This window comes from Siniperca chuatsi, linkage group LG18 (genome assembly GCF_020085105.1).
Source record: "Siniperca chuatsi isolate FFG_IHB_CAS linkage group LG18, ASM2008510v1, whole genome shotgun sequence".
NCBI lineage: Eukaryota > Metazoa > Chordata > Actinopteri > Centrarchiformes > Sinipercidae > Siniperca > Siniperca chuatsi.
The window spans coordinates 23,260,253-23,548,610 of NC_058059.1; the positions used below are offsets into that span (position 1 = coordinate 23,260,253).

Genomic DNA, 288,358 nt, shown 5'->3' on the forward strand with positions numbered 1-288,358 from the left:
GACAGATGAAAAAGACAAATTCCAGCGTTTCGTGAAACATAAATTCAACTCCTCTGCCATTGATAGCGTATTTGGGGTGATGTATATACTGTACTAATATTTGGGGTGTTGTGTTCGTGTGTTTTCGGACTTCAGTGTTTAACGTTTTTTCCCCCCCTAATGTAATAAATGACACTAGTAGTCCCCATGAAAATGGTTTAGTGAGTTCTGTGGAAATTTCTATAATCTCTATAAGCTCAAAAAACTAAGACCTAATCATGTTAAATTAAAATCAACACAATCATACATAAAGCGAGAGGCACCACAATAAAATAAACACTTCTTTCAGATTGCTAAATGCGCCCTTAGCTTTTATTAACCACATGATAAAATACCATTACATGACAGAGACCAAACTGTTGCTGGTGCAATCAACAACAGTCCTCATCTACTTTCATTCATTCAGTAATAAAGACATTATCTGCATACAGTAACACTAGCATGAAAGGGATACAGTAACAGTCAGAACGGGAATTTTGCCTTAGCACTATTTAGTGGATATCCTAAATCTGATTATAGGACTGGAAAAAGACAAAAAAAAATTTTGGGTTCGATGTAAACAACCAGTGAGAGACACACAGACACACGCACACACACACACACACACTCTCTCTCCTCATTTTTTTATGACTTAAGGAACATGTGATTTAAATTCCAAGAAGTAAAAGAAATTTAATAGAAAGGAAAGAACAAACTACTACGACATAATCAAATGAACATAAACAAAGACCTCCTTGCTGTGTGTAAGGAGCACTTGAATTTACATTCTGCAAATAGTAAAAAAAATTGACAAACTAGAGCTCCTTGCAGGTTCCCTACAGTATGTTTACAGTACCTTAGGAAAATAAAAAAAGAACAAAAAGGTGAGGTATAGAACAAATAATAGTAGGATTCAGGTTTGAAATAGGTATTTCAAAGATTTTAAGCTTGAAACAAAGTTGAAGTCCCTCAAATGAGTGACTACAACACTCTCTCTAAGAGCACTTGGGTCATTTGATACAGCAGAGGAGAAAAGATCACTATTCACAACTTATTTAAATTAAGACACACTTTATAACATCCGACCACCTTGCATAGCCTGGCATAGTAACATCCCACCGTTATCTATAATAAAACATTAAAAGAGGATACCTTGACATTTTTAGCTTTAGCCCATTGTTTTAATGTGAATGAAAATGTTAGTATTTGCACCTCAATGCATGGAAATAAAACTAAATTAACATGTTGCAGCCCGATATATATTTTTGACATTTTAATAAAACACTAACATATGAAGTGTTCCGCAGACATTGGGCTAAAACTGTGAAGGTCAAAGAGTATCCTATTAAACAACGATACGGCAACACATCCAGCCATAGTAAAGTTAAGTAGGGACAAAATGACTAAAAATAAGACTTATTTTAAAAGTCCTGAGTTAAATAGCATTGTCAGTCACAAAGTCACTGCATGACCTCAATCCCCGGTAACGGCGGTTGTCTCTTTGGTGAGCTTTTTTCCCCCCCATTTGCATTTTAACAAAGAGTCCGTGCATAGATAAGGAACTGGAGGCAGTGAGGTCAGGGTTTCAGACTGGAGCAAAAACACATTCAGTAGCGCTTCATTTAACTTTTTGCAAATCAGGTTAACACACTGGTGGTAAACTCAAGCCCCTCATTTCATTTCTAAAAGTTGAGCACCTTTAGGAGCACTTATTTTCTTTTATCACCTTCTAAGGCACTTGAATACCCCAAAGGAGGAGGCTGTCGTTTATATGCCGAGCTTCAGATGTTGACCAGTTCAGCAGCGACTCCACAGATAACAATGAAGATAAACCCAGCACTCCTTGCACTCCTTGCACTTTCCGAAATATTTACAACCTCTCTGGCTACAGTTTTGCTCCATCTCCCGCTCAGCCCTCTTCAGATGTTTTCGGCCTCTCTCTGGGGAACCTCCCTGATGCTGTCCTGGGGTCCACCACGGGCCTGTGGGCGCCGCCGAATGCTCCGCCCAGACGAGATGAGGTCGGCGTAGCCACGGGAGTGAGAGAAGGCATAGGCGGAGCGGCGGGAACGCTGGCCGCGTTGGAAGACTGGCGGCTTTTTCTTTCCCTCCTCTTCCATCTCCAACTCGTACTTCTTCCTGTTTCTCTGGACCTGGAGGATAATGGGAAATATGCAGGTAACATTAGAAAAACACTGCTGTGTAATTTTTTCATCTTATGGGAAAAGAGAAGGTACAGCGTTACTTCTATTTCAGCAAATTACATTTCACGACAGTTTAATTTCAAAGTTGTTTAATTTAATCGAATTGCAGTTAGATGAAACCATTTGACTTCTATTCTCATCCTGTCCACGATTCAATTTGATTTGATAATTCTGATACTTCCATATATATTTATATTCCATATAAAACATATGCAGAAGCAGACTAGTTACAACAAGTTTTTTTTAAAACAAGGCCATATTTTTTTGGTTTGATAGCTTTCAACCATGTCTGGTTTTCACTATGCAATCATTTGGGACTTTTAACCCTGATGATAGAAAATTGGTCAGTTATATTACTGTGCGTATATATCTTAAATCTCATAATTATGGGACACAACAAAACACAATTATGAGACACTAAGTCATAATTATGAGGGGGGAAAAAAACAACTGCTGTTGCTTCTAGAACAACCATACTATAACCATTTGCCTTTTTTGACATAAGAAAAAAATAAATAAATTGACATAAGAACTGGATCCCAGTATGTAGTTGTTCCTATCCTAAAAATTTGGTATGCCCTATCTTAAGAAGTCCCATCTACTTTTTCTTGATATTGGTGATTATTTAAGCAGTCCCAGCAGCAGGTTGGTGGGTTGCCTAGTGGAGGTCTCACCTTGTCTCCTACAGAGGGCCAGATGGTTTTATGGAGGAACTGGATGCAGATGACTGGAAGCAGGCTGATGCCCACAGTCAGGATGATGGTTAACCACAGGTAGGGCTGACGCAGAGCATTCGACGCTGCACCTAAAAACACAAAATACACACATGTTAAGAGAGTACTGAAGGGGGGCGGTGTTGATGTGGTGTCTAAAGGTCCCGTTAGATGTTGAGATTTTCCACATAGACTATGTTAGCTGCGGGGGCGGCTGTGGCTCAGGGGGTAGAGCGGGTCGTGCATTGATTACAAGGTTGGTGGTTCAAAACCCACCTTTTCCTGTCCACATGTCAAAGTGTCTTTGGGCAAGAAATTGCTCCCAATGGTTGGCCAGTACCTTGCGTAGTAGCTCAATGCAATTGGTGTGAGAGTGCATGCGTGAATGGGAAAACGCGCTTTGGATAAAACCGCTATATAAATGCAGCCATTTACCATTTAGCTGACTGTCTGCTGGAGCATTTCTGACTCTTGGATGAACATGAAAAAAACAATTCAGCTTCAAAAACAAAACAAAAAATAAATCAAAAAAATCAAAGAAAAAAAAAAAAGGTACAAAACTGTATCCATAACAACTTTAGAGAAGTCAACTACGAGTCCCGAAGAGCATAGCTTTTTAGGATAGGAACAACTACATACTGGGATCCAGTTCATAATTATCAAGCAAGAAACAGGTTAGATATAAGCTTCATTGTTTGTCAAACAGTGTGTTTAAGTTTTAACTTTACAAGAGAAAAGGCTTTGACGATGTGGAGCAACATAACGCTCGGGTAATATCTCGGATAATGTGTTTGGCTGGGGTTGTTGGAGTATAAACTAACCGAAATCCAATTAGGAGCAGGACAGAGCTGCTAATATCTACACTATGAAATATTATCATACATGACCGGCTGAAAAAAACAAACAAACAAAACAAAAAAAACAGACTAGTCTCCAACTTTAGATGCAGAGTATCTTACTTACAGCCCCGTGCACAGCGCTTCAGCATGTGGAAAAATCCGAAGCTTGACAGGCCTTAGTTACGGTTGCTAAGCCATGATTGGACGAACGGTATATTGTCCAGGAAACTCTTAGGTTTCTGTGTTTGGGAACAGTAAGGTTTTCAATAAAAAGGAAACTTTCAGTAGCAAATTTAAAGTTTGCTGTGTGGCTTTCTGCACGTCAAATAAGATTAAAAATCCAAAGTTGAAGTTTTATATTTTACCGAATCAAGACACAGAACCAAGTAGGAGAACAGGGTGGCTGCAAGCCATCCGGCGGCAGGATGAGTTTGGGCGCCTGTGTGGAATCCGAAATCAAAAAATGTTTGTAGTCGGCACTTCATTCCGTTAACGTTAAGTTCGCTTTAGCCAAACAGTGTTAGAAAGAGGAATCCAACACCCATGGCATTCCTCAAACAATCTAAGTTAAGTGAACTACATATAATGTTTAGCCTAAACTTTGCAAACTGAGTAGCTTTCCTTGAAACACGTTTTACAACAGCTAACGTTAGCGTTGCTACTGTCTCAAAACTGTGCATGGAATTCACTAAAACATGCTAGTCTGTTAACGTTACATCATAGCGTTAATGGCTGTAGGGCAACGTTACTGATATTATTTAATTAAATCATATCTATAGTAAATGTAAAAGTGTCTCTTACCAGGCGATCCAACCAGATAGCAGAAGATATCTGGGAATAACACTTCGGGCCATTAAGTTGGATCATTCTTCCAGTCTTTTATGAGATATGGACAGCAATCCGATCCTGTTTAATTTTTCAATGTAGCGTTCTTTGTCAATTGACAGCAAGGACTTTATGCAAGACATGACACTTTGTTGACATTAGCATATGAGTTTAAAAACCGCGCATTTCCAGACTGGGAGAAAGGACTGTTTCCCCCCTCACCAACTCCGCCGTGACCACGCCCCCAGCTATGACGAGATACCGACTGTATGTATAAAGCCAGACAAGCCAGTTGACTGTGTCACACTGCGGTGGAATGGTTGGTAACTGACCGGTGAAGGTGAAAGCTGAGGGAAAGATGACGTGGATCCCAGAACTGTGGATGTCAAACATGATGCCAAAGTAGATGGCTATGCTGCCCAAAACTGCAAAGCAGTTGACAAAAGTCCAGTAGGAGGTATCCAGAGAGATCTGACAAACAACAGGTGGAGGAGATAACAAAGGTCAGCAGGTCATTCACATAAAATACAATCAGTTCCAGTTTTCTTCTTATATTTCTCCTTTATTAGCTTTAGGGTAAGAAAAGTATGCATGATATGTATTCTGGATTTCTGATTGAGTGCTTCAAGTGAGAATTCAGAACATATACTGATTCATTTTTTATTTGATTACTTAAAGCTAATACATGAACAAGGAAAGATATAAAATCTTAATTAATCTGATCTTAAATTGTAGCTGATGCAAATCAGCATGTTAATGTTAACATACTAGTATGTTCTCATCTAATAGTTTTTAAAAATGCCTGACAGGGCTGCTAGAACTAAAACACTAATGTCCGACTAACCTGCAGGTTGACCGCAAAAACGAGCGACGAGGCGGTGACGACGGCCAAGGACTGGTAGTCAGATGGGGCTTCACCGTCCTGCCCCATGGTCTGCAGGAAGGCTCCGTAGGGGATGAAGAAGATGGTGAGCGAGACGAAGATCCCATGGAACAAGCTGATGAAGAAGTTCCTATAGTTGAACAATGCCCCCTGCTGGCCAGGCAGGTAGAGCTTGGGGAATTTCAGGCTCAGTTTGTCGTTAACATCCTGCAGCAGGAGGAGGGGGAGGAAGCGGAGGGATCATTTGACAGTTCTGGAGTTTTGTTTTTTTCTTATTGAGCAGAAGAGGATGGAACAGATTTCCAAACCTGTATTACAATGCATTGTGAGTTTCCAATTACAATTTTTTGTTGACATAAATAATATAACAAAGAGGGTGGAAGTTCTGGATAAAATTTTTGCTATTTATCGCAAAAATACATCGCACACTATGAAAAAGCAGGTTAATAATGGAAGAGAATAATGAAAACAAGGCTGTATCTCAGTAATAGTTACTTGAATCTGTAAAAACAAACATTTGTTAAAGAACACTGAAATTTTTCTTTTGGCATTCTTTTCATTTTCCTAAAACTACAGAGGTCAAATTTCAAACCTGAGAAATGCCATATGCCTTTATTTTTATCAACTCCTAGCACATCAATCTGCGTCTTAGTGAATATCTTATAAACTTTCACATCAATCTGTGCAATTTCAACTGTACTAATTACTTTGCTGTGAATTTACAGAGAGTAAATGCGTGTTGATATTTTAGACTTATGATTTATGCATAAAAAGTAAACCAATGACCAGCCAATGACCCTTTTCTGTACCATTCTGTGTCTACAACAAAGCCTGTTCTTACCTGGTCAAGAAGTCCAACCAGTAAAACAGGTAAGCTGCTGTAACAGAGATTGTAGAGAGTGATGAACCAGTCTTCATAAGCGACCTGGAGACAGGAAAACAATTTTTCAGTGTCAGGTGGTGAGAGTAAACCAACGTATGTCAGGATGAGGTTACATGATATCAGCCTGATAATGGCCTGACTAGACAGACAGATGTGGAAATGCTGCAGTGCTGCTGACCTGTGAGGAGTATCCGCTAAAGAAGGAGTACCAGAAGTGGACCAGCGTGAAGGCGAAGTTCTTGAAGAAGAAGAAACGCAGGAACTTGCACATTCGGATGTAGGACCAGCGTCCGTGCACCAACAGGAGGCGCTCTAAGTAACGGAACTGAGCAAAGGCGTAGTCACTGGACATGACGGCCTGCATCCCCTCCTGACCACTGATACCAACACCGATGTCTGCAGCTGGAGGGACAGAGGACGGGGAGGGAAATTAGAGTACATTCACTGCAACGTGTTACATGCAAAAGAAAATGTGCCCTTTAACGTGAGCTGAGATCTTTCATGTCCTTACTCTTGATCATGTTGACGTCATTGGCTCCGTCTCCGATAGACAGTGTCACGGCTTTCTTGTACTTCTTCACCAAACTCACCACATTAGCCTTCTGCTTGGGTGTCACACGACAGCAGATGACCGCCTCGCACTCACAGGCCATATCCACAAAGTCAATCTGTAGAAACATTTCACCATGTTTGCTATCATGTAATGCACTGTCCATGCAATCATATCTCACTTTTATACATATCTTAAAATGTTTCATTTATTGCGTCGTACCTGTCTCATCTCCTTCTCCCAGTCGTCCATCGGCTGTCCATCCTGAGGGCTGCTGGAAGGCGGTCGCTTTCCCAGACGACGAAGACGCAGACGACGCCGTTTCTTCTTCTTTTCATACAGAATCTCGTTCTGAGAAAATAAAAACAATAAATCAGCACAATCCACCATGATGGCAGGTGGGAAATAAGAAATAAGAAAATAAAAAAACAGCAGGCGCTGTGGCTTAGTTGGTCAAAGCGCCTGTCTAGTAAACAGGAAATAAGAATTTAGAATGACATTTTCTCCCATGGCTGCATTTCTAAATACTATAAAAACAAAATACTAAAATTAATACATTTGTCATCATTTTAATACAGTTTTAATCTTGAATCGAACTCACCAGCCATCCTCCGGTGATGATGAGAGCGTTTTTGCCCGGCTCGGGGAAGAAAGGCTCCGCAGGTTTTTTTTTGCCTCGACGAACAGTTGCAGGCTCGTTCCTCCTGTTGCCCTGACGAAGCCTCAGCTTCTCACTGGAGACACAGGAACAACAGACAAACTCTTACACAGTGTCACAGACTTGGATCTTCGTGTGCTGTTGAAACCAAGATGTTGAGGTCAGACATAAAACAGGGAGGGATTGGTATACAAGTTAGGGAGAGAGAGGCAAGTTGATTTACCAGTGATGAATATGAATATGTTTTATAATTAAATACACCTTGAGTTTTGTTTTACCAAGAGCTAGGACTGTGCAATATGACGATATATAGCATATGACGAAAAATGTCCATCATTTGATATTATGTTCTATCGTTTATTTCGTTCATACTCTTTACGGCAATATTTTTCATCATTTGGACAATGCTTTGCATTCTTCCGCATGGAACGGATACAGGAAGGAAATCTGCATGAAAGCAACACAAAACAAACATGGAGGAGAGTGAACGTTACGTGATACAGAACGGGCTAATTCCGAACAGAAAGAGGACTCAGAAGTAGCCCCTCTTTTAGGTACGAGCTCCTCGTTTTGTCTTGGCTGGTCTGTCACATGGATGTTGTTTGGGTATGAAAAGTCAGATACAGAACAGAAAACTTATTTAAAACAGCAAATTATGCCGCAGACCGGTCCCCACAACAGACTCAAACACCACTAACCTCTTTGTGACTAACCCTTGTGATATGTATCGTTATCTGGATATGAAATGACATATATTGGGATGTGATTTTGGTGATATTGCACATCCCTACCAAGAGCAGAAAACAACAAGAGATAAGTTTCCGGAAGTCAGACAACTCAGATATTTCAGCTACACTATATCTAGCTAAAGTTAGCTGGCATAAGCTTACATTAGCAACTGGTCGAACAAGACCAAGTGGCAAAAGCCCTGAGTGTACCGAGTTGATGATAAATTTAAGAAAAGGTTCAGTAATACTTACATGCCATATAAGAGCAGATAAAATAAAACTTTATTGATCCCAGGGGGGATATTTAGCATTACAGCAGCACAAGAAACATACCAGAGAGGGAGGTAGGAACAGTATACAGATAAATAGGAAAAATATGTAATATTAAATATAAGACATACATGTTTTTTGAACACATGTAGACATGCTAATATGAGGCTTTAGCAGTCTGAGTTAGACAAAACAAGTGGGTATGTTCCAAAGCTACAGCTTTTCAGTACAAAATTACCTCTGTGTGTTTCTACAAACTGCTTCCTTGCTGAGTCGCGGCAGACGGATTCGTCCTGGCAATCATATCCCTCCCACTACTATGTAGGATTGCTGCCGGAACCAAACATCGGCAGTAAACATACACACGACTACCAGGACAAAGAAACCCACTTGATTTGTGTAATTTAGACTGCTGAAGCCTCCTATTAGCTTCAGCTGAACTGTTGAAGGGAGCCTGTATTGACAGGAGGAATGATTACAGCAACCCGTAACTCTTTCAACATCCAACATACATAAGGAATGTGAGTACTATCAAAATAGACTTGAAAAAATCCTAACCTATCCTTTAATACCGACTAATTAAACTTTTCATTTGTATGAGAAAGAATGTGCTCTCTCTTCATTCCAGACATTACATTGATGGAAAAAAGGAATTTCTCTGACACACAAACACTAGTTGATCTTAAGGGATTTTAATTATATTACTGTTGTAGGCTGTGACATTTTAAATCAACTCACTTAACGTCTTCTCCGTAGTGGATCTGCATGTCGTCTGTCAAAAGTGAACAAGAATATCCAATGTTCTCTGCCGTTTCTGAGAAAAAGATAAAACACATTAAAAGTGGCGAAAACATGGCACAGATCTTTCTAAATATCAATTATAGCTGTTACAGAACAGATCTGATCAGATGATTCTGCTAATTAAATGTGACCCAAAAGGAAAACTTGCAGCACTGCAGAAAAATATGATCAGTAATTTAGAAAAAAAAAAAAAATAGTATTTCCAGTGTTCACTTCTTATGTACCAAATTAAGGAAGAAGCAGTTGCTAAACTAACTCCATTTCATATCATCCATTAACAGCAACATTATTTAATTTCAGATAGTTGGTCCAGTTGTATGTATTATTTTAGAGAGGCAGGTTAATTCATAAATCCAAAAATATACTTTAACCATTGTTGGGGTTTTTTATTGACACATGTAGCATATTGGTTCTTATTGGCTCGTTGGTACATTAGTACAGGTCGACTAACAGTATGACTCCTCTGTAGTCTGAGGTGATGGTACCTTTCTTATCTCCAGTCAGGACCCAAATCTTGATGTCGGCCTTGGCCAGTGAGGCGATGGTCTCTGGCACTCCGTCCTGCAATTTGTCCTCGATGGCTGTCGCCCCAATCAGCTGGACAGAGGGACACAGCTGGTTAGATATGGCTGAGGCTCATTGTTTTAACTTTGATGCCCTTTACTCTTCACTTACAGATTTTCAGCAAAAATGCCCAGACTGTTTTTCAGTTGGATTTATAAAAAGTTGCGGCTGCAGCCAAAGGACACCATGTCACATATTACTGGCTTCTCTGGTGTGGAGGATAGAAAGTTAAAAAGGGACACTGCGTTGCTTTTAAATGTCTGCTTCAATTCTCTTATTAATGCACACAGTTGAAACAGAATCAACTTTTGGAGAATCGCAACCCAACGCCATGCTGCAGTGGCCAATCCGGCGATCAGACCCTGAAATATCACCGAAACCATGCGCTATCCAGGCGGAGCTCATGGACCACACTATGATACTCTGCCACTTGTCCTGGATTGGTTTATTTAGTATACCCAGCTTCAATTTCTATGTCTGGCTTACAGTCTATGCTGAAAAAATAGTGATACCAAGAAGCTTCCTTTGGTTTGAGTGAGTGAGAGAGTGGTCAAACTCATTTCCAGATTCGAGTCGTGTGCTTCTACTCTTTCCCGTTTTCCTACTAAATCCTGTATATGTCAGCGCTGCGATGCCCCAGTTTCCAAAGTTTTGTTAAGCATGAAAGGTCATTCTTGATTTATTTGTTGTTTTCCCACTCACCATCAGGTTGCTCTCGATCTCCTCGTACACGCTGTCGAGGGCACCCTCTCTGTCGGACATGGTCACCTGGGCTTCTTTGTGTTTCCTGGACCAGGTTAGGTACTCGTCTGCGCTGATGTCTTTGTAACACAAGCACAGCGTCCGCAAGGTCGCGTTGGCAAAGACCTAAAGCACACAACACAGACCATGTTTCCTTCCACAGAGAAAAAAAAAAAAAGAGAAAAACAACTGCATACATGCATGCCTCATACATGCATGTATGTATGTATGCAAAAAATGCAGTACAAATGAGTATAAAGTCATATGAACTCACATCCAGAGCTGTCTGGGTAGTTTCTTTGTGTCTAGAGTTGGGGGAAAGTCGCTCATAGATGACAGTGTCAGCTCCTTTACAGTAGAGACGAATTCGACCATCAGGAAACCTCACTGAAGAGAGAGAAGAGACAGTAGGACAGAGGATCAGAAGTGGGACAAAGTCACTGTTTCGTAAGTCACAAGTAAATCTTTAGCCTTGGCTATGAATTCTTGAGTCAAGTCAAGTCCCAAGTCAAGACCAGTCCTTAACTTTGTGTTTCAAGTTCTAAATAAGTCATTATTTGTTTGTCTGCTGGTGCGCACTGCCAAACGCACCTTTACCTCCTGCTCAGGCAACGTGATTGGCTGTTGTTGGATTCATTGGCGTTCAAGTCCTGCTTTTTTGATTTTGTCAAATCCTACCGTGTGCAGAGACCAGAAGCTTCATGAGCTACAAAAGCAGCAGGCAGTCATTCATTTTCAGTGGGAGCTGGCGACAAGAGGCGTCTGACGCAGCGACCAGAGCGACGAGTTTAAGTTGAGTGGAGCTGAACTTTATGCGACTTAGCAGTGACACACTGATGCAGCAACCAATTGCAGATTGGGATTTGATTTTCTTCCCCCTGTAAATGTCTCCCTATTATTTGTTTCATATTGACAATGGAGGCGAAACTGATCGGAGTTTCCCGCCCCCTGGCGAGGGCTGGTAGCAAGTAGCCAGCGACCAGAGCAACCAGAGTGCCCAGCAGTACTTAAAAGGATAAGGCTAGATTTATTCTAGATTTTTCTTTAGGTCAACAAATCCCATAAAAATACGAAAAATCAACGTTAGTCCGTCTCTTAACACTGTCTGACTCCACTACCCTGTCCGTGGCACTCAGCACCAAGCTCCTGGTTCCAACTGAAGAAATAAATCAGGTAATATAAAAGAGGTCTCAAATATATAGCTGTATGTGAGGTTGAGTCAAAATAAACTACAGTGGATGTGTTCATAGTAATGAAGGAACATGTCAAAAAGTGTAACAGTGTGGCTCACTGATGTGTTTTTAATAGTTTTTGGACAACAATGGAGCTCTACGGCACAGAGGAATAAGATATTCCAGGCTTTGGATGCACAGACAATATTAGTACTGTAAGATCAAGTAATTGTTTTATAAATTATAAATATTAGATTATTTATAAGTATTAAGAGTATGGCCAGACGTATCCTTTATTCATTAAGTATGTTTCTTAAAAACAAAATATAAAAACATTTTGACTAAGCGTTCGTGTGAATTGACTGCAGCTACCGTTACTGTTAGTTCAAGCTACTAAACAGGTTTTCATCAGCTAGCATGTCAATATTTATTATTATTTCTGTTATTATAACTACTAGCAACAAAACCAGAAATGACATGTGTTTGTATGTGCAATAGTATGTGTGTGTCCGTGCACTCGTACAGATGATAGACATGCGCTTGCGGTCGGAGTTGAAGTCGAGTAGCGCCAACATTTCGTAGGTATTCTCCTGCTCCATCTCTTTGATGGTGATGGTGTCCTGCGTACGAGACAGAAACACATAGCCGAAGTTCCTGGCTGCCGTCACCAGGGCGCCCTCATCAGGAGACGCTGCCTGGTACACCAGATCACCTGAGAGAAAGATATGAACCCATATATGAAGAGGTCATGTCCAATGCAATGCCTGCAGTTTTCTCTTTTATAGTAAAACACCTTTCTATACAGGTTTTTTTTCAGTCCTCTTTAGGGTATGTTTGGGTTGACTGGCAGGTGCCACTGCCACAGTCAGCCACAGTGGTCGCAATTTACTCATCCTACCTCAGCTCCACTCAGGCTGCTTCTTCTTCTAAACTAGGATTTTAGGATTACCGTCTTTGTGCTCCACCATGACGGTGTGGCAGAGGGAGAGCAGTTTGAAAAACTCTGTAGCATCTTTATCCTTCCTGGATCGGACGCAGGCAACCAGGGAATGATCCATGAATGTGAACTTTCTGTCAGCGTACTGGTTCCAGCTCCAGTCCACCGGCTAACAGGGAAACAGGGAAATGGTTTTGAAAACTACAGTAGAAATGGTCAGTAATTATTCTGTTGAGTTAAGTAGTTACCAGATTAAAATCAGTATCCTTAACTCTCTTAATATTGTATCTATTTCATTAAAAGTAGTCTGTGTTATATGTTTTCTAACCTCTGTTTTATGTTCTAACTTCTTGTGTTTTCTAACATCTATGTTTTATGTGCTGCTGCTATATCATGGCCATGATAGTCCTGTAAAAAGTGAGGCACAAACCTGGTTAAATAAAGTTATATACACAAAAATAAAATATGTACTGTACATTTTGTATGTCCCAAATAAAGTAAAATTCAGTATTTGTGAAACATGGCCAATGTGATATTTTAGACTACAAATGCAGATTATCATTCATCTATTTCAGTATATGCAGTTATTTTCAATCAATATCTGAAAATCATATTTTCTCCTACAAATGAAACATTCAGTGAAACTTTTACATTCGAATCATCTTATTTTGGACTAAACTCTTCTTCTAAAGTAAATATTTGATATTTTACCCTTCCTCTGCCCAGCGCCACTCCCTCAACAGTGGTCGGGTCACCTGTGGAGAGGAGAACAAAAACTTGGAATGACAAAACTGCAGATGTACCGTACAGGTATAACTGTAAAAACCAATAAACAACACATACAGTGGTGTGCAGAAGTGTTTGCCCCCTTCCTGATTTCTTATTTTTTTGCATGTTTGTCACACTTTAATATTTAAATTAGTTTGATGATCTGAAACATTTGTCAAAGATAACACAAGTAAACACAAAATGCAGTTTTTAAATGAAGGTTGTTATTATTAAGGGAAAACAAAATCCAAACCTACATGGCCCTGTGTGAAAAAGTGATTGCCCCCTAAACCTAATAACTGGTTGGGCCACCCTTAGCAGCAACAACTGCAATCAAGCGTTTGCGATAACTTGCAATGAGTCTTTTACAGCTCTGTGGAGGAAATTTTGGCCCACTCATCTTTGCAGAATTGTTGTAATTCAGCCACATTGGAGGGTTTTCGAGCATGAACTGCCTTTTTAAAGGTCATGCCACAGCATCTCAATAGGATTCAGGTCAGGACTTTGACTAAGCCACTAAGCACATGTGGACAGTGGCAAAGAAAGAGAAACAGAGTTCATAGAGTATGTAGCATTATTAAGCAGAATGCTGGACATCTTAGTGTAATTTTAGCTGCAGATCTTTGTTTTGATGATCAAATGAAGAATATTGTCCAGTAATGTCTTTTTTATTTGTTCGCTTATGTCTTGTGCTAATTTACATGAAGTTGTACATGCTTTTTCATACCTGCCCTAACCAACCTACATTTGCTCCCTGTTCTGCATTTTTTCCTTTCCTTTGTAAAGCACTTTGTAACTGTGTCTGTGTTACAGTCTTTGTATCTTTTGTAGCTGTTATTCAAGAATCTGTATTTCTGCGCTTATCTAAATTCCACTTCTTCGTACAGCAGTGAACCAGTTTCCCCCAAAGGGATCATTAGAGCTCATTTTTAATCTTTCTGATAACACAATGCTGTCAACCGGTACAGGCAGAGAAAACATACACACCACTTAGTTTCTGGTTGTATGTGTAGAACATCAATCAGACTTTGAGACAATGACAAGTTGCTTGTGGCAGGTGTCACTCACTTGCTTTCTTTTTTTGTCGTTACCTCCACAACTTCCTCTTACTGGTCTCCTTCCTGTATTTCCATTTTTCCTCACAGTTTATTTCACTAACCTGAGAGGGTGAATTCCCTTGAGTAAGGCAATAGGTAGAGGTTCAACATCTGAGTCAGGCACTAATGCTGCCAGGGTTAGAGTCTCAGTTCTCACTGGCTCACATACCTCTGTTAAGGTCTTTATGGTGTAACAAAACCACTAAAATGTCAAACAGTAGTATCAAGTTTGGAGCAAATTTTTTGATTTATTTTAATGTTTGAGTGAACTAAGGCAGATGCATACCATAGCTGCGTCCAGCGATGTTACACTTCTTGAACTGCATGATGTTCTGTGTCAGAGTTCCCGTCTTGTCGGAGAAGATGTACTCGATCTGACCGAGCTGCTCATTCAGAGTGGTGGTTCGAGCCTGCACAGTGACAAGAACTGATTTAATGAAACGTGCGAAATGACGCAGAGGGAAAAGATATCACTGAACTTTGGTCAGATGATAACACGCTGTTGAATTTATAGAAAAACTGCGAGACTGTTGAAAGCTCTGGAAAAAGCTTGTCAGGAAAAGGGGAAAAAAGGTTTTGTTCGCTTTCGCTTTTAGCTGTGAAAAGTTAAATCATTAGAAAAACAGATTGTTGAATATGAAATGCACTATTCTGGTAATATAACATTTTAAGAAAGATATGCTGTATTTTCATCATTAATGCAGGACGTGCAGTAAAAAAAAAAAAACATGAATATGAACTTTTACAATGACGACAAGGTATTCTCTCTTGCCTAAAAGCATTGGAAGTACATAAAATACTTTTTTCCGTATTTCCGTAGTATTTTAAAACTGATAAATGTTTTTTCATTGTGCCGTAACACTCACAGACTGCAGGCTTTTTAACGTAGAAAGTTTCAAGAAAATAGGGCATAAAACTTGTACTTGTCTTTTACATTTGATGTAAAAGACCGCCTGCAATATCGTCAATAATGTGTTATGTTATGGTATGTATAGATTTTATTTTTGTCACTATACATTTAAAAATCATTCGAATAAAAATAATCTGCAATATATTGTGCAATAACCTGCAGGCAAGTATTGACAACGTTTTGGTACGTAAAGAATTTTAGCTGATGAAGGTCTAAGGATTGAAACATTGTTAATCGGGATTCTTTGGTTCTTTCTGTTTCCTGGAAAATGTAATAAATCCTCTGTGCATGTGATGTGTGTTACATATGGAATAAGGTCAGGAAGCTAAAAATAATTCTAAAACCAGTAATAATGTACCTTAGCTGGTGTGTCTTTCTCTGTGAAATACATCTGCAGGTCCCAGTTGATGAACTTACTCTGGCCCAGACGAATCACCTCCACGCTGAACACAAAGCAGACAAACAGGAGATGAAGTTATATTTTCACAATTATTTCTTGGAGGCAGAGCTGCTCTTTGGAGTTTTCACATACAGTAGTCAGTTTTTCTTGTAACATTAGACTGAAGCCAAGTGAAAAAGGGACAAGGTAGCGAGGAGTAAACTAATACTATGAAGCCGATCTACTGCTAACCCAACTTGTAACCAGCTAATGCTGCTCTGAATTAGTTTTTTCTAGTAGTTACAAATTTTTATAACTTCAACTAACCAACTCAAACAATGTTTTGACTCAAGATTTAAAGCTGCACTATGCAAAATCTTTATAGATGCAGATGTTGTGTTTTCCAAACTGCCAGAAGAAAGCAATGTTAAATTCTCTAAGCCTTGTTGATTACATCTTTCCCTTAACATTTAACAGCTTTCAAAGAACAGTATATATTTTAGCCATATGGGGGTAACCATTTAACATTTTAATTGAACAAGGACCATGAGGACTAGAATGAGGCCATCAATTGGACAAACAAATGGTAAATGGTAAATGGACTGTACTTATATAGCGCCTTTCTAGTCTTTCTGACTACTCAAAGCGCTTTGATGAATGAAATGAACAAACTATATTAAACTATATCCGTTTCCTGAGAGTTGTAACAATTCCATTTCACCCATGTCTTTATCTAGTCAAAGTATAATTCAGCTTTTCCATGGAGCGTAGATTGTTGACAGTGCCTATGAAAAGGCCAGTAGTAGGAGGGTTTCTCTGAAACCAGCATTTTGTAATAATGCTGTTTGCAGCCATAAAGATTTTCAGGAGATCAATATCACTTTTACACAAACCTTTGGGCCTTCCTCCAAGATAAGATAGGAAGGAGAATGTGACATCAATACTCAAACCCAGTATCCTTGACGCTAGACATCCCACTTTCTCCCAGAAAGGCTGAATATGTGGACAAGACACAAATATGCGGTTAACGTTTTACTGACCTGACATAAAGCGAAATGGGCACCATAGTGTTGAGGACGATGATGTATCCCCAGAAGCTGAGGAAGCCTCTGTAGGAGGAACCTTGGTTTTTGGCGTCATACAGATACCAGGCCTTCGAGCCAATGTCCTCGTACCAGAAGGTGTGAGCGATGGCCAGCCCTGCCGCCACAAGGATCAGTAGCACAAAGATCTACAGGGAGCGGGAACAGAAACACAGTTAAACACTGGGTGACTAATAAAAAAATATTAAGAAAACAAAAAACTTTTATAATAACCTGTTATTTAAAAAAGTGAACAGGACACATTCCGCTTACCCTGGTAAAAAAAAAAAAAAAATATATATATATATATATATATATATATATATATATATATATATATATATATATATATATATATATATATATATATATATATATATATATATATATATATCCCTGGTACCACCTAAGGGTTTGACTAATACCTAGAATAATCATTACCACCCCATAAGGTTCTTATGCAAAGGAAATGTTGTTCATTACTCCAGTAAATAGGATGGACCTTAGATACGACTTGGCAACAGGAGATATTTCTAATACGCTCAGCTCGTAAAAACCCTTTCGCTCAGCTATGAGCCAGAAAGCTAATGTTATGCTAGCAAGATTCAAAGTCAATAACATTGTGTACTGTTAACAAACAGTAAATATAATTGGACAGTATGTTTAACAACAGCACTAGCTAGCTATCCAGACATGTCAGTCCCCAAATCAAGATCAAGATTTTCACAAACAAATGATAGGCCATGTGTACTGTCATAGTAGTGAGTTGAATAGCGAATGGGATATGAGATGATCGCTTGTGGAAGCATCAGTAAGTTGAGAGGGGCAGTGTACTTCTTGCAGTTTGTGTGTTAGTCGCCATCCTGTGGTGTTCAGAGGATGAGGCACTGAAGGACTACGCTCAGTGTTGTAAATAAGATAATTGTATTCATGCTGATACTGTAGCCAGCGCATTCATTTAGAATTGTGAACAGACAGTTTCACTGGAACTACTTAGGAATTAATCAGAATCAGAAATACTTTATTGATCCCCGAGGGGAAACTCTTAATGGACACCCTGCAGCCATTTAGAATCAAGTATTCACCCAGACCATGGTATAAGTGTAAATGATGAGAGATGATGGAAGGAGATATATTTAAAAAATGAAAATGAATACTGATGGTGATGAATTTCGCATCTGACTCAGACTTACTGTGTAAACCATGTAGTTCATCAGCTCGTCAATTTTCGTCCTCTTGAACCTCGTCTTCCCCCCGTTCCTCATGATTTTGGTGTCAGCTCCTACGGCAACATATATCAAAATGGTGAATGCTAGCCATGGCTACCTGTTATTATTCGTTATCACCTATCATTAATGCTGTTAGAAAATAATGACAAATGCCCAAAGGAGATGTCTTCAGATGTTTTGTCGGACCAATAACACAAAACCCAAAGATGAAGAAAAGTAGCACATTGGAGGAGAATTTTTGGCATTTTTGCTTAAAGAATTATCTAAATAATTAATCAAATGTCAAAATTGTTGCGGATTCATTTTCTGTTGTTCAACAATTCGTTAACCGATTGACTGTTTCAGAACTAATGTGGATTTCTCTTGCATTAGGCATCATCTCATCCATATGCAAGAAAAAGAAAAGGAAAAAAAAAAATCTATTTTATGTAAAGACCAGCTTTAAATAAGCTTTAAAAAATTATTGGTTACGTGAAATAAATTTGTAAACATTTGCTAAAAGTGATTACTTTGCAATCAATTAAATTAGAGCTGTGTATCAGCAACACAAAGATGTCAGTACTAAAATTTTCCTTAATTTTGAGTTCTGCAGTGATGCAGTCGAGAGATCACACCTGCGAAGATGACCAGCCCGTGACACTCCTCAGTGTTTCTGATCTTGCAGCCTCGGAGCAGCATGTTATCCAGGTCCAGAGGGTAGCGCTCCTTCCTCCACAGCATCGTCCCTGTGAACTTGTCCAGGCGATTGTTCGGCTCCTCGCACTCGATCAGTGCTTCAGGAGACACAAATGGACACAAGGAGGGCTTCCAGTCAAGCATTCATGTCTGGGCAGCATGGATTAGCTTTAGTAACTTTCATGACAGTCTGTCAGTAGTTGCTGAGATATTTTGCTCTGGACCAAAGATGGACAACATCAGGTTGGGTAGTGGAACATAACATGACAGACAGGCTGAGAGATAACAGAGCAGCAGGGTTTACTTCTATCTCATACAAACTGCCCTGTCTTAATAGTCTAACCTGTAATATTTTTCTCCCATAGACTTTCACTTAATTGATTTTCAAAAATACGGAACAAAAGTACGTCCCGTATCAGCTGAATATGGAACACGTCTTTTAGTTTTCAATTACGGGACGATTGACAACCCTACTTGACAACTTTAATGTTAACTGAGAATAAACATTTGTAATGAAAATGAAAAAATACCCCTATAACAACTACTTAAAATAAAAAAATAAAAATAAAAAAAGACATTTTCATTTAAAAAGTACAAAAGAAAAAAAAACTACCAGATCTTGCCTGAAAACTTCATTTAAGAATGAAACATTCAAACAAATATCAAGAAGGTTGCAAACACACCTACTCTTGAGAATCTCTTGCATAAAACACTGTACACACACTGTATAACGCAAACACACTTAATCTTAATTCTTATCTGCGCCTAATGCCATTATCAGTGTGAGTGTGTGATTATTATTTAATCATTCGCACTTATTTTAAAAATAATTTTATATTTTTGCAATTATTTCTATTTTATATTTTCATTTCAAAAATGAAAAATTTGGTTTTATTCTCAGGTGAGTCTCTCAGTGATTTAAAGCGATTTAGGTTTATGTAAATAAACTTAGGCTTGCAGTTGTGAACCATGCTTACCATCAAACTCAGCCAGCTGACGTTCCTCCTGCAGTCTCTCATCAGTCACTCTGAGTCCCATCCTAAATTTCAGGTTGGTCTCTCTGCAGAGGAAAAAAAAAACATACACACAAGGACTGAAAACCAAGCCCAGAGGAAAGCAGAATTACAGTTAAAACAGTTTGGGGAAAGGATTTGTTAAAAAAGTAAAGTTTCTCTGCATGTTGTAAAGGACGATTTGGCCAGCCTGGATAAATAAAGCTTATTTATGAAAACAAATGAGTTCATAATTCGTTCTCTGATGCAAGTTGCATGCCACAAAGCCCTGAAAAACACAAAGAAAGGTGATAGTGATGTCGGTATCAGTTAAGTTGCCATTTACTGTAAAACAGTTCCATTAGAGACACCTGTGCAGGCCTGTTTGTTTGATTTCAAGGCGTTTCTCACTTAAATCGCAGAATATACGGTGACACTGGTCACATGGCTGAGCTTGGCAGAGGTTGTTAAGCTCTTGGCAAAAGCTCTTTACACATTTTCTCTCCTCATATCAGTGAGTAATTTGTTGACTGAACGCATGCAAAAACTACAGATCAAACAAAAAAATTTCAGAGCAAAGAATGCTGCTCCAGCATTCACTCTATATAAAATATAGTTCAGTATTCAATTTGAATATAGCAATATAGATATTACAGATAAAAACTAAGTGGGCATAACACTGAATTATGATAAAGACTAAGGTTTTTTTATATTGAGTCTTACCCGTCGAGCTCAGCTGTTTCTACATAGCACAGGCTGTTTGGGTTGGAGCTGGATAACAGCAGGATGTCAGCCTGAAGAAAATAAACAATGTACATATTAAAAATGTGAAATTCATCAGCTTACTGATCATGATACTGTAAACAGATCTACAGCAGTAAGCCACATTATTGCTAGCTCGCTGACAGATGGGTGACTGTCCTGAAACCAGGTAATTTAACAACTAATTGACTGAAAATAATAAGCTTATGAAAATTTAAAAGAAAATGAGATTTTCTCAAAGTTGGCACGTCGGCTATGTATTTAGTGGATGCTCGAGAGACTTTTCTGGTGGTTTCAAGGTGCCCCATTGGGTCAGTTTGAAATGACAGGTCACACATGCCCATTTAAACAACCTGTGTACGCGCATCAGTAAGTCAGTCAGGTAACTGTCACACAATTATGCAGGCTAAATCATCACACCGGAATAAAGTCATTCTTCTTCAGACGAACCACATCTCCAACCTGGATGTTCCTCCACTTTGACTCTTGAAACCTGAAGCAGAGAGGACCGGTCAGTTTTTAATACAGGTTTTCATAGATGTTGTCATCACTTTTTAATATTATACCAGGACAAGAAAGAATGCACAATGTGCGCCAGCATTTACTTACTGGCACACATTGTACAACAACAGACCTCACATACAAAACAAAATATGCTTTGATATACACTAGGTTTAAAGCAGATCATATTTTAAAATGCTACATAAAATGCTAAAAAAAATATTTCTTTGTTTATTTGTCAGTATCTTAACATGCTGTCAACCAAGGACTTGGGCTAATGGCATTTCTCAAAAATGTTGCCAGTTAAAGATGGTGGATATCTTGTTTTATAAATCAAAGCTAATAAAAAATTAACTTTGTTCTGACCTGCCGTCCAGCAGGACCTCGCACTTCCTGTTGTTGATCTCCTTGTCCATCCTGTGCCGGGCCTGGAAGAAGAAAAAAAAATTAAAAAGAGCAAACCAGATAATAACATTTAATATATAATCACAAGGCAATATACTCTAGTTTGAATATCAGTGAGTTAATTTATGAATCTTTATTTGAAAACTTTTTAATGGTTGATGCAAAGAAGGAAGATTAGAAAAAAAAAAGTTTCTCAATTATTAGTATCAGTATTTGCCTCAAAATATCCAGCATTGGTCAGGCTCCAAAAAAGGTATACCCATGTGCAATGGCTACATTAAAACTGGTAGAAAATTAATTTAAATTCAAGTTATTGCCAGCAATACCAGCGTTTTCCTATAGTTCTATGACTGAATGATTGCTGGAAACACATGTACCGTAGCTAAAACCTGAGCCTTAAGTAGTTTGACAAAAAAATCCTAATTCTAGATCTTTTTTTCTTAGCTTTCAACCACATGTAGTGGATATAGCAGTGTGTGTGTGTTTGATGTTCTTATATCCCGGTGGGGACTTTAACTTTAATGCACACTAACCCATGGGGACTTGTGTCACTGTGGGGACAAAAATTGAGGTCCCCATGGGTAGAGACTGCTTTTTGAGGGTTAAGACTTGGTTTTAAGGTACAGGCTACAATTAGGTTATGGTTAAGGTTAGGCATTTAGTTGTGATGGTTAAGGTTAGGCGCAAGGGAAAGCATTATGTCAATGACTGTCCCCCACGGGGGGCGGGGGGATTCTTACCAGATCGTCCACCAGGTCTTTGATGGCAGTGACTCCCAGCACCACAACCAGAGGAATCAGTGTCGTGTACCAGGGCAGAGTGGAAATGTCTGGAATAATCTAACAAAGAAACAAACATTTTATGGCACTTATCTGCCCTTGCTTTTTGTAACACTGTAAATCAGAAGACAGGTGGTTAATATTCAGACCTACCTGTAGGACGAGCAAAGCCAGGAAATAGAGGTTGGCAGCTCTCTTAAACTGCTCGTACAGGTTTAGGGGGAGGAAGGTGAGAATGTTGTACTTGTACGTCTTGATGGCGTTTCCCTTCAGAGGAAAAACACATAGCAGACAACGATGAGCACAAAGTCAGTTAGTATTTTGTTCTGTGCTGTTAAATTGCAGAAAATATGCATCCTAAGGGGTCATTCCACCGATTTTACACATGAAGATCAGTTTACTGGTCATTAGTAGTACTACTCAACCTGTGAGAACAGTTGCATAATGTCGCCTGTGGCTCTGAGGGAGCTTCTGAGAAAATAACTCTGATGATGTCATAGTGATGTCATCAGGGTTATCTCAGCTTGGGCTTAGAGAATACAAATTCACAACAGTCTGTTACAAACTAGAGGTCTGCTGAAAAACTACTTTTAAACTACTGGAAATCTACTGAAGGTTTGAAGTGAAAGTTTGGTCAATGATTCTTAGCAACCCAGGTTCTCTGAAGCCATGGCATTGTTTGAAAATAATGTGTCAGCCCAATGTGTGTCTGCCATTTTCTTTTCAATAGTTGAAAGAATGTACAGAAAGCGAAGCATCTAAGCATGAAAAAAATTTAAATAATTCTAAACATCAGGAAACAAACTGGCCTTAGAGGCAGCAGTTAGTCCCTGTATTCAGCATGAATCAGCAGGTATCAGTCCAGTTACCATGGTGTCAATACTGAGGCGGTGCTGTGTTTCAGCAGAGGATAACCATCTGAACTCCATTACAGCCTGGTTTCCACTCAGTGGAGAGTCCTTCCTTACCACAGTGTCCCTGCGCAAGACGCTGAAGCCCTTTCAGAACCAGGTCTGCTTGGAGAGTTTGATTTCACAGAATAACCTCCATGCATCTGTGCTATCTGGATGGCCAGTCAGCATTCCACTTGAGGCATTCCCAAAGGTGTTGGATGGGGCTGAGGTCAGGGCTCTGTGTAGGCCAGTCCAGTTCTTTCACATCAAACTGGGAAAACCATGTCTTTATAGACCTGGCTTTGTGCACGGGGATTTTGTCATGTTGAAACAGCAAAGGGCCAAACACAAACGGTTACCACAGAGTTGGGAGATCACTATCACCTAAAATATCAATGGACACTGTAGCATTAAGATTTCCCTTTATTGGAACTCAGGGGCCTAGAACAAACCAGAAAAAACAGCCCCAGACCAAAAGTATGTGGACAGAGGTTAGAGCATTTCCAACTTAGCAGTCAGTGTCCTGGTTGACTGTGCAGGCAATGGTCCAGTTTGTGGGGACGTCAGTAATGGGATAGAGCTGCATTTCATTACAGATAACCATCTGAACTCTGACCACTTTTAGTCGTGATTCAGCTGTAGGACAAACAGGGGTGGAAAAAACATTCACCACCGTTTTTACCTTACCACCACAAACTTCGTTATATCTAAGACTCTAATGTACAGAAGATTACTGTTTAAGTTGTTTCTAACATGTTCTGGCTTCAGTCCCACTCAGTATTGCTGTGTCTAATGTGCCAATTAGTGAGATACAGGTCAGCTCAGCTGGATGATCAGGTTTCAGCCTCCACAAAAGATCGACGACACAAAGCTTCAGACACAAAAACAAAGTCACACCAGCGAGTCTCAGCATTTGACCAATCAGCTAGAGCTTTAAATTCTAGAAAAAGCATTTCAATTTTTTTTCCCCCCATGTGTAGGGTAGACTAATTTAACAAAAGAGTTGCGTGATAAACCAAAAATGTACAGGAACCAAGAAAAGCCATGATCTAATGTATGAAAGCTCTCCACTAATTCAAGTACAGCACGCAGTTTTCATTCATTCACAAGCTTCCACCTCATCTTACCTTTCATCTACATCTTCATTCAAAACAAGTGGTGTACAACATAAAAGAACTGCCGAAGCGTAAATATAACATATTTAAAACATGACCTTTCAGCAGCTCAGGGAGCCCTGATGGAGTCAGAAATGACTCAGCAAAAACAGTTTTTCTTGTTTGCTTCCTCCTGATGTCACCTATCAAAATAAACACAGCACGCTTCCTTGTTGGTGATGTACAACACGTTCCTACATGAACCTGGGATTAATGTTTTATACTGAAACCTGGCTGGGTCATGAAGAAAATGTTAACCTAAATGAATCCACTCTGCCAAGTCATTAATATTCCTCAAGGCACCGGCCAAGGAGGTGGAGTTGCAGCCATCTTCGACTCAAACCTATTAAATCAACTCTAAACCTAAACTAAATTCTACCTCATTCGAAAGCCTTGCTCTTAGTCTTTCACACTCTAACTGGAAAACAAGACAGCCAATTCTATTTGTTATAGTGTATCGCGCTCTTGGTCCATATTCTGAATTTTAATCTGAATTCTCAGAGTTTTTGTCAAGTTTGGTCCTTGAAAGAGATAAAGTAATTATTGTAGGTGATTTCAACGTTCATGTGGATGTTGAAAATGATAGCCTTAGTACTGCGTTTACCTCTTTAGTAACGACTTCATGAGCTTCAATGATAAAATTTTAACTATTAGAAAAAAAGTCCTACATTCAACCGGTGCCGACTTGTCATCAAACACAGGAACCTTGGAAACAGCAATAGAGCCTGATGTGTGTTTTGGCTGCTTTGCTCCTGTCGATGTTCTTCAGCTGACTTCGACGATTAATTCATCTAAGCCATCAACCTGTCTCTTAGACCCCATACCAACTAGGCTGCTTAAAGACATTTTATCTTTAGTTAGCACCTCTTTACTGGATATGATCAATCTGTCTTTATTAACAGGCTATGTACCACAATCCTTTAAAAGTAGCTGTAATTAAACCGCTTCTTAAAAAGCCCACTCTTGATCCAGGGGTTTTAGCGAACTATAGACCTATATCTAACCTTCCCTTTCTCTCTAAGATCCTTGAGAAAGCAGTCGTCAATCAGTTGTGTGACTTTCTAAATAACAATAGTTTATTTGAGGCTTTTCAATCAGGATTTAGAGTGCATCATAGCACAAAGACAGCAATGGTGAAAATTACAAATGACCTTGTAATTGCATCAGATAATGGACTTGTCGCTGTACTTGACATGTTAGATCTTAGTGCTGCGTTCGACACCATTGACCATCACATCCTATTACAGAGACTAGAACATGTAATTGGCATTAAAGGAGCCGCACTAAGCTGGTTTAAATCCTATCTATCAGATCGATCTCAGTTTGTACATGTTAACGGTGAGTCCTCCGCACACGCCAAAGTTTGTCACGGAGTTCCACAAGGTTCTGTGCTTGGACCGATTCTATTCACCTTATATATGCTTCCTCTAGGCAATATTATTAGGAAACACTACAATGTAATGCTGCGGCACATGTACTGACAATAACTAGGAAAAGAGATCATATTTCTCCAATATTAGCTTCTCTGCACTGGCTCCCTGTAAAATCCAGAATAGAATTTAAAATCCTTCTCCTCTCCTACAAAGCTCGTAATGGTCTGGCACCATCGTATCTTAAAGATCTCATAATACCTTATTATCCGACTAGAACACTGCGCTCCCAGAATGCAGGGTTACTTGTGGTTCCTAGAGTCTCCAAAAGTAGAATGGGAGCCAGAGCCTTCAGTTATCAAGCTCCTCACCTGTGGAATCAGATCCCAGTTTGGGTTCGGGAGGCAGACACCATCTCCACATTTAAGAGTAGGCTTAAGACTTTCCTCTTCGATAAAGCTTATAGTTAGGGCTGGCTTGGGTGAGTCCTGAACCATCCCTTAGTTATGCTGCTATAGGCCTAGACTGCCGGGAGACTTCCCATGATGCGCCTCTTTCCTCTCTCCTTCTCTCCCTCTCCATCTGTATGCATTTTTATCCCATTACTACATGTTACTAACACAACATCTTCTCTCTCCCGTAGTTTTGTGCTTTCTCGTTTCTCCTCAGGTATTTCTGCCTCCGGAGCTGCAGAGACTGGATCTGTGGTTGTGGGCCACCTGCTGCCCCCATGTTCCTGCTTGACAACTACAGTTGTTGTTATTGGCTCTGTTACTAATACTGACATTTTTCCCCTATAGTTGTCAATCCTATTATTATTATTATTATTATTATTATTATTATTATTATTATTATTACAATTGCTATTCTACTATTTTAATAAAACATTTTTATTAAAAAATAAGATTTCGAGGTGGTATTTGCTCCCCCCCTATACCGGATTCAATACACACAGGGGTTTTGCTGGTATAGCCTTACTTGGTCTGGTATGACCATTAGCTTATGGTGGCTAATGTTAGTTAATGTTTGCAAACTTTAGACATTGCCATGTAACTCACATTAGCGAGTCACTTTGCTGACTGTTTGACTTATCTATTTGTGCTACTGTTACACTACATGTTAGCATATACCACGGTCCTGTAATTGTCACTTGTAGCCAAGGTAGGCACTGTTTAGCAAATGGTACATACACTTAAATAGACATTTATCATCTCTGATTAATCAACTCAAAAAGTCCACTTAGCTTTTTCCATAGATTTCAACTCCATTTTATGGGCTTCATCCACAGAAGGAGTTTTCCCAGTTGCAAAAAGTCAATTGCGAACCATGAGATGCGAATTAAAGTTCCAGAAAAAGCTAGTGAGTGTGCTGTGAGTTAAGATTTCTTTTGTAACTACTGTTTTCAAGGTCAAGAATGAACTTTCACACTCTTTGTACAGCAAACATATTCCCTGTTTCAGTCGTTGTGTTTATGCATAACAAACCACGACAAGTTACCTGGGGTGCAAGTGTTTGTTTTTGTTTGTTTTTTTTAAATTTAAGATAAAATACTTAAAAATGATAGTACAGTTCTGCTGCATATCCAAGCCTGATAGGTTCCCACAGAGTATCAGGATTTGGGTTGGGTTCAGGCTGTTTTGTTGCGTGAAGCTTCAGGCTCAGACTGGGATCGGGATTTAATTAAAAACTTTCAAATGTAACTTATGAAGAAATTTCTCTTTTTTTCCGTGTCATGTATTGCAAGAAGATACACAATACCCAGCAGAAAGAGCGAGAATAATGTTTTGCATTAGCCTGGTGAGCATACGGTCTCAGGTCGGGAAAAGGTACGGGACAGGTTTGGGTTTAAAGGCTGTGCAGAATTCTAACCACACCGATGGTTTTGTCTGCTTTAGCTCATTAACAACAAAAAACACTGCTGATCATAGTCCAAATCATCCATTAGGTTTTAGGTTGATTTCCCTCCCTCCATGGAACAATTTGTTTTAATTCATTTATATGAAAATCTTGAAACTCTGCAGGTAGAAACTCATTGACAGTCCCTTATGCATTATCATCATGTGATAATGTAGTTGAAAGTACAGGCTGTTTTTCAAACTCTTCCTTGTTGGCACATTCAAGTGCTTGTTGGAAATTCTGAGGATCAGACTGTTTAACAGAAAGTTAGTATTTACTTAGTGTTTGTCTTGAAGGTTTGGATTTTTATCAGTATGACTTGTGAATACTATGTTCTTCTCCAGTCTTTGAATATCAGACTTTAGAGTTGCTTTAAACGCCACTGCATTGCACAAAATGACAAAGTAACTATCAAGAAATGTTGACATCTCTCTACGGCAAGTTTTAATTCTCTGCATGTTGATTGTTATAGAAATGAATTGAAACCAATGACAGCCTTCAAGTAAGAAAATCAATCTAATGACTGTTGGATGATTTGAAAAATAGTTGGCATGATGAATAGCTCATTTAAAAACACGCAGAACACACACTTGTCCTGCTCTTTGTCCAGGGTGTGTCAGCCATGCTCGACTCCATATGCTCAGGATTAGTTTCTACCAGGACCAACCAGGAGGGAGGATAAAGGCACCTTCAGACGAGATCATTAAATAGCAGTTTTATGTAAACAGTTACTTACAGAGTATCTGCTCTTCTTGATACACAGGAAGACTTTTTTCTGAAACTCTGGCAGGTGGTGATAAGGCCGGTCGTTGGCTTTCACCTTCCATCCCATATCTGAAAAAGAAGATGTCATTAAAAATGGTTTCCTTAACATAATGTAATGTGTAAATAACAGAATATATAATGTTTTTGTAGCTCCTTCACGAGTAAAATACATCATGTAAATCAGACAACGTCTGGAGTCGTATTTTGTCTCTTGATGAAGCTAAGATAGTTTCCACCTGCTTCCACTCTTTGTGCTAAGCTAGGCTAAATGTATCCTCAACCTCTCTATGTACTGGATGCACAAATAATGAAAAACGGATATCTGTCTTCTCATCTGACTCTGGGAAACATGACTAACAAAAGGGATTTCCCAAAATAAAGCTAATTTAAAATAGAATTAAAATAATGTCATTACTAGTAGGTCTTTAGTGACTCACCGCTGGGTTTAGCTTCCACTGGGGGGTGCGGGGCTCCTGGTGGCTCATCTGGTTCCTCTTCAGAGCTGACATCCAATTCGTCATCCGTCTCATCGTCACTGTACGGCATGACCTCATCGTCAGGCCCCAGGGAACTCTGGGAGTCTGCTCGCCCCCGACTCATCTTTGTACCACAGGTATCTCTGAGAAAGAACAAGAGTTTGAGTTGACCAATAAATGTATGAATGATTCATATTTTTACAGCATTCACATCACAAATTAGGGGGTGAGGGGGCACATTTGTGGTTTGGAGTGAAGCCTCAAAACTATTGGATTGATTGCCATGACATTTGGTACAGACATTCATGTTCCCCTCATGATGAATTGTACTAACTTTGGAGATCCTCTGACTTTTTCATCTAGTGTCATCATCAGGTCAGGTCATTCCTGAGCCTCAGCTATACTTTGTGTTTAGTGCTAATTAGCATATGTTAGCATACTAACACTCTAAACTAAGATGGCGAACATAGTAAACGTTATACCTGCTTAACATCAGCATGTTAGCATTGGAATGTAAGTATTACAGTCAGGGATGCTGGAAGTCAATCAGAGTTGGGGGTGCTGAGAGAAAGTCAAGTCTATATAATGACATCATACTATATATCTAATAGTTATTAATAACATTTTAAAACTATTTCACAACGCTTTACACTACAACAGAACGCAAACTTGAACATAAACATAGATGCAGCCAGAGCAAAACTGCAAGGAGATGATAAGGGAGTGAGACAGCGCATGCACATCCAGAGGGACCAACAATATCTATAAACACCTTATTGTATTTTGCTGGGCGTCACAAGCAGAGGACGAGAGTGTACCCCACCAGAGCGGTGGGAACTGTGTTTCCCAGTACAGGCGTGTGGTTGTATATGCACTGTGGCCTTTCACAAAAAAGTCAATGCCCCCTGGTGGAATAGTAATTGTAATAGTAAATGAGTTTTCTTGATACAAGTTCTAGGTTAGGCATGTTGGTGTGTAGGCATTTGCTGCAGCACATCAAAAGTAAGCATGTGCTCTCCACTTACAACGCGTACCTACACGCACGCCATAATCTATCAAACTGTAAGGTGTAGTGTGTTGATGTGGCATATGAGATTACATCACAGACAGAATAAGAATGCAGATAAATCAGGAAAGAAGAAAGATTATTTCTGACAGCTGTTATAAAATTAATCTGCATGTCTGGCTACAGCTGATGGATCAGTTACTCGGGTCTGCCTGAATAGATTAAAATGTTTAACAGTATTTAAAATTTGATGAAACTGTCATAAAAACTGAACATCAACCTTGATGTATTGTGTACAGCCATTGATACTCAGTAAACAGTTACAGAAATAAAGAGCTGGAGTTGAGGTTTACTGTGTGATATGAAAACCTCCCAGTGTCATATCTGATGCGTGTGTGATGACATTGCAGTGTGTGATTGTGTGTTAATGTCATGTAGTCGATCATTATGTATACATGTGACTCTGAGGAATGTGACTACACCCTCCTGATCAGAGAAATCTTTATTTTTAATGGCATGCATACCTTCAGTGATGACTGGTTTCCACACAAGAGTGGGTGTCACCTTCAATTCAAGACTCATTACAGTTCAGTGTGTTTACGTCTGTTTTTAGAAGTAACCTGACATCAGACATGTCAGTGTGAACAGGAAACCTGGTGTCCTGTTTCACATTAAAAAGGACAGAGAAACTCTGTTAACACTGCTACATTTGTAATGCATCAGGTTTTTGATTCTGGGATGGTATGACTGGAAAAGCAGGATGAACCTCTAACAGCTGATTCTCAAGATTTTTTTATGAAGAAGTCGTCATTCATAACACAATCTACCACAAGCGCAGATTCTGACCTTGAGTGTATTTAAAAGGAAGGAAGTCCAGTCATATGACAGACACATAAACAACAACAAATCCTATGAAAAGATCACAACCAAAAATGAATGTATCCTACTAAGTATAGTGTGTGTATCCAAAGCCTGATATATCTTATTCCTCTGTGCCATAGACCTCCATTGTTGTCCAAAGACCATTAAAAACACACTGGGTGACGCAAACACAAAAGTTTATCCCTTTATTATTATTATTATTATTATTCCCTGCTGCCGGAAATACTTACAAGAGCACCAAAATGTGTATTAATCTGCCAAAATAGTCTCCAACACAAACACTATTTCCTCCTGTTTGAGTAACATTAGCAAAAAACTACAGTGCCCAGGTGTTTTAGGAAAGTATTGAGCCTTTCTTAAACATGAAACAAGGCAAGGACCAGTGTGTAACATTTAGGAGGAGCTATTGGGAGAAATAGAATATAATATTTATAAAGCATGTTTTCATTAGTGTATAATCACCTGAAAATAAGAATCGTGTTTTCATTACTTTAGAATAAACTGTTTTTATCTACAGAGGGAGCGGGTCCCCTTCCACGGAGGTCGCCATGTTGCACCGCCATGTTTCTACAGTAGCCCAGAACGGACAAACCAAACACTGGCTCTAGATAGGGCCGTAAATGTTTTCGCGAATTTCGTGGCCACCGTAGTTTCTCCTACACGCTTGGAAGGGGAGGGTGATGAGAGTGATATTCAAACGGTTGCAAACTGCAGTTTCACAGCTAGATGCCATTAAATCCTACACACTGGACCTTTAAGATTTACGCCTCCAGTAGGAACCAGTGGGTTATAGGCTCAGTGCCACAGACAGGGTAGGGACGTAGGATAAAGCCTTGCGTTATACAAAGAAAGAATTATTTTGTAATTTTAGATATGTTTTATTCATTGCTGGACAAAAAAAGTTCGAAGAAAAATAGTGTGAGTGCAGAATGCAAACTTTCATTTAGCAGTATTCTAAACTGGACATTGATCATTACATCTCTGCCATAATTGAATAATTGTGCAATATTCTGTGTACTACTCCCGTGCAATATTAGTTTTCCCATGTTAGTTTTTCTTATTTATTGTTATTGATATTATATACCTCTATTACTCTCGACAGTACACGCACCTCTGCTTATTACTTAATTTGTTACATTGTATTATTATACTGTATTATCATCATCAACCGGTAAACCCACGTGGTACTTGACACTTAGTTTATCTTATACTTATACCCACCTGATAATTTATTTTCTGACCTGTTTTTGGAGTGTTTTATAGTGTATCATATTGTTTGCTAGTACTTTCTCCTGTGTGCACTGATGTAAAGGCGAGCTACTGTAACAAAGAGTTTCCCTACGGGGATCAATAAAGTATTTCTGATTCTGATCAAAGCAGACTTCAAGCTAAATTTTTGCTGGGAAAAATAAGGTTTTGGTAATTGTTGATCTCCACTAATTTTCAATTGACCAAGACAATATACACAACATTCAATGAAATAAGGAACGTTTATTGTAACAAGTTCAACTCTGTAATCTCAGATTTCAAATATCTAAATGACCTCTCAAAATTAAAAATACTCCTAGGGGAAGGAGACAGGGCATATCTTGCTGCCCAATATATATCAACATGCCACAGCCTGAGGGACAGTGAATGACCTACACACACACACACAAACACATTTTAATATCACAATTCTTCTGTTTATGTATGTTTTTATTTTACACATGCGTTGGCAATGTTAACATCTGTTTCCCATGCCAATAAAGCCCAATTAAATTGAATGGACTAATCCACATAGAGAGGGCTGCTGTTAATATCTATTGATTGTTCACAGTATTTTGCTGTCTGTGGAACTCTACTGAGGGATGAACACCATTTCTCCACAAGATATTCCCTCATTTACATATACCACCTTCATTTAATCAGGTAATCTCATTGAGATCACGATCTCTCTTGCAAAAGAGATCTAAGTACAGCAGATAGAAAGAAAAACAAACATAGCCAGACATAACAAAAAGAACATATAGCACCAGAGAGAGTCACAGACATCACTAGATAGATTTGAAGATGAAAGATTATATTATATAATTTGGTTTTATGGAGATGGTGGTGGAGAGCACTGTCTTACACATTGGTCCAAAAACTTCCATAGGTGTGAAACTGGGTTGAGATCTGGTGACTGAAGGCAGATATTTCTGTCTGGAGTCTATATTAACCAAATATTTTCCTCTCTAGATCTGTTTCTTTTTTTTATTCTTTTTTAAAAACCACCTTTCACATGTGTCTATTCTATTACTTTGTCCACCCCATTTCCGTGTGTTTGTATTTTAGATGTGAGCTGCACAAAGATACATTCCTATCCACTTGTTTGACATGAAAAGAATGTCGACGCGATTGTAGACCCTGGATATTTAGCCTGTTCTTAAAATCATTAAGGAAACATTTAGCATTGCCAGTCGTTCAGGCCGAAAACCAGCCAGCCAAAAAGCCAGACGACGTGTTTGATGTAATCATGCTTGTTATGATGTGACAACACGATGTCATGATCGACAGCACTGCCGGCAACCTCCTAGTAGTAGTATCACCTCCTGAGCAGAGCCAAAATTTTGTTCCAGGAACTCTAAAACAGGTGGAGAACAGTGTAAACAAGGGCTGTTCCTGCAGTAGAAAAGATGTCAGTAGGGCGGGTATCATTTTAACTTTTTCCAGATACCAGTGCAATACAATAGGTTTTTGTACCAATACAAAAACAATATTTTCAATGCCTCACACTGAGGAATAAAAAACATGTTTTCCTACAAAATCTTTTTTTTTCCTATTTCACAATTCACCCAAATATCAGTTTTAATTTTGTCTTAACACAAAGCAGCTGTAGGAAAACTAGGGAATATCTGACCAAAGAATAAGTAAACAAGACTACCAATCTGACCAAGCATTTAATGCCAAATTTCAGAACTTGACAGTTTGACACGTTTACGTCAGTTTTCAAAAAAATAGAGTTTCAATCTCAATCCTAGATGTCAGTGAGAAAAACACAAAATGTCATTATAACAATAACATTATATACTAGAGGTCAGGAACCAGCCACCTCTGCTCTAATTGAGCACTACAGTCAAGTAAAGTACAGTAAAGTTTCCCAAAGTTAAACTCAAATGTGCCCAGTGGGCACTCATGTAACAGTTCCTCAAAACAGCTTTAAAGCAAACTCATTTAAAGAAACTGTGGTTTGACTGAATGAGCTCTAGCTGGTCACACATGTCTGCACATGAAAACTGAGTGAGGAGGGGGAGGAAAAAAAGAATTGTAGAGACTATGAGAGGAGGAAAACAATAAGGAGGGGGGAAACCTGGAATAGCGAGTAAACAGCCAAACTATTTAAACTACTAGGTATTTAGATAACAAAGTGGACTGGACCAAGAACACTCAGGCTGTTTACAGGAAGGGCCAGAGCCGCCTCTATTTTCTGAGGAGGCTGAGGTCCTTCAACATCTGCCGGACCATGCTGAGGATGTTCTATGAGTCTGTGGTGGCCAGTGCTATCCTGTATGCTGTTGCATGCTGGGGCAGCAGGCTGAGGGTAGCGGACGCTAACAGGCTCAACAAACTGATCCGTAAGGCCAGTGACATTGTGGGGGTGGAGCTGGACTCTCTGTTGGTGGTGTCAGAGAGGAGGATGCTGGCCAAACTACATGCCATCTCGGACAGTGTCTCCCACCCGCTCCATGACGTGCTGGTCAAACAAAGGAGCACCTTCAGCGGAAGACTCATCCCCCCAAAGAGCACCACAGAGCGCCACAGGAAGTCATTCCTGCCTGTGGCCATCAAACTCTTTAACTCCTCCCTCTAAGGGTTAGTCTGTTTGACCCTAGGTCACTAAACTGGACATTGAGCATTACATCGCCGCCATAATTAATAATAATTGTGCAATATTCTGTGTACTACTTCTGTGCAATATTAGTTTTCCCTTGTTAGTTTTTTTTTTTTTTCTTATTTATTGTTACTGATACTATATACCTCAATTACTCTTCGACAGTACATGCACCTCCGCTTATTAATATTATTTATTACATAATTAGTTACATTGTATTTATACTGTTCTTTCATCATCAACCAGTAAACCCACTTGGTACTCGACACTTAGTTTATCTTATACTTATACCCACCTGATAATTTATTTTCTGACCTGTTTTATAGTGTTTATAGTGTATCATATCGTTTGCTAGTACTTTCTCCTGTGTGCACTGACGTAAAGGCGAGCTACTGTAACAAAGAGTTTCCCTACGGGGATCAATAAAGTATTTCTGATTCTGATTCTGATTTTAAATAAGTATTACAACGTCTCTTAAAAGTATAATTCTATAACTGTTTAAACATTTCTATTGAACAATGAACCAAAAATAAGACCTAATTATTTCCTTCCCAGCGGAGTAACTTCAAGATGACAAATAGTTATCTTGACAGGAATCTAGAGTCAGTTATTCAATATCAGCGTTTGTCAGTTTGAGTCAAGATGGACTAAAGGAAACACCGCGACATCAAACGTCTTCATCTGAGGATAAATGTTTCCTCAAAGTGTGTTTTTTTTCCCCTTTACTGTTAACATCCAGTCAAACAACATGCCACGCCAAAGGAATACACAACCTCAACTAAAGCCCTGCGTCACACCTGCATTCATCCACCCACTCTTATGTGGAAACCAGTCCTCACTGAAGGTATGCATGCCATTAAAAATAAAGATTTCTCTGATTGCAAAACAGAGAGAAAAGACCACTGTCTATTTCACTGCAGTGAACTGGCTTGGAGGGTAAAAATCAGACACATCCCTCTGTCTGTTTTTAATACAATATGTTCATATCTCAAATCATTGAGGTGTAATGATACAGTCAACTCACAAATCTGATTGGCTCAAGATTTCAGGCAGTGCAGTTGTCTCAAGAGAAGACAATTTTAAAAGCCTCAGTAGTTTTGGAGTTCCTGTGTATCAGAGCAGGTGATGGAGGTTCACTTTTATGTTTCTGTTTAGACCGTCACTTAACAGACAGCAGCATCACTGTTTTCTGATATGCTCTCTTTGGCTGTGCTATCAGAACTGTAGTGTTCACACCACCGCAGTGTTCATCTACTGACAAAACATACCAAAAACATCTTGCAGCTGCTTCATATTAAAAAGCTTTCCACCTGCAACCCACCGGGGAATATTGTATTGTGAAGCTGTGGCAGGAAGTGCTAAGTCAAGTCATGGTTAACAACCAACTTGTAACTCGTTTGTTGTTTGATAAAAATGGGTCTGCATCTAGATTTTGAGTATGTTTGTTCTTTTTTGCTGCCAGATTAGTATTAAATGCATATCATATGATTTTTTTTCTTGGTTATATTCTAATTCAGACAGTGGATTTGAACATAACCCAGTTCTATCTTTCCCACCCCCTTATATTTTGCTGCATATTCCTCATGAACAATTAAACTAAAGTGCTCTGATGCTGGCAGGCTATGAAGATACCTTTCAGTCATATCCAAAACATGAAGGATCAATGGCACAGCATGAGAAACATGTGAAATGAAAAGCGTTGTTCATATTCAAAGCATTTTTAGTTTAGTTTATTAAATTTATGCTTAGCTCATTTTGTTTCTAGTTTTCCTGATATTGTTAATTGAGTTGCGAAGTGTGTGGAGCTGCTGGTTCCGGAAGTGTTTTCCCCCCAATTCTGTATTCCCTTTTCTTTAAGCGATATCCTCAATGTTACTTAACATAGAAACACAGGCCTCTCCTGGATAACGTTACAATCCTATAGGTTTATGTTAGGGCTTTTGTTTCTGAGAAATCATTTTGGCATGGCAGGCGGGTCTAAATGCAGCAATACTGCTAAATACCCATTAGCCTCGGCCGCCGTTGCCATGGAGAAGAAGCCAGTCAGAGCAGCGAATCAGAAGTGTAGCACATTTAAAAAACACTTGTCGTTGGAGTTGCAGACATAGCTAAATTCATCCAAAATAAACCCAGAATCCAAAAGTGAATCGATTTAAAGTAAAACTTCGACATTTTGGTATATGCTTATTCACTCTAGTGGCGAGTTAGATGACAAGATTGATATCACTCTCATGTCTATCTGTTAAATATGAAGCTACAGCCAGCAGCCAGTTAGCTTAGCACAAAGAATGGAAACGGGGGAAAACAGCTAGCCTGGCTCTGTCCAATGGCCACAAAATCCACTTACCAGCGCCTCTAAAGCTCATTAATGAGCACGTTATATCTCGTTTGTTTAATCTGTATGACAGGTGGAAGCTAAACATTATTTTCCCTGCAAACTTGCCTGTTAGCGATGCAAGTCAAAGAATTTTAAGCTTGGTGACTGGGCGTTTCTTGCCAAAAAGCACCTTGGAAGTCGTAGTTAACTAGTTAACCCAAAGTTTTTATGTGCGCAGGCTTGTACCTTCAACTTTTTAATCAAAGAGCCAGATTCTTTTTTATCACAGTTGTTAATCTTTTGTACAAATGATTCAACCAAGAGAGTTTCATGCCAATCCAAGCCATTGAAGTGCTCCAGCTGTGAGTCACATTACATTGTTTATGGGAAAAATGGATGGGACTTTTCCTTACGGAACCAGTTCGCACCTTTATGGTTGACAAAAAACAAACAGTGACGTAAGAAGATGGAAAATAGAATCTGCAGCCTTAAGTGAACCCAGGAGGAAATTTCAGGGACAAGTTTTTAAGGTAAGAAATTTCTGCAACGCTGCCTGAGACATCTACAGAGCCTGGTAACAGCCTCATAAAAATTTAAAAAAAAAAAGAAAAAAAAAAAAAGACAAATTCATCTGTTTCCCCCCCTGAGAGCTCAACAGTCGCTGCTCTGTTCAACTCACAAAAACTGACCAATCGGAGGTTCAGCAGCAATAGCAGGGCTGCAAGGATTGGCCATCTCAGAAAACAACAAAGACCAAGGAGGAGGGAGGGATTCACGGAGGGGGGCAGAGGAGAACATACCTGATCGACAACAGTGAAACCTGAGAGGAGGGAGGAGGTTCAGCTCTCGCTCAGACAGCTGAGGTGAGGAGGAGGAGGCTTCAGAAAACCATAACAAAATGTAAGGAGAGACCAAAACACTGAAAACAAAGGGGGGATTGTAGATATTTCTTTCCTCTGTTAATGACTGCCAGAGTTTCCAGCTCGATTCAATTCAATAGGCTTTAATGGCATGACATTTGACATGTATTGCCAAAGCTCAAAACACTGCGTATCCTGTAAAGAAAAGAAGTCTATTGTCTAGAAATTCTTTAAATATTATTTTACATTTGTGATCATACTTTTTGTATTTATGAATGCAAATACATGCAGAAAAAATAAATAGTATTAAAACTTCGGATTCATATAATGGAGACTTAAAGAGACAGTTCACCCCTAACAGTGCAGTTTCATGTAGGAACTATTTACTTCCTACAGATAGTTCCTACATGAAACTGCTCACAACAATGTCTGTGGATTATCTTGAGCAACCAGGTCATGATTTCCGGAAAGAGACATTGCTGTTGAGTTTTTCCAAATTTATTTTTGGCACTTTGAGCACCACTTTGAGCCGAGTGCCATATAGTCCCATTATATTCGAGAGAAGGCAGACATTTCTACGGCCGATATCTCCAAAACTTGGCAACTCACATCAAAACAATCGAGATGGAGAAATGGTACTACAGATAAGAGGAAAAATATGTATTTTTGATTTTGGGGTGAACTGTCCCTTTAAGTTTGTGAACACAAGGAACACAGACACATGCCCAAAATCCCACGTACCAAGAGGCATTTCTTTAAGGACACGGTAGAAGATTTTGGCAAGGATCCCTGCGAAATTCCTTGTATTCAACCCTGAATTAATAAAATTCCTGTTAAATAGGAAAACCGACTGAAAAAAAGATGTAAAAAGAGCCAAAAATGCTCTACACCAAATTTGGTTAAGATCAGATGACATTTGCAGATGAAAAGAAAGTGATAAAAAAAAAATAAAAAAATCGGAAAATGTCTAAATGTCAGAATACACGTTTTAAAAACAAGAGCACAGCCTACATAGTACATACATAAAAATATTTTAGCTTCTAATGACCAAAAAAAAAAGAACCTGTTTTATAAATGGCCACATGAAGGCCCTTTTGGGTTCTGATCGACCAAACCTAAATCACCCGTTTGTCTGTGGCTGAATTTTGAACAAAGTTTCATTGAAATCTGTGAGACAGTTATTGAGATCTCCTGCTAACAAACAGAAAAATGGAACAGAACAAAATCTCCTTGGCAGACGTAACATATGTATTGGCCTTCCTGAAGTGATCATATACGGTAGCAAGCGCAAGAGGTAAGCTTAAAAGGTCCAGTATGCAACATTTAGGAGGAGCTATTGGCAGAAATGGAATATAATATTCAGAAGTATGTTTTCATTAGTGTGTAATCACCTGAAAATAATAAATTGTGTTTTCATTACCTTAGAATAAGCCTTTTATATCTACATATAGGGAGTGGGTCCCCTTCCACGAAGGTCACCATGTTGCACCGCCATGTTTCTACAGTAGCCCAGAACGGACAAACCAAACACTGGCTATAGATAAGGCCTTTTGCGTTTTCGCAAGTTTCGTGGCCAACGTAGTTCCTCCTACACTCTTGGAACGGGAGGGAGGTATTCAATTGGTTGCAAACTGCAATTTCTCTGCTAGAGGCCACTAAATCCTACATACTGGACCTTTAAGAAAAGTGAAAGATATTTTACTTATTCATAATTGTTCAGGTTTCTGAGGTGACAGAGGTGTGGGCTACAGCGGAGGGGAATGGCAAGTATTTGTGTCTCAGACTAAGCGTCCCGGCTGGGGCGAGAACAGATGCTATCAGTCAGATTAATGCTGTCAGGTTTCTGCAGCACCTGAGGGGAATCCGTTTGAGCTGATGTCTGTAACAAACAGGTGGAAAACAAAATGAACAATGGCTGCCTGTTCTCTGCTGGATTGCCACTTAATACAGTGACTTTGCATGTAGAGCAGCACAAATCACAAACCATCCACCACTCTCCTGTTTTATCGCCTTCTACTAATTCCCTCTGAGAAGTTCGCTTAAGTGATCATCTTCAACATTTAAATAAGTGTAAAAATATCAGTCTAAGGTCATGCTCAGTTTGATGTAAGACCTTTGTTAAAAAAGGCAGCTCCCTCATTCATTTGAATGAAACCACTGACCACTGCGTTTGCACAGTAGAGGTCCACGAGGACAGGCTCTAGCAAAAAAAAATAGGTTGTCCAGGTAAATAAGTTTAACCTGGCTCACAAATAGTATTGCACTTAAGCTCTGGCCACTGCTGTGCATATATATAATACTTAAACCTGCAGTAACTGATTTTCTTGGCCACTTAGGGGCAACAAAAACAAGCTGTCAACACAACATTGACATACATTGACATATCATCACTGTTTAAGTTGGTATGGTGAACTTGTTAGCAAACAGTTGCTTATACACATCCAGCAGTTACAGAGCAACATTATCATTCATTTGGAGTTGTGTTTGCGTCCACCTGATGAGTGTAAGTCCAATATTCACTCTCTTTTAGCTCTGTTTTTGGTCTCTACCAACCCCTGAGGGAAATATCTGGCTCTTTGGCAGCTAAACGCTCCACTATGTTCACCAGCTAGTTGCTAACTGTGTCTGCCTGCTGTTTGGTGCTGAGCAGTCAGTGTAATTGGTTTTTAGAGCTTTTTCACTGAAAACAGCTGCCTGTTGTGGCTGAAAACGACGCTATGAGAGCGGTGAGAGTGAACCAAAACAGTAAAGCTGTGGGTTGGACAGCTAAACAATGAGCTCAAACTCACTATGAAGCTCTGTAAAGCCAAGGGGAGCTGCAGAATCAGGTAATAGTTATCTGTAGGTTCATGACTACGAGCGACCTCTTTCACAGTCACATTGTCATTTGATACATTGTTATTATAAAACTACAGATTATGGGCACTTTAATGTGAATGGGGTATTTCCTAGTAGTAAAATCCTGTCTCACAGTATTATAAACTGCTGTGCTGTTTTTAGTTTAAAGTGACTCTAGACCTATTACTCAATCTGGACTTCCTGGATTGTATTTCATCTTCTCACCTGTACCTGAAACAACACACCCACAACACAGCCCCTTGAGTATTTTAAGGCACGGATGTTTTCAGTCTGTTTGGCCTAAAAGCATCGTCCTATTCAATATCATAATTTATCGCCATTTATCCATTTAATTGAACTGTGACATACTTCTCATATATCAATGTGTTATTTCACAGTCATCCTGTCTAAACAAAGGATGTTATATTTTGTGTGAGATCTTAATACTTAAGGATAAAAAAAGTATTATTTAAAACTATCAATTTGATCATCACCATTCAGAGCCTGTGGCACTAATGAATATCACATTAGAAATTTGTAAAGTTTTAAAATAACTATCGGAAATTTTTAAAAAAAATACTTCTCATTTACTGTTCAGTTTGCTCAAAAATCAACACTAATGATGTAAATCAATTATTCTGATATAAACAGATTTTGGATTAATAAACAAACACACCACTCTTTTCATCCTTTTCAGTTGGCTCATTTTTTAAATGCTAAACTTGTGCTGAAATATGTTTTAATGCACTAGCAGAGTAAATTTTAGGGTTGTAACTGCAATTGTTTTCATTGTTAATCAATTGGTTATTTCTTAATAATCAATTAATTGTTTAGTCTATAAAATGTCAGAAATATCAATTTACAATGCTGTTAACAGGGGGGGAAATCATGAATTGCAGCAAATCCTCACACTAAAGCCTGATGTCTGCTTCATGAATAAAATTATTTTATGTTGGTCGACTAATTAATTACCCCACTAATGGTTTCAGAACTAGTAAATATAAAAGCATATAGTGGTTAGTGGAGCTTAATGAAGGTTAATGAGTCCAGACTTAACTGAGATTCTTCAGTATTTTATTCACAGCTAGAGTCCAGACAATGATTAAACAGACAGACAGACAGACAGACAGACAGACAGACAGACAGACAGACAGACAGTCCATAAGGACACCAGCTGCTAGTGCAAAATGTGACCCCACACTGCCATAACCCGTGAGCAAGGCACTAACAGACAACTGCCAGAGGAAGAGGTTCAACTCCCCTCTGGATGATGAGAATGTTCTCTAGATTTTTCTTTGCCTTTGTTTATGATTTCTCATCTCAGTCTAAAGCCAGTAGTTATGTTTCACCTTTATTTACAAAGTGAAATCATGCAGTCCGCCTCCAACAACACACACACACACACACACACACACACACAGACATCATCCCCTATGTAGTAAAATTATATTTGACTCCAACTTTGCCTATGTTACTTACAGTACATATGAATGATGACTGAAACCGCAGCAGAGCTCAAGTCCCAGGTTAAAAACGTGGTTGTGGCTGGATTAAAGGGGCCTGTGGGGTTTGGGTTCTTATTTTATTTTTTACCAATGGTATCGCTATGAATAATTGGGTAATCTTTTTGTATCTCATGCTCTACTCAAAGAAACAAAAATCTCTTAAAATATCATAATTAATCCTTCATTTTCCCCTGAAACCATACCAAACACTTGAATCTAGCCAGAGTCAATTCATTTGAAAAAGGTGAAAGCCATTTAACATAGCATGTAGGAGCATCCCCAGATATAGCCTGCCTAATATGTTACCATAGTGAAATGTATTAGGCAAAAATTTGCTGTTGGGCCCCTCTAGATTTTGACACAGGGACCCTATAGAGGGCCACATGAAGGTCATAATGCAGGAACCACCTTAGTTAATATTGTACCTCAGTGATGCAAATTCTTTGATGAAATTTGATTAAAACTAATTCAAACTACCACATGAATTATTGACAGGGAACCTGGGGCTTTTGGGGCCCCTGGGGCTCCAAGGTAGTTACCCTGCTCGATTGTGTTTCTAATTTATTTGACCAAACAAAAAAAATAGAAACCTTAAAACCTTAATTGACCCTTAATGAGCAAATTACGTAGAATTTAAGGGATTCAGATTTTCCATTAATTTACACATTTATTTGACAAATCTCTTAAATATCAATTCAAGGTATTGAGGTATATAAAAAAGGTACTCCTTTAATCCATTAATACCTGCTTGAAAATCTCATTAAAAATATGTTAAATACATCATGTTTAATGGGCAAATTAATGGGATATTAAGGTTAAAAGCTAGGGGATTCTGTTTTATAGTGACTGGCATACAGGAGAATACACATGTACAAGTATTAGCACATGAGTGAGACGATACCACATTCCTGCCAGAATAAATTTACAAAATGAGACTGTGTTTTTTTGTTTTTTAATTGAAGATTTATCTTTTATATTAATTGCTAACGTTGAGCACACAACTTAGCCTGTCTCCAGTTACATGTGTTGATCCGTTATGCTAATATAAGACAATTTTAGGATAAATACAACATCTCATCACTTGCTAGCTAGGCCTTCACATCAAATAGCCCAGTGTTATGGTAAAAGAATCTGGCCTTTATCTCTCAGATTAGCCGTGAAAGTGTTACTGTTTCACTATTCCATAATTGGTGGTGGTAATGTGCCAAGACTTGTGGCTCCACGGGGTAAATGAATTAATTTAAATCGTTTTTGGTTAACATTTGGTACAAAAGACTTGGAATGGATGTTTGCACAGATCTGCAGACCGATTTTAAAAAAAACAGATCATTAACAGAAACTGAGATCCTTTAACAACGTGTACAATAAAGAAACTTGAACCTGTCAGGCCTTCTGCATGGAAAATATACAGAAGATCTAAAAAAATAAAAAAAAAAACGCTGCCACGACGCCTTCACCTCAGCTAAACCTTCATTTCGTTTGCCTTTCAAGTCACAATTCAAATTCTCAGTCACTGGTTTCAAGGTCAACCATTTACATAAGGAGACAAACATTTCCCTAATCAAAAGGACTCAAACCTGCTTCGTCTGCAGAAGAAGTGCTTAAATGCTTGTTTACCGAACAACATCCAGGCTGGTTGGACACATGCAGCCAGAAGCTGTGTTCAGACACGACTGACATTATGTAGGTGTGTTTCACAACACACCTGGACTTAAAGGCTTCTGTCACATTTTTATGTTGTGACAGTAAAGTGATATTGCACCCAAGATCAAAGATGTATCTCCCTTAGACCAAGAGGTGGCTGTAAAAAGTTTGCAGTTTGAACAGAAAACAGCAGGTGTGGTCAGTGTTGCTTCATGTCAGTTAAAGTAGACTCTTAATTGTGACAAGTTTTCACAACAGAAAAAGCACCTTAAGTCCACAGAAACTTCTCAAACCACTCCTACAGCACCATCCACTTCTCCAAACACTCACCTTTTCACCTAAATATGTATAAATTAGGTTGCTTTTTTTTTTTTTTTTTTTTTTTTTAGGAGCTTCTGAGCTTTGAGAAGAGGGATGACAACACAAAAAGCACTGTAACAGTATTTTGGTAAAACAATGATTGTTTGGAACATACTGTACACTGATGGACTGCGGAGGAGTAGATCATGCTGCAGGTTTAAATGTTACGTTTTTATGGATTTTTAATGAGTGCTCAAACTACCAAGATGGATTTTGGGTGGAATGTCACTTTAATATTACTACTACTACTACTACTACTAAATATTTACAAAAAAATGGTGGCTTCAAGACAACTAAAATTCTGCTGCTTAGCAAAAATCACATACATAGGGAGCCCCAGAAGGGACATGGAGGAAATGTATTTTAAATGGAAGAAAACTACTTCTGAAACTATTTTGGAAATATTTGTGCATTAATAATCAAATAGGAATTGCACCATGGACACTTTAGTCTACAAATGTCACCGCTGTAGCTTATATGGCAGTGCTTCCAAACCTTTTGGGCTTGTGACCCCTCAAAACAAAAAGGAATGTCTAATTGCAAATAACATTTGAAATCATCTTTAGAGTTCTGAAGAGGTTAAGTTATCCAGGTAATCGCAAGGAAATAAAAGCAAAGAATAGCAGACTTAAAACAATAAACATGATTTTATGTAGCAGAAATGTATTTTTTTTCTACTTTCTTATCCAGTTTTATCATCTTGCAACCCATTGTGGAGATTCTGACCACCAGTTTGGGAACCACTTGGCTACAGTATGGCTGATTTTGATGGCCACCCATCTCACAGATGTTAAAAGAAAAACTGAGGGAGGGTTTTCCTAAAAATCAGTAAGTGAGCATTCAAATTAAAACAATGTTGTCCTCCCTTTCAAAATAACGCAAAAGCGCGAAACACAGATGCTGATAAGTTTAGTATTCTTTTTTTGACACTTGATGTGTTTTCCTTAGTCATGACGGTGATACATTTGATTATGGGTGGGAGAGTTAAGAAATAGATAGGAGAAGGAAAAAAACATCAGTCACAAGTTGTTTCGTTACTGCGTGCCTATGCTGTTCATCTAAAATGAATGGACACAATACAAGAAACTATTACAAAAATTGCAAGCTACTTTGGAAACACGTTTTCAATCCAAACATATTGCCAATAAAGCCCACAGCTCTTGTAGTGGTCTCATCATATGTGATACTTTCTATAATATTCCTATAATGTGCTTATAATAGGTGTTGAGCTCATATTTTAGCGCCCCAAAGAAACTACAAAGAGTTAAGTCTCTTCAGCGAGGAAGTGTGAGTTGAGCAGCCGCCCAGGTGAAACACTCATCTGCTCTCGGTGTATTTGAAACACTACTGAACCCAAAAACAAAAAGCAAAACACGCAAACACACACACACACAGGTACATTTATATATTTAACTAGACTTACTTGTGTCCTCAGCAGATTGATATAAAAAGGTGAATGCCTGTTTTCTGTCGGTGTCCGGGCGTTTTGTCACCGCACCATGTTTTTCCTCTTCTTCCTACTTGTAGAGAGCTCCGGAGACGGCTCCCCGCCCTTCTCCCCCCCGCTGCCTCACCTGCTCTGACCGCACAGACCTGCAGGACCGGTCCGACACGTCAAATGCTTATTAAAACAACAATAAAAAGCCCTTTAAAAACAAACTCGTGGCATTCTGGGAGGCTGGAGCTGCGGAAGTGGGAGCGCAGCCGTCCTGGTCACGTGAGCACAGGTAAAGGTGTGTAATTGCATTTTAAAACCAGGTGGTCGTTTACAGAGGGAATGCCTGCCGTTGCTGTCAAAAAATTTCGATTTTTTTATGGTTATTTACTTACTATTATTTGTGACTTTTTAATCATTTGAGAAGAGCAGTTGGGTTTGACATGAAAATTAATTAACAGTAATCCAAATATGTAACATAATCCCTTCATTTTAAGACACCACTTTAACATAATAGATTATTAAAGCATAAGGGATGATTAAGAGAGATGATAATACGATATGATTATGGTATTTTTAAGTTTTATAGAAAGAATGAAAGAAAATAGTTCCTACATGAAACTGCTCACAACAAATCTGTGGATTATCTTGAGTAACCGGGTCGTGATTTCCAGTAAGAGACATTGCTGTTGAGTTTTTCAAATGTATTTTTTGGTGCTTTGAGCACCACAAGCCGAGTGCCAGATAGTCCCATTATATTCAAAAAAAAAAAAATGCAGACATCTCTACGGCTGATCTCTCCGACACTCGGCAACTCACACCAAAACAATCTAGATGGATAAATAGCACTACAGGTAAGAGGAAAAATAGGTATTTTTGATTTTGGGGTGAACTGTCCCTGGTTCACATATAGAGTTATAAATAAATAGCCTTTGCCAAGGAAACTACTGGCTAAGCGCAGACCCTTCCAGCTTTCTGCTCTCTGCTCTGTGATTTCTTTCATAAAGTCATTCGAGTGTTTACATCCTGCTTGTGTCGTTTGATTTTTGTTAATTGCCAACAACAAGTTTGGTCAGTTCTGATGGAGTCTACTCCATTTGTTGACCAGCAGTGCCACCTATATACCTTTTATGTTGCAACAGTGATTGTCACTCTGTTTTGCTGCTGCTGTGGACACTCTGAGAGCCCTTGGTGGACCCCTCATGGTCCCTGCACCTCAGTTTAGGCACCAGATGCACGGGAGAGAGAGAGACATGGTTTCATCATTGGGCTATACACATTGAATGTCAGCTTGTTTATATAGTATTTCCAGGTCAATAAACAACAGGTGTTAACAGCAAAATATGGACCTCAACTGCTGCAGAAAATAATATCAGATGTTTAGCTGAAATACAGTACAGGAATTTAGCTTGGTACAATTTTAACAGTGAATTTGTTACAACGTTTCCAGGTTCTTTATTTGTAGTTTGTAGCTTTAAGGAAAACTGCTTTCACTGTCTTCAAAATCTCACAGTTATAATATCTGTTACAACATAACCATATTTTTTACAAACATACATCCAATTTTGTGTTTATTTACTGTAACGGTCTAACAAGAGAGTTGAACCATGAATATTAAAGGGACACTTCACTGATCAAGTTCAGTTTATTTGTCAAGAGGAGTACTTCGCAGCCTGATATATAATGTCGTCTGTGGCTCTGGAGAGAGCTTTTTCAAGTCTGAGAAAATAACCCTGATGATATCATAGTGATGTCATCAGGGTTATCTCTGCTTGGAGTTCAGACATACATTTTTAGCAGAAACCCTAAACTGGGGATGTAGAGTTTGGACACCTTGGGCATTTACTAGACAGGCAGGTCTAATGAAAGATGCTACCAAGTTGCATCATGGGAAATGTAGTGTATTTGAAACTTTACCCATACTAGGGCCTCTAATGCTTCAATTTTGACCACTCTTTCTTTGATCTGTCTTTTGTGGTTCGCCCAACTTTATGATAGTGCAATACTAAATCACTGGAGTACCCCTTTAATTTTAAGTTCAGGCATAACAGCATTACTAGGCTAATTTTAATTTGAAATTTATTTTTATTTTTTTAAAAAGAGGAAACTCCAGTCTCATGTGTTACTCAGACTCAAAGGGATGTAGTTAAATTAAATGAACTGAACTGAGGCTGGGACACCATAGGCTGTATAAATGTTTATAGATTATTGGAAAACATCCAGCTGGGTTGTGCTACTGTGGTAGTCCTAAAACAATCCAACATGTTTTTTTCTAAACTGTACTAAATATAACATTGAAAGGAGTACATTCTTAAAGAGATTATACATTCTAATCTAGGGGGTTTCCAATTTATTTATTTTTTTTAACTGCTGAGTTAAGTTTTTATCTATTAATCCTGTGGAGGGCAGTAAAACGGCTAGAAGCGTCTAAATTGCCAAAAATCACAGAAGAAGAGGGAAAACCCCGCCTGTCCTGTTGTCTATTGGCCAATCAGGAGTCCACATCCTGAACCTACTTACTGTACCTGTAGTGTGGCCCAGAAACAGGACAGCTAGTTAGCTAGCTAATATAGTGACAGAAAGCTATAAACACAACACTTTATATTTATTAAGTTGCCCAGTTTGCCGTCCTGAACATCACCAGGGTAACCAGCTTACACCACAGCTGCAAACTGTACCATGGTTGGTGTTAAAGTGATCGGGAGCGACCCGGACTTCCAGCCGGAGCTAGCGGCCGCAGGTTCCAGGCTTGCCGTGGTGAAGTTCACAATGGCTGGGTAAGCTTACTAAACCGGCTTCGGGAAAGCATAAGTGACCCAAATCCTATGCACGTTAGTCTCTGCTTTCAACATGAGACTGGAAAACATTGAGAGCTCGTGGTTTAAGTGTTTTGGGTAGTTGACACGGGCTGGATAGCTAATTTTACGTTATCTGACAGGAGTAGCTTACATTGCTAGGAAAGCTAGGTTAGCATGCTATCATTAGCATGCGTTAGCTAACTAGCTGTGTTGCTTACAATGACATAGCAGTATTACAGTAACTCGGCTGCTGAGGTGTCGTAAGATTTAATGATTTGTTGGTTAATTAAGTAGAGAGTGGGCTATCACATCTAGTCTGCGATCGTCACCAGCTAAAAGCAGCAACATTACTACCAATATAAATGTAAATTGAAATATCTGTTATATTTTACTCTCTCCTGTAAGTTTGCCAGTCCATGTAACGTTGTCTTTACACAAGACCTGCTCAGTACATATCCAGTTATTAAAAAATTAATGAATTAAGGGATCCCTATCAAAAATGTTTCTTCACGTTCTGTGTTGATGTAAAAATATGACAATCAGATGTTATCACATTTTTAACCAGTACTTTTTGTGTAATAAATAATAATTAAATTATTCTAAAATGCTTTCAAATGTAAATAATACATTTGTTGTATAATTACACTGTTTATATTAAAATAGCAAGTATTGAAGGAAAGAAGAAAAACAATCAATATATATATATATATATATATATATATATATATATATAGCCACCTGTTATATATATATATGTATATATATAACAGGTGGCTCCAAACTTTTTAGCAGTAGTGTACATGGTCAGATTCTTAGTTTTGTTTCTTATCTTTTACCTGATATATAGTAAATTATCCCAACAGGGCAGAAACCCCAAATTATTCATTACTATGATTTATATGATTTACAAGAGAGGCGAGTAGAATATCCTCACATTTGAGATGCTAGCTAGCTAAAGTTTTTCTTCTTACTTAAAAAATAACTGAAACAATTAATTGATTATTAAGTTTCTTTAACATTAATTGACTTATTGAATAACTAATCGTTTCAGCACTGCTTGAGAGACCAGAGCAGATCACTAACACACACTCCTCTGCCTCCTCAGGTGTCGGCCCTGTGTCAGAATAGCTCCAGCTTTCAACATGTTGAGTAACAAGTACCCACAGGTTGTCTTCCTTGAAGTAGACGTTCATGTCTGTCAGGTAAGTCTGATCTGCCACATTCACCACATGGTTTTCATCCAACAGAGTCCCGACACAGCTGGAGAAAAGATTCAAGAGGAACAATGGCTGTTGAGTCACTTTCCTCTGAAAACTTAGGTGTAGCGTTGATATTAATATTATATTTATTATATTGTGAATAATGGAGCTCTGTGGCACAGGGGAATAAGATTTATCTAGGGTTGGGTACCATTCACATTTGAACTGATACCAGTATGGTACCGGTACCTGGAATTTGGTACCGTTACCCAGCAGTACGTTTTTTCGGCATGTTACTCTCTCAGTAATAACAACAATGTAATTACAGTTGTAATAAAAGTCCAAACTTTTCAATTTCAACATTTTTGTTTATTTAGAACATTTTATCTCACTGCCTCACTTAAAGTTTAGTCATCCATGGAGGGTAAGTTAACTTCTTCGGCGCTAGCTGGACTTGGCTTTCAGACTATCAAACATGGTACCCTCTTCAGCTTTTAGATATATTTTGTGTTTGACCAGGTGTTTCCTCAGGTTAGATGTGTTGCCCTCGCCAGCTTATGCAATGAGTGTTGTCTGCCTCAAGTTTTGAAAAGTGTAACTACACTTTCGACGACTTGCAGCTCGCCATTGCCCTGACTCAGTAGCCCTTTTCACACAGAGATCCCGCAATACTGACATAAAGAAGAGCCATCGTTATGCCTGCTTTGCTTTTTTACACTGAACCAAACAACACCGGCATAATGCTGCCCCAGTGTATGATTTAGATAGCGGAACGTACCCCCTCAACGTAGGTGGAGCTGATCGTCATAGCGACGCTATTCCAGCAGTTAGGAAACAACACACAGGAGCTTTACTTCAGTCTTAAGAAGCTGCAGCCTTTATTCACTGACATACTGTAACCTACACTGTACATTTACTGCCAGATTGACAGCTTCACCTCTCACCTTTTCCTCTGCACCGCTCGCATTCACCGTCACTCTCTGCCGCAAGGAGATCCAGCACAGCTTTGAATCAACAGTTTTAGACAAGGTCTCGATGATGCAAGGCTAATTTTACAAAACCATCTCTCTTTTTCTCAGGCAACAGCAGCAGCCAACAACATCTCAGCCACACCAACGTTCTTGTTCTTCAGGAACCGGGTTCGGGTGGATCAGTATCAGGGCGCGGATGCTGCAGGTCTGGAGGAGAAGATCAAACAGCACACAGAGAATGACCCAGGAAACAGCGAGGACTCCGACATTCCAAAGGGATACGTGAGTGGACAATGTTCCTCACACCTCTGTTGAAGGATTTTGTTTGTATGTGTGCAGGATTTAATATAAAGTTGTCCATCAACATTTCTGAAATAGTCCCCATTCTCTTGCATTTTTTATGTATTACTCTTGAAGATGCCTTTTTTGGTAGCAATCCAGGTCTGAACATCCTCATCCCTGTAGAGTGTAAGAAATGTTATGTGACAGACAAAAAGACAAGAAAACACACAGCGTGTCATGAATTTAGATAAAGAAGAAAGTAATAAGTATATGTTGCTTCAAAAGGACACGTATTGAATGTTAAATTAAGGTTTAAATAGACCCAGAAGTTAATTTTCTCTTCTTTTTGTTTTCAGATGGACCTCATGCCTTTTGTCAACAAAGCTGGCTGTGAGTGCCTCAACGAGAGCGACGACTGTGGCTTCGATAACTGCTTAATCAAAGACTCCTCCTACCTGGAGTCTGACTGTGATGAACAGGTACGAGCTGTTAACTCTAATGACCCGTCCCCGCCCGAATGTGTGATCTTGCAATGACAGAATGAAGGGGAATTCAGTCAGTTCATGCATTATTTGCATATGTTTGTAATTTTTCCCAGGCCCAATATTTGTGTGAAAAATGGGCAGATTGGAAGAATGTTTGAAAAAAAATTTTAATCATCCTATTTTCATTACAAAACCATCCAAGCCATAACTCAGAATAAACAAAATCAGTCTACAACCAGCCAAGTGCCTTTCAGATACTGTATGTAATTGCATATGGGCTTTTATTTCCCAAACAACATGTGTTGTCAGTCAGAAGCCCCTTTTACACAGCCTGTTCAAGGCGGGATTTTTACACTGTATTCTGTATAAAACATACAAACACGGAATGAGGAGGGGGGGGCATTGTAGTTCCGCCATTGAGCCAGCAGCAGAGGTAGTAACAGAGCCGAATCGACGTCTGTGTATAAAGGGTGAGCCGGCAGGACGGGACACGTGTGTAGTGAGTGTGTGGTTTAGCAAGAGAGAGCGGCAGAGAGTGACGGTGAATGCGAACGGTGCAGAGGAAAAGGTGAGCAGTGAAACTGTCAATCTGCCAGTAAATGTACAGTGTAGGTTACAGTTTGTCAGTGAATAAAGGCTGCAGCTTCTCACCGTTGAGGGGGGTACTTTCCGGAATGCCGGCGTGCTACCTAAAATCACACCCTGGGGCAGCATTTATAAAAAAAAAATTAAAAAAAAAGCAAAGCCGGCGTGAAGACTCTTCTACACAGCAGTATTGCGCGATCTCTGTGTAAAAAGGGCTAGAGATTCCTCCCAGCTTCATTTCAGTGAGACCACAGTCCGCTGCAACACAGGGTCTCATTTTAGTGAGCCCAACAATCATATTAAGGAGAACATGCAGTAGCTGTGGCTACAAGGAGTAGTCACTGGATCCTTCAGTAAATACAAACAGATCTTTTAAGAGGCAGAAGGGCGGCCATCTGCCGCTGCCAGTTGGATAGAGAGAGAAACAGAGAGAGAGAGAGTGCATAATAATAATATATTGGTAGTTGTAATATTAATAATAATAGTAATAATAATTCTAGGGATGATGATGATAATAATAATAATAATAATTGTAGTAGTGGTTGTCGAGCAGGAACACGGTGGCAGTAGGTGTCCTGCAATCAGAGATCCAGACTCTGCAGCTCCGGAGGCAGAAATACCTGCAGAAAGTGACAGAAGGAGAGAGGAGAGAGACGAGAAAGCACAAAACTACGGGAGAGAGAAGATGTCGCGTTAGTAACATGCATTAATGGGATAAGAATGCGTACAGATGGAGAGGAGGTGAGACGTGCATCATGGGAAGTCTCCCGGCTGCCTAGGCCTATAGCAGCATAACTAAGGGATGGTTCAGGGCTCACCTGAGCCAGCCCTAACTATAAGTTTTATCAAAGAGGAAAGTCTTCAGCCTACTCTTAAATGTGGAGTTTGTAATCAAAATGTGTTTGGGACATGTGACACTATCTCGGGTAAAGTTCCTCAAATCCAATGAAGAGAGCTGCTAACGTTAGTCTAAAATCTGATAGCAGGACCGGCTTCCCTACATTGGGAAAATACTACACAGTGGAAGTGCTAGTTGTGAAGAGGGCTTTCTTTTAATTTACCCTGTAACCACACAAACTAAGGTAGTTTGTTAATGATGTGGTCCTTGGCGTCGGAAGTAACAATCTGTTATTACTGTCGGTCGCTAGTTAGCCAGATATGCTAGAGATTGTATAGATTGCATGCTTAGGCACAATGTTTAATACATTCCTTGCAGTTTTGCTCTTGTGTTTTTGGTTTTCAAAAGGTTAGAAAAGATGCAGAGTATCACTCAACATGTAAAGAAATCCAAAGTTTGACAAGTCTGCCATGCCTATTAACAGTGGTTAAGCTATGATTGGCCAGTCACTGTTTGGGGGAGGGGATTAGCGAGCAGGCAATTTCCAACAATGCTTGAGTCTCGGTACCAATACCAAAACAATATTTTTTGATACCTTGCTCTCGGGAATATAAACTTGTCAAAAACACAAGTCGATGCCAACTTCCAGTACTTGATAGGTTTGATATCCAGCCCTACGTCAGAGGATGAACGTTACCTCTATCACAAACTTCACATTTCAGCCCCATGGTAGTTGATTGTGCTTTCTCAGTTTACTTGTCTGATAAGATGAATTTGATGGTAATTTGTCTAATATGATGCTGTCCTTTTAATCTTGTCTAGTTGCTGATAACTATTGCCTTCAACCAGCCTGTGAAGCTCTTCTCTATGAAGCTACAATCCTCAGACTTTGGTGAGGGTTTTTTTTATGCTGCTCTACACTTCAGTCATTAATCTGAATCTCTCATCTGGAGGTGTAATAATTTTCAGTTCCCTGATAACAAACATCCTATCCTTTGCTCCGTCCTCCCTTCCTTCCCTCCGTCTACCTTTCTTTCCCACTCGTTGCCTCCTCCTTCCTCCCCTGCTTCATTTCTTCTTCCTTCTGTGTCAGCCCAAGCCCCTAAGGTGGTGAAGGTGTTCATCAATCTCCCTCAGTCGATGGGTTTTGACGATGCTGAGCGAAGTGAAGCCACTCAAGCTCTGGAGCTGTCAGAGGAAGACTACAAAGACGATGGTTTGATTCCTCTGCGCTATGTCAAGTTTCAGAACGTACAGAGTGTAACGGTAAGGACCAGATTGCCAACATTACTGCTGAAACATAGCCATGGTTAGGCTTGAGGCAAAATATTTGAATTTGAAATGTATTGAAATGCACAGGCTAATGCATTTCAATAAGTAATCTAATCGTACGCTCACATCAGCAGCAACAAGAGACACCCAGTAGTGGTCATTTCAAAATGTGTTTCATGTTAAGTTAACCTGTTCTTTATTGCCTCTTTAAAAAATATAAAAAATGTTTTTGTTATGCAGCAGGTCTGAAGCCTTTCTTTCTATGAGTTTGTGTTTACAATTTATAACCTTAAAATACAGCATATTGGCATTTGACTTAATGTTAACCATTTTTTAAGCCATTCTTTTTCAGACCCATCACTGGAATAGTTTCTGATTTGTGTGAATGATCAACCAGTGGGCAGGACACCAGGGCCCATATTTATCAAGCAGTTCAGAGTAGGAAATTAACTGGCTAAAATTCTCAGTCAGACATTTTTGGTCCTACTTTTAGGACTAGGAGTAAAAGTGTTATCAACTTTCTTAACTCAGGAAATGACTCCTATCTCGACTGATATTTAACAGAGCTCCAGAAGCGTCCTACCCAGTTAGGAGCTTCCAGGAGATATTTGCACAAATCTGTAGGAGAGATATGTATTGATGAGAATGAGTTTATCAAAAGATTGTTTTGACAGATTTTTCTTCTAATGACCTTGTGCGGAATGCAAAAGTGACACAGTGACAGGGAAAATGCAGTTTGCAAAAGTGATGATTTGGGTCAGTTACAACCTACAATTTCTGCAATAATAAATACAATTTTGACTGCTTGTACAGCTCCTTAGATAATGTACCACCACTCGGTGTGAGGTCATGGAAACACAAGCTGCATTCACGCAAATTGTGAGTTTATTTATTTAATTATTAATTTAAAAATATTAATGCCACAGCTATATTTAAGAGATGTTCATATTGTTAGTGTGTTTCTCAACACTGGGTGACATTACAGAAATAATTTCGTTTCCCCACCTGTAAGGATATATAAACAGGAGGTGTGATTGAAAGGTGAACTGAACAGTGGATGAGACGACAAATTCCAGGTTTTCAATGCAAATGTGTCCACAGCCCATAACAGATGTTATCTCATTGCACTTTTCCTATAAAGCTGGTCTAGACCGTACTCTTTATATTATTTACAGAGACCCAACAAATCCCACCGTGAGCAAGCACTTGGCGACAGTGGCAAGGAAAAACTTCCTTTTAAGAGGCAGAAACCACAAGCAGGGTTGGGGCGGGGGGAATGATAATATTTGTAGAAGCTGTTGTCGTGCAGGAACATGGGGGCAGTAGGAGGCCCGCAATCATAGATCCAGACTCTGCAGCTCCGGAAGCCGAAATACCTGCAGAAAGTGACAGAAAGAGAGAGACAGAGAGGAGAGAGATGAGAAAGCACAAAACTACGGGACAGAGAAGATGTTGAGTTAGTAACATGCATTAATGGGATAAGAATGCGTACAGATGGAGAGGAGGAGAGAGGTGCATCATGGGAAGTCTCCCTAGCAGCATAACTAAGGTGTGGAGATGGTGTCTGCCAGCAGAACCATCTAGTGGTTAAACTGGTTTAGTATGTTTATTGATGGTATTTGTCTTTGTTTTTCTTATAAGTTGTTTGTCAAGTCGAACCAAGGAGACGAGGAGACGACAAAAATCAACTACCTGACATTCATAGGCACTCCAGTACAGGCCACCAACATGAACGACTTCAAGAGGGTATGGACCAGTCACAGCAACCTGGGTTCATTTATGTTCAGGTTTGTGTGTGAGTGTGTTTTACTCGTGGATGATAATTTCATTTTGTTGCCATGTAGGTTGTGGGAAAGAAAGGAGAGAGTCACTGAGCAGGAGAACCAAGGGGAGGATGAGAAGAAGAGGAAGAGGAGCCTGCAGATACATCAAAGGACTTTCCCTCAGCCAAAGCTGCCACATATTCTACTGTCACACACACACACACACACACACAAATACACAGCCTCCAGCTGACCTCCTCAAGCTCTGAATGAATTCTCCATCTGTGGAGACTCAGTCTATAAATCATTTGTATTGTAATTCTGATGAAAATCACTGTAAATAAAACACAATCCTTTTTCAAAGGCATGTGCGTCGTGTCTGCTTTCTGTGTGAAGTACTCTAGGTGGAGGAGGAGGAGTAGTGGTACTAGCAGCAGTGAATGTTAACAGTTATAGTATTGCAATATAGACAGTAGCAGCAGTCTCAGTAAGAAGTATAACAAGTTTATTTGTGTATGAGCACATTGTGTGCGTTATTTGCATTTTTCCATGGCATCCTGGACAGTGCTTATACCTCCTTTGGGTACTGTCAATTTGACCACAAGAAGCTCAGTGTACTCAGGCTGTACAGAGGTATGAAGCAGGGAAAACATACAGTATGTACATGTACACCCACAGTGCACCAAAATACAAAATTAAACCAACGAAATAATTCAAAGAATTAAAAAGGCTGTATCTCCACTGCAGTGGTGTTCAATGGGGCAAACACCCAAATACAACAGAGTTCAGTTATCATCTGACAGTTTGTTTAGTTACACTACAGTAAAATCCCCAATTTAATGAAGGAAATGCATGTGAAAAGTTTTTCAGATTTGAAAGTGTGGCCACATTTAAGAACATCAGAAAGCTGATATGTGGGTAGCACCTAAAGATCTACTGTATTTATATTCTTTAAAGCAGATCAGAAAGTCATTAAGTTCCTTATAAACTGGTAACCACTTTATAACAACTATAACTGATATTTTTAAGATAACAGTGTGGGGTACCTGTGGGTCATCCACCAATCGGAAGGTCAGCAGTTCAATCCCAGCTTCCCCCAGTGCACATGCCTGAAGCGTCCTTGGGCTAGACACTGAACCCTTCAGTGTGCCTTCGGTGTGTGTGTGAATGAGTTACTTCATACTCAAGTGATACCATCAGTGTATGAATGGGGTGAATGTGATTTGTAGTTGTAGTTGAAGCGCTTTGAGTAATCAAAAAAGACTAGAAAAGCGCTATGTAAGTACAGTCCATTTACAGTGTGAAAGGGGTCACTCGTCATGATGAACCTACAGAGAATTATCACCTGAATCTGCAGCTCCCCTCAGCTTTACGGAGCTTTTTAGTGAGTTTCAGCTCGTTGTTTAGCTGTCCGGCCCACAACTTTACTGTTTTAGTTTACTGTCGCTGCTCTCATTGTGTAATTTTTGCTGTTTTCAGTAAAAAAGCTCTAGAAACTCACTGTACACTTCCTGCTCAGCACCAAACAGCAGACAGGCCCAGTTAGAGACTAGCTGGTGAACATGGTGGAGCGTTTAGTCAGATATTTACCAGAGTTGGTGGGGACCAAAAACAGAGCTAAAACAGTTGTGAGTGAATGTTGGACTTACATTCATTAGGTGGGCAGAAACACGACTCCAAAGGAATGATAATGTTGCTCCGTAACTCCTCAATGTGTAAATAAACAACTATTTGCTAACAAGTCAACATCTCAATTTAAACAGTGATGATTCAATGAAATGTTTTTCAATTTTATTTGTTTATGTAGACCAACATCACAAATCATTGTGTTTTCATTACCTTAGACTAGGCCATTTTTATCTACATAGGGAGTGGGTCCCCTTCCACGGAGGCCACCATGTTGCACCGCCATGTTTCTACAGTAGCCCAGAATGGACAAACCAAACACTGGCTCTAGATAGGGCCTTTCACATTTTTTGCGAGTTTCGCAGCCAAAGTAGTTTCTCTTACACGCTTGGAAGGGGAAGGTGAGGCAAGCAGTATTCAAATGGTTGCAAACTGCAATTTCACCACTAGATGCCACTAAATCCTACACACTGCTCCTTTAAAAAAATGAATGCTTGTATTCAGGGATGCATGAAGCTGGAGGCAGAAGGAGAACAATATGAAGCAATGGTTTGGGTAGTAGTACCGGCAAGAACTTCAATCTACTTTCACCCCTGGTTTAAAGGTACCAGAGTCGAACTTTAGTTCCTGCTGTATAGTCCCCCCCAAAAAGTCCCCGGTCTTGGATGTCTCTTTTCCACCATCAACACAATCATTATAGTCGCAAATCAGTATGTTATAAAGTGTTCAGATTAATGACTTCTATTGCCAGTTACAACTGTGGTGTATGGCTTATGTGTTAGGTGTATGATATTACCATTTTACTACCTTGTAATTGCATATTTTAACATTTGATCGAGATCAACGTAATGATTGATGTATTTTATTTATGTCTTATTGCTTATTGTTGCTCTGCCTGTCTGCATGTGTCAAAAAAATGGTTATAATCAGTATTGCTTGGCTGTGTTTTGTTTTTTCCTGTTGCTTGCATGGCTACATGTACTGAATAGTACATATTGTACAAATGTTTTGCTATTTCCTCTTGCTCTGCATGGCTTGTGCACTGTCTTGAGTGCTTATTTTGTTGCTGTTGCTATTTTTATGGTGTCTTGTTGTCTTCTGTCTGTACATTTTAACCATCACCTATTGGTTTCAAAACACCTCTGCAAAGGACTGCAGTTGAAAATTAGCCAACTGGTTTACACTGGCACATTTATGTGCGTTGAAATAAATAAATTAAATGAACATAGCCCTTGCTGTCTAGATATGAACCAACTGAGGACCATATCCGATACCCCTATCTATCAAGAAGTATGTAATCATCGACAACATCAAAAGCAGAACATCCAGCAGCAATTCAAGCAGTAGCAGTAGTATTTTGACAGATTCAGTGGCTGTAGTAGTAAAAGTTGTTTACACAAAATTGAGTTTCAGATTTTCAACAACTGAAAATTGGAGTGCATCAAACTATTTGACATTCACTGTCTCTGATAGGTGAAATGGTATTCAGCTAGACATGGATAAACTGCTGTTCGATCTGTTTGTTTCTACTGAAGGATCCAGTGACTACTCCTTGTGGCCACAGCTACTGCATGTTCTCCTTAATATGATTGTTGGGCTCACTAAAATGAGCGGATGGCTGCCCACCATTGAGTCTGGTTCTGTCCAAGGTTTCTGCCTCTTAAAGGAAGTTTTTTCTTGCCACTGTCGCCAAATGCTTGCTCATGGTGGGATTTGTTGGGTCTCTAAATAATATTATAAAGAGTATGGTCTAGACCTGCTCTATGGGAAACGTGCAATGAGATAACCTATGAATTGGCGCTATATAAATAAAATTGAATTGAATTAAAACATAAACATTTTGTCATCTTGGTTAAAACTGGATCTCCAATTATGCAATTTAAGACAGCATCCCCACACAGATGATTCAGCATCTCTTTGATCACTTTCAGAACTATATCTGGTGGGCGGCTGTGGCTTAGTGGTAGAGCGGGTCCTTGGGCAAGACACTGAACCCCAAATTGCTCCTGAGGGCTGTGTGTGAGTGCGTGTCAATGGTTAGTTACTTCTTTGAAGTAGTCGGAAAGGCCCTTATACAAGTACAGTCCATTTACATTTGATGATAGACAGAGCAGACACTGGGTTTGATGCCAATGAGAAGCTGCTGAACTAAATGTGCATTTAAGAGCACTGTCGTAAACGTCAAGCCATTTGGGCTTGCGCACTGTCAGGAGGTGGCAGTAGGTCAGAGGATAGGATAAGATAACATCAGTGATCCGGAAGCCAACACAAAATTCAAGAATTTATTTAGATAATTTGCCTTAAGAAAAATTATGTTTTGTCAATTATTTTTTTTACAGAGCATGTATGAACATAAAGGCCATGACAAAGTCTCAGCTGAAGAAGAAATGACTAAGTGGCAGACAGAGTTTGCAGAAAGTCAGCTACAAGTCCAACAGAGAATTAAAGAGAAAGAGAAAAAGGTTCTTCGGCAGAAAGAGGAGACTAGGCCTGGGCGATATGGCAAAAAATATAATCACAATTTTTATATATATTTATCACTATATATAATTTGAAAAGCTGCCAGTTTGAAGACTGAAGCCTGAATAAACCAGAGGGTTTATTATTTAAACTTTATAATAGTTTATTAACAAAAAAATAGAACAACATAATGTAAACATTTAACTATGCAAAAAAATATTTATCTTCCTTAACAAAGCAACTCAAGTTAGCCTGCCTTTAAAATAATTAAATAAAAGCTGTGACTACAATCACAAATTATTTTGGCAGGGAAGCAAACTCAATCTCAAATGTTTGTAGAGGTATGTTACTGAGACAGAAACTGGAACTGGCATATTTAAGTACAACTAAGATCAAATAAAGTAAAAAAAAAAATATTATGTACTGGTTTTACAACTCTCAAATGTTTTAGAGGTAGAGAATCTGAGTAAAAAGTGCAAAATTACATAATGTAAACATTTAATTCAATTCAATTCAATAAAATTTTATTTATATGGCGCCAATTCATAACAGAAGTTATCTCATTGCACTTTTCCTATAGAGCAGGTCTAGACCGTACCCTTTATAATATTAATTACAGACACCCTACAAATCCCACCATGAGCACGCATTTGGCAACAGTGGCAAGAAAAAACTTCCTTTAATGTCAGCATCAGTAACAACAACTGTAGTAGCAGTTGTCGAGCAGGAACACGGGGGCAGCAGGCGGCCAGACCCAGACCCCACAGCTCCGGAGGCAGAAATACCTGCTGAAAGCGACAGAAGGAGAGAGGAGAGAAACGAGAAAGCACAGAACTACGGGAGAGAGAAGATGTTGAGTTAGTAACATGCAGTAATGGGATAAAAATGCATACAGACAGAGAGGGAGAGAAGGAGAGAGGAAAGAGGTGCATCATGGGAAGTCTCCCGGCAGTCTAGGCCTATAGCAGCATAACTAAGGGATGGTTCAGGACTCACCTGAGCCAGCCCTAACTATAAGCTTTATCAAAGAAGAAAGTCTTAAGCCTACTCTTTAAATGTGGAGATGGTGTCTGCCTCCTGAACCCAAACTGGGATCTGATTCCACAGGTGAGGAGCTTGATAACTGAAGGCTCTGGCTCCCATTCTACTTTTGGAGACTCTAGGAACTACAAGTAACCCTGCATCCTGGGAGCGCAGTGTTCTAGTCGGGTAATTATGAGATCTTTAAGATATGATGGTGCCTGACCATCACGAGCTTTGTAGGTGAGGAGAAGGATTTTAAATTCTATTCTGGATTTTACAGGGAGCCAGTGCAGAGAAGCTAATATTGGAGAGATATCTCTTTTCCTAGTTTTTGTCAGTACATGTGCCACAGCATTCTGGATCAACTGGAGAGTCTTAAGGGACTTATTCGGGCAGTCGGATAATAAGGAATTGCAGTAGTCCAGCCTAGAAGTAACAAATGCATGCACTAATTTTTCTGCATGATTTTGAGACAGGATGTGCCTGATTTTTGCAATATTACGTGAATATACGTATTATATATACGAATATTACGTAAATATTACGGCATTCACACCGCCTTAGCACAACTCCAGACTCAACACCCGAGTGCACTCATATTAATCTCGGGTGACTTCAACCATGTCAGTGTTTCAGCAACACTGACTAATTTCACCCAGTATGTGAATTGTCCTAGAGAGGAGAGGACACTGGACCTGCTGTACGCTAACGTTAAGGATGCATACAGCTACTACCCCCCTCCCCCGCCTGTAACCTATGCTGTGTGCGTGACCAGGTGAGAGGACAGCTGATGAAACTCCACTCAAACAAGGCTGCAGGCCCCAATGGAGTTAGCCCCAGGGTGCTAAAAGTCTGTGCCCCCCAGCTTTGTGGAGTCCTTCAACATGTCTTCAACCTGAGCCTTCAAAGGGTCCCTATTCTGTGGAAGACATCTTGCCTCGTTCCTGTGTCGAAGACGCCGCGTCCCAGTGGCTCCAAGGACTACAGACCGGTGGCACTGACCTCCCACATAATGAAGACCCTGGAGAGACTGGTGCTGGAACAGCTGCGGCCCATGGTCAGACCCCTCCTGGACCCCCTTCAGTTCACCTACCAGCCCCGGCTGGGAGTTGAGGATGCCATCATCTTCCTGCTGAACCGCATCCACACCCACCTGGACAAGCCAGCAAGTACGGTGAGGGTCATGTTTTTCGACTTCTCCAGTGCTTTCAACACCATCCGGCCAGCCATGCTGGGTGAGAACCTGGCAGCGATGCAGGTGGATGCCCCCCTCGTGTCCTGGATTGTTGACTACCTGACTGGCAGGCCACAGCATGTGCGTCTGCAGCACTGTGTGTCGGACAGCGTCAGCGACAGGACTATTAAACATCAGATCTCTGTCAACTAAAGCTGTACTAGTGAACGATTTAATATCAGAGTTTCTGTGGAAGTCAGCCACCCTATACTTCCCATCTCTGTGTTCTCTTTTGCACTCTCCTTTCCTGGTGTGTCTTGTATGTCCTCAACTCGTCTCTGGATGTGTGTGTGTGTGTGTGTGTATGTGTGTGTGTCTGGTCTGGCTCCGTGGTTTCCCGCCTGCTGCTGATCACAAGCACACCTGTCCACTTTGTACTTTACACTTATTTTAATTTTATACTTATATCCACTTATATCCACTTTGTACTTAATTTATCTGACCTGTATTTATCTGAACTGTATTATAGTGTATTATATTCTGATAACATAATGCTGAAATTGAGATTTTAATCTCAACAAGACACAACAACTTATAATGGAACAATTCATTTTGCAGGGTTAGTTTTAACTTTAAGTGTTTTTAGGTTAAACTCCAGTTTTCTCTCTCACACTAATTTCATTTAATAAATAACAAGGCCTAACAACACACGCTGCTTTGCTGAAACCGGTTCTCTTCCTGGAAGGAATCCAAGCATAACAGCCCCTCCTTCTTCTTCCTGCTCTTAAGTACAGCCAGTCCCATTTATTCACTGCTTTTTACTGCAGATCAGCAAGTGAAAATTAAGAATTCCTTGTGGACACGACCACACGGCCACCTGATAACTGGAGAGTGGACGTGCACGTGCTGACGTGCTGCCGTAAGCGTATTGTCTCATCTCCTGTCACCGGTGTTTGTGTGTTACTAGTAGCGTATATTTTCTGTAGCTCATCACAATTAATTTTGTTCGATTCCTTATTATAGTGACTAACTATCTGCTATACATTTAAACGTACACTAGTTCTGCTCAAGCACTCATAGCTCTCTCCTTTTAATGATTTTCTTGCTAATCCCACAGTTTACAATCTATTCATTTTTGCTAGCTACCGTTCTTTAGCTTAGCAGCTAGCAATGGCTTATCTCTCTCCCTCTCACTTTCCTGCTGTGATAATGGTAAATGTAATAAATGTAGCTTATTTGTAGCATTGGAGGTGAGGCTTAGTGAATTGGAAATGCAGTTCCGCACCATGGGAACTCAATCATAAGCTGCTGTATTTAGCCAGCCCCCAGTAGCCGGTGCAGACCGTTCAGAGGTAGGTCCTGTTAGCCGGCTGGGTGACTGTCCGAAGGAAGCATAGCCGTAAGCAGAAGCCCACGGTTCACCACCAACCTGTTCAAGTTCTCCCTACTCAGTGACACACCTGCTGAGAAACCAACTCTGATTATTGCAGCTAGTTAGTGACACTAGCAACCATAGTCAAATATATTCCTGGGGCCAGAGCGGGCGATGTTGAATCCTATTTAAAACTGCTGGCTAAGGATAAACGTAAATACAGTAAGATTGTTATTCACGTCGGCGGTAACGACTCCCGATTATGCCTATTGGAGGCCGCATGTCTTCATTCTGCTGTTGGCTCTCGAGGTGGTGTCCAGCAAATGATGTGGGCTTTGTAGATAATTGGCAGACTTTTTGGGGAAGACCTGGTCTTATGAGGAGAGACAGCAGTCATCCTACTTTGGATGGAGCAGCTCTCATATCCAGAATTCTGACCAAGATTAGTAGTGGACCTAAACCTTGACAACTCAGAGTTGAGACCAGGAGGCAGAATTGCAGTCTTACACGCTTCTCTGTGCTTCCAGAGCAGTTACCCACCTAAAACTCCTTAGTGACGGTGTCTGCCCCCCGACCACTTAAATTAATAAAACCAAAAGTTAACAGAAGAGGAGTTATACATAAAAACCTAAAAAAAATGTTGAAATAGCACCACAAAATAGGAGAATTAAATGTGGACTATTAAACATCAGATCTCTGTCAACTAAAGCTGTACTAGTGAACGATTTAATATCAGAGTTTCTGTGGAAGTCAGCCACCCTCTCCTTTCCTGGTGTGTCTTGTATGTCCCCAACTCGTCTCTGGATGTGTGTGTGTGTGTGTATGTGTGTGTGTGTCTGGTCTGGCTCCGTGGTTTCCTGCCTGCTGCTGATCACCAGCACACCTGTCCTCAATCTACCACAGATCAAATACCAGGCTCTCCCACAACACCAGTGGCAGATCGTCTCCGTACACTTGTATGACTACTACATCAAGGCTTCTAACTTAAGAAAGTTAAGTACCATTTGCTAGTGTTGTTTTGTTACTGTTTGCCTCAGGATTACCCTGTGCCAGTGATCGCAGCTTCAAATGTGGGAGTTGGGGCCATACTCTCCCAGTATTCCAACACCGAGAAGAGACTCCATCCTTGTGCCTTTTCTCCCGATGACTCATCCCCGCCGAACGGAACTACGATGTGGGCAACAGGGAGCTATTGGTGATGAAGATAGCATTAGAGGAGTGGCGCAACTGGCTGGAAGGAGCTGAGTGACCATTCATAGTCTGGACGGACCACAAAAATCTCAAGTACATCCAATCAGCTAAAAGTCTCAACTCTTGCCAGGCACGATGGGCGTTGTTTTTTGGGCACTTTGATTTTACGCTCACCTACTGGCCCGGGTCAAAGAACATCAAATCCGGCACTGTCCCGCGAAGATCTTTCCCGTGAGGCCTGTCTGTAATGAGTCTCTTATATATGTCTCCATGGCCTCCCGTTCGGGTCGAGACAAGTTGTAGAGGCGGCTCGATGGCAGAGAACCTCTAGGAAGGAGATCAATGGCGCAGTCACAGGGGAGATGTGGCAGAAGAGACAGGACCAAGTCTTTGCTAAAAACCTCTTGCAGGTCGTGATATTCCTTCGGAATTGAGGTTAGGTCCGGGGGTGCCCATTTGGGTGGTGGTGTCTTGACCTCAGAGGGAGACCGGGCAGATTGGAGACAGGTGGAGAGGCAGTAGGGACTCCAGCTCTGGATTCTCCCCATCTTCCAGTCGAGTGGGTTATGTCAATGCAGCCAGGGGTAGCCCAGAACTAGGGGTGTACGAGGTGACGAGATGAGCTGGAAGTGGATATCTTCGCGGTGGTTGCCGGACAGAACCATGGATACCAGGACGGTGCAATGGGTTACCTGGGCTAGGTGTCTGCCATCCAGCGCCTCAACCTTCCGTGTCCACTGCAAGGCCTCCGTGGGGATGCCTTTGCTTCATGCTCCTGTTGGCATGTGAAGTTAGCTGGAAGGCTTTGTGTGTTTGTTGCAGAGATCTAAGAGGCCTTCGCAGCACTTTGGTAGATCAGGAGACTTCGGTTCTGCTGCATGTTTCTGCCCCGAGCAGATTACACGGCGAAGCCAGGAGGAGAGGGTCCAGGTGGGTGTCTGCTGGTGAGCAGATAACACTGAGAGGGGGACAGCCCTGGGCCATTTTTGTGAAAAAAGAAAACCCCTCTTTAAACAGAAATGGCGATCTGAGATTCAACTTGCCAACCATTTACCACAGTGTATTAACACCATGGTCAAGGCAATCATATGCTAATCAGGTACTTAACAGTGATGAGGGAGGTGTAGCCAGAAAACAATAGGCCTGATTACTGGGCCATCATGGAAACAAAAGAAGGTCAGTTTCAGGTGAAACAAGGCAGGGTAAACAGCAACACAGAGTAGCTTAAATTTCTGAGTTCTCAGACCATTTTCACAATTGAGAATTACTTCTGGATGGGATCCGAAACATCTTGATTCTGAAAACCACGTCCAGATGACTACAACTGAAACCCTTTCTACGATGGAACACTCCTTGATGAATAAGGGACTACACCGTCTTGTCATAATTAAATGAACTTCATAGGCTTGGTGACGTTATGGCCGCGTCGCAGGAGTTTCCTGTTCTCCTGTGGCGGCTTGTCCAGTAGGAATCCAGGATTTGGATTCAAACTTAAAAGTCACACTCTGGTGTGATTCAACTGACCTGAGGGGTTTGGTGTGGTTTCTTTTTTTTCAGGCTTTCATTTTTACATGCTGGCCCTTCTTTTGTTTCTCATGTGGTGAGGACTAAACATTGCCCCTTTTGGTCTGAAAAGTGGGGTGCTAGACACAATCTTCAGAGCAACTCTAAGACCAAAATGTTCATATGGGTGAAGGTAACCTGAGGGTAACACAGTCCTTTTGTTCCTTAGATTGGAAAAAGGGTCAGCAGTTCATAGAGGCAGTGGTTTCTGGGCAGACATTTGAGGATATGTCTGAGCAGACTAACTGTCTAGGCATATTTACATATCATACATTGCACACACAATCCAATGTTGCAGGCAGACAAGTCATTAACCCGAACACAGTCCTTTGATGCTCTGAGTCATCGATGGCAGCATCAAAAAAATGGGACTTGAAAGGTGAAGAAAAAAGAGAGCGAGAGCAGAAGGAAAGGTGGTTAGCGGTTAATTAGCCTTGCTCCTTGACAGGATTGGGGCTAGTCTGTGGAATGGTTGCTGATTGGTGTGTGGTAGTGTGGCTGAACAAACAGGAGTGAGTCCAGTTTGGCCTGTAATGTCCGAATGTACTTGTACATTATGTGTGTGTTGCTTTTCTATGTTGGGTAGATTAAGATTGAATCCTATCTCTAGGATGTGCTCTCTCACCCAATCGGGATTGCACTGCCAGGACTACATGCCCGATGTACCTATGAAGGTTGCACAACAGTGGTAGTAGCGAATTTAAGGGTCAGCTCAACAAGGTCCAAGGAGACCAGATAGGCTGGAATCCTTACGCTGCTTAAGCTGTTGACTGAGAAGTGTTGGGACTCCACAGATTAATTAATTGGGTGATTGAACTTTTGTCAGGAGACTGATCCAGATCCAAGTGAACAAACACAGTACAATGATACACGAGCACATGCACCAATAGCCGGGCCACTTGACACAAGGTACAACAACACTCTGACACTGAACAAAGGAAACACACAGACTTATACACTCAGGTAGGGGAGACAATGAGACACGGGTGAAACCAATTGACACTGGTGAAAACAATGAAAGCAATCAAAGACAGGAAGCAAAACTACCAGACACAAGAGGGAGGGAGAATATTACAAAATAAAACAGGAAATAACAGGACAAAAACCCCAAACCATGACAAGTTTTGCAGATGATCCAGTTGCTGTTATAATGCCTCCTTAGATGGAGCTAGCAATATGAGGTCATCTGCAAAAAGTAGGGATTTAATTTCTGTGTCAGAGAGGGTGAGACCAGAGATACCTTGTGTCAAGTGGCCCGGCTGTTGTTGCGTGTGCTCATGTATCATTATACTGTGTTTGTTCATCTGGATCTCACCTGCTCTTATGGTTATTGGACTTCTGCTTTTTTTTAACTTGGCATTGTTGGCCTGCTCCTTATGGATTTGTTGCCTGTGTTTATGGACTGTTATTCCCTGGTTTTGCTCTCTGCCTGTTGGACGTCCATGTAAGCCTTTTGTCCTATTAAGTCATTTAACAGTACCTGCTCTGCCTCGGTGTCTGCATTTTGGGTCCAAAACCTTGTTTCTCCTGCTACATGCTTGACAAACCACAACAAAACTTCTGTCAGACCTGGGCCTTGACAGTTAATCTGGAAAAGACTAGCATTATGGTCTTCCAGAAACAACCCAGGTGTCAGGGAAACCCAAATAGGTTCTGACTGGACTCAACGCGCACAGAACACACACACAGCTACACATATTTGGAACTAAAAATTACCTCTACAGGAAATTTCAATCTGGCCATTTATGATCTCAGAGACAAGGAAAGAAGGGCTTTCTATGCTATAAAAGTCTAAAAGACATTAACTATACACAGACTAAGTGATCACAGCCTGGCCATAGAGACTGGCCGACACAGGCAGACCTGGCTGCCTAGAGAAGACAGGCTGTGTCAGCTCTGTCCACACAGAGTGTTGTTATGAAAGTGACGCTTCCAAGCTCGCCAATCAACGCTGCGAACTGTGCCAAAAGTAAAGAAAAAGGTCAAGCCAGGTTGTTTTTGGATCCGGAGAGATGGCGGCGACATTATCAGGACACAAACAAGGAAACAACAATTGGCAAACTGTGAAAATTTGAAATCAAGTTGAAGATACTCTCTCTTGGTGGCGGTTGAGCTCCATGAATGGATCAGAGATAGGCAGTTGGGCAGAAATGGATTATAAAGGGAAAGATGAAGAGTATGAGGGGGAAATGAGGGGACTGATGAATGAAAAACTAGGCAAAGGGAATAAAAGAATAAGAAATGAGGGAAAGACCTAAGAAATCTATTGTCATAATAAGGTTTAATGAAAAAGCTCAAGAAAACATATGTCAACCCATTTATGCTACTACTCTGGCAAGTAAAATAGGGGAGATACTATATGCGAAAGTCCTTAATGATGGCACACTGTTGGTGAGATGTGTGGATGAAGAACAACTTGAAAGAGCACTAAAACTAAAAGATAAAAAAACATAAGATGACAAGCACAGGGAGGGTGAGAGCATGAAATGGTGGCAGATGTAAAGGAGTGATCACAGGGGTGCCAATGAGTGTAGGTATGGAGGAACTAAAGAGGAATCTCAAAGTGGGAAAAATAGTGAATGCACAAAGACTGAAAACAACAAAAGAGAGAGTGAAAAAGGATAGTGAAACAGTATTGCTTGAATCTGAAGAGAGTGTTTCCCAGTGAGAGTGTATGTGCCAAAGCCACTGAGGTGCTTTAATTGCCAAGGTTTGGACACAGCCAAAAACTGTAAAGAGGAGAAGAGATGTGCTAGATGTGGGGGCAACCATGAGTATGGGAAGTGTGGAACAGGGGTGCAACCAAAATGCAGTAACTGTGGTGGAACACATAATGTGACATGTGTTGGATGTGAGATTATGAGACGAGAGAATAAAATACAAAAAGTAAGAGTGGAAAGAAGGATCACTTGTGCAGAAGCTGTAAGAGTGTCAAGAGAACAGAGCCATGCTACTAATGAACAAGGCGCAATGGGGGTTCGAGAGCTACAACAAAGATCAAGTGACAGGATTTATGTGGATAAAGGGGCTTTAGTAACATTCATTGCAGGAGTGATTAACAGTAGGGTTGAAGTAAAGTCAAATAATGATAAAATCCAGCTGGTTGTCAAAGCAGCAGTTAATCATTTAGCATTAGTGGGACATGGGAAGAAGTGAGGGAGAACCTCACAAATCAGTCAAGCCAGGAAGCACCATGAGTTGGTTAATACTCCATCCATCCATTTTCTACCGCTTGGTCCCGTTAGGGGTCGCGGGTGACTGGAGCCTATCCCAGTGACTTTGGGCCTTAGGCAGGGTACACCCTGGACAGTGGCCAACTCGTCGCAGGGCTAACACAGACACAGACAAGGACAGACAACCATTCACTCTCACATTCATTCAATACGGGCAATTTAGAGTTATCAATTAACCTACACATGCATGTCTTTGGACGGTGGGAGGAAGCCGGAGAACCCGGAGAGAACCCACGGTAACACGGGGAGGACATGCAGACTCCACCCAGAGAGATTGTGTGATGTTGGTCTGGTCCGGGAATCGATCCCGAACCCACGATCTCCTTATTGGGAGGCAGGAGCTTTAGCCGCTCTGCCACCGTGCACCCCTTGGTTAATACTAATTATGGTAATTCCATTACAATGCCAGTAATTTAAGTATTTCATTAAAGAAATGGCTTTAAAACCAGATGTAGTATGTGTTCAGTAAACCTGGTTAAAACCAACTTTAGACTTTATGGTACATGGATATACAGTGATAAGGAAAGATGGAAATCATGGGGCAGGAGGAGGTTGTGCTTCTTTCATCAAACAAGATATTCCATATAGGGTACTGGAAAAGGGAGATGAATAGGAATACATAGTGGTGGAAGTGTGGGAAAGAGAGGAGGAGGTGGTTATAAAAAAATTACTACAATCTATTCAAAAGGTTGGACTTGAATTGCCTACTAAGGATGCCAGGGCTAAAACAGATAATAAGTAATATGGTGTGCAGATTTTAATGCTCACAGTACAATGTGGGGGGGTTCGCATACAGACTCAAATGGAAAGGTAATTGAGGATTTGATGGATGACAGGGATTTGGTCTGTATGAATGATGATAGAGGAACAAGGGTAAACATAATAACAGGTACTGAATCAGCATTAGATCTAACATTAGTGTCTAATCCCTTGGCTGGAGTTAGTAAATGGGAAGTTTGGACAGCTACAACAGTAGGCAGCAATCACTACCCAGTCTCATGCTCAGTGGGAGAAAGAGTTGAAGTGAGACCAGGCGGTGGAATCCCAAAGTGGGTCTTTGGGAAAGTAGATTGGGATAAATTCCAGAAGTTGAGTGAGGAAACAATGACAAGGACTGACATCTCTGGTGATATAGAAGAACCAGGTAACCAGTCAGGTAACCTTATTATGGCAGTAGATGGATCAATACCCAGGAGTAAAAATAGGAAGAATATAAAACTGGTACCATGGTGGACAGAGGAGTGTCGTCAGGCTGTAAGAAACCGAACAGAGCATTCAGACAATGCTTCAGACAAAAGAACCCATAACATGCAACATTTAATTCAGTATAAGAAGGCACAGGCAGTGGTGAGAAGAACAGCACGCCAAGCTAAGAGAGAAAGTTGGAGAATTTTTTGCAACAAAATAGGAAGAACAACACCCGTGGGAGAGGTATGGGGAATGATAGAGGATGGGAGGAGACAGAAGGGAATGGGAGTATCCAATGATGACATCTGGGGAGGAAATGGCAGTCTCCAATAGGGATAGGGCAGGTGATCATGGCCAAGTCATTCGCAAAAATATATAGTTCAGAAAATTTATCAGAAGAAGGGAGAAGAAGAAGGGAAAGAACGATGAGTCAGCATCCAGGTGTGTGAAAGAAGCAGATAATATAATTGATGAACCATTTTCTTTGGCAGAGATGGTGAGAGCAATAAATAGATCAAGACCAACCTCTCCAGGGGAAGATCAGGTATGCTATGCTATGCTAAAGCATCTAGGGGATGGAGCGCCATCGAAGTTGCTGCAGCTTTATAACAGAGTGAGGGAGGAGGGAAGATTATCAAGTGCATGGAAGGAAGCAGTTCCGATAAGAAAACCTGGCAAGGATCCATCTAAACCCACTAGATATAGGTCAATAGCACTAACATCAAATCTATGCAAGATAATGGAAAGGATGATAACAGAAAGGTTATCATATAAGCTTGAGAAGAGAGGAATGTTGGCAAGTTATCAAAGTGGTTTTAGGAAAGGAAGGAATACTATGGACTCGGTGATAAGGCTAGAGACTGAAATAAGAAAGGCCCAGGCAAATATAGAGTTAGTAATTGCAGTGTTTTTGACATAGAAAAAGCATATGACATGATGTGGAAGAAAGGATTGTTAATTAAGTTGCACAAGATGGGTCTTGGTGGGAGAGTTTTTAACTGGGTAAAGAAGAAAAATCAAAGTACGGATTGGGTCAGACTTTTCAAGTCAGTACATGGCTGGAAATGGTACACCTCAAGGCAATGTGATAAGCCTGCTACTTTTCATCATTATGATCAATGACGTCTTCTCAGAGGTACCAGTAAATATAGGTAGATCACTGTTTGCAGATGCTGGGGCCTTGTGGAAGAGAGAAAGGAACATGGAGCATGCAATCAGGAAAGTGCAAGGAGCGATTGATGAGGTGGTGGAGTGGGGTTATGATTGGGGGTGTAGGTTCTCAGTAGAAAAAACTCAAACGGTCTTTTTCATCAGGAAAATAATTGAGGAAAGGATGAAGCTAAGTATGTGTGGGAAATAATCGGAAAGGGTTGCAACATTTAAATTTTTGGGATTTCTTTTTGATTCACAGTTAGGATGGGCAGACCACATCAAGAGAATAGAAGGAAAAAGCAATAAAATAAAAAGTAATGAATGTGATGAGACGTTTGACTGGAAGGGAATGGGGTGCAAGTTGCTCATCATTGAAAAGAATGCATGTGGCTTTAATAAGATCTGTATTAGATTACGGCAGTGTCGGTTATGGATCAATAGCGAGCTCACTTTTAAGAAAACTGGATGTGATTGAGGCGTAGGCATTCAGAGTGTGCAGTTGGGCTTTTAAAACATCGCCAGTACTCAGAATCCGAGGGATAACTTTGGCCGAGTAGGAAATGACATTGTAAAAGAACTTGGAGTGTTTGATCTGAGGATAAGCCCCGCAGTAGTTTATCCTGTGGTGGCTCCATGGATGCTTATTTGGCCTGAAATAGACTGGTATTTGTTAGAGATAAAAAGGAAAGAAAAAGATAAAATTGATTTGGTGAGGGCTTTCACCTACCATGTAATGAAAGAGTATAGTGATTTTATACAGATTTATACGGATGGTGCCAAGAAACCTGAGACAGGAGTGACAGGATTTGGGGTGGCAATACCAGCAAAAGGAATTGGAATCAACAGGAGAACATCCAATATGTTAGGGGTTTACACAGTGGAGATGTTGGCAGTGTTGGTTGCACTATGGTGGGTGGAAAAAACTAGACAAGATAAGGTGCTGATATGCTCAGGCTCATCCTTAACCCTAGCAAGTTTAAGGTCTTTCCATTCAAACAGCAATCAAGATATACTATATGAAGTCCTTCAGTCAGTCACAAGAATAGCACATCAGGGAGGTCAGGTAAAATTTCTGTGGGTTCCAGCGCATGTAGGGGTGAGGGAAAATTAGAGGGTGGATGAGTTAGCAAAGAGGGCTTTAAAGAAAGGAAATATAGAAATGCAAATTAGTATCAGTAAAGCAGAGGTTAACCTTCCTCTTGTGTTCGCTTTCTGTTACCATCTCTTATGTTAACGGGTCGGTTTTGACCCGTGTCTTAAATCAGCTGTAAAATACACTAAAAACAATTAGCTATCATCCAATTTGTTTCTCATCTCTTGGTTACCTTGTTAGGCTTCCATATCCATGAAAATATTGGTTTTAATATTTTTGGTGTGGGCCTCTGGGCCTTTTTTTTGTCAGTATACCCCTCGATTTCAATAAAAAAAAAATGGTAAAATGAACCTCAACAGAATCATATAAATAAATAAAAGGTTGTTGTGTTACCTGACTATTACTAAGCACTATTAGAACACATCTCTTAAATCAATTTGTTTTATTTATTTTTTAATTTTAATATTATTAACTATAGTAACATCTATGGTATTACGGGTCAGTTTCGACCCATATATATTTACTTCAAGAAAAAGCAAAAAGTATTTTTTCAGCAATAGAACTTTAATATAAACACAAAATGAAAAGCAGAACAGGTCATAGCACAAAATATAGATTTGCAAGGTCAAACAAACAACAACCAATCCAGCAAATCAAACCAAAATACCAAATCAGAGTAAAAGTCTCTGTGTGCAAGAACATGCATGTGTATGTGTGTGTGTTTAGATGCATGTGTGGCAAAAAGTGACACTTTTAGTGTGTTCTTTGCAGAGATATTTCTTGCACTTGAAGCACAATACGTTTGTCTTTCTGTCCTTACTGCTTGGGCAGACTTGACACCTCTTTCTTTTAGAATCAGGTGGGGGTTGTGGCTGTGGCTGTTCTGGTTGGTGTTGAGGCAGGGCTGACTGAGGAGGAAGCTGTTGTGGATGCTCTTTGTGTTGCTGAGGGCGTGGACGGAGTGCAAGGTGAGCTCTGCAGCTGTCTGACCAAGGCGGCAGCGTCTGGGTCTCTGGGCACCTGTTCCCTTCGCTCAATGTGTGGCTTGACAAGTGAATTTCCCAGCTCCTCAAGAAACATTCTCCGCTTGGCTTTTTGGTTGAGTTCCACCCTTGGTGGATGTGGGTCCACAACACAAATGCGTTACATGCAGACACATCAAGGATGTTGTAAAACACAACCATTGGCCATCTCCTGGTCATTCGCTGGCAAGTGTAGGTGGCAGTCAGCTTGTCCAGGTTGTCCACTCCTCCTTTGTTTTTGTTATAGTCGAGGATGATTGTGGGCTTTTTGTCACTTCCTGATGACACAGCTGCATCTTTGTGAAGAGTCGACATAAGTATCACATTCCGTTTTCTTTTTGGACAATATGAGACAACAGTGGTGGTGTCTGTAAAAGCAAACTTTGAGGAAAGATTTCAGCAGGTAGCTCAGGTTTATTTTTCTTCACTGTGCCCACCATGGTAAGTTTCCTCCTGAGAAGTTCTTGTCCAAGGTCATAGCTGGTAAAAAAATTGTCACAAGTGATATTGTGACCCTGCAGTCCAGCAGTCATATCGAGGACCACACGTTTTCCTTGGTTCTTCTCGGGGTTGCCACTCGCAGCTTTGCCTGTGTAAATCTGTAGATTCCAGGCATAGCTGGTTTTTGCATCGCAGGCTGCCCAGATTTTTATGCCGTACTTCCCTGGCTTACTGGGTATGTATTGCCGGAAGGGCATTTTCCTCGAAAGGGACAAGACGTTCATCCACTGTCACCTCTGCCCCTGGGTTGAACATCAGTGGAAGGAGCTGCGTCCATCTCTCCCAGACGTCCCTGATGGGGGCAAGCTTGTCAGATCTTGCTCTGGTATCTCTGTTGTCAAATCTGAGGACTCTTGATATCATGCGAAAGGTCTGAAGTGACATTGTTGCGCGGAAAATATTTCTGCCTGTCGATGCGTCCCAAAGACTATCAGTGGCCTCATTGCAGGATCTGTACACTCCAGCAAGAAGAAGAACACCAATATAGGCATCCAGGTATTCACTGTAAGTCCTCTTCTCATTTTCGCATGCTGCAAATTGGAGATGTGCACTCTGCAAGTCAAATGACCACTCAAATGAGTGGAATTGACGTAACATGTCTGGACATGCCGTCTTTGTTTGTTTTGTTTTTGTGCAGGAATACTAGAAAACAAGTCAAAATGAGCATCCCCTAAAGCTCACATGATTGGGAGAGGAGCTGTCTGTCAGTGTTTTGGCTGACAGTTCACTTATGATTTAAGTTTTAGTTCTAATTATTGCTTTATAATCTGACTTTTATAACCGGGTCAAAACCGACCCGAACAACACAAAGGTCATAATTTCAACCAGAGCATTTTATAATTTAGTGAAAAAAAATTTTTTTGTTTTATTTTGTTGATATAGAGGTTCTTGACAAAGTCAAAAAGCCTTGACGCAATAAACTAATTTACGTGTTTTTTAATGCATTTAAAACTTGGAAACGGGTCGGTGCCGACCCGAACACCAGAGGAAGGTTAAATGTTTAATCTGGGAAAAAACAAATCAATTATGGCAAGAAAGGTGGTACAGAGAGAGGAAAGGGGGACATCTGTGTAAAATTCAAACAAATGTTAAAGTAACTAGGGTAGGTAGTGGATACAGGAGAGAAGAAACAGTGTTGACAAGATTAAGGTTAGGGCACTGTGCACTAAAAAAACCCCGCTGAAGATGGCAAGGAAACAGCAGACAGGTTTGTGTGAAGGATGTCAGGAAGGAGTTGTAGGGGGTATGGGACACAGAGAGAGATGATGAGGAATAATCTGAGGGAATTAGTTGTGCAGGAATTCACATTAAAAGAATTACTGAGCATGGGTGAGAGAGCACAGGTCAGGGTACTGTTAGCTTTTCTAAGGGACACAAGGGTTTTTAATAGGATATGATGGAAAAACCGGAATAGGGTGCTAGGGCGGCTGATATGGATAGCATGGAGGATAAAACATAGTTCAGGGTGTGTGTGTGTGTGCGTTGTTTTTGTTTTTTTGATGATCTCTTGTGTCTGTTCCACACTCCGGAGCAGAAGGTGGCGGTAATGCACCAATAAACTGGATGCCAACCGCTGTGAAACAAAAAGAAGAGCAAGAAGCACATGCCTCCTCCTCTTCATCTCGATTACAGCAAGCTGCGGCTGGGCTGATGTAAAGTTGCAGGTCCGCAGCTGAATAGACATTACTGTTATTTAGTTTCCCCTCCTTAGTGAACTGTCGTAACACCTAGTCTGATATGGCGACGGAGATAACGAAAGGCGTGGAACAAGTCTCAGTGGGTAAGGTAGAACTTATCTTAGTCAAAGCTAGCCAGCTAGTTAGCTAGCTCCCAAAGACGTGTGTCTTGCATATTGCATCAGTTGCAGTGATGTTAGCACTTAGCGTGCTAGCTTAAGCTAATTTCTGATTTTGTAACGTTAGGTCTCTGGCTCGATAACCATTCATACGGAGCAGGTTTACTCAGTCACTGAATTTATGTGCGGCTGCCGAATGAATGACAGTCATAGGTAAATACTGTGAGCCGGGCAGAGGGAACTGTGGGTTAATATTTAGCCATGACACCTGTCAGTTTGCAATGCAGCAGCTAAGGGACTACGTCAGTCAGTTAACCTGGGAACGTACGCGTTACATGTAACCGACCTCGTCTTTTAGTCAATAGACGATGTAAAATAACGTAGCAAGGAGGGTCGCGCTCTTGCAACACATTTTCAGTCATTTGTGATCCATTAAAAATAATGGATTTGCTTTCAGTTCCGTCTCTCAGGGTTGCACCATATGCAGGGCCAAGAAAGTCTGGATCCACCTAGAGATACCTATGGTATTTATATACTGTAGGACAATATGCTATTCTTAACGCATTGTATCTACTCGAATGTCTGTGTACCAAGCAAAAAGTTAAAGTGTGATGAGCTTCAGTTCTTCTGGTGGCTGTTAGTTTATACCTCCTTAAAGCTCTGACTGTACTGAAGCAAATGGGGGTGGGGAGATGCGCATTCTACTGCTAGTAGATTGTGTTTTGATTTATAATGCAGCGTCGGGTTTCAGTAGTTGATGCCACCACCTCAGCACTAGACAGCTGTATTGAACTTGATTAGGCCATGTTGCACTTTAATTATAATCCCCACAGTAACTGTGTTTACGTTCTTTAATTCACTTTGTGATATTCAGCAATGGTGGGTTACACACGTACTTACAGAACTGGAGTTACATCCAGGTAACGTCTATTTTGCATTGTGTCATTACTGAATGGGAGACTTGCTGTGCAATCATTGTGTTTACGTTCTTTCATTCACTGTGATACAGAGCAGCGTTTGCAGTGAGCAGAGGGTTTGCAGTGGAGATGGCTTTGCTATATGTGTGTGACTGAAAGGGAGCAGATCACTGAGCCTCTCTTCAACTTGCTTAATGTTGTTTTCACACTCAACAATCTCCACCACCATCAGAAACTTGTAGGAGAAAACAGAAGCAGCCCAAACTGACCAATCACAGTTCTTGCAGTCTCCATGCGGTATCTCCATAGCCTGCGTAGCCCTGTTGTGTAGTTACATTTTTGTGTAGACCCATGTCAGCTATGGCATGGCTTCTGAGCCTACACATGTAAAAAGACTACGGTCTAGACCTGCTCTATAGGAAAAGTGCAGTGAGATAACTTCTGTTATGAATTGGCACTATATAAATACAATTGAATTAAACATGTAGCTTCAGTAAGCTCAGTGATGATCTCTGACACATTAAAATCCGAAAGGACGCAGTAAACTCACTCTCGACACGTCGAGGGGACACACCCTATTTTTTCCCTGACAATGCTACATTGTGAACAACAAATCAGAAAATCAGAAATACTTTATTGATCCTCCGAGGGGAAACTCTTTTGCTACAGCAGCTCACTATCACGTCAGTGCACACAGGAATAGAGTACTAAGCAAAAAAAATATAATACACTATAATACAGGTCAGAAAATAAATTAAGTACCAAGTGGGTATACGTAAATACTTGTTGAAATCATATAACTTAACAAAAGAAACCTTGCTGTCAAAATACGTGGTGTAATTTATTATCAGGCTGCAGCCTCTCACCTGCTCTGTGTCAGGGCACACACACGGAGCGCAGTCAGCACTCTGATCCACCTGCTCTGTGTTTACACAAGCACAGCACGCTAGCTCAGCTAACAGCGAATTGTTACAAGCTAAAACGAAAGCTGTAGCTGTCTTACTGTTTATTTTAGGTTGTCGCGTATCTTAAAATTTGGCAAGTTCTTGGAAACGTACTGCTGGCTGAGACAAACCAGCCTCTCCTCTCTCTGTCAGCGGTAACTTAACTGCAGTGAATTGCAGCAGCAGAGGGAGGAGGACAGAGGACAAGAGGGAGGACTGATATTGACTGATGTCTGAGTTCTTCACTTCACTCAGTATTTTGGTGTCAGGAATATGATTTATTTCATTGACATTTTAGATTTGTTTTCAGTGAAATATTATTGAGTTTATGTAATGACTTTGCTTTTGCTTCTCTAGAAACAACATTTAGTTATATTTCAAATATTACATTCTAATCCTTATCTGAATTTATTCTGTTTTTAGAAGATTATTTATTTTAATTATTTAGTAATGAAAAAGTACTGACAAGAGTATTAGTATCAATAAAATCCTAACAATACCCATCCCAAAACATGAGTTTAACACTACAATTTGTCAAAAAAACTGGCACCCACTCAAATGACCACCTGTGGGAAATGAATTTTTAAAATTGTGAACATCTACCAGCCACTGACAGATAAATGTTCAAATTCACCAGCCACTCAATATGAAATCATTATTTTGTGTCTGAAATCTACCAGCCACTTTCATGACGTATGAGATGCTAGGTGTGCTTCCAACTTTGTGGAAACAGTTTGGGGAAGGCCCTTTCCTGTTTGAGCATGATAATGGCCCGCCCATAAAGAAATGGTTTTCCCAGTTTGATTTGAAAGAACTTGACTGGCCTGCACAGAGCCCTGACCTCAACCCCATCCAATGCCTTTGGGATGAACTGGAATGCCGACTGAGCCAGGCCTGATCAGCCAGCATCAGTATTCCAAAATCAGCTGGAAAGCCTGAGACTAGAAGAGTGGAGGCTGTTATAGCGGCACATTAATGCCCATACTTTTGGAATGACATGTTCAGCTATCACATTTGGGTGGAATGTTCAGGTGTCCACATACTTTTGGTCATGTAGTGTATATTTTCAGTCGTGTTTGCCTTGATTGATAGGTGCCTCTGGGCACTTTGGCTCTTCGTTGTGGAATTTGTGGCTCCAGCAGTTGACCAAACTGGTGGTGAGCAGTAAACCCTAACTGGAGGCTTCAGACCTCCCTGCAGAATCCTGTTGGAGAAATCACCGACTCATCCTTCAGCAAGGTGGTTGCAGGTTTACTGGAAATAGACTTTTCTGGAGGGCCCTTGTAGAAACACTTTTTTTGACTTGATGCGGAACCATTTAGAGAGCACACCAACCTGACATCAGCCATGAGTTTCATTCTGTGGTGGCCAACTCATGGAATTTATGTTAATGAGCTACATCTGATTAAATTTGCAGACGACAGTTATTTCAGCAAAACCAATAGTCACCAGCTAGAACTTTCAACCCTTAAAATGTGTATAAATTCCATTCTTTAAAAATACGAGCTGCAACTGAAGGATCCGATAAGGTCAGTCTTATTACTTTCTGACTAACCTAACCTGTCTGAGGCACATAGCCCCAAGCTCAATGGTTCCTACTGAAGATGTAAATCTTTATTAAAAAATCACAAATAGGCTAAAAAAAAAAAAACAGCTGGAAACTGTAGTTTTTAGCAAATGTTACTCAAAGAGGAGTTAATTCCGCTGCTGCTTCTCACTCTGCCTCTCTGTTTCACAGGTCAGCTATATGTGTCGGACAAATGTGGCAGCGACCAGAATGGGGACGGCACGGAGCAGAAACCCTTCAAAACTCCTCTCCGGGTAAACGGTCATGTAGCTTAAAGTACCTCTGTTGTTTTCTTTTATTACATTCAGACGTGTTGTTTAAAAGGCTTCATGCTACAGGATTTTTTTGTTAGTAGTAGAAATAGCCTTTGGCATATTATTGATATTGCTCCACTGGCTGATCCAGTTGCACTATGTCAGCATCTCATTGTGTTTATGAACAAACCCTCACAGGCTCTGATGTTTGCTGGGAAGGAACCGTTCCCGACCATCTACGTAGAATCACAGAAGGAGGGAGAGGTTAGTTTTAAAAATATTTTTCTCATCATCTCATATCTACTTACTACAAACACAGGTAATTATTCCTAACGCAGGGCTCCAGACTGTGACCATTTAGTCGCATTTTGCAACGCATTTTTGGAGACAGTCCTACTAAATTTTATAACTAGGAGCACCAGTGCAACTTGCAAATATGTTTTTTTTTTTTTTTTTTTAAATCATATTCGTATGTCATGTGAAACACCAGGAGGGTTTGAGAGAATTGTTTACACAGTCACATTGTGGGGACTCACCTTCTCTCTGTGTGTGTGTGTGTGTGTGTGTGTGTGTGTGTGTGTGTGTGTGTGTGTACACCTGTGTCTGGTCCATAAGTGCTCTCGCTTGGCCCTTTGGTGACAATGAAACGAACTGTTGATTCATTTTTCAAAAGAAAAGATCATTCCAACCCTCCCATAATTGGGAGCACCGGGAGAAATCCCGGTGGGCCGATCGCTCTGTGCCCATTATACAAAAGTGAGAGAAACGGGTCGTCGGCCCACTTTGATTATGCACCAACCCACATCCTCTGCTTCAGTACCAGTTCAACTGTTAGTCAAGGTTCTGCAGCTGAAGCCGTAAGACCGAAGACAACAGGGATAAGATAAGCAAGGTTTGGGTTTGGCTAGCTGGCCATTTAGCTATGTCAGGTGCCTTTTGTTGAAACATGTTCAACGTTCCATGAAGCTGGAATTAATATTATATTAGTGGTAGGCTATATAGTACACTATTATACGAAATTATAATGAATATACTAACATTATATAATTAATATTATACTAACATTATACTGTTACATTAACATTATACTTTTTATTTAATGTTATAACATATTATACTGATACACTGATTTATAGTCTCATCCAGGTTGTGGATAGTGCATCTGCAGTGGACATATGTAGATTTAGCCAGAGCAACACCTTCCCCATGTTCTATTTTACATATATTTTACTAAAGTTATTGTTATAAATTTTGTTCAGTAATCTTGTTTATATAAAGTGTGGTGTGGGCTGTGTGGGTGATAGATATTAGATAGGCTACTGCAAAGAAAGGAATGCCATGCATTGTATGTATTGCTCTTGGTGTGGCCGAGCACAGCACATTGTTATTTCTGTAAATTGTCTATTTATTGCCAAAGAATTTTTCAGTAATACAGTTAAGATGGAAAAAATAAAAATGTGTTGTGTTGCATGTCGATTTAAGTGGTACTCCTAAATTTTGTGCTGGTGCTTCCTAAAATTTTCAGAAGGGAGCACCAGTGCTACTGGTGGAAAAAGTTAGTCTGGAGCCCTGTAACATGTGATCCACTATCTCTGGATGCCCAAGAAGAAACTGACACACTTTATATGTTGCTTTTATTTAGCATTAATTCACTCTGCATATATGCATTTCTCGCGTTTCTCTTCCTTAGCGTTGGGCGGTGATCTCTAAGACGCAGATGAAGAACGCAAAGAAGGCCTTTAACCGTGAGCAGATGAAGTGCGATGGCAAAGAAAAGAAGGAGGTGTGTGTTTCTACCATTCACTTCAAGTCAGCTCTCGCAAGAGCTGACGTAAAGCAAGAACAACATAAAACAGATAGTTTGGTTTCTGGGCAATTTCATGTTTTTTCCTGTCATCAATGAGTCATAAAACCTGGATGTTTTTTTGTTTTTTTTTATCTCTGTGCAGTTTTACAGTTTATTCTAGTTGAGCTCTAATTCATATGTCTATACGACCAACAAGCAGATGTAGTGTCTTTAAATGTTTGCTCCATGTTTGTTGTGCAGGCAGAGGACAACGAGAGGAGAGAGAAGAACCTGGAGGAAGCCAAGAAGATCATCATTGAGAAGGACCCCAGCCTGCCTGAGCCTGAGACGGTCAGTCTCATTTCATATTGTTTCTACTATTAAATTAGTCCTAATTTGCTAGAAAGTGACAGAAGGAGAGAGGAGAGAGACGAGAAAGCACAAAACTACGGGAGAGAGAAGATGTCGAGTTAGTAACATGCAGTAATGGGATAAAAATGCGTACAGATGGAGAGGGAGACGAGGAGAGAGGAAAGAGGTGCATCATGGGAAGTCTCCCGGCAGTCTAGGCCTATAGCAGCATAACTAAGGGATGGTTCAGGACTCACCCAAGCCAGCTCTAACTATAAGCTTTATCAAAGAGGAAAGTCTTAAGCCTACTCTTAAATGTGGAGATGGTGTCTGCCTCCCAAACCCAAACTGGGATCTGATTCCACAGGAGAGGAGCTTGATAACTGAACGCTCTGGCTCCCATTCTACTTTTGGAGACTCTAGGAACCACAAGTAACCCTGCATTCTGGGAGCGCAGTGTTCTAGTCGGGTTATAAGGTATTATGAGATCTTTAAGATACAATGGTGCCTGACCATCACAAGCTTTGTAGGAGAGGAGAAGGATTTTAAATTTAACATCTGAAAATTGCAGGTCATCCAGGTTTTTATGTCCTTAAGGCATGCTTGAATGTTGGTCCAAGTAACCACTAAACTTTTCATTTAATAATTTTTGTGGTAACACTTTATTTTAACCTACTATTTAGCATTTATAACCAGTATAAACACTAATAATAAATGGTTTATATTATGCTATAACACAGATATAAGGACATGTAAAGTGTTTATTTACATGTTTCTCATTAATCATAACTCCATATATAAAGCATTTGTAACTGGTGTATAAACAGTTAATGAATGCTTGGTAACACAAAACATAGTTTATAAATGTGTTCATGACTCATGCAGATGTTATCATTGTATATGATTACAACTATACTGTATTATATTATCATTTAACTGTTCATACACCTGTTGATGCATCATACGAGGAGTTGCAGTTGTTGACAAATACATTACTGAAAAATGTCCTTATATCTGCTTACAGATATACTGTATCCGACTACATTTATAGTGTGTTGTAAACAATTTATTAAATGAATAGTTTAGTAGACATTTTGGGAAATACATGTATTTGCTTTCTGGCCGAGAGTTAGGTAAGAGATTGATGGCACTCTCATGTCCGTTGAATATAAGGCTACAGCCAGCAGTAAGTTAGCTTAGCTCAGCACAAAGACTGGAAATAGGGGGAAACAGCTAGCTTGGCTTTTAAGGTAATAAACTCAGCCTATTATCAGCCCTACAGCTCACTAATTAACATGTTACATCTTGTCTATTTAATCCGTACGAAAACCGTTGGGTAAATGTGGGAATTCTCCATTTTACGGGGGGTTATGTACCAGACTATTTCTTTATTTCTTGGCTGGGAGCGGTGGTTCCAATCTTTGTCCTAAGCTAGGCTAAACAGCTGCTGGCTGTAGCCTTATATTTAGCGGACGTATTTGAGAATGGTATCAATCGTCTCATCTCCCTCTCTGCCAGAAAGCAACTGAGTATATTTTCCAAACTATTCCTTTAAGTCTTACACTGCTTATAATAGGGGGATTGAAATAAAGTGTTACCTTCTTGGGATTGTTTTTGACCTTCCCTGCGTCCTTTTACTTATCTTGCCGTTATTTTTTTGTGTATTATCTTTTAAAATCATTTGTAGCTGTTTTGAAAAGGGCAGCATTAGATCTTTACAAATACTGTATATAATAATATTTAATAATAGTATTTAAAAATAATAATAATAAATAATATTTTCTATACTAGTGCCTTTACTGGAGTTTCATTACTGATAATAAAACCATTGTATATATTGACATGTTGGTAATGTTTCCAGCTTTGTATGGTTTTCAGAATCAGAAATACTTTATTGATCCCCGAGGGGAAACTCTACAGCAGCTCAGTATCACGTCAGTGCACACAGGAAGAGATGTACTAAGCAAAAAATATAATACACTATAATACAGGTCAGAAAATAAATTAAGTACCAAGTGGTTATAAGTATAAAATTAAATAAGTGTGAAGTACAAAGTGGGTTTACCGGTTGATGATGATAATATGGTATAAAGTACGGTATAAAGTAATAGTGCATAATAATAGTGAACTGTTAAGTGTAGCTTAAGATTATAATGAGACGGAGGATATTGCACAGCAGTAATAGAGGTATGAATAAATATCAATAAATAGGGAATTTTAAACTGAAGAGAGTATCTTGCACAGCAGTATTAACACAGAATATATTTTGCATAGGAGTGGAGCCAATTCAAACTGCATTTCTTTCCTAAACCGTCAGTTGTGCCTTATTGTGCTAATGACCTAAATATGAGTGTTGACTGTGTTTTGCAGGTTAAAATACATCATCTGGAGGCCAAGAGAGGTCAGAGAGTCAAAGTGTTTGGATGGATTCATCGCCTCAGGAGACAGGGTGAGTAGCCTGATAAATGAAAATAAAAATAAATCCACGTTTTTTTACTTTGTAAAATTTTACAATTTGTAATACGAATCAAACTGCTGTGTTTGAAGATAGCTTTTGTGGTGTATTTGTTTCTGTCTCTGGCTTCAGAGCAGAAAAGGCAACACTTAAATTCAAAATATCTCTTACTTTGAACTTGATTGAAAGAATGTTTGACTCGTATTTTTGTGTATATATTTTTTTGTCTCCTACAGGGAAGAACCTGATGTTTATCGTGCTGAGAGATGGAACTGGTTTCCTCCAGTGTGTCCTGTCTGATAAACTGGTACAACCTAATAACTTCCCAATTTTACACTTTTTACAGTGAATAAATCACTACATCACTGTGCTGCCATTTTTGGTCTTCATTCATATTATATAGCAATTCAAGCTAAGACAAATTTTTAATCTTCTAAAAGTGTGTATGTGTGTGGAGAGAAAAACATGTTTCAAGTAATTGTATTCTGAAGTGGAATGAACTTGAAGCAAGGAATGTGAAACAGAGGATAAAATTCAGGAGAAGAAATTAATTTAGATATATAGATACACAGATATATTTTGTATATACATAAACTACCTTAAAATGTTAATGAAGTCACTACCACGCTTGTCTCCGGTTGAGGTTGTGTTTGTTACAGTGCTCTCACACCAGAAGCTTCATGAGCACCGCTAGGGGCGGGAAACTCCGGGAAACCGAGGACCGCAACAATCAGTTTCTTCTCCATTGTCAAAATACAAATACTGACTTGTTTTCTCATTCTTTTCAGTGCCAGTGCTACAATGGCTTGATGTTGTCCACAGAGAGTACTGTAGCTCTGTATGGGACTGTCACGCCAGTTCCGGAGGGGAAACAGGTAAACACACCTGCTGCACAACCGTGCAGTACATGTACATGCACACAAGAAACCAGGCTACTTAGAGAAATCAGGTTACGCAGGAAATCAGACAACACGTTTACATGTACTGTAGTAACCTGGTCACTGTATAATCCACATATACAGCAGCAGGTTGGCAGTCTGATTTCATAGTAATACTTACTTACCCGAGTGTATTTTGGAACATTGTACAGCACGAATGTGTTTATAAATAGTCAGCTGTCGAAACAGATTTTTTTTAGATTTCCAGAGGCTACTTATTGTCAGTTTCAGCTTTAGTCGGACATGGAATTTAAGCACTTTGAATACAGGGATGCATTTCTGTTTGTAATGATCTCTCTTTTCATCCCATCTCTCTGCTGTCACAGAGATTCTTTCCATGTGTGAAGTCTTGTCCTGCAGATGCTCACATTAAAAAGGCGATTAGAAACCCGGTTATGCGTACACATGACCAGTGTTCTCCTGGAGAAATCTAGCTGGCAAATGAGGTTCTTCTAATTCCCTACCACTATTATGGAAAACTGTTTTGTTTACATGACATGTAAGAAGTCAGATTGCTTCCATTATTAGCCTTAGCCTTAGCTAGCTGGTCAGCAGTCACATCATTATCTGGGTCTGAATCTTCTAATTCATTGTTGTTTTTGTCCTCTAAGTAACTGCTGTACAGCATCTATGTCGCTCCCCTCGCTCAGGTCGTCAGCCATTGTCACTGTCTGTAACGCAGTTTTGGAAACTTTTTTGCGGCCCAAAAAGGCTAAGAGGGTAACAAAACAAATACATATTCCATAAAGCATTTCGCCTACCCCACATGTATTTCAGCGAATCACGATGCAGTTCATCGGTCATGTGGCTTGAAAATGATGACCATCTTAAATGCGCTCACGTTGCATCCGGTCTTAAAGGGAGAAGCACGCAGACGTTTCATCCGGTCTTAAAGAAATATACACGCAAATGTTGCATCCGGTCTTAATGGGTTAAAGGGGATGACTTTTCTTGGTCAGCTTTCACACAACACACTGCTCTCTAGTTTGCAGATATGACTCAAACCAATCAGCTGCTTGTTTAGAAAAATGTATGTAGACTTAAAATGCTATGGTTGACTGTGTCGAACGCCCTTTTCAGGTCAAGTAACACTGCCCCCATGACATTACCCCCCGTCCAAGTAACACTTTACATTTTTTAATGAAATAACAATTTGCAGTTTCTGTGGAATATTTTGGTCTAAAACAAAATTGTAGCAGATGAAGGAGTTGATTGGTCTCCTAGGTGGTCAGCTAGATGTGCTGCCACAACCTTCTTGAGTACCTTTGACAGGACATGAAGAATAGAAATTGGGTGATAGTTGCATATCAGATCACAATCCTCTCCAAGACTGGTGTAATGACTGCCTTTTTCCAGTTATTTGGGAATTTGCTGGGCCTAATTGATAAATTGATGAGAAGAGTCACAGGTCTTATCAATATAGAGCTGTATTTCTTAATGAAACAAGTATCCAAAATCTAAATGTCTTTTGCCTTAGAATTTGATAATTTAATAACTTCTGCAATTTTTGCTTCATTGACCTCTTGAATACGAAACAATTCTATACCTACTGTGTTAGTTATAGTTGGAGAATAAAAATTTTGTGTCAGTTCTTCTACTGATTGTATCAAGTACGTGTTAAATTCATTCATTTAGGGCTAAACATTCAAGAGGGGTGTTCAATTATATTTCTCTGCATTTGTACTTCTCTTTGATAAAAATCAACACCCTCCCCGCCCCTACCTAGCAGTCTATCCTTTCTAAAGCATACATAACCAGGAATGCCTATCATATTTGTTGGTACATTTCTGTGGAGCCAGGTTTCGGTTAAGCAAAGATAGTCCATGTTTGAATCAGACAGTATAGTATGTATCGGATCTCCTTTTGAAATGATGCTCCAGATATAGTATATTATGTCCGCCAAGAATGCCATTGGGTGTAGATTTTAAGTCACGGCATGATCAACAGTTTGGAAAAACAGATGCTGTTTTTGTTTCTGCGTTGCGTGGCACTCAGTTTTTCCTGACCTCGTTTCTTGGAGTACCTCAGCAGTTCCCTCACTGCACACAGCGACGTGTTCCGCTTCAGCCCCAGCTTTCGGTTCTGACCGTTTGTGTCAAATCGAACAGACTCACCAGTCAGGTTACATTAGGTGGCATGGGAGCAATCTGGTCCATGTGTCCTCCATCGACCTGGCCCAGATCCCGCCTCACCTGCCAGCAGGCGCTGTAGCTCTTCTCCAAACACACCTAGCACGGCTTCCGATGCTGTCACCTCTGTAGCACCCTGCCTGCCCTGGGGGATCAGATCCTCCACCGGTCGGATAATGGGCACTTGTGCTGGGGTGGAGCTACCTGTTCAATCACTGGTGGTCCGGGATTGAGATGTATATCACCAGCTAGTAGTAGTAGGATCAGTAGAATTCTTGACACACACCACTTGCCATGCTGTGTTGAGAGTTGTGTAGTGGTTTTTGTTTTCTCACTTTTAATCAGTCTCATCAGTTAGCAGGTGGTGTATAGGATGCATGTCCGAATAAGTAAAGTTTTGTTTTGATCAACATATGTTACTGACCATTTTAGGGTTGATGTCGCCAGGTTATCCTTAGGTTGCAGAGTGTCCAATAGGAAACGACAGAGGGACAGCATCCAAACTTTCCCTCGATCAAACAGCTTTAGTTATTCTCCTTTGCTTAATGAAGATTTGCTGCTTTTCTCTGTTTTATATCATTGTAAATTGAACATCTTTGGATTTTAGACTGCTGGTCAGACAAAGCAAGACATTTGAAGATGTCACTTTGCGCTCTGAGAAACTGTGATGGGTATTCACTATTTTGTGACATGGAAAGTCAGAAAATGTTAGGAAATAATGAAACAATAGAGAATAGATAGAAAATGTATTGTTTAATTGGAAAAAATACATTAATGGATAATGAAAATAATCATTAGTTGTAGCCCTAAATTGAACCACAACTGAAGAGATAGACTTGGATTTGTTTCTGCTAAGACCTAACAGTTTAGTTTAGTAGTTTCTTTTCCAAAACAAACATCCTCTTCCATTGTCACATGGTAAAATAATTCTGCAACATTCACAAGGACATACATGCAGGACAGATGCAGTATAAAAACATGAAGAAGGTCTTCAGTGAGTTTTTGTCTTCCTCTCCTAGGCACCCGGAGGCCACGAGCTGCACTGTGACTTCTGGGAGCTGATTGGCTTAGCTCCGGCAGGCGGGGCTGACAACCTGCTGAACGAGGAGTCGGACGTGGACGTCCAGCTGAACAACCGACACATGCTGATCAGAGGAGAAAACGTCTCCAAGATCCTCCGAGTCCGATCCACCGTCACACAGTGCTTCAGGGACCACTTCTTCAGCCGCGGATACTATGAGGTGAAGCACACCAACTGAAATGACAAAAGTAATCCCTTTTTGATTTGATTTTCGCATTTGTCATTGTTTTACTTTTGAAAGGAAGAAAAAAAAAATCTTTGTTATGGTGTCATGTTGGGTTCAGTTCCAGGTTGATAAAATAACTGGAGCTAAGCTCCAAGGTTTAACAAATCTAACCTTTATCTAACCTTTTTTTCCTTTCCTCACTGTTTTTCATTAGCAAAGAGCAATGTACAAAACACTCAATTAGAGTGCTTCTCACTTTTAGCCAGTCAGACTGTTGCTTTCACAGGTTGACAAGACTTACGCTGTAGATAGCAGATCAGCTGTAGCCAGTGCCTGAATTTGAATAAAAAAGGTGCCAGGTTTCTGAAAATGGAAGCGTTGACCTTCACTTAAATAAATAAACAGCACTTATGGTGTGCAGCTCTTTCTTCTGATCTTCAGCTGCCTGCCTTGAGTTTTTGAGCAGCTGAAAAACCTCCATCTTAAAAAGATATTCATCCTATTACTGAATTCTAAATGTGTCCTAAAATCTATCTACCTCTGAATGGCTGAAGAAGAACAAAATGAAGACTTTGGAGTTAAATTTGTTTGATGATCTGAAACATTTAAGTGTGACAAACATGCAAAAAAAAAAAGAAATCAGGAGGGGTGAGTGGGTCGGGGGCTATCACCGTGTTGCAGAGTTCAGCAAGGTGACAGCTGAAGAGAAAAGGCTTCTACTGAGCCTGCTGGTCCTGGAACGAAGAGTCCAGTAGCGCCTCCCAGAGGAGAGAAGGGCAAACAGTCTGTGGCCGGGGTGAGAGGTGTACCTGATGATGCTGCGTGCCCTCTGCAGACACTGCTTGTGCTGGACAGCCTCAACAGTGGGGAGTGGAGAACCAGTAATGCGTTAGGCAGTTTTCACCACCCTCTGCAGTGCTTTCCAGTCAGACAGAGTAGTTACCATACTATACTGCGATGCAGGTATTAACGATGCTCTGGATGGTGCAGCGGTAGAAGTTCACCAGAATCTGAGGAAACAGATGGACTTTCTTCAGTCTCCTCAGGAAGAAGAGACGCTGGTGAGCCTTAATTAAGAAGTCAGTCAATAATTGTGATCTGATTTCATGTGTGAGAAATTTTCCACACAACAGCAGGGCTCAGTAAAAGGAGATGGTTAACTCGGTGAGGAGTTGATGATGTGCAGCCTGTTGCCTGCAGCTCTTCATCTAACAGCTGTGGCTGCTCACTGTACCATTACAACTTTGCAAAAATTGGTCCGCTGACAGAAAATTCCAACAATGATTGTTGTCTTGTTTTGTAAACACATTTTTAATGAACGATCCCGATTAAGTGCTAACTGCAGTGACCAATACATTGATCCTTCACAATAAAAGCCACCTTGTGTTTTGCCAATTGAATGCTTTTAATGTGAAGCAGTAGCGGTAGGAAATGGTTTCTTATAATGTAAACAGTGAAGCTGATATTAATGAGATAAAACTACAAACAGTAACGCTGGATTACACGCATGCAGTGTTCCCATTTGAAATGGCTGCAGGAATGGCAGACTCCGTCACTAACTAAATAAAAACTAGTAGAGAGGTATTTACTGACTATAAATGCACTGAATGGCTATTGATGAAAAAATGCCGCCCAGAAACAATAATAATTAAATCTGTAATTACATTCTGTTGGCTGAATAAGCAGAAACACCGTTTTTTGATTGGTACATTAACCAGGCAACAGCCAAAAATTTCTGTTATCCTTTGGCCTTGCATAAACAACCAAAACATTAGTTTTCTACAGCTGATAAGGTCTGCTGACAAAGTTTTCTGTCACTGAATGCGACCATAGCCAACTAAAAATGAGAAGCCTGCTACCCAGGGTCCAGAATGTACTTTGTGGCCTATCTGCCAAAGGCTGGTAAACTGAAAACATTTACCGGCTAAAATATTTTTCAACCAGCCATAAAACTGCATAAGATACAATGTCATTAAAAACAATGTAATTACTAATTACCCATCGATTGACCTTTCAGACGCTGTTGTAAGGAGACTCAACTTTTATTTTCTAATGTTAATTGATATTACATCATCTTACACACACGCTCTGCAAACAACACACATGTACTCAACTTCATGTACTCAAAATGTTCAAAATTACTCAATATTATGGTTGTGTGCATATATCATCCTCACAACCGACTATGACTTAAGTTTCATCGTTGTCAGATACAACCTCTCTCTCAGACCGGTGCTCTATGAAATTAGGTCTCTGACTTCTGAGGCAGTCAGAGTGCCACAGTTTGACTGCAGGACTAGGGTCATACTCTGGAATGCCTAGGGATGTGAGCCGTACCAGTAGAAGGTCAGATAATGTGTCCTTACCCAGTCTTGACCTCCAGTCTGTTTTCACCATCTTCATTGCATTGAAGCCCCTCTCATATGCTATAGCTCATTGTATTGGCGTTGCTGTCATAAAAATATTACTTTAACCGTGCTTCCACCGTGCTCTTAATTTTTCCGTTTTAGGTCAATGTACTCCGGCAATGTGCTGCCACATACTTGCAGACTCTCTTTGCGCGAAATTCTCATCTGTGGTACCCGGCTCGATTACCAGCACTAGCTAGCTAGATAAAGAAAGCGTAATCATAGCGACTGTGGACAGTGAGGTTCAATCAAAGAATTGCGATACAATTATTGATGGTCATATGTTGCATGCCACCACCAGTGTGCAGAGTCGATGCAAAACAACTTATGTGTTGTAGTGATGAGAGTTTGTAGTGAAGTAGGTCTATTTCAACGATGGCGGCTGACCTCATTTATTTTATTCGCCAACGTAGATTTTTTACTCGCATTTGGCGAATAGCAGGTGCAAATTTTGGACACTGCTGCTACCTGAATGTTTTGTATGTTCAAATCAAGAAGAGCGGATGTAAGATTCACTGAGAGATCAGTCACCCTCAGAGCTTAACAAATCCAGTTATTTTACCAACCCTGAAGCCCAACCTTAGTGAACAGCTAACTGTTGAGTTTGACTGCAGATATCGTTGTGGTCGTTGTGTTACAGATCTGAAACCTGAGAGCTCAGGATCACAGGCTCTCTAACCACTGTTTGTTTCTTCCTGTGTTTTTTTTTCTTTCTGGGTGTAGATCACTCCTCCGACCCTGGTGCAGACTCAGGTGGAGGGCGGCTCCACGCTGTTTAACCTCAACTACTTTGGCGAGCAGGCATACCTGACGCAGTCCTCCCAGCTCTACCTGGAGACCTGCATACCCGCCCTGGGCGACACCTTCTGCATAGCCCAGTCGTACCGGGCCGAGCAATCCCGCACCCGCAGACACCTGTCCGAGTGAGTATGCTCTACAGCACGTTAACAAAGAACACTCAAGTGCGCTCAAGTAGCCTAGTGTAGGAACTGCTAAACCAGGAGGGAAAAAAAGTGGATAAATACTGATTCAGACTGTGAATTATTTTCAAGTAAAAGGGAAATTATTTTATCTTGGACCCGATGAAATCAATCAGGTCACAAGTCGATTCTTTGTTAAGGCTGGTTTATTCACGCCCGGTTAGACCCAGAGTAGAATCAGTACCACCCTTAGTCTGCACTGAGACAAAGGAGCACCCAGCTTACATAGTATGGAGTCTCCACTAGACAAGGGTACATTTACATTCTTTGCCCGGAGTGGAAGACAGTGATACTAGATGTTCTTCTGGCTTCCCTCCATCTAATCAGGGAAACCTTCTGATCCATCCATACACACTTCCACAGGTGAGAAATACAGACATTGTACCAAAGTTACACAAACTTGAAAAAAGATATATAAAATATGAAGTTGATGGACAATGTTTCCCAGATGTCGAGTTTAATGTTGAGATGCTGACCATATTATCAACACTATCTTGCTGCTGCTGTTTACATTCCCCCAGACGCAGATTTTTACTTTCTGGGTGTGTATATGTACAGTGCATTTGGAAAGTATTCACAGCGCTTCACTTTTTCCACATTTTTGTTATGTTACAGCCTTATTCCAAAATGGATTAAATTCATTATTTTCCTCAAAATTCTCCAAACAATACCCCATAATAACAACGTGAAAGAAGTTGGTTTGAAATCTTTGCAAATTTATTAAAAATAAAAAAGTTGAAAAAATCACATACATATGTATTCACAGCCTTTGCTCAATACTTTGTTGAAGCACCTTTGGCACCAATAACAGCCGCAAGTCTTTTTGAGTATGATGCTACAAGCTTGGCACACCTATTTTTGGGGCACACCTATCCCATTCTTCTTTGCAGGACCTCTCAAGCTCCATCAGGTTGGATGGAGAGCGTTGGTGCACAGCCATTTTCAGATCTCGAGTTGCATTGTGGGCGATGTAGGTTTTGACAAAGAAGAAGAATGCGTGGAATTAAAAAACAAATCTCTGGTTCTGCTGCATCAGTTTTAGCCTTTTTTTATTTATTTTTTTTCAACTGTCCATTGTGATTCCATAATGTTAGAGAGCACAAAGCTAAATCATGAGAGTGTGTGTGAATGTAGTAGTCAGAAAGACTAGAAAGGCTCTATATAAGTACAGTCCATTTACCATAAACAGTGACAGGTAAGACTCGAGCATATTTAGTTGACCAAAAATTGGCCAGTAGTATTTGCACATTATCACTTAACCCTGAAGTTATCACTTAACTTCAATTTAATTTTATTTATATACAGTGGTGTGAAACAGTGTTCCTTCATGATTTCTTTTTTTTTTTGCATGTTTGTCACACTTTAATGTGTCAGATCATCAAACAAATGTAAATATTAGTCAAAGATAACACAAGTAAACACAAAATGCAGTTTTTAAATGAAGGTTGTTATTATTAAGGGAAAACAAAATCCAAACCTACATGGCCCTGTGTGAAATAGTGATTGCCCCCTAAACCTAATAACTGGCTGGGCCACCCTTAGCAGCAACAGCTGCAATCAAGCGTTTGCGATAACTTGTAATGAATCTATTACAGCGCTGTGGAGGAATTTTGGCCCACTCATCTTTGCAGAATTGTTGTAATTCAGCCACATTGGAGGGTTTTCGAGCATGAACTGCCTTTTTAAGGTCATGCCACAGCATCTCAGTAGGATTCAGGTCAGGACTTTGACTAGGCCACTCCAAAGTCTTCATTTTGTTCTTCTTCAGCCATTCAGAGGTGGACTTGCTGGTGTGTTTTGGATCATTGTTCAGCTGATCATTGACAGCAGAATTCATGGTTCCATTTATCACAGCAAGTCTTCCAGGTCCTGAAACAGCAAAACAGCCCCACACCATCACACTACCACCACGATATTTTACTGTTGGTATGATGTTCTTATTCTGAAATTCGGTGTTACTTTTACGCCAGATGTAATGGGACACACACCTTCCAAAAAGTTCAACTTTTGTCTCGTCAGTCCAGAGTATTCAGTAGTTTTCTGGCAAAAATGAGGCGAGCCTTAATGTTCTTCTTTTTTTTTTCTTTTTTTTTTCAACAGTGGTTTTCGTCATTTGTGGATAATGGCTCTCACTGTGGTTCGCTGGAACACAGCCTGTGTGACACAGGGGAGACAAGATGAAGCAAGTCAGAGAAGTCATTTCAAATGGCGTGCTCTAATAAAAGAAATTTAGACAGCGAAAAGAGAGCTTTTAATCCAGAATGGACAGACTCTTACATGTTCATTCTTCCCATGGGCAGACTGTGGCAATTATTAAAAGCGTCACTAATGTTACGAGACAAAGCACAGAGCATCTTTTTAGCAAACATACCCACTCAAATCCAAACTGAACGCACAGAAAATAAAAGATCTAAACGCCAGTATGATTGATCCACCAGAAGGAGGAGAATCTGTGCTTTTGACAGTATTTAAAGTCATACCTTTGGGATTTGGGATTTGGGATACCCTGGTATACCATAGTACCTTGATACTGCCCAAGCCTAGTCTTCAGGCCATTAAGGCTGTGGAGATTGGCATTTCTGGACTGCGACTGAATCAAAACATGAGGAAAACAACAATAGCTATCTGTGGCTGTTGTGAAGCGGCATGTGATGGAATTATGTTTTCCGATCATGTTACCTGCTCTTTTGGGTGTTTACTGTACATTTATCAATTAAAAATCTGCAACTTGACAGAGGCGTAACGGACAATTCCAAGCCATCTAGGCTTCAACCACAGTGCAGTAGTGGTTTTACCTGCGCATAGCTGTGTGTAAACTGAGCGCTGTCTACTGATAACACATTATAGGGAGCAGCACAAGTGCTGTGCAGCATTCTCACAACAAGGTGGGATGTTTATCAGTGCAGCTTCTGTAGGTAAACACGAGAAAAGGACAGCAAAGTGCAGTACATCAGAGTGCAAAATTGTACATAAATTGGTAATATTAATTGTACGAGAGCCAAAGAACTGTAGATTTGTCTCACCCATGTACGTTGATGAAATAGTTTTCTATCTCCTGAAACTAAGCTTGTAATCATTCTGTTTATTTATTTATTTATGTATGATTATTAACTTATTTTCTGTGTTCAGATACACTCACATCGAGGCAGAGTGTCCCTTCATATCGTTTGAGGATCTGCTGAACAGACTGGAGGATCTGGTGTGTGACGTGGTGGACCGAGTGCTCAAATCTCCTGCTGCACAGCTGCTCTATGACATCAACCCCGTACGTCACATTTTTGGAATATATGGGAGCATGATCAAGCTAAAACAGGGAATTAAGTTGTACCACAGTTTGCGTCCTAACTAACAGTTAACTGAAGCAGATTGATGGAATGTTGAACAATTATACATTTTGATGATTGATAAACACAAAATAATAACAGTGGTAGTAATGTTGAGCTTCAAAGTGCATTCTAGACCTTGGAAACAGCAGTTGGCAAAACAATCTCGCCTCAGGGTCCATTTTGTAGCTGTTCTGGAGCTAAGTTTAAGCTTTGGAGTTGATATTTTATATTTCATAGTAATTTGATAGTAATGTTGATATTTTAATTGATTGTGTTTTTTTTCAAGAGCTTCAAACCCCCCAAGAGGCCATTCAAGAGGATGAACTACACTGAAGCCATCGACTGGCTCAGAGAGCACGACGTCAAGAAGGACGACGGCTCCTACTACGAGTTTGGAGAGGTGACGACTGAACACCACACACACACACACACACACCCATCAGAATATCTAACACACACATCATTCTCAAATGAGTTATTGTCAACAGAGCTCATGACTCACAACTTTATCAGTAGCCCTTTGATTTCATATCAGCAGTCATTTTGTAAGAGTATGTTGTTAATTTTGACATAAAAGCTTTATTATCTAGTTTTCCAGTAAGTCAGGGGTCTGCTGGATGCAGGTTCAGTTGGAGATAAATGGACATCAATAAACAGGATAGCAGGAGGCAGAAAATAAAACAAATCCATGAGTAACACCGGTTAACCAAAATGTACAATTGAATATAATACAATGGTTTTATTTGTTGTCTCCAGGGCTATCTCTGGTGATATCACTATGACATCACTAGGGTTATTTTCCCAGACTTGACAAAGCTCCTCCAGAGCCATAGAAGACATTATGCAACTGTTTTCACAGGCTAAGGAGCAAACTGAACTTGATGTGGTTATTGATTGTGAAATAATGAAGTTGTGTAAACAGGTTGTTAAACAGGGGTGCAAACTTGTCAATTAAACGAGAACCCCACCTTCTGAGTTGTCAAAAAAAGCTCCTGGGCTTCTGTGCTTGGCACGTGCAACGCACCTGAGAAGAGTGAAGACTGAAGAGGGCCGTCTCTGCGCGCCTTAAGAATCTCTTAAAGTAGCTTTATGATAACCTCATTTGGCTTATATGATGATAGTCAAGCTTGGGACTGTTAATTAGCCTGATAAGGTTGAGTTGTTTTGATGTTAGCTAGCGTACTTATTGTTCCAAATTCCACTTGTATAACGTTACTGACGTTTCGGGCTCTGGGACTACTTGTTTAACGTTACTAACTCAGACATTTTGCAGACGATTACAACATGATTTGAACTCCTCAGCCAAAGTGCCAACTTACCGCTAATGTTAGCCCCTGATGGTTCCATTTTCTTTATGCTAAGATAATATTAGCAAGACTAATACCGCCATAACCAGGAATTAAACAATATGTTTGGATTTGTTTTGGAACATGAGACTAATTCATGAGAAAACGGTGTCGACATTTAACCTCGCTAAAAGCTAGGAACGGTTGTTACAGTAGCCTAATTATGTTGATTGAGAAGGGTGCAAATTCCAAGCTCACTGAAAACGACAGAAGCTGAATTGAAATTACCTTGTGACAGTTTTTCTTTCAGTTGTAGTGGTTGTGAAATCAATTTATAAACGTTGTATCTATTTCTATCTTTAGGGGGGGTCATATCCCTGGACCACCCTAGGGGATTCGCATCTTTGTCACCTTTTTCACCCGTGATGAGTTTGCATCATTGGTTAAAGAGCTCATAGTTGAGTTTATGCTGTTCTCATTCTGAGGGTCAGTTGTTCTTTGGCTGCAGGTCATCAGATCCAGTCAGTAAAAAAAAAAAAAAAAGGTCTCAGCTTGCAATTTTCAGACTCACCTGTCAACTGGAGCTCCAATATATGTCAGAAACATGTGACCTTTCTGCTTTAATCTGTGCTCATGGAGCTCAAGATGTTTGTGTCACCACATTCATTACAACAATACTTGTTGAATTTTATTAGACAGCATTGTAAATAAAGATTTGTCCTCACTGTGGAGTTTTTTCTGCAGTAACACGGTTTAAGAAATTGTTACCGAAACTTACTTTTGTAAACTTGGTTTTAGGTTTTAACTTTTTATTGGTGAAATCCCCTTCTTATTTTTGTGGCCCTCTCTTTGATATTTATTTCTCTGTTTTGACTTCTGTCTGTTGTCTGTCTCACTCTCAGGACATCCCTGAGGCTCCAGAGAGGTTGATGACCGATACCATCAACGAGACCATCCTGCTCTGTCGTTTCCCGGCTGAGATCAAATCCTTCTATATGCAGCGCTGTGCCGAGGACAAACGCCTCACTGAGTCGGTACGAACCTCAGGGATCAAACTTGAATCTAGTTGAAGTTTGGGCACAAAACCTAGAGGTATATCAGGGTGGTGTGTGGCACTTTCCTGGAAGGCTGAAATGCGGGTCGAGGAACAAATTTACCAAAATGTCTTTTATTTTTTATTCAAAATAATTTGAACTATAAGTGGGCCATTTGAATAATATCGTCTATAATTGTATATGTAATTTTATATTACAATATACAGCATCTCATGATAGTAAATTCAATTAAGGTACCGTACCAGTAGTTTTTATGTTTTTGTTTTCTTGCCACAAATCACTTCAACTTTGCATCACAAATAGCTATTTTGCAAATCACGCTGCTGTGTTTTAGAAATGTCATGTATACTTTTTCTACCAATCCAGGCAGGCAATTGTTTCCATTCATTTTCAAACTGTATAAAAATCCATTAAGACACTTGTAATAAATGTACAGTCTAAAAAAATCTGTACAGTCTTGATAGCATTTTAAAATGCACTCAGCATCCCAGAGACCACTGGTTCCCATTGAACACGGAAATCGTTAACAAGACTAAGAGTCTCCAAGCCATGCTAGCGGCTCTGTGAGCTACTTCGGCACAGCTGTGCTCACAATGACAATGCTAACATGCTGATGTTTAGCGGGTATAATGTTTACCATGTTCACCATCTTAGTTTATCATGTAAGGATGCATTTAAAATGAACACTAAACACAAAGGCTGATGGGAATGTCGTTAGTTTTTTTCAGGTATTTGGTCATAAACTAAGTATTACATTTATAATACAATAAACAATCAATTATTGGACAAATTACAATTTTGACCTAATGATGGTGCTACAGGAAGAGTGAAGGGATCACCACACTTATTGCAATTCTTCCTGAGGGAAATAGGAACCAAATTTCATGACAATCCATCCAATAGTTCTTGAAACAGTGTTAGAGGAAAAGTCAGGGGATCTCCAAGTGTACCAAATTTCATCCATTCAATAGTAGTTGAGATATTTTAGTCTGGACTGAAAGTGGTGGAACAACCGACGGATCAACATCGCCATCCATAAAGCCATGCCGCTAGCATGTACATAAAACTAGCTCACATATATATAGTTACATTTTTAAAAAAAGGCTTAGTAATTTCCTTGAACAGTGGAGCACTGTAATTTTTAGCAAATCTGTTTTTAATAGTTTTTGGACAACAAAGGAGCTCAGTGGCACAGGGGAATAAGATATATCTGGTTTTGGACACACACACTCAATACCTGTTAGTAGGATACATTTATTATTGGTTTTGGTCTTTTCGTGGAATTTGATGACTGTAAGAAATATCTAAAATATTACCCACTGTATCCTTTAAAAACCTAAAACTAAGACAACAGTTAATAATATATAAAATATCCAGATTAGAATTTCTAATTTTGGCTTATTCAGTGCAATATGCAAAACTTCAGTCCAATATGGCTTTTAAGCATCCTGCTAATTGATTTGCAACACTGTCTGCCGGTCTAATACAACCAGAGATATTACAGGGAGAGGTGCTTCTGTATAAACTGTACAGCAACATCTCTGACACAGGATACATTTGTATTGTATTGGAGTATATATATCGCTCTAACCTAAATGGAACAGTAACCCTATGAGCTGATGTGTGGACCCAAGATGGGAACTCAGAAACTGTGGCCTTAAAGTGATACTCCGCCTAAAGAGAGATTTCTGGTGGAGTGTCACATTACAGCTGTGCAGGAAGCCCTGGAGTTATTTTTCGAAACTGGTGAGCTGTCTGAACGTCTCCTCTGGTGTGTGTTTCTGTGCTGCAGGTCGACGTGTTGATGCCAAATGTTGGCGAGATCGTTGGAGGCTCGATGCGTATCTGGGATGCCGAGGAGCTGCTGGAGGGATACAACAGGGAGGGGATCGACCCGACCCCGTACTACTGGTACACTGACCAGGTAACAGAAAGCTGAGTGCTTTTTTTGGGGTTGCACCTTGGCCCAGAAAGGAATAATATTTCATTCAGCTACATTAGAGCTGAAACAACTTTTATAATTGATTTATCATCAAAACACCAAATAGAATCGCAGTCAGTGAAGTGTTGAGATGAAAATATGAAGCTTGTTTGCAAAAGATGTGGACGACGTTTAAATGTAAGTGGGACATGGACAAGGCTCTGCTGACCTGTGGATTCTCCAAAGTAGTGTAGTGGGTACTTTGCCTTACTGTGTTACTGTGTTTTAGTAATGGTGTGTATTAACAGGCTGCTGTGTGTGTTTTGTGTGTGTATTTTAGAGGAAGTATGGCACGTGTCCTCACGGTGGTTACGGTCTGGGTCTGGAGCGTTTCCTCACCTGGCTGCTGAACAGACATCACATCAGAGACGTGTGTCTGTACCCACGGTTTATCCAGCGCTGCCGACCCTGAACACACACACACACACACACACACACACACACACGGATATATTCTGTTAGTATATCTGGACCTGGCATGTGGCAGTGCTCTGTGACTCATAAAATGTGTTGCTACAATATAAAATCAAATAACAATGTTTTGTCCCTTTAGTTGTTTTATTTTCTGTATCGAACCTCAATCAAAGTAAACTCCATGATGTCTCACCACATTTTTTTTACTGCTTTGAGGACCACAAGCCGAGCGCCATATTATATTCAAAAAATGCAGACATCACTATGGCCGGGAACTCCAAAACTCGGCAACTCACACCAAAACAATCTAGATGGAAAAATAGCACTACAGGCAAGAGGGGAAAAAAAATTTTGATCGTGGGATTCACTGTCCCTTTTTAAATAGAAATTGAAAATCAAACACTCGGATGCGAACGAAATCCTATCGAATAAAATCTGAATCTGTATGAAAAGGTCTTCTGGCTGTTTGGGACCGAAAACTACAAACTTCACAAAGACTCACTTGGTGAAAAGAATAGAGACATTTTCTCGTAATTCTATCTTTCTCATAGGTACGAGATCTGTTCTAGATAAAGTCTCCAATTCTTTTCTTTGGTGAATGCTACTGTATGTACTTCCAAATTTGCAACAAATGTCAGCGACGGTTACAGAACGTTTGCGTCCCTGTGATGTCACAAAAACAACAGCGCTGCTTTTGCGCACTCGTCATGTATTTGGGAACATTTCACTTCTTGCAGCTGTGTCTGGAAATCATAGGTAGAAATAAAATGTGGGCGGCAGCCTGTCCCATCAAATGATGTCATTGGTGGTTTAAAAATGCTTCGGGGTCTCATCATGTTTGTGTGTTCTGCCTCTTCATGGGAAAATAATCAACTCAATAAACTGCCCATTGGGATAAAATGGGATTCAAACAGCTGGTTGTATGAGGGTTTTTCTTCAGGTTGGGTGTCTTAGGTCCTTGTTTGGATCATTTGGTTTTCCTTTCAGACCAGACTTTTTCAGACCTTGTCTTTAAATGTGGCTAATGCAAAAACGTATCACTCACCGGCTGACAGTATTGAATTTTATATCATTTGTATCCGCTTTAATGTTAATGGGGTTTTTTCTCATCATCTTAAGGCAAACAAAGTTCATTTATATAGCACCTGTCAAATATAAAGGCATTCACAGTGCTTAATAAAAGGTATAAAACATGTGAAAGAAAATTGTTTTAAATAAAATTTAAAATATAATGAAATAAAAGAGATGCAATAGATTAAGTCCTAGTTATAGTATAAAAGCACATAAAATACACTACAATAGAAAAATGTACTTTTAAAGAGTAACACAGCTTTACACCAGTACAGTGTAAAGTGAAACAAAAAACAGTGGACTTAAATGCATTAGTACTGTACATGCATTAACAGCTACATACAATTAAAATCTATTAACATTTTTTACATTTTAAGTAATTATACAAAAATACGATTTAAGTTATGTTGTCTTATGTTTACCAAAGATGTCACATTAGAAACTGAAGTAGCACTGAAAATGTCAGAAGTGCATCACATTCACTGAAGATAAAAAAGACATTCTCATAATTTTGACTGAAGTCTTTTGAGCGCCTTGTGCTGTCCCACCTCAGACCCGATCCTGGACCCCCTGCAGTTCGCCAGGTCAGTAGACGATGCAGTAAACATGCCCCTCCTTTTCATCCTTCAGCACCTGAACTCACTAGGATACCAGTATCCTGTTTATGGACTTAAGCTCCATTTTCAATACTATCATCCCAGCTATGCTGCAGGTGGATCACAGACACAGGCAGCATGTGAGGCTTGGGAAACATGTCTGTCTCCCGGACCATCAGCACCGGATCACCCTAAGGCTCCTGTGCACCAACAGCTCCAGTCACCAGTCTGCCAAGCTCCTGAAGTTTGCGGATGACTCCACCCTCATTGGGCTCATCTCTGCTGGGGATGAGTCCGCCTACAGTAGCAGTGCTTTTCAGTGTATTGAATTATTAGAATCGGTTCATTGAAAACATTTGTTCAAAAGATTCGTTCGCTGAATCGTTCAGTGCTCGACCAGAGCTCCGACTGCATAGTCCCACTCACTGAACTTGAAACATGGCCGAACATTAAGTTCAGCTCGCTAACTAGTGAATTCAGAACGGTTGTTTGTGAAGGATAAGCCAGTGAGCTGAGAATTTAGTTGGATAAAGATACCATTTGCAAACTGAATGCAACCACTCCATAAACTCTATAAACAAACACTGAAGGTACAGGATAAAAAAAAAAAATCTAATTCTATAAATCCTTACAGCTGTCCTCTTTTCAAAACAGTAACCTTATGTGTGTGTGTGTGCATGGCGTGGCACTGCGCGCAGAAACATTAAATGTATCCCTGCACGTCAGAACTGACTGAGAGCTCAGTTGAATTGACTGAGAAATGAACGGATCGTTTCAGGAAGTGATTCAGTTTAGTTCGTTCGCCCAAAAGATTTGTTCTTTTGAACACTAGTCTACAGGTGGGAGACTGACCATCTGGTGACCTGGTGCAGTCAGAACAACCTGGAGCTCAACGTTCCTAAGACAGTGGAGATGGTAGTGTATTACAGAAAGAACCCAGCCCCACCCGCCCCCATCACCCTGTGTGACTCTCCAGTTTACTTCCGCTTCCTAGGCACCATCATCACCCTGGACCCCAAGTGGGAGCTTCAGCTCCCTCACCAAAAAAAGCCCAGCAGAGGATGTACTTCCTGCGGCAGCTGCAGAAGTTCAACCTGCCGAAGTCAATGATGGTGCACTTCTACACCGCCATCACTGAGTCCATCCTCACCTCCATCACCATCTGGTACGCTGCTGCCACTGCCAAGGACAAGGGCAGACTGCAGCGTATCATTTGCTCCGCAGAGAACGTGATTGGCTGCAATCTGCCATCCCTCCAGGTCCTGTACGCCTCCGGGACCCTAAGGCGAGCAGGAAAGATTGTGGCCGACCCCTCCCACCCCCCGTATGAGGCTGCAGTCCATCAGGACCAAAACCTCACGCCACAAGAACAGTTTCTTCCCATCTGCAGCTGGCCTTATCAACAAGGCCTGGGCCCCCGACCGACACTGACCCCCAAACTCTCAACTTCTCTAGAAATACAAAGTAAAAGAAACAATGCTGACACACTGGAGCAACATTGGCTCTGCAGTGACAGACAGACAGAGTCATGCTTGTGTATGTGAGGACTTCCTTCTTTAGGAGCTGGTGTTTTCTTGCTTTGTGTGTTATGTTTGTTTAAATGTAGTTCCTGTTTCCTCTTTGGCTTTCTGCTTGACTCTCACAAAGTGATTTTGAAAGGAAGAAGGAAACGCAGCTTCAGCCCTCAGTTCTAGAAAAACTGGTTTCATTATAAAAGCATCTGAGCAGTTCAAAAACAACATTCTTTATAAAAACCTGCTCAAAGCAATAGTAGGTCCACTTGATTACTATCCCAGCGTACGCCGGTGTCTCATCAGCTGGGCGGAGTTAAAAAGTTTTCCTCATTTTAAGTCTTCCTTGCTTCTTTCATGAACCAGAAACATGGTTAAACAAACTGTTGTAACTGATAAACTATCTCTGAACACACACCCACACACACACACCCACACACACGCGCATGCATGTGGGCGTGGCCGGCACGACCGGGGGCGGGGTTATCTTATAAATTAGATAAACGTAGATGTGACGCCATACTAAGACAAAGGCTCTGCGTCAAGAGTACCAGAGTAAGCAAGCTTTAGACCGGAAAAATGGCAAAATTGTCTCCACAATAAAAGCACGATATTCCTATCGTCAAGAAAATGTATTGAGAAATATGGTTTAAAAAAAATCAACACAATCATAAAATTAAAGGCGTTGTAAGACTAACTGTAAATATCTTTTAACACTCCTATTGTAATGTAGTGCATTACAAAATTACAAAGCTACAAAATCACTTCGTGATCATCTTCGGGAGCTGGTCTCATTAGATGCATTTAAAGCAATTCTAATTGCCTGGGAAGCAGGTTCATCTGGCTGTAGATGTTTTGAATGTTTTGATTGTTTTTTATATCTTACAATCCTGTAATTTGTTCTTTGTTTTCATTGTAAATTGTTTTGTTTGTTTTATGTCTGCAAACGTGTTTTATGTGCTGCTGCCTGTCTTGGCCTTAAATTATGTTTTAATTTTTACTTCTGAAACGACTCCTTGTCGCAAAGATTTTTTTTAATTGTTTTTCTTTATTGAAACAGACAGCCTAGAACATAAAAAATACAGTGACATACAATTACAAGAAAACTTAAAAATCTAAATAAGAAATGACTAAAATCAATTATTACATATTACTAGAAATAAAGAGGTGAATAAAAGATAAATATCCCGCATCATCCCACATTCGTCATCAATTGTTTTATTTTGAAATTGAAAGTCGGAAGTATTCAAGTTCTCGTTAACATACTTGACAGCAGTCTTTACAGCGAGCCGGTGGTAACTGAAAGAATCTGGCTCACACATCGGACTGGACAGCGAGTCAGTCACTCCGTGACGGGAAATACTCGTGGATCCAGCCGCTGAGAGCACAAGTATCCAGCCTTCATTTCAGCGGGAACAGAGACTTTTATCGGCAGTGAAAACAGGATATTACAATGATGGCAGTCCTGGGCAGCGCCGGTCGCTTGATCCAATGTGAGTGTGACTGTGCAGCTAAGTTAGCCCGATTCAAAGCCGTGCACGGAAACCTTCAAGTTTCATGATTGAGCTCGGAATTTAATGTCACAGAGTAATCTGTACTAGTCGGGTTCTTTCATGCAATTTAAAGGCAGTTTCGAGCTATGGAGCGGCGTTGTTTTGTCTAACGTAGTGTAAACTCAAAAACACGCCGCTGACATTGGCAACATTTCGTAAACGGGCGTTAAGCTAGCAAGGATATGGAAGTACAACTTCCTGACAGGACTTTCACAATATAACCGTCGCTGTAACTATAACACGCAATCGCTTGTATTATTGATTTTTACATCATCAGCATCACTTTATTCCTACTTTAACGTCTCCGGTATTGTGTTCCTTGTCCATGTTTGCCATTTGGTTTATTCGAAATCCTAATATTTGCTGAAAGGTGACGTTTGGTTTGCTTTTGTTTTACAGACAAATGGTGGCGTTTCCGTAGCTAGCCAGTCGCTAACTCCCGTTGTTTTGACGCAATCTAACATTACTGTAGGATACTCTTTAATGTTAATGTTAGTATTACATAATGGACTTATTCCGTACTTGTACTGCATTTAGTAACTGCCAGAGGATCCGTAAATACAACACGTAACCGTTAACGGTCTATGTTTTCACGGCGAATAGGAAAACAACTTAACATTTGCAGGGAGTTACACAATTCCAGCGTTGTGAACTTGCATAATAGCAGCGGGCCTCCTGGCGGCGCCTCGGTGTACTGCAGCTCCGGTTATGAAAGTAAAGCTGTGCTAGACCAGCTCTGTTAGACTATGTATTTACATAAATCAGAATATATTTGCTTCTGTGTGTCCTATGCAGCTTGTAGCATATGTCTTTGTTATTTCACAGACTGTTTTTGATCGGAGTGGTGCTAATAGTAAAGTGTGTTTAGGGTCACTTAGTGTGACCTCACGTAAGAGGTCATTATAGAGCCAGGGACACATTACTTTTTGGCATCCTTCTTTACAAACTCATGGTTATTGGCCAAATATTGTTCAAACTAACATAACTTTATATTAAATCCTGGTGGAGATCCTAAAGTTTCCAATACTGTAATGTACCAGGCAGAATTTTGGTATAAAGTGATTCATATGACATCTAGAATATTTTCATTCCATGAAGTGAAGTAGTGCAGGGTGCACCCACTATGATGACTAATGTTGTGTCCCAAATCCAGACTACACACTAATAATAAGAAGGGTGTGAGTATGCAGTGTGTTCACCCTAGAAAAGTCACAAAAATATTGTCCTGATTAGTTGCCTGCCACATATACACCAGGACAATATTCCCAGTCTGTATCTCTCAAGTGTGATCACAAAACATTACACTAATATTATACTCTATTAAGTACACCAAATAAGTAAAGAATTGTTTTAAAAATTACATTCTTTGCTTGCTGTCTCCTATATTATATTATGATTTGGCAAATCGTGTGCATGTTCATAATAGACCGTGTCTGTTATGTCAAAAAGTAAATATAAAGAGTGTCAACAGTGTCCTTAAACTGTAAGCATTCCCCTACAGATGTCCCAAGTCCATCACAGACAGCCACAGGTCAGATGCGAGCCCCATCACATCCAGGTCTCTCCAGTCGCATGGAGACGATATGATTGGAGAAGTGGCCAAACATTTCTGAAAATGTCTAATATCAGATGACTTATTAAGGCTCATTAGGAGATAATGCTGTGACGTCTCATCATTAATTGCCTATTTAATACAGGTGTGTTCACTTCTTCACTTTTACCCGAGGAAGACCATTTGTGGTTGGAACGTTATATCAGTCATGTCCACATGAAATAAAAGTAGTTGTCCCCGTGTATAATTTGGTCTCTACTTTTTCTGTCTCTCTTCATCAGGCTACACCAATGAGCGTAACTAACGTTAGTTTGAAGCCTGATATACTGTGTGTATATAATTCTTAAATGTATTAGCATCAACACAACAGACACTTAATGCTCTGTGTCAGCTCAGTGTCAACTCATACCTGCCAGCACTCTCGTTTCTCCCGTATTTCAAGGCGGGCCATCTCCCGGCGGGCCTCCCACGTTTGGTTGACCTCACCCAAGTTGCCAGATCGTCTATGGAACACAATGATTACACACACACACACAGTCCACACACTACATACAGTTTTAACCCATCTGCTACCGCAACCTGGCATCCCACACCCCGATCCGAGGGGCGTGTGCGCAGCTGCTCTCTGCAGTTAACGTTAGCTGTTGGCAAAATGTCAGGGCAGGACATTTTATCATATGTTGTTATTATATATAATTTATTGTATTTCGTAACCTAAATGTTGGCAGGTATGTACTGACTTCACAACCGGAGCCCGCTGCACTGTGCGCTGTTACTTCGTCTGTAAATATTAGCTGCTAGCTAAAATTGAAAGCCATAGTTCTGCTGCGGCTTCTGCCATGATGCTGCTTCGGACAGAGTCACGCGGAGGCGGCTCTGCGGGGGGATAACAGCAGACCTGGGACCAGCTGGCCACCTGCCTCTTAACGGAGCATGAATGCAGCAAATGAATAAATAAAAGTAGCGCAATGAATGTATCCAAATGTAACGGAGTAAAAGTAATGCCTTTTCTCAAAAAAAAACTCTACTCAAGTTAAAGTAAAAAGCATTAAAACTACTCTGACAAGTATAATTTACTCCAAAAAAAGTTACTTGAGTACATGTAACGGAGTTACTCGTTGCTACCCACCTCTGCCAATAGTTGGTGAGATATTTCAATCTGGAACAAAGTAGTGACGGACAACTGATAACTTGTATTTTTTCCTTTTTCTTCTTCTTTAGTTGCCAGGAACAGCGTGAGTCTGAGTGTAAGGAGACGCTCCACTGCCGCTGCTTTAGCCCACACTGCGACTCCAGAAACACAGGAGAACAGGTGAGACACACACACACACACACACACACACACACACACATACATACACACCCAACTGCCTGGCAACACACTGTGGCAGCTTTGTACTAAGTGGATGTACATGTACATAAAATACATTACTGTTGTGGCAAATGCAGCTTCAGAGAACCCTGACACAACAAGACAACAGTCGGCTGGCAGCCATCTTTGCGCTGTTGGGCTACTAGGCCATCGTTGAGCGTCTGTGGCCGACAGTCGCCTGTTCTTCGTCTGGTGTTGTTGGCTCCACTTGGCACTTACAGAGCAACTTGAAGGTGCCCTGTGAAGTTTCCTTGTAAACAAACAAAAATATATGTTTACATCCAGTATTACTCACCAATACTCATTGTGTGTATCCTTGAGGTCTAATAAACGTGTTGAATGCATTTCCTTCCTCACAAAACACTTGGCAAAGCTGATTTACTTAAATGTTTGAAACCAGCATTGTTTACAGGTTTGCTAGCAAGTAGCCTTCTTCTTCACTGCCTTCGCCGCTATGTTTCTTGGCACATTATTGCCACCTGTAGACAAGTAGAATAGTGTGACACCATTGGCTCCTTTTGCCTGAACAGGACAAACAAAATGGTGACCCAGTCATAGAAAAACCTCTCCATAGCCCTGCTAGCGTCAAAAAGTCCACAGATTCTAACACCCTGTTTTAGCTTGAACATGCCCTCCTATCACAAATTAAATAAATGCACCCAACCCCTGACACACACCCTTGCTGTGTTGTGTCTAGATGGTAACCCTGGATTTGTGAAACTTTCGTGAGTTTCCTCAAATCCAGGGTTACCATGTAGACAGGACCTTGCACAGAGCCGTTTGAACCACTAGCTTAATGTTAGCTCAGAGACGCTTCAGCAGACTCACCAGCGGTAGCAGAGGCGGTGGGGAGTGACAGAATAGGAGATGTGAGTAAATGGTAGTGAAATTGTAAATTTGCCAGTGACCAACAGTGTAAAATACTATCTTATTCTTACAAGTATTATAGGTTGTATTTCTACTACTCTCAGTTGCATGCTTGCAATCTTTCCATACTGTCCACACTGCTGACAGTTGACTGCTGTATTTATATGTTGGAGTCGTGGTGCTGTGGGATTAACCTGATGTATATCCCAGGTTACATCATAGATTTTTCGGAAATGTTTTGTGGGGAGTCAAGCGAACAGAATTGCCGTTTCTCTGTAAAAAGGAAAGTAACTTCTGTTGCAATGAACACTGTAAAATGGGACCAGGATCAAGTGGAATTAGTGTTAAGTTACTCTTTATCAGTGGTCTTCAGCCTTATCAGCATCTCATTTACGAGATAATAACCTCAGTTTAAGAGTAAAAAGAGAGAGACAAAAGTTGTTGAACTGTAAGTTGAAAAGTAAGAGACAAAATAAGTTGAATTGTCAGTTGAAGAGTAGGATATTAAACTGAACTGTTGATTGAAAGCAGTTTAGATGGCAGTTGGAGAGTAGAAGCCCTATTTTAGCTCTTGGATAATAATAAACTATAATAATAAACTATATCTTTGTAGAAATATCAATACTCTGTGTTAGCATAATGATTAGCAATCAATAATCTACAATTTCTCTGTCCACAAAGATGAAGACATTAAAATCAATATGCTGTGAGATTTCATTGTTGACAGAATTATGAATCTCTTGTGCTGGCAGGAAACCTAAGACAGGCATCTTGATGCTGAACATGGGAGGACCCGAGAAATTGGAAGACGTTTACGACTTCCTTCTGCGGCTCTTCATGGACACAGACCTGATGAAACTCCCTGTACAGAAGTATGCACCATGGACACACACACACACACACACACAGAGTCACTTACATTGTCTTTTTATGATATTTAAAAACTGTAATCAATTATTTGACCGTTTGCAAGTCTTTGCCTGATTCATGGCTAAAGATCACATTTATCAGTTAGTCAATAAACAAGTGTAACATTTAGTGTTACACTTGTAACACTTTTACATACATTTTTGTGAAGTTCTCTCTTTCACACACACACGCACACACTGAAGAGAACAACTGGGGCAGGTTGATGGGTCACAGTCTCTGCTGCGTCTCTGTCTGTTTCATGCAGTTGTTCCCAACCTTTTTGGCTTTCGACTCCTTAAAATTAAGTCATATTTTCTTGTGACCCAACATCACAAGTCATGGCTTTAGCGAGTTATGAGCAGTTCAACCAGAGTTCTTTTTTTCCCCATCTCAGATTGTTTCATCTGACGTGAAAGTATCCAGTATTTCAGAAAAAAAGAGGAAGTGTGTGTGTGTGTGTGTGTGTGTGTGTGTGTGTGTGTGTATATATATATATTTTTTTTTCTTTCTCATCATCTTTTGACCCCTCAGATTTATCTGGGAACGTGAACAGTCTTTGGTCACATGTGATACCCTGCCCTTGACTGAACCAAAGAATTATGAGCCAGAGGTTTCTGCGTCTGAAAGGAAGTTTTTCCTTGCCACTGTCGCCAAATGCTTGCTCATGGTGGAATTTGTTGGGTTTCTGTAATTAATATTATAAAGAGTACGGTCTAGAACTGCTCTATAGGAAAAGTGCAATGAGATAACTTCTGTTATGAATTGGCGCTATATAAATAAATAAATAAATAAATATTTGTGTGCAGTTTCTGTCGGTGGTTGAAACCAGCAGTACAAAGACGTTGTTTTGGTCTAGCAATCCTGCAAGTCAGGACTTGTGAAATGTCAAATATTGGATGGATTGCCATAAAATTTGGTACAGATGTTCATGTCACCCTCAGGATGAATTGTAATAACTCTGGTGACCCTCTGACTTTTCATCTAGCGCCATCATCAGGTTAAACATTTTAACCTGATGATGGCGCTAGATGACATTTGTCCAATTGGTTTGTCTACTTGGGTTTATGACCAAATACCTGGAAAAACTAATGACATTCTCATCAACCTCAGCTGTACTTTGTGTTTAGTGCTAATTACCAAATGTTACAAAGCTGCTAGCATTGCTGTAGACTCAGTCTTATTTCCTGCACAGTTATGTTGCAAAACACAAATGGTGAGTTGGGGCAATAATTTGGGGTCTGGGGACTCAGTAATGCAATCAAGGAGAGAATCTTATAACCTTGTAGGTTCAGTAATGAGCTATCGGTGCTGAGTGGAACCAAAAACTGGTTCTGCTGTCTGCTGTATGATAACATTGCTGATAGGAATGCACCGACTGTGAAATTCTGGGCCAATACCGATATTTAAAATAACAATTTGGTCAATAGCCGATACCGATGTTTTTTTTGTTGTTGTTGTTTATTTTGTTTTTGTTGTTATTTATTCCCCCATTTGTGCCAGGAAAGAAATCTTCATTATAAAAATATAACTGAACTGTCATTCAGCCCTAACCCTAACCCCTAACCCTTGAATGAGCATAAATTCAATCATACACATGTATGAAACAACCTTTAAGATAATCTTTCACATGAAAAATCATCTTTTTTTGAAAAATAACATAACATAACTTCAAAAGCCTTTTTAGCCTACTAAACAACAAATACAAACAACCAACACAAAATGTTGCCAGCGCAAAATTGATGTGACACAACAGATAAATATTGGCCACTGCCATCAGTGAATGCTATCCTATTTGTAGATAGGCCGATAGCAGTCAACAAGACTGCGTGCCATAAAGTGTTTTTGCATTCTGGCTTTTGCTGAGTCTTGTGGGCAACATCCACACGATTTCAAAACTACACACTGATGAGCCCATGGAAGGTTGATCTGTAGTTTTTCTACTCATCTATGTCCCAGACAAAATCTTGCACAGTTAGTGCGTAGATTTCTATGAAACTTTGGGCAATAGAACATCTCAGCGTTTTGTTTACACTTTCTCAAAATTACACCAGTCCTAGAAAAAAATGCAGTTACAGGTAAATTTGTCGTTTGCTTTGGTTGTTTTATGTGTATATTAATATACTGTAACAAAATTAAATTACTAATGTACTGTAATATAGTCTACAAGTGTTGTAGTCATAACTCTTTCAATCTTCCCTCCGCTCTGCAGTAAGCTCGGTCCGTTCATTGCCAAGCGTCGCACACCAAAGATCCAGGAGCAGTACAGTAAGATCGGAGGAGGCTCGCCCATCAAACACTGGACCTCCATGCAGGGGGAGGGCATGGTGAAGCTGCTGGATGAGATGAGTCCTGAGACAGGTGAGACAGTCCCAGAGAGCATCTGCTCTGGGAGGGTCATCCTGCCTGTCAGAGCTTTCACTCCTCCTAAAATCACTCAGTTTAAATGGATAGTTTGAGTGTCTTGTAGGCTTTAGAAAGTCCTGGTTTAAAGAAGGTACTTGTGTTTTTGTGCTTGTATATACATCAAGGAAGACATATCATATAAACAGTGCTTTTAGGCTATATCCACGCTAATACAGTTTCGTTTTGAAATGCATAACTTTTGCTATGTTTACGCCTAGCGTCCACACACTACTCGGGCGTTTTCAAACCCCTAAAACAGAGACTTTTGAAAACGCTGCTAACCCCGTTTTAGTTTGAACCGGGATTGCGTTTTAGTCTCGATTGGCGGAAATGGAGACTTTTGAAAACGATGATGCACGACACCCATGTTCCTTCCTGATTGGGTCTTATCAGTCACGACGTGTCCTTCCCTGATTCGTCACGTGACCCTTTTGCAGAAGAAAACAAACTACATCAGTCTTGACTACCAGCGGTTAGTTCAACATGGATAATGATTACAGACGTTGCTGACCTTGTTGTCTATGCTAGCAGCTGTTGTGCAGTTAAAATCTGCATTTTATAATGCTACTACTGCCTAAATGCGCAGGAGGCAAGCTGTTATTATCATTAATAGTATTATTGATGCCTGAACTAGAAAGGTACAAACTGACATCCTTTTTTTTGCAGACGTTCCGTCATAAATTGACATTTTATCCAGTTTTAAGCCAGAATTTTAAGATACACTTTTTAGAATCTTGTTATGTATGTGTTTTCACCTGGTATAAGGTTTTAGTCATCGGATGTCTGGATTTTTAACTATACGACCCGACTGCAGACTCTTCGACTGCCGCTAGCTTCTTCTCTACTGGTGGATGGCAGTGTTAGCTCGCCATTCCACTATGAAGCCAAACCAATGGCCATCTGACCGTAAGATAAAGATGTTGAAAGAGGCCGTGACCAGGCGCTCTGGAGGTCTTCCCTGTCCTGGGCTGCCAGAGAGATCCTCTCTCAGGTCTGATGTCACTGCCCTACCACAACACTCGGACACCTCCATCGGCAACTTCAACACACAGTGTTGCACTCTCCTGCCATGAGAACCAACAGCCATCATCTCCTCGTCCCCTTTTCTTCCCAACCACATTAATAGTTGGGGATTCCATAATCAGGAACATCAGTTTCTTCAGTGCAGCCACACACTGCTTTGCTGGAGCCACGGTCCCTGACATTCTGGATAAGCTCCCGGGGCTGCTGCGCTCACTCCCGTCCTCAACCAAAAAGGTAATAGTTCATGTGGGGACAAACGACTCAGTAGTCTGAGCTTACCAAAAAGGATTTTAACTTTTTGGTTAACAGTTTAGTTATGAAAAGTCTGTTTTTATTTCCGGTCCAATCCCCACACTGGCCCATGGAGCTGGGCGTTTCAGCAGAATCCTCAGCCTTCACACATTGCATATATATTTCAGACAGGGCCTACCATCCACACTGCACATCTAAAGGTGGTGTGTACACTGGGAACCTCCATTGGCCACCTCACGCCTCCGCTTGCTCTTCTGCTGCTCTGTCTTCCCCTGTCAAGATGGCCCTGATTAATGCACATTCGATTGGAAACAAGTCAATTATCCTGAATGACTTCTTTTTGTAGTGAAAGTATGGACTTTATGTTCTTTGTTTGAAACATGGCAGCAGAATAGGCATTATTCCTGTTTGATCGAGCTTTGTCCTGCAGACTGCTCGTTTATCAGTACAACCCTGGCTAACGGGCCGTGGTGGTGGACTTGCCATAGTTTTTAGAAACAAGTTTACATGCCAGATGGTAAATACCAATCCTTGCTGTTCTTTTGAATTGCAAATGTCCAGAGTCAGTCGACTAAATACTATCTATTGGATTTTCATTTACCGACGACTTGGCCCAATCGGTCCTTTTTATCAGATTTCACAGATTTTTTATCATTTATTATAAAGCTGGACAAGGTCCGAATGATTGGGGATTTTAATCTTCATATTGATGACACTACGCGTAATATTGCCTCTGATTTCTAAGTCTCACTGAGTCCTTTGATTTTAAGCAACACGTATCTGGCTCTACACACATGGTTGGGCACACTCTGGACTTTGTTTTTACACATGATAATAGATAAGGAATTTGTTGGCTCTAAGAATTTATGTGTCCGTGACCACAAATGTATTTTATTTGACATTTGCTTTACATTGGAGTCTCAGCTTTCTTGCCATATGAGGCGCACCTATTTCATAAATGAGGCTGGGGCTGTCAATTTCTCTATGGTGTCTGGCAGCAATATTGTTTTAAAGGATGGAAACGTGGTCCAATCATTTAACAATCACTGCTCCTCGGTGCTGGATAGTGTGACTCCCTCTTAAACTCAGAAAGATCCCCTCCAAAAATGTGTTCCTCCGGATAAATGAAACAATCCGGAGTTTCAGGTACAAATGTCGAATGACCGCTTGTGGAAAGCCACAAGGCTCGAAGTACACAGACTGCATCTCAAAGAAATTATGGGTACCCTTAATGACATGGTGAAGGCTGGGAGATCTTCTTACTTCTCTAATCTAATATCTTCCAGCAAGAGAAATCCTGAAGTCCTGTTTCATACTGCTGTGCAATATAATCTTTTCAGTTTAAAATTCCCTATTTCTTGATATTTATTCATACTTCTATTACTACTGTGCAATATCCACCGACTCATTATAATCTTAATAGGCTACACTTGACAGCTCATGCACTATTACATACTACTTGTATTATTACATTGTATTATACCATACATACTTATCATCATCCGGTAAATCCACTTGTACTTTACACTTTAATTTTATACTTATACCCACTTGGTACTTAATTTATATGACCTGTATTATAGTGTATTATATTTTTTACTTAGTACTTCTATTCCTGTGTGCACTGACGTGATGAGAGCTGCTGCAACAAAAGAGTTTCCCCTCGGGGATCAATAAAGTATGTCTGATTCTGATAAACTGTACTCCACTGAAACGGCTCTCCTTAAGGTGTCAAATTATATTTTAATGGCTGCAGATGCTGGAGATTGTTCAGTTTTGGTTTTATTGGACCTTAGTGCAGCATTCGATACTATTGAACACCACATTTTAATCAACAGGCTAAATCACCTGGTGGGCATTTCTGGGACTTCATTTGAGTGGTTCTCCTTTTATCTTACAGACGGGATTTTGTCAGTCTCTATAGTTGAACTTGTTTCGGACACTGCTGCTTTACCATGTGGTGTCCCCCAGGGATCGGTCTTTTTATTTACCATATACATGCTTCCACTATGACAGATTATCAGTAGTTTTAGCAACATCTTCTATCATTTATACGCTGATGACATCCAGTTGTATGTTTCATTTAAACCTGATGAGCCTCATACACTTTGTGTACTAATGAAACTGTTTAAATGCAATTAGGAACTGGATGCAAATAATTTTCTGCAGATAAAACTGAAGTCCAGATTATTGCTCCTGATAACATTCACTTGGTGATCAGGCAGTACCTTGGTGCCTTAACCTCATCTTCTTGGTCTAGTCTACATAATCTTGGTGTGATTTTCGACCAATCCATGAGTTTAGATACTTACATTTATTTCTTTATTTTATTCATTTTATTTGTCAGGGACAGTGCATATTAATAAACATTACTGTAAATATGCCAGAGTTAGCCAAAAGGCTCATTTTCATCTGTAGTCCTTGGCCAGATGTGAAGTTGACAGCCTAAAGTTAATCTAAAATCAAGAAACAAGTTTTAAACAATAATCATGATGTAAGGCATGTCAATTACAGTAAAAACAGAACACAGACGGATATAAACAGAACACAGACATGAGCAGCATTAAAAGCAGAGTAAATTACCATTCCACAGAACAGACAAACAACACAACAAACAAACACAAGCAAGGACAGACATGTGCAACAGTAGAAAAGTTCATTACAGAACAGCTTTGCAAAAACACATTAACAAAGACAGATATGAGCAACAGTAGCACGAAGGTCAAGCAACAGGGCAGTCTAGCAACATACAAGTTGCATATTGACAGACATTTGCCAAAATGATGAAGGCATCCAAACTAATGCTGACAGATGTGGACATGTACAGCATTCCACTCATGTGCTGCTTTAATTGAAAAGGCAGATTGACTGAAAGCAGATTTTGTTAGTGGGATAATGCAGTTTCCTCTTGTGACTGCTCTTGTAATCTGATTTGTATTTACTCGAGGCCTAACAAAGCAACTGAGTGGGGGAGCCAGCCATTCCATGAATAATTTTATAGATGAGAGACATATTTGTATGCTTGATCAGGTTTTCCCATACATTAGGACACTGACTCGATCATGTTTCTTTCACCTAAGAAACACAGCAGATTAGGTCTGTTGTGTCAAGAAATTACATTGAGATGCTAATACATGCTTTTATCTCATCATGTTTTGAGTACTGTAATTCTCTTTTTACTAGCCTTAATAAATCTTTCTTACACCGTTTACAAACTGTCCAAAATGCTGTTGCTAGGCTCTTAACAACAGGTCACATATTACACCTATTTTAACCTCTCTGCACTGGCTTCCTGTTAATTTTAGAATCAATTTTAAAATTGTGGTGCTCACTTATAGAGCCCTACATGGCCACGCTCCACAGTATATCATGGACCTTCTGCACCCCCACACCACAAGCTCTATAAATATACTTTGCTATTAGGGTTGGGCGATGTCTACCAAATTGGCATATGACAATGTCCACAGTGAAACACCGTAATGGACTATGACATCTTTGTTGGCGGGGGGGCATTTGCAACCCATTCACAGCCCATCCTCACCTACTCACCTGGTCTTTCTTTACTTTTCCTCCCTATTTGTTATAAGAGTAGCATGGCTCCTTTAAGGAACAGGGCAGTGCATAGTGAGTGTGTGGGCGAGCGCGAGAGAGAGAGACGGTGACTGCACTCAGAGCAGACAGGTGTTGGTGATCGGAGCAGAGAGAAGGGTTAGCAGTGAATTTGTGTAGTGGCAGTAAATGTACAATGTAGGTTACAGTTTACCCATGAATAAACGCTGCAGCTCCTCAGTACCTAAGATGTTCTCGTGTCTTGCCTCCCAGCTTCTGGGTAAAAGTGAAGGGGGTTAGCCCAGAGGTTAGCATCAACTGGAGGCAGCCCTGGAGGAAAACAAAGTCTTCCCTTTGCTTCCCGACCATGGTCTGAAAGCTGCAGCAGGGGGGGGTTAAATCCTGATATTACGATGGTCAAGGGCACGATGGTAGAGGGCTCAGTCATCAATGGACTTATACTCATGTATTACTATTAGTCCAGTAACAGTTCCACCTCGTCATCCAAGCAAATTAATCTCTGGTCTTACTTTTCACTATTGCTGTTCTTGGTTCGTAGTATTTTCTGCAACTAAGCAAACAACCACAGAGTAGTTATTATGGTTCCTGTTTACATCGGCACACGCGTGCCCAGTGTACGTTAACAGGGCTTCAGGGTGCGACAAGAAATCTTTCAAGTGCGACTCAACATTTTCATTGGTCACACTGGTGCGCCTGAAATTTAGCAGGTCTGATTTAATAAATTTTTTTTTAACAAAAACAAAGTAAGGCTGTAGGCTATATTGCTGCTGAAATCATGTCGAGCGCAAGCTTTCCAGGTGATTTCTGTATTGTGTGTTGTATTGATGTATTGATGTGTGTTTTCATTAACGATTTACTCTAATGATTAGAGAGGCTGCTGTCAGTAATTTTAAATGGTTCCATGCGCGCAGTAATGTCACATCAGACATTTAAGCAGCAAAACTAAAAACTGTAGTTATAAACTTGACAGGACAGAGGAAAGTCCCCAGAGGAAACAGAATTAAACTTTTAGCTTCTGAAATAAATTTCTTTAGACAGCTCTGATGGCGCTCAGGATTTATCAAGGAGACAGCTGCTTTTCACCAAACCAAAGAAGAGCTACCTTTTACTAAATTTAAGTCCATTTAAAAAAAACATTTATCTGCACCGTTATTCTTGTTTCCAATCATTTACATGTGTTAAGAAATTACCAGTGTGTATGGGAACTGACAAAAAAGGTAACACTTAAAATGTATCATTGGGTGCACCTAAACTATGTACTGGTGCCCCTAAAGGAAAAAGTTAGGCGCACCAGTGCCACCAATGTAAAAAGTTAGTCTGGAGCCCTGGTGAATGGTCATGTGATATGCGTTTTCAGGCGTGTTAGTATGGACAGAGATTATTTGTGAAACAATGCTAAAACACCCGTGTGTGTGTGTGTGTGTGTACACGTAGCCTTAAAGTTGACAACAAAACAGAGCTGCTGTGTTCCCTATTGGTGGACTGACTTGTTAGCAGCAAAGTGTGTGTGTGTGTGTGAAGTGGAGATAGTGACGCGGTGAAGGAGTGTCTCTTAACATGCCAGCAACACACCTCGCTGATAAAACAAACAGCAGTCTGAAAACTGACCATATCTAGTGGTTTACAAACCTTATTCAGAATTGGAGTACCAGTTTAACACTTATATACATATTTGACAATCTCCATAATACCTTCTCTTTATGTTACTGACTATTAATTTGCTTACTCATATTTCAATTAGTATGCAAATAGCAGATTTTAATTTTTTTCATAGCCAGTTTTACTTTACAGTAATACTGTCAATAACTAATGAGTTAATTTAACATGGTTGGCAGTTATTGACTCTCTATCTCTCTTCAGCTCCTCACAAGTTCTACATTGGTTTCCGGTATGTTCACCCGCTGACGGAGGAAGCCATCGAGGAGATGGAGAAAGACGGAGTGGAGAGAGCCGTGGCCTTCACACAGTATCCTCAGTACAGCTGCTCCACCACAGGTGACAGCCACACACAGCACAGATACGGAAAATTGAATAAATTAACACATAGCATAACATAACATGAAATATCCTCAGTATTGCTGCTTTACAGTAGCAATAATGCTAATTCCAATGCACTAAGGCTGTTCAGAAGTAATTAACACTTTTTCCAAAGATCACATACGTTGAATTAATTGGGGGAGAAAAAGATAAAAGGAAAAAAGACGTTGGTGTCACCACACCCAGAGTGCTATCCACCCTGTTACCCGCTGATAATGATAAATACACTCTCTCTCACACACACACACACACACACACACACACACATCATTATACTCTAAACAAAAAACGGACACAAATAGAGCTAATGTTAACAGTGACAACTGTTTACCCACTTCCCCCAGTCTTTTTTATGTGGGATTAAGAATGGGGATGTCATCTTCCTACAAAGCTGGCTAGCTACTTAGCCACATTCATGAAAAATAGCAACAGCAAAATGGGCACAAAAAAGTAGTAGAGTTAATGCTCATTTAAGGGAAGGTTTTACTGTGCATATCAACCATTATCTGTATAAAGCCGCACAACCGCACATATTTTGCATAAATTGCCAATGTCAATACCAATCATAACAATATATCACCCTTGTGTCTGAACTACAGTGTAGTGGTGATTTTCTTTTCTTTCGCACATCAGGTTGCGATGTCTCTACTTTTCCCAACTTGTAAAAACTCATTTTTTCCCGCGACACTGCTACTTGCTACTCTGATTACTTACTTTGAAGCCAATGTAAAATGTGATTGCTCAATCAATCACCTGCTGAGCTGAATCAGACCGATCCTGACACATCTCAGCTCGTTGGGTATGGGTATCTCATCTCTATAGTTTGTAAATGATGGTTTAAACAATCACCTCACCCGTTAAATATGTGGACTTTGCTGTGTGACGTGTATTGCTGTGTGACACTGCTTGTTTTCCCTGATGTGTAATAAGCTTATTATTATATTTCATAAAAATTTTATAATTTCTTCTGACATTAGTAGAAACACTCTTTTTTTGTGTGCAGTTTGAAAAACACAGGTCGTTTAACAACACTTACCATTGTTCAGAAGGTATTTCCAGAGCTCACAAAGACTTTTCTAAACATGTGGATGAAAATACTTTATGTCCACTGCACGACAAAAAAGATTTTTAACCCATTTCCCAAGTTGCGACCCTGTTTCCTATCCAGGTAGCTACTGGCTGCCATCTTTGTTTAGATTAGAAACAGAGTTGCAACTTGTGAAACAGGATAAAAAATATTTTATGTTGTGCAGCTGACAATTTGTTTTTCAACCAGATGGTTAGAAGAGTCTTTAAGGATTCTGGAAATACCTTCAGAACGGTGGTAAGTGTTGAAACGACCATCCAATCTAGAGAAACGGATGCTTTGCTCTGTGACTAGAATGTAATGCTAATACATGAGAGACACAAATTGAGGCTATCCGGAGGGTAGACATTTGGATTCAGCCATAGATTTGTACTAAAAGTAGTATAATGAAGGTCAAGAACAATTACACAGCCATATCAAATCACATAACAGTGTTGACCAGTTGCAGTCTGCGTATTTTTTATTTTTTTTTTTGGAGGAGGTGAATGAAGTTGTGGATACTTTTGACAGGATCACTGCACTTCTGACACAATGCTAAGGCACCAAAAACATCAAATATTTTAATCAAAAAGCCAAACGAGGGCAAGTATTTGACAAAAGGGAACCTCGGCCCTTTTAACGACATCAAATAGAGCGTGCTTGTGTTTTTTCATGCAAGTCCACATGGGAAATGTAGTACACAATTGTAGTTCCCAAGGTCTAAATATAAAGGAAGCTTGGAGGCAAAATCAATACAGAAAGTAAAATCAAGTTGTGGAGAAATGTTAGCCCACAAAAATGTGTTCTGTTAGCCGGCCTCCACACACCACAGCAATCACAGCCAAATATGGTGTTTCATATTGCTTGCAAGGCTCCATTTTACTGTGTGAGGATGACAAACTGGATTTATTTGGAGTTTCCTGACAGATTTAAATCCACAACAGGAAACTTAAATGTGAAAATCTATGAGATTCTTGTTTTTCTTGACTTTGACAGCATCTTCGGTGTTTAGTGATTACTTTGGTGTTTAGCTTTCAATGTTGGCGTTGACCTACTTAAACAGTCAGTGTAGTCAGATTATACATTATATTGAAACCCTAAATTCCAAAAGAGAACGCACTTGCTTCACTTCTCTTTTGATCTTCTCTTGATCTGTTTTCTGATCTTTGGAAAAGAAACACTGACTACGATGCTCCGTCCTTTTCAGCTGTTTGTCTTGTCTTCTAGTATTGATTTGCCCTCTTTGACAACTTAAACAGTCATGCATTTGAGTAAGGCACTTAACTGCAAACCCTCCAATGGAGCTGCTCAGGGGTCAACAGAGGACTTTGGTTGTTGTGTAATGGAATATATTTAGAATATTAATGTGTTTGTTTGTTTGTTCGTTGTGTAAACAGGCAGCAGTCTGAACGCCATCTACCGTTACTACAGCAACAGAGGCGATAGGCCAAAAATGAGCTGGAGTGTCATCGACCGCTGGCCCACACACCCTCTGCTGGTGGAGGTTAGACACACACATACACACACACACACACACACAAACACAGACACACACATGCACACAGTAAAACCAAACTGCATGTCAGGCTACTCCTTCTCTCGCAGAGAACAAAAAAAGAAATACTGGAAAATGAATTGACAAGGGCAAGGAGCCGTCTTAGCTACTAATGAGCTAAAAGTGTCCATGGTTGGTAATCATAGCAACTAACAAGTCTGACTATAATGTTAGATCTCAGTATGTTGCTTCCATGGTGGTAAGCAGTGATTAGTCAGAAACGTTTCTTAATTAGTTGAGGAAAATTATAGTTTCAGTATTTCAATAAAACACAAAATCAGAAGAAATGCATGAAATACAACAAATGTTCGGTGTTTGTGCCCGAACAAATACACACTAAATGTTACACTTATTTATTTATTATTATTATTATTATTATTTGTTTATTGACTAACTGCTAATAAATGTGATCTTTTACAATGAAACAGGCAAAGACTTGCAAACAGTCAAATAATTGATTACAGTTTCTTAAAATCTGCTTTTACTCAGAAAAAGACAATGTAAGTGACTATGTGTGTGTGTATGTGTGTGTTTGTGTGCGGTTACAGTGTTTTGCAGAACACATCAGCAACGAGCTGCTGAAGTTTCCAGAAGAAAAGAGAGATGACGTTGTCATTCTGTTCTCAGCACACTCACTCCCTATGGCTGTAAGTACCATAAGTACAAGTGCTGATACTACTTGTACTGCTACTGCTGCTTTTGCTGATGATACTGATGATATTGCTAGATGTTGATAGTCCTGTTGATACACATTCTACTAATACAACTAGGTGCAGTTACACCAGCACCAGTCTCTGCAAATGTTCCCTCTGCCTCCCATTCACTTTAATTAAAGCCTGTGTGACAAATAAATTCAAGAATATGTTTCCTGGTTCAATGCAGTCTCCGGCCAGCTCTGGTAGACTTGCAGGTCACAGTTCACCTTTGTTCAACCTTTTCCTGTGAATTTGCACACTGTTTTTCTGAGCTGAGTGTGGGGCAATTTCTTTGACTGAAGTCTAATGTGGTGTACCTTTACTGAGACTGCTGCTGCTGCTAATACTACTACTGATAATTCTACTAGTGTCACTACTACTTGTAATGCTATTACTGATACTACTTATACTACTGGTGGAACTGCTGATAATGACACTGTTAGCAATAGGGATGGGTATCATTAGGGTTTTATTGATACTACGATGCTTATCTACACTGCTTTATCAGAAAAATTAAGACCAGAATTTACAATAATATGAAGGGATTCACTGCGCGCACAACCATAATTTACACCCGAACCATGTTTTCTGTTTCCCCATTAAAGAACCAACCTTAAAATTGCAAGTTTTTACCATTCAGAACCAGGTTTGGGGACACCCAGACTTAAGTATTGATGCATGTTACTCAATGAGTACATTTTTCTGATACTATTAAAAAAAAAAACGAAGCATGTCAGTTAGTACCATAAAGGTACAGAATTTCGATACCCAGCCCTAGCTGGCAATGTTACTGCTACTACTACTGCTACTGCTGCTGCTACTAATGTGCTAATACTACCACTACTACTAATAGTAGTACTGCTACAACTACTACTGCTACTACTTCTATTCCTTCTGTTACCTCTACTTGCTAAACTACTATTGATACAGATACTATTACTACAATTAGTAGTATTACTGACAGTACTACTGCCATGCAGGTTGTAAACAGAGGTGACCCATATCCTCAGGAAGTGGGAGCCACAGTTCAGAGAGTCATGGAGAGACTTGGACACTGTAACCCTTATAGACTGGTGTGGCAGTCCAGGGTGAGTACACACACACACACACACACACACACACACCCCCACATACATTTGGGGGGATTTGTTGGGTCTCTGTAAATAATATTATAAAGAGTACGGTCTAGACCTGCTCTGTAGGAAAGGAGAAATGAGATAACTTCCGATATGAATTGGCGTTATATAAATAAAATTTAATTGAATACACACACACACACACAAAAGACTGTGTGCTGTCATGTCAGTGTTATAAATGAACCAGTGGTATCACCTAGTGGTAATGGAAGACTTCAGTTTTGTTTCCCAGTACCATACCCCGTAGGTACCCAGTATTTACATAAACTACATTTAAACTTGCAATAATTGATTTTTTGGCCACTTGGGGGCATTAGAAACAAGTTGTTAACACACTGACATATGATCACCTTTTAAGTTGATATGGTGAACTTGTTAGCAAACAATTTATTTACAAATCCAGCAGTTATGGAGCAACATTATCATTCATTTGGAGTCATGTTTGTGTCCACCTGAAGAATGTAAGTCCAATCTTCACTGTCTTTTAGCTCTGTTTTTGAGGGAAATATGTCCTCCTGAGGGGAAATATCTGGCTCTTTCGCTGCTAAATGCACGACTATGTTCACAAGCTACTCGATAACTGTGTCTGTCTGCTGTTTGGTGCTGAGCAGTTAGCGTTACAGTGAGTTTTTAGAGCTTTTTCTCTGAAAATAGCTGCCTGCTGCGGCCAAAACCAACACAGTGAGAGTGAACCAAAACAGTAACAATGTAAACTGTAAACAATGAGCTTAAACTCAATATAGCTATAAAGCTCTGTAAATCCAAGCGGAGCAGCAGATTCGGGTTCCAATTCTCTGTAGGTTCATCAATACCGTTCAAATTGTAAATTGTTTTCATGTTATCATTTAATACATTGTTATATAAAAATATTTATTATAGCCAGTAGTACCAGTAGGCACCGGTACGTATTTTATTGGTACCTGAGTCATTCAACAAAATGACACTATAAATTGAGCACTATTATAAAGTGTTACCCATTATTTTATTTTTGTTTTTAAGCTTCTTTTTCTTTTATTTTATTTTTTTACTATTTTGACTTCGTCCTTCAAATAGCAAGAGTTTTCTTCCTAATTATGAGAAGAGTCTCCAACTTCACCTGACAGCTGATCTTTTAAAATAAACTTCCAGGTATCAGACAGCAGGGGTTGAAAGGATTTTACGTGTATGTTTTTGAAGCCAGAGCAGAAACCTTTGCAGGCTTTGTTTACCAAAACTCTTTAATGCCACTGCTAATTGTTTTTTGTTAGTTTTTTTTTTTTTTTTTTTTACAAAATATCTACAGTATGTATAGCTATGTTACTACAATTATATGTAACTGTACACTGTAGAGGTTCCTTTTTTTTCAGAGAGTAATTCAGTGCTGCTATCACAGAATGCTTCATTTTTTTTTGGTCGCCACAAGATGGAGCCACTCGTCCATCTAATACTGCAGCTACATTAGTGCAGGAACCTCAAAGTTCTTAGTCCTCAGGTCACAGTGGTTGACACCTCACATGAATTGTTCTCACAGCCAATCAGCTGTTTACAATAGAAGAGGACTGGGAAGTGTTGCTGGCTACCTGTTGGACAGAAGAAGAAAAAAAGGACGTGTGGAAATACCCATTCTGTTCAAAACGTACAACAACATGATATAACACAAAATACATAAGATAGACTTCCTTCATGAAGAATTTTTATGTAATAATAGCATCCTTCAATTTATTTTTAAGGCATACTTTTTGCTTGTTGAAAAATGAGACAATTCCAGTGAAAACCTTTTATGTGACAGTCATGTTAAATTAAGGTGTGAATTGTAAGAATACCTGGAAACAGTCTTGTTAAATCAAGCTTGTGTGCATGCTTTGCACTCCTTGTAAGAGTATAAGTCCTCTTAAGGTGTCTGCTCACCACCTGAAGCTCAACCTTGACAAGACTGAGCTGCTCTTCCTTCCAGGGAAGGTCTCCCGTCCATGACTTCTCCACTACCATTGAGAACTCTGTGATGTCTCCAGCTTGAACTTCAAAGAACCTGGATGTGACACTGGATGTCCTTTACTTCCAACATCGTTGCGACAACCCGCTCCTGCAGATTTATCCTACACAACATCAGGAGGGATACGTCTGTTCCTCACCCAGGAGGTAGCGCAGGTTCTGGTCCAGGCCCTTGTCATCTCAAGCCTAGCCTACTGCAAATCGCTCCTGGCTGGTGTGCCTGCATGTGCCATCCGACCTCTGCAGCTCATCCAGAATGCAGCAGCTCCACCGGTCTTCAACCTACCAAAGTTCTCCCACACTACACTGCTCCTCCACACTCTGCACTGGCTACTGGTGGCTGCTCAAATACAATTCAAGACACTGGTACTTGCCTACTGTGCTGTGAGCGACTCAGGCCCATCCTACATCCAGGACATGGTCAAACCAGACACCCCAGCCCATCCACTACATTCTGCTACTGCCAATAGGCCCAGCTACCTCACAACAACATCACAACTGTTTGCGGCCCTGGCTCCACAATGATGGAATGAGCTCCCCATTGACATCAGGACAGCAGAAACTCTACACATCGTCTGTCGCAGACTCAAAACTAATCTGTTCAGACTGCACCGTGGCCCATTTATAAAAAAAACTAAATCTTTTTCTATCTCGTATTGTTTCTAAATGTAGCACTTGAAGCAATTCAGCATATTTGATTAAGTTGATGTACTTGCATGATTCTTGCAATTTTTGGATTGTATCCATATGGTTGTAGCTGCTAGTGCCCCCTAGCAACTACAGTGTTCATTAGAGCCACAACATGAAAGTATTGGACAGAACAAACATCGTGATTAAGTTCAATTCAGTTTTATTTATATAGCGCCAATTCATAACGGAAGTTATCTCATTGCACTTTTCCTAAGGAGCAGGTCTAGACCATACTCTTTATAATACTATTTACAAAGACAACAATTCACTCCATAAGCAAGCGAACGTCACAATGGAACGTAATTTTAAGGTAATTAAAATCAAAAGGGTACATCTTCTGGGGGCCATGAAGATCTACAGGAATTATGGTGGAAATCTGAGCAGAAGTTGTCGAGATTTTGGTCTGTATCAAAGGGTTGGACCAGATGGACGAACTGCTGTTGTTGACACAAAAACAACACCTGTAACTCCCCACCACAATGAAATGAAACTGTTATGTTTTGTGTTTGGTCATTTAGGTGGGGCCCATGCCGTGGCTTGGCCCCCAGACGGACGAGGTGATTAAAGGTCTGTGTGAACGAGGGAAGAAGAACATCCTGCTGGTGCCCATCGCCTTCACCTCTGACCACATAGAGACTTTACACGAGCTAGACATTGAGTATGGACAGGTGCTGGGGGAGGAGGTAAGGAAGAGAAAAACTCCACGTTTGCTTTCCCAGCAGCTTCAGGCTGTTCTCTCAGCACAATTTAGTATGCAAAGCGTCACATGACGGTCTCGAGGTAAGGAGAGGCTGAATATTGCCTCTAATGTTCCCGATAGAAGACTTTGTTGGGTAAAGGACCATAAAGGTGGTTTTGAATAGTATTTCCATATTAGCCATCGCCTTTTAGATTGATTTCTTTCCTTCCAGGTAGGCATTGGTTTCAGTCCATCATGTAAATCTTAAAAGAAAGAAGAAGAGAAAAAAAAATGTTGCAATGCCTTAATTTGAGATACTTTCAATTCTGAAATAAAATCGGTTGTTAAACTAATAGCACAGACAAATGAACTGCAGGAAGGGTTAATGTGAAACATTGAAATATATGTGCAGGAAGTCCTTCAGAGTAGCTTAACACTGATCAAAAGAACAGCATAGAGGAGAACAGTATTTGTGTTAAAAAGAGAAACTTGAAACCAGCAAAGTGGTGAGTATGACATGACTGTTAGTGCACCAATGGAGTTAGTCATTTGGAAATGAGGGAAGACTAAACAATCAGCCAAATGTATTTTGTGAAAAGAAAATGTGGTTGTTTCTTGCTTTAAAAAGGTTGCTGTTCAGCAGCCGACACTCAAAACTCGTTAGAGCTACATTGAATGCACCACCAGGGAGATCAAAAATGATGATAGTGTACTTCTGACAAAAAAATAAAGTTGACTAAACATTAATTACCTATTTGCAGCTTTCAAGTTTCTGCAGGTTGGAGACTGAAACCAATAATAGCCAGGAAGGAAAGAGATTGGTCAGAAATCAACCAGTCCTGCTCTGAGTTTAGGTTAGCAAAAGTGTGTGTCGGATGTGTCAGCTGCAGCGGTGTGTGTAAAGGCACCAGTGAGGTGACGACCAATCAATGTGACTGGTGCCACAAAGACACACACACAACTGTTTTTACTACTATACTTGTGAGAACCCCGATTCATAATTAATTCCCAAGCCTTACGCTTAACCTAAAAAATGTCCTGACATTACAAAATGTCCCCATTTTTCAAAAATGTTCTCACTGTCCAAACATGTCCTCACTTATCAAACATGCCCTCACTGGCCTCACAAAGATAAAGGTACCAGACGACACACACACACACACACACTGTCTGGACCACTTCAGTGTGTCCACAGTCAAGAGGAGTTTCACTCCAAAATGAAACCTGCTGTTAAAAATAATTGGAAACTCAGAACAAAGTCCTTTTACTGACAAAATGAAAACACTTTTTTCCACATGTTCGCTGTCTTGAATGTTGAACTTCATTCGATGATATTTTTTTTTCAGTATGGATATAAACTGTCTCTAGTGTGCTTTTAACACCTAACCTGTTTGATTTGGTTCATATCAACTGTGTTGCATTCACGTTTGGTTCGGTAGGATAAACCTTTTTCTGTCTTTCTTCCTTTCTGTCTTCAGTGTGGGGTGGAGAACATCAGGAGAGCAGAGTCGTTGAATGGGAACCCTCTCTTTATGAAGGTATGTTTCGCACACACTGAGGTGACTCATGTATACAAACATAAAGACCGACACACAGTAGGTAACTATCAAATAATTTAAACACATGTAACACATTTTAAATTCCATTTAAAACAGAACACGTGTTGATAAAGGAGCATGTCTGTATTTTACAAACAAGAACAGACTTCAGCTTAGAAAGGAAGACATAGAGGGCGAAATGTAAAAGTAAGCTAGGAAAAAGGGGAGATGATAAAAGACAAAAAAAGAAAAGCAAATAATGAGAAATACATATAGGATTGAAAGAGGGAAGAAATGATAAAGGAGGGAAGGCTGTAGGAAGGCAGGCAGGGCTCTAATAACAGAAAAGGAGACAGCAGCAGAAGGTTCTGTGAAGTAAGTGAACTCCAGGCATGAGATGGTCAATAAATGGATTCCTCCTTCCTTCCTTCCTTCCTTCCTTGTCTGCTTTCTTCCTTCAATCCCTCCTTCCTTTCCCACCCGACCTCCCTCCTTCCCTTCATCCTCAACCCCGCAACCTGTTGTGTGTGAGTGTGTGCGTGTGCAGGGTTTATTAAAGGAAGGGGGCAGATCAATGGGAACCTTTTTAGAGCTGACTACAGTAGAACTGCACCACCCGACTGGCTGGCTGGTCAAACCCGCCGTGCTCAGAGACCCTTCACCAAGTCTCTGCTCTGAGAGTCTGTGTGTGTGTGTGTGTGTGTGTGTGTGTGTGTGTGTGTGTAAATCAATATCCAGAGGCTGATTAGTTGGTAGTTACTGAAGGATGGTTTCCTCGGTGTAGTTTTAGTTTCTCAGTGAGCTGCATCAGTCTGCTGCCATCTGCAAGCAGCAGTCCATGGAAAATAAAGAAAAATGCATTCATCAGAATTTGTACTGCAGAGCGTGGTTGGTGTTAGGGGTTCATTTTTTGATAAATCATCTCTCAAATTACTGTCTTGTACTATCAGTTTACTTATGTCACTCTTACCCTTGAATTACTACTATCATTCTCTAATTTTTCATTTGCCTCATCTCCTCTCATATTGCATATTATGTAAAAAAAAAAACTAAAAAAAAAACATAACACGTGTTTAAAAAGCCAAAACCTTAAGTATATGCTCATACTATAAATTCTCAAATAAAAGTTGTAATAAAATAATAGCCATGACCAGCACAAACAAATCTCTAATAAAGGTCAGGTAAAACACACTGAGGGTGATGGAATTACCTGTACTCTAATAACTCACAAAATTCAGTTTAATGTACATTTCCACAGCAGTAATTCCATCAGGACATACTCACCACTGTGCTGCTGTTAGTTTGTGTTTTTAAAGAATAGTTCAACATTTTGGTAAAAAAAAAAAAAAAAAAGCGCTCATTCATTTTCTTGCTGAGAGTTAGATGATCGATACCACTCATGTCTGTAGGTTAATCTGAAGCCACAGCCAGCAGCTGCTTAGCACAAAGACTGGAAACTAGGGATGGGTACCGAAACCCGGTATTAAACAGGCCCCGGGGCAAAATTATTAAAGGCTGTAGTGTTGAAAAACTCCGACATTACCGGTTCTTTTATTGGTAGGCTACTTTATAGCGTTTTGGTGTAATTTAGTATCACGCTGCAGCCTCTCCCCTGCTCTCTGTCAGGGCTGGGAGTCAGTGAACAGCAGAGCAGAGAGGCCGCGGCAGAGACGGTGAAGTGAACCAGGTGAAGTGAAGATAACTCGAAGATTACTTGAGCTGACAACTATGCTCGTTGCAGCTGCTAGATTTACATTGGTGGAAAATCAGCAAAGTAGAAGCGACTGGGAGTAATAAGTGAATAAAAACAGTATTTGTGTGGTCATTGGTAAGTGTGTCAAGGCGAAAAATGGAATGAAGGTGACAACTGTCTGACAGACAGAAACACGTCCCGAGCTGAAAGGAGAGTCTCTCTTTATCTCGCTCTCTGAATATATGTTGTTTGTCCTGTCCAGGCTCTGGCAGACCTGGTCCAGTCCCACCTAAAGTCCAACAAGCCCTGTTCCTGCCAGCTCACCCTCCGCTGCCCGCTGTGCACCAACCCCACCTGTGGAGAGACCAAGGCCTTCTTCGCCAGCCAGACACTCTCATAGAAACACACACACACACACACACACTCTGGTGCCGTTCCTGCAGCACTGCTACCTGTGAAGAAACTTAAGGCCTTCTTCAATAAACCGAAGACTCATACAAACACATAAACACACACCGTCTCTCCAGCAAGAGTGTCAGTGACATAAAAAAAACGTGACAGGAAGAACTGGCTAGATGGTTTCTGCGAATACATTTTGATGTTTGTTTTATTGTACCTGCATGTCCGACGGGAAGAGTTTAACCACAGCAAGCGCTTTACTTTATGGGAAAAATAACTTCCGGGCAGAACATGTGTGACACTGAATCACAAATTTGCATTTTGTAAATCATGCTTTAATAATCAGAGGAATAGGCTATATTAAGATTTGGATACAATATCATTTCTTGTTGATTTTGACCTTTTCATGGGATTTGTAGACAATAAGAAAAAACAGACTTGTCCTTTTAAATGGATCAGTGAACTCCAAAATTTGACAGATTGAGAATATTGAATAGCTTTTTAATTTACTATATGATTTCCTAAATAGTCTTGATTCTGTAAATACCGAAAAACAAATGCCCATGTAAGGACTTGCAGATACCATTTGGCGAAAGTCTGTGCAGATAAAAGAATTGACACTGCAGAAATTGCTCACATCACATCAAAGCTCCAGGAAAAAAAGCCTTGCACTAGTTTTTTTTGTTGTTGTTGTGTTATTACAGCTCCCTTGCTTACATTCCATTCACTTAGCCCCCGCAAACCCCACCAGAGACCATGTTTCTCGGCCATGACGACCACACCAGACACAAGGGATCTGGTTGGTTGGCTGTATCTCTCCCCCGCCTTCTCACCTGTCGCTTCATGCCATTGGCCCACCATCTAGTAACCCCGCCCATCCTGCTGCAATCCTTACAATGTTTTTGGAGGAGGTTGGTGCTCCTGAAAACGCTGCTGCCTGATTGGTAGACACCACCAAAAAGAGTGATTTAGAAGGAATTGTGCGGCTACTTTAGGGATTCAAGAGATTAACTTTTGCTGTGTCATGACAGGAAGATTAAAAGTTAAGTAAAAAAAAAAAATAAGTGTCAGTTATTGTATTAATCCTGAATCTATTCTATTTTGGTGCTGTACATAGGTACAAAGAGCTTAAAAAGGACATTGCGTTTCTAGAAGAAACCTGAGTGCAGCTGTAGTCCATCTAAGATAAAAAAAATAAATAAAACAACTGTCTGGTGTCGGGACCTCTCAGGGTGTCATGAAATAATTTTGGGGGTGTTGTGAGATGATTTATAAGCTAGGAGAAATATGTTATACAAATTCATTAACATGTTTATTTTTATACTCTGTTTTATTGTTTTGTTTTTTTTCCTGCTGAAATATTGACAGGTTTGGGCCTCTCTGCTTCCACTGATGATAAATCAAAGTCTGAAAATGGAGCTGTTCTTTACATGTGCAGCCTATGAGGTAGTTGTTGCATGCACAAAAAACAGACGAAATTCTTCATTTTGAGAGAGACTGGTTCAGTAAATCCATATAAACAAGGCTGATTAAAGAGGAGAAGGTAAATAAGTAGCTGAGTTATAACCAACTGAGTTACGTTTTGCAGTAAAATAAGATTAACATAAGGTTTTACAGAAATTAATTCAGGCTATTAAGTGCGCCCTTGATGCGGAAAAACACATAGGAACAAATGCTACTGGTTATAAAAATCCATATAAACGCTACAGTAGTTTTTTTTTCTAAATGAATGATGACAGTCTCCAATTTTGCAGTGCTCGGGATTAAAGTAAATTATTAATCACTGTGTAACAAAATAAGTTACACTACTAGCTTCTACTTATTGAGTAGAATACAAACTAAACAGTGCGATGGGTCCTCACAAATGTTGTAAAGGGGCAGACAGCTTAAAGCAATAATAGTTGATAGCTAATGCTATGTGGAAGGGACAACAAAGCTTTGTATTAATGTTTGTAGGCTATACAGTATGACGTTCTCCAGTCAGTAGTGCACCATGGAAGTTGACAGGGTGTCTCAGATGTCATGCTGTTGGAAACGCCCACATAGAGGCTTATATGCTGTTTCAACAAATATGTCCGAAAAAATATGGAAGTGAAGGCTGCATATTTGGAATTTCTTGACGGTGATATTTGGTGCAAGAGAGCACTCTTGACTTTCCCATCAGTCCCCACTGACATGGATGATTTATTTTTAGGTTGCAGATTGTTAAACTGCGTGAGCGATTTCAAAACCTGACAGCATGAGTTTCCTCATAAAATGTTTTCCCTGTCAACCTGCCCGTGGTGACATCTGTAGTTTCCTCTTTGAATCCTCTCTAATTACTTAATAAATCACTAAGCCGCTGAACTAATTATGTGTAGATACTACTTTTCATTACCAATACTGATCTAATACTTTGATTCATCAATATTAGAATGTATTGATTTTGTAACATATTTAGCAATTAGCGGAGGCCTTTTGTGAAGCGCTTTGAGTAGTCGGAAGACTAGAAAGGCGCTACAGTCAAAGTGCAGTCCATTTACATTTTCTGTTCCATTACTGTGAGCACACTGTATAGGCCATACAGTTTCAGTTTGAGGCGAGAAGACAAGATGTTTTTACATTTAATTCATATGTCGCATGTGATAAGAGCAGAAAATAGTCACTTTTGAGGGACTGCAGGAAAAACAGCATAAAACTACTATGACGCTGGAATTGTTCTTCAGTAGCAAGATGCAGTATGTATTCTTAAAAACGACAGTGTAGTGAAGTAGCACAGATGTGTCAAAAATTATAGACGTTGAGTGTAGGATAAGAGTTTAGCTTTAATGTCGACTGACTTCGACTTCTGTCTGCGTAAACCTCAAATCAGTTTATTTTTTTGTTTTGTCCACTCACACCTCACAGTGAGTGGACAGTGCACAGATCACAGTGCAATTTTGTTTCACCGTCAAGTACTATAGCTCCAGAAAATGTCTTGAAGGTCGCAGGTTTGATCCCATCTCCCTAAATGTCAAAATAAAACTTTAGACTTTTTATGGGTTGTAACTTGACATTTGACCTCTGACCCTGTTTCCCCTCTACTGTTTTTGTCCTGTTATGCCATGATAATGTGCGTTTTACACCGGACTTGTGCTTTATGTTATTTTTTTACGTGTGCTTAACCAAAATCCTGTAATGAAAAATCCACCCTGAAATCTGAATTTACATGTTCTTGCTCTGATCTGGGCCATTGACAGCTCTCTCCCTGTATTGAAATCCAGAAAAAAATATCCTGACTGAGGTGTTTTATATTCCTGCCATAAATTAACTCCGAACTGTACAACTTTAGCCTGCGACCTAATCCACTGACAACGAGCTAACTAGAGCTAAGTTGCACTTTTCGGCCGCTCAGTGTGCGTCTCTTTCTTTTCACCAGGTATGACTAATGTTAACTGTGGCAGCCTGCACACCACAACTGTGCTGATAGAAAGAAAGATATCAGGAATTTCTGATAGTTACAATATCAATATTTTCCCTTTTCCTTCAGTTCTGCTGATATGGGGCAAATACAGCATAACACTACCTTGCTAGCTTGTTAGCTCGCTTGCTAGGTAACCAACTAACTCTGTATTATAGTGCTTACTCTCTAACTAGTTATCTCATACAGGATGATGTCAATACAAGATGGGTGCTGGCTTCTTGACTTTGCGCTTGAAGTTGTTGTTCAAAACCAGAAAAGCGGAACCTCAAACCAGTAATATCTCTTATTGCTTGAAGACATTTGAGGCCATTAGCATTTCACTTTGGGAGAAGCTTGTCACTAACACTCAGATCAGCCTTTCCAGTCAGTTCAGACAGTATACACAAAACCTACAGAGACAGACATTGGTGCTTTTGGACGTGGTTGCCATTGATTACCAACGAGAAGTCACCATATCGGAAGATAGATGTTTTAAAGGTCCAGTATGTAGGATTTAGTGGCATCTAGCGGTGAAATTGCAGTTTGCAACCATTTGCATACCGCTCACATCACCCTCCCCTTCCAAGCGTGCAGGAGAAACTACGGTGGCCGCGAAATTCGCGAAAAACGCATACGGCCCTATTTAGAGCCAGTGTTGTGTTTTGTCCTATCTGGGCTACTCTAGAAACATGGCGGTGCAACATGGCGACCTCTGTGGAAGGGGACCCACTCCCTATGTAGATAAAAACAGCTTATTCTAAGGTAATGAAAACACAATTCTTATTTTCAGGTTTTACTGAATCCACTAATTAAATCACACTTATAAATATTAAATTCCATTTCTGCCAATAGCTCCTCCTAAATGTTACATACTGGACCTTTAAGTCGTCTTCTCTTCATGTGTTGCTTCATCTGACGTCCTACCAGCACTTAAACCAACTTTATATTTTACTTAGTCACTCTTTGAACATGGTGACACATTGTAACTAGGCTTGAGGGGTATCTGTTTTTTCATATCTTCATACTTCCTGACATTTCACCAGGGTATATGGTATATGACGTATATGTGTAAAACATGTTTTTTTAAAAACAACGTGAAAGCTAAGCTGCTGTTGATAGAAGTCATTGTGTAGCATGTATGACACTGTCTAGCCTACATTGTTGTGTCTAATATGCAATTAGCCTACTTAGTGCTGTACCGAATGTAATTTTTTTTACATTTGAAGCATCTATTGAAATTTCGAATGAAGCTTTGAATGTCGTCATATTTTATGATGTCATCCCTTTAAAAAAAAATGAAAAACCCCCAAAAATGATTAATCAGATTAAATGAGTTAGTCTTTTTTTATTCAATCAATTTTCTTTAATGAATATAACTGGTCTGTTATGGTGCTGTTAGACTTACTGCTAGACCGCCCCGTTAATATGGGTGCATGCCTCCCTTTAAGTGTGGCAAGCGGGAGAGCAAACAGTTTTTTGACCGCAGTGAAAATGTTGTTTTTGAAAGGCTGAACAACAACAGATATGGATTGAAGCAGAATATTTCGTTAGATAAAAACATGTTGTGAATTTTGGAAATGATTACATATCTTTTTTTTTTTGGCCGATTTGTCAATTTATTTTGCTAATTTAATGGTCTGCCTCAGCACAGACTCTCGTTCAGCGAGCTAACCCACTAGCACAGGCAGAAATAAAGATGTTTGCAGCCTGGTACAAAAATGGCTACGGTTAATTGTACCAACAGACCATCCAAGAAGTCTGTGCTCCAGTTTATTTGGTGAGTGAAATTCTAGTGTTTTATTTATGTTAGATATAATTAGCAGGTATCAGTGTGTGCACTCACCATACATGGCTTGTTTTAATTAGCCAGCTAATGATTTAGCCTTGGGTTATTTTTTGAGCAAGACGCCCAGCTGTGCTAACGATACTAACAGGAGCGTATGTTAGCCACAGTTATTAAGCTGGCATGCACCAAAGTCAAAATAGAGAAGTATTAGAATTTAGGGTGATGATACTTTTGAACAAATGGTGTCTGTGCGAGGTTTGAAAATAAAAGCCCACCTCTTTAGTTAGCTAACGTTATGCACTGTTAACATTAAACTTACCACACGGGCAATGTAACGTTAATGCTAGACTTGGCTAGGTGATGTAACTGTAACTGAGCGTATTTTTGACGGTACTGAAAATCATACCTTTGGAATTTCTAAATACCCTGGTATACCGTAAGACCTTGATACTGCCTAAGCCTAGTTGTAACCACTGGTAATTGCCAACAATGCTTGCATAAATTGTACAGTTGTTTTAGTTGGTACATTTTTCTGCTTCCACTGTGTAATGCATGCAGCAATGCACTTTACAACACATATTCAATTCAATACAAACAGCGTTACTTTGTGCTTTCAGTGCTCTTCCTACAGGTTTGAAAGGGATGGTTTTCTTTTTGAGGAATATTTACTTAAATACCCAAATTAAGACAAACTCAACGACTCTGTTTTATGTTGCTATACATGCGTATCTGAAGGTATGTTAAATGGTGACATTTGCATAGCTTAGCTCAATTACTGTATGTCAGGGGGCTCAAGTGGCAGCTCAGCTTTAAAGGAACTTTAAAGGAGTATTTCTCTACTATTGTGCTGAGCTACTAGCTGATCCCACTGTCATTAAGCAATTGAACTAAGCTAATCTCGTTGTTATATGATATCTTCAAACTGTATATTGGTATCAGTAAGACAAAAGTAAAATTCCTCTAAAAACCAAACTATCACTTGGAGAAAAGTCCAATTTGTGCAGAAATGTCTAAATGTTTAGGTCACTGCAGTAAGATGTGCTAATGTCTGCGATTGATGGGTTTTTCCTCCACCAACATGTTTTATGATTTATTTTTAATTATCCTCTGTGTGTCAGTTTTGACAACTCTGTATTTTGGTGTGTGTTTAGCTGAAAATACATTGTGCTCAACTCAGTTGCAGCTCCAGTTTTTTTGTTTGAATATTTTTTTTTTATTTTTTTTTTTACGTGTAACTTTTTTAAATATATATTTGGGAGACATGGTATTAACAGTGCGATTACACATGACAAAAAGTCTTCCTTCAAAATACAACACAATAAAACAACTGGCGACTGGGGTAAGTGTTTGTGTGGTTTCTTCATGTAACCCTACACACTGCAGTTTTGGGCTATCTTGGATGAAAGCTGATGATTGTGAGGGAAATGTGGTCAAATCTTTTTCAATTCAATTCAATTCAATTGTATTTATATAGCGCCAATTCATAACAGAAGTTGTCTCATTGCACTTTTCCTATAGAGCAGGTCTAGACTGTACTCTTTATAATATTAATTACAGAGACCCAACAAATCCCACCATGAGCAAGCATTTGGTGACAGTGGCAAGGAAAACTTCCTTAAGAGGGCAGAAACCTTGGTCAGAACCAGACTCAATGGTGGGCGGCCATCCACCGCTGCCATGTTTTGAGAGAGAGAGGGGAGAGGCATAATGCAAAGACCACGTAGAATTATTTAAAAAAAAATAGAATACTAATTGTAGTGTTAATATTAATAAATTAGTAATAATAGGAATGACAGCTATAGGAAAAATGTCAGCATCAGTAACAGAGCCAATAACAACAACTGTAGTAGCAGTTGTCGAGCAGGAACACAGGGGCAGCAGGTGGCCCACAGCCACAGATCCAGACTCTGCAGCTCCGGAGGCACAAATACCTGCTGAAAGCGACACAAGGAGAGAGGAGAGAAATGAGAAAGCACAAAACATGGCCCAAATCTTTGGTCATCAATCTAAAATGATGGATCGCAATGTGCAATACATCCACCAATGAATTTGGAGACCAAAGACAGCCTGCATCAAAATTCTGACTGTCAGAAATGTGTCTCACAATGTGACTCTTGCTAGGACCCATGTCTTAAAACCAACCAAACTAAGCACCCTTTTTAAATAAGACCTATGAACTTACGACATCAATCCTTTCACTAGAACGTTGATTTTGGACGAATCGACAAAAACTTGAATCATGTTTACTGACGACGGTTTTTAAAGTTGGAGTGCAGAACTTTTGTCTCCCCCTTCTGGCAGTGAGAGTAATTACACAAACACTGTGTACGTATGCTTATGATGTATGCCTAGTCAGCTCGCCCCAGACTCAGAAATGGTTACAGAAATACAGAGACATTGTTTAGGTAGAGTAAATGTAAAAGCTACATAGCCTACTCCAAATATTTTACCAACCTGACCAAGAGCAATAACGTGACATCTGAGTCTGCCCTCAGTCCCTTCTCTCAGCGCTCTCCTCCAAAGAAAAGCTAGAGCTACTCCAATGGTTATCTGTGTTTGTCCTTGCCATCAATTGCTTACTTTTTTTGACAGTTATCCTTCCTCTGAACGCTGAGTTTTTTTAAAAAATCTTTAGCATCAGAAACTTTACTCCTAGTTGCTGTAGCCTACTCCGTCGCAACGGCTGCTCCAGAACCATGTAGAGAGAAAGAGTTGCGTCATCTCCATTCAATTACAATTCAAGAGGCTTATTTGGTATGACTGCATACAACATTGCCAGATCATATTAACACAAACTATACAATCATAATAAACAGTAAACAATTCTCAATAATACATATTCTTTCCAATGGACCTTTTTTCTTTTTTTACAGCAATGGCGGGTGTAACTATGGCTCTGAGTCGGCAAACCAATCATTGGTGGTTGGCGTAAAATGCATCATTACTGATGCGCCAGCACGGGAATGTCGCCACAGCCACCAGGTTTAAAAACTCCGGTATACTGCCAAATACAGAGAGATTTACCTGCTGACGGGCGATAGGCTTAATCAGCATTGCATGAACTCATTTGTCAAAGGCTTGAATGTAGCGGGCCTTCATTTATATTTTAAAGTGTCCCGCACTCTAGCTTCAACATTCACTGCCAACATAAACTATAGTTAAGGTATGGTTATAGTTAAGGTGTGGTTAAGGTTAGGCAACTCAAAGACTTCTACCACCCTTACCTCCACACCCTCACAGTCTGTCTTATTGCATAAAGGGCACACTTCGTCATGCATTGGCACTGAACATTTAATATTATAAAGAGTACGGTCTAGACCTGCTCTATAGGAAAAGTGCAATGGGATAACTTCTATTATGAACTGGCGCTATATTAATAAAATTTAATTGAATTGAACATTTGCTTTGGATGCAAATCATGCGCTGCAGATTTGTCGAATAGGAACAGAATTACTAAAATACACCGTTTCTGACTTGGTGATCCCCTGACTTTTCCTCTAGGGCCACACTGAGGTTGATGTTTTGGATTGCCATGAAATTTGGTACACACATTCATGTTCTCCTGAAGATAATTGGTAATCACTTTAGTGATCCCTTAACTCTCTCCCATCTGTTTCTCTCCTCTTCATATTGTTCTCCTTTATTCCCTCGCCCCTTTTCTCCTCCTTTTGTCCCATAATTTTCTCACCTCTCCGTCTCCTCCCTACCTCCTCTTGCATCTCTTTTTTCCTCCCCCTTTCATCCCCTCTGCCTTTTCTCCCTCTTTTCTAATCGTTTTTTCCTCCCTCTTCCTCCTGCCCGTCTTTCCACCTCCTCTCCCTCTCATCTGTCCTCACCCCCATTCTTCCTCATTTTCCAATCTTTTCCTCATCTTCCAGCTCTGTCCATCCTTTCCTCCACACCTTCCCATTCATTCCTATCTCGTTCTCTCCCCCTCCACCTCTCCTCCTCTCTCCATTTTTTTTCCCAGCAGTCCCCTGCGGTGTGGCAATCACCTCTGCTGCTGTTGATTAAGCTGAGAGAAATTGGCTGTCCATGACCCAATAACCCCTGAGGGCGCTGGGCTGGGCGCCTCCTCCCCTTCCGCCTCCCGCCCCCCGTATCTGAGCCAGCTTCAATCTCTCCTTTCATTGTATTTACTTCTTTTTTCTCCTCACCTTCTCTTTCCCCATCCACCTCTTGTATCCCTGCCTCCTCTCCTCTTGTTTTCTCGCAACGTCTCTCCTCTTTTTTCTCATCTCTCTTCTTCCCATGTTTTCTTTCCCCCAAGATATTCCATCTTCTTTTACCTCTCCTCTTTTTTGTCTCCTCCTCTCCTCATTTCTTCTCATCTCCTGTTTTCCCTCAGATCTCCTGTCATCTTCTCTCTCACTGTCACCTTGTGTCCTCTCTATAGTTCTGTCCGTGTTTTCTCTCTCTTCTCATTTCCTCTTACTTCCTCCTGTCTCTTCCTCTTCTTTTCTCTTCTGACCTTCTTTCCTATAATCTCTTTTTACCTCCTTTCTTTCCTTACATTTCCTCAGACCTCTACTTGTCTCCTTTCCTCCTCTCTTTGAGCACTCCCCCATCACACCTGTACATTTGTTGTATGGCAAAATGATCTCTACTCCACTTACAGATACACCTGTTCTCACTGTAATGTTTTTACAATAAAATTGAAATTTATATCATACACCACACTGCCTCTGTTAAACTTATTAATTTCTGTTGAGGTGTGGTACGATATATACATATAGTATAAGCGAGATGCCATGGCGTGTGCCTCCACAGAGGTGTTTATGCTCAGCGTGTTGTAGTATTTTCTGACATGCCAGGGGGCGTATCCTGTGAATAAGCAAGAAGTCAACGAAAGAATGTCATTATCCAACATGGCGGTCACCCATACTTTTCTAAACTTTCCTACAAAATGACTTATATTTTACCAGTGTGGTGGTGATCTCTCTCCATGAATTGAGTCATTTGGCTGTCCCTGTGGTCTCAAAGACGGTTGGTAGATGCGTTTGTAGAGGCGAACCTTCTGTCCCTGCTATTACCAAAGAACACTTCCCATCATTTGGACTACACTGGGCTGACTGTGAACTTGTGCCATGTGTGATAACATTTTAGAAGTCCATGAGAACACAAGAACCGTGGAGAACACAGACTGAGAACTGACCTTTACTACTCTCGTCTTCTTTCTGATCCCCTTTCCTCCTCTGCCTTAGCTCCTAACTCTCCTATCTCACCTCTCCTCTTCTTCTGGCCTTGTTTCCTCTCCTTACTCCTCGCCTTTCATCTCCTCATCTGCTTTCTTCTCGTCATTCTTCTCCTCCTCCTCTTATTCCTCCTGTTTTCTCTCAACTGCCCTTTATTCTGACTTATTCTATCCCTCTCTTTTTCTTTCTCTTTTCAACATCCAAACAGTTCTCTTTTTTTGGAAATCTTTTCTTTTGACCGTTCTCTCTGTTGGTGGCTCGTCAGCTCAGTGGGGGAAGGGCTGTTCTGGACGAAAGGTGTGCGTGTTTGTGTGTGTGTTGTGGTGACTGCAGGCTGCTAGTAATTGAAAAGTTGGGACGCCAGCGCCTGCAACCCCCGTGACCTGCTATTGAGAGAACGACCATTGATTTCTATAGAAAGAGAGAGGGAGGTAGTGAGGAATAAAGTAAAAGAGAAATAAAAGAAAAGGTAGAACAGAGGAAGAAAAGAAGAATGAAGGGTGAGAGGGCAAAAAAGAGAAGGAGAGGTAGATAAAAGATAAAAGAAAGGCAGAGAGGCAAACTGGGAAGGATGAAAGGAGGAGAGAGAGGGAAGGGTGGAGACAAAGGAAGTAATGGAGGAGGCAGACAGAGATGAGGGGGAGAAAGGGAATAAAGTACAAAAAATGTAAAATGAAAAATTGAAGGAGAAATAAAAAGAGTATGGAGACATGATTGATGAGGGAGAGAGAGAAGGATGAAAGGAAATAAACAACAGTTTAGAAGAGAATGTGAAATAAAATTCAGGAGAGAAAAGAGAAAGTGAGGGAAAGAGAAAAGAAAGGAGAAAAGCAGAAGGAGGGAAGGGAGTGAGGGTGGAGAGAAAACTTTCATGAGGATGCAAGGGGAAGGATTGAAGGAGGAAGGAATCAGGAAGTGTTTTGATATTAGTCAAAAGTTCGGTATCAAACAAGGAAATATTGGCTGAATATCAACATGCATGGGGCAAGAAAGCAGAAAAAAAAACTTCAGTCTCCGGCAGGAAATTCACAATTGTAAAACTCCTTTTTGCTAATATAGGCTACAAGTATAATATAGGCTGCTGCCGATGCTAACAGTTTCTCAACAGTTACACCACTTTTGTTTTGAATCAGTGGACCAGAACTGATCTTCAAGGCCATGCTCAAATGTGAGTGAGATCCTTGTACAGTTGTTTTGATTGTAGGTAGACCTATTAGAATCTAGTTAGACAGCTAGCAAGCTAGCTAGCCAAATAAGTTACGGCATCAGGCAGAGCCAGCATTTTTCAGGGTTGAATAAACTTATATGAGTGTACCCAAAGCAGTGAGAATAATATTTGACATTTAACATTATAACATTTTCCCTGCGGGCTGTTCTGTTCTGTTAATGAAGACCAATATACCATGCATTTTACAAACGTTTAAAGTGAGTCGCTCTTTTGTTTCCCACCCTTTGTCCTCCTTATCAGGCATCTGACCCACAGGTAATAGAAAGACAATGTCACCAGATTAACAGCTACAGAATGGACTGCTGTTTCCCAGGCAACGGAGAGAGCAGGAGGATGGGATGGAGTGATTAAAATGAAGGGGGGGGGTGGAGTTTAAAGAAGAGAAGTGACGAGGTGGATTGATGAGAGGAGATGGATGCTGGGAAGATTACAGAGAGAAAAAACAGTTGAAAGAGAAGAGTGACAGAGAAAAGAAAAGAATGAAAGGACAAGAGATGTAGAAAGAGAGATAAGGTGATAGAGTCATTAAAGAAAAAAATGATGGCTTGATGGATAGAGTGGTTCAAAAGAAGGGAGGGAAAATGAGCAGGTGAGAGGAAAGAGTGACATAACTTAGAAAATATTGGATCAGATGAAACTCTCTGTAGGGAAATGAGTTTGCAGCAGCAAATTGAGAAAGATATGAAGGAAAAGCAGAGAATAATCAATCAAACAGGAGATATTTTTTGCAAACAGGCTTTTAAATGTGTGTTTCGCATTAATTTTAAGGGGAAGAGACATACCAAAACAACATACTATACATATCCCAACTAATGCAGTTGAGTCAAAGTCAGACACTTCTATGGACAACTCTTGCATGTCTTTTAACCTGCCCAACAGCATTTGCTTCTCACAGCATTTTAACTCCATACCAACCATAACACTGTTAATTCACCGTATATAATGTGCGTGTGACGTTATTTGAGGAGTTTTTTCGGACATTACTAAGTACCCGTTGCTGCTTCCTGTTTAGTTATGAGAGATATAGCCTACTGTGTGCGCAGACAGTAAGAAAAAGTTTTTTTGACACAGAGGTTTCATTTGTTTATTTCTCTGATTTCAACACGGATTTGTTGATGACAGAGACACTAGGAAACGTGAGTATTAATACTAAACGTCTCAGTCTATGGTCCAAACATGTTTTTGCTGTCTACTTACTATTCTGTGACTTGCTGTTCAGCTATGATCTCTGGTTGGTTGCATACTGCAGAGCCCTAAGGCCCTCCCCACTGCTCCACGCTCAGACACAGAGCTGATCGGCTCACTGTTTATTCAAAGTTTATTAAAATTGACCCTGTCGCGTGTTCAAATTGCACCAAAATCGACACTGCACTCCCCCGGGTCCACAGCAATTACACTGCAAAGTGTGAAGTTGATCATATAAACGGTTCCCGAGATATGCGAAGGACAGACATACAGACTCACTTTATAGTTAGATGCAGGCTTGCACTTGCTAGCACCACAGTTACTGCTGCTGCTTGAGAAGACTCGGGAGGATGGGCGCAACCAAGTCTCACAATACAGGAGAGGGGAGGGGTTGAAAAAGTGTTATTATTTGCTTGTTAATTACATTTAATTTAGAAAACCATCCACTTTATCATGTTTTATAATGTTATAATCATGTTAATATTTTTTATTTATATTTATTATTATTTATTATATGTTGTGGTGTTACAACCCTTTCTCCTCAAAATTATGTTTATATACAATTAATTTGTTTTACGTTACGTTGTGGTGACAAACGTAATTGGCAGGTTATGTTCATGAGGGAGTTTATTGAAACAGGCAGACAGAGAAAAGCAATGACGGGAGCTAAGCTAGTAAAGTCTATGGGTCTTATCTGATGTAGCGCTGGTAGTAAGATCCACTGGAGGAGACGGGTGGCAAGAAAGCCGGGAGCTGACGAAACACACAACGGAGAAGTACAAAGTCCAAAAGGGGTTGTCAATAGAAGCTGTGGTCGGGTTGAGTTCTCGTAAGAGGTTAGAGACCAGACAGTGAGTGAACCGGGGGAGTGAGACTATATAGTGTGGAGTAGATGATTAGTGGCAGGTGTGTAATCAATACTCAGGTGAGTGCGATCTGCTGATTGCAATGGGTGGAGATGGTGGTGTCTGTGTTGGCTCTCTGACAACAAGCAACGTTGTTTTCCAGTGTATGAATTTCTACATTTACACCGCACAGGAGTTGTAGGGAGGTGGTAGGAGCTAGTCACCTTTGTCATGTAGTTATTCCCTAACATTACGACTAAATTCAGAAAGCTTAAAGAAAGTTAAAACAGTGCAGTCCATTATGTTTATCCCATGTGGTACAGTATTTCTTTCCTCCCAGATGCTTAATTTAATCACCGAGTATATGACTAGTGGTGAAAGGTTTAGCTTAATAAGGATTATCAGATGACCTTTGTGTATGTTGTTTCATAAGAACTGAAATCACACCCCCCCCAGAGAGACCATCTATAACCCCACCCAACCCCTGCAGCAGTGGTCTCTCCTCCAGAGCAGAGAATTTAGCACTCCAACTAGCTCTAAGAGGAAACGTGAGTCAGAGTGGCTCATGTTTCTTATAGAGTTCCAGGAGAGAGAGGAGGAGACACACCTTGCCCTGGACAGCCTTGTGTTGTACCTGCCCTCGACAGCATTCCGGACAGTTTCACTGAGTGGGGTCATCAGGCAAATGGGTTGAGCCAAGCAGGAATACCCCCTGTCATCAATGAGGCACCACCCCGGAGGTGTGTACACTGGTGCACATAGGGTCCTCAGGTGCAGTCCCTTCTGGTATCATGCACACAGCCAGGGGAAGCCCACATGGACATCCAGAAAGCGACTCTTGTGGTCACAGATGGCTTGAAACTGGTCCATGTGGTACAATGCAAACATGACACCCATCTATGCTCCCTGCCGCATTGCTGAAAGCAGACCAAACCAGACAGCTGCTGGAACCCAGCCCCGATTTCCTCTAGCTCATCCCTGTTGGGGAAGTGGATGAGCCTCCTGAAAACCCCATGGATGCCCTTACTGACCCGGTGAACTACGTTGTGTGCGGGGAATGTCAAAGGCTTCTGACACAACCCTGTAGGATGTGCCACTAGCCAACCAGTACACAAATGCCTTCCCCCATCCATAGTCGGTGTCCCCCTGTAGGCAATGTATTAGGTTCTCCATTGTTGGCCCTGACAGACGGAAGTCCTTCGTAAGGTCACCTTCCCCAAAATAGATGTGCAACAGGGAGGATTTACCCTGCAGTATGGACCTCTTGCACTATCCTGTAAAGTATATAATTATTTAGAGTAACTATTTATTCTTATAATTTGTCTATTCAATTTATAATTACTCTTTATTTTGCTTATTAGTTAATTATTTGTTTATTTGTACATATCTAATGATGATTAAATACATATGTATCAATTTCTATCATCATGTAATGAGGCCTTTTTCTCTTTTTGAAATGTGTTTGATGCATGAAGATTAAATTGTCACTTTAAAGGACAAGATTTAGGGGAATCTATTGGCAGAATATGGCTGAAATGGAATCTAATATTCATAAGTATATTTTCATTTGTGTATAATCACCTGAAAATAAGAATAGTTGTGTTTTCATTACCTTAGAAAGAGCCCTTTATAGCGGGTCCTCTTCCACAGAGTTGCCATGTTGCACCGCCATGTTTCTACAGTAGCCCAGAACGGACAAACCGAACACTAGCTCTAGAGAGGACCTTTTACAATTTTCGCGGCCACCGTAGGTTCTTCTACACACTTGGAAGGGGAGGGTGAGGCGAGGGGTAATCAGTTGATTGCAGTCTGCGATCTCACCACTAGATGCCACTAAATCCTACACACTGGTTCTTTAGATTAATTTATTCATGAGTCTATCAGGAGAGGGTGAAAACTGAGTTTGTTTTGTGGCAGTGTTCTGATGGTATAAGAGATTGTAATTTAAGAGAGTAAGATTCTCACTTTCTCTCTCATCTCAACTGTTCACATCACATTAATATACTGAGAGCTAGTGAGCTGACTGAAACTAGATAATGTGCTAATACCTACTTCTGAGGGAAATCCAAAATTCACATATATCTGAATTATATACCGCAGACGACGAGCTGATTGCCTCCGTTGTCTCTGCGCTGCAAGTACTCTCACATTGTGGCTGGTAAGAGGCAAGGTTGGAAAAAATTATTACAAATGATTGCGAAAAAACATGAAACAGGAGCTACTCAGGACCCAGGAAGTTAAGGTACAGTTAAGAGGAAAAACGCGGGAGCTCACACATAATGTACTCTAGAAAAAATATTTAACACTAAAATATTTAATCATTTTAATTTGCCTTAAAATAATACTGGAAAATATTGTGTTAACCAGTTTTAAATCAACGGTAGCTCAGACTGGTAATGTTGTGATCGATACAGTCATGTGATGCAGAGATGACGTATGGCTTGAGTATACTTCAGTGTGAACAGTCTACTGGTACTTAATCTTTAATTTAGTACGCAGTATGCAGTACATACTGACTGAGTATGTAGTACGCAGTACGTTAGTATGCGATTTCGAACAGAGCTTATGAGATACAAACAGTGTTTGGACCTGCGTATCAAAACATTGTTCTACAGCGCCACAAGTGGTCAAAAACCTGACAAGACTCCTGAAGGACTCCTACAATGTACAGGACCACAGTCACATGACTGACAGAGGTAGCCGAGCTAGCAGTAGCACTAGGAAGCTATTTTGCTGTGTTTACTTATAGAACACGGTGTGTTTGACAATAAAATGTTAATATGGTGATATTTCAATATGAAATCTTTATTGAAATACATACATTCTAATTATATTATTATTATTATTATTATATCATAATTATAAATTATAGATTAAATAGATGTTAGCTATCACCTTCTTCTCCCACCTTTTGTAGGCATGTCAATGCTTGAAACCTAGTGAGTCGAGCTGCTCATTAGAAAACATAAGCAGCCTACGATGTTCTCCAAAGTTTTGGTGAATTTGTGATCTTGGAGGCGAGCAGTGGTGGAATGTAAGTAATGTAAGTATATTTACTCAATTTTTACTTTCTATTAAAATTCACAAATGTGAAATCTAAGCACATGAACCTGCCATTGTGTTTCCCATCAGGGTATTTTTAGTAGAGAAAGAATAACAGGAGGATAAGTGGTACATGGATAAGACCATTGTGATTTCTTTATTGATTTTTTTCTTTTTTGTACATAGAGTGGAACAACATTAATTCTCCAAATATCTCCTTCATGTTTGATCATCGTTTTATTCCACACCACAAGTTTTCAGTCACTTCTCTTTTTCTGTTCCAGACAAATACAGAAAATAAAAATGCATCACTTGAGTTTTGATCACTGTATGACATGAAAGAAAATGGTAAAAAAAAGAAAAAAGAAAAGAGAAAAATGGTCAGTAAACAGAAAGGAATGAAATACTGTTTTGGGTTAGGGGAAGTTTTGGTGGGAGAGCATGTGATTGGATAATTTAGTCAAACTTAATGTTTGAGGAGGAAACTAGGACTAATCCAATACAGTTCACATGTTTAGCTCAGGAGTAGCCTCTTGTGATGCCTTTAGATGCCCACAGTAACTTAAAAAGTGGACTGATAGTGAAATTGTTCAAAAACTGATGTCATGGATCTGCCACTTTGACCTTTGACCCCTCACTGTTGTCGCTGATGTAATCAAAACCTTTTTTTGTTTTGTTCTAACTGTAACTCTGTCTATATGGGAAATGCAGTTAAATATATATATTTGTTGATTTAATCTGATTTGTTTAGCCCCTGAAGTCCTGAAAGAGGATATTGATAGTGGAAGTTAATAACTTGTGTGTACAAGATTAAAAAAATATCCTCTTATGGCCAAAAGCATGTTTAGGCATGAACGATGCCATCAGATATATTTCAATTACAGCCCTGTGGATGCTTTAACTTTTTGACATTAAGCTGAAAAAATGTGATAACAGGAAGCTCTTTAAATGGTGTATAAAAGAACTTACACGTTAGCAATTTTAGAAAATGTCTGCTTCAACTGTGAGTGGGTTGTCCAAAAGCTTATCAGCATCAGTTTACAGCAAGCAATTTTTCAGCATTTAGCGCATTAATCTTTGTGCTAAAATCCATCTGAAAATCTTCAGATTTCAGCATCTAAACTTTACCATCCAAAAAGAGAAAACCTACAAAAGAACTACAAAACTATGCAATTTGTAAGCCCATTTTTACATTTTCAAAATATATTCCACTCAAAAACAACAAGGTTTTCTATTTTCCAAATTCAGATGTTATGGAAGGCAAGTAGGACTGGAAGTGCTCTAAAATGTACTTTGGTTTTCCTTTAACACTGCATGAACTTTAATACAGACACAAAACACTGAGGGATTTATTTTGGTCAAGCGCATTGATCTTAAACTTTAGTTCATATTTACCATTTGATATTCCTGAAGTAACTTAAATCCAGATGAGAAAAACTGTTTGTTTTGTTTTTTGCCTTTACTTTCATTTTGTTCATTGGCCCATTTGTTCTCTCACTCTTGTGTTGTTTGATTGCCGACTGCTGCATGATTAAACCCAGAGAGTATAATTTATCTGTCCAATTAAAACTAAATTCTACCTGGAAACATTTACCCTCTCATTCACCTAAGGGTTCCCCGAGTGTAGGGCTTAGTGTATTTTTTTAATTGGACAGTTAGTTTAAAATCAATTGATAATGTTTTGCTAAGCCACTGGAAAACATTAGATATATGAACATAAATGAATAAAAATCCCTCAAAATTTACCCTAAAATACATTTTAGTATATCAGAGCAGAGCCAGGCTGTGGCCGAAGAGCTCCTGTAGTCACTGTTTGTCGTTGGCTAACGATCTTTTCCTTTCTCACTTTGAATTCAGTCAAAACCGTTTCTATATCCCATGCATCACGTTGCATTTAACTGTCACTATCACAGGAACGGCAGTTGTCCAAATTAGCCAAATTGACAAATTGACCTGTGTAGCTCATGGAAGCCCTTAGGATACCTTCTCAGTGTAGACACTGATGCTTCACCCTCTGAAACTGATTTAAATGGAAACAAGTTTGCAAGTTTTATATCAGCAGGTCAAAGGTCATACTAATGCTAGATAAAACGCAAAGTTCTGTGTGTATAGCATACGGTATTGGAAATGAAATGAGAGGATGACAATGATAAGGTTAATAATAAGAATCACAATGCATTACACGGCTAGCTAATTGTAAATATACTCATGCATAAAATCTGGCCTATAGCACTGCTGTATGGATAATGTCACGGTAATGCTAGCATATAACAGGAAAGGAAGGACACCAAAACAAGAGGTAAAAAAATGATGCAAAAAAATAAAATAAAACATGGCTGGATTTAAAACGAAATCAATGGATCAAAGAAGCCGGTATTATTCTGGGCTGAAACAAGTCAATTCTGGCATCATTCCAACAATGTTTCCAATCCCAAAAATATCTACGAGGGGACGATGACCCCTTCAAAAGAACCAGAGACCCAAAATTAAAATAAGACTTTAAATTAAAAATCCCTCAATCCTCGGCAGATGGAACAGAGAGAAAACTGCAATACATCAACAAGAAAGAGAGCATAGAAGAAGACAAGCATTTTTCATTTTTGGTTTTAGCGCACCTTTTTAACTATTACAAAAAAATCACAACTTAAAAATGTGTAAAGGTTTTCTCCCCACATTTGTTTCATTTTAAAGTTACAGTTACCAAAAAAAAAAAGAAGGAAGAAGAGCAAGTGAATAATTTATGACATACGCTATTATAACATCATCCTAACACTAGTGTCTATGAGGTATATCTGCAACAGTTTGGTAAAGAGAGCACGGTCTGCGCACAACTCTCCCAAGTTTGTCTCCATGTTTTTTCATCATTTAAAGCTTTGCAACCATTTGAAGAAAGAGAAGGAGGACGGTGAAAAGAACAAGCTGCATTTCCACCAAAGCTGGGTTCAAATATCAATTTGTATTAAATACTTAGTGTTTGTTTAAATGGTCGTGTAGGTAAAGATGATACTGTGGTACGCCCGAGATCACAAAATTGTTTGTTGTTAAGATCTCAGAAGAACAGGCTTTGGTTTCTTGTTATAATGAATTTCATGATCTCAAGAAGATTGCTTGGCAGCATCATGTAATCATCACGGAGTCAACATAATAAGATTTGAATTCCTTTGATCACAAAATGACTATGCTGCAATCCCAAGAAAATATTCTTATGTTCAGATCATAAAATATTTTTTTACTGTCTCAATTAAGAATCACAATCAAGTGATTTCTTGTGATCACAAAGTATTATTTATTTTGTGGTGTCAAGAAAACTTGAAATCATGAAACAATGTGTGAGAAAGTTACAGTGTTATTTAGTTTTTATGTCTCTTTGGCCTTCCATGTTTCCGGAAGCCAAAGAGTCTAAATTTTCTCACTCTTTGAATTTTTCCATGTGTTGAATCCTGCTCATCTGCTGCTCAGACCAGCTTTAAACAAACATAACATTTTTTTTAAATTATATTTAACTCAATTTCTGGTATTCTACACTTTTCAGTCAACGTAGCTGCAGTGTCATCATCTCAGATCTGTGTATAAACACAAGGAAAATCTGATTTGACTTGGTTTCTCCTTTGGACAGCTGTGAGAAGATGATTAGATCTGGGCCACAAAGAGCTGTAAAACCAGAGCTTTACCATGGAAACCCAGCTCAGAATAAAGAAAGGAAAAAAAAAGGGGATAGTAAAAGAGAAGAGTCAAACAGAAAAGGAGCCTTTGGTATTTACTCTGGATTTCTTTGCGTTGAGTGCATTTCAAAGTACCAGAGAGCAGAGAGGAAACTCAGGCGCTCAAGCCTAGCGGCAGCGCTGAGGTATTTATTTTTCACAGGAATAGAAAGTTTACAGCACAACAGAGAGGTCTAGACTTCGCTTTGGTCCATGCAAGGCACTCATCCAAGGTTATCTCATACTTTGCAACAAAAGCACTCTCTACGTCTTTGTTTTCGAAGCAGCCCGGTTCGGAAAAGACAAGTGCGACAACAAGAGTCTGAAAACTGACTCAACCTATGATTCTAACCAGAACAACCAACTGATTTGTTGCCATTCAGCTTCCCTGGTTGATTTTTAAGCCAAATGCTTGTAAGAAGGGAAGCAAAATGGCACAGCTGGATGTATAGATCCCAGGCATCTAATCCTACTTGCATATGGCTGATTTCAGGAAAAAAAAACAACAACGCAGTTTTATGAATTGAATCAAATTATTACATAGACAGTTACATTTCTTCTAAGTGTTGTGACTGTTTAACCTTTAAAACATGGGCTTGTACACATGTGATGTGACTCCTTAGCCTTCATTCTCCATGCTGGTGAAAACATCAGCCAACTTGTAGCTCTTGCCCTTCACTCTCTTCTGCATGATTTCAGTATGCTTTGCTTTTCCAGCCATGCGTGTCAGTATAAGGTCCATGGAGTATTTTAGTATCGTCATCTATCTCAGGGTTGTGTTTTTGGTCTCATGGAGGCAGTCCAGGGCCCACAAAGCAGAACCGAGAAGTTCACCAACAACTCAACATCAATCAAATCAACTGCTGGAGGATTTTTAGCCACGCTTGCGCCGTGGCTCTAGGGATATCAGTATCAGTTGGTCGTTTGGTTGTTTGGTCCACCACTTTGGTCCAGACTGAAATATCTAAAAAAACTATTGGATGTATTGCCATGAAATTTGGAGCAGATATTCAAGGTCCCCACAGGATAGATTGTAATAATTTTGGTGATCCCCTGACTTTGTAGTAGACTGATGTAGTGCTATCATTAGCTCAAACTTTCTGTTTGTTCAATACTTTGGTTTATGACCAAATACCTAAAAACTAATGCCTAAGCTGTACTTTGGGTTTAGTGCTAATAACAAATGTTAGCATGCTAAATGAAGATGGTTAATGTGGTAACCATTACCTGCTAAACATCAGCATTGTAAGCATGTTAGCATGCTGATGTTAGCATTTAGCTAAAAGCATCGCTGTACCTAAGAAAATGGCCTCCATGAGCTTTAGGAGTTGGAGGTTTGGCTATGTGTGATCCTTCATGTTTAGGTTCGTTTTGAGAAAGCAGGAGAGTTATTCATAACAACAGGAGAGCCGTGTCTGGTAGGACTCAATAATATTAACGTTTCCTCTTTCAGTTTGACTTCACAGATAATTATAAGGACCACAAGTAGTTTGTTAGGTTTCCTACCGCTCAAAGAGAAAACTTCAGCCTTGAGCTTGAAGAGTCAGAGCAGTGCTGCAGCATTGTGGTTGCTACGCAGCACAAAGTTGGTAACAGCCAGCCATCTAATTACCGTTAGCAAGATAGGGTGAAGTAGAAAAAGGGGAGAATGTTGTTGGAAATAAAAATAGCCCAAAGAACGCTTGCTGTCTGAACAGAACACCAAGAGATTCATCTTCTCATCCAAGACCTCCACTTTCAGAGTATCAATTTGAAGGACTACCTTTTTTTCTGGTGTCAGGACAATAAAACATCAGCTACCATTGAGACTTCATGAATCTGCAGCTTTTATGTTTCAGTGCAAAACAGCACTTTTGCATATGGAAGTCTAAAGGCCTCTTTATGCTTCAAACAAAGTGCTTGTCAGATGGTATAACAACATCTGGAACCCTCTCTCTGATGGAAGAATTAGGGCGTATAATCCTCTTTGACAGCAGACTTTTCTTGCCATAGTGGTGCCATTAGGAACAGGTATGAACACTTTTGTCTTTGTTGTGCTACCTAGTTCGTTTGAAGCATACTGAGGCCTTAAAAGTTTTCTTCTTCAGCTGTGGAGGAGTCAGGAAAATAATTGACAAAGCAGACCCCACTGGGCCCATATTTGATCATTATTAGTTACCATTATTTACAGATCATCTTTCTAGCTAACAATGGAAATGTTTTATCTAAGTTTGGGGTTCTTTTTCTTAGTCTCCAGCAGCCTTTTTGTTTGTCAGTTTACTGAATTTAAAATTAAACATACTCTGCTCTAACACTAAAATGTAAAATTGTGTATTTCTGCTTGCTGATATCCAACATACAACCTGACCCCACACTACACCTGCATCTTTCACATTCATTCTTTTTGAGGAGAAGACCCAATGCAAGGCGAAGAGACAGAGGGAAAAGACAGAAGGAGGAAGGGAGAGAAATGGAGAAAACAGAAAGGAGGACAAAATGTGGCATCATCCTTAAGAAGAGAGAGCACAAGCATGGAGCTGAGCGCAGACCGTACTGAAGAGGACACAAATCTTTGGTTTCTTTGGTTTCATCAACACGATTAAAAGGACAAATGGACAGTCAGTGAGGTAGCCTCTCTGGTTCTCACTATTGAAGTAGAAAGTTTTTTTTTTCTTTTTACATACACACAAAGTCAGTCTTGGAAGCAGCTAGCTTTAAGGGACTCCTCAGTTTCCTTTCTAATGAATGAAACAAGTCAGTGTGTTTGCATTCATGCAGTCACACACAGCAATATTCCGATATTCAGGTATTTTACTGTAGAGGTGGTGTGTGTTAACATCACATCCTGTTTACAATAACCTGGATAAGCTCTTATACCAACATGTAGAATCACTGAAAAAGTTGGAAATTTGCAGATTTTCTCTGGGATATGGAATCACGCTAAACACCACATTGTGCTTTATGTTGTTCCTCTGAAGCTCAGTGTTTTTACAGAATCTTGTAGAGGACCACGAAATAATTATTCACTTGGGCAGCTTATGTTGAGATAACAAAATAGTAAAAATTATTTTTTTATAATTATTCGGTGATCATCAAAATATTTTTAACAGCGTGTTGGGTCGTATGGAGCACCTAAGTGTACGCCAGAAATCTGGTGCAGACGAAAAACTATCTTAGCTGTGCACCAAAACTTAAAGAGCAACTTAACACTCCTTTTTTAGCTTGAACATGGCGCCTTCACAAATACAAAAAATGCATTCGAATCCTGACACACACCCTGACAGAATTACGGGATTTTCTCTGGAAAAAGGTAAATAACTTCTGTTGCAATGAACGCTATAAAACGAGACCAGGATCAATAGACAGTGTAATAAAGTTACTGTACATGTAATTTAAGTGTTAAGTTACTCTTTAATGTTTCTGGTGTGCACCAAAACTTGGGGAAAAAAGGTTTTGCTCATGTCCTCTTAGAGGCTCCTTAGGGTTGTGATCACAAAATAAAAGTTTTTCTTTTTTTCTTTATCATGAAACAATTAAAACTGAAGCGCTTTGAGTGGTCGGAAGACTGGAAAGGCGCTATACAAGTACAGTTCATTTACCCACCCCTCTTTACCCTTCCATAGACTATATAAGAGCATTTTTGATATTGTTTAATTTAGTTATGCAGGTGTTTGAGACATGACATGTAGCTCAAATCTGTTTGATTCTAAAATGCAACAAATAATCTGGTCTAAGAATTGAAGTGCAAGAAAATGCTTTTGAACATGTGTGTATTGTATATAATTTTAGTAAAGTAAATGTAAGAATAAGACCTTAACCAGGGTATGAGCTATATGGATGTAAACACACACAGTTTATTGGCCTCTCAAGGATTCCAATTACCTTTGGTGAGTCAGTTTATATCAACGTGTGGCCCTTACTTCACCTGATCAAGTGTCACTAGAACATCAGTCTGAAATTCATTGCTTGTACAACAATGGTCAGTAGGATGCAAACAAATTAAAAACAAAACAACTAATAAATTAGCCATAAAAATCACAAGGAGGAAGAGAAAAATAAATGCAGTGCTCATCATTCAGTAGGCTATTATTTGTAATAAAGAGATTGTTTTTGGTTTTGAAAAAGAATTACCAGGACAAAAAACTAGATTGGCTAAAGAGTGAGAGCAAGTGTTGACATTCAGAAGTACGCAGAAGTCTAATCTGACATTCCTACTTTGTTCTGTCATTAAATCTAAACATTCATAAAACAATATTTCATTTGCTTTTTAAAGTAAAGCTAACTAAGAATAAATTAACTGGCCTGGCATAAGCACTGCATCTTTGATGCAACTAACATTCTTAAATACTCATAAATATTCATCAAAAAACAATTACATCTAATTAAATAGGATTAAATTATTATTAAGTACAAAACTAGTGTGTTCTAAAACACCTCATAAATAAATACAGCATTGAACAGAAAGAAAAGGGAACATACAATGTAAACTTTGGCAAAGCTAATCATCATCAAGGGTAAAAGGGTTCAGAGGGAGATTTGGCAACAAAATTTGTTCGCTTAAATTAATTCACAATTAAAAAGAAAACATAAATTACATTAAATAAAAAAAATCACATATTGCAAAAACCTAGGTAGGAACATAGTAGTAATAGTAGACACATAAGTATTGGCAAATAATTTTTAAGTACTTAAAAACAAACAAGCAATGAAAACCTCTTTGGACAGTTTTTGGTTTCATACTCATATTTTTGGTTTGGCAGGTTTAGCCTGTGTTACATCCAGACAGAACTGCAAGTGGGAATGGAAAATGGCTACCACCCCCTGCGCCATAAACCATGCCCCTCCATTGGGCGTGGTCAGCAGAATTGGATGGTCAGGTGGGTGGAAGATTTCTTTGGACTAGAAGCTTTACATACAGAAAGAGAGAGAGAAAACTGTGGATAAAGCTATTTGACCGATATTTTAGCAGTTTCTCTCAGCGGGTGTAGTGTTTTTTGGTTTTGTTTCATTTATTGTTGTTATATATGGAGCAGCAGCATAGGTCCTCCCCCCTAAAGAACAAGCTAACATGGGGTTTGTTAGCTATGGACAGTTAGCATGTCCAATCATCACTCTCTGTGAAGCTCCTCCTCCAGCATGGCAATGCGGGCTATAACAAAATTTGCTCTCCACCTTTTTAAACTTTTCCACCCAAGCCAGCAGTGCTTTTTTTTTGGTTAGCCAAAACTCAACTAAGCAGACTTTCGTTCCCTGGATTGTCCCCAGGCCATGAATTTCTTGGTCTGGTACCACATCTCTGATTTTGAAACTTTCCTGTTTCAGATTAATATTATTAAGTCTCGCACTTGGGCGTATCTCAAACGAGAGAAGTGAGGACGCCTGTTTTCTATCCAATACCCCTGTGAAACTCTGCAGTGTTCAGAATGGATGACATTTGTTTTTCAGTTTAATTTCATTTTTATTTGTAGATTAAATGATTAATGTCCCAATTGGTAAACGGTCCAAATCCTGCTCGAAACAACCTGAGTCTGTCTGGTTCAGCTGGTTTCTACTGGGTTTGGGTTGAAAAGTAAAAACTCAGAGACTGTGAGTTAAACAACACTGTGAGTGACTAACATAAAAGAAATTGATCGATCTAGATCACAGATCCAGGATTTGTTCTAGACTCTTAAATGGGTATGGAGAAAAGAAAAGGTGTCGGTGTGCTACTGTTTGTACAGCAGAAAATCTTTGGTATGTACTGTACGTTTCACATAGCGTTACATTGTCACTCTCTCCGCAGTAGCAAGTGAGCCGGACAACAGCAAGCTTAACATGAAAAATTGGCTTATTTGAATCCCCAGACTGGGTGGAAGCAAAAATGGAAGCATTTGAGTAATAGTCAACAGCTAGTTGATGTTTTTTCTGGATGCTGACACACCAAGCTGCTTCCAGCTCAAATATGTCAAACCGTATGGACATGAAGCAGTGGAAAAAATAAACCGTCCCTGTACTGTTGTCTGGCAGCTTTTGTTACTACTACTGGAGAGTGTTGGAGGTAGACTTTGTCCTGTGGAGCAGGTAATGACTTGTGGCGGGAAAAAAAAACACAAACAGCAACATCAGCCATCTGAGAAACTTTGAAATGTTTTACTCTTTTAGAGCATCAGAAGTTTGTGGTAACGTGTGGTCATGGTAAAGTTTGTGGGTGTGAAGGATATATTACTGTGTTGACACCATGCTGGAGGAATGACCAGTCAAAATACCAGATCTATACATTTTAGCTTACACAATCCTGTACAGATCTATATGAGTGTTTTGTGGGGACATTAAGCTAGATATTCAGTAGCTTACAAGCAGAATACTGGCCATGCTGAAAGAAATTGTGATTCAACATCCTGGCTAAGTTTGTCAACTTTAATAAGGGTAGAAGGATGAAGGAAATGCTACTAGCTTGAAAGTTTGGAGGCCCAACATGCTTGATTAGCCTACATGCTAACCCAGAAAGTTTTGTGTACAACAGATGTAGTAGAATAATAATTAGCGGAAAATATTAAAAACCCATAGCACATCGCTCCCAGCATGGATGCACATCATGCTGTAGGTATGTACATGGTGTTTTAGCGAAAGTCGAGATTTTTCTTTTCGGGGGGAGGAGAACTGCTACTGGAGTTAACGGTGAATCTTTGGTTTGTTAGCTGATGAGGTTTCTGTTGTTCTTTTAACCTTTTTTTTACTTTGAAAAACTGCATAGGCACACGTTAAAGACACTCTTCAACCGTGAGAGACACATTAATGTTTTGCCTTTTTTGGGGGTAGGAGGGAAGAAAATGTTCAACGGCGTCCTCCGTAGGTTCCTTCCCTCCTTCCCGTGTGGTTTTACCCTTTTCAGTCCCCAACTTGCTTCCCCTTAAAGATGGCCTGACACAACATCAGGCAGAACAAAGCTACTTCTCCATTCCCATGATGTCATCCTTCCTTCTATCCTCCCTCCTTCTCGTCGTCGTCGTCATCCTCCATCCTCGACATCGTCGCCGCCACTCTTTTTTGTTGTTTTTTTGTTTTTTGTTTTTGGTAATAATTCTCTTCCATCTTCAGTTAGTTTTTTTTCCATTTGTTGGAACAGTTAGGTGCAGAAAAAGGTTTTCTTTGGTTTCGATTTGTCAATAAATAGAAAAAGTCTCAAGTGTCCATTTTTTAATTTTAAATCGTTCTTAAAGCCTTTGGCTTGCTTCTAATCAGGCTGGGACTCAGCCTGGGGTTTCTAAGGAGCAGGGGCTGCTGACTGACGCCTTTCCTTTGGTTTATTTTTTTGGTTTGATAGCTTGAATGAGAGATGATTGATGAGGTGACTGGGTATGGTAAAGGCTGTTAAAACAGAGTAGGAGGTGGTGGCGGTTGAGTTTTTTTTGCGTGCATTAGTATTTACATCATGTGTAAAGGCTGTACAGTGTGATGGTATCAAACTAAAAGCAACGGGTGTTTTGGGATTTGGTAGGGATGGATGCATCGTGAAGTTTGTATGGAGACAAAGACAGAGCCTCTCTGTCAGAGAGACATCTGTGTGTCTGCAATCATTTTTACCAAGCATCCAACTCTCCTATGCTGCAAACAAATTCCACCTTGAGTTTTATCATCAAAATCAGATTTTTTTCTCAAAAAAAAAACTGTTGAGTGGTAATTTTACAAGTGGAAAAAAGGAAAATGTTCTCATCTTGATGAATGAACACAATTTGAAGTCTGAATATATGACTATTAAAATGATTAGTTTTTGCAGCACAAACTGTTTTCCAGCCCGCTGACCCTCTGGAAGAGACGGACCTGCCAGGCATCGTCTTTAGATTGTCCTCTTTAACTATTACAAAGGCCCTGATCTGCTGGGACAGTTCGTCCTCCACGGGTTCAGACGGTTCACTGGTTCTGCTGTTATGTCTGTTACTGGATGCGGTACGAGTTTGTGGTTTGTTTTTTGGGGTATCTGTGATGGAAAGTGGAGACTTGCAAAACTCATCTTAGTTCTACAGCTAGATTTACACCAAAAGGTAAAATCTAGTTTCGTAAGGCTCTGAGAAAGTTTAAACCAAGAATCTCTTCAGCAATGATAAACCAACACAGTCAAAAATCTGTGAAACATGCACGAACTCTCGACATGGACACTGGAAGATTTTGTTAATCTTGAAAGATTATGTTTTGGGAAAGGTAAGGATTTAGGTTTTGATCATATTAGCTAAAAACTAGACAGCTTTCCTGTAAAAATTTAAACATCGTATTTCCTTCCTTAAGGGCCGTATGCTTCAAATGATACTCTCTTTTCTACATCGGAATAAGGGAGAGCTGCGTCCGACAATTTTGGGAACTTTCCGAAACAAACAATCCGACAACCACGCACATTCTACACAGTGATTGGCCAGTTGTGCTGAGGTGTGAAAGTAGGCGGGGTTTGAACTTCTCTCTCAAGCTCTCTTTTTTCCATTCTTTACACAACTACTTCCTTTACTTTTTGTGTGTATAACCAAGTCCAAAACCATGAATGCCTTTGGGGATAGATTGTCCAAAAAGTGTGCACCATTTTCATTTGTAGGATTTTTCAGACTATGACTCGCTATGACGGCACGAAAGTGGCCATTTGGAAGAGGTATAAATGTAGTCGGACGACATGTTTGAAGCATACCGAAGCCTTAAGTGTCAAACTACCTCTTGTTTTGTGCTTTCCATGCTTATTTCACAAAACTTTGGCAGAAATGGGTCAAGAAACCAATATGTGTGTGACCGTGTTTTGTGGCTACTGCTGATTTATTGAAAGCCCAGGAGGTCTTGAAGCCCAGCACTCTCTTGATTAAACATGGATTATGTTTAACTTTCAGTTTTTTTTATGCTTTGTTAGGTATTGTTGACATTCTCTGGATGCTGTGGTTGTTGTGTCCAAACAATTTTCATTTATATATTAACAGAGACTTTCCCCATGTTTCTTAAATTATTTTTGGGATTTTTCACAGGTAGAAGTCTCAGATAAAGCCTTTTGTGTTTCTGTAAATCCAGGCTGGATTTGCCGTTTTGTCTCTGAAAGAAAGATGTTGCTGTAGGGAAGATGCGTGTTTGAGTTTGTGCATTAAAAATGTATAAATGTCTCAAATCTACCTTTTAGTTTACCACTTTTTGGTCAATAGATTTGGCTCAAATAGTCAAAAATTTCAGTTACAGCTCTCATGATCAAACAACATCAGTTTTCAGTAGTGTTAATAATGTCTTTGTTCTAATTGAACAAAGACTGTGCTAATGCTAAGATGCTAGGTGGAAACTGCTGCTTGGATGGGTCAGTTACCATGGTAACACAAATGATGGGTGGGTGAAGCCAGGGTAAACTGGAGCTTAGCTTTGGTTTAGCTGACAATATTTCAGGTCAGGGTGGGAATTCTGGGGAACGTTTGGGAAATGACTCTTTAAAGTTGTGTGTGTGTGTTTGTGTTTCTATATAGCAGGTGTATTTGCTTGTCTGCAACAGAGTGTGTGTTTGTACATTTGCACATTAGACTGTGTAATGACAGACGCCGAATGGATTTCAGCCACTGTTTAGAAAAAATGGCGTCCTGAGTTTTCTAAGATGTGAAGACCACTCGGCTTGGCAGAGAGCCCCGGTTCTATTGCAAAGAAAATGTGCTTCAAGATTGTGCTCACATAGGTTGTATATATTTATATATAATACACTAATACTCCACTGAATGCTAAGTATGCTGAGAAAGCTTGTAATTCTACATGTCGGCTCAAATTATGGGGAAAGCTACATGTGCCTTGGTGAATGTTTGTGTATCTGTGTGCATTTGTGCTTGCATATTTTGCCATTTCCTAACTTTTAGAATCTTCACTGCCCCCCCCCTTAAAGAGTCAAATCATTACATGTTGCTCTTTTTTGGTAAAATTGAAGAGTTTTTTCCAAAAAATTACAGAAATCTTGTCATTTTTTAAAAAGAAGATGAAGTTTTGTCATTATTTAAGAAAATAATAATCCATCTACATCCTGGATCATATATATATATGTTCCAGAGATCAACTTCAGGTACATATTTCCTTTTTAAAATGGATATAGAACATTTTGGAAGCCAACTCTTCAATTCTGATCAGACTTTGGTTTTTCTGTTACTCTTTGTGAACTTGACGGTTAAAATCGGAGACTGCACAGCCAAATTAACACAGTTGTTGGACTGTTTTCATCCAGCCATTACTTAACAGATATATAAACTGACCAGTTTCTTGAGCAAAATAGTGAATGCTCAACCTACTGATTTAGATAAATCAATCATTGTATGTTTGAAGAAATAATCTTAACATAAGGTCCACTAGCTTTTCCCGTGAGCATACTGAGCACACTCTGTCCAAGCTAGTAAATGGGCCTAATGCTAAGATTATATTGTCAACTATTTCCAAGGTCAAGAATGAACTTTGACGTTCGATCATCCCATGGTCCCTTTTGACCGAGAAATACCCCATCATACGTCTTAAAAATTAAAAATGTATTTAATTTACAGTCCAACTTTACCCTCAGCTTGTTTTAAATCACAATTCAGCTATGACAGCTTGCTAAATTTGGCTGCGCAATCTCCGAAACCTGACTTCTGAATGTGAAAGTCTTCAACTCTGCCCCAAACAGATGCGTCATTGCCATCTTTGGATATTTGAGGGTCAAAATACCACAAAGTTTCCACAGCGATTTGCTTCTAGCACATTCTGCATTCATAAAGTTTTCATTGTTTTCTTGTTTGGTTGGTTGGTTGGTTCCTAGCTTATATTGCATAATAGAAAACATACATTGTCTTCTAGTCTTTGGTAATTGGGATAGCTTGTTGTCCTAAAGGAGACATCAGAAGTGAAAGTCTATGATTCAAAAGTTTTTCCCCAGTGAGGTTTCTATGTTTTATAAGTGAGTTTACCCTTCAGCTTCTTTATGGATTTACAATGACTTTGCAAAAGGCGGTTAGGCTACAAACAAGTCGGCACAGTGAGCAGCCCCTCTCTCAGTTTGTCGCTCTCGACAAAAGCAAAACAGACAAACAAAAAAAATTTAAAAAGTTTGGTTTTCCTCCTCACTTCAATCCGGACGAAACCTCGACCCACGCCCTCAACCCCTCCATCGTCCCGCCCCACCCATCTGTTATCATGCTTTGGTACAAGTGCTGGACGCCGAAGATTGGCCACCAGGGCTGGCTCCGTCATCTGTCCATTTGTCCAGGCTCCGGCGGCGGGCATTCATGAAGAAGTTGCTGACGGTGGTGAGTTCGAGGCCCAGCTGCTGCGAGATGGTGAGCTGCATCTCCTTGGATGGTCGCTTGTTTTCCTTGAAGATGGCCAGCAGGGTGCGCCGCTGCAGGTCAGTGAAGACCAGCCGTGACTTCTTTGGCGTGCTGTTGCGCTCCTTCGCTGTGTCCTGCTCCTTCCGTTTGCACGCTGCAAGGAGGGGGGAGGAGAGGGTCAGGAGGGGGGGAGGGGTCAGGAGGGGGAGGAGAGGGTCAGGAGGGGGGAGGAGAGGGTCAGGAGGGGGAGGAGAGGGGGGAAAGAACACAATGAGAGAGAAATGAAAGGACATGAGAGGAAAGCAGAGGAGAGGAGGTGGAGTGATGGGCAGAAGAGACAGAAAATAAAAGTGTTAGTGCTGTTTGTACTATTTGAACAACAGTTAAATATTGGAGGAGGATTTAGCAGTGTGTCTTAAATGAAACACAAACAGAAGGTCTTGTTGACAGAAGTTTATGTTCTTGTGTACATCTGATATCTGTTTACCTGCTGTCTGTCTTTCTGTCTGTCTCCACTCTGTCTTCCACTGTGTCATTACTAAACTTCACCAATATAGTTCAGATATTTCACTAATTAGGACACAACAGAATCATATGTGAAAGTTTGAGATGCAGTGTGACGTTTAATGATTAACATTTAGTTATTTAGCATGCGTTCACCTGTTTGGTTCATTTCAAACAAATGTGGTGCATTTTCCTGTTTGATTTGGTTTGCTTAGGCTGGCGTGAAAGCTGTCAACTCTGATGTGGACTAAACAACCAGACCAAGACTGTCTGAAACTGTGGGTCTCAGTCCACTTCCAAGCAAACTCTGGTGCGGTTTGTTGTGGTGTGAAACCAAAGCAGACCGACCACAGGATATCATGATAGTAGATATGTGATTTTAGCATGAATTTAAAAGATAAGTTCCTCTGTCTGTCTCAATATATTATACAATATACTGTCTTTATTGTCTCTCTTTTCTGAAGTGAAAAATGCTTCAGAAGACAGACAGGTTTGTGACCTCACTGTGATATTACAGCTGTAAGTGTAAATAGTAAGTTGTTGTCTTGGTATGTAGTAACAATTACAGTTGTGTTTTTAATGTCATTAATGTTTTACATTTTACATGTGGTCTTCTGTTTTAATTATTTTTGCTGCCACTGTGTAGTTGAAGATTTATCATAAAGTTGTACTGAAGATGCCTGTAATTTATGTCGTCAAAATATATATTAAAGTAAATAATTGCATAAATATTGAAATTTATCTAAACAGTAGATGGAAATTAGGAACAATAATTTAGCTTTAGGCCAAATGTCATCACTTTATGTATTTAGTACTACAGTACCTGTGATGCATGCAGTCTATTTAACATGTGGAGTTATTCATGCTTTGTTAGACTTTTTTATGATCATGAGCTCGAAGGAAAATAAAACAAAACAGACAAAAAAAAAAACCCAACAACAATAATAGTAATAACACACCCTCTAATGTGTCTGCTGTTGTATCTCAGTCAGTCACTGCTGAGGAGGAGGAGGAGGAGGAGGAGGAGGAGGAGGAGGAGGTCTGGGTGCGTTTGATTTGATTACCGCTCTGAATTAAGTATGCACGAGTCAGAGCCCGGCTGATCAGTACGAATCAGGTTAAGGACTCAATTCAGTCACAAAACTATTATGTAAGGGGAAACTATCCTCGCTGTAAACACACACACACACACACACACACACACACACACCTCCTCCTCCTGTCTCCTCTCAGCTTCTTATCACAGCGCCTAGTAACCTGATGACAGATGCACATGAAAGATCACAGCTTTTTGTTTCTCTGCTGCTCTCTTTTTTGTTTCCTGATGGATGGTTGAGTAGCTTTAGAGCCTTCATGATAAAAAACACATATTTGATGTTTACACTGAGTGAAACATTATAACCAGAGACTCCATGTTTTTTTATGACTGCACCATTCCATCAAATGGAAATATTCTACCTGTCTTGTGCATAATATTAGCCATATTTCACCAAGCCTGACAGATCTGGTATCTTTGAAAATATTGGGATCTCGACTAGAATCTAAAATAATGTTCTATGGGCTTGATGGCAACAAGTTTTTTGGGGGAAAGAACGCAGGGAATTTTGAAATCTTAAGTACTTTTACTTAATCATGACTTTTACTCTGAGCACTGTGTACAAAACATGACCTTTGAATTTTTATTGTGCTTGATGTTTTTTAACACCTCATTGTTTTAGTTCTACTAATGTGAAAATCCAGCAACTGGAATGACTCAAATGTAAATGTCCCTGTTGTTTATTATATAAGATGGTGATTCTTCTTCTGTTCTCTGGGTAAATTAATAGGTAACAAATTAATGTTAATCCTCCATACTGTCAGTACTTAAACTGTTGTGGTTGTAATACAGTGTGGCACTGACAGGTGGCACTATTGATCTCTGAATATGAAGAATGTTGGCCCATAAACACACTGGGATTAAAAAATACATTCAGCGTTTGTGTGTGTGTGTGTGTGTGTGTGTGTGTGTGTGTGACACAGGCAGAGTGTGAAAGACACAAAATGTACTGGAAATAATGCTATAATAATGATGATGATAATAATAATAATAATAATAATAATAATAATAATAATAATTGCATCAAATTCAGCCTGATCTTTTAAACCACGGTATAAAAGCCACTTCATGTTGATGCACATGTTTTGCACGTGGCACCATTTATTTTGAACCTGTTTTGATTAAACCTATTTTATAGACTTGTTTCACATCTGTACCTTATTATTTTACTAAAATCTCACTTTGTTCCTAATTTGATTTTAGCGTGCTGGATTATTATTATTATTTCTATTACTGGATTAAAAAGGGCTGTTCTATTTATTATTAATAATTATATAGATGGGACATAAACATGTTATATATAGATGGGACATTTTTATTATGTAGTATACAGACGAACACCAACATGAGCCCAAAACTGTGTCACCGTTTCGTTTTTGTTTATTTAAAGTCTAAGCTAGAAATGATCTTGGACGTCGGACCCCACTATTTACTGGGTGATCTTTGTGATAAAACATCGGACTGAGTTGTGTGTTTTTATCTAGCTGAACTGTTCGACTGTTATTAACAGCTTTTCCATTTGAGTCACCTCACAAATGTTCTGTCAACCTCTTTTTTCTCTCAGAAACCCAAATATTTCCTCTATAACTGTAAAGGAAGGACATGAAAACAACAAAGTGCTATTTTCACTACTATTTTAACTACAACTGCTACTAAACCTCCTACACCTGCTATTTGATTATGGGTATGAAGAAACAGGCTACTATTAGTGTATCTGTGTAGAGGTTCAGTCATCTAGGTAGTATTGTTTTGATGTTTTGTCTGATGTACTCCTTCAGTTCTAATGATAGGCATAAAACCCTGTCTTTATCTTCATAGTAATAATATGATATGGATAATAATAAAATTTTAAAAACTAAAATAATGTAATAAAAAAAATAAAACCAAAGCCAAATGCAAACAAAAGCAAACAATGATATCATAAAACACAAGGAGGATAAAAAAAAAAAAAGGTTAAAAGTAGAGGAAAGCATGAAATGGCAGGAATGGAACGGTAAAATCAGAAGTAAAGACAAGTTTATTTATGTAGCACATTTCATACGACAGGCGTAGACTCAATGTGCTTCAAAATAAAAGCAATGAAAAATAGGCAAAAATCATGCATGGCAAAAACATAATATAACAACATATAAGATAAAGAGGTATTACATATATGGAAGCATATAAGGTAAGATAAAAACAACAAGATAAAAAAGTATAACAATAAAAATGGAATAAAATAAGTAGCTATAATCATTATTATTAAAAAGGGAATAATAATGATAATAACACTGATTCTGTAATAAAATTTTTTTACCCATTAACCACACGCTTGAGAAAAAAGATATGTTTTTAGTCTGCTTTTGATGGAAGACACTGTTATAGCAGACTTTAGTTCATGTGGTAGAGAATTCCAGAGAGTAGGACCATAATGACTGAAGGCACCATAAGCTGATTTAGAATTGATTCTAGGTACAGTGAGGAGACCTTCACTTGATGACCTAAGGGATCTGTCCGGTGTGTATTCAGTGAGCATGTCAGCAACGTAGGAAGTAGCTAAGTATGTAAGAAGAGACATAATAAATATTTACAAAAAGCTTTCTTATAAAAATGTTTAAGAAGTGATTCAGTGGAGCTAGCTGGGTATTGAACCTCAATCCTTATTTGGTACTGAAATGTGTCCGTAGCACCAGCCAGGGCCGGACTGGGATAATAATTCAGGCTGGGAGTCTAACGTCGGTCCAGGCCGATGTCCACACATTAACAACAGGCCACATACTGTAACCTACTGTTTGGTCAAAATATTTTTTGTGTTTACGCCAGTAACATATCTTTTAGTTTTATGACTACACAGAAAAACTGATTCAAAAAACATCCAAAATAGTTCAAAACAGCCAAGTGTCTTCAGTTTCAAGTGGCAGTCAATGTCACTTCCATAATTAAGGCTACAGGAATAAATATTCATATCTATAATTTGTGTGTTTGTTTTGCACCTGGCATTTCCTCAGAGCTCTGACTGGACTTGTGTTGATCATCATGACGCTCTGGTAGCTCTGAGTAACTGGAGGTACCTCCACCTGACAGAAAAGAGCATACAGGTCTTTATTTTCAATATTATTTCCATGCATATGCACCTCCTGCTTTTTTACATACAGTAGCATGATTAAGTGTTGATGCCAATGATTAGTTTTTTAAGAATCAACTTGGGAAGGGTGTTATTATGACGTGCGGTGGGCGGCCCTGCAACTATTTACCTTCAAGGCTTTACTCCTTTCACTGCGCTCCCTCTCAGCTCCACCTTTCTTTCCTTTTCGCTTTCTCCTGTCCATGTTTTCTCCACAATGCGAGGCCACGCGCACTCCACACACTGACTGAATGTTGTTTGGATGCATATGTGCGTGCGACCACTCATGTGTGATGACAGGCAGGGCAATCATAATTAATTTAATTTGGCCAATTTTGTACTATTGTATGTATATTAGACAACATTTAACAGCTTATTTTGTTAAATGAAAAAAAAGGCTTTATAGAAAAACACGTTCATATCAGAAAAAAGCATTGCTTTGAAATCTGGTGAAATATTGGCACTATGGTGTCAAAAACATTTCAAACCATACTTGGCTATAAACAAAAAAAAAATGGTTCACATACTATATGTAAAGCATTTTGCTGGATATTCATAATTTCATCCATGCAGGCATGAATTCATATTTAAAATATAGGGAGGCAGTACTGGTCTGATTATAGTTGTACAAGGGTTTTTTTTCTTTTTCACCTCTTTTGCATCACAAGAGGGGGCAAAAAGTGATCTGACATGAGAAGAATCTCCTCAACAACACATGAATCATGAAAAAATAAAATACTATTTCCAATTTTTGTAAATAGATTTCAAATGTACACCTTTCCCTCTCTCTGTCTCACCTGTTTTCTGCTTAGTGTAGCTCGATGAAAAGCAACTCAGCGGCAATTCACCCCAGACAAGGTTTAGTGCAAGTGCAGACACATTTACGTGTAAAAAGGGAGCAATCAGAATCACCCACCCACACACACACACACACACACACACACACACACACACACACACACACACACAAATGCAGTCTGCTGTCAAAGGAGAAAGAGCACGCTTGAGTGATTCAATCAGACTTTTTTTTCCTCTGATCGAGGTTACAGTGAGGATCAAATACGCAATTATATTATTCAAAAGGGGTTTACCGGTTTGGGGAGGGGCGAGAGTAAGGAGGGGGGAGGGGTGGCTTTTGTGTCTGTAAAGGTAAGGGTTGAATCAATAGGATCAATGAAGCAGGGTTCCTCTGTCTTTCATCAGCTCTCTCAGTCTCTCTCACAGACACCAGTGTGTTGCTAAATGCGTCCCTAACTGCAAATGAGATCAGCAGAAAATGCGGAGAATCACTCTCTCTATTTTTTCTCTCCGTGTGAGTCAGCTGTCATGTTGCTCTGTCAGAGAATGCCTCCCTCGTCTCTTTTATTATACATGATCATAGTCATTCAAACACCAATCACAGTTGTCCTAATTATTTCCCTAACAGCACAGACATCGTTACGTCATCATTTCTATAACCATTATTGAAATTCTCATATAAGCATCTTCAGCACAATATGTATCATGATTCTATCTATTGTAATCATTATCATCATATAACAATCACCATCTTAATTAGGCCTGGATATCAAACCACAATACCTGTGCTCACCAACTGTATCTGGCAACCTGTGCCGTAGCCGGAGATGCTGCAGAGAAGAACTGGTGGATAAACTCTTCTTTGTCAAGTAATAGTTCCAACAAGTAACTCCCCATTTAATTGTGCATCCCTTATGTAGTATTTCTCCACTGTGAGGATACTGGTCCTGGATAATGCTAAGACTTACTAGCTCTACACTGCAATACAAGAACAATGTTGTTTCTTTATTTCACTGTCCTTTACATGGATCATCACCTGGTTAGGGTGTTGACTTTGTGCCTCTATATCATGCATGTAGCAATCAGGTGCATATTTAACATTTAAAACAAGCTGGAAACATAAAAAATTCAGCCAGATGTAGTTTTCAACCACTAATGGAGCTAATGTTAACGCCAGCTTAGTTAGCTAGCTAACCACAGCTGATAAAGTCTGCCAGCGACTTGTAATTTCACCCAGCAAAATCGCCGGCCAGAAATGAAAATCTGATTTGCCTCTGTCTGAAATCAAGGGCCCATTGTCGTTGTCAAAAGTTACAAATAATTTTGAGTGGTAAATCTGCCACAGTTAGCAGAGTAAACTGCATATGTGCGAGAACGGAAGGCCTGATAGGCGTAGCAAAAGTAACGACCAATTATAAGCATTTGGCGATTCACAAGAGCAACACGAGACATTTTAAAATTGCTGACAAAATCTGAGTTGCGGGTGCCGGTTCATATGTTTGGAACCAGGCTAAATCAGTGGTTAAATGATCCTTTTTAAGCCAGACACTAAAATTAACCACATCTGTCCACATCTAGAAGACTTTTAAAACACAATCAGCTCTTAACGCTCACTGTTGACCAACAGGTCAAGTCTTCCTATATGGCAGCTGAGAGGCATTATTCCAACTTAAAGCCTTTTCTCTATTCACTTCTCTATTCAGTCAAGTGCTGAGCCTAAAGAGCTGGTAACACTCTCAGCAAACACATCAATGTATTATACAGGGGTTTTAAGAGTCAAGGGCTGCTAAACGTCAATAGAAACATCAAGGTGATGTTTCATTGAAGTAGCCATTTCAAGTGAATACAGAGAAACAGAGAGAACAAACAGAGCAGAGAGGTTAGGGAGGAAAAATAGAAATGGAGAGGAAAATGGAGGTGATGGATAGCAGAAGAGAAAAGGAAAAAGAGTTCAGCTGATGAGCAGAGTGGAGATGAGAAGGAAGTTAGGAATGAATAAAAACGGGAAAGAGAGATGAGAAATGGAGAAAGAAAGGAAGAGGGTGATGCAGAGAGGGAACGTCCCTCTCACGACATCACACTTTAAAGTTTAATTTAGTTAAAAATTCAACTCTTAAATGCACTCCCTCCTTGTCAGATTCCCTGAGCCAGTTTATGACAATAGTTGCAAATTAAATTTATGTCAATAGCCTGATCAATGAATTAACAAAGTGTTTCAGCTCTAGTTGTAATAAATACTTTAAAAAAATCCCAGGTCCCACTTATTTTGTTGATAGTTTATAGTGGCCATGGGCAACCACACCTTAGATAAAATAGGTTTAAAATGGGGTGACCCTCAGGGCTCTATTTTAGGAACACGGCAGCGGCGGATGGCCGCCCACCATTGAGTCTGGTTCTGTCCAAGGTTTCTGCCTCTTAAAGGAAGTTTTTTCTTGCCACTGTCGTCAAATGTTTGCTCATGGTGGGATTTGTTGGGTCTCTGCAAATGATATTATATACTACATAGACCTTCTTACAGCTAAATCAAAAAATTTGGGATTTTAGTTACAGGAGCAAAGTCTGAGCGAGAGACTGTTGGTTCACCTAAATATTAAGACACATACTTCACACAACATTGCTTTTTCCTTAAGTGTTTTCCCCCTGAAATTAATACAATTAAATTAATACAATTAATTAATCCTTAATTAATTGTAAATATCACAAACATTTTTCATTCAGTATGTAAAGCATTTTGTGTTGCATTTTATTCAAGAAGTGTGATAAACAAAATAACATTTATAGTTATATTATTTAAGTATTAAGTAAAAGTTTAAAGAGAGGAAGTGAGTGAGCCGGCAAGCTTTGGTTTCATTTTACAGACACACACACACACACACACACACACACACACACACACACACACACACAGAGAGAGAGAGAGAGAGAGAGAGAGAGAGAGGGGTCATTAGACAGTTTTCATCCTCACCACACAGATAGATCACAGCCTGTTTGTTACCCAATATTGCTTTTTCCTTAAGTGTATTACCCCTAAATTAATACAATTAATTACTCTTTAATTAATTGTAAATATCACAAACATTAGAATTTTTCATTCAGTATGTAAAGCATTTTGTGTTGCATTATATTCATGAAGTGTGATAAAGAAATAAGGTTTATTAAATATTAAGTAAAAGTTTAAAGAGAGGAAGTGAGTGAGCCGGCAAGCTTTGGTTTCATTTTACAGACACACACACAGACAGAGCGAGAGAGAGAGAGAGAGAGATAGAGTCATTAGAGACTGTTTTCATCCTCACCACACAGATAGATCACAGCCTGTTTGTTACCCAATATGTAATAGAAATGGAGGATCTTCTCACAACAAAAGTGGCAAAATTGTGCTGTGAAAGTTAAAAAAACAAACAATAAAATGTACAATGCTGGCCTAAATATAGACAGGTTTCCCATTTAAAAACATTTTTTTCCACATGGCACACTTTGATAGATATTTGTCAGCACTAGCTACCCACCATGACACATGGAATTCCAGTGAAAGAGGCAGCTAGTGGCAATGATAGCTCTTGCAGGTAGTGAGTGATGAACTGAGTGCCCCAAACCAGCCACTGGTTGCAAACAGAAGTTTAATTGTATAGAAGTCTATGAGAAAATGACCCTACTTCTCACTTGATTCATTACCTCAGTAAACGGTTTCCTAATGAGTTTATGGTCTCAATCGCTAGTTTCAAGTCTTCTTCAATACAGCATGATGTTCATTTTGTAAATTATGGTCCCATTTAGAGTAAAATAGACGATAAAGCAGGGTATGCTTTAGGGTGTGGCTACCTTGTGATTGACAAGTCGCTACCACGGCGACCTTATCAATCAGGATAGAGGTGATGCATATCCACTGCAAGCTAACTAGCCGTGAACTTTTTTCTGGTCTCGTCTAAGAACTTTGACCCTTTCACAGTGTGTTTTCAGTTCATGAAAGTTAGTTGTAACATTTTGGTCGCCTTAAAATGTCTTGTTCAGCATTTGGTTGTACTAAAAGACGAACGGCTGTTAATTTGTTCCGGTAAGTACATTTTGTTTTAAGCCTGTTTTTCGATAGCCAAAATTAGCATTCCAATTAATATCACAGTTAACGTGAAGTACGGATGCACCTTGCTAACCAAGCTAGCAAGCTCTACCCTATTGTCCAAATATGGTAACTTCTGGTTCCAAAAAAACAAGATGGTGACGGCCAAAATGCCAAACTTGAGGCTTCAAAACGGTAGTCCACAAACCAATGGGTGATGTCACGGTGGCTACGTCTACAGCCTATGGTCAAAACATGTCGAAGAGAGTCAGATGTAATGTTTGCCTGACTCCACTGTTGCATGTGTGTGTAGGATTTAATGTTAGAGTGTTTTGTAGTTTATATTTTCTTTGTTTTATTTTGTTTTATACTAACGGTTTTATTTGTTTTATTCCAACGGTTTCATTTGTTTACTCTTAAGTCTAATAGAATGTTAGCACCACTGTAGTTGACTGTTGCCACGTATGCACGAATGCTGTTTGTTGACTTCAGCTCTGCATTCAACACTGTCGTCCCTTCCAAGTTAATCACCAAACTTGGAAACCTGGGCATTAACACCTCCATTTGCAATTGGATTATGGACTTCCTGACAAACAGACCTCAGCTTGTTTGGTCAGGCCACAACTGCTCCACCACCGTCACACTCAACACTGGCGTACCACAGGGCTGTGTGCTAAGCCCCTTCCTCTACTCCCCCTTTACACTTGACTGCAGGCCTGCTCATGGATCTAACGCCATCATCAAGTTTGCAGACGATACTACGGTGATTGGTCTCATCAGCAACAACGATGAGACTGCCTATAGGGAGGAGGTCCAGCACCTGGCCACATTGTGCTCAGACAATAACTTGCTCCTTAACACCTCCAAGACAAAGGAGCTCATCGTGGACTTCAGGAAGGAGAGAGGAGGCACACATGACCCCATCCACATTAACGGGATGGCTGTTGAGCGTGTCTCCAGCTTCAAGTTCCTGGGGACCCATATTTTTCGGAGAACCTGTCCTGGACCACCAACACCTCCTGCCTGGTCAAGAAGGCTCACCAGCGCCTCTTCTTCCCGAGGACACTGAAGAAGAACCAACTGTCCTCAGCTATCCTGGTGAACTTCTATCGCTGCACAGTAGAGAGCATCCTAACCAACTGTGTCACAGTCTGGTATCGGAACTGCTCTGCTGCAGAGCGCAAGGCACTGGAGCGGGTGGTGAAAACTGCCCAGCGCATCACAGGGACTCCACTTCCAGCCATTGAGGACATCCAGAGGAAACACTGTCTGTGTCGAGCCCGCAGCATTCTTAAGGACTCTTCTCATCCCGCCCAGAGACTGTTTTCGCCCCTGCCTTCCAGCAGGGTATAATATATGAATATACCCTGAATGAATATGAATATATCTAGTGAATGTATGGTTATTATTGTATTTTTGAAATATTGAAATTTTGATATAATACTGTGATTTTGATATTATATTGTTATTGTTTTGCATTGTAATTTGTATTGTTCCAACTAAGTTCAGTTGGCAGTTAACAGCTGACGATTGAGTCAAGCCACTGAAGACCACCCGACTCACAATATTGTTTTTCATTTATTCTTTTAGAATAAATCATTTCAAAAATATGTCACCCCTTGAGTCAACATGCACTCTATGGGTGTAACACTAACGTTAATGTTTGAATGTATGAAATTCCTGCTGTTAACTGTTAATAACTATTGTTGCATTAGTATTATTTACCTGTTACACAGGATCATGAAACTAGACACTGAACACTTTTTTTCCTCTGAAAAATTATAAGAAAAATTATGCAACGCCATCAGTCGGCACCTGTATCAGATGTCATCATGTCACACACTGAAACTCAAAATGCATGTTAAACTGATCATCAAAACATTGATCAAAGAGCCTGAAAAAAGTTCACAATATTCATTACACAGCCATTAACACACTAACAATGTGAGCTGTCTTACCATAAAATAAGCGTTTCTTCCTCACCAGGTTCTGTATAAAACTATCCACCACCTTAGTAAAATCCAGGGCTCAGACCAGATCACTAGATGCTAATAGTTAATTATGCATTCTGAGCTAACACGGAGGTTTCCTTTGTGGGATATGGAACATTTTCCTAAAAGAGGGAGATTGAGATGAAGAGGTAAAGACTGAGAAGTAAAGACAGAGCAACACAGGGAGACAGAGAGCAGAGAGTTTGGGGGTAAATAATGTAGCACAAAGGGCTGCCATCAACTGGAGAGCTCTATCTCTCTCTGAATCTACCATTTCTTATGTCTCTCTTTGTGCCTCAGACTTTCTTTGTGTGTAATTTAATATTTTATTGCTGTCTTCCTTTTACTTTTGTTTTTCATCACTATTTCCTCCATCATTGTCTTTTCCTCTTCTTCTTCCTTCATCTCTCTCCTCTATCATTTTTTCTTTTCTCTCGGCTTTTATTCTTTTTGTCTCACCTGTCATCTATCTTTTGCATCATCCATGTTTTCTCTTTCATCCTCTCTCTTTTGTCTCCATTATCTCTTTAACTCTCTTCTCTAGGCTTTCCTTTTCTCTCGTCCCCTCTAACTGTTTCTTCTCCCCCTTCTCTTTTCTTCCTTCATGTCTCCTTGCCTCCGTCTCCTTCCTGTCCTTCATATTCCTGCCCCTCCTACCTTTCTGTCTCTCTCTTCCCTCCCTCTTTCTCCTTTCTACATGTCTCTCTTCCTTTTCTCTCTGTATCTTTTTTTTATTGCACCATTACCACTTAAGCCTTGGTATCCATTACACAGAGGGCATATAAGTGCAGGGTAAGTAGTAAAGTCGCCCTTCAGCATACACTTCTCCGCTTGTGTGTGGCGCCACATTTAGACATTTCAACACTCTGTCTGAGCGATGTTTTGATGTAATCATTAATTAGATGTGACATTGTTACATTGTTAATGTGTGTGTCGTCGTGATGTCACAGGTGACTTTATCTCCCCAAATAATCACGACTGTTGACTGTCGTTTAATTCTGCCTACTGCTTCAGGCTTTGAAAAGTACTTTTTACAGGGGGCGGGTCCACTGCTGCAGTCTAGAAGTGTTGACAATTAGTCACATGATTTTCACAGCATGATCAGTGAGGGTGGTGCAAAGAACCTAAAAAATACACCAAACAATAATAATTTGATTAATTTAAGCCACTACTTTGAAAAGGCAAAAACCAATTAAGTAGAATTAGGGGTGCATTATTTATTCAATTCAATTAAATTTTATTTATATAGTGCCAAATCATAACAGAAGTTATCTCATTGCACATTAAAGAAGAAAAAACCTTAATATTTACTAAATAAAACAGTTACCCCTTAGTTTTGCAATTACATTGCAAATGAATTTGTTCATCACCAAATTTGTGGTTATTCATAAACTAAAGGATTGTAATATATTGGAGTATGACGGTACAGTGCCATTGTTGCATTCTTTGATTCATTTCCCAAGAAATGGTGTATACTTCCTTAGTGTGATGTCTTCCTTTTGAAACAGGATGTTGGGTGGGGTAAACAGTGAGGCCTCAGTCTTGGGCAGGTACATTTGTTGGGTGACACCACTCTCATTAAAAATCTAATTTCAAAATGACAATATCAGCCATTTAAAGCATGTTGCGCAGGAAAAATGATGTGATCAATAGCGATAGTCAAAGAGCCAACTAATAAAAGACAATCTTGATACGAGGATGGGGACCACAAGGATCACGAAAAGAACAACGATGAGCACGATAATTCACCCTTGAGAAGATTTCCATGTTCCCAGCTGTCGAGTCAGCAAGTCTTTCTTTGCTTTCTTGGCTTAGGAATAAGACAGTATGAGTATGTCTACAAGCAACATGAGCCTACACGAATCCTGCTTTGTCCCTCTTGATTTCACCTTGACTTCATGTTTCAAGTTTAGTTTTCAGTAGCGGCCCGGGTTCGAATCTGGCCCTTTGCTGCATGTCCTCCTCTATCTCTCTCTCTCTCTCTCTCTCTCTCTCTCTCTTTCTCTCTCTCCATTTCCTGTCTATCTTCAACTGCATGATTAAAATAAAGGCAAAAAGCCCAAAATAATAATATTTTTTAAAGAAACAATACAAGTGGATAAACAAGCTAGCACCAAGCAAGTAAAATCAACACAGAGGAAAATATTTAGCACAAAAAACTAATAAATCAAGTTTGAGTTGGTTTCACCAAACATGCAGTACAGACACACACAAAGGTCCATGCCCACCACAAACACACACGCTTGAATTAGCTAAAAGTATTTAAACAAGCGACAAAGTAATGCAATCACCCAGAGAGCACATTTGATCCAGAGACTCTAATACAGCTACCATTATAGGCTAACTCACCACAGGTGTCAATTGACTGGTGTTGCTGGTGTCACTGCAAGTCTCTGCAGCTTCTACATCCTGTCCTTTTTAGTGTTATTACTGTAAAAGCTTAAACATTTTTCGAAAGTTCTGGTTGGTAATTGAAGGGGTGTGGTACTGTTTACTTTGCAACAGCCTTGGTTTGTAGCACTGGATATTCGGGTTAAACCAGCAATGTTTCAGACTTTTCTGACAGCTCATTATACAAAGCCCCATGCATTTACAATAATGCTGGTGAGTAACTCATAAGTTATCATAACTGAGAGGAATGATGGCCAAAACTATGAATACATGGCTATAAAAAAACCCTGATATTCTTCCTAGTAGTTGGAATACTGCAGTATATTACAGTCTGCAGACTTCATAAAATGTTCAAGCTTGGCGTTGCAGCCTGGCAAACACACTTGATGCATCATATCTCAGCACTTAAACACACACACAGATGTATAGAGACACACAGCATCGTTGCAATCAGCACTCCACTATAAGCTTGTGTGTGTGTCTGTGTGTGCGTGGCTGTGCTTAATGCACCACAATGCTTTCCTCTTTCCGTTTTGAGAAGATAACCGGAAATGGAAGAACAGACTGAAGACACTCTCTCTGTGTCTCTCTCTCTCTCACACACACATACAGAAATAGCTGAGAGCATGAATCTGAAGAATATTTGTCCTTTAACAATACAGTATTAGAGTGTATATCAGCTGAGAAATAAGGCAGCACTAATGTTCTTCTTGATATTGATTTTTTTTTTCTAATTAACTAATTAATTGTTTAGCCTCTGCAATGTTACAAAATAGTGGCAAATTCCTGTCACCTCCATTTCCAGAGCCCAAAGTTACATCTTCAGTTTACTTATGTTGTCCAATATAAGTCCAAGACACACAAAAAAATGGTGCTAATTTTATCGTAGAAAAGGTTTCAGTCGTAGTCATCTGGACACTGTTTTCAGAATCAAGACATTTCGGCTCCCATCCGGAAGTCATTCTCAATTGTGAAAATGGTCTGAGAACTCAGAAATTTAAGCTACTCTGTGTTGCTTAGACCCTTAGGCCCACAGGACTACTGCAATTCCTCATTATCCGGCTGCCCAAATAAGTCCCTTAAGACTCTCCAGTTGATCCAGAATGCTGCACGTGTACTGACAAGAACTAGGAAAAGAGATCATATCTCTCCAATATTAGCTTCTCTGCACTGGCTCCCTGTAAAATCTAGAATAGAATTTAAAATCCTTCTCCTCACCTACAAAGCTCTTAATGACTAGAACACTGCACTCCCAGGATGCAGGGTTACTTGTGGTTCCTAGAGTCTCCAAAAGCAGAATACGAGCCAGAGCCTTCAGTTATCAAGCTCCTCTCCTGTGGAATCAGGTCCCAGTTTGGGTTCGGGAGGCAGACACCATCTCCACATTTAAGAGTAGGCTTAAGACTTTCCTCTTTGAAAAAGCTTATAGTTAGGGCTGGCTCAGGTGAGTCCTGAACCATCCCTTAGTTATGCTCCTATAGGCCTAGACTGGCGGGAGACTTCCCATGATGCACCTCTTTCCTCTCTCCCTCTCCATATGTATGCATTTTTATCCCATTACTGCATGTTACTAACTCAACATCTTCTCTCTCCCGTAGTTTTGTGCTTTTTCGTTTCTCTCCTCCATCCTTCTGTCGCTTTCAGCAGGTATTTCTGCCTCCGGAGCTGCAGAGACTGGATCTGTGGTTGTGGGCCACCTGCTGCTGTACATATTTTTTCCAAAATAAGGTTCCATGGTGGTCCACCGGAAGGGGAGGGACTTCGCTTCTCTATGTAACTAGTGTTAGCTAGGTTGTGGGTTAGCCAACTGCCCCTACAGTTGCTTCTGCATAGCTAACAGCCAGAGTGGACGAGATGGTTTCCCAGAGCTAGCAAACCAGCTTCAGATAGCGATACTCACAACTCTCCTGCTACTATAGCTAACATCACAACAACAGCATATCTTGGCAATAGAAAGTAAGCTGAATGTCCGTGGGCAAGTCAGTTAATGTTACCTAGAATAGTGTTGTGTGGCTCGGTCAGCGCACACACGGAACGGACAGCTAGACCATGAGACGATATTTGCTGAATTTGCCAAAAAAAAAGTTAGAATTGCATACCCCACCTTTATTATGAACTTAGAACCTTAAATTGCTGTATTTCATGCCCAATTTTTTATTTGCTTTAGATTTAGACCACAGACCATGTACAGATTTTAAAGGATTTTAAATTAATGCTACTAACAAATACTGTCCAAGCCAGATATATCTTATTCCTCTGTGCCATAAAGCTCCATTGTTGTCCAAAAACACACCAATGAGCCACACTGTTTCACTGGGTGACATGTTCCTTCACACCATGAACACATACAGTTAGATTCAATTCAATCCCACGCACTCCGTCCTGCTGCTGTAAATACTCACTAAACCACCAAATGTGTATTAATCCACTGCTGAACGTAGTGTCCAACATATGCACTGTTTACTACACTGCACTATTTAGGTTTGAGTAAGATTAGCTAAAAACTACAGTGCCCAGCTGTTTTAGAAAATTACTGAGCCTTTCTTAAAAATAAAACTATATATTTGTGAGCTGTTTTTTAAAGATTTACATCTTCAGTAGGAACCAATGCGCTTGGGGCTGAGTGCCACAGACAGGGTAGGGAATTCAGAAAGTATTGAGACGGACACAAAGAAAAACACATTGGTCTTTTTTATAGCATTTGTTCACAATAAGAAAAATATAGAATAACACCAGCCTTATCCTTTGAACTCAGGAGTTAAACCCCTTAATCACTGGATTGTAATTATTTCATCCACATTCAACCTTTGTGCTAATATGAAGGGTTTAAAGGGTGTTTTAGAGTATAAAATTATGGGTTTCTGTTTTTTAGTGATATTAAATTGTGTACATCCTGCACTACATCACATATACAGACAAATGGATAGATCTGTTTCTATGACTGATGGAACAAAAAGGGAGAGAGAGAGAGCTAGTACTCAGAGTGTGTAATCACTGAATCTGTGTGTGTGTGTGTGTGTGTGTGTGTGTGTGTGTGTGTGCGTGCAGAGAGATAGTTTATCAGTGTATAATCTGTATGTCCACACGGTCCGTGGTGACATCACCGAACAAAGGTCACTCTGCCCGCTTACACACACACGCACACACACTGTAATGTATCTCTAGTTGTTTACCAGGAGAAACGGATTGACCAATCACAGCCTTTGGTGGCTCAGTGATGTCATTGAGCTGATGAGGAAATAGCCTCAGAGGAGTTTGATGTCATCCATCTCTCTCTTTCTGTCTTCTTCTCTCATTTTCCATTTAGTCTCATTCAGCTCTGTTTCTCTTAAGTTTTCCATCTGCTATTCAGCAATTTGGAAGGTTGCTAAACAAATAGACATTTATTTTACAATAAAACAACAATGACAACAATACCTATATAAGTTGTTAATAAAATTAAAGCAAGGTGTGAGTTATGAAGCCAGGTACAGTTATCATGTTCTTGTTCTTATCTGTGTTGTTAATTGTCATCTGACCCTTTCTGAACAGTTTGACGCATTATTTGATTGTTCTCTCCAATTTATATATGTTGAATAATGTATGAACTGAACTGAGATCAAGCCCTTGGAGCTTTGGTGCCTGACTTTTTTGGACCTCTAAAATTAAATTTAGTGTGGACATGGGTTGTGGACAGTCCACCAAAAGAGTGATTTTTTCTACCTTTCCTTTCATCTTAAGGGTTTTAGAGGCCCAAGGAGATAAAGGTATCCGAAATTCCAAAAGAGAACAGCCAAAAAAACGTTTGGGGATTGTGGGATTTTAAGCAAAAAGTGGTGTACAAATTGTGGAAAATTTTGAGGGCACCATATAGTGCCTATATTTTACACCTAGGATTCAGATACTTAAAGCTGCTATAATCAATATTTTCCAATATATCAACCAATATTTTACTATTTTAGTTCACTAAAGAGCCAGATATTTCCCTCAAGAGTTGGTAGAGACCAAAAACAGAGCTAAAAGAGAGTGAATATTGGACTTTCATTCATCAGGTGGACACAAACACAACTCCAAGTAAATAGTAATGTTGCTCTGTAACTGCTGGAATGTGTAAATAAGCAACGTTTGCTAACAGGTTAATTAAATCAACAAATAAAGCGTTGTGTTCACAGCTTGTTTCTGCTGCCCTCAAGCTGACAAAAGTTCAGTTATTGCAGGTTTAAATAAAATGGCGGAGAGTAAATGTAAAGCACAATGTAGCAAATAGGGAGTAATTTTGGAACCAGCCACTGACTCCATGGCAACATTCGGTAACACTTTCTATGAAGCCCATGTCTATAATGCATTATAATGCATTCTAAACATACTTATAATGCGTTATACTGTGCTTATAGCAATAGAGTACTCTATTTTACATTCTATCATTGCTCTACTTATCCTTAGCCTCTCACTACAGTTACTTCATTAGATGGACAACGCTGTATGATGAATCAGATCTAATTAAAAATATCCTGTGTGTATAGTTTGAGCAGGTATTTGCGAATGTCAGCTGGGACTTCAGAAATGTTGAAACTTCCATCTCACCATCTCATCAAATGTTGCAGTAACCAGTATTGCTATAATATCACACTGAAACCACGTTAACTGTGTTCACAGTAATACAGGGCAAGCTAGCTAGGCTAGCCAGTTAGCTTAACACTTAGCGAGGCTAATTACCGAACAGGCTAATTACTGAAACAAGTCTTTACCAACATTACAGCAGTATAATACATACAAAACATCGACTAGGCAGTGCAATGTCGTTAAATACAGAGCGAGAATCGAGTTATTGTGCTACAGGAACCTTATAGCAGTAATATTACAATTTACATTGTCAGTGACTTCTGCACCAGTAGAAACCATGGATGTATAAAAAGAACTGGCTATGGCACCGCCGCTCAGACTTGCAGCCAGTTTTTTTTTTTCCGTGGCCACTCGCCAGTATTGCAACGAAAAATCCCCCTGCGGCACAAAAAGCATTTTCCCCACAGGCCAACATTATAAAAGAGACGTCTGTAAAACTGTTGACAGGACATCTCAAACTGCAAACAAGGTCAATTATGACTCTTTCTATTATGAGGTTTTATATTTGTAAAACTTTCCTCAAGCTGAGAAAAGCTATTTAATAATCTGTGATGTCATCACAATGTAAAGTCTATGGGCAGAGCAGAAACTGGTTAATGGGGAATGTGGGAAAAACACTATTCACATATTCAGTGGGCCACATACAACTAGAAGTAAACTCGGAAGTTAGAAAACTTTTTTGACATAAGCGCCAGGCGAGCAATTCACATTGGAATAAATAGGCGCCATTTTGGGGTCCGGTATCCAGTTCTCATAATACAGCAATGGTGGAAACATAGCAGACGACGATGGGAGGAAAAAGGAGGAAGTGGAAACAAACCCATAATTTCAAGAATTAAATTTCAAAATAAAGGTCTTTGGACATAAATGTCTGAACGTGAGGAATTTACAACCTAACATAGACCTAAATAAAATATTGTTCTTTCTGGGGGCGGGGGACACTTGTACTTTACTTGAGTATTTTCTTTTCATGCTCTTTTCTACTTCTACTCCACTACATCTCAGAGGGAAATATTGTACTTTTTACTATATTACATTTATCTGACAGCTTTAGTTACTAGTTAGCAAATTAAGATTTCTACACACAAAACATATGAAGAGTTTATAAAATATGATATGATGTCCAACAGGTTAATATTTAAGTACAGCTGAAACTATTAATCAATTAATCAATTAGTCGATGGACAGAAAATAAATAAATAAAAAACTATTTTGTTCGTCATTTTTCATCTAAAAACATTTCATGGTTGCAGCTTCACAAATGTGAAGGTTTGCTGCTTTTCCTTTGAATCATTTTAATAATTTTTATGCATTAGTAATAATTTTGACGTTTGGACTGTTGGTTGGACAAAACAAGCATTGTAAAGGTGTCCCTTTGGGCTCTGGGTAATTGTGATAGCATTTCTCACTTTTTTCAGAATTTTTACAAACCAAACAATCAATCAATTAATGGAGAAAATAATCAGCAGAACAACCTCAAACAACTACAACAGTAAAATCCTGCTTTTACATTAGTAAGTAATAGTAATAATAATCTAATGATATAATATATAATAGTATAACAGTGACAGGGGACATTTTTCCTTCTGCATTGAATACTTTTACTTTTAATACTTTAAGTACACATTCCTGATTATACTTAAATACTTTCACTTAAGTAACATTTTCAATGCAGTACTTGTAACTTGTAACAGAGTATTTTTACAGTGTGGTATTAGTACTTTTACTTAAGTAAACGATCTGAATACTTTGTCCACCACTGGTCATAACATAAATTGAGTACTCCAATTTGACACGTTTTGATGAACAACTGAATGACGGACATTTACATTTCACTAACATAATGTTTTCCCAAAAAAAAATATACATATTACATTAATATACAAATATTACAGTTGTAAATAGTTGTAATACATCATAATCATTTTATAATGCATTATAACAGTGATTATAATACATTATACAATGGTTATAATGTATTACAACTATGAGAAGTATGATACACTATGATCCTTGCCAAAGAAATGTCAGTGAGAGGCCGGCAATTATGAAGTATTATGATACTTGACCTTATAAGTCATTAAAAATGTTTTATAATGTGTTATGTTTATTGTTATAAACCATTGTGGATATTTATGAGTGATTATAACTATAATTATACATTGCTATAAGCACAGGCTTGGGCTTCATAATGTGTTATGATTATTGTTATAATGCATTATGGATATTTTTGAGTGCTTATAACTATAATTATACATTGCTATAAGCCCAGTATAACACATTAGAAGTATGCATGGGCTTCATAAAAGCAAATGTCTCTGGGGAGAAAGTTTTAAAAACTTCAGGGAAAACATTCACTAACCTTTAACCTGCTAAATGTTGACAGTGAGGATAAGTCAGAGGGAAGCTCTGTTTGGACATCTCACACACAGACTAATAGATGATGAGTTAACCGGCCTCTCAGTACCTTTTCTTATCAGTGATGTTTTTTGGCAGCCTGAAGCCATCGGCGCTCAGTCTCACAGCACACAGCTCCAACAGAGAACAAACACAGGCAGAAAGATAATATTCTCTGATCAATAGATTGTATTGTAATCAGTGATTGATCAAAAGGAGGTTGGGCAGCTATAAACGGACATCCTGGCAAACCACTCACCGCTGTGTTTGTCTCCAAACGATCAGCGGCAAGCGATACAAGTTGATTAGGTTTCCTGCTCTGAGAGTTGAGAAGCAGCTCAAAGATGAAAGACTAAGGAGACGGACACACAAAGTAAAGAGTATCCATATACCTTTGGCCATATAGTGTATTTTATTTTTCTTACCCTCTTTTGTTAATTAAGTAAATAAATACATTTGTAGACTTCTTTGCTCTTTCACAAAATGAATAAACACATACATTGCATGGAACAATTAATAATAATTATGATGCACTCAAAAAAGAAAAAGATCTCTCAATCAGTGATGTGAAACTGCAACAATTCATTTGAAGTATATAACGGCATTTTGAATTGAAACAGAAAAAAAATTCTTCTGTTAATGTGCGTGTGTGTGTGTGTATAAATAGCTTCTACTCATTTGCACATATATACACACCGTATGTATCTTTGCTGTCCCCAAACTCATACTCAATCATTATCTGCTACTCCCAACCGGCAGCGGCAGATCGCCGCCCACCCTGAGTCTGGTTCTGCCCGAGGTTTCTGCCTCTTAAAGGAAGTTTTTCCTTGCCACTGTCACCAAGTGCTTGCTCATGGTGGGATTTGTTGGGTCTCTGTAATTAATATTATGAAGAGTTCGGTCTAGACCTGCTCTATAGGAAAAGTGCAATGAGAAAATTTCTGTTATGAATTGGCGCTATATAAATAAAATTGAATTGAATTGAATTTCCTACCCAGTTTTATTGTGTATCTTTTTTATTGTTAATAGAAATAAATTTTATGTTACTATTTGGTTTAACTTTTTGTTTTACTTCATTCTTTTCTGTTCTATTCCCTGTTATTATTTATTTCTATCTTTATTTTCTTTCTTTATCTTTAGTTTTTTCTCCAACATGTTTCTGCCTGCTCTGTCCTGCTAAACCTGTCTACATTAAAGGCCGTAATATCTACAATTGGATCTCATGCATCCAATATGAAACATAATCCAATAACAGACAGATTCAGCTTAATGAATCCAGTTATGTGGCACAATCAAATAGAGGAGGATTCCCTTCAAATCCATCTGTCTGATAAACATCAAACTGGCTGCTTTTAAAGGGGACCTCTTATGCTCATTTCCAGCTTTATATTTTTATTCTGGGACTCCACTTGAGTAGTTTTGCATGATTCACAGTTCAGACAAATCCTTATTTATCTTATACTGGCCCTTTATGCAGCCCCTCAGTTCATCCTCTATCTGAAACAAGTCGATAAAGCTCCTGTCTCTTTAAGGCCCCCTCCCTAAAAGGCCACTTTCTTTTGACTGGCCAACTTCCGGAAGCCTGCCGAGGGGCATCAACTAGCTGGCACAGCCCTAAGTGTGGAGATTCAATTCAATTCAATTCAATTTTATTTATAAAAAACGCTGACCTGCATTCTTGAGATTTGAGTTGTTTCTATTTATGTTCCTTAAATATCCCCACTTAAAAAAAAGAATAAGATTATATTTTAAGATCAAAGATTTTGTATACATGAATGTAAATAAAAGTATAAAAAAAGTATTTCTGTACATATTTCTGTTGTTTTTACTGTTGTTTATGTTTTATATTGCAACAGTTATTTTGGTTTATGTTATAAATATCATTATGATTATTATTGATATTTTCAGATCTACTGATGTAGAAATAATGAAAAGTTACCTCATTGAACTTTTCCTATAGAGCAGGTCTAGACCGTACTCTTTATAATTATTTACAGAGACCCAACAAATCCCACCATGAGCAAGCATTTGGCGGCAGTGACAAGGAAAAACTTCCTTTAACAGGCAGAAACCTTGGACAGAACCAGACTCAATGGTGGGCGGCCATCCACCACTGCCGTGTTAGGTTTTGAGTGTGAGAGAGAGAGAGAGAGAGAGAGAGAGAGAGAGAGAGAGAGAGAGAGAGGTCTGGCTATGCGAGACTAGGCAGCAACCAGTGCTTGTGAGCACAGCCTCATCCTCTTGTCGGTGTGCTCGACTGCATATAACAGCTACAGTAACGTAGCTTGGAAACTAGCAATATGGGGCACTGAATTTGAAGAATTTACTGTTTATCAGACCACAAATGAGACAAGAATTAGGTTTAAAAAAAGATAGACGCTGCCAGAGTGTCGTGTTTCTGGGGGCCGGGCTTCATTGCTTACTGTACAAAAACACAACTTTATTCACTGATTTTGCTGAAACTGGACTATATTTTATGGAAAAACATTTTATGGTTTTCCCTCTGTCCTCTGAGCTCCCAGTCTGGGCAGAGTCAGCTAACAGGACGGCTAGCTGCATGGCTAACTGAGCTAACGGCAGCTACAGTTAGCAGTAGTTAGCGGTTACTTTAGCAACAAGTAAAGCCATCTGTCCATCAGGAAACTAAATTACAGAGAGTTGTGGCGAAGCAGCTGGAGGACATCAGAGGGAAAACCAGAAAATATTTTACTTTCTTTCACAACCGAAAAAGCACTTTCTGCGAGACATACTGAACAACCTCCAGCTCTAGCTCAGCGAATGAATGACCACTTTTTATTGTGTTGTTAATAAAGTTAAAACAAGAAAAAAAGGTTGGGCGATGGGCACAGTTTCTGAATACAGGCTGTGTGCATTTCTCCGTGGATTGAGCGTTTTGATACTTTCACAGTATTTACAGTGGTGTGAAAAAGCACCTACACCTGCTTTATTACCAAAAACGACATGGAAAGCTCACTTTTGACCTTTAATGCGTTTACCACCAAATCTGCAGGAGGTGGGTAGGAACAAGCTGACCTACAAAATGTGCTTTGTTTTCTTGGTCATTTTTTTGGTTTGGTTTGGACTTAATCAGCACAAACGGTACAAATGATAAGACAAAAGGTCAACAAAAAAATACAAACTATGTAGGTGAGATAAAGAAACTTATATATCATCCCAAGAAGAAAAGAAAAAAGTGCAACCCATCCAATATCAATGTTCTTTTCCGGTGACAGGGTTGAATTATGGGATGGTTTGCATCCTTTACTGACATACTAATACCTTTCACTTACTAAGTTATTTAATGCATATAATGCACATTAAAGTGTCCATGTTATTAGTATTATTATAATTATTATCATTATTATCATGAGCCATTCAGATACAGCTCGTCTGTCTCTGTTGTATAATGTCAGCTCTCTCTGCCCCTCTCTGTCTGCCCACCCCCACCCCCACCCCCCATCTCTTCCAGGAACTGGTCTGGATCAGGTTCCTGCAGATCAATGGAGATCTGGGTCCGCACCGTTTACATTATCGTTGCCAGTATTAATGCTCTTTTAATCTGCTCTGGATTACAGCCATCGATCCACATTATCTATCCGCACGCACGGCCGAGCCCAAAACACACACACACACACACACACACACACACACACACACGGAAAAACACACTGACTCCCAGACACAGAGAGAAACCAAAATAACAGAACAACAAAACAACATGAGCAGAGACAGGAGCAGGGAGGACAACAAACAGAATGTGAGTCCACTTCCTTGTTTGTGTTCGGTCTCTGTATGTAAATGTGCTGATGTGTATCTATAACCGATATACCGATATAACCAATACCCTTATGGTCAGATACAAAGAACTGTCAGCTGAAACAGCAGACAAACATATCACAGACAAGATAAAAATAAGAAAAAAGTTTGGTAAGTAATTTGTGAAACATTGTTATTATTATTATTGTTGTTGTTATTATTATTTGTAGTAGTATTGTCATTATTGTTGTTGTTAATTTGTTTTCTTTTTATATTATTGTTATAATATGAATATATATTGTAACAACAATAATAATAATTATATGATAATTATTACTGCTATTAATTTCTAAATACTAGTAATCTAAATTAAACTATAGAATTAAAATTGCTATATTTATGTATGTTTGTTTGCCATCCTCAGAAGTGAATACAGGATTTTGGTTAGACAAAAGGTCAAATCAGAAATTGCATTTATTTTCTTTCACCATAAACCCCGCTTGCTGCCTGACAGGTCCGTCCCGCCTGTCGACGTTTATTACGTCTCCGGACAGAGTTATTTCAGCAGCGCTGTGACACCAATACTAATGAACCTGAGGGAGGGACGAGAGGATGGAAACACGAAATCAAAGATAGAAAGAGCTAGAAAAAGAGATTTCAAAAGGAAGAAGACATAAAAACCAGAGAAAACAAACAAACCTTATCCCTTGTGCTGTTTTAGACATATTGTAAATAAATGATCAGCCTCTGCACTAGATCCAGACTTTCTTGTCCACCTCCGTTGTAGTTCAGGTCTGACCTAAATTGCTATGAGTCTCCAATATTGATTGGACCTGAGACTCCTTGGACACCTTGAGCAAATACATACTGGATCACTGAACAAATCTGAACACATTTTATTGTTTATTGGTTAAGCCCCTTAACATGCATCATCATCAAATCAAGAGGCTCCTGAAAACTACAAACATATCCTACATATGAGAAATGTCAGAAAACCACATGTGCCTTTATGTCAGTTCATCACATGTGAAATGCTGTTTCATGTGTGATGAATTCAAGTTCTTTTTGTAAAACAATTTTAAATAAACATCAGAAGTAAGAACAATTTGGCTTCAGATAAGAAAAATTGCTACTTTTGAATCATCCAAAACCAACCAACCAACAAGCCAATCAAGATGCAGCTAATTATTGATTATAATGTGTCTTTTTTCTGTGACAGTGTCTGTTTCTTTAAAAGCATTTTGTCATCAGTCATCCATGTTAGCTCCTTGGTTAGCACCTCCAGTAAGTTTATCACATGCCTTTTTCTACAGATTACAAGAGCTCTTTATACGCTGGCTACCACACACTCAAGTTTGGAATAGACGAGTGATCTACAAGGTTGGATTAATGCAATGCTTTACATTACAAAACAGCAACTTGAGCATTTAGAGTGTCTGTTGATGGCTGGGGTGGAAGGAGACAAAGACTGATGGAGAAAAATTACTTCTGGATTGTTTATTCTCTTCCGGGGGGTGGGGGCACACAAAACACAGCAGTCCTGTATAGGAAACGTTGTCTTTAATTTGAGAGAGACGAGTTTTTAACAGTATCACTGTGGTGAGATATTACTACTAATGTACTGCTTTCAAAGTAAATTATGGAAATTGTGGTAAATTATGTGAATAAACTGATATGGACCCCTTGTTCCTGTCCTTCCTGCTGCTCCCTACTGGCGTGTGTGTGTGTGTAGTATTGTGTAGCTCTGACTAATTGCGCGGTGTGTATTCTCTGAGCGCTCTGCCTCGATGAGCTCAGAGTCCAGGTGTCACGTTTGATTTGATCGCCGTAATAAAGCGGCGACAGGACCATTTTCTCCTCTGAACCCGAACCACTCAGTTGGCCCTGGCAACACTTCTACCGCTCCAACACCGCCTGGGCACCATAATTGGTGTGGACAGTCTTAACAAAAAATCACTACGCTATTCCTCTGAATTTCTTATTGGGAGCTACAGTGAAGGTTGTAGAAAGTCTGAACACGCAAGGCTGATGTTTGGAGTTTACAGATTTGATAAAGAGCTTGGTGCTTGGCTGAATGAATGCAGTCAGTGTCTATACATGAATGACATAGAGGCAAAAACTTGCTGTTGCTGGAGTCAGGTCAAAACCTTGTGACTCTAGTCTCCTCCGGGTATTCCACTGCAATCTGTATCTGCATACATTATCGAGATAATAACGTTTAATCTCGGGCCTTTGGCTTTAAAATTGGTATTTAGTGTTCTTGTTATCTTGATTCTGTCTGCATTATGATCAGATCTCAATATGCAAATTGTACAACCATCGTCATGGATCAAGGGAAGCAATGTGGGATACTCTCGAGGGACCACCACTACGGGCAAGGCGAGGGTCATGTGACTAACAGAGACAGCTTAAGGCTTAGCCTCGAGAGCCAGATTGTCGTCAAACTGTACAGATGTCATTTACACCTGGCTGATCAAAATGTGTGACGATCCGATCGCAATTATAATAAGTAATAAATGCTGAGTGCATTTTAGGGGTGTAACGGTATGTGTATTCGTCCCGCACCGTTCGGCACAGGGCGTTCGGTTCGGTATGCAACCTTGTCAGTTCAGTACGCCCTGTGACCCAAACAACTGTTGTCAAAATAGTCTATTTATGTCTACTACTCGCGCGTGCAGAACAGAAATTCTAGAGCGCAAGTTTTACTCAGAAAGTTTAGGCAGCGCACCAGTTTTTGTCTTTCAGCTGTCGCATGCTAGTCGTGTTAGCCCGGTTAGCCAGGTTAGTCAAGCTCATGTAGTGTCATTGTCAGTAGTGTCACTGCCATCCGAATGGCAAACACAAATGAGAAACCAGAGCTGGAGGATCCTCCCATGACATTTAGATCCTCTGTATGGGAGCATTAGTTTAGGTTCTCTGGTTAGTTACAGCGAAAATGGGTAACAACTAGTGTCAAACTGTATGCCGACATTGTTCATCTGAAGTCAGGTATGTCTGTGGATACACAGCGGCATCACCCGAATGTGACGAATAGCGGAACAAGACAAAAACAGACTGTAAGGCTAGTCCAAGCAGCCTATCACTGCAGATTTGATAAATGTGTGTTATTTATTTATTTTTTCTTCTTCTTTTTGCCAGCATTTGAGTGTCTTAACTGTTAGAGTAAGAATTAAGGCCAAACAGCCACTGTTGAAGGTTTACATCTTTCAAAATAAATGACAAAAATTTTATTTTCTAAATGTTTTTGTTTTCCCTGTTGTACCAAGTACGTACCGAACCGTGACCCTAAAACCAAGGTACATGCCACACACTGAAATTTTGTGTACTGTTACACCCCTAGCAATTTACACCCACATAAACATGTTTTTTCCTCATCCAGATACAGATAGCGTGTTAATACCAGGAAGAAACTGAGTCTTTTATGACGGAGTTCATGAACAACAAAGTAGCAACAAGTCCTCACTCCTAACCAACATAATAGGACATTTGTCAGTGCGTTCCAAAACACATTAGATGGTTCGGAGATTTGGGTGTGTTACGCTAGTAGCGGATAATGTAGCCTAATGGAGCCTCTAACAGGTAGCAGATGAGTGGGCTACAGAGGTCTGGTAAGCTCACTTCTTTCTAACTCCACACCCCCAGATTTTCAAACTTGCCCCAGCCAACGCTGACTCAACTGACATCACTTGAGGACATTTAGGGCTTCCTCTAGGGCCACAAAAGGCTTTATACAACTTATGCAGCAGTACTGTCCAACACCTGTAAACAGACTTTGTCATGTCTCAGTTTCCAGCCTCCAAAACTGCTATTGACAGGATAGGACAGAGATAACAGTTTCTGTCAAATCTTCTCACGCTGACACACAAACAAACATCAGAAGTCTCCTCTCAGCAGCCTGAAATCCATTATTACAGATCGATAGCAGCCTGAGAATATGCAGGAGGTCAGAACAGAAACCCTGAAAACGGACACAAACTGTATTCCCACAGTCTGAAACTGTAAGACCAAACACAACCAACACACACACACACACACACACACTAACTGCTGGTAATCTGTGTCATAAAGCAGAGTCCAACTCATAAATAATGCAGTGTGTCTGCTTGCAGCAGGATGCGTAAAATGGAAAATATTTAGGTTCAGTCATTCAGATTTTCAGCATCATTTGACTCTTCTCAGTGGACTCTTCTCATGCTGTTCTGTGACTTAAAAGACATTATAAGTCTGGTGATATTCTATATTTTTCCTAAAGTCAACAAACCCCATGAAAAGACCAAAACCAGCAATGAATGTATCCTTCTGACAAGTATTGTCTGTGTATCCAATGCCGGATATATCTTATTCCTCTGTGCCATAGAGCTCCGTTGTTGTCCAAAAACTATTAAAACCACATCAGTGAGCCATGTTCCTTCATTACCATGAAAAGCCTTCCAGCAGCTCGAAATGCATAATCCCTTTTAGGTAGGCTTTTCATTTGAAACATCTGTAGGAAGTGTTGAATTTCATTGACAGCAACTTAACAGCGATCGAAAAAAAATGGCAAAGTAGAAGCAAAGCAATTTTTATTCATGTATCAATGAGAACAGTGTTTGTATTAAAAAGAGACACTAAGAGCAGCAGTATGGTGAGTATGATATGACTATGTTGGTGTAATGATAGGTTTAATGCTGTGGAAATGTACAATATACTGAATTAACCATGGCTCCTATTTGTACTCCAGCTTTTATATGTGCTATTCTATTCTAACACTGATTTGAGCATCGTTTTGTAGCATTTCTCTTCATCCATAATTTACTTTGAGTCACAGGCAGGCAGCGTCCTCCAACCAAACAATGGACTCCTCATCTCTCTCTCTCTCTCTCACCCTCCCTCCATTTTGCCTGGTTAACCCGGCTGTGAGGTGAAGAAGAAGTGAAGTGAGAAGACCGAGGCGGGTCACGCAGAGATTCCCATCAATAATTCATCGGGCCGCTGCTACCTCTGCTCTTGTGTTCAATTCCCCTGACGATCACATAATACCTCCCCCCAAAAGAGAGAGAGCGAGAAAGAGAGAGAGAGAGAGAGAGAGGGAGAGAGAGAGAGAGAGAGAGAGGTCCAAGGGATGGCGAGGGAAAGAAAAAGATTCAAAATGAGGTAGAAGGAGAGGAGGAGGCACGCAGGAAAAGTGATGTAAAAGTGATTAGTAATGTGTATGCCATTTGTTGTCTTTTTCTTAAAAAATCTGAATTCACACATTGTAAACCTGATCAAACCTACTTTGGCAACATTGTAGACTACATGGCTAAAAGTATGTGGACACCAAAACAAATACCTCTGTACCTGACAAAGAGCCAATTTGGGCTTGAAATGTTGAAATTAGTACGGGACAACTTTAAGTTATTATAGTTATTAATCAGAAGCACAAAACTAAACCTCCACGCTCTCCTACTACTAAAGATCAATGCTGGAAAAACTAAGACCATGAGAATAAACCCGAAACTACTCAATCCCATTACACTCAGGGGGGAGGCCATAGAGGACGTGGAGCATTTCATCTACTTAGGGAGCAACATCAGCAGGAATAGAGGAGCAGACAAGGACATAGAGCTACGCATTGGTAAAGCACAGCAGGCATTCAAGATACTACGGCCAATCTGGTTATCAAACCAGTCCTCCAACAACACCAAGCTGTGTATCTTCAACACCAACGTGATCATATAATACAAAGAAAAGCCTCAAGAGAGTAATTTAGAGAGGAAGAAACGGATTTGGAGAGAGACAAGTGGAGAGGAAGTAAACTTAAACAGAGAACCTAAAAAAACCAAGGGAAGAATGTGATGGGATTCACAACATCATTTTTATTATCATTAATATTTTTATTGTTGTGAACATACAGAACATGAATGTGCATAATGTAATAGCAAGAGAAAACTCAAAAATAACCCTGTCTCCCAGTTCTCTCTTTTTTTTCTTCCCCCTGCATGCTGCTCATTTCTCTCCTCTCTCCTCATCTCAGGGTCAGGGAAATATTTGCTCCATCTATTGTCTGAGCGTTGCAGCTCTGACCTTTGACCTCAGCTCTATTGATTGCTTGTAGTGTTGTTGATCTAGGAATTGAAGCTCCCTCTGTTTCTACAGTCATTTTAAAGTCAGCGCGGAAAGAAGAGAGAGCGATGAAATGAGCAAAAGGTAATGCCTTTTTAAAAAAAGAAAGAAAGAAATGAAAACAACTAAAACGACTAGAAAATATACTTAAGATGTACTCCTCATCCCAACAATCAGATGTGTATGCATGTTTCTGACGTAAAAACCTGGACAATATCGACCCATTCTCCGTGAAACCACAAGACACCAATTACAGTTCCAGAGTGAAACTGGAAGAAAGAAAACAATTCATATGGTGGAGGCATCATGACTAACAAATCTAAAACTGTCGAATTTCCATGATATAGAGATAGGTCCAGTACATGTTTATACTAGCTTAGCACAAAGACTGGAAGCAGGGAGAAACTGCTAGACAAGCTCCACCAAAAGAGAAAAAACAACAAACACCCGTCTTTGTGCTAAGCTAGGCTAAACACACCCTTGACCAGAGGACTTCCCAATTTACCAGACAGTTCCTTTAGATAATGACATAATTGTGTTTTTGTCTTTGACAAGCACATGGTTTAATGAAGGTCATCTGTTAGCACAAATACTGGATATATACTGGATAGTTGTCTGTAATGCTAACACTTTGTAAAGTTTGAGATAAAGCCACAAATCAAGTTAACTTCTACCTCTAATTGTCTTATAGTTAGCATCGAGGTTGCAGCACCTAGCTTTAGTCAACAAAACTAAACTCTTGAACTGGTGACTAGCTTACTAAGAAGATACAGTATGTAAATCAGAAAGCTTTTGAGTATTTTAATGTCTTAAATGAAAAAAGGTTTTTGTAAAAAAAAACTTGTTTATTCCTCAAGGTAAGGAATTAGGGTGACCAGGTGTCCCGCATTAAGGACTTCACCGCATTTTAATCCCTTGTCCCGCGTCCCACATATTGAGTACATGTCCCGCATTTTGGCTCTAGTTTTCAAAAGCCAAAACACTGCAGGACAGACACTTTTCTAAAATCTGGCTTTTATCCAATCGCTGTGAAGAAAGCAGGGAAGGCTGTCTTCACGGGGCCGTGTTTGATGTCAATCACACGTGGGGTCAGTGCAGGTTAACCTGTCGCCGTCTTTGCTCCGCTACGGCCAACGGGGGAAAACTGCAAGTCGCCACAAAGTCACACACTATGCAGATTCAGGTGGAATCTGATGGAAACTACCACAAACAAAAAGAAATGCAGCTACAACAAAGACTGTGAAACTGCTACTACTGCTATGACTGGGTGAAGCCGGTGGAAGGCGATTCTCAGCAAGTTTTTTTTGCGTAATGTGTTAGTTATGTGCTGTTGAGTAATTTTTAAATTTCACACGGGGGGAATACGACACAGTAGACCTACTAAATATGAATCGCTCAAACAAAAAGTAGAAAGTGAAAAAGAACATCTAAGGTAAACTGAACTTTATTTAGAATATAGAATAGAATATTGTGGGCCTCCAGTGTGGTGCTAGATTTGAATATTAAGTACTAGGTTGGTGGTATTCTTGTGTTTCAGCCACGTGCTTTCCATGGTGCTGGAAGTGCATGGCCTGTGTACCCTTGCCTGCAGTTGTGGTGATGGACAAAACTGAAAATATGTATTTGAATTTTAGTTTTTGTTCCCTCCCTGATCGGTTTTGATTTGTATTAATCTGGTTTTATTTTATCTGATATTTTATTTTTTGCCTAATTTTTAATGAAATACAGTAGTTGGATTTGGGTTAGGAGGATGAATTGAAAGACTTGAAGTGAACAGGCCTAGTGCTTTGGTTAAGTTGGCTATGTGGTTGTTCTTCAGTTTATTGTAGAAAAGTCTGAATGACGTTAATATATGGTGTTTGGAAAGCACAACCATGCATTGGTAAGGTGCCCCACATTGTCCCACCCAAACATACTCTTTGTCCCACATTTGGTTTGTTGGGATCTGGTCACCCTATAAGGAATTGATAAGTATAATTTTAGTATCAGTAGCAAACTCAGGTACTGTAACTATTGGCACTAGTATCAAAAAAATTCTAGACAATATCCAACCCTATTGATGATTTCAGGTTTGATTCGTGAACGCTAGACCCACTGAAAAAGAAAACAGTATCATACATACACCAGCCAGGAAGGGTTTTTCATTATCAGAGGGAAAGCAGATGAGTACAGCTCCATCAGACAGCAGTATAAGTACGAGGCTGTACAGTGTGTGTCTGCATGCTGATATTTTACAACAGACAGGGAAGCACAGATGACATTAATGCTCCCCTGCTCTCCTCCAGCTTCACCCTCCATCCGCCGTCACTCATGTTGTTTCCTATTAACCTATATCATCAAACACCACCCCTGAAAATCAGAGTACCCCTAATGAAATAACAGTCAAATCCCGCACAGATAATCTCATCCACATCAACATGTGCACAAATTTTAAATATGAGGGTCTGAGCTGGACCAAATCTACTGACCGAATCTAGGCTAATCGAATACAAATTTCCAAAAAAGTTTCAGCAAAGATTGTTCAGCCTCTTGAAACCTTGTTATATTTATACCATAAATAATGCCTCATTTCAAAAGCAACCACAATAAATGTCAGAGCAAAATTTTAAAGGATACTGAACAGATATTATGACCGAACATTGTAATATGATGCACCTACTAAATATCAGAAACTACACCAGGATGTGTCAGATGAAACCAAGCAGATATATGACTTTAGAATATGATACGATCTACATAAACTCATTATTAAAACACCATAAACACATTTCCCTCATGGGGATCAGTGAAGTTTTTTTATCCTATTACTGCAAAATGATTGATGCTTTATGAAATCAGGTAATTTCTAAGATCATTATAGAATAGTAATTTGAATATAAGGCATAATAACTGTCCATTTAGGAATATTTTAGGAATGGTATGGTACACCGTAAACTGTGTCCATTAAATTAACAGTACATTTTTATTATGTTTTTATATAATTTAGATATGTCATTTCTATATGTTGTCATTTTGACATGTATGTTTTATTAAATAGTAACACAAGTGTATTTTATTCCAAAGAAGACATGCAGATATGATAAAAGTGATTTGAAAATTTTTGAAAGAATTTGAAAGAACACATCACGTGTCCTGGTGTTAAAGCAATCAATTTCAATTTCCTTGATTTTACCAGGATAATTCACTGAGTATCCGTACTGCTTTCCAGGTAGTCCTGGATATATATATAAATATATATATATATATATATATATATATATATATATATATATATATCAAAAACAACTAAATGTTTATGCTGATGGTTTATTGTTATTGTTGTTGATATATTATAGTGATACAGTAGAAATATATACACACTTCAGGTACTGTGTGAACTTAATGAAAATGTTGTAAAAAGTGTTTGTTATACTACATTGTCTATATTTAAAGTAATGCTGTCCAGTGAAAACCATCCGTCTCCAAAATGTAAACTTTTTAGGAAATTCTAAAAACAGCCTTGATTTAAGCTTTTAAGATTTTTTAAAGAAATATTTGGGTTTTATAGGGTTTTTTTTTAACCAAAGAAGTAGGAGAATTTTCTCATCCCACAAAGGAGCATTAAATCCTTTAGTTTAGCTGAAAACTTCTGTTTTCTGTCTTCTTGTTTCTTACTTGACAGCAATGAATATAATGAAAGTTTCAAAACGGAATTCTCACTACATCATTTCAAATATTCCTTGACCAGTGCATACTTTATAACAATTAGCCTACTGTTTTAAAGCATTATTTGATAATGACCATTCATTAAAAAAAAGTAACATATGATATTTATTCCAGCATACCTCGCACTGCCACACACTCTCTCAGTAATAATTTAATCTGTATAGCCTACTGTATGTTTTTTGTCTAGTATGTATGTATATACATATATCTATTTTCAAACCTGTTGTCTTTACATAATAGCTAAATGTTTGTGTCCTTATCTTATATATTATAAAGAGTACAGTCTAGACCTGCTCTATAGGAAAAGTGCAATGAGAATTGAATCTTTGTTTAACTTTGTTGACTTTGTTTAGTTATATATCTATATTTGTATCTTGAGCTATGACAACCAGTGTCAAAAAAAGTTGATTCTGAAAATACATATACAATGTTCTGACACTAATAAATTTTGCATTTTATACAGATTTCTTCATTGTGTTTGCCATGTCAAATTTGGAGCCAATATCAAAAGTTTTGCACATTGCAACTCTGTTGTGAAAAGCCAAAACAATTGTTAAATACTGGAATAAGTCTTTTCCTTAATGCAGTAAAATGTACCGAAGCAAAGTGAATGTACTGATAGTGAAGCAAGGTCAATCTGCCTTTAAAACTGGAAAATAATTGTGATATGATATTTCAAAATATAGGTAACTCTTCTAGGCGTAATTCCAGAAAAGCTCAAATCTATTTGTTACCAGTATCCAGTAAGTGTATTGCAATTAGGTGTTTGGAACCTGACCCTAACCCATACAACATATGGATAGTTTTGGAACTCTCTGTGAGTGAACACATTGTATCTCCATGTATTGGTGATTTTAATTTTTTTTTTTTTTTTAAGAAGTGTTCCTTTGTCAGTTGAGAAATTTCTCAACAACAAATATTTTTGAAAAATGCACTGCCACAAAGCTGAAAAATGTTTTTCTTCGCTCACGAAAGGTTAACGTTATGGAGATACATGATTTTTACAAGATAGCGACAATATCCACTCGCGTTCCAAAAGCAAAAAATGATTTACAGTTTGAGTCCTGTGCAATAAGGTTATTCAACTCTATTCAATTCATCCTTCACTTTCTGACAAGCCATACATTTCTCTCCATACCAGATACCTACATGCATACATGCTCCCCTCCTCCTTTGTTATTTTAATTTGGCTTTTGTTTTTATTATGTTACTTTGTTTTGTTTTTTTTATTCTGTATGTATTTATAGCTTAAAAACTATAAATTAGATGAATGCAGCTGGAAACTGGATTAAGAAAACTCACAAGATAAATTGGGGAAATTGAACTGAACTCATGTTATCTTTATACTGGCTTACACTAACTTAATGCTGCTATAAGAAAATATTTCATTAAGATGGAAATCCCAATAAGCCAACAAATTTTCACACGGATTAGTTTAAACTCTAACAGTAATTCAGGTGAATGTAAATGCTCTAGTTTACACTCGTATCTTTTACAGAATACCATGTGAAATTCAAACGTGCTAGTTCTGAATGTATTATTAGGCTTTCAGAATTCAAAATTGCCATTAAACACACCTCTGTTAAGCACATCAGATATGATCAAATCATAGTATAAACTCACCACAGACAAACTAAACCCCACAACAACATTAAACTCGGTTCATGTTAAAATATTCCTGAAAAACTGAATATAATCCACTCTCAACCTTATCCCTAAAAGCCACCTGATCCTTTTTATTTTGCTCAGTCCCTGCTGCTGCTGCTGCTGCTGCTGTCCCCTGCAAACAAAATAGAGACTTGTTGTTGGGACAGAAACCAGGTTCCTCACTAGAGGGGGCACCAGACCCACTGATGCTACAAACCTTCATGTTTATGTCACAGCTGTCTGATCCCTTCAAGCCCTCACAATCAAACACAAATCCTCTCCCGACCCTCTCTGTCTGCTTTGGATGCCTTCTCACACCTCTCTCCCTGCTAATACCAGAAGAATACTATAAGCCTCTAACGGGCTAATGACAGTAACAACACCAGCTGAATCATGCAATGTAACTAAAATAAAAGCATGATGAGAGTCAACATTTCACCCTCTTGATTTAATTGGTCCTAAACAAGTAAACTTCAATATATTTAATATTTTAATTATTTCCTAAATGTCGTGCAAAATTTCCAAATGTAAAGAATTATTTTAAAAGGAAAGCACTGCCATTTTTCATCTTATTTTTTCAAATATCTTAATTGGCTATTTTATTTTTAAGCCTTAATTTGGGTGAAGTTTAGAGCAGAACAATGAACTGATATTTAGTTAAAGTGTAGTGTTTTCCGCCCTAACATGCAGGGACAGGAAAATAAAATCTGGGTTACTGCACAGTGCAGCGGGAGGGGGGACTGTTGGAGGGAAATCCCGTGACCTTGTCATTTCGAATCGATCCCTTTTTGTTATTGATCAACAATGGTAATCATAACACCAATGATTCTAAATAAATTTCATACATCTATATTGGAGTTCTGTGTTGGAGAGGAGGCACGAGGAAACACCAAAACAAAGCCAGCAAAAGATAAAAAAAAAGTCAAAACACCATTAGTGACAGTGGGGAAATAATTTTGGATTATTTTTATGAGGAAGATTTAAATTCCTCTTCTTGTTCCGAAACCAAAACACAAGCATGTTATCGCAGTTTGTTGTTTTTCTGCTCTTACCTGCCAGTCTGAGGGCCGACATCCTCTGAAACTCGGGCTCCTGCAGCCACTTCCACATCCTCCTGAAGGTCTCCCGGCCTGACTTTAGTTTACTCCAGGGTTTGGGGTTCCTCAGGAGGTCCGACAGGGTCCCCTGGGAGCGGCACAGCACCCTCTGGGCGAAGATGGCCTGGGGGATGCTGTACCTCTTCAGCTCCGCTGTGATCCTCTGCGCAACCTCCTTGGTGTTGATTTCCTCCAGCTGCCCCGAGCTGTTCATCCCATGCGTCCCCGAGGAGGAGGGCGGTCTTTCCCTGGTGGAAGCCAACACTGGCCCGTGGGATGGAGACTGGAGGTGGGGGTGGGGGTGAGGGTGGTGGCCCGCCGAGGATACGGCCGGGTGCCCCGGGTGGTGCATTCCGTTCAGGTGCGGCATCATCCCGGCCGCGGGGCCACCGAGGCCTCGGTGCTGGTGGTGATCCCCTCTGGCCAGCATGGAGGCGGTGTGGTGCGCGTCGAAATTCAGCATCTTGTCGTGGCTTCCGTGCGTCGTGGTGCCGTAGTTATGGAGACCCTGCTGGGTGTTGTGTATGGAGCCCAAGCCGTTGCCCAGCACCGGGGACAGGCTCTGACCCATCCCGGACATGTGGTCCTTGTGGTAGGGGCTGTAGAGGTTGTTCATGCCCGGTAGCCCCCGCTCGTCCCGCATCAGGGTGAAGCTCCCGCTCACGTTCCCGGACAGCCGCTGGTGGTGGTGGTGGTGATGGTGATGGTGGTGAAACTTGTCCGACACGGTGGAGATGGGGGGCAGCGATTGCAGCGGGGTTAAGGTGGTGTAGGTGCCGCTCATCCCCATCCCCGGAGAGGACGTGTCGCAGGGCACGCTCATGGCGTGGTGCAGCGGCAGGGACAGCTCCGGCCGGTACTCCCCGCTGCCGTCAAGTATCGTGGCCATGCCGGACACCATGGCCGAGCGGGATGACGCGGCGGCGGCGGCCAGGTCCTGGTGTATCCGCAGGGTGGACGCCGCCGCCGCCGCTACCGACGAGCTTCCTCGGCCGTGGTGCGGGCTATGGCCGCTCATCAGCTCCGCATCAGGGGCCACGGAGCTCACCGCCACCCCGCCATGCAGGCTGCCAATGCCGTCCATTGTCATGTCGGTGTTCATGGCATAAGCGTCCAGGTCCTTGGCCAGGCATCTATAAGCGTTAGTGTAGGCAGTCTTCATTCATCTGTCCTCTCAGTCCATCAGGTCGAGCGGAATTAGGTCTCCTTCTCCTCCTTTCTTTCGCTGCTTCTCCCCTGATGCGCCGGGATGGGTCAGTAGCCGTATTCCCCCTTTTCCTTCACTTCCGCGGTTGTTTCCCCGTTCTCCGACCTCTCCAGCTCCGTGTCTTTGTGTATTTCCCCCGGTGTGTGTACATAAAAAAAAAAAAGTGTTTTTACCTCAATCGTACGGGCCTGTGCGATGGCTTCCCCATATCCAGCCCTCTCCTCCTCCTACGTTACTCTGTTCCTCAGACCGGAGCTGTCCACGGTCCCCTAGCCGACGGCTCAACCCAACCTGCTGCGGGGGGGAGGAGGGGGGGGAACGGGCTCGGATGGAGGGGCGTCACACACCCGACTGATGGTGCAGCAGACCAATCAGATGGGCAGGTAAAGATCTAGAGGGCGTGGGGGACGGGCCGGCTAGCCAATCGGCGTCTTTGGTGTAAATAGCGGTGAGGAGAGTGACGCTGCTCTGGGTGGGATTTGAACGAAAAATCATTATTGTACAGTATTCCTATGAAATAATGCAGTGACTTGTCTGTAGGTTTTAAATGTGAGTGCAAGGCATCATACTCTGCTCTGTTCTGTTCTTTATTTTCCCCCTATTTAACATTCTGACAGTATTTGAAATGCACACTAAAATGGCAATCAGAAATCATTAAAGATATATATGTGGAACCAAATATTCGCTTCAGTGTGTCCTTATCTGACTTTATGTTACTGTATTTCAACAATGCTTGAAGAGAAAAGACATGTTTAGTATTCATATGATATTTCTATAATATTCGTGACTTTTTCTTGACCCAGCAGTTGAGAAAACAATTTCACCTCAAGGCCCCATTTAGTAGCTGTTCCGGAGCTTTCAATCATATCACATGATCTTCGTCACAAGACGGAGTGTGCCTAGTTGTTTTTAAGACACCATAGATGAGAAGTCCTTAAAGTGCTCCGAAATTTGTTTCATTTTAACGTCTACAATCCCATGTCAACTGGGAAAACTCCATCTGCTGATGAATATCATGTGATATGATTGAAAGCTTCAGTCAACAGTCACTAAATGAAGCTATTTCTATAACAACTCCAAAAAAATGTCAAGTCTACAACATTGAGGAAAATTTCCTTTTCTTCTTCCTTACAAAGCAGCCACTTCCACAGAGGTTTAGAATCAGAATCAGAATCAGAAATACTTTATTGATCCCCGAAGGGAAACTTTGTTACAGCAGCTCGTCTTTATGTCAGTGCACAAAGGAGAAAGTACTAGCAAAAAATATAATACAATACACTATAAAAACTATAAAAAACAGGTCAGAAAATAAATTAAGTACCGGGTGGGTATAAGTATAAAATAAAACAAGTGTGAAGTACCAAGTGGGTTTACCGGTTGATGATGATAATACGGTATAAATGCAATGTAATAATATAAGTAATAAGTAGTATTACAGCAGCAGTAATGGAGGTATGAATAATAAATAGGAAAAAAGAAATGTTTGTGTTTAAGGTTAGAGTTTTCCCCAAAATACCACATTAACGCAACACTGGTTCATCTTGAAAGTCCTGACCATCGGACTTTCCCCCAGCACATAAACACAGCTTCAAGAGTCAGAAAGATAGAAAATTAAACTCATTGAAGACTGGAAATCACCGGTCCAGATTGCTGCCAAATTTCACATAACACAACATAACCTGACATGATGCAAAGTGATATGATATATATGATGTAAGATGATATGATGCAACATAATGTATTAAAAAAGACCATGCTGCTTGAAATGTAATGATTTAATTATGGAATTTTGTTTACATTTATGGAATTTTTCTTAGTTTACGGAGAAAGAGTATTGATTGATGAGGACAAAGAGATGAACCAGGGTGTTGAGGATAGGAAAAATGAAATCTGATGTTACATGACATAGTCACAGTTTGACTATAACATGACCCACACAACAGGATGCATGTCAGGTTACATGACAAGACACGGTATGATACAACACATTATGTCGTGACATGATATGACATAATATGACATGAATATAATGTGATGTAACATAACATGACATGACATCTTATAACGTCATAAGATGAAAGAACTTCTTAAAATATGATGTGACATGACATAATGTGACATGGCAAAATGCGACATGGTATGACATGACACAACATATTATGACATGACATGAGGTGAGATGAAACAACATCTAATAATGTTATGTGACATAACACAACATACTTAATATGATCTCAAATGGCATGGCATAATATGATGTGACACTACATGACATAACACGGTATGGCATGACATGACATCTTATGACATGAGATGACACGGCATCTCATAATGGATGTTGAGTGTCATGACCTAACGTGACGAAACAGTGTGACATGAAATGACATGACACAACTTGATATGAAATGACAACTTATGATGTGAGATAAAACAAATTGTCATAATGTAATATGACATGACACAACATACATGACCTAAAATGGCATGACATAATATGAGGTGACACTACATGACACAACGATCTTATGAAACATAATATAACATGACCTGATATCTTACCATGTGACAAAATCTCTAATGTGATTTGATGTAACATGACATAAAATAATGTGATGTGACATGACACGACATGAAAGATCCATCTGATTTGACATGGTATGATACAGCATACATGACATGACATATTACATGGCATGAGATGAAATAACATCCCATAATGTGAAGTGACATGAGATGAAACAAAATTTCATGATGTGACGTTACATGACATAATATGACATGACGTGAGATGAAACATCTCATAATATGACATAATGTGACATGACATGTGAGAAGAAACAACATCTCATAATTTGACTTGGCATGACATAACATAACAAAACATGGCATGACATAATATGGCATGACATGACATGAAAAAGTATGACACTACCATAAAACACAATACATATGATGTGACATGAATGAACATATCATGACATCTTATCTTCAATGAACATTACGACATGACAATATGTTTTGTCATGTTGTGACATGCCATGATATAATGGCACTATGTAACATGTCATGACTCATGATATGGCATGGCACGACATACACGATACGATACACGACATAAAGTATGAGGACATAACATTACATTATATAACATCATATGAGATGAGCAACAATATAGCACATTTGGTCTGTGGTGTGGTGTTGGACAGATGTTTGCAGCTATGTAGCTCACAGTGTTGAGTGCAGACTGCTGCAGTGTAAATGATGCACTAGTGTGTGGGGACGTTATCGACAGTCTCTGGGTGGAGTGATGAGCGTGGGAGCTGCACTGAAAGAGCATTATGGCCTGTAGCCCGTTCACTTTACAATTCATTACACTTCCAAGGACAAATGACTGCTAAATAACTCTGTCTACCTCTCTCGCTGTCTCCCTCTCTCGCTCTGATCCATCATCATAAAACAACAAGAGTAAAGACAACAACAAAAGCAATAAGACATTTATTTGATATTAAACTACTGATAATTCTACCCCCTTTATCACTGTAAAGTATGATATAAACACACAAACAAACAATGACATCAGGATTGATTGTAATTTTAAAGTAAAAGACCCTCCTCCTCTTCCATACAATAATACAACTAGATGTTCTATAGTTGTGACCACCACCAATTAAGATCTTGGCCAAAATATTTTTGGGATTCTATTCAATCAAAAAATACATTTTCTGTTATGAGTAGAATATGGTCTAGCTGGTCCGTGTTGTAGTTCTAATATTATGGTTTTGGTTATTTTTTTTGGTTGCTCTTTTTTTGTGGTTGGTGTCTGTTTTTTCTTGAACCTAAATCAGACCAAATTGCCATTTTGTTCGCTTCATTCATTAAATCTGAAATTGTGTTCATTTTGGCTGATTTCTGTTTGGAAGCTGGGGTTATTTAGTATTGTTTTGCCTTAACAAATCAGTAGCAAGTGAAGTACCTGAAGTCAATACAGAAGCTATGATCGAGGTTGCTAGGAGCACTTAGCTTAACTATTCTTTTAGAGTTGTTTAAGTTGACTTACAACAGCTGCGTCCATCTCATGCAGACATGTAGTAATTTTTGTGTCAATTTTTCTTTCACAGTTTTTCATGGATATAGATAGGTAACTAGCTAGCCAAGGAGGTAGATGATGTCCCCATTCCAACCCTTCTCCAACTGAGGAAATAGCCGTCAATAAGCACTACACCAGACGTATTTCAATCACTGAAACAAACTGGAGATGTGGGCAGCCATCCAGAGATCTGGAACCAGGCTGAATATTTTTCTGCATTGAAATAACACCCTTAAAGATTTCTGTAGGCTTCAAAATATTCAGAATGCAATGTAAAAAAAATAGAAATGAATGTTACACTGTTAAAAACATATAACATTACATGAATGTTCTTTGACATTATGTACATCCACAAAATGTTCTATGAATGTTACAAATGTTGTTTCCTCCAGAGCTTGTGGGAAACATAAGGTGTTAATGGAAATTCTCCTTCCCATAGCAGCAATAATACACAAGTAATTTTAAAAGCCACTCGCAGTAATGCTTTATTTTGTGGGTCTGTAATTTCCTAATAATTTCCTAGGAAGTTTCCAGGAAAGAACTATGTAATTTGGAACTAATTAAAGGGAGAAAAAGCTTAATTTAAACCCAACTAAATATTCATTCATTATTTAATTATTACTGAAAACATTATTCTCCACATATATTGAATTGTAGTCTTGTTTTTATAAAGTTAACATTTCTGCATGCTCAGCTGACCTGCTGTGCACTGACTGAAAGACTCTCGAGGTTACACTCGAGCAATTACTTTGATTTAGTTAATTGGAGGAGAACCAGTTGAACACTGTCTATATTATTCCTGCCATGTTTTGTAGTTCTTCCAAGGACATTTCTTGGAAATTATTATTAAATAACAAACCTGTAATATAGAGTGTTACTAAATTCAATGAGAGGAAGGATGAGGAGTTGTAAAAAGGAGAAAAGAAGGTGGAGATGGAAAAGGAAGAGATGGGGAGGAGGAGCAGGATGGGTAGTTGGGCAGATGTTGCTTTGTTTAAAGACTGTTGTGTAATTAAGGACAGAAGAACAGAAGCCTGACCCATTTTCTCCTTCTGATCAGCTGTCAGAGAAACAGGCAGGGGGTCTGCTGAGGGACAACCTGTCTCTCAGTCTGTCTGTCTGTCTGTCTGACTGTCTGTCTGACTGTTTCTTCTTAAAACTTTTACCTGTCTTGCTGAGGGAAGCCAATTTGAGAGGCAGCTGCCATTTTATTGTTCCACCTGACGTTCCCCAATACAGAGAGAGGAGGTGGGAGGGAAGAGCAAGAAAGAGAAAAGCAGAAGAAGTGATGGAGAGAAGGAGTGGGAGGTACCGCAGGATGAGGAAGAGGAGTTGAAGAAAAATTACAAGAAATGAGTGAGTATGAGAAGGAGGAAGAGGAGATGAAGTAGGACGAGGAAGTGGAGGAAGAGATGGAGACCAGAGGTGAGAGAAGGATGTGGAAGGGAAGCTGAAGATGAGGAGGAGGTGGTGAGGGACGAGGAAGAGATAAAGAAAGATGAGGAATGGGAGGGGAATGAGGAGGTGAAGAAAGAGGAGTTGTAAAGTGGAGGTGTAGGCGAAGATCCAGATGATAAAGAAATGGAAGAGGAAGAGATGGAGGTGGAGGACAGGAAGGAAGGATGAAGTAATGAGGGACATAGGGAAGGGATGGGGGAAGTGGTGGTGGTGGTGGGGGTCGACAGCTGCAGGGGGAGGGGGGGAGGAAGAAGAGGCGGAGGAGGAAGTGATTGGAGTCAATATGGCAGTGTAAACAAAACGCTGACATCACTGCCAGGCAGTGACTAAAGCTCCGCCCCCTCGCAGGAGGTTTATTTCATGATTTCAAAAAACTGAAACATGTTACTGAGTTTTTATGAATGAGTGTCTGAAACAAGCATTTCGTAAACATGTCGTAATTCTAACAAGGACAAAACCAAGGTCGTTTTTATTAGCATCCAACAACTACTGCTCCCATGAGTCTTAGCCACAAGCTTGCTATCAAGGTCTCAAAGTTTCCCAAAACTTTTCACCATGAAGTCACTGTAACTGTCCTCAGTGTTATGGCAGGTCTGCTGTCCAATGGCAGAAGAGACATGACTGACAGGGTGTAAACAAATCAATACACACGATCACACACACACACACACACACACACACACACACACACACACAGGGGATAGAGAGAGACAGGAATTGCTAGTGGAAATATGAATCATTACTTTGTATGTTTTATTACATTGTTATATCTACAATCTTAATTTATTTGTAAAAACGCAATGAACGGTTAAATATTCATGCTTTGTAATGGTAAGTCAGTAGGTTTATTTAAAGGGAAAAGGTGGCGTTACTCTTTTGGTTATTGTCAACAAATCCCGTTTAGAAGGACTGAAATGATGACTATTCAAAAGACATGTCATAATACGGGCGTTCTCTGCTAACAGTGTGACATTGGCTGAACAGTCGTGCCCAGTGCCTGCCTTGCAGAAGCATTATCGTCACCTGAGAAGAATCCTGATTCAGCCTTTGAACAATGTGCAGCCACTTCTCCTCATCGGAGCCGACAACACGCTCATGATCGTGGCCACTGTGCAGCCACGAAAAGACCAAAACACCTCACGAATGTATGGTTTCATTTTTTTTTTAAAAAGCCTCAGTAATTACCATATGGTCGCTGTAGTTTTTAGCAAACAATTCTCAAACAGGAGGATTTAGTGCATTTGTTGGGGACTATTTTCTGCTGCAGATTAATCCACATCCACGCTTTAGTGAGTATTTGAGGCAGCAGCAGCACAGTGTATGTGGGATTGAGTCAAAATAAACAGATACAAAAAAAGATATCAGGCTTTGATACATATTCAATACTTGTTAGTAGGATGCATTCTTTATTGGTTTGGGTCTTCACATGGGATTTGTTCACAATAAGACAATATAGATTATCATCAGCCTTATCATTTAATGTGGATAAAGTGTCTCAATACACTTAAATCATTTAAAAATAAATGCAAATGTTAAATAATACTGTGCAATTTGAGCATAATGCGATTAGTCTGCATTCATGTTTCAAAGGCTCAGACTGCAGTGTTGTTGACTTTTTGCATACTTGCTTAGAATTTCTTTAGCATGACCATGCTGTGAAATACTGAGTCAATGTGTTTATGTGTGGAGTTCTCTCGACACATAAACACACATACTGTTTGGACTTAATAATACCTTTATTTGAACATATAAAAATGCTATTCAACATGGAAGTAAAAGCTGGCTCACTGAGTTGTTTGCAGACCTTAGTGGCATTAGAGTAGCAGATTAACTGACTGACTGTCTGCTGTCTGCTGAGATAATCATTAGCCTGTTTATCTGCTCTCTGTGCAGAGTAATGTTGTTGTGTCAAATGGTCAGAAATTCCATTTATCCTTTGCATTTCTCAGGCTATATTTGTTGTATTTCTGCTTGCTTTCTTGGCTTTTAGATACATTTTAAATCTGCATTATAATACAGCTCTTAGCAATATTGTATATTTCTTACATGATTTAATTACATTTGTTTTAAGCTGCATTATTTTATATTTGTTTTTATTTTGTGCTGTTGCCAGTTTCCTTTTACATCTTGTTATAACAAGTTAAAAAGGCTTAACCACAAATAATGAAGCATGTTAAAATTTCTGTTTAAAAGTATTCTTTAATTTATTAAAGTATGTTTAAAGTATTTTTAAAATAATAAAAAAAGTTTATAAATATCATTGTTAAAACTGTACTTCAGTAACCAACACTGTTTAAGAAATATACTTTTAGTGATGCATAGATTTCATGCATCATTTGTAAACAGATGTTAAAGTTGTTCTTTATTGTAAGTTAACTGTTAAAATGTGACAATGTTTTGAAGCATTATTCTCCACATATATTGAATTGTAATCTTGTTTTTATAAAGTTAACATTTCTGCATGCTCAGCTGACCTGCTGTGCACTGACTGAAAGACTCTCGAGGTTACACTCGAGCAATTACTTTGATTTAGTTAATTGGAGGAGAACCAGTTGAACACTGTCTATATTATTCCTACCATGTTTTGTAGTTCTTCCAAGGACATTTCTTGGAAATTATTATTAAATAACAAACCTGTAATATAGAGTGTTACTAAATTCAATGAGCCAGAGTGATGAGAGGAAGGATGAGGAGTTGTAAAAAGGAGAAAAGAAGGTGGAGGAGATGGAAAAGGAAGAGATGGGAAATAAATAAAGAAATAATGAAGCATGTTAAAAATTCCAGTTTAAAAGTATTCTTTAATGTATTAAAGGATTTTAAAAGTATTTTTAAAATAATAAAAAAAGTTTATAAATATCATTGTTAAAACTGTACTTCAGTAACCAGCACTGTTTAAGAAATCAAATTTAGATTTTATGCATCATTTGTAAACAGATGTTAAAGTTGGTCTTTATTGTAAGTTAACTGTTAAAATGTGACAATGTTTTGAAGCAAGTTTAAATTTGTATAAATAATAAATATCATCAGCCATTTAATGTTATTGCATTCATTGTTATTGCCTTAACTGATTTTTGATTTTCACTGATTCGATTTGACCTTTTGAGAGAGACACTATACTCTACTATAAAAAATAACTGCCTTTATCAAGTCAACTTAGTTTGTAATCAATGATAGAGACAAATTAAAGACAGAGGCAACAAAACAATCCAAACAAGATAATTAACTACATCACATGCATCATAACATAAATGAATAACTGTTAGACACAAGAATCCAGGTTGCAACTTGTGAAACAGCCTTAAAAAGAAAGAGAAGCAGAAGTTGGTGACAGACAGCAAGTTCCTTTTGCTGTGTTTCCTGGTGAATCATATTTGCTGTGGTTGAAAGCGAGCGGCAGGTTGTAGAATGCGAATAAAGCTGCAGAGCTGCAGGTTGATCAGGACGTTTCCTCCTCTCCGCTCTGTCCTCGCTCTCTCTGTTTCTCTCTCTCTCTGTCCCGGGCCATCTGCTGTGTACAGAGCAGCAGTATTGATCTGCAGCTTTGTGCTGGAGACCACATGCTAATCTATAGCGTTAGTGACAAACACTGCTTCGCTTTGCCTCGCATCTGTCCCACTGACTCTCTCTCTCTCTCTCTTTTCTCTCAATATAACCAGTGTCATCCTCCCTCCCTCTTTCACTCGAAATGACCTAGCAGTTTTTGGACAGGGGTCCATCTGTCCTGCTGTAAACTCTTCCTCCTCCTCCTCCTGCAGTGGTTGGTTGCTGGTGAGTCCTGTTCAGTGTGTTTTGCTTTTTCATAGCAGCCATATTTAGTGTTAAATATAAATGACATGTTGATAAGCTGAGAGGAACAGAGATGCAGAAATACACATACTTTGATCAAATACACACATTGATGAGTTTTGAGTTTTATAGAGATATATGCAGATAATACATAAAGATAATATTCCAAGCTATGTATAGATATTGTGGAGATTTATGTAGACATATACTGTAGTAATTTAGAGTAATAACAATTCCTATTGAGAGAGATTTATATATATACAGAGATCATATACAGACTTATGGAGATATATGCTGTATGTAGAAATAAAAGAGATTTATAGAGTGTTATTTGTAGGAGTAACTTAAAATGTATTTAAATATATGATAGACTTTTAAGATGTACATAGAGATACAATAACATAGAAATGTGTAGAACTGCAGCTACGTACCTCTATAATGTTTGTTGGAGTTATGTAAAGGTAATAGAGCACGCTTTGTGTATATATTATAGAGATTTAAAAGGAGATATACTAAGATAATGTTTAATTGAGATATAACAGATAACTGCTGGGGAAAATGTTGAGATTTATTTTAATGTGATAAAATGGGGATTTATAGACACATGTAAAGAGATAATACACATTCAAGATTTATAGTGATACATATTTTGAGATAAAACCCCAACATTTTATAGAGATATCTGTAAGATAAAAGATTAACAAGTTATTAGTAGAGATGATATAGACGCTGAAATTAATACAGTCTATAGAGATGATACAAAGATTTGTATGAACACCTAGAGACAACTTAGAAATGCATAAATACATATTTTGAAATAATACAGAGATACTTAGAGACTTAGTAAGAGAGAGAGTTTATTGGATAATACTAATAAAGAGAATACAGCTATTATGAAGATTTATATACAGATACAGAAATACTGAGCTCATTTATGGAGTTACATAAATATGTAGTGATAAAACATTTATGGGTACATATGTAACATAGATAGAGACAATACACAGTAGAGTTATACAAAGATACATATACACAGACAAAAAAAAGAGTTAATATTTCTAAATGTAGCACTAGAAGCAGTTCAGCACATTTGATGTACTTGCATGATTCTTGCAATTTTTGGATTGTATCCATATGGTTGAAATGCACTTATTGTCAGTTGCTTTGGATAAAAGCGTCAGCTAAATACATGTAAATGCAATCTAATATTTTAAAGATACATGCATAAGATAACAAGTTATAGATTAGTAGAGATACTTTAGACACCGAAATAAATACAGTATATAGAGATGATGCAAAGCTCTAGAGATGAGGTAGTCATTTACAGATTTTATAGATACGTATTTTGAAATAATACAGAGATGTGTGGGGATAGAATGGAGATTTACAGAGATTCATAAAAAATCAGATAAATATATAGAGATATAAATACTTATATAGACATTTTGGAGTTTGTTGGAGATACAGTACATAAAGATAATACATCTTTTATGATGATTTATATAGAGATATGCTGAGATAATATGTAGAGTTGTAAAGGTAAAACATTTATTTGTAGGGGATGTTTGTAGGCGAAAATTGGTATACTGCAATTAAATATATGGACATAAAAGAGCTATATAAATGCACATGTATACAGATAATACACAGTAGACATGTATAGGGATACATAGACAGAGATAAAAAAGATATATTGATATTTTATTAGAGATGTAGAAACAAGAAGAAATTTAAATTTAATATAAAGAGTTATATATAAGTAATATAATAATAATAATAACACTTCCATCATCTTCATTCTTTCTTCTACTCTTCTTCTATCTCCTCCCCCTTTTCTTCTTACTCTTTCCTCCTCCTCCTCCTCCTCCCCTCTTTCTCTTCCTCCTTTATTCTCTTCAAGTCTTTTCAAACTTTTCGGACCTGCTGCCTCTTTTGTTGCAGTTCTGTTGGCCGTGAAATAAGCTTTTAATAGAACACAATGGCCGCGTGCAGACCCGACCCGCTGTATTCAAATGTGACCGCATGCCATTATCACTGCGTTTCCAACTCAAAGCTAAATTAACACTCATTTAACAGCCCTTCATCTCACACCTTTATGAATTTGTATATTAGTCATGTACATTCTTGAACCGCTGCTAAATTCCAGCCAACTGCAACAAAATAGCCATATAAAAATTTTACTTTTATGGTTTTGTACATGAGATTGAAATCTTAAATCACTTATAATACACCCAAAATACTTCACAATTTAACAGGTAAAATTACATCTAAGGTTGTATTACTTTTTAAGGGATTCATTATAAAGAATCAAAAGTAATGAAACTGTTTAACTGATGCTGCCATGCTTTTAAAAATAAAGGATGCTGAATTCACGAACATGCAATACTTATATACTTTCATTAATTACACACATTAATCAGCATTTCTGTAAATGTGCCATTGTTAGCCACCTGGCTAATTTTGAGCTGCAGTCCTTTGGCAAGATGTTCTAAAAGTTACAAGTTAAGAAATACAAACATAAGACAGTGAGACACTGAAATGACAACACAAACGACAAAATCAGCATCCACAAGACAGTGCACCAACCATGCAGAGCAACGGGAAGAAGCAAAACATTGATGCAACAATACAATGATCAAATCCATTATTCAATACATGCAGCCATGCAAAGCAGTATAAAGCAAATGAGCAATACTGTTAATAACCACATTTTGTTCACGTTAGCCATACAGAACAGTAGACATAGATAGTCAGTTATAAACAGTTGTATTAATCGTAATAAGATGTTCATGGAAATAGTTGGTAAAATGATTGTATCACATACTACAACATGTAATCCATGCAGCAGAAAGTCCTAAGTCATTTTAAAATTATTAATACCACACACTTAAATAAACTCAATTCAGATTGTAATTTGGCATACTTTGGGACACTAACATTAAGCTCATATTATAAAATTTGTAAATGTAAATAATTACTTTAAAAAAAAATTCAGGCCCAGGGCTATAGCCAGGATTTTAGAAACACTGAGGTTTTTCATTTATCAAGTCAACTGTTCATTTCTATCTTCCTGGCAAAATCATTTGTTGGCATCACACGAGTCAAAAGTATACAGACTGAGTTTGAAAATACTGGAATCAGACCATAAAATACCCAACATAAAATACCCAACATATATATATATATATATATATTTTTAGACAAATATATCTGATTGACAAGAGCTGGGACACTGTTTACAAAAAAAGTTTCAGAAACTTTTGAAGTAAAAGGCCTGGACTGGCCGTCCACCTATTATGAATATTTAAATTAATTTGCAGCTGCAGTTATTTAATTAGGCACTGTGTAACAGTGTATTCCATTACTCTATTTCAACCTTAAATAAACAGTAAAGCTTTAATTTGATGACACATTTTAAAATATTAATCACTGAGTGATTTTAATCACTGATCTTAGTCATTGAGTGTTCACAGTAATATACAGTAAGAAAGATACAAAAGGGAGATTAAACAATGTGAAAACGAAAAGATTATGAATCAATTTCCCCTGAACATCCAAGATGAACAGTTTTTATTTTTGTTAATTCCAGTGGAACTGGACAAGATGGAGGTAAGAAGGCAAGAAAATATTGAAATAATATTTTTAATTAGGATATTTTTCATAATTCACATCATTAAAGGGCTCATCGTCTTCCCTCATTAAACTCACTTCAGTCACACAGCAGCTGACAGTTTGAGTGCACACACACACACACACACACACACTCTCTCTCCCTCTCTCACACACACACACACACACACACACACACCTACACACACAGGCCTGTATGTTTTAGCAAACATCAGAGAGAACATGGCCACAGGCAGAGGCAGCTCATGCTAATTCAGATCAATATTAGTGATGAATTTCCATGTGAGCTGAGTTTCCTCTCAGAGAAGCAGCTCACTGATCTGAGGGCAGCTTTACTTCTCATCTGTGCACATTAGTTAACACTTCTGAACACTGTATGTGTGTGTGTGTGTGTGTGTGTGTGTGTGTGTGTGTGTGTGTGTTCAGTATAATACAGTATATACTGTATAAATATACATGGACACAAGCTTTAGATTTTAAAAAATGTGGGGTTTTATTTACCCCAAAAAATCATGAAAAAAGACAAAGCAAATGTGAATATCAACAAAATGTGGCCCTAAATGATACAAAATACAGCAAGCTGACCTCACTAAATGACAAATAGGAGTACATAAGTATATACTGGCTGGCCAAACCATGACCACACACATAAGCGCACAAGGAGACAAAACACAACAACTCATTTGTTTTCTAAAACATTCTATATCTCAAATATATTAAAAACTCACAAAAAACAATGTTTTATCATATAACTCCTTGTTGACAAAGTAATTCCCAAAATCACAGCACAGTCATCATTTATTAATTACAGGACTAAAAGGGGGTCTTCCTCCTCCTCCTCTTCCTCCTCCCTGCATGATTATTTAATGTCCTCTGGCATGTTGCTCTTTTAATCATAACATTTGATTTATTGATTTCCTCTCGGCCCGAAGACGGCGCCGACAATCAGCACAACGGCTGCAGACTTAGGCCGAGGTTTTCTGAGTTTTCACTCTTCTGATCAAAGAGAAGAAGAAGACGAGGAGCTGCATTAATATTTCAGATCTCCACATGGTTGAATCGGAGACGACAGCAGATTAGTGGAGCTGTTTTATGTGCCAAAACAGATTCACCTTAGTGCTCTGCAGTCAAATTTCTTCCTCAAAATAAGAGATGCGCCATCACCAAAAGTGATCATTTCTCATTTCAACAAATGACCTCAGACCATTTCTGTTTTCTACGTTTCTGCTTCTGGTCTAGACCCAACTGATGTATTATTCTATTTTTGTGTAGATGTTTTTTTTCTACTTATATGTATATGAACCAAATGTTGTTCTATTTTGTAATTTCAAGAGTCAGTTTAGCATTTTCTTTACTTGAACTTAAGTATTGAATTGACATATTTCACATTATCTCCACACACATATATACACACATATACAGTATATACATATATTAAAGAGTACGGTCTAGACCTGCTCTATGGGAAAAGTGCAATGAGATAACTTCTGTTAAACTGAATTGAATTGAATACACACACACATACTTAGATGATAATTTAAAAACTGAAAACAGTAATGCACCAAAGTGGTTAAAAATAATAATAATAAGTAATAAATAATAAGTAAATGTCAAAAACAGATTATAGCAATAAATGAAAACCTCATTGAACTTAAATATTGTATGTGTAGCTCAAATATAAATTTGTATTTTGTAGAGGGCGGCGGCGGCTGTGGCTTAGAAGTAGAGCGGGTTGCCCACCAATCGGAAGATCTGCGGTTCAATCCGGGCTTCCCCCAGCCTACATGTCAAAGTGTCCTTGGGCAAGATAATGAACCCCAAATTGCTCCCGAGGGCCGTGCCTTCGGTGTGTGAGTGTGTCTGAATGATTAGTTTCTTTGTTCTGATGGGTGTGAATGGGGTGAATGACATGTAGTGTAAAGCACTTTGAGTGGTCAGAAGACTAGAAAGGTGCTATACATGTACAGTCCAATTAGATTCATTGTTTAATTTGAATGTAAACATTTGAATGCCTTTCCTCTTTTTTACTCTGTGATTGTCTAGTTTGTGTTGGCTGCTTCTTAGATATGTGGACATGTCTTTGTTGTAGGCCTTTCTTGGTCATGAAGGTCCTTTTTGTCCTTTCATTTGATTGGCCTGACAGCTGTGATTTGACAAACCTGTCAGTATAAAAGTCAGTAGGAGACTGTTGGATGTTGTCCTGAAGAAATTTCAATCTTTAGAACTTTAGAATACTCTTTAGATAAAACATTGCAACAGAGTTGAGAATGTGGCTTTTCCCTTCATGTGATAATGTGACATGGCTTATCCCTGAGCTACAGTGCTTTGGACTGTACCTCATTTGTATGTCGCTTTGGACAAAAATGTCTGCCAAATGAATAAATGTTAATGTAAGTGACTGAATTCATATACTTGTTTCCTCTGTTTTCACAATCAATGAGCTTTTATTCTACAGACACTGATATTTTCATTTGTATTTGTATCATAATGTATTTATTGTATAATTAATATGTATTTCATTACAAAACTAAAAAAGAACAAACAACAAAAACACACATATAATTAAAACCAGTTGTTCTTGCTTATATACCTATTTCCTTACAGATTTGCTCATGTATTAACCTACTACCTATTTGCATATTTATTTTGCTTACATTCTTTCTTTTATTTACTTACTTTATTTGTTGTGTATCTGTATGTATATATATATATATATATATATATATATATATATATTTCATTTTTATTTAGTTTAGTCAAGCTCTTTGTTACTCAATACCAAACTAAAATATCAAATATATGAAAGTTTACAAATTGCTTTATTCAAATTCATAAAAATAATCCCAATCTGTGAGATTACCAAATCCAGATGTTGACTCCTGCAGGTTTTCTTTTGTAACCAACTGCTGACATGAAGCAACAGGGCTAAAAGGGTCAGAGATCAGCCACCCCCAGCGCACGCCTTCTGACTTCTCTCATTTACATACACGCTGACCTACATGCTTGAGATTTAAGTTGTTTCTATTTATGTTCCTTAAATATCCCCACAAAAGATATTATTTTAAGATCAAAGACTTTGTATAAATTAATGTAAATAAAAGTATAAAAAAGTATTTCTGTACATATTTGTTTTTAATTTATTTGTTTAACTGTTGTTTATCTTTTATACTGCAACAGTTATTTTGGTTTATGTTATAAATATCATTATGATCATTATTGATAATTTCAGATCTACTGATGTAGAAATAATGACATCATTCATCAATTCAATTCATTTATATAGCGGCAATTCATACCAGAAGTTATCTCATTGCAATTTTCCTATAGAGCAGGTCTAGACCGTACGTATAATATTATTTACAGAGACCCAACAAATCCCACCATGAGCAAGCACTTGGTGACAGTGGCAAGGAAAAACTTCCTTTAAGAGGCAGAAACCTCGGGCAGAACCAGACTCAGGGTGGGCGGCCATCTGCCGCTGCCGGTTGGGAGTAGCAGATAATGATTGAGTATGAGTTTGGGGACAGCAGAGATATATACGGTGTGTATATATGTGCAAATGAGTAGAAGCTATTTATACACACACACACACACACACACACACACCCATGCACATTAACAGAAGAATTTTTTCTCTGTTTCAATTCAAAATGCCATTATATACTTCAAATGAATTGTTGCAGTTTCACATCACTGATTGAGAGATCTTTTTCTTTTTTGAGTGCATCATAATTATTATTAATTGTTCCATGCAATGTATGTGTTTATTCATTATGTGAAAAAGCAAAGAAGTCTACAAATGTATTTATTTACTTAATTAAAATAATGACTCCTCACTGCAGAGGATTTTCTTGTTGACTGTGTTGCTACAACTCCATGTTTTTAGTTGCTGATGTGTTGACAACTTTAGAAGACAACAGTCAAATTATCAGTTTTTAAAAAATAATTTCTGACAAAATTGCGTTGATACCTCTCAGTATCTTTGTGGTGGTTCAGAAGACGCTCCCTGACCTCTGACCTCTGAGGTTGGGCAATTCACCACACTCCCTAAAAACCAGCAGCACAGTATCGACTGTTTGCATTTCAGAAAATGTGTGTGTGTATGCTCGTGTTCTTCTATCTTTGTGGGGAGTTTAAGTTTTAGACCTTGAAAGTGAGGACATTTTTGGAAAGTGAGCATATTTATAGTGTACCACCATGTTATAGTGTACCACGCTCCTTATTCAGAATGATTAAATGAATTCTCAGAGTTTTAATCAAGTTTAGCCCTTAAAACAGATAAAGTAATTATTGTAGGTGATTTTAATATTCATGTGGTCATCAATAGTGATTTTTTTTGTACTTTGTACTGCATTTTCTCATTAGATTCGATTGGCTTCTGTCAGAGTGTACATAAACCCATTCACTGTTTTAACCACACCCTCGACCTTGTTCTGGTATGTGGCATTGAAATTGAACATTTAATAGTCTTTCCACAGAATCCTTTTTTATTGGGCCATTATTTAATAACTTTTGAACTGCTATTACTGGACTACATGCCATTAGGCAAAAACTCCTACACTAGATGTTTATCTCAAATATGGTTTGCATGTTTGGTTTTGTTACACAACATTACATTTCCATAAACAATAAAATCTTAATAATACATGAAGTTTAAATACAGATCATGGTTATTAACACAATCAAAACAGGAAAAACAATTATATATGAAAGGTTTTTTGAAGAAGATGAATATAGAACTGTTTAGATAAAGAGAGAGTGATGTGAAAATTTAGATCAGGTGAGAAAGATGGGATGAGAAGACTAAGTGAGATGAAGTAACAAATGCATGGACTAGTCACATCCTATTACAGAGACTGGAACATTTAATTGGCATTAAAGGAACTGCACTAATCAATCTCAGTTTGTACATGTTAACGGTGAGTCCTCTGTGCACGCCAAAGTTAGTCACAGCGTTCCACAAGGTTCTGTGCTTGGACCAGAACATGCCTTAAGGACATATAAACCTGGGCGCTATATAAATAAAACTGAATTGAATTAAAGTGAGGTGACACCATTAAACTGATCAGGTAAGGTAAAGTGAGATGAAAAATACAAAAACAAAAGACATAAGACCAACAGTCACTCTGTAAGTGTGTAAACAAATAAGTTTCTGTGTGGCATTGGAGAAAAAACAACAACAAAAAAGTAAAGTTGATGAAGATATGAGTAATAGTGAGATCAGTCTATGAGATGAAGTGAAGAACTGTAAAAAGACATGATTGACCTGACTTTAGATAACACTAAGAAATGAGGTGAGACAGTGCAGTTTGATATAAAGATACAGTTAGAATGAGGGGCTGGATTGCTATTTAACTGACAGAACCTCACATTCTATTCTATTCTGTTTTCAACATGTTATGTCACATGGACCTCTGTCTCCTTCCCCCACAAAAGTTAAAGGTCACAGAATGAGGTCCAATCATTGTTCAACGTGGACAAATCATTGTTTACTGTTGATAATGTGACATAGACACACACACACACACTTATTTTCTGATATACATTATCATTACCACCCCAGTCATTAGCTTTAGGGCGCTGTCACATCTCTAGTTCAGTTAATTTGGTCCAGACCAAGGGAATAAATAATACATTATTGCCTTTAAATTCTGGTCTAGCTCCTGTTCAAACTGACTTATTACAAACAAACCAAGAGGAGTAAACAATAAGTCATATGGACTGACAGGTAGCTTGTGCATTGGGCAGGATGTGATTTAGCCAAGTAGGACATGTTCCTGGATCAACATCCCACATTGTGTTTCTGGACCAACATTGTGATCAATCAATCACAACCCTCTGACATCGTCAGTGTGCTGCTCCTGTGCTTCTTTCAAAATTCCTTTGTGCTTCTTCAGAGGTAAGCTAAGTTTTCCAAATTGTAGTTAGTACAAATGAACAAAATCCTCAGTAAAACTCCTTAAAAATCCTTAATTGCCATCACTAATAAACATGTATCTCTTCCTTTCGGCTGTTCCCTTTCAGGGGTCGCCACAGCGAATCATGTGCCTCCATCCTGTCCTCTGCATCCTCTTCACTCACACCAATTAACTTCATGTCCTCTCTCACTACATCCATAAATCTCCTCTTTGGTCTTCCTCTAGACCTCCTGCCTGGCAGCTCCAACCTCAGCATCCTTCTACCAATATATTCACAGTCTCTCCTCTGAACATGTCCAAACCACCTCAATCTGGCCTCTCTGACTTTATCTCCGAAACATCTAACATGAGCTGTCCCTCTGATGTACTCGTTCCTGATCCTGTCCGTCCTCGTCACTCCCAAAGAGAACCTCAGCATCTTAAGCTCTGCTACCTCCAGCTCTGCCTCTTGTCTTTTCTTCAGTGCCACTGTCTCTAAGCTGTACAACATCGCTGGTCTCACCACCGTCTTGAACACCTTTCCTTTCATTCTTGCTGATACTCTTTTATCACACAACACACCTGACACTTTTCTCCACCCATTCCAACCTGCTTGCACTCGCCTCTTCACCTCTTTTCCACAGTCTCCATTGCTCTGAACCGTTGACCCTAAGTACTTAAAGTCCTGCACTTTCTTTACCTCTGCTCCCTGTAACCTCACCGTTCCACCTGGGTCCCTCTCATTGACACACATGTATTCTGTCTTACTGCGGCTAAGCTTCATTCCTCTGTTTTCCAGAGCAGACCTCCATCTCTCTATATTTTCCTCCACCTGCTCCCTGCTCTCACTACAAATCACAATGTCATCCGCAAACATCATAGTCCATGGAGATTCCTGTCTAACCTCATCTGTCAGCCTGTCCATCGCCAGAGCAAACAAGAAGGGGCTCAGAGCCGATCCTTGATGCAGACCCACCTCCACCTTGAACTCCTCTGTCACACCTACAGCACACCTCACCACGGTCTTACAGCTCTCATACATGTCCTGCACCACTCTAACATACTTCTCTGCCACTCCAGACTTCCTCATACAATACCACAGCTCCTCTCTCGGCACCCTGTCATACGCTTTCTCTAAATCTACGAAGACACAATGCAACTCCCTATGACCTTCTCTGTACTTCTCCATCAGCATCCTCAAAGCAAATACTGCATCTGTTGCACTCTTTCTAGGCATGAAACCGTATTGCTGCTCACAAATGCTCACCTCTGCCCTTAGCCTAGCTTCCACTACTCTTTCCCACAACTTCATTGTATGGCTCATCAGCTTTATTCCTCTGTAGTTGCCACAGCTCTGCACATCTCCCTTGTTCTTAAAAATTGGCACCAGTACACTTCTCCTCCATTCCTCGGGCATCCTCTCACTCTCCAAGATCTTGTTAAACAAACTAGTCAGAAACTCTACTGCCACCTCTCCTAGACACTTCCATACCTCCACAGGTGTCATCAGGACCAACTGCCTTTCCACTCTTCATCCTCTTCAACGTCCTCCTCACTTCACTCTTGCTAATCTTTGCTACTTCCTGCTCCACACCAGTCACTTCTTCTACTCTTCGTTCCCTTTCATTTTCCTCATTCATCAACTCTTCAAAGTACTCCTTCCATCTTCCCATCACACTCCTGGCACCTGTCAATACATTTTCATCCTTATCTTTAATCACCCTAACCTGCTGCACATCCTTCCCATCTCTATCTCTTTGTCTGGCCAATCTGTACAAATCCACCTCTCCCTCTTTAGTGTCCAACCTAGCATACAAGTCCTCATATGCTCTTTGTTTGGCCTTTGCCACCTCTACCTTCACCTTACGCTGCATCTCCCTGTACTCCTGTCTACTCTCTTCAGTCCTCTCAGTGTCCCACTTCTTCTTAGCTAACCTCTTTCTCTGTATACACTCCTGCACTTCCTCGGTCCACCACCAAGTCTCCTTGTCCACTTTCCTCTTTCCAGATGACACACCGAGTACCCTCCTACCTGTCTCCCTGATCACAGTAGCTGTAGTGGTCCAGTCATCTGGGAGCACTTCCTGACCACCCAGAGTCTGTCTCAGCTCCTCCCTGAAAACTACATGACATTCTTCCTTTTTCAACTTCCACCACTTCGTCCTCTGCTCTGCCTTTGTCCTCTTCATCTTCCTCACCACCAGAGTCATTTTACACACTACCATCCTGTGTTGTCTGGCTACACTCTCCCCTACCACTACTTTACAGTCCCTGGTCTCTTTCAGATTACAACGTCTACACAAGATGTAGTCCACCTGAGTGCTTCTACCTCCACTCTTATATGTCACCCTATGTTCCTGCCTCTTCTGGAAGAAAGTGTTCACTACAGCCATTTCCATCCTCTTTGCAAAGTCTACCACCATCTGTCCTTCTGCGTTCCTGTCCTGAAGACCAAACCTGCCCATCACATTCTCATCACCTCTGTTCCCTTCACCTACATGCCCATTGAAATCTGCACCAATCACCACTCTCTCACCTCTGGGGATGCTCTGCATCACTTCATCTAACTCACTCCAGAATTTCTCCTTCTCTTCTAACTCACATCCTACCTGTGGGGCATAACCACTCACAACATTGAACATCACCCCTTCAATTTCCAGCTTCAGACTCATCAACCTGTCTGATACTCTTTTCACCTCTAGAACATTCCTCTTTCAGGATAACTCCTACTCCGTTTCTCTTCCTATCTGACCCATGGTAGAACAACTTGAACCCTGCTCCTAAGCTTCTAGCCTTGCTTCCTTTCCACCTGGTCTCCTGGACACACAGTATGTCCACCCTCCTTCTCTGCATCATGTCAATCAACTCTCTAGCCTTTCCTGTCATAGTCCCAACATTCAAAGTCCCTACTGTCAGTCCTACATTCTTAGCTTTCCTCTTCTCTCTCTGCCTACGAACACACCTTCCTCCTCTCCTTCTTTGTCTTTGACCAACAGTACTCCAATTTCCACCGGTACCCTGTAGGTCAACAGCACCGGTGGCGGTCGTTGTTAACCCGGGCCCCGACCGATCCAGTATGGAAGTAATTTTCACGATTCGCATTTTTAATTTGGCATGTGTTTTACGTCGGATGCCCTTCCTGACACAACCCTCTGCATTTATCCAGACTTGGGACTGGCACAAGAAGACACTGGCTTGTGCCCCCTTGCGGTTGCATTCACTAATAAACATGTATAATAGTACATATTTAGTAATTTTTATTAGACTATACGTGATTATATATGTTAAGAATCTAAATTTTAGATGTTGAAGTGCAAGTGCTTATAATATACAAGGTACAAAGTAGATGTATTTATTATTTTACAACACAGGGTTGTATAACGAGATTAAGTTGTATTTTCCTTTATGCTACTCACAAAAACAAACAATTAGTAAATATATAATAAAACAGACAAAATATGTACTATTATACATGTTTATTAGTTGATCATATTACACAAGCTGTTCAGTATAACATTCAGCAAAATTGTATAAAAATTTAAATTCAGCAACATTTAATTTTAATAAAACAAAATGCAATATACAATTACTCAAAAAAGAAAAAGGAAACTCGGGACATTTAAGGGAAGTGGGAAACACTGTAAGATGGGAAACAGCAAAAAAAAAAGTGGTGATAATATGTACTGCAAATGAAAAACTGTTTTCTAATGACAAATATCTTTATATGACAAATTATTTGACCATGAGAATTAGGTCAAGCAACAGACATTTCAGATAAAAATGCACTCTTGTATACTGAAAACATCCCTGTGTTGAGTCATGGGGTGTTTGAGAGATTGCATACAGTAAAATTAATCAGGTTGTCTAAATGTTGGATTATGTCCTCCAAACATATAGGTAAAACTCTGATACAATACTGAAAAGTTGGAAACATGTCATGTCCTCATCTGATCAGGTTCAGGTACTTGGTCAACAATGGAATCTTCAGATGTGCCTGGACCATGGAATTCTGCACTCTGTATTTTTCCTATAGATAGAAAACAAAAGGGAAGGGGAAAATCCACTACTTAAAGTGAGAAGCATAATTGTAATGTAATGAGAGAGTGAGCTAAAATTGGGTCTTTTTAATACACTGCACGTTGAACAATAATTACTGTGTTTTGCATAAAAGTATTCATGAGGTAAGACTAACAACACATTCTTATTTTCTCTCTAAGCACTTTTATTTGCCAACAAAATCAAGTTTAGCTCACTGTTTCAATATACAAGGATAACTTGGGTTATAGCACCTTACCTAGCTGATCAGGTTTTAATTTAGACCCAACAGTGTGTAGGTCTCATTCTGCCCTCTGTGAAACAAGACAGCGCCATTCAGAGCCATAGTTGCTGTTACTTGAGTACTACTTTACTAACCTTACATGGCCTCCTCCTTCACCGACATGGCTTACACCTCTAGGATGGAAGTGTTGGACTCACAAGTCAAATGTTGGACTTCCGTCTGGAACTAGAAGTTAGCACAATCTCATGTTCGAATCTACAAATCTTCACTCTCTCCACGGTTATCTCTCCACCTTCAGTATAGACAGTTATGGAATTTTCTACTAAATCATATCTAACAACTTTCTTGTCAGATAGGGGTCCCTGGGACAAAAATCTTATCAAATGGGTAGTCCATGGCTTGTTACATATCAATTTGGGGGTCCTTGACATGAAAAGGTTTGAGAACCAATTGTATATGGTTCAACTGTCAATTGAAGGACTGATTAAGAATAAGCACAATTTAAAAAAAATCTTTATTGGTAAAACATCCCACTCATATGGGGTGAAGGGCGCCTAGTTATAGTTAAAAATGGGGGTGCAAGATTAGTGACACAGGCAAGAGGATGTATGGTAGGAACATTTTCATTTAATTAATGCCTCAAAGTGCCATCTCTGCAATATACAGCCTTCAATCATGACCAATAAAGCTGCTGTAAAAAATAGCAACAAGAAACAATAACAGGTATTCTGATTAATAACACCAAGCACATCAAGCACATCATGTTTAATTAGGAAAGTAGTTTAATAACACACACATAAAGGGCAACAGTGTACTGCATACTGCCTTTAGAAACTGAGTAGGGGAGACCGGGGTTGGTTGGCACACTTTTCACTCTGCCGTATTTCCCTGGTATAATTTATGTTAGAATATTCTAACAAGTAGCAAATAAAAGGTTAAGGTCTCAGCTATAAATAAATGTTTTAATGTACACAAATGCTTTCTAAAATTAGGTGATTCGTGATTAACGTCATGTTGTACATTTGTGCCAACCAGCCCCATCACGGGGTTGGTTGGCACAATGTTAAAATGCTATAGTTAATGCTAGTGTGTGTGTGACCTAAAGTTAGCAACTGGTAGTGAATGTGCTAAAGTTAGCAACTGGTAGTGAATGTGATCAAGCTAGCAAATATGAAATTTGATTAGCCTTTATCAACAAATATGATTATGAAATGTGATTAAATTTTCATGTTATTTTTGCCTAACTGGGTGGCAATATTAAGGAAATAGCAACATATAATGATAAAATACCATGAAAATTTTATACTTACTTTTACCTCAGGATTACAAGAGTGTGATGACCGGGAAGTAACAAAACAATTTTTTTTTTTTTTTTTAAAGGGACAGTAACCACAACAGTAGCTCCAATATCTCTATCTAACACAGTTTAGTTTAGTAATTTAGTCCACACTTTGCAGGTCAAGAAAACAAAGTTTTTGATGTTACAATTTTGTTTCTGTGACATTCAAAGGAACAGAAAATAGCTGTGTGCCAACCAACCCCTGTAGCCAACCAACCCCGGTCTCCCCTAGGTACAATTAGCTGATATTTAGCCTGATCAGCCCCTGTCAGTAATCAATACACACATTTTAAACCATTAATCAAACCAATACCTAACAGCAGTCAACGTTATACTATACTATATATAGTTTCTGTAGTGGTGACAAAATGTTAAAAATTATACATATTAGCAGTTTGAATTAAAATAAAGCTCACTACGCTCTCCGCCAAACTCCCTTTAAGAAATATGACATTAACAATTCCTTATGTGTCCGTAAAAAAACACATAACGCTAGAAACACAAGATAAAGGGCGTCATACATTGATTCACATACGACATTCTTGTCAATTAGGCATTATTTTAATCCATAAAGATAAACTTTATTTCCGTACATTTGGGATTTTGTCGGCTCAACTCTCTACCAGCCTCCGTTGGTTAGCTGCACTATATTAGTCGGAGAACACAGTGGGAATGACAGGCAAACTGTTTCAAAAACTACGATTTCTCACTAAAATAAGTGCTCGTTGGTGGATCAGATACACGCCAAATTAAACACTGACTCATAACACTGTTAATTCACTGCCTATCATGTGTGTGACGGTATACATACAGGGTGGCTGTGGCTTAGTGGTAGAGCGGATTGTCCACCAATCAGAAGGTTGGTGGACCTTGGGCAAGACACAGAACTCCAAATTGCTCCCAAGGGCTGTGCCTTCGGTGTGTGTGTGTGAATGATTGTACTGATGAGCAGTTCTGCCATCAGTGTATGAATGGGGTGAACGTGATATGTAGTGTGTTAAGCGCTTTAGCCGGAAGACTAGAAAGTCAGTTCATTTACTATTTAAGTAGTTTTTTCTGACGTTAACAGTATCTGAGGAGTTATTTTGCCCGTTAACGCTAACAGCAGATTAGCACCGATTAAAATACATATCTAGCCAAAAGAAAGACATGACAGTAATGCTACATAACTTGCAAACACACAATATACTGTATGTACTTTGTGTTTAGCATGCATGGAGAAATTATAAATCACCTGGAAGAATTAAAATTCACGTGGAACAAAGCATGAATGCTTCTAGTGGGGCACATCACATCAGGGACTGTATGACTTCAGCTTAGTGGTGATGTTGAGCCTCTTGTGGCCGAAATGGGTATTACAACAACAAAAACAATAAAATAAAATAAAAAATTCTTACTTGCCTTTAAGGGCTTTCACAGATTAAAAAAAACCCCAAAACATTCTGCCTTTTTCACAGGATGAAATACTTTTTAAAAGGAATTTAGAAAAATTATTCTGGGGGATGGAAAAATCGCCTGTTCTTAAGTCATAAACACAGGAGAGAAAACTATTTTGATCAGACTTAGAAAATGGATCACCAGAAAAAAACTTGCTTGCCTTTCAGTGCTTCCGTAGTTGTGATATAGCCATCGAAGTAAACTTTTTTTCAGAACTGCCAAAAATACTGTCCTGTTCAAAGAACAATAAATGGTATAACTTCTACAGGCCATATGTTCACTGAAACTGTACTTTTGCTTTGCTCACTGCTGAAAGAGGAGGTCTTAAAAGCTCTTAAAAGCTCATCTTTACATTTAAAAAGCTCTTTCTAACTTGACAACAGGCTTTTTAACATCTATAAAGGTTTACAATGACAAGCTGAGCAGCCTGGCAAAACGTAAAAAACCCTAAACAAATTTCTTCTTAAACATTTCTAACCACTTCTTTAATTTTATTAGCTGTGAATGCAGTACCTCCAGTTCTTCATGATTTCTTTCTTTCTTTCTTTCTTTCTTTCTTTCTTTCTTTCTTTCTTTCTTTCTTTCTTCAGTCTCTCCCAATGAGTGCATGTATGTGAGCTGCCTATTTGATATATCGCAGAACTACAAGACAAGAACAGTTAGTATTGCATAATTAATTCTAATGTAGGGTGTCTACAGCAATCAGATAATTAAACTTAATGCTTTTAAAGACATTTTTAAGACAAATGTAATAACGTTTAAGACTGACCTTTTGGAGGTATAAGTATAAAGATAAGTGCTATACATTTGGTCAAGTGCAGAGGTCAGATTTAGGTATGGATGTGGTTGACTATTAACAGCAACAATTACAAGCGCTGTGGTAGATAATACAGACCAAGGTTTTCTCACAACTTTGCATAGGAAAGACTCACAAAAAGGGTCCAGGGATTTCCATTTTCTAGGACAGCACCTTTTGTGCCTTATTTCACATAAGGTGATTAATCCACTATTCAGTCTGAGGGGCAAAACAATTGCTTATGACTTTTGTTAAATACTTGGGCGGTATTTAGGAGGTGTTAGGAACATACCACACCTTACAAAATACCTGTTTTTTGCCCTCTTTGACCCAGAAAGAATCTTTGTCAAATACTGGCTACAAATTGGGTACACATTGGGGTAGTCCTTTGAGGAGACAGAAAGAAAGATTTTCAATACCATAAAAACACACCAAATGAATTTGTCCATGACAATTAAGGTAACTTCATACCTTACAGTTCAGAGCCACCAGTGCATCAATAAACTTTTAAAAAGATAAGTGACATTAGTTGGAATTGGAAGAATTACAGTTCATAAAATGTAATGTTGATGAATATGCTAAAAGTTTATCTATACACAAACTTACCACATCTGGTATGGCCCGTAGCTCAAAGAGCGCCTTTAAATCTGAAAGGGAAATATCGTTGTATTCTAGGGTTCCTACAAGGCAACCCCAAGGATGATCTGTGAACACAAAATCAAGTTTAGTTTTGCAGTACAGTATGAAGATCTATCACAAAACATGGAATTCACATCCTTACTGATCATCTTCATCCTTAAGTTTTCCACACTGGAAAAAACAAACAAACAAACAAACAAAAAAGCTGTAGGAAAATTACTTTCTCTCTCTCTCTCTCAAACACATGCACAGAAAGCATGGAAATAAAATAAATTCCATTTTGAGGCATTATGATGATTTGAGATGTAAGACAAAGCTTTCCAAAAATTGAGGGAATAAATTTATCCAAGGTGGTCACTCAAAATTAACCTATCCTACAGGCTTACATTTAATAATTTATATACCAAAAGTGGTCCAAGATGACCATGGCGTGACGATCCTGGATCAACATAAACAAATCTATCCAGGGTCAACATGGCAATGATGGTCCTGGTTCAACATAAACGAATCTATCCTGGATCAATATAGCGAGGATGGTCCTGGATCAACATAAACAAATTATCCAGGGTCAACATGCACTTTCACTGCTAAGGTTACGTAAGAAAAATTCTGGACATAATGGTCTAAAGTGTGTCTTTTTTTGACATCCCAATAAAGGCCACAATCAGGGCTATAACAGCTTACCATCTTCATAACAATAAAACTGCAATAACTTCAACATGTCTGCAAGTACTTGTTTGATACACTACTTTTGTAGTTTACATATTATTTTTTAAGGACAGTGTCTTGGGTTTCAGTTTTTCTCCATCCACATTCAGCAGGACTGAATGAACTCGAAAGTTTAGGTCGTGCCTTTCGGCCATACAAAGACAGGAGTGCATCAGGACAGCACTCAGTCCAATACAAGACAACCTGATCCTGGAGGAAGACCTTCACAGGGATGGAATGGCACCACGTTCACATCCTCACTGTCAGGAATCACGGACACAATGGAAGCAGATCTCTTAATGGTAGGACCTTGGTCTGCACCCTCCTGAAAAATGTGCCCAAAAATTTACAATTACAACTTTGATAATCTCAGTCTGTTATATCAACTTTAATGGTCAGAACAGTTCTTTTAGTAATAATGAAGCATACTCTAATATTTAAACTCATACTGTCAGGTGAACTTTGAGATATTACTGGGGGACTGTCAAACATATTCAACATAAAGGGGACACTTTGGAAAAATGCTTATTTGCTTTGTTACAGAGAGTTAGATGAGAAGATCGATACCACTCTTATTTCTGTATGTATTCTGTAAATATGAAGCCACAACCAGCAGCCAGTTAGTTTAGTTTAGCATAAAGACTGTAAACGGAAGGAAAGCTAGCCTGACTCAGGCCAAAAGGTTTGGTTGGTTTTATTAGAACATTTTCATTCTTTTTTTTTTTCTCATGTGCATTAGTCTCAAACCCTCTCTGAATTATTTGGTATTTAGGCATTACAGTCTGCGTCGTCACCATACCTACATTGTAGCTTTCATGCACCTCCTCAACAATGTAATTACATGTCGGGGCTACAGCAGCTACGTAGATACCACATGGACAAGAACTGTGACTGGTCAGCTTGGGCTGCTTGTATTTTTCTGATTCTGGTGGAGATTGTTGATAGTGAAGACAACATTAAGGAAGTTGAAGAAAGACTCACTAATGTGCTGCTTTTCAGTAACACACATCTAACAAAGCCATGTCTTCTACAAACCTTATGCTAGCCATGATTGCTGCTCTCTATCACAGTGAGTGAAAGGACATAAACACGGTGATTGTATGGCAATAGTCTCCTAGTCTGTGTACTACTCCCGTGCAATATTAGTTTTCCCATGTTAGTTTTTCTTATTTATTGTATTGATATTATATACCTCTATTACTCTTGACAGTACATGCACCTCTGCTTATTACTATTACTTATTACATATTTGGTGACACTGTATTTTATACTGCACTTTCATCATTAACCAGTAAACCCACTTGGTACTCGACACTTAGTTTATCTTATACTGATACCGACCTGATACTTAATTTATTTTCTGACCTGTTTTATAGTGTTTATAGTGTATCATATCGTTTTCTAGTACTTTCTCCTGTGTGCACTGACGTAAAGGCAAGCTGCTGTAACAAAGAGTTTCCCTACGGGGATCAATAAAGTATTTCTGATTCTGATTCTGAGAACAGGTAAAGTTAGCTGAATGTAACTCCAGTTATATAAGGGCATGCAAAGCCCACTGTTGCTCCATATCACAAAGTGAATAAATGAATGTAAACACAGTTACTGTGGAGATTCAAATTAAAGCATGATATGGCCTGATCACGTATGATACATGTGTTTAGTGTTGCAGTGGTGGCATCAACATGTGAAATCTGATGCTGAACTATTAAACAAAACCTACAGCATCGGTAACTACGGCAGGACTGCTGGTAACCCCTTGCGTGAAGTAGGGTTGGGTTGATACGATGCAACATTTTATCATGATAATGTTTGTTGGAATTAGTCACTATCACTATTCAGTGGTGTGAAAAAGTGTTTGCTCCCTTCCTGATTTCTTATTTTTCTTATTTTTTTGCATGTTTGTCACACTTAAATGTTTCAGATCAAACAAATGTAAATATTAGTCAAAGATAACACAAGTAAACACAAAATGCAGTTTTTAAATGAAGGTTGTTATTATTAAGGGAAAACAAAATCCAAACCTACATGGCCCTGTGTGAAATAGTGATTGCCCCCACCTGTTAAAACATAACTGTGGTTTATCACACCTGAGTTCAATTTCTCTAGCCACACCCAGGCCTGATTACTGCCACACCTGTTCTCAATCAAGAAATCACTTAAATAGGACTTAATAAAGTAGTCAGTCTAACAGAATAAGAGTAGTTAGTTTATAAACTAATTAACAAAAAATATGTACAAATATGCCTTGAAAATTATCCAGTTTTTTCCAAAAAGAAGTGTAAAAAAGAAATGAAAAGTACATTTATTCTGTTAAAGGTTTGGTTATGATCATGTCAATGTCGTCTTTTTCTAGGAAGCAGAATCAAGAACATTAACAGTTCAATCTGCATACTGTCCATCGTCCCTAATGATGAAGAGGGAAATGCGGTCTTCCTGCAGCCACGTCAAGTCAACATAATGCTTGAAGGGGATAGCCATGCTGCGCTGTGGTGGTCTTGTTTGACGATGTCCTCCCCTCAGTTGTGTCCTAGGCAGCTAAACTCATGTTTGTCTGTGCTGAAGACCTGAAAGAAATCTCTGGCGGTTGGGAGTTTTGTTTCACTCCTGTTTTCCTGTTTGTCCAAGAAAGCTCAGTGCACACGTTGTTGTGCATTGAGCTTTACAATATAACTATTTCTGCATTTAATATTTAGGCCATTTACGTAAACATTGAAACATAAATTTAGGTTTTGTTTCTACTCAAAGATTTCAAGTAACCTGAACAAAAAAGTTGGAAATTGTACGTGGATTAAAGTGCTTTGAATAATTTTTTACTAAATTATGTGTAGCCAACTATAAAATAATAAGTTGGTAAAAACAGAAAATTGTGGCAGCTTTATGTTAAGACACCAAATAATTTTTGTGTTCAGCATGACTGCAACTCATGCTGTAATTTTGTGTTTTTGTTACGTAGAGTGAACATAAATTTTTTATGAAAGTGACTACTTGTCAAATAAACATTAAACAACTGGGTATATATTTTTACACCAATTTGTAAGTTGAAACAACTATTAACATGTATACATGGTGCACAATTTCTATGCTGTCCGTTGAGCTTAACAGTATAACCCATTATAACATTAAATATTTAAGTTGTATTGACATAAACATAATAATACAGATTTAGGTTTTGTTTCTACTCAAAGATTTTAAGTTTGACAAACAATGAAATGGATGTTTTTCTCAACCTTTAAATTTAATGTTGCTTTGACAAATCTTTACTAAATTATGTGTACTAGAAAATAATAAGTTGGTAAAAACACAGAAAATTGTGGCAGTTTTATGTTAAGACAGCAAACCATTTTTGTGTAGCATAACTCTGCAACTCTTGTTGGAATTATGTTTTTTGTTATGTAGAATGAACACAATTTTATTATTTTATTGAACAAGAAAGTGTACACATTTTTACAACATTTTTTTTAGTTCAACTATCAAAGTATATGCTAAGTGCACAATATATGTGTTGTTAATTGGCCTTGACCTAATTAGGCTATATTAGCTTTATACATTTTAGTAAAATGAACTCAAAAATCAAAAATTGTTGACTTAACATTAAAAATATGTCACACTCACAAGGGATAAGTGTTTGTGTCAAGTGAACATAAAGTTTTTATGTTATAAAGTATAAAGAAATAAGTAATATTAAGTTTTTTTCATTTTGACAGTCCTGAACATAAGCAAATCTATTCGGGATCAACAAGTGATGAAGATCCTGGATCAACAACAGCATTGCAATGTTGCAAAAAAATTTGTTTTGAATGGGCTATAAAAAAGGAGGGAAAATGTGTTCACCACAAATCTTGCATTAAAGGATAAGTCTTATGTGTTTTTTTATTATTTATATATATTTTTGTAATTGTGGCCTTTATCAAATGAGCAAAAATGAGTTTCTCTTATGAATAAGTATGTTTCAACTAGCCACCTCCAAAATGAGTTCACATCATAAGTAATTTCTGGTAAAACTACAATGCCCTGTTCATTTTAATGATGAATAATGCTGACCAAAGCAAAATTAGGGCTCAAATATCATCTTTACCCTTTAATGTTTGTGAACAATATTCTAGCTTATTGGCAAGCTTACTTGTTAGCATAGCCTAGATATCAAGCTAACCCTGCAGTAGCTCATATAGCTACAGCTCTAGGTAGGTACTAGACTATAAAGATTAAAGGGTTAGGCTATGCAGTTAGGGGTTTTCTTCAGTTTTACTGAGGATTTTGTTCAATTGTACTAACTTCAATTTGGAAAACTTAGCTTAACCTCTGAAGTAGCACAAAGGAATTTTGAAAGAAACACAGGAGCAGCACACTGATGATGTCAGAGGGCTGTGATTGGTTGATCGCAATGTTGGTCCACGAAGGCAATGTGAGCAATGTGTTGATCCAGGAACATGTCCTACTTGGCTAAATCACGTTGTGCTATTAATTGAACAGTTTTGGTGATGTCATCCTGCATCATTAGTGCGACATGGACCCACATGGGAAAAACAAACTCTGATGACTGACAGCAGGTCCTCATTATGTGTTAATTTATCTTCTCTTGTGGTCACAATGAACTCATGGAGAAATACCAGATTATGAATATTAATAGTCGAGACTGTAACTGGACCTCATATGTCATATATAGTAACAAACAGATAGAAAAGGGACAAATAGAGGTGTCTTTTACTGTAATATTATGGGAGGATACTGTGTGGTCGCTACGTTTCCCTTGTTTCATTAATTTTTTATTGAGGAACTGCTAAAATAAGTGGAGTTAGACACAAGCACAACACACCTCTGTGTGTGTAACTAATTGTCCATTTCTGATTGATCAGGGAAAATCCCACTACTAATGTGGTGACATAGATGTTACCATGGTTACAAAATTATTTGCATAAATATTTACCCAGGTTATAATATCACCTCCTTAACAGTTCACAATCAGCAGATGGATTTAATAGTAGTTAATCTAATGAATTCATGCTAAAATCACAAATCTACCACACAGTCCCGTCACCAGCCCAAACCAAACAAATTGGAAGGGCATACACACCACAGTTCGTCTGAACTGAACCAAACAGGTCAGGATGAAAGCACCCTATGTATCCAGTCATGAATTGATCTTTGCATAAGCAGAAATTTTGACCTGGCACTAGAAGAAAAGTCAAAAGATCAATGAAGTTTACAACAGATACATTCAGGACTTCAAAAGAGATATCGTGTTGGAAGGACAGATGAATGGAGTGAGGGCCATCCTTTAGGCCAACACACATCAAAATACCTACACCCATTGATTTATATGTAAGCCCACACATTGGCACCACCTTGACTCACATCTCCTCTAAATATGCCACAATCATATTTCCCAACAACGACGCATAGCAACTTTCAAAAACAGTAGCAATTTGATCATGTTTGCTCTCAGGATGAACACATCCCAGCTACTGTACCTTGGCTACTTCTTCTGTCTAAAGGACACGTCCAGTAAATGCTACGGTAAATGCAATGATGTGATGCATCCAATGTGTGTTACACATAAGTCCAATCACCAGTGGCGCAAGATATGATGAATTGTGAGCCTTCACAAGAATGTAGATACAAAAATTAAAAACAGAACAAACCTCAAACTTCAAAATACATAAAATATTGTTATGAACAACAGACAACAGTGTTCAGAAACAATCAATTAACATCCACTCAAAACAAGACAGGATTCACTTGATAATTTCATTCATTTTTAATGACTAAATGATTAAATAAATACAGAGTAGATATATGAAAAGAAAGAAATTTCAAGTGCATGAATAAAACATATTTGTTAATCTACAGCATATTGTATATGATATCTAAATGTGCTTTTAGTATATATTACTCTTCACAGAGTGATCTATAAAGACATATTGATATGGATGGAGCAAGCCTCATTAATATCTTTCATTCAAAATGCAAAAAATACCTTCTGGAAAATGTTACCTGACACTTATATTTTATGATATTTTATATAACAAAACTAAAATGTGGCAAAAATAAAATACAATTACATTCAATTCAATTCAATTTTATTTATATAGTGCCAATTCATAACAGAAGTTATCTCATTGCACTTTATCTATAGAGCAGGTCTAGACCGTATATTAATTACAGAGACCCAACAATTACATCCTATTGACTTTAACAAGTTTGTAATGTGCTCAAGTCAACAGGTAACATTATTACTACTATTATTAAGTAGTGATTTTAAGCTTCATGCCAACAATCTTTTTGTCAAAGTCCTGAAAATGTCATGTTTCAAGTCATAGAAACTAGGAGACTAAAAAACAAACAAATGAGGCAAAGCACAGCTGAAATTCAGCTGCACAAAAATAGTCCCAGTTATCCATGTTGTCTCATTAACACATTGCAACAAATGTGAAAATACATGAAAAAAGAATTGAGTCACTCCCTTGCAAAAAAAGCACATCAAACATTTGATAGACCTGAAAACCACCTGTATATGAGTGAATTTATCACATTTAAAATGGTGTTTCACATGTAAGAAATTCACATTTTCTTTCTTGTAAGGGCTTGGTGGCCTGGGGCTTTGACAGACTGTTCTGTAACTGTTTGATCACAGGTTTGACCACTGTTGTTCCTGTTTAACAACAAAATGAAACTCTGCCCATTTCAGGGATGATGCACCTGACCCCCTTAATTCAAATCATCATCATAATAGTAATTATAATAGTCTTGTTGAAGAACTGTCTCTTTAACTACCAAACCCATTGCCTCTGCAAAGTTACTGTAAAATACTGTATATTTATTTGTTTATTTGGTGAGAATGTCCAGATGCAAATTCCAGATTACAATGTATGGAATAATCTAGACATTACAGGGTATGATGGACATTATGTAGCAACAGAAATATGTATCAGTTCCCATGTAAAAAACACAGGGGACTTTAGCCAAAATAATTAAATCCAATCTTAACTACCCCAAATTATGTTTTATTGTTTGATGAAAATTGCAGTAGTGGGATATAATACAATTTTTTTTTAGTTTTTGTAGATGTAAAAACTGGGATTCATGGCTGTGAGAATATGTTGCCTTTTTGTTTTAATTATCTAAGGTCTCACGCTGTCTCATGTTGGACATATTAAAAACACTTGAATAGACCAGAAAAGTGAGAATTAGGAAGAAGTTTTTTTTGCTGTTATTTGTTGCTCAACCACTTTCTTAACAAACAAAACACCCAATACTCCCATTTTCTTCTAGATATAGTTATTTTCTTTCTTAAGATAAAAGAAGTGTGCGTCCGTATGGGGCAAACATCTGGTGTATGTCCTCTTTTTTTGTTTAATGGTAACTATTTCTGACTAGAGTCATCTACTCTCTTTGACTTACACTCAGCTTCCAAATCACCAACCAATAGTATTTTTTTGATTGTAATTTCTTTGTAAACTGCTGCCTGAGTCTCAAGGTGAGAGACAGATTTTAGGATTTGTGTCCATTATCTTTTCAAGTTACTATCAAAGCTAATGGATCGATTGTACCTGCCTCCCAGCACTTCAGGTTAAAATCCTTTCAAACTCTCTTTAGCAGCTCTCTAACTCTATATTCCCTCACTCTAGCAGAAGCAAATGAAAAAAATAACGGTGTGTGAATGGAGCCACCTGGCTAAAATGGCGATTCATGAGACTATATTCTAACATACATCACCAATTTTCTAACCCTGATATGTTTTTTAAAACACACAAAAATGGAGGGGGGGAAAAACAAAAAATGATCACAACATAGAAGAAAGAAATGGCAGCATACTGGCTAAAAGTGAATCTTCCTGATAAGTTGCATAATGCTGGCTACACAACCAGCTAGCTAACATTACTAATCTTTACAAAGCAGGGCTGTCACTTAAAAAAAGAGAACTAACATGTAACATAGCCTAAACTCTTACTGAGCGACAAGGTAACAGTGACTACTCAGATTTGTTGTTGTGATGCTGTTACCATATGTACAGTTGTATTTTACAAAGTCAGCAAACAAGCCTACCTGTCTCCACCTTTTTGACATATATGGTGTTGAATCCAACATCCCTCTGTGCTCTGAGCTAATTGTTGCTGTGCTAGTGTTAAACTGTACCGCCGTATCAACCTTGTTTCTAGAAACAAGCTCTAATAAACCCAATGTACACTACCTGCCCAGCACCAAATGGCAAACAGACAAAGTTAGCAACTTGCTGGTGAAGAAAGTGGAACATTTAGCAGCTAACGAACCAGATATTTTTCTCAGGAGTTGGTTGAGACCAAACCAGAGCTAAAAGGAGAGTGAATATCGGACTTACATTCATCAGGTGGACACAAACACAACTCAAATGATGATAATGTTGCTCTGTGTCTGCTGGATGTGTAAACAGGAAGCTTGTTTACACTTTACCTCTAACAACTTTACAAGGTGATAATATGTTGGTGTTGTGTTTCAACTTGTTCTGCTGTCCCCACGTGGCCAAAAATTCAGGGAATGCAGCTTTAAGAATAAATGTACTGAAATCTATGGTTAGTTTATCTTCATTTTGCACTTAATTTTGGAGTTCTGTATTGAAATCAAAGATTTAGCTTTATTTATCACTGGTTGTCCTTATTAGACTACAGATCAGTGTGTCTAACGAAGCAGCACAAAAAACCTCAGCATTGTGCGCTTGCACATATCTGATTGGCCTACACAGTGTGTAGCTGGATGACGTTGCATTGAATTGCAGCAAACATCGAGCCAGGTTAAACTTTTTTGCCATGGCCCCCTGCGTCAGGACCCAAACTGCGTCAACACAGTGGTCTCATAGAAATGAACAAGACATCTGCCTTCTTTAACGCAGTGCTAATGTCGGTCTGAACACAGCCTTGGTTTTAAACAGGTAATCTGCATATTTGTAGCTGTAGCGCCAAGAGTGATGAGTGAAAACACCATGAAGCAATTCAAGGTTGTGATGCTGCTGAAGAGGAATGCTGCCTAAAAGTCTAGCTGCAGTCACCTTTTCCAAAAAACTAACTGCAGTCCTCTTCTTCTTTAGATTCTTGACCTATAGAAAATTAATAGAGTCCTTGTTTCTTGAGCTGTCGCAGTTTGTACAAACGGTTCGTCTTGAGCACAGGATTATGGGCTTTTGCCAAGGGATCTTGGATAAAAACAGAACCCATTGCACCAACTCAGCCTTAGAGCCAAGATTTTCTTTTGGCAAAACAACATGAATTCTTTCCTTGTCTGCCTCGTCATTTCGCCAACTCTGGCCCGTGGAAGCCTTGAAGAGGAGTTTGAAGAAGCGCTCTAACTGCTGCAGTTTTAGGCCTAAGCACAGTGGGAGAGGGTGAGCTTCAGCAGTCCCTCTGTATGCATCTTGTAAAGGAGTTTGAACTCGGCAGGCAGCTGATGGGACTCCTGCCATTTGGTGGTGAACTTGGTGCCCTTCTTGTCGTAGTAGTGGTACGGCAGCTCCTTACCCGTGTTGGGGTCCCAGCCGAAGGGCCAGAAGCCATACAGGTGTATCTGGTCGCACATGGAGGACGCCAGCGTGTACATCAGGATTCCAGTGCTCAGTCGCTTCGGCGACAGCTGCTTGGTTTTCCAGTAGCTGTCGAGTACAAGTTAGTAGAACAATTATACATCAATTATACATCTGCTCCTGTTTTCATTTGTGATAGTTGTTGTTTTCTGTTAATGCAAACTCAGCATTTCCTCCATGTTTACGTTATCTTGATTAATTCAGTATAATGTACATTACACAGCACCAATACCATCAGCACAACAGAGTCATGGCATACTCACAACTCTGCTGCTCTAAATTTCTCTGCTCTAACAGAAATACTGTCTTCATTCACTAATTAAGTATCAACTATCATCGCTTCTACTCTTTTTTTGATCACCGTTAAGCTACCGTCAGTGAAGCTCAACACTTCCTGTCTAGATGTTTAACAATAAAAGCCTTCCTACACTCAAAGAGAATAATCTCTCCAATTCCTGGTAGGCCTTTAAGGTAAATAACCTGCAGGAAGTGTTCAGTTTAAGTGATACTTTAACCGCGATTGAAAAAATGTCAGCAATCAGAATTAATTAGTGAATGAAAACAGTGTTTCTGTTAGAGAGAGAGTAGAAGAGTGGTGAGTATGACAAGACTCTGCAGTTGCGCTGCTAGAATTAGTGCAGTAGAAATTTACATTTTTACAAATTTACCATGTGAGCTATTACAGTACAGGTAATTCCATGTTCTAATTCTTTTTTGCCAAACAATAACTACAATGTATGAATCTGATTAAAATCCAAGTATTTATTTGTTTCTGTGAGACATGAACGTAGGCACAAACCAGAATTTCAGTAAAACAACAAAAAAAAAGAGTTCTGTCCACTTTTGTCCACTTATTTCTGCAAGACATTCACAAAATTCTGAATAAACTGTTATTGAAAGCAATGACTTCAGATGGTTGAGTAAAAAATAAAAAACCTAATCTGACCACTGCTGGTGCTTTCATCAGGCAGTCCTGCTCTGGAGCATCACAGAGGGGGAACTCTCTAGACTGGCTTCAACAAAAGCATTTCCAAGAGTTCTTGAGGTGCTGAAAGCTGTCTGAGCTGCTTAGTGGTAATTCTTCCAGAGCAAGTAGTTTTAATGGGATTGGTGAAGATTAAGCTACTGTACAAGCAGCCTATTCTGCTGCTACAACACTAAGCACCAGACTTAAATCCCTCTCCACACACACAGTTACTGCTCTGTGCCATACCTTTCACTAAATAGCTGTTTCCTTATAATGCAGCTTTGGAGTCTAAATCTCCTCTTTGCCATGTAGAGCACAGCTCAATACAATAAAACCACATGCTAGTTTCCACAAACTACTACAAACAGGACAGAGATACAATGGGATATTTAAAACACAGATAGACATAAAGATAGAGAGAGAGTGAAAGATGGCCAAACTGACAGGTTACACATGATACACAGAAAAAACTGTGTAACGTGTCCTGTCATTTTTAGGAGACCATAGAGGCCCATTGATGTCAAATATTATTAAAAACACATCAGTGAGCCACACTGTTGCACTGGGTGACATGTCAGACATGTTCATTACCATGAACACACACTGAAGTTTATTTTTGACTCAATCTCAGTCACTAGAGAACCAAATCTGTATATTAATGTGTGTGTTAATGTGTATTAATTCGCAGATGAAAATAGTCCCCAACTAATGCACTATTTCCTCCTGTTTGATTAACATTTGCTAAAAACTACAGTGACCACCTGTTAAAAAGGAAATTATTGATGGCTCTTCTCATTTCTCAATTTTGTGCCACCTTGTCTCCTCTCTCCTAGAATCTCATTTAGTCTGACAAGATAGTCTTAAAAAATTTAGGAAAGCCCTCCATAATGCCAGAGCAGCCTACTACTCATCATTAATAAAGGAAAATAAAAACAACCCCAGGTTTGTTTTCAGCACTGTATCCAGGCTGACAGAGAATCACAGCTCTATTGAACCATGTATTCCTAATGCCCTCAGTAATAACGACTTCATGAGTTTCTTTAATAATGAAACTTTAACTATTAGAGAAAAAATTCATCACATCCTGCTCTCAACCTCGACCTCAAGCCTTCAAACACAGGAACCTTAGAAACAACTGTAAAACCTGATATATATTTTGACTGCTCGACCTTCTTCAACTAACTTCATCTCTTAGACCCCATTCCAACTAGGCTGCTTAAAGACATTTTACCCTTAGTTAGCACTTCTTTACTGGATATGATCAATCTGTCTTTATTAACTGGCTATGTACCACAGTCCTTTAAAGTAGCTGTAATTAAACTTCTACTTAAAAAACCCACTCTTGATCCAGGGGTTTCAGCCAACTATATACAGTATATCTAACCTTCTCTTTCTCTCTAAGATCCTTGGGAAAGCAGACGCCAATCAGTTGTGTGACTTTCTAAATAACAATAGTGTATTTGAGGATTTTCAGTCAGGATTTAGAGTGCATCATAGCACAGAGACAGCACTGGTGAAAATGACAAATTACTTTTTAATTGTCTTGTTAGATATTAGTGCTGCATTCGACACCATTGTTCATCACATCCTATTACAGAGACTGGAACATTCAATTGGCATTAAAGGAACCGCACTAAGCTGGTTTAAATCCTATCTATCAGATTGATCTCACTTTGTAAATATGTTAACGGTGAGTCCTCTGTGCACGTCAAAGTTAGAGTCACGGAGTTCCACAAGGTTCTGTGCTTGGACCGTTTCTGTTCACCTTATATATGCTTCCTTTAGGCAATATTATTAGGAAACACTCCATAAACTCTCATTGTTATGCGGATGATACCCAATTATATCTATCAATCAAGCCAGATGAAACTAACCAGTTAGCTAAACTAAAACTAAGCATGCCTTAAGGACATAAAAACCTGGATGACCTGTAATTTTCTGATCTGAAACTCTGACAAAACTGAAGTTATTGTACTTGGCCCCAAACACCTCCAAGACACATTATCTAAAGATATAGATGCTCTAGATGGCATTGCCCTGGTCTCCAGCACCACCGTAAGGAACCTTGGAGTTATCTTTGATCAGGATTTATCCTTTAACTCCCACATGAAACAAACTTCAAGGACTGCCTTCTTTGACCTACGTAAAATTGCAAAAATCAGGCACATCCTGTCTCAAAATGATGCTGAAAAACTAGTCCATGCATGTGTTATTTCTAGGTTGGACTATTGCAATTCCTTATTATCAGGCTGCCCAAATAAGTTCCTTAAGAGTCTCCAGTTGATCCAGAATGCTGCAGCACGTGTACTGACAAGAACTAGGAAAAGAGATCATATTTCTCCATGCTATCTCAAGGAAGCCCAGCAAAAAGCTGTACAGACAGCCCTTTTTAGCAAAGTAACAATAAGTTGAGATCGTACAGCAGCATCACTTCCCTTGACTTGGGAAGCACCATGTTAGTTGACAAGTCTACTAGCTCCGCCTACCTACTTCGTATATTGAGATCTGATTACACTGTGGGCAGAGTGAAGATAACGAGAACGCTTATTAATACTTGCTGTAAAAGGCTTGTGTTAAAGGTCCAGTGTGTAACATTTAGGAGGAGCTATTGGCAGAAATGGAATATAATATTTAAGTGTGTTTTAATTAGTGTATAATCACCTGAAAATAAGAATCATTGTGTTCCCCTTCCACAGAGGTCGCCATGTTGCACCGCCAGGTTTCTAAAGTAGCCCAGAACTGACAAACCAAACACTGGCTCTGGAAGTTTTAATACTAGTAGTTTGGAAGGCAAGGGTGATGTGAGCGGTATTCAAATGGTTGCAAACTGCAATTTCACTGCTAGATGCCACTAATTCCTACACACTGGACCTTTAAGATGTCATTATTTAGATAATATAACGTATCCAGATACAGATCACAGGTTAATACCAGGTGGAGATGAGGTCTTTGTTGTTAATGTACTGCAGTTTTACTGTGTGTCTTACTTGTTGATATACTGCATGATGTTTCCAGGCCAGGCCAGCTGGACCTTCAGTTGACCTTGATGTTCCACAAAGAAGTCAACCAGTGTCCTCGTCACTGTGGCTGACGTGTGGAAGAAAAACGCCGGGATCCACAGGATGGCGCCATCCAGCTTCTTCAGGCTCAGGAAGAAGTTGTTCCTGTCCTGCACAGTCAGTAAATTGTTGTAGTATTTCTCTAGGATACTGGGATTAAAGGTCGTCATGTTGGTCCGCCGTCCAACATCCTTCTTAAAGATCTCAGTCGGCGCGAAGTTGCAGCGGAAGACAAAGTCAAACTTCTCAATCTGGGCACCACAGCGCGAGCCGGTGAGGATGCCGCTGTTGCCGACCACGGCACAGACATTGTAGTGTTTGTTGAGGATCGGCGAGGCCTCAGGAAGGAGTGAGCGGAAGTTCTCACCAATTGAGAAAACGTACTTGTGGCTGGAGTAGTCGTAGTGCATCAGCTGTCCGATTCGAACTGAGTCTCGTGTCAGTGTGAAGTTGTGGGGGATGTCGATATACTGAGAGATCTCCTTTCTGCAAGACAAAAAAGACATTTTTGTTCATTACTGCATCTTTATTGTTAGCATCCACAAGACAGTAAATAATATCTGTTTACAAAAATTGTACTTTAAACAATTTTTTAAAATAATTTTTTTCACAGGGGCTGGACACAATAGCAATACCTACACAGTGTAGTGGTGTTGAATGGGACTGTAGGTTGTTCCAGGTGGAAAAAACACTATGAATCTTTCAACATAAAGCAACCCAATACATTAAAACTACAGGTGTTGTTAATATGTCCACCTCCTCCTAAACAAGAAGGGAAGACCTTTTTTGGGAAACCTACGTTGAAACATAGGACTATTTAACATTTGCATACTTAACAACAGCACCATTTCTGTATTACACGTGCTTGTTTAGTTTTGAAGCCACTTTAAGTTAATATATTGGAAAGTTAAAAGTGCAGTTCACCCAAATTGCCAAAAAATAAAATAATAATTATGATAATAATAATAAAAGATAGTTTGTTTTTTCCCCCCTCCAATTTGAGATATCTGTGTTTGAATTTTCTGCTTCCACCCCAGATTTCTGGCACCAGAAATCTCAGAGACAAATATCTCTGAACCTGGACAAATACATATGTGTGATACAGTTTATGTTTATCATTGAAATTGGAGAGGATGCTTATTTTCATTCGCACAGTATGAGAATTGATGATTAGTGACTAACAGTAGTAGACATTTAAGAGCTGTGATATTCATGTACCATTCCTTTGTGTTTATTTCAGAAACTACTATCCATATGTACAGCTTATGACTGCCTGTAATTATGTTACCACCTTACAATGAAGTAAAGAAGTTGAACGACACCTGGTGACATAGTGTTCTCTTACAGGAGCCCTGTAGGGGCCAATACACATTATCTAGCAATTTATAAAGGGTTATAATCCCAACACTTATTGTGTATTGTTGTTGCTTTGTTTCTTCACCTTTTGGCCACTACAAATCTGATTTAACTGCATTTTGTGATATTTAAATACATCAGTATCAAAGCAAGCATTTCATTTTCTAATGCTTTCTCTAAACCGATAATCAGTTTACCTGAATGTGATCTCAGGATCAGTTAAGACTTGACTTGTACTTGTGTTGACTGACTTAAGACTAGACTTGGACTTGTTTCCAACTACTTTAAAATGGCAGCGCTAAAAGTTTATTACGGCTGTTTTTGTGAAACAATCAGCTGATCATGTCACATCAGTTTTAGTAGTTTCACTTTCAAAGTTAAACTTTCATGCATATTGTAAAAACAATATTTCAAATTGAGTTATAGTTATTTATAAATTTAGTAACATGTTGATTGATGAACTTAAATAGACTTGATGAGGAATATGAAAGGGATCTGATTTAACAAGATTAGATACTGGATTCAGATTCAGTAAAATGCTACTGAACCCCAACCTTAACGCTAAAAACAACACAAGCCATATGGTTTCAACATAAACTTTTTCTGTAAATGATAAATGTCCCAAGTGAATGCTGCCTTATTTTTTTGTTACTGTGACATTGTTAAAGTTATCTCTGCTTAGGAAAACAAAAATTTAAGCATTTTACCACTGCTGCTCACTGCTGTAAGTGCTAAAAGCATGCTGTGAGCTTTCAGGACCATCAAAAAACACCACTGAAAGAGAGAGACTGTGTGTGTATCTGTGTAGCCTACCGCAGCTGTATAAAAGCAGTGCTGTTGTAGCTCCATTTAGAAGAGTTCTGCAGGTCCTCACTGAGAGCGTTGGTCAGAGGAGTGAAAGCTGGATCCAAATACTTCATCGCCAGCTGGGAGCTACACAGACAAGGAAAAGGGAGATAGAGACATGGAGGTTAACTCAGTCTTCCTGTGTTAGGAGGAGGTCGGCTACATCCACTTGCACCTTAAAATGTTTTGAGGAGCATTTTAACTCTTTTAAAACAAGGTTTGTAGGTAATGCAAAACATCCTCATTTATCTGCATTGAAAGAAGGCCAAGAAACACAAGCAGTCAGGCAATCAGACCGGTTGTAAACAAGCCAACAATTTAGCCAGATTATTGAAACCACTTTATTTGGAAGCTGTTACACACCAGGTCCAAACTGAAATTAGAGTGCAAAAGCTGAAAATGTGCATGCATACAGTTTGCAAAGGAAAACTCTTTGCCAATTCTGAGATAAAATTGTACACCTTTTCATGTCTCTTGTTTGGTTTGCAAGAAGCAACAGAAACACAAGGATATAATAACTCACTTGGTTTTGTTTAAATATCTTGCACATAAATGTAAACTTCTGTGTAAATACCTTAAAACTGTACGTGAGATAATCTGACTGCGCATGTTTCTTGATGTCATTGTAGAAATGATGTCCTAAACTACTAAAATAAGACCCAAGATGTAATAAATCAGAAAGAGCTTCAGCTGGACTCTGCAGAAAATGAATTATTACTGATGTTTTATACTTTTTCTATATCAGTACCGCCATCTTCACAAAGCTAAAATGCCTCCAGAAGAAGATGACTGAAATGTGCAGGTGTTTAAGGAGCCATTCAGCAAATGTATAATGTTTTGTTCCTTCAGGGAACCAGCTGCAGTGAAAAACAGATTCAGACAATTTCATTTACACTATCAGCTCAGTGTAAACACAGACTTTCAGTCGCTTTCCTACCCAGTATACTGTGGGGAAATGAGTAGTAAGGCTATACTGTTGCAGAAATTATGTCCATCTTAGCAAGCTATTCATAGTTAAGACTCTGTATGTGGAGTGAAATATTTACCCTTCAATCAAATTTGTATGTATTTCTTTCAATTTCAAGATGGTTTTAAAACAACTGTCCACATTTTGAAATTATGCCTTGTTTACTGCATTTCAAGACATTTAAACTGCATGAGAAATCTAATGACGTCACCTCGTTGGTAAATTTGATCTCATCTCATTAGACTGAACATGAGGTTAAGTACTTGATAAGATGAACTTTTTTTGCAGTGCAAGAAGCCTCAATTCTTCCAATTCTAAAAGCGAGTATATTAAAACCAAAACTTAACACGTAGATTAACCATGTACAAGTTTACTTTCTATATGCCCGATTTTGCATGGAACCTTGACATTTTTAATGTATTTGGTTTTTCTTGTCCATGGTGCTGTCCCCTGGTAGAATGACTTCCTTCTAATCCAGGTCAGAACAGCATTCAGTCCATGTTTCCTGTACAAGCAACACTCTGTCTCACCCTGAGTCAAATGAGAAAATGGACATAAGTTTCATCTCTGTGCATCTGGTACAGAGAAAAGTCCAGGATGTGTTTAGCCTAGCTTAGCACAAAGAGTGGAAGCAGAGGAAAACTGCTAGCCTAACTCCATCAAAAGATAAAAAATATACCTTTCAACAACTCAAAACCTGTCTGATTTAATTTTTCAATTAAATTCAATTTTATTTACATAGCGCCAATTCATAACAGAAGTTATCTCATTGCACTTTTCTATAGAGCAGGTCTAGACCGTACTTTTTATAATATTATTTACAGAGACCCAACAAATCCCCTTTACTTGTATTTGGTTACAAATACAGGTGTAGAAATGTTAAAATGAGACATTTTAGCAGAATTTAGTGTTGGAGCTACGGTATCTGTTGACCAACAACTGCTGAGTGCAGTGATTGCACATAGCATCTCAAAAGTCCTGTCCTCATAGTGGCCAGGTTTGACGTCTGTCCTAACTCTACTGTCAACAAAACCCAGCTGACTACAGGTGACTAGCTAAACACATCCTGGACCTCTCTTTGTACTGGACGCACAGAGATGAAATCGATCTGACTGAGAAAGACAGACAAAGGATTTTCCACAATGTTGGAAAGTTGGTTTAAACAGAGAACGTGCCTCTTTAACACTAATCCTCTGCCTTTGACTAAACATCAAAATGTCAAGGTTTCAGGTCAAGACTGCTATGGTAGACACAACTGGTCAAATAGTATTTGCAAGTTTAAGTTTGGTTCATCTTAAATGAAGAACAAGGTTGGTGGAGTTTCTTGCATCAGGACAGTTCAGACAGTGTCAGAGGTTTGATCACTGAGATTTTGACAAAATCCAATACCAAAAGCTTATGTGATCATTCAAACGTCCTCATCCAACTTATACTGTCCTGCATGGCAAACCCCACCTCTGTGATGCCTGGCTAGTCTAAAACAAACCTTAAAAAGTATGTGTAAATACTGTTTGACCTGGATCTGATGGCAGTCAGACCTCCAGCAGCTTTATTTTCTTGTTGCAGCATTCGCTATCTTTGTAGACAGTGCAGCTCAGCCAAAGAGGTGCAGTGCTGAATCAGGATCAGCATGAAATAGCTACTGATTAGAATTTGCCCAGAAGAATACTGTGGAAATACTAATGATGTGCAAATTGCAGTTGGGAAAGGATTTCACTTTTTCAGTCTTACGTGCAGAAGATAATAACTAAGATTAAGATTAAAGAATCATTTCTTTGGGGGCTCCGTACTATTTTGTTACTAATCCCCAAATATGTAGATGATTCATGTCATTGTCAAGGAATAGAACCTTGAATAAAATATTATATATATTTAATAGTGGAATAATGAGATGTGAAAAATGTGGAAATATAATTTGAAAATGTTCTTTTTTTTACTCTTAGTATTTATCTAAATTCTTTATTTCATGCTGTTTCAATGCTGCTTAGTGACACGAACAGTTTGATGGCTGCAGGTTTCCGCTGAGCAGGTGAAGCAGAACCTGCTGATAGATAGATAGATAGATAGATAGATAGATAGATAGATAGATAGATAGATAGATAGATAGATAGATAGATAGATAGATAGATAGATAGATAGATAGATAGATAGATAGATAGATAGATAGATAGATAGATAGATAGATAGATCAAATGAAAAATAAAAATCTTAAAATAAAGAAAAAGGAAAGACAGAGTACATCCTTGTGTTTTTAATTAAAACGTCAGCACTCTGTATTCACCTCAGGTCAGGTTTACGAGGTGGCCTCTCGCTGCAGGAGGAATGTAAAACAAAAAAATAAACTCACTCAGTCTTATCTTAATCATCACCAGTGACTTTAAAATGACATTTAATTGAACTCTATAAAGACCTAGCATGCAGGGGTAAAGTGCATTTCAAATATGTACTCTATATCATATTATTGTAACTAAAAGACTTATAATTGTGATATAATACATCTCTAATGGTGATCATTTGAGTTGTATGGCACTTAAAAAGACAAACATTTCCGCAATTGGGCACAGTAAAAGACATTTTTGGTCTATTAACACTGGATGATGCAATACATTTACAATAAAACGTGAAAGTAAATAGAAAAAACTGATTTTCAGTCACATTAACTATATATAACTTTATTTATAACTTTATTTATAAAACGTAGTGTACTTAGTGTTGTGGTGAAGTAGTTTTTCTTAACCACTAGAGGGTTCATTTAAACCGCAAAATTAATTTCAATGTATACAAAATTATTCATGAACGTTTTGCAATGGTAGGTCAGTAGGTCACTTATCCTGTGAAATATCTCGACATCAGCCAGATGGATCGGCACAAAATTTGGTACAGACATTCATGGTTCCCAAAGGAAGAATGCTAATGATGTTTGAGATCCTCTGACTTTTCGCCTAACGCTACAATCAATTCGACAAATGCGGTTTTAAGATGAGAAATATCGCAACTATTGGATGATTTGCCATGAAATTTGGTATAATTCTCATCAGGAACATGAACGAACAATGAACAATTTTAATTTGTCCAGTATTTTCGTTTATGACCAGATTCCCTGCAAAACTAATGACATTCACGTTAGCCTTTTGCTGTACTTTGTGTTTAATGCTAATTAGCAAATGTTCGCATGCTAACCAATAAACTAAGATGGTGTACATGGTTAACATTACACCTGCTAAATATCAGCATGTTAGCATTGGCGCTGTGTTAGCATGCTGACGTTAGCATTTCCTCGGATTTAGTCTCATTCTTAGACTCTTAGTCTTGTTCTTCCATTGAAGGTGAAGGAGATAACTTTACACCACAGCAAAACAAAATTCTTCACTGTGGGAGGTGCACAACCATGTGCTACGACAGCTTGCAGAGCCAATGTGCCCGGGGGAAAATCCAAAATTTCCCAAAATCACCATGTTCCTGATGATAAACTCTCACTCCACAATGACACAGCAGGAAACGTATATAGATTTGTCCACTACCCGAGTGTTTTCTCTTCAAAATGCTGCTCTCCTTCACATCTAACTCACTCTGAGCGTAACCTTGGCCTGTGGTGAAAGCGAGCAAGAAGGAAAAGAATTACAGGCGGGAGGAAAATGAATGCAGCTCTCATGCTGTAAATCAGAGCCAAGGACGGCTTGCTGACCTCCAGAACCTTCATCAGAACCACTCTGTTTTAGCATCACACTCCAGACCTGACCAAACATGTTGGACAACAAAGATTTACAGAATGATTTTCCATGGAGCTGTACTGCAGTGGCCCTACTAAAATCTGTTAAAATCAGAGAGCTCTCCTGGTGTCAACAGACATTGTGTTTGGACTGGAATCAGATACACACACACACACACACACACACACTCTGAGGATCTGTGCATCTCAAACTATTTCTGGAGGTGGTCAGACACACAGCCTCATTAACAATAAACTACTTAAAGGACCATAAATGGAATATAATATCTATATATCTATAAGTATGTATTAAATACTGTATAATCACCTGAAAATAAGAATTGTTGTTTTTCATTACCTTAGAATAAGCCGTTTTTAATCTACATGGGGAGCGTGTCCCCTTCCACGGAGGTTGCCACAGTCATGTTTCTACAGTAGCCCAGAATGGACAAACCAAACACTGGCTCTCGCATTTTTCGCCACCGTAGTTTCCTACATACTTGGAAGGAGAGGGTGATGTGAACGGTATTCAAACAGTTGCAAACTGCAATTTCACTGCTAGATGCCACTAAATCCTACACACTGGATCTTTAAGATCCACCCCTTCGCTTAGCTCACCTCTGTCCCTTTAGCTTCTGATCCTCAACGTATTTTCTCATGGAGGATATCTTTTATCAGTCTTTCTGAAAAGTTGAAACATGTACCTGAGGTTTTTAGTTCATATTTTAAGATAAATGAATGGATGGTAAAATGTGAACACCTCCTTCAATGTTTCCATGTAAGCAGATGGAAAAATATTAGCAAAGTGTGCAGCGGATTCCAATCACTGCATTCTAATTTTCATAGTATACTTGTTTTGTAGTTAGTGTACAAGCAAACTATGTACTTCACCGTTTTGTGCTAACAGGAAATGATGTGTAACAACAGATGTCAATCAAACCATGAATTTGAAATAGAGTTGTGAAGTGGGAGGAAATATTTTGGGTGTCCCTGGTTCCGGAAGGAAAAATCCATTAATTTTTCCCACAGACAATGTTACATGACTCACAGTTGGAGCACTTCTACGGCTTGGATCGGACTCTCCTGATTGAATTATTAGTACAAAAGATTAACAAGGCTGAGGCTCATGGGTATTGTAGTTTTTAGAAATATCCGTCATGACAAACTGATGGACAAAACATAATTTCTCAGAAACAAAGTTGAAATAAGTCAGATTGTTGGTCATAACATAATAACCTATATGATCGTTTCTACAGTGGCCCCTCCCACTTTGTAACTCTACATCACTGCCAATTTAACTTCCAAAGATACTTTTTATGCTTCTTTATACTTTTTTTGTTCTTAATACTTGCTTCAGAGATCTTTTTGTTTTGCAGCTGTAGTAGCTCCTGTTTCCTTTGTGCATTGCATTGTGGGACAGAATGTCCATTAACAGCATACTCAAAACACAAGCGATTTTGTCTACATACTGACTTTTTGAAGTATACCGTAAATTCTCAAATATTGGCCGGGGCCTTCATTTATGTCAACTGCAGAGACTTTTTAAACTTATATAGGAGACAAGCCTTTATTACAAATGTTCACTGTTTTATAAGTATATTTTGATATTTCTGGCCTGTTCCTGTTTGAATATGTTGTTGATGCTGTTTGTTGTTTCTGCTAACTCAACACTTCCTCCATGTTTACCTATTGTCTTGATAAAATCAGTATAATGTACATCTCCACAGAGCTAGTTCCATTAGTACAACAACAGTGTTATACTACTCTGCTGCTCTCACTTTATCTTTTAATACAAATACAGTTGCTGTTAAAACAAATGCAAATAATGGATGGGGGGGGGGGAATTTCCACCCATTAAGCCTTTAGCTCATAGACTATCAAAGCAAAAAATCTTCAGCAACTGTGAAAAGTTTTGTTTTTCAGTGCTAAAGAAGTTTTATCAAATTCACATTTGAAATTTTTTCAAACAAAATACTTCAGAATGTGCATACAATAATTGGATAGAAACATGGCAATAAAAGGACTTAAGGAGAGACAGAAGTTGTGAGTGAATGAGCTGATCCAGTTCACAGCTGTGGGATTAAGTGACAGATCCCCTGTTTTCCTTTAGGCTGATACACACTCACACTGACTGAGAAAACACACTAACATGTACTACATTTAAACCAGTTTATCAGGGCAAAGCTGTCTCCTGATTTAAAAAAAAATCCGCCAATCAGTGTCATCCACCATTGACATGAGAGATAGGATGTAGTCTGCCTGATTATACTGTATATATATATTTATGATAAAATGTATTCATAACATCCTTGTTACCAGAATCAGAAACGGGTTTATATTTTCTGAGACATTTTGATCAGGTTTTTAAAACTTATTAATGAAAATACTATGCAGAGGCTGCAGCAGTAACAGTAAGTACTTCATTCTACAATAAGGAAAGCATCAGTGGCTTTTGTCTGTAGAGGAAGTCTGGTAGAGGAAGCAGCTAATGATTTAAGGTTTGTTAGTAGTAGTACAGTAGTAGCCTAGTAGTAGTAGTAGTAGTGGGTGGAGGAAGAGCGGAAGGAGGAGGAGTGAGAATGCTAGTAATAGTAGTTGCAAAAGCAGTACTAGCAGAAGTAGCCATAGTGGGAAAATAGTAGTAGTAGCAATGGTAGGAGTAGATTAGCTAGTAGTACAAGTAGGCCTACATGTAGAAGCAACAGTAATAGTAAGAGTAGTAGTGGCGTTACTATTAGAAGTAGTAATATAACAGTAGTAGTTGTATTAAAAACGTTTTTGTGTCACATGATGGAATATTGTTAAGATTTAAAATATATGATAAACATGTCTGTGCGTTAAGTAGGGAGGTGGAGCTGGGAGGCATTAGCTTAGCTCAAATTTAGACTGGAAGCAGGGGGAAACAGCTAGCCTGGCTCTGTCCAAGTTTCAAACATACATCTACCAGCACCTTCAAAGCTCACTAATGAACATGTTTGTTTGATTCCTACACAAAGTTGGAAGCACACTTTTATCTAAAATATCTGTGTGTGCTGTACAATTTACCTTTATTGTATATCTGAATGAACATTTTAAATGCGTATGGTCTGAGAAACAAAACACCTATTCTTACAGCGATGAACCAAACTATAGAGAATGACAAATACTGCATGACACAGCAGCAGTCTGTGAGCTGCAGGCCTCAGCTATCAGAGAGGCCTTAATCTGAGTCTGATCAGTGCAACACCTTCCTGAGCTACTTAAAAGATGTTTCAGTAGACACAGCTAATGTTTTCTGATTTGATTGCTCAACCCTACCAGCACAAACTGAGAGAGGAGTGTGCAACTGGAAAATTAAAAAAAATAAATAAATACAACGTTTATAAGGATTTAAGACTCATTCAAAACAAACAATCAAGAAGTGCCACATTATAGAAGGCACATACTGCATCAACTTTAGTTTACATTCAACTGGTTTTTCTACCCTGTCAGCATCTATAGCCTACACCTGAAATAACTAAAAATAAAATCCAAACACTCAGCTGATCTGATACAGGCCAACAGTCAGCATCTGCGTTTACAGTTCTACCGCCTGGCCTGGACTCACCGAAACCCCGCGTGAAACATGGACATCCTGGATCCTCCATTAGGTCCGTATCTGGGGGTGCTGAGCAGGAAGTCCTTCTTGATGGACACGTAGCTGATGAGCGACAGGATGAGCAGCGCCACGCTGAACATGACGAGCCCCAGCGCGCTGGCGATCCGCACCATCCTGCCTCTCTGCTGGCACCAGCGCCCCCCGACCAGAGGATCACTGACCGGCCAGGACGAAGAGACAGCGAGCGCCCATGTGCACCGCATCAGCGGCAGAAAGAGGGCGGAGACGCGAAGACTACGCGCGCTCTACGCAGGTTTCAAAGTCCATGTGGGGAGGAAGAGCAGATGCGGTGGCGCGGCAGCGGCGACGCATGGGCGGCTCACAGGAACGCAGAAATGCAAAAGGCCGGACAGGTGAAAAAGGACGCGCAAACTGCGGATTTATTGACTTTTAACAGAGGTCATGAAGGCAACATAGTCCATTTGTGGAGCAGGAGTAAGGAGCGGGAGGCCGCGTTTTTGCATAACCTAAATATGAGGCAAGGAGGTAGCGACGCGTCTGCGGAAGAAACGACGCAGGAAGAACGAGTGCGTATCGTAGAATGGAGAGCAGAAAAGAGAGGAATGGGGTTTTGGAGGTTTTTCTGCATGTAGGTTTAGATTACAGCTGGTTTCATAATCTCAAGGCGGTGAAATGAAGCGGCGACACGCGACGTCCTGCAGGGAGGTGATGGTGGCGACCCGCGGACAGGCGTACTGCTCCTTCTCTTCATCTGCATCCCCGGCGTCTCTCTCCACCTCTCTCCGGTAGTCTAATGAATTAAGACAGAGTGTCGCTTTAAGGAGACGCAGCTCTCGTATCGCGGTAATCAGATAAACAGCAGCAGCATCCGAGGCGGAGCTCTGTGTCCTGATGGAGGCAAAGAGACGCAGCGAGAGGATACCCGCCGCTCAGACAGTCCAGGGGGATTGCAGGGGCGTGAAGTAGGCCTGTCAGTCTGAACTCAAATATCTTGAGAAACGTGAAAATATTAAAAATACATCTCTTTTCTGGTCATGTCAAAGCAGATTTTTTTTTATTTTTCCCAATGAAAGATTTCTGTGGAGTCAGTATAGTAGGCCAATGTTCACATATATCTGGACAAAAATTTTGATCCAATATCTGTTTTTCTCCTATATTAAAAACTATAGGTGCTAAGTTTATTTTGTACATATATATGTAGCCTATTTCTAGGCTATGTATTGTTAGGCTACTGTGAAATATATATCAATATGTTAAAATTTGTATGTATTTGACATGTGATTTTAACATGTTCTGAAGTGAAGCCTACAATTTGAATTACAGATATGTGGGATAATGATGTGTCATATGCAATTTTTACTTTGTTGTGCAAGACATTTGAAAATTAAATGATCTTATTATCTAACATATGGTTAATTATTACACAGATGTGTAAAGACAGAAATGTTTTCAGGAAACTATCAAAATAAGCAAGATTACAAGTCTGCACCATGCTAAGCTCTGTGGGGCTGTACTTTTGAACAGTGGTGCTATGAGCTAAATGCTAATATTAGCATGCTAACATGCTCACAATGATAATGCTAACATGCCGCAAGTGTAATGTTTACCATTTTGACCCTCTTCTTTTAGTGTGTTAGTCAAGTCAAGTCAATTTTATTTGAGACTGTCCTCCCTTTAAAAACACGACATAATCAGTCGTTTCAACAAATGCCCAAAAAGGACATATGTTTACATTCAAGTGACAAAGCCCTCTTGCAGTCAAAGTAATTATGACTCTTGTCAGTTGGGAGCAAAGGAGGGAGTAGTGTGAAGGTGTTATGGAATGTGGGGGATGGATGGGTCAACAAAACATCAAACTTTAACATGGAAGACTGCTGTGCATTTCCCATCTCCAACCGACAGTCATTTGTTTCTTTTCATTTAACCCTAACCCTTAACCACAGACGTTCACTAACCATAACCAAGTGTTTATTATTGTAATCATGACGATGAAGGATCTTTAACCTTAACGAAGTAGTAATTTTAACCCAAACCATTATCTTTCCCTAACTCTAACCAAACATTTAAGAGTAACTTAACACCAATCTGGAAAGCAGTGTTTCACTGCCATCTCTGGTTGAAAGTTCACTTCTAAACACAGCCAGCATCACTGATGGGTGTGGTTGGGTGTGGTCAAAAGTGTGCTCTTTTACACCTTTAACCACACCCAACAGTGATGCCATGGTGTATTGACACATCCTGGAGTACACCTGTACATCACTGCAGTAAGATGAGAAGTTCAGCCCCTGGGGGTCAATTTACCTCAAAGGGCTTTACAGTCTGTACAGCATACAACAGTCCCTATCCTTAGATCATCGATATGCATAGCATGCTAACATATGCTAATTAGCACAAAACACAAAGCACAGCTGTGGCACTAGTTTTGCAATTTAAATTAATTTTAATAAGAATTATAAAAAATTGTCACCTGATGATGGCGCTAGACGAAAAGTTAAGGGATGTACCAAATTTCATGGCAATCCATCCAATAGTTGTTGAGATATTACACTCTGGACCAAAGTGGTGGATGGACTGACATAAAAAATAATCTCACTTGTTTTATTACATCAACTTCTTTATGTAATCCTAATTGGTGGATGGATGAACGGATCTGTAATTAATAAGAGCAATATCCTTACCTTATATGTATATCATCAGCGTTTATGGTATAAAAATATATGTTATATATGTGTAAATGACATTTTTTTATTCTAATTCTTTAGGGCCTGAGGGATTGTCACTTTACTATGAACGTAAGTGGAAGGATACTGAATTCTCCTTATTGGACATACCTATACAGTCAACGCTGGGATGTCTCAACCGGGTAAAGCTAATATTCCAATCACTGAAGCAATGGGTTAGTTTCTCATTTAAGGTATCATTACAGGTGTTTAAGCAATTCCAGGGTATGATCCACACTTCGCCCCAGTAGTATAGGATTACAGATATATGTAATGGATTCAACATGACAAACTGTAGATTTCCTTAATATCGATCATTTTACACAGTTGTTTCAAATGTTTTCACCAAAACACAAATAGACAGACAGCAAGACGCTCATAAAGACACACAGAAGACAGACAGGCTGCCATGGCTGCTGGCATTTCAACAGTGACCCTTCTACTTGTCCTAAGGCCTGGAAGAACCTAACACACACATACACACAGACAAAGAGAGAGAGGTCCCAAAGCTTTGTGAAGGCTGTCAAACAGACATACAGATTAAGACCCTAAAGCTTTAAATCAAATGTCTCTCTCCCTGCCTACACAGCAGCAGTCCCATTTTTCCCAGAGTTGCAGTTTTTCTCCACAGTGTTTCCAATTGATGCAGAAAACAACTCTGAATGGGACAAATTACACAATTTAATATCTCATCTAGAAGCTGTACAGTAAGAATTATTTTTAGACAGTAGATATGTGGTGAATAAGTGTGTTGATTTGTGGTGATTGAATCAGAATCAGCTTTACTGGCCAAATATACTCATACAAGGAACTCCGATTTTAAGTTACTCTCAATGTACTTACACATAGTTCCAAGAACAATTTTCAGGAAGATAGAAATATGACATACAGCTAAAAAAAAAAAAAGGACAACAAAGCTGAACAAAGATAGGTAAATGTCATGCCGCTTTAGAAAAAAAGTATTTTTTATCTTGTCTCAGCAGTACAGCGCGATCTGTTTATTTCTGTAACTATAGTAACATAATACTGCCGCACGTTTTGAATCAGGAAGTAGGTTGCCGTGCGGTAGTCAGTTACAGCAGTGTGCGAGCTCTACCGGTCATCCGTTCTCAGGCGATCGCTTTCTCCTCTTCTCTTTTGCTAAACGTCTGTGAGTATTTCTCATCATATAATATTAGGACAGTACCTATTTTCATCTTTTGTAAGATTATTGAGACGGCAAAGTTAGCTTTATGTTTATTACTGCTGATTGTTTACTAGCTCGACTGCGTTTACTATATAGATCACCGCTGTATAGATAATCCGTGCTGTTTTTTTTGTCACTTTGTATTTGGATTTAATATTAATACATATTACATTTGTATTGCTTTACAGTTTCACAATATTCCCAGTAAACTTTATGGAAATGAATCATCTGTGTCCTGGAGTTTCTTGGGAGTGTTTAAGCTGAATGGAGCATAGTCCATGACAGTGAAAAGACGGCGACGCAGCTAACGAGGGTCACAAGGATCGCCATCTTACGGAGCAACTTAATACCAAGAGATAAGTGGCTAACGCTACAGCGCCCTGTCAGCAACGCAATAGCTCTCTTCTACTGTAATTGACAACGCAGTGAGTCACAATGTCACAACATAGCAACAGTAGAAAAAGGGACGAAGATATCCAGTCTGAGACTATGTGTTCAAGAAGCAGTCGTTCATCTGGTTCATCGTCCAGCTCGAAGATTAGTATGGCTGTCGCCATGGCAAAGGCAAAGGCTGAAGCAGCGCAAGCTAGAGCAGCACACACGCAGAAGGAAATCGAACTTAAAGTTGAGCAGGCCCGCGTTCAAGCTAATCTTGATGCATTAAATGATGAGAAAGAAAAGGATGCAGCCATAGCAGAGGCGAATGCCCTCATGGCTGGTCTACAAGATATGGGTTTTGAAGTATGCAGTAATGCTAGCAGCCAGGTTCCTCAATCGGTCAAAGACCAGTGAGTCACCACTTATGTGTCGGTGCAAGCCAGCCTATGCAGCAGAGATTTATCAGTCAGAAGAGGTAGTGATTATGCTCCGCCAACGCTGCATTCTCCGTATTCTCAACCTAATGATGCTATCTTCTCAATGCCTCACTCACTCAGCGCGAGCCAAAATCAAGCTGCTGCTTCTGCAGACATTATGCCACATGAAGCTCATCAAGCTCCTCAGACCAGTGGAGCGCTGCTACAACAAACCTACAATCATGCGCTTAACTCTGTCCCAGTGCTTCAGCGCGGTGGGAGTCGTCTGCAACAGAACATCAAAGTGGATCCTTCACCTCCTGTATGCACGCATGTTAACAAGACACCTTATGGAGCTAGCTATGACCATTCTACGTCCACTGGAGACCTCATTAAATACCTAGCTCGTAGCAGCCTGGTGACTTCAGGTCTAACCGCATATGATGACCAGCCAATGAACTATTGGACCTGGAAAACATCGTTCCTGAACGCTATCGCCGATCTAGACCTGTCTGCTGCAGGAGAACTCGACCTCCTCACCAAGTATCTAGGAAGAGAGTCGACAGAACAAGTAAGAAGAATTAACAGTTAACATGAAGGATCCAACAACTGGATTGCGCATGGCATCGGAACGCCTTGACGAAATATATGGCTCACCAAAGGCCGTCGAACAGGCTTTGTTCAACAAGCTAGAAAACTTTCCGAAGGTTACAACGAATGATCCACAAAGACTCAGGGATCTAGCCGACTTGTTGTCGGAGCTACAAGCGGCCAAAGAAGACGGCTACCTTGCAGGCTTGTCGCGTTTGGATACCTCCAGAGGCATTAAGCCTATTATCGAGAAACTTCCATACAACATGCAAGAAAAGTGGCTTTACCTTGGCACAAGATACAAACAGGAACATTTCGTTAGCTTTCCACCTTTCTCCGTGTTGGTAAACTTCATCGCCACGGAAGCAAGGGCTCGCACTGACCTAAGTTTTAACTTCTTCACGCAAGCTCCAGCAGAGAGAAAGAGTAAGTGGGAGAAACCTACTAAAACATCTGTATACGTTCACAAGACACAGGTCTCAGGAACTGCCAAGGCCGAGTGTAGAGAAAGTACGGAACGTATTGATCCTAACAAACACTGCCCTCTGCATAGAAAGCCCCACCCTCTGAGGAGGCTTTCGTGAGAAGAGCATAAGTGATCGCAAACAGCTTTTGAAAGAGCATTACATCTGCTTTCGCTGTTGCTCCTCCACGGACCATCTCGCAAAGAATTGCACCGCTGAGATAAAATGTATGGAGTGTGGGAGTGCGGCTCATGTGACAGCACTTCACCCCTACCCACCTACCTGGAGATCTAAGTTGTCCCCTTCCACTTCAGAGGATGGCGGGGAGGAGGACAAAGCAGAAATCCGGGAGGTCAAGTCGACGTGCACTCAAGTATGTGATGAAGGATTGAGTGCCAGAACATGTGCTAAGATCTGCCTTGTCAGTGTATTCCCCAATGGCTGCAGGAAGGAGTCCAAGAGAATATACGCCATACTAGACAAACAGAGCAATCGCTCCCTGGCTTGGTCGGAGTTCTTTGAGATTTTTAAGATCTCTGGAAGTTCCTCCTCATATACCCTCAAGACCTGTGCAGGGTGTTCAGAGACGTCGAGGAGGAGAGCCAGCAGTTACACTGTGGAGTCAGTGGACCATCATGCCCACCTGAAGCGCATCGCTGACAAGATTCCACCTTTAGATCCGGATGCCAAAATTCTCCTCTTACTGGGCAGAGACATCTTACAAGTACACAAGGTCCGAGAACAGATAAGTGACCCAGGAGATGCACCGTTTGTGCAAAGGCTTGATCTAGGATGGGTCGTCGTTGGTGATGTGTGCCTTGGAGGTGCTCACAGAAAGCAAGAGGTGAGAAGCTACAAAACAGCCATCTTAGAGAACGGTCGTACGAGTTATCTTCAACCATGCAACAACCAGATCAAAGTGAAAGAGGTATTTGGTCAAGCATCCAGCACCAACCTCCATCCGTGGTTCAATGACACTCAGTGGAGACTGCTTAGGGCAAACCGTCTTCACTTGTTCTCCCAACGACCGTAGACTCGCTCCATCCATGGAGGATCTAGAGCTTCTGAAGATAATGGAAGCTGAGTGCTATCAAGACAGTTTCAAAAATTGGGTTGCACCTTTACCCTTTCGGTCGCCGAGACAGCGTCTGCCTAACGACAGGAAGCAGGTTTTCGACCGTCTTATCTCGCTCTAGCGCTCATTGGAAAAACGACCACAGATGAAATCCATGCTCCACTGCTTTCTCGTAAAGGAGGACCACCGTGATTTTCTTCGCTTCTTGTGGTACAGGAACAACGACCCTACCTCCGACATCGTGGACTACAGAATGCAGGTTCACCTTTTTGGGAATAGTCCCTCGCCTGCCGTTGCAGTGTATGGTCTGCGACGGGCAGCTAAGGAAGCAGAGGCCGACTATGGTAGTGATGCAAGAAGTTTCATCGATCGCGAGTTCTATGTTGACGACGCTTTGAAGTCCTTCAGCACAGAGGAAGAGGCCATCAGCGTCCTGATGGCCTCTCAGGGGCTTCTTTGCACAGCCTACACCTTGGGTCTTGTCTGGTGTGGTAGATCTGGGCCTCTATTGCTCTGATGCTCAGGGCCTGCTCCTGTGCAGCCATGATGAGTGCCTCTGTGCTGTCTTTCAATCCAGCCCGCTCTAGCCATTGGTAGGACTTCTTGATATCAGCCACTTCAGTTATGTTCCGGTGGTACATCCCGTGTAGGGGTTTGTCCTCCCATGATGGTCCTTCCTCCAGCACGTCTTCCTCTGTTCCCCATTGGCTGAGACATTCCCTGAGCACGTCATCTGTTGGGGCCTTATCTCTGATGTATTTGTGGATCTTGGATGGTTCATCCTGGATAGTGGCTCTCATACTCACTAGTCCACGGCCGCCTTCCTTACGGCTAGCATACAGTTTCAGGGTGCTGGATTTGGGATGGAACCCTCCATGCATGGTGAGGAGCTTTCGCGTCTTAACGTCTGCGGCCTGTATCTCTTCCTTTGGCCACCTTATTATTCCCGCAGGGTATCTGATCACTGGCAGGGCGTAGCTGTTTATTGCCTGGGCCTTGTTCTTGCCATTGAGCTGACTTCTTAGGACTTGCCTTACTCGTTGGAGGTATTTGGCAGTTGCCGTCTTCCTTGTTGCCTCTTCGAGGTTGCCATTTGCCTGTGGTATTCCAAGGTACTTGTAACCATCCTCAATGTCTGCTATTGTTCCTTCTGGGAGTGAGACCCCTTCTGTGTGGACTACCTTCCCTCTCTTTGTCACCATTCGACTGCACTTCTCAAGCCCGAATGACATCCCAATGTCAGAGCGGTAGATCCTGGTGGTGTGGATCAGTGAGTCGATGTCCCGCTCGCTCTTAGCGTATAGCTTGATGTCATCCATGTAGAGGAGGTGACTGATGGTGGCCCCATTCCTGAGTCGGTATCCATAGCCAGTCTTGTTGATTATTTGGCTGAGGGGGTTCAGACCTATGCAGAACAGCAGTGGGGACAGAGCATGTCCTTGGTATATGCCACATTTGATGGATACTTGTGCAAGTGGCTTGCCATTGGCCTCAAGGGTGGTTTTCCACAGCCTCATCGAGTTTGCAATGAAGTCTCTTAGAGTCCTGTTGATGTTGTACATCTCCAAGCATTCAGTGATCCATGTGTGCTGCATTGAGTCATATGCTTCTTGTAATCAATCCAGGCAGTGCACAGGTTGGTGTGTCGGGCTCTGCAGTCTTGGGTGACTGTTCTGTCAACCAGGAGTTGGTGTTTGGCTCCTCTGGTTCCTCTGCCAATGCCCTTCTGTGCTTTGCTCATGTATTGATCCATGTGTCCACTTATCTTAGCCGCGATGATGCCTGACATGAGCTTCCATGTTGTGGAGAGGCAGGTTATTGGCCGATAGTTGGATGGGACTGTACCCTTTGCGGGATCCTTCAGGATCAGGATTGTGTGCCCTTTGGTAAGCCATTCAGGGTGCGTCCCATCTCTTAGCAGCTGGTTCATTTGTGCTGCTAGGCGCTCATGGAGTGCAGTGAGCTTCTTTAGCCAGTAGGTGTGGATCCTGTCAGGGCCTGGTGCTGTCCAGTTTTTCATACCTGAGACTCTTTCTTGGATGTCTGCCGCCTTGATGGTGACTGGATTCTGTTCAGGGAGGTTGCTGTGGTCCTTTCTCAGAGCCGACAGCCACTGTGCATCACTGTTGTGTGATGCCTCCCTCTCCCATATACTTTTCCAGTACTGCTCCGTTTCTGACCATGCAACACGTCCTCATACCTAAACAACAAAACAGCGAACAGCGGTCTCCCGCTTCACTTTACCGCACTTCACTCCAAACAGCCACTGATGGAGTTTAATGCCAGACAGATTTGACATCATTGGTATAATACAGTGCTGCTGTCAGAAACATGAGGCCAGAGGAAATAGTAAATGCCTACAACAATAATTTATTTGGTTACACACAACAACTAAATGATGAATTTAAAACAGCTTTTTTTAGGGAAGATTAAAGAACAGAGAAAGAAAAAAGCAGATCAGAGAAAGGAGAAACAAAACAAGAGAGTAAGAGGAGAGGGTTTGGGAATCAGTTAAATTAAGGAAGGAGTCAGGGTGGGAGATGTGAGTGTAACAGATAAATAAAATGATACTGAGAGAGAGGGAGAAGATGAGTAGAGATCCAGGATGAAGATATTGGCGTATCAGCTTCCGAGAGATAAAACAGGCCATCAGGATTCTTTTTTCTTCAGTGCAGCTGAATCACCAGCTGTCATTATTTTACACTCTGTCAACAGGAAGTGCTGGACATATGGACCACCACTCTGCCTATCACTACTGTCATATTATACGTAATCCAGTAATGCAGATAGTTTCAGTTTTATCTGTTTCTGCCTCCACCCAATACAATGGAGATTAATGGAATTTTGTTTTAGCTGCTCAAAGCATTGAAAAATTACATCTAAAAAAAACTCAACAGTGATGTGTCTGTCCAGAAAGTTTCCCTGTTATTTTGGATTATCCACAGACCTGACTGTGGACAAAATTCCACTAGAAACTAAAATATATATAGGGGTTACATGCAAAGGATGTGGGATGAATGGTTACTTCGAAACCCACAATCAAGGCTTACAGCGAAGCGACTAGTAGCTCAGTGTTTCAACGTCCACAAGCGGCAACTGCTATCACAACTTCAGATTGACGAGATACAACACAAATGCTACGGCAAGGGGGAGCCAGAACAACAGGTCAGAGGGGAGCCAACCCGAGATTGGGTATGAAGCCCCAACAAGTGCAATCACGCTGAACGAGGCAGCGACTGACCTGAAAGATAAGATCAATCAGAATGAATGCAAGGCAACCCCGACGCCAATTACAACAGCTAAGTAAAGTACCATCAGAAAGTCTCCTAGAAGATGTGAATGCAGCATTGAGTGCGAACCCTGCCACAACCATCACCGAAACCAATGAGCTGACATACACTTCAGCAGCAGTGATCCTCGAGATGCTTGGCTATAAGAGCAACCATGAGAAACAGTACCCACCATGGAAACGAAGGCTGGAGGCTAAAATCAAGGAGGCACGGAGAGAAGTAAGCCAACTGACAGAGGCCGAGAGAGGTGCAATGAAAAAACAAGTACCCAAGAGGTACGACCAGATGCCCATACCTGAAGCACACGAAACTGCCAAACAAAGGCTCCAAGCCTTGGCCAGCCGCCTAAAGAGGTACACGAGAGATAATGAAGCCAGAAGAATAAACCGGCTGTTCGCAACTCAACCTGCGAAAGTGTACGCTCAATGGCAGGGTAATAATAGCAGAGCAGACCCACCAAGGCTGGAAACTGAACAGTACTGGAAAAGTATATGGGAGAGGCAGGCATCACACAACAGCGATGCACAGTGGCTGGTGGCTCTAAGAGAGGACCATAGCAACCTCCCTGAACAGAATCCAGTTACCATCACAGTGGCAGACATCCAAGAAAGAGTCTCAGGTATGAAAAACTGGACAGCACCAGGCCCTGAAAGGATCCACACCTACTAGCTAAAGAAGCTCACTGCACTCCACAAGCGCCTAACAGCACAAATGAACCAGCTGCTAAGGGACGGGACGCACCCTGAATGGCTTACCAAAGGGCGTTCAATCCTGATCCTGAAGGATCCCTCAAAGGGTACAGTCCCATCCAACTATCGGCCAATAACCTGTCTCTCCACAACATGGAGAGACAGTCTCATGTCAGGCATCATCGCGGCTTAGATAAGTGGGCACATGGATCAATACATGAGCAAAGCACAGAAGGGCATCGGCAAAGAAACCAGAGGAGCCAAACACCTACTCCTGGTTGACAGAAGAGTCGCCCAAGACTGCAGAACCCGACACATGAACCTGTGCACTGCCTGGATTGATTAGAAAGTATATGCCACACACATTGATCACTGAATGCCTGAAGATGTACAACATCAACAGAACTCTAAGAGACTTCATTGCAAACTCGATGAGGCTGTGGAAAACCACCCTTGAGGCCAATGGCAAGCCACTTGCACAAGTATCCATCAAATGTGGCATATACCAAGGACATGCTCTGTCCCCACTGCTGTTCTGCATAGGTCTGAACCCCCTCAGCCAAATAATCAACAAGACTGGCTATGGATGCCGACTCAGGAATGGGGCCACCATCAGTCACCTCCTCTACATGGATGACATCAAGCTATACGCTAAGAGCGAGCGGGACATCGACTCACTGATCCACACCACCAGGATCTACAGCTCTGACATTGGGATGTCATTCGGGCTTGAGAAGTGTAGTCGAATGGTGACAAAGAGAGGGAAGGTAGTCCACACAGAAGGGGTCTCACTCACAGAAGGAACAATAGCAGACATTAAGGATGGTTACAAGTACCTTGGAATACCACAGGCAAATGGCAACCTCGAAGAGGCAACAAGGAAAACAGCAACTGCCAAATACCTCCAACGAGTAAGGCAAGTCCTAAGGTGGCCAAAGGAAGAGATACAGACCACAGACGTTAAGACACAAAAGCTCCTCACCATGCATGGAGGGTTCCATTCCAAATCCAGCACCCTGAGACTGTATGCTAGCCGTAAGGAAGGCGGCCGTGGACTAGTGAGTATGAGAGCCACTATCCAGGATGAACCATCCAAGATCCACAAATACATCAGAGATAAGGCCCCAACAGATGACGTGCTCAGTGAATGTCTCAGACAATGGGGAACAGAGGAAGAGGTGCTGGAGGAGGGACCATCATGGGAGGACAAACCCCTACATGGGATGTACCACCAGAACATAACTGAAGAGGCTGATATCAAGAAATCCAACCAATGGCTAGAGCGGGCTGGACTGAATGACAGCACAGAGGCACTCATCATGGCTGCACAGGAGCAGGCTGTGAGCACCAGAGCAATAGAGGCCCAGATCTACCACACCAGACAAGACCCAAGGTGTAGGCTGTGCAAAGAGGCCTCTGAGACAATCCAGCACATAACTGCAGGGTGTAAGATGCTGGCAGGGAAAGCATACATGGAGCGCCATAACCAAGTGGCTGGCATAGTGTACAGGAACATCTGCACGAAGTATGGACTGGAAACCTCGAGGTCAAAGTGGGAAACACCTCCAAAGGTGGTAGAGAACGACCGAGCCAAGATCCTGTGGGACTTCCAGATTCAGACTGACAGAATGGTAATGGCGAACCAACCAGACATCGTGGTGGTGGACAAACAGCAGAGGAAAGCCGTTGTGGTTGACGTGGCAATACTAAGTGATGGCAACATCAGGAAAAAGGAACATGAGAAACTAGAGAAATACCAAAGGCTCAGAGAAGAGCTGGAGAAGGCTTGGAAGGTGAAGGCGACAGTGGTACCCGTGGTGTTCGGAGCACTTGGGGCAGTGACCCCCAAACCCAAATATATCTATATATCTATATCTAGATATATCTAGATATATCTAGATATAGTTATATATAGATATAGATATCTATATATAGATATCTATAGATATATCTATCTGTATCTATAGATATATCTATATATAGATATCTATATCTTTTTATCTATATAGATATATATATTCGTATAGATATATATCTATAGATATACATAAAAAATATGAATAATATATATAAATAAGAGTTTGAACCAAGCTGAGCGTGGTAACATTTCTTTAAAATAATGGACCTAACAGGGAGACTAAGGAGTGTTTTTTACTGACTACTTCTTTTCACCTTACTTAATTTCACTATACGTACTTCAGTTCACGGCACTTCACTTTATTGTATTGCACTGCACCACTCTGCATTGCACTTTACTTTATTTCTTTTTACTTTACTGCAATGCACATCATATAACTTTACTTCACTGTACTTGGACTGAAATTTAAATGTTTTAAATTTTGTTTATATAGTGCCAATTCATAATAGAAGTTCTCATTGCACTTTTCCTATGGAGCAGGTCTAGACCATACTCTCTATATTATTAGTACTCTTTATAATATTAAACTCTTTCTTCAAAGGACAATTTTGTCCTGTGCACTTGACTTTGCTTAGCACCTGTTGCTCAAAGATGACACTGTTCATCCACTTTCTAACTGGCCTGTTTCAGAATATTTTGCAACCTCTACCTGTTCCAAAGCATTTGATTGTTATTCCTGCCTCAGCTCACTTCTTTATGTGTATCTACAGTTATACTGCAGTTTCAAGAAGTGAAGGGGGTCTAGTAGCAGCTGCTGATTCAAAATAAGGGCAGTCACACCTGCAGAGTATTTTTGCAGCAGAGAGCTAGAGATTTGAATTAGGGTCGAGCTTCACTGCCGCCCCAGTTACATAAAGATGATTTTACCTCTTTTTTTTTATCTGGAGCATGGTCAGCAGCTGCTGGAAGAAGTGAAAAGTGATGGGTGAAGAGACAGAGAAATTAATGGATTGATTAACTATTTAATACAAGAAACAGCCAAATTCACATTATTCGTTTTCACTTCATCCATGTTTGATTGTGATTGTACTCCAGTCTCAGATGTCGATTCATTCATAAAAGCACCACAAAGGACACATGATTTTCATCACATGAAAATAACGTAACTGTCACAAAAAAATACAGGTGACTAAATGTTAACTGTGATGGATTATCTCTCTGCAGCAAGTTTCAAGTCTCTGGTTGATTTTTATAGAAATCAACTGAAACCAATAAATCTAAAAATTGATGGTATGATAAAAACATGAACAATAATAAGTCATGATATACGCTATAAATACTTTTAGGTAAGTGGTCAAAGCATGTAAACTAATAATAATGCCTTTTAAATTGTGTAGTATGTTAAGAGTTGTAATCACAGCAGGACTTATCTGGTTAAATAAAAGTTAGCATAACTATTAAGATGCAGGCAGTAGCTGTAATGTTTCTGAATAGAACCCAAGTGTAGAGAATTTTAGTATCCAAGTCTTTATACTGGCTTAGCAGAAGCAAAAAAAATTAAAATAAAAACCTGGCCACAGACATTAGCCAGCTATGCTAACTGTAATACTTATTTATCTTGAATTATTGACATATTAGACATGACTGACCAGTGTTGGCATCTTAAAGGCTGAAACAAACAGGATATACTATAGCAGCGGTGGAAAGTAATTGAATACATTTACTCAAGTTGTTACATAGACAGGCAAGAGACACCGATATGGAGACAGATCGTTATGTAGTTTACTTTAATATTTCTATTTTATGTTACTTTATACTTCTACTCCACTGCATTTCAGAGAGAAATATTTATTGACAGCTGTAGTTACTGTGGCAGTTACGTTTATAAAATACAATACAAAACCCCTCACAAAAAGCAATGTCTACTTGGGGCCTCTTGTCACAGGTTTCAGATGTCTATGTATTGTTAGCTGTTCAAAAACCTCTCAAATGGTTTCATTTAAATAACTGTTCGGGGCCCAAAGCAGTAAAATTATCCCATATTTCACAAAAGGCAAAGACTAAAGAAATATTCCAAAAAATTAATACAAATTTGTGTAGCAGAAGATTCTTTTCTAACCTACCCCAAAAATCATCTCACAAACCCCCAGATTTATCTTGTAAGTCTATGGAGGGGGCCCAACCCCAAGATTGGGAAGCTAAAAACTAGTTGCACCTTGAGCAGCTACAAGAGTAAAATGCTACTTATGCATTAATATTAACGTTAATGTAATGTAGGATAATTTTTCAGTGTCAGGGGTCAAGTGTGTGTGTGTGAATGGGTGAATGAGAGAAAGGAATTGTAAAGTGCTTTGGAAAAAAGCACTATATAAATGCAGCCATTTACCATTTTGTTCTTCCACTACTGTACTATAGTGAGGTTAACAGGTGATGAGGTTGATCAGTGAAGGTCGTCAGTCTCTGCCGGCGGGAGGGTCGTGACACTCAGCCAGTTTTATTAGCAGTGAAAAAACAGACCTATTTAAAAGTCAGGTGTGATTGATATGCAGTTCAATTATCTGGCCTGTTTTCAGTAGTTAGTACTTTATTTATTTCGTGTTTGAGTGTGCATGACAGGTGAGGTGGAGCTCAGTAGGTAAAGAACAAACAGCGGGTGTAAATGAAGCCTCCACTGAATGTCCAAGGTCACGTTGGAGAATCCAATTTCCACATTTCATAATTCATCATCCCAACCTCGAGATTGAACTTGTTCTTGTCTGAAGATAAGCTCTCTCTCTGTGTGTGTGTGTGTGTGTGTGTGTGTGTGTGTGTGTGTGTGTGTGTGTAAATGGAGTAGGCTGCAGTGCTTTGTTATGTTCACTGTATCGATGGACGACAGCAGACAGACTGTACATCACTCATAGTTCAGACAGTGGACAGCAATGGACTGAGCCCTCAGTATGTGTGCATGTGTGTGTGGGTGTGTGCATTTAGACAGTGGTGAAGGGCTATGCTACAAAGCCAAATAGGCCAAATATTATGTCTTCATAATAATAAGCCAACAGCAAGATATAGCAAGGCCAACATAAAATGTTACGTTATAAACCAGCTGTATCACAGTAATGTCTACCGTGACCTATACCTCCATGGACTGTACACAGCCTAATAGAATAAATATATTAAGTACCTGTCTAGGAGGAAGAGGGCCAATTCAGGATAGGTTTTGAATCCTTTTAAATCCCTCTCCATCTGTTGAAGGACAGACCAAAGTTAACTTGTGTTTTCACCTGTGCTCTTTCACTGTCCCCTTAAGCTTTTTTTTTGTTCTTCGGTCGGCAACTCCTTGTAGCTGCTTTAAGGTACATGTTTAAATGTAATTTTGTACATTTTGCAGCTAACTTAACACAGAAAATGAAGCAGTCTAGATTACTTCTAAAAAACTTCAGGTACAGGCCCCACCCACTTCTGGCATAAATTCTGAATACAGATTTTTTGTGACATCAACAGATACAAACATATAGCAGCTTCGTGTAACATCCCTAGTCGGTGGTGAAACAAACACAGGCTGCATTCATTAGTCGTTCAACATGCCCTCGTTGACTTCCCCTCGGCACTTGCCCTCAGGGGGAATCCCTGCCGCCATCATAAGTGTCGTTCCATTTGCCTGAAAACTGAAGCGAACTTGGTGTGATAGACCCTCAGAGGGCTAAGGGAGCGAGTCAACAATGTCACTGGTGGTCACTCAGAGGTATATATCACCCACAATGCATTGCAGTTATGCATTTGGTGTAAGGAAGTTCAGGAGGTTGCGGCCCAACTGGAGCAGGAACAGGAGATGGTTGAGGCCCAACCGGGACAGGAGAAAGTGATAGTGATATTTTATTAGGAAAACATACACAAATATGCTTTGACGAGAGCAGAAGACAGATGTGTTTATATATTTTCACATTTGACATCCGCTGATAAAGGCCACAAGATGTGTGTGGAAGCTCCAGGAAAAGCCAAAGTGGACCTTGAGTCAAATCTAGCGCCAGCCATCATGGGATGACTTTACGGCATGGCAGATGCGACCACAACAGCATCTACAAAACGTACTTGAAGCTGATTGAACGTTGTGCGTAAAATCCCAATGGTGATGGGCAAACAATTTTTATCACATTCGCTCCCTGGATCAGCAGTTCTAGAGCCAAACTGCAGTTGCTGAACTCTGACTCTATAAGGCTCTGGCCTGAGTCCATTGACTGAACTCTGTCTCTGCAGGGCTCTGGTCTCAGTCCATTGGCTCTACGTGTCCAGAGGCTGAAAGGTCAATTTATTTCTATTTCAGACCAGAGAAAAGATAAATGGGAGAATTAGGTGAGAGGAGATGGTCTCTTTGCTGCAGAACATACACTCCCCTCCCTCCTTCTACTCCTCCCTCACGCATCCCTCCTTCACTCCATGCTTCCACTCCCTCCCTGGCCTTCCCACATTTTATCTCTCCTTTCTCTCGTTTGTCACGCATCTTTTCCTCATCCTCACGTCATCCCTCACTATAGTTTTCCCATTCTCTCTCTCCATCCCTACCCCACTCCTCTCCTAATCCAGTCTCACATCCCTCTCTCTCTTTCTTTCCTCTTCTCCTCCAATCCTCTATCTCCCTTCTGTCCCTCTATCATTCATCTTTTTCCTTTTTTCTCCGCTTTCCCCTTTCACACATCCACAATACCTGGGCTGGAGCGAGGGAGAGAGAGAGTAGCTGTTGCCATGCAACCTGGCTGACCAACGAGGTCTAGAGAAGTGAACGGGGTAAGAGGAGGAGGATTGTGGGGGAGGCAGGAAGAGGAGGGAGACACGACAAGGGAGGAGGAGGAAGTAGCTGAGAAGGAAGAAAAAAAAGGGGAGAGGATAAGGTGGTGGTCACTGCTCACTGATTGCAGGAGTCGCTCCAGCCAATCAATTTCAGCAGGTGCGTGACCAGAGCTGTCCAGCATCAATCACACACACACACACACACACACACACAGGGGAAAACTCATTCATTACAGGGGAATTTGGGAAAGTAACAAGGAGAGAAACAGAAAAGGCGTGTGTGTAACAGAGTGAAAGCGAAAGCAACAGAGGAGTAAAGAAAGAGAAATAAGGGAGGGGGGTTTGGAGGCCTCATCAATCTGTGTGTCTATAAAATTTTACTGCTGTCATCGAGCTGAACAACACAGACTAATTCAATTTATGTTTAATCAATCACAGTCATAACAATAATATGCATTAATAATATGGAAGAGGACAAACAGTAATAGAAAGAACAATACAACATCATTAGCATTGTTAGCAACAGTAGTAGCTGTAGTAGTAGAAGTAGGTCACATTGAAGAATCCAGTTTAGATAGTTTTGATGTGGTAGTAAAAAGGTGTACTTTATTTTAAACATTAATGTCAAGTAAAGAGAAGTAATGCTTTTTACCATCTTTAGCGACTTTACTTTCCATCTGCAGTCCCTGGGCAGATTAGTGGGTTACAGGTAGTAGTTGCAGAGAAAGCAATGCCAACAACAGCAGGACTATCAGGTAGTGAGTGGTATCAGTACTAGTATAAGTAGGACGAGTACACAGAAAAATAAAACTGGAACCAAAGATGGTTCTTAAAAATGATACAATTTTTGGTTTTATAGAGAACATTTTAGAAAGAGGTTACTTAAGGAGCCCTCTCTGTAAATGGTTATTTAAAGAACTCTCAAAGAAACATCAAACAAGACAGCCATGGAAGCAGCTCTGTGAGCCTACACTTATGCACAGGAGTGTTTTGAGCTAAATGCATTGTCATTATCAGCATGCTAACATTCTGATAATGACAAAGCAACATGCTGGTGTTAACCAGATGTAATGTTTACCATGTTCACCATAGTTTACCCCATTAGCATGCAAACATTTGATAATTAGTATTAAACTGAGACTGAGGCTGGAATGTCATCAGTTTTGCAGGTATTTGGTCATAAACCAAAGTGCATAAACCAAGGATGGCCCTAGAGGAAAAGTCAGGGGATCACCCAAGTCATCAGCATTCATCCTGTGGGGACCATTAATATTTGCACAAAATTTAATGGCCATTTAAAGGTTGTTGAGATATTTTGAAGTGCTGGACCAGCTGGACTGGCTGACGGGCAGACATTGCCAAAAAATGGTTCTCTGAGGCACCATTTCTAAATGAAAAAAGGAACCCCTTTCAAATGTTTTTTAAATCTTTTTTTTTAAAATAAAAAAGGCCTTGAAGGCCTTGAAGTTGCATTACTATATAACTTCGTCCTTCACCCTCCACGGGTGGTCTCATCCTTCGAGCTCGGGTCTTCTACCAGAGGCCTGGGAGCTTGAGGGTTCTGCGCAGTATCTTTGCTGTTCCTAGTACTGCACTTTTCTGGACCGAGATGTCTGGTGTTCTTCCAGGGATCTGCTGTAGCCGCTCCTCCAGTTTGGGGGTCACTGCCCCGAGTGCTCCGATGACCACGGGTACCACTGTTGCCTTCACCTTCCAGGCCTTCTCCAGCTCTTCTCTGAGCCCTTGGTATTTCTCTAGTTTCTCATGTTCCTTTTTCCTGATGTTCTGTATCTCAGAGTAGAACATCTGGACAAGTGAAAATGCTTGATACCATGTAAACTTGAAAATAATCATGTCTGTTAATATGAAAATGTAGAATACAAAGGCAACACACCTAGTACAGACACAAGACATAATCTCAATTAAGCTAATAAAAATGTATCAGACAAAAACATGAAAAATATCACAACTTCTGATAAATACAGTAAATACAATAAACTTCTACTGCAAGTTCTTGGTAGGAAAAAAATAAACTATCAATAGGGAGGTGGATTAAGGAGATGGCCTCATGTGTGGCATTCGAAAAGAAATACTTTCAAACTGCGAAATAAACTACATATTTGAGGAAATACGGGACCCCTTAGTATATTTTCTTATTTTTACTGTTATTAACTCCTAGTATGAATCCTTAGTGCCATGAATTCTTAGTACTTATTACCAGGACTTTGTATTGTTTTTGTCTAGTGAGGATGGTGTGGCTGTTTGGTGTGGGTGAAGAGGATGACATCTTAAGGTTTGGGCTGTTTTATGTATTTATTTATGTTCTCTAACTTTTCCATTCTCTCTGCCTATATTTTTTATGTTTTAAAATAAACCAAAACATTAAAAAAAAAAAGACAAATTCTGGCATCAGTAGTAGTTGTCGAAGTTGAAGTAATTGCACCGACTAGTAAGTCCTACTAAACATGTTTAATGTGTAAAAGCACAACACTGTATAATTTAGAATGTATATAATACATAATAATTAAAAGTGTTGTATTTTTGTGTCACAACCTATATGTCTTGACATTGTGAATACTATTTACAGTGGCTTGCAAAAGTATTCATACCCCTTGAACTTTTCCACATTTTTTCACGTTACAACCACAAACGTGGTATTTTATTGGGATTTCATGTGATAGACCAACACAAAGTGGGGTGTAATTGTGAAGTGGAAGGAAAATTATATATGGTTTTCAAAAAAATGTTTACAAATAAAACATTGAAAAGTGTGGTGTGCAAAAGTATTCAGCCCCCTTTACTCTGATGCCCCTAAATTTAATCCAGTGCAACCAATTGCCTTCAGAAGTCACCTAATTAGTAAATAGAGTCCACCTGTGTGTAATCTAATCTCAGTATAAATACAGCTGATCTGTGAAGGTCTCAGAGGTTTGTTAGAGAACATTAGTGAACAAACAGCACTATGAAGCCCAAGGAACGCACCAGACAGGTCAGGGATAAAGTTGTGGAGAAGTTTAAAGTAGGGTTAGGTTACAAAAAAATGTCCCAAGCTTTGAACATCTCACGGAGCACTGTTCAATGCATCATCTGAAAATGGAAAGAGCACAACTGCAAACCTACCGAGACATGGCCGTCCACCTAAACTTACAGGCCGAGCAAGGAGAGGCCCATGGTCACTCTGGAGGAGCTGCAGAGATCCACAGCTCAGGTGGGAGAAACTGTCCACAGGACAACTATTAGTTGTGCACTCCACAAATTCGGCCTTTATGGAAGAGTGGCAAGAAGAAAGCCATTGTTGAAAAAAAGCCATAAGGACTCCCGTTTGCAGTTTTCCAAAAGCCATGTGGGGGACACAGCAAACATGTGGAAGAAGGTGCTCTGGTCAGAGGAGACCAAAATCAAAGTTTTTGGCCTAAAAGCCAGACACTATGTGTGGCAGAAAACTACCACTGTACATCACCCTGAACACACCATCCCCACCATGAAACATGGGGGTGGCAGCATCATGCTGTGGCGGTGCTTTTCTTCAGAAGGGACATGGAAGCTGGTCAGAGTTGATTAGAAGAAGGATGGCGCCAAATACTGGGCAATCTTGGAAGAAAACCTGTTAGAGTCAACAAAAGACTTGAGACTGGGGCAGAGGTTCACCTTCCAGCTGGACAATGACCCTAAACATACAGGCAGAGCTACAATGGAATTTTATCTTTACTTAATTTAATTTTAACTTGTGCAGATGAATAAAAATCTAACTCAAATAGAGGTAGGAGTACTGTTAGTAGCAGCAGTTGTAGTTGTACTATAATTTGCCTAATGCACGCTTCTTTTAGATATGTATCCCACTGTGCATAGTTTTTAGAACATCAGTGCAAAATGAATATATTACATTTTATAGTGTGTGTAAGTGTGACCTGCCAAATTGCACATACAAATTAGTTTTACGCTAACATGGGTAAGATACATCAAATTTCACATTTAGCATGTTAAATAATTGTACATAGTTCATTTACAAATAAATAAAAAAATAACTTTTTAAAAAAGACCAAGTTCCAGTAGCATTATTAGGAGTAGTAGTAGTAGAGTTGTAGATAAAATTCCTTCCTTCCTTTGTCTCCCTCCTCATCCTCCCTCCGTCTGTCTCTGCTGTCTCCTTCATTAAACTTGTGGCTCCCAGACATCAGAATTCGCCAGTTTTACTGATCAGTCTGTCTCTAAACAGTATTGATTCATCCTTATACGAGCTACCATTGATCTGATCTGTTAGGATGATTTTACCCCATGAGATGAACACTGTAAAATATGACAAGCCCCACAAATCATTTCACTCCATCTAACCCTGCAGTCAGACCAGAAGTGACTGTCACTGATGTGTAAGCAGTACAGAAGCATCCAACCTCTGTTACATCTGTCCTGAGAAGCAGCTCTCATTACAGTACTACAGCCAGACTACACCAGTCAGACATACAAAACTGTGAGGTTACTTCAGGCATCAAAGTAAAAAGTCCCATTCATTTTCTCATATAGGCTACAAGGTTAGGTGACTGACAGTTGAAGCACTTCAAGGCTGGACATACTCACTAGAGCACCAAATATGTATTAATCAGCTGCTGAAAATAGTCCCAACAACTGCACTACTGTACTTACTCCTGTTTCAGCAGTGGTGGAAAGAAACAGTACAGTATATTGTACTTTTTATTCCACCACATTTATCTGACATATACAGTTACTCATTACTTCACCAATTAAGATTTGCATACAAAACATATGAAGATCATATAAAATATGGTGCTTTGTTATAGATTAAACTACCCAACAGTATATAAAATTAGAGCTGAAATGATTTGTCGATTAATTGATCAGTCAATTCACAGAAAACTAAAACTATTTTAATAACTGATTAATCATTCAAGTAATTTTTTATGTAAAATAGCCAAACATTTAATGGTTCCAACCACTCAAAAATGAGGATTTGCTGATTTTCCTTTGCTTAAACTGAATAACTTAAAGGTTTGACTAATGGTCAGACTAAACAAGAAATTTTAAGGTGTCACTTATGGGCTCTCGAGAAAATAATCACAAGATTTAATCCATAATGAAAATAATCATTAGTTGCAGTTCTATATAAAATAGTTTAAAATGTGTACAAACCTGCATACACATTAATACATGAGTAATAATAATAATAAAAAATGTTATAAAAGCTATGGGGGACATTTTTCTGCATTTTACTTTTAGTACTTTATGTACATTTTCCTGATTATACATACTTACATACTTTTACTTTTAAGTAACATTTTCAATGCAGGAGTTTTACTTGGATGGAGTATTGTTTACAGTGTGGTAATAGTACTTTTAAATAAACGATATGGATACTTCCTCCACCTCTATGCTTCAGTAACATTTGCTAAAAACTACAGTGACCAGCTGTTTTAGGAAATTATGGAAAATTACTTCGGAGTGTTTAGAGATGCACTAACATATTGCTGGTTTTGGTTTTTTAATTGGATTTGTGGACAGTAACAAATGTATAGAATATCGTCAGGCTTATGCTTATGGTATGGTTAAGGTTAGGCAACTAAAACACATAGTTAAGGTTAGGGAAAGATTGTTGTTACAATTAAAAAAGAAAAAGAAAAAAAAAGCAAACATCAATTGCAGGTCTGTGATGGGACTCAGATTCCACTCTCCTGTGTCAGACGTCAGACGTAATGCAGATTTACTGCAGGATGAAACGCTTCCAGATAGTATGTTTTTTCATAGAGGATTTCATTCATCAGTCTTCAAAGCTGAAACATGATACATGGGTTTTCTGTATATATTAGATAAATGAATATCAAATACTCTACTGAATAGAAAGAAATAATCCCTTGTCATTTTAATAAAGATAAGACTTATTTTGTAGAATATTAAAAGTACTTTCTGTCACCAATAATTATCTTATCAATACCAAATAAAATGAATAGTATTTAAGTAGTGAAGTACTGATTACTGTGTCTTTATTGAACCAAAGTCACCATCTCCACCTGTGGTACCTCACATTAAGATCTGAGCATTGACACTGTGTGACTCATTTTTTACAGTGTACTGACCTCCCAGCTCATCAGGAGGAATATACAGGGACAGTCCGACACATGTAGCAGAGTGACACTGATTCAGTTCATTTCAGAAAATGTAATCTGCCATGTTTGATTATGAGAGGATGAAGGTGAAAATTAAAGTTAATGTGATTGAGGGAAAGAGAGTGAGTGACACAGATGTGTGGGAGAGAGGAATAGATAGTGGCAGAGATACAACAGATAAACAGACAGGCGATGAAGTAATTCAGTAATTCACATTTTTACACCTGCTTAATTTCCATCAGGTATTACCCAAAATCTCACAAGAAATCTATTCATATTAGAAAACACAATCAATGTGAGCTTGACCAGAATACAAAAAAGGTTGAATCATTTCAAATAGTACAAAAAACCCTTTTCTCCTTCTCCATAACCTGCATATTTTTACACATATTCATTCTGAGTGCACAGGGATATTTATTTAATTTATAGTCAGGGTTTAATAAGACGGTGTAGTCCCTCATTCATCCAGGAGTGTTCTATCGTAGAAAAGGTTTCAGTCGTAGTCATCTGGACACTGTTTTCAGAATCAAGATGTTTCGGCTCCCATCCGGAAGTCATTCTCAATTGTTGCTCTGTGTCCTTTTACTGGTGGTTTAATCTGTAGGCTCTTGGGAATAATCTTGCTCTGCCTGCATCTTAGATTAAAACGGAGATGGTTCCTGTGGTCTGCTAATTTCCTGGCTGTGTTTTCGAGTTCCCGAACCAGATCCACGGTTTTCTGCCTAAAATTCTTCAAAATAAGACGGTGTAGTCCCTCATTCGTCCAGGAGTGTTCTATCGTATAAAAGGTTTCAGTCGTAGTCATCTGGACACTGTTTTCAGAATCAAGATGTTTCGGCTCCCATCCGGAAGTCATTCACAATTGTGAAAAAATGGGACGGGAACTAGAAATTTAAGCTACTCTGTGTTACATAAGCCCTGCCCTCAGGAAGGAGTCTACCTGAGTATCTGTTGATTAGCTAGTTTCACCTGAAACTGACCTAATTGTTTCCATGATGGCCCAGTAATCAGTAATCAGGCCTATTGTTTTCTGGCTGCACCTCCCTCATCACTGTTAAGTACCTGATTAGCATATGATTGGCGTGACCAAGGTGCTAATACAGTGTGATAGACTTTGGGCAGATTGAATCTCAGACCACCATTTCTGTTCAAAGAGGGGTTTTCTTTTTTCACAAAAATGGCTTCCTTGACACCCCGTTCAAACCAACTCTTCTCTCTACTTAGAATCTTCACCTCGCTGGTGTCGTTTGTAGCTTTTAGATGCAAATGCACGGCGCTCTGCAATCCTGAGTTAGCGTGTCGTCTGTGCTGATAAAGTCTTTTGTGAAGTGGCTGTTTGGTCTCACCGTTACATAGGTACATAGGTGAGACCAAACAGCATCAGCAGTGTTCACTGAAGGCTAGGCAAATTTCATTCTGTTCAGAAATCAAACAGTCACAGACTCAACACAGTGGCGAGTGTGCAGTGACCAAATGTGATTTGATCACTGCACATAGGAGTTAGATGTCACTTCCTGTGTCCACTATGTGGCGCTAGACAACACACTTTATGTGTCATGATGAAGGATATCATGTGTAGACCACACCACAATAATTTCATGTAAATTGGATCATCTTTGCCATGGAAGGCTTACTTCCTGTTGCCACTAGGTGGCGCTATGACTTTGTCATTATTGGCCTGTAGATGTGATCAGGGTGGGACTCTTATCAAACATGTGAAATTAGAGGCAGATTAGACGGTGTAAACTGAAGTTACAGCAACTTCCTGTTTAAATATTACTTTCTGTGTCTGCAATGTGGCACTAGAGAACATACACTAATAACGCTTGCTGTATATCATGTGTAGACCATGTAAATTCGATTGGATCGGATTAAGTTTGTCACTGAAGACTGACTTCCTGTTGCTAGTAGGTGGCACTATGGAAATAACAAAATATTGTCATATAGATGTGTTCAGGGTGGGACCATGTACAGTAAAGTTACAACCACTTCCTGTTTTATGGCGAAACATCAAAATTCGCCGCCCCTTAACAGCTACATTGTTCGACAAAAACTCAAGCTTTTGATAACTTTTCATCTGCAACCTGTTTTATGTATCCTGACTAAGTCTGAAGTTGATCAGATTAACGGTCTAGGACGAGTTTGTTAAAGTACGACCCCTGTAAATCGCCAAAGATACAAAAATGAAATCAAAATGGCCGACTTCCTGTTGGGTTTAGGTCATGTCACCAAGAGACTTTTTTGTTCGTCTTGGCATCTTATATGTGCCTCCCAAATTTTGTACACGTGGGAGAAACAGCAAGGAGGGGCTGAAGTTTTCAAGGGAGCACTATAAAGCCATTTTGCCCCGCCCATTTCCAAAACCCATAAAATAAAACATTTTTCACCAGTCCTAAAGAGTGTGCAAGTTTCATTTCGTTGCCATCCTTTGAACCACACTGCTTACTTGGCTAAAAACCACCACTTTATATATTCCGTGCATGATTACCATTTTTTTCCAACAACAACATTCTTGTACCACACAGAATTCATAGGAAGGTGACCGTCGTGGACGGGCATACAAAATAAAGAGTTTTTTAGGAGACGAGGCTGACACCCCCCAAAAATAACAATAATTTTCAAAATCACCCCTGATAGTGACATTTACAAAGTGAAATTAGCAATATAGACAATATAGTGGAATTTCTAGAGAGAATTTGGGGCTTTTCACATTCACTTCAGCACAGTACTTTTTTTTTCATGGGGGGGCATCTACTGCCAATAAATTGCACACTAAACACACTTTCAGAACCATCTTTATCCATGCTGCAAACTAAATAAAACATTACATTAACAAAGTACTTGGAACATTTTTATTAATAAGCTTAGTATTTAAAATGTCCTTCAGTGGATTCAAATTAGCGACCTTCTGCTCACCAGTCTTCCTCTGTGTCTCCTGAGGCTGAGCCAGCCTGGAGGTCAAACACCAGAGACGGTGGATTGTAGGATGAATGACAAACAGACATATTAATCATTTTCAGAGGACCTTACCTGCAAAAATGACAATCAATACCTATCCAAATATTAGCTCACACACCCCATCACTGATCTGACCCTCAGACTGAATTGTTTAATCATTGACTGCGACTCAGTGGCACATTTTAAGTGGATTTCAGTTAAGAGTATGTCTGTCTGTGGACACACAGTTTAACCTTTGATGTCCTGTTTACTGACTGATTGTTGCTATCACTGTATCTTCAAGAACAATGGCCAATGGTTGATGTATTCTGAGTTCCACAGTCAGCTCTACACTGAAGGTGTCACAAGAGTGCAGGAGAAGGACCCAAATGCAGACAGTCGAGATGGCGGGATGTTTTCAGTGGTTTAATGATGAAAGAGTTTACAAGTAGGTACAGGTAACAGGTAGACAGGTAACAGGCAGGCAGGTTCAGGTCCATGTTAAGGTTTGGGTTCAGTAGACAGAAGCTCAAAAGCAAAAACACAAGGCAACATAGCAACTAGGTCAATCTGACACGGGAACAATGGAAGTGGACCGGTATATGTACAGTTCTGAATGAAATGCAGCTGAGGAGGTGGGCAGGGAAAGCAAGGCAACTGCAGAGCAGATGAGGGGAAAAGGAACAGGTGTGAAGATGGGTGGGGCAGTCAGGTGATGGGGAAAGGAGGGAAAGTCCGATGGTATCTGGTGGATGGATGGAAAATGGCAATGAGGGGTCCTGGGGAATTAGCAATGTGGCTGGAGAAGAGGGACAGAGAGACAGACTGTGACAGAAGGTGCAACACCTCCACTGGCGACTATATTTGAGGTCCATGGCACTGAAAACATCTGGCTGTTTTGAAGATATTCAGTTTTGTCCATCTAAATGTAAGTAATCAGACATGGTTAATGTCCATTGTTAAATAATAATAGGCCCTATGTTTAATTGGGGACTGATCATTTTATTCAATGAGCCATCTTTTGTGTTATCAGAAGGCACAGATTTGATGAAGTCACATGACTGATGAAAACAGCAAAACTTTTCATCCTTCATGTGGAAACAGACTGTCCTCCCCAGGAAAACGTCCATATAGGTTGTTTGTGCAAGCAGCTTATGCTTGTGACCTCTAGTGGTCGTGGTAATTATGACGTGAGCAAACCAATTAGTAAGGTGATGTAGTATAAAGAGCTAGAAAGTCCACTTATGGATGTGGAGAGGTGGGTGCAGGGCACAAACAAACAGAGGACTTTCAACCAGGAGACTGGGGTTTGTGTCCCGTGTGAAACCAAAAATCAGCGTTGACTTATTTTAAGTTACATAACGTTACGTCATGTAAGTATGTCGTGTGTCCCTACGGCAGTGGTTGTCAAACTTTTTGCCTTTTTGTCATGCCCCCCTTCAGAAGTCAAAAAAAGTTTTCCCCACCACCACACGTAAACGGATTGAATTCTTATCAGTCATTAACAATATTGGGGGAGCAACAAATAAAAAAGGAGCCAAGTTGAATTTGACTGAAATAAAAGAAATGATTCAGGTCAGCACGATAGCATCAGCAAACTCTTGTTTTTTTTATTTCCCTATGTAAATCAAATTCATTCAACTTAGTTCCACTCCATATTTTTCCCCTGGTCATCCTCGTACCCCCTGCAGTGGCCTGCCCCCCAGTTTGAGAACCACTGCCTGACGGGAAGGGTGCTGGAAGTCTACTGATGTTGTACCTGCTGGGCCAGTTGGCAAACTAATGTGGCTAAACAGTAACATGTTAGGGCTAGCCAGCCACAATAGCCTGTCAGCCAAGCTAGTTAATTAAGTTAGTTAATTGTTAGTTAATAATTTAACTGTGTTAACTTATTATTCATGAACAATGACACAGTTCATTCAAGAGTTGTATTTGTGTTGTGACTACTGTCTGAAAACTGTCTGCAGAACATGCCTATTCTTTGTTGTGGAGCAATTTATCCTTCGGCACAGTAGGGTAATATAAAATTGGATGATGTGACACAGCTAATAGCATAGCATTTTGGACTCTTCGGTTCTCCATTCCCTCCAATGCCAGCACTGGCCACTCTCTGGCCACCTGGCAAATGTTAAATCCTATTTTCACTCTCCTTTTAGCTCCTTTTTCGGTCTCCACTAACTATTGAAAACAGCTGCTGTGGCCAAAAAACGACACTACGAGGGCAGTGAGACTGAACCAAAATAGTAAAGTTGCGGATTAGGAAAACCAAAACAATGAGATGAAAGACAATTAAATGCTCTGTAGAGCTGAGGGGAACTGTAGGGTCAGGTGAGTCTCTCTGAGTCTCTGTGGGTTCATCACTACAGCTGACACCAGTAGTCATGTGATCCATTGTTAATATAAAAATATTGATTTTAGTTGCTTTAAGATTAGAAATAGGTGTTTTGAAATTGTTAACTTTTAAAACATTTTGTTAAGAGTACTTTGGCTTTGTTCATCAACTAGCTAACGTAGCTAAACGTTGTAACAGACATTTTTCACAATGAAACAGAGCACTTGTGATTTGTCTTAACAGGGTGTAGATCTGTCCTCACAGTTAAGAAGCTAACTTTCTGTCTTCTCTGACTCTCTCTGTGATATTTATTGAGTGTTTCAGTACAGTCAATCACACAATCCAGCTGTTGCCATTGACTTACTGTAGCTTTGTGTTTTATGGTGACAGCAGTATAAAACAGTGATCAATTAATAGTTTAAAAATGCTAACTGGCTCACTGGTTTGTTGGCATCCTGTGGTCTTTCATCAAAAATTAACACTAACATAAAGACATGATTTTGTTCTTATACCCAGCAATGGCAATAACATAGGTGACATTTCCTCTCCTCTCCTGTCCTCCTTTTTCTCCACTCCTCTTCCTTCCTTAAATTTCTCATCCTCTCATCCTCTTTCTCCCCTCTCCTCCTGATATACAGTGGTGTGAAAAGTGTTTGCCCCCTTCCTGATTTCTTATTTTTTTGCATGTTTGTGACACTTAAATGTTTCAGATCATCAAACAAATTTAAATATTAGTCAAAGATAACACAAGTAAACACAAAATGCCATTTTTAAATGAAGGTTGTTATTATTAAGGGAAAACAAAATCCAAACCTACATGGCCCTGTGTGAAAAAGTGATTGCCCCCTAAACCTAATAACTGGTTGGGCCACCCTTAGCAGCAACAGCTGCAATCAAGTGTTTGCGATAACTTGCAATGAGTCTTTTACAGTGCTGTGGAGGAATTTTGGCCCACTCATCTTTGCAGAATTGTTGTAATTCAGCCACATTGGAGGGTTTTTGAGCATGAACTGCCTTTTTAAGGTCATTCCACAGCATCTCAATAGGATTCAGGTCAGGACTTTGACTAGGCCACTCCAAAGTCTTCATTTTGTTCTTCTTCAGCCATTCTGAGACCCCACAACAACATCCAAAGAACTGCAGGCCTCACTTGCCTCAGTTAAGGTCAGTGTTCATCACTCCACCATAAGAAAGAGACTGGGCAAAAATGGCCTGCATGGTAGAGTTGGTCAATTTATTGAATAGCTACATTTCGGTCAAGCGACCATCGCCCGGTGAATGTCACCTGATGAAGGTTGCTTGACTAAAATGTACCCATTTAGTAAAGTCCTCACAACTGTCAACATGGGGGGGTTCATTGTTAAGTGTATTTTATTTGATTTCATTAAGAGAGTAAGTAAGGGAGTGCCATCTCATGCTTATAAAGTCTGCATTTCAATATTTATCCACTGCAGGGCTGCCAATCTCATGCCACACGTCCAACCATCACCAACAACAGCAAGTTTAATGAATTGATCTCTGTCTGTCATTAATTGATGTCTTTTATCATCTTAGCATGTAAAAGTTAAAAGCTGAAGTAGGCAATATTATTTCATTATAATTTCAATTGAAATACCTAATTTTGACCATTGCATGTCACTAACAATAATAAATTGAAGGGTTCCTTTAAAAAAAAGTGTGTCTGTGGGCGCCCACCCCTTTGTATTTAGGTTTTTTAAAAACTGGACCCGGTCTGAATCAAACAACCAATCAGGCTTAGCTAGCCAATTACAGAAAATTACAGATGAACATTTAACAGATGCAAAACAATGGCAAATTGCACTCAGCTGCAAAACTTTATGGGCGTGTTTGCGCTGTTATATCATTAGCGCAACATCTTTTGTGAATCAGACCTTGAGACGAAGCAGATAGCGGTTAGAAATGATGCACAATTCATGGTGCTATCAGTGGCCACAATTCATTCTTTGTGAATTCGCCCCTAAGAGCCTATAGCCATGTTAGCTGCTCTGTGAGACTGTAGGCACAGCAGTGCTTTGAGCTAAATGCATACACCAGCATGCTAACATGCTCACAATGGCAATGCAATATAATGTTTACCATGTTCATCATCTTAGTTTAGTGTGTTAGCATGCTAAGATTTGGTAATTTGCACCAATTACAATGTACAGCTGAGGCTGATGGGAATGTCATTAGTTTTGCATTGGAGTCAGTTCAGCTTAATGTCTCCTCATTAACAATCAGTGTAGAGTTGTTAAATGAATGCAGTAAATACTGTATGTGATTTATGAAACTGCATCAAATCAGAGGGTGACAAGATAATTTTTTTAAAGTACAATACAGTCTTGGCTTTATATACAGGTGTCTTTACTGTGATGCATTATAATATAAATGAATAAGAAATTTAAATAAATAGAAAACTCTTAAACCAGGTGAATCTCGGATACTGAGTGGAGTGGAGATTGTTCTCTGTCGTTCTGAAGATTTAAAATGTGATTGAGCTGTGAAGATGAACATTGTAGTGACAAATAGTATTTCAGAGTAGTAGTAATTCAGAGACTAGTGCTGGAAGACGCCATCATCTTCCTGCTTAACCGCATCCACACCCACCTGGACAAGCCAGCAAGCACGGTGAGGATCATGTTTTTTGACTTCTCCAGTGCTTTCAACACCATCCGGCATGCCCTGCTGGGGGAGAAGCTGGCAGCTATGCAGGTGGAGGCCCCCCTCGTGTCCTAGATTGTGGACTACCTGTCTGGCAGACCACAGCATGTGCGCCTGCAGCACTGTGTATCAGACAGCGTGGTCAGCAACACTGGGGCCCCTCAGGGAACTGTCCTCTGTCCCTTCCTCTTCACCATCTACACCACAGACTTCAGCTACCACACAGAGTCCTGTCACCTTCAGAAGTTTTCTGATGACTCTGCTGTGGTGGGATGTATCAGCGGTGGTCATGAGTACAGGGCTGTGGTGGGTAACTTTGTCTCATGGTGTGAGCAGAACCATCTGCAGCTCAATGCGACAAAGTCTAAGGAGCTGGTTCTGGATCTACGGAGGGCCAAGGCACCAGTGACCCCGGTTTCCATCCAGGGGGTCAGTGTGGACATTGTAGAGGACTACAAGTACCTGGGAGTACAATTAGACAATAAACTGGACTGGGCTAAGAACACTCAAGCTGTTTACAGGAAGGGCCAGAGCCGCCTCAATTTTCTGAGGAGGATGAGGTCCTTCAACATCTGCCGGACAATGCTGAAGATGTTTTATGAGTCTGTGGTGGCCAGGGCTATCCTGTATGCTGTTGCATGCTGGGGCAGCAGGTTGAGGGTAGCGGACGCCAACAGACTCAACAAACTGATCCGTAAGGCCAGTAATATTGTGGGGGTGGAGCTGGACTCTCTGTCGGTGGTGTCAGAAAGGAGGATGCTGGCCAAACTACATGCCATCTTGGACAGTGTCTCCTACCCACTCCATGACGTGCTGGTCAAGCAAAGGAGTACCTTCAGCGGAAGACTCATTCCCCCAAAAAGCACCACAGAGCGCCACAGGAAGTCATTCCTACCTGTGGCCATCAAACTATTTAACTCCTCCCTCTAAGTGTTAGTCTGTATGACCCTAGGTCACTAAACTAGACATTGATCATTACATCTCTGCAATACTTAAATAACTGTGCAATATCCGTGTAATACTCATGTGCAATATTTAGTTGTTGTTTTTTTCCTATTTATTATTCATACCTCCATTACTGCTGCTGCAATACTACTTATTACTTATATTATTACATTGCATTTATACCGTATTATCATCATCAACCGGTAAACCCACTTGGTACTTCACACTTATTTTATTTTATACTCATACCCACTTGGTACTTAATTTATTTTCTGATCTGTTTTTTTATAGTTTTTATAGTGTACTGTATTGTATATTTTTTGCTAGTACTTTCTCCTGTGTGCACTGACGTAAAGACGAGCTGCTGTAACAAAGAGTTTCCCTTTGGGGATCAATAAAGTATTTCTGATTCTGATTCTGATTCTGAACTTTGTTCACAAGAGAAACACATCAGCCAACGATGACAGTTACGAACTAGAGAAAGAAACATCTCCAGAGGAAAACAATGAGATTGACATAACGTTAGAACGTCATTACACGGTGGCCACGGCACTGCGTGTATGTTGATAAGAGGTGGAGGAAGTATTCAGAACCTGAAAGTATCAATAGGCCTACTGCAATAAAAGAATACTCCATTACAAGCTGAGCATTGAAAATGACAGTATCAAAAGTAAAAGAAGTACTTATAATTCCAAAAAAATGGCCCCTGTGAGTATTTTATATATATATTATATTATTTATATTATATTATATTATTAGAGTATTATTATTGATGCTCTTGGCAGCATTGTATTGTTGTTGTTGGTAGGGTGTGGAGCAAATTTAAACAATTTTAGATTGGGTAGTTTAATCTATAACAGTGCATCATATTCTATCTACTCATCATATCTTTTATGGGTAAAATCTCAATCTATAAAGAAACTACTAATTATAGACAAATGTAGTGGAGTGGGAGTTGTTATGTAGAGGCTACAGTATACCCACCCATCAGAACACCGCTACATCACTGTGTTAACCCATATTTTGTTTTCTTTCGGCTTAAACAATCAGTAGGAAGTGACAAATTTACCCCATTGATACTATTTTCAGTTGACACAGAAGCTGTGGTTGCTAGAAGCAGTTAACTTAGTTTTTCACATTGATCAGGGAAATATGTCAATTTAAGAGTTAAGAAACAACTTACAACATCTCGTGCTGCTGTGTCCATCTTATCCATGCTTGTCGCCATTTTTCTGTTGCTATTTTTCATGCACGTAGATAGGTAGCTACCTAGCTAGGTAGATGACATCCCATTCTTAATCCTGCCTACAAAGCTGTAATTGGTCAATTGTTTCCATATCCGGAGGAAACTGCCGTCAATGGCCCACGTGAGGCAGTTATATTATAATATTCATTGTATAATTGGATTAATACTATTGATTCATTAACATGTTGACAGGATTTTAATGTTCTAGTTGGTGTAGGTGGAGTTAAAACCTTAATTTACAAGCTAATTACAACTGCCAAACAAATGTAGTGAAATAAAAAGTACAATATTTAAAGTAGCATAACATGGCCATGGTACTGGTTGCACAAAAATGTTACATCATTGAAAATCCTCGAGCTTGTCTACTTTTAAAGAATGGACTGAATATTGAATAGTTTAACGTTGTACAGGACCTGTTTCTTTCCCAATTGGAGAGATATTTATAAAAATGTCAGATCTGAGATTTATATGTATTCTACCTGTAGATGGTGTTTACAGTGGGAAAGATTATCATTCTCTATAGACTTTGTATCTGATCTATTGTCTACTGTATAAGCTGCTTTTGGACTTTATCTGATCATTTTGTTCACCACGTCCTTTTGAACACCATATCAAAGGGGACTGATAACCTGGAAGGGGTGATCTGCAGTATCTGGTGGACAATATGGACTATTTACTGGACAAAAGGTGTTAATACTGTATTCACAGCCTGCTCATTATATCTAGGGACATCCAGTCTCATCACTAACTTAACAATACAAGGTTTCTATGGCCTTTTTTTTACTAAGGGGAGCCACTGTGAGTTTGTCTTAGTCAGTGTCATTGTAGATTTTGGTTATGTAATGTTATGTTTTTTATTGATCATGGATCGTATAGAGGAATCTGTCATACAGTCTGATTACGTTACATGGTTATTAATGGACTATTTGTGTGTTTTGCTTGTCAAAAAAACACTGTAATATTTGACACTGTAAAATATGTACCTCTAAACTGTACTTTTGTACAGTACTTGGATAAATGCACTTACTTTTACTCAAGCACTTGTGTAGTTACATTCCACCAACTGGAAAAAGAGATGTGTGTGTGTGTGTGTGTGTGTGTGTGTGTGTGTGTGTGTGTGTGTGTGTGTGTGTGTGTGTGTGTGTAAAAATACACACACAAATACAAAAACAAAATCGTACACACATGCACAAGTGTGTGTATGCTCATATGTATGCTCAAGTGTGTTTGTATTTAAAATTTGTGTATTCAGTATGTGCACATGTACATAGGGCTGTAGATGAAAAAGTGTGTGTGTGTGTGTGTGTGTGTGTGTGTGTGTGTGTGTGTGTGTGCCTTCTCTAACTAAATGGACGGGCCTAATCACCTCAAAGGGAGGAACCTCTTCCCCTTCCGCCGCCTCTTAACATTAACGGATATTAACGGCCCCCAATGCTCCTCCGTTTCCTACTGAGAAATGAAATACATCACTAATGGTTTATCACAAACACGGCTAATGCTTTATGCAGACCTCTTACCATTAATAAATGATGGCATGTAAATGGGGGAGGGGTGCTGTGAGAGCTGACGGGGCCTAAAGGGGGAGAGTTGGATCAGTTTCAGATATTAAACAGAAAAGGAGTGTTTGATTTTTTCTAATTTTGTGGCAATGAGGTGATTAAATCTGTTTGCTCAAAAATTCAGGGATTTTTTACTAATCTGTGGGCAACATGTTTAATACTAGTACTACCTCTGATTTATGGAAATTGCTAATTGTACAGGGGGTGGGGGAACTGTTGTTCCCTCAATTAAGTAATCCCTCAGATTACTTCATTTGTTCCCTTATTTTACCAAATTTAAATTTAAATTACTTATTAATTCCTTAAATTATTTATTTATTTCTATATTTTTAAAGATTATTTTTTGGGCTTTTTGCCTTCACTTGATAAGAACAGCCAAAGAGAGACAAGAAATGTGAGAGAGAGCTAGAGGACGACGGGATGACACGCAGCAAAGGGCCTCAAACTAGACCCGAAACCAGGCCACTGTGGCAAGGGCCCAGCCCTGTACATGGTGCACGCGCTCCACCAGGTGAGCCACCGGGGCGCCCTAATTCCTTAAATTATTAAAGTTAGGTTATC

At 39.5% G+C, this 288,358-nt stretch overlaps 6 protein-coding genes across 14 annotated transcripts; 3 read left to right on the top strand and 3 right to left on the bottom strand.

Annotated features, from left to right (window-relative positions):
* Positions 1-322: 322 nt before the first annotated feature.
* atp8b1 (ATPase phospholipid transporting 8B1) lies at positions 323-45,907 on the bottom strand. The gene is made up of 30 exons (XM_044174087.1): positions 45,608-45,907; positions 28,881-29,062; positions 28,415-28,512; positions 22,519-22,632; positions 22,327-22,425; positions 21,548-21,609; positions 21,101-21,173; positions 20,642-20,712; positions 19,904-19,986; positions 18,866-19,024; positions 18,216-18,304; positions 16,981-17,171; positions 15,920-16,004; positions 14,938-15,061; positions 13,498-13,541; positions 12,799-12,955; positions 12,373-12,561; positions 10,952-11,064; positions 10,639-10,803; positions 9,858-9,969; positions 9,310-9,385; positions 7,517-7,649; positions 7,138-7,266; positions 6,877-7,033; positions 6,544-6,767; positions 6,324-6,407; positions 5,444-5,689; positions 4,932-5,070; positions 2,897-3,027; positions 323-2,171 (listed from the first exon to the last, which is right to left on the bottom strand). Exons 2-30 carry the CDS (start codon positions 29,041-29,043, stop codon positions 1,938-1,940), a joined length of 3,744 nt encoding a protein of 1,247 aa, XP_044030022.1. The 5' UTR covers positions 29,044-29,062; positions 45,608-45,907; the 3' UTR covers positions 323-1,937.
* A 2,205-nt stretch (positions 45,908-48,112) lies between these two features.
* On the top strand, positions 48,113-56,179 carry txnl1 (thioredoxin-like 1). Its single transcript, XM_044174605.1, has 8 exons — positions 48,113-48,396; positions 49,523-49,619; positions 50,696-50,869; positions 51,226-51,348; positions 53,600-53,669; positions 53,871-54,043; positions 55,691-55,795; positions 55,894-56,179. Exons 1-8 carry the CDS (start codon positions 48,299-48,301, stop codon positions 55,921-55,923), a joined length of 870 nt encoding a protein of 289 aa, XP_044030540.1. The 5' UTR covers positions 48,113-48,298; the 3' UTR covers positions 55,924-56,179.
* Positions 56,180-76,004: 19,825 nt separating this feature from the next.
* nars1 (asparaginyl-tRNA synthetase 1) lies at positions 76,005-101,156 on the top strand. The gene is made up of 15 exons (XM_044173299.1): positions 76,005-76,190; positions 79,805-79,887; positions 80,086-80,151; positions 81,578-81,670; positions 81,935-82,024; positions 84,395-84,473; positions 84,716-84,786; positions 85,268-85,354; positions 88,566-88,787; positions 91,925-92,124; positions 95,311-95,446; positions 95,794-95,907; positions 97,696-97,827; positions 99,641-99,772; positions 100,110-101,156. The coding sequence occupies exons 1-15, from the start codon at positions 76,148-76,150 to the stop codon at positions 100,239-100,241; spliced, it is 1,680 nt and encodes a 559-aa protein (XP_044029234.1). The 5' UTR covers positions 76,005-76,147; the 3' UTR covers positions 100,242-101,156.
* A 3,526-nt stretch (positions 101,157-104,682) lies between these two features.
* Positions 104,683-136,927, top strand: fech (ferrochelatase). Of its 4 annotated transcripts, none has more exons than XM_044173307.1 (11): positions 104,683-104,914; positions 107,748-107,838; positions 109,518-109,637; positions 111,884-112,032; positions 118,783-118,917; positions 121,423-121,529; positions 122,129-122,227; positions 123,256-123,363; positions 126,591-126,755; positions 128,230-128,289; positions 130,245-136,927. In XM_044173307.1, the coding sequence occupies exons 1-11, from the start codon at positions 104,875-104,877 to the stop codon at positions 130,380-130,382; spliced, it is 1,212 nt and encodes a 403-aa protein (XP_044029242.1). In that variant the 5' UTR covers positions 104,683-104,874; the 3' UTR covers positions 130,383-136,927. The 4 variants fall into 4 exon arrangements, with proteins under 4 accessions (XP_044029242.1, XP_044029244.1, XP_044029245.1 ...); XM_044173309.1 differs by having other exon boundaries at positions 104,686-104,914; positions 123,286-123,363; XM_044173310.1 differs by lacking the exon at positions 130,245-136,927 and adding an exon at positions 129,916-130,225 and having other exon boundaries at positions 104,686-104,914.
* On the bottom strand, positions 107,873-200,737 carry onecut2 (one cut homeobox 2). Of its 6 annotated transcripts, XM_044173300.1 has the most exons (3): positions 199,208-200,733; positions 166,600-166,683; positions 147,214-162,181 (listed from the first exon to the last, which is right to left on the bottom strand). In XM_044173300.1, the coding sequence occupies exons 1-3, from the start codon at positions 200,412-200,414 to the stop codon at positions 161,892-161,894; spliced, it is 1,581 nt and encodes a 526-aa protein (XP_044029235.1). In that variant the 5' UTR covers positions 200,415-200,733; the 3' UTR covers positions 147,214-161,891. The 6 variants fall into 6 exon arrangements, with proteins under 6 accessions (XP_044029239.1, XP_044029237.1, XP_044029235.1 ...); XM_044173304.1 differs by lacking the exons at positions 147,214-162,181; positions 166,600-166,683 and adding an exon at positions 107,873-108,148; XM_044173302.1 differs by lacking the exons at positions 147,214-162,181; positions 166,600-166,683 and adding an exon at positions 126,762-127,014 and having other exon boundaries at positions 199,208-200,737.
* Positions 200,738-234,281: 33,544 nt separating this feature from the next.
* Positions 234,282-253,489, bottom strand: st8sia3 (ST8 alpha-N-acetyl-neuraminide alpha-2,8-sialyltransferase 3). Its single transcript, XM_044173311.1, has 4 exons — positions 252,553-253,489; positions 244,258-244,377; positions 242,017-242,574; positions 234,282-238,131 (listed from the first exon to the last, which is right to left on the bottom strand). Exons 1-4 carry the CDS (start codon positions 252,804-252,806, stop codon positions 237,849-237,851), a joined length of 1,215 nt encoding a protein of 404 aa, XP_044029246.1. The 5' UTR covers positions 252,807-253,489; the 3' UTR covers positions 234,282-237,848.
* Between the last annotated feature and the right edge of the window lie 34,869 nt (positions 253,490-288,358).

Bases quoted from the DNA above. Each gene is read 5' to 3' on its own strand.
- atp8b1 (XM_044174087.1), bottom strand. From the start codon at position 29,043: ATGAGTCGGGGGCGAGCAGACTCCCAGAGTTCCCTGGGGCCTGACGAT. The intron at 21,174-21,547 runs GTCAGAACAAAG...TCTCTGCTTCAG, and splicing joins GAGGTCCTGCTGGACGGCAG to GTTTCAAGAGTCAAAGTGGA. The intron at 18,305-18,865 runs GTGTGATCTCTC...ATGTTGCCGTAG, and splicing joins CGGGCTGGTCATCTTCGCAG to GAGCTGACACCAAAATCATG.
- txnl1 (XM_044174605.1), top strand. From the start codon at position 48,299: ATGGTTGGTGTTAAAGTGATCGGGAGCGACCCGGACTTCCAGCCGGAG. The intron at 49,620-50,695 runs GTAAGTCTGATC...TCTTTTTCTCAG, and splicing joins TAGACGTTCATGTCTGTCAG to GCAACAGCAGCAGCCAACAA. The intron at 55,796-55,893 runs GTATGGACCAGT...GTTGCCATGTAG, and splicing joins ACATGAACGACTTCAAGAGG to GTTGTGGGAAAGAAAGGAGA.
- nars1 (XM_044173299.1), top strand. From the start codon at position 76,148: ATGGCGACGGAGATAACGAAAGGCGTGGAACAAGTCTCAGTGG. The intron at 80,152-81,577 runs GTTAGTTTTAAA...TCTCTTCCTTAG, and splicing joins AATCACAGAAGGAGGGAGAG to CGTTGGGCGGTGATCTCTAA. The intron at 84,787-85,267 runs GTACAACCTAAT...CATTCTTTTCAG, and splicing joins GTGTCCTGTCTGATAAACTG to TGCCAGTGCTACAATGGCTT.
- fech (XM_044173307.1), top strand. From the start codon at position 104,875: ATGATGGCAGTCCTGGGCAGCGCCGGTCGCTTGATCCAAT. The intron at 109,638-111,883 runs GTATGCACCATG...TCCGCTCTGCAG, and splicing joins ATGAAACTCCCTGTACAGAA to TAAGCTCGGTCCGTTCATTG. The intron at 126,756-128,229 runs GTAAGGAAGAGA...TTCTGTCTTCAG, and splicing joins GACAGGTGCTGGGGGAGGAG to TGTGGGGTGGAGAACATCAG.
- onecut2 (XM_044173300.1), bottom strand. From the start codon at position 200,414: ATGAAGACTGCCTACACTAACGCTTATAGATGCCTGGCCAAGGACCTG. The intron at 166,684-199,207 runs GTAAGAGCAGAA...CTTTTCTGTCAG, and splicing joins GTCGGCCCTCAGACTGGCAG to GTGGAGGTACCTCCAGTTAC. The intron at 162,182-166,599 runs GTGCAAAACAAA...CCCTCCTTGCAG, and splicing joins GAGCTCTGAGGAAATGCCAG to CGTGCAAACGGAAGGAGCAG.
- st8sia3 (XM_044173311.1), bottom strand. From the start codon at position 252,806: ATGCGGTGCACATGGGCGCTCGCTGTCTCTTCGTCCTGGCCGGTCAGT. The intron at 244,378-252,552 runs GTGAGTCCAGGC...TTGTCTGTGTAG, and splicing joins ATGTTTCACGCGGGGTTTCG to CTCCCAGCTGGCGATGAAGT. The intron at 242,575-244,257 runs GTAGGCTACACA...TTTGTCTTGCAG, and splicing joins ACTGCTTTTATACAGCTGCG to AAAGGAGATCTCTCAGTATA.